The sequence below is a fragment of the Odocoileus virginianus genome, chromosome 14, assembly GCF_023699985.2.
Source record: "Odocoileus virginianus isolate 20LAN1187 ecotype Illinois chromosome 14, Ovbor_1.2, whole genome shotgun sequence".
Taxonomy (NCBI): domain Eukaryota; kingdom Metazoa; phylum Chordata; class Mammalia; order Artiodactyla; family Cervidae; genus Odocoileus; species Odocoileus virginianus.
This window is the reverse complement of record NC_069687.1, coordinates 35,143,660-35,432,017: the sequence shown is the minus strand read 5'-3', so window position 1 is coordinate 35,432,017 and position 288,358 is coordinate 35,143,660. Positions and strand designations below refer to the sequence as shown.

General features: G+C 38.8%; 1 long non-coding RNA gene, 1 other non-coding gene and 1 pseudogene across 3 annotated transcripts; 2 read left to right on the top strand and 1 right to left on the bottom strand.

Moving 5' to 3' along the window:
- Positions 1-16,549: 16,549 nt before the first annotated feature.
- LOC110128723 (eukaryotic translation initiation factor 2 subunit 3 pseudogene) lies at positions 16,550-17,985 on the bottom strand (annotated as a pseudogene).
- A 46,722-nt stretch (positions 17,986-64,707) lies between these two features.
- Positions 64,708-278,503, top strand: LOC139038182 (uncharacterized). Of its 2 annotated transcripts, none has more exons than XR_011491107.1 (3): positions 64,708-64,831; positions 130,886-130,975; positions 278,136-278,503. It is a non-coding gene; the product is annotated as an uncharacterized lncRNA (long non-coding RNA). The 2 variants fall into 2 exon arrangements; XR_011491106.1 differs by lacking the exon at positions 278,136-278,503 and adding an exon at positions 153,976-154,164.
- On the top strand, positions 193,733-193,812 carry TRNAG-GCC (transfer RNA glycine (anticodon GCC)). Its single transcript has one exon. It is a non-coding gene; the product is annotated as a tRNA-Gly (tRNA).
- Positions 278,504-288,358: the final 9,855 nt, after the last annotated feature.

The following is a 288,358-nucleotide window of genomic DNA, read 5'->3' as shown; positions in this document are numbered from 1 at the left end:
TTCCTTACCATCTGAGCTATCAGGGAAGCCCCAAAGTGTCTTTAGTTATATTAATGAGGTGAGTTTGGGAACACCTAAGGATGAGGGCTGGTGGCCGGGAGAATCAATCAGAGTCAACACTTTCACTGCCCCCTCATGCCCCCACCCCTCCAACCTCTGTGAAGGGGAGAGGGCCTAAAGGTTGAATCCTTCAGTAAGGCTAGTGATTTGACCAACTGTGCCTAGGTAATGAGGCCTACTTAAAAACCTACGGGGATGGGGTTTGGTGAGGTTCTAGGTTGGTGAACACCTGGAGGTTTGGGGAGAGGGACTCACTTGGAGAGGGCGTGACAGTGCCATGCCCTCTCTCCATACCTCTCCCAAGGCATCTCTTCTGTGTGGCTGTTTCTCAACTCTATCTTTATATAATAAGCCAGTAATCTAGTAAGTAAAATGTTTCTGAGCATCAAACCCGAGGAGAGAGCCTTGGGACCTTTTGACTTACAGCCAGTCATTCAGAAGCACAGATGACAACTTGGGCTGGTGTCTGAAGTGTGAGAGGGGGCAGTTCCCTCTACTTACTTATTTATTTCATTCAATTTTTCATTTGTGTCAGCATGGACATATATTTTATACTTTTGTTCTAAATGAATGCTATTTTATTTATTTTCTTGCTCCAATTGTTATAGCATTTGGTCATCGGGAACTCTTTCCCTTGGTTCCTGTTTCCTTTTGACTTACCCCCATCCACATGAAGCTCTTTTGTTTTGTTTTGTTTTGTTTTGTATTTCTGAACTTTCTGGCACTGTAAGATGTTCCAGGCTTATTTTATATATTTTTTGCCCCAGTCTTAGAACTAGCCATTTTCCCAAGGAATCTTGGTTTCTTTTATGAGTGAAAGGTATTAGAAACCAAGATTTGGTTGCTAAGTGTGCTTGCTGTTACTGGGGAATGGTTGCTTCTAGGTCTTCTCTGCTGATGGAGTAAGGAAACGTATGTGTGTGTGTGTATATCTGTAAATATTTCTCTCTATATAACTGCATATATCTATTACTGAGCTAAACATGAGTTCATACTGATATCTTCAGTTATAAGCAATTACTAAAGGGGCCATCCCAGCCTCTTCCACTTGTTCTTCCATAACTTCCCACAGCAACATTGGGAAACCTCATTCCCACTATCTGGTGTCCATTTATTTATTGTTCAGTTATAGTACATATAGAGAGCAACAGCATCTAATGGGAAATAGCCTTATCACTGTACTTTGTTCTCCTATGGGATATAACTTTATTAATTTTAGTACAGTGCTTATAAGCACTTCCTTTTGTCTTTAGTCTTATAGACTCTGTTTCTAAATTTACTTAGGTTAGTACCTTTCCTCCTCGACTACTCTTCATCGAAGATTTTTTATGTATTTGTAACACAGTTAGATTCTCTTATCATGGTTTCATTTCCTCTAGAAATGTTCAGATCTTATAAATAAATGATTAAAAAGTTTTTTGTAGACATTGAGGTTTACTTTTTGTTCTAAAAAGTTCTGTGAGTTTTGATAAATGCATAATGTCATATATCTACTAGTCCAGTATCATACAGAGTTGTTTCATTGCCTGACAAATCCCATTTGTATCACCTACTCAATCCTCCCCATCTTCCTCTGAAAACCATGGCAACCAGTGATCTTTTTACTGTTCACTCATATAGTTGAAATCATACAGTATGACTCTCTTCACTTTTAAAACAAATGTCTAAACTTCACACTTTTCTAAATATACCTCCAACTACAGTGTTCTGAGAAGCATCTTGTCATCTACAGACAATTGATGTAAATAAATAAAAAATTTTAAAACATACTTTATGTAAATTTTTATGAGTCAAGAGAGGTGACTGGAAGTTTAGTACTGATTTATTTTTCAAAATAGGTAAGATGAATTTTAAGGTTAAATAAAACCGATTAATAGAAAGAGATCAGACTCATGGTTGCCAGAGGTGAGAGGTGGAGAGAGGGGAAGTTGGATGAAGGTAGTCAAAAGGAACAAACTTTCAGTTATAAGATAGATATTAACAATTACTAAGAGTGCAATGTACAACATGATAAATATAATCAAAATTGCTGTATGTTATATGTCAAAGTTATTAAGAGTAAATCCTAAGAGTTCTCATCACAAGAAAACAATTTTTTTCTATTTAATTTTTTCCTTTTAAATATGTTTAATTTTTCTGTTTAATCCATCTGTATGAGATGATGGATTTTCACTAAACTTATTGTGATAATTTCATGAAATATGTAAATCAAATTATGCTGTTCACCTTAAACTTATACAGTTCTGTATGTCAATTGTATCTCAATAAAAGTGGAAGAAAAAAAATTTAAGGTTTAATATGTATTTTTCTCTTTTCTAGCTCAGTTTTTCTAACTCTTGCTTCCCTCTCACTAGAGAATGGAGGTTTAGCTGTTGATAAAAGAACTTTAAAATTGCAGGTTGTAAAACTTATGTATTTCCAATTTTTTTGGCCATCAGACACAATAGGAATTTTAATGTCTTGGCAGAGCATGAATGAAGTATAACTGTATACTTTGTATAAAGCTGTCAACAAAAAATATCTCTAGTCACTGGTGACATCTATATTGCCAAATGCAATGGACATTCCTGTGTCTTAATCTTCCCTGATTTCTCAGCAGTGATTGATCAGATGAATACTCCTCAATTCTCGAAACCTTCACCTCTGTTAGCTTCAAGTCCCTACATTCTCCTGTTTTCCTCTTACCTTTTGCCACTCCTTCTGTGTCTCTTGAGGTCCTTAAAGTTTGGTCCTAAGCACCTTTCCTTTTTAATCTCTATCCTTTCTAAGTGATGTCTCCCATTCCCATTCTTGAAGTAAGATCTATATGCTTTCTCTAGGACTCCATCTTGACCCCTCTCTTGATGGTATTCTCCACATTTCTTAAAGCTTTAGATACTGACTCATTGAAAGTAAAAGGGCCTTGTTGCAAAGGGAAAGGACAAATTTTAAGCTCTGTTTATTTTCTTGCAGTGGCCTTTCAAGTGAATTCTTATGCCTTCAATTAACTTAGACATTTCCTACAGGAAATATCTATGCAGTTGTAAGTTTTTATCAGGAAGTTATATCCTCTTATCATTGTTTTTCAACTTCCTTTTTGGGCTATGAATTAGCTGTAAACATGCTGAAAGGAATCATCTGCTGATATGCTTCTGCCCAAAAATATTTGTTTTGGCCACTTACAGAAACTCTGTCAATAAGGTTTATAAATATTGCTTATTTTGTTCCTGGACAGGTGGCCTTTTCACTGCCTATTAATTTTCAGTCTTTAAGTGGCCTTCCACTAGCACAGTGTTTTCAATCTTGGCTACACATGTGTAATTACATGGGGAGCTTCTGAAAAGTGCTGATGTTTGGCTCCTTTAGAGATTCATATTCAACTGACCCTGAGTGGAGCCCAGGTAGAAATACGTTTTCAGAGATTCCTAGGTGATAGGAACATGAGTTGAAGTCTGAGAACCACTGACATCTGTACTGGAACAAACGATCTTTGCATTAAGTGAGCATGGTATTCAATTCTGCCTCATTTCTTTCAGCCGAGTGATCTTGGGCATATTGCTTAAACTTGCTGAGCCCAATTGCTCCTCTGTAATACAGGATGGATAGTGTCAACACTACAAATGCCTGTTTTGAACAGTATATAACTTAACCTAACTTGTCTAGCACTTTATAGGATCTGATAGGGGTTTAACCCCAAGTATAATTCTTTTTTATTATTCTCTCTCATTTTCCTTCCCTGGTAATGTTTTTTAAACCATCAGTGTCATTTTCTTTTGTTCTCCTAAAATATTAATCTATCCCCACAGCAGCCTTTGTATCCTGTTATTGTTGATGATAACAGACATGAAAAACACAGTAGTTCAAACGTCATGAAGCGGGATCTTGTGTCAGCTGTGTTCCCTTTACTTAGTTCTTAATATTTTTATATTAGACACCTGATAACTAATCTAATCCTTGATTCATGGCCAGGATTTTCCTTTTCCTTTTGAAACTATGTTGGACAATTATACCCTCTTCTTTAGGCTGAACCCCTTGAAAATACCTGGTTTCAACCTTGTTATGCCCATAGGTGATGATTGTTTCCAATACCCTTGACCACAATCACAACATGAAAAAGAGTCCGTCCATATGGTCTAAGTGGGAGAATGTGAGTTAAATAAGCATGTTTCCCCATAGGCTGAGAAATGTTCTATGGATATTTTCAAATTCCTCTTTTTGGTTGCAGCCAGCCTAAAATCTAGTTTCTCAGCTATTTGTGCCAGCTCATGAGATAGATAATTTTCTAATGAGATTGTTCTGAGTTCATGAAAAAGTCACTGATAAGTTGTTGACATCAAATTATTTTAAAAATGCCACTTTACCTTTTGTTTTCAGCTTAATTTTAACTGAAACAAAGAATACTTATTCTGTTGAAATGTTAACTCAGAACATTTCTAGGCTGTAATCAATGTGGATATAATGCCATCGTGTTACATAAAAAGTGAAATACTAGATGTAAAGTTCAAATTAAAGGGGAGAGTAACATATAATCAATATTTTCTTCACATACCAGTGATTTATTTTGTTGTTATAGATAATGTACTGGTCAGAAGTGTTTTAATTCATAAAGGACTATCTTGAATCCATTTGTGAAGTACTCAATTCAAAAAGACATAATAATTCAGCAGTAATATATACTTCCAGATCAAATATGATTTAAAAAATCAATACCACATTTTCAGTATACAGAAAGCAGCTTGCTGCACTTGACTCAGCAAAACTTGAATCTCTTCCATGAAAAGCAGAAGATCAAACAGTTCAGTGACTTGGTAGACTTTAAAACAACTAAATAATAACAAGGAAATGAAGGGGAAAATGTTTCTTTAAAAAGATAGCCAAAGATTGACAGATGACCTGGTTAACCATTCTTCTGTAGTGGTTTATAAATAACTGGGATGAGATGAGAAAACAGTATGGACTTCCATGTTAATCCCAAGCATAGTTTTCAAGGGAATTAAAAAAAGAACAAGGAAGGAGATCTTGGAGCAGATAGCCAAATTCCAAGGTATCCATAAAAGCAGAGGCAGTGTCAATCATCCATGATGTACTTAATATAATCCTGTACAATAAGGAAGCTTCGCTCATCTGGGAAATTGTTTTTATTACTTGAAGGAAGGATGCAGATGAATTAGGGACACACCAACAAATTGATGATGAACATAATGGAAACATTACTAACATAAATACATAAATAATACTCAAGTCTTATCTGGGAAAGAGTTTCAACTTCCTTTTCCTATAAATATTGTTCCACAGATTCGGAGAGAAACAAAAAAGTCTGATAAAATTCGGGGAGGCTAAGTCCATGTTGGTAATGAAGTACTTTAAGTCAGGTAGCTAGACGGAGTCTGATGAACTAACAAGCGGCTGTCATGTTAATGGACACTTTCTGATGATATCATAAGAGCCTGTTTGTTGGCCATCCCCAAGTAAACTCTCAGGTTCCTGATGTAGAAAACTTGCTCACACTCAGGTCTCTAAAAGGTGCTCCAGACTTAACTTTGCCAACTACTCCTCGAAATCATCTTATACAAAGTTCTGAATGTTGCATTCACTCAAAGAGAGTCATTACCTCTGAATTTGTTGCTAAGCTTTTTTCTGCTCTGTATCACAATTATAACTCACTTTAAGCAAGCTTAAATATAATAAAATATAATATAATAAGGATTTACACACAAACTTAATAATTTGGGGATGTACCATCCTGGTACTGAGAGAGAGAGAATGGCCAGGGGAAGGTCAGGATTGTAAATCCAGGCAAAAACATCCAGGCCAAAAATGGAATGAATCTGCAGGATGGTTCAGAGCTGGATGTCAAGGAAGCAGGCAGGAAAGACAGCATAAGTGTACTTTGGTCCAAACCAAGCCCAAGATCTGGGACAGGTGAGTCATAGAGATTCAAAGGTCACACAATTAACCCAAGTAGAGCTGGAAAGTAGCAGGGCTCAGGGATGATTAGTTTCCAGAGGTTAAAGCATGGAAGACATAGGCTTTGGAGGAACAAGACTATCAAGCAGAGACATGAAAAAGTGGGCAGTAATGAAAATCGAACACGAGAAACATGGAAAACTAGAACCCAGTAAGCTGGGACCTATGGTGCCGTGGGTCATCTTTGAGAATGGTAAGAGCTGCGAGTAACTAGGGCACCGTCGAGTGGCAGGCCTCAACCCAGAACGACACTTGCGTCAGAGCAGTTTAATCACTAGATAGCAGATGTTTGAGTATCGCATGGATAGGAAGTCAGACATGATTACAGGGGTGATCTGTCTACCCTAACATAGAAATTCAAATATGTAGGATCTGGATTTCCCAAAGCCATTCTGTTTAAAGTTTTAGGAACACACTTATTGAGTAAAGTATCTTACATATTCTTTCCTTTTTAAAAATATATTTACTCCAAACTATATTGTCTATTGTGATTCAGGTAACAAGTTATGCACTGGGGATAAAGGGATACAAATGACAAGATTCTTGCCTTTAGAAGCAAATGGGTGGATGAACTGATACTTAAAAAGGCAACTGGTTAGTACAACTGGGAGATAAGTGTAGGGCAGTACAGGGTAGGATTTGGGAAGAGAAAGCAGGATGAGGTCTCCTGGAGTAGAACTGCAGCAATCTTAAGTGGGAGGGGAAAATAACATTTATTCAGGTAGATGGGTGGGGTGAGGAGCAGTGTACAAAAGGGAAGAGGTCATTCTAGCCAGGAGGACTGCAAGGCCAGTACTGGAGGTGAGGGATGGTAAAGGAGTCAGGCAAGGATTGCCAAGGAGTAGCAGAGAGCGAGATTAGAAAGATGAGCAGGGGTTGGAACCTGGAAAGCCTTACCCTGGAGAAAAAGGATACTTAGTGTCATTTTATAGGTAAGGAGCCATTGAAGAATTTTAAGCAAGGGAGTGACAAGGTCAGGTTTACCGCTGAGAGGACTTACTGTGGTGGCAGTGAAGGCAATGGGCAGTGGTGGGTATTATCATGGAACAAAAAATATGCATGTCTTGGCCATCTCCAGGGGTCATCCACATTCCTCTTCTTCAGTTTTTTTTGTCCCCAATCTTCCAATATAATTCCTTCCAGACCACTAACAATCATCTAAGCCATTTACCTGTGTAGGAATACATGTGTATCTTACTTTGGACCACTTCTATTTCCATATAAAATACATTAAAAAAAAATTAGTTTGGCTGCATCATGCAGCATGTGGGAATCTTAGTTCCCCAACCAGGGATAGAAAATGTGTCTCTTGAAATGGAGCCATGGAATCTTAACCACTGGACTGCCAGGGAAGAACTCCACACAAAATGAATAACCAAACAGATGGCTGACTGTTGTGCCCACTGGGAAGATTTCATCTCTGCCCATTTGGACCACTGCTGAGTGAGACTACGATACAAGAGAAGGCCATTTTTGTCAGCACTAACATTGCACTGACCCGTCTGATGCACCAGGACTGCTTTGCTTCCTCTGTCAGTAGGTTGAAAGAGGCCAGCCCTACCTTCCCCCATGAGACCTTATAAATAAACTGAGGGATTGGTGTTAAAACAACAAATGTATGTGATGTGTGAGTCTGTGCTGCCTTTTCATATAATTTACTGGTGCCTTCTGGATCTGATCCTGAGTGTATTATTTTTATCATTCTATCCATCTAGATCAACAAACGACTGCTATGTACTGCTGACCTTATGACTTGGTAACTACCTTGTGCTTTTAGCAATTAAAAGTAGCACCTGATCCCTGCTATTCTGGAATCATACCTTTTGGCACTAGAGAGCAGAACACCTTCTACTATAAATAGTGTATTTCAGAGGACATCCCTCACTGAATTTCTTAAAGAGCCTCCTCATGTCCTGCCCATGCTTTCTGTTGCTCAGATGAAGGGGTATCCACTGGATCCTCCCAGGAAACATAGATGAGGATTGGGTTCTTACATAATAAATCTGCTCTAATATTCCAGCCTCCCTGACTCTTTTGACCACTTTCTTATTACCATGTTAAGGAAGTTCTGGCATGTCTACTTGATTTACAAAGGACCCATCATGTTTAAGCATCAAGAAAGCATGCTGGCATTGTATTGGAACTGGTTCCCCTTTCCCATAAACTCTCCTTTATTTGGTTTTATATTTCTTCCCTTGGACCAACACCTACAGGATTCACTCCTACATATGTTTTTTCAGCACATCTACCTGGACTAGATTTCTGGGAAATCTAACATCAGTCACAGAAGGGCCCCAACTGAGGAATTTAAAAACAAACCAAACCCTCCGAGCAAAATCATGTCAGCTAAATTTGCACCAACATGCATGGTGGAGAATGTACTCCATGGCCTACCATAGCAGATCTTGAGCTTTTTGTTTGTCCATCAGTTAAAGTAATTCAGAAAAATCTATGTATTTCTTCCACATTAGGTTAATGGCTAAAATAATTTTACTCTAAGTTGTTGAAAATAATGTAATTTCTGGCCAATTATAAGTATTAGCATTACAGCAAATTGTCAGATAATTTAAAAAAATTTCCAGTGTCATTTTAAAACAATAGCAATTCAATAGCCACACTGCCTCGTTTAAATATGTAAACCAGATTACTTTAATAACCAGAAAATTTATATGTATCATTCCTTTTCTTCTTGAACTTATTTCCATTCAACTCTCCACAAATTTTTAATCTAATGTAATTTTTTATACTTGGATGTGTAATATTGATTATACATACCTCCCCAAAATTAAGTATATGAATTGAAATCTGAAATTAACGTGTTTTCTATGTCTCTAATAAAAATATTTTACTCCGAATAGATTTAATATTATCATTATGACACAAAATTCATATTTTGCAAACTTTTAGTAGTTATATAATTATATTTATAAACGTAAACTTCATTTGGAAAAGGCTCACTCAGATATATACACGTCTACGGAAATGCTTAGTAGTTCTGCTGGCCGCCAGCACCAGGCAATCTGGAGGCATGTCCTGGGCGGTGGTCGCAAAAGCCAGGGCACCAGGCATAGAACGCGAGCTGCACATGCACGTGACCTGGCTTCTCGGGAGATGCGGGCGCTCGAAGCGTGGAAGGAGGAGCGCTGAACATGGCGCCCTCCAGTCTGTTTCTGGATGCTCCCCAGGAGGCCCTCAAATGAGTGAAAAATCATTTCCCCTCAGAGGAAATCATTCCCCTCGGAGGAAGCTCCAGAAGAAGTAAGTGAACTTCTCCCACCCAAAGTCCGGGAGCAGCTGCTTCATCAGCTGGCGGCTTTGAAGCTAGAACCCATGGGTGCTGGTGAGTCCGGCAGGAGTCCCGCGGGTTTTCAGGCGATTGTCCCTCGGGTGTATGAAGGTGCCCAATGTGGGGTTCAAAAACCCCCTTCCTTCCTCAGGGAGAAGCTCCAGTTTCGGGTTCCCTCCTGACCGTGGGGCGCTGTGCTGCGTGGGTGGGGTTTGTGGTGAGACGTGTCCTGCTTCTCCTACAGCTTTGATGTGGACCTTCTCTTGCTTCGCGGAATAATAGGAGTTGCTTAGACAGGTTTGTAGCTGTATGTTCCATTGTGTTTGTGGATGGAGTTGAGTTCAGAATCCTCTTATGACATCATCTTTAACTGGAACCTTGGAAAAGGGCTCACATTGGAAATGCGTTCATGATGAAATTAGCTTATTATCTGCATTTGAATATTACTGATTATGGAAATGAGATGGGGGGTCAGTGAAATTCAGTAGGCAAAAGAGTGGAAAATACCAGGTATACCAAAAGGTGTATTAATGATAGCATATTCTCATTAAATCTACTGGGTATGTGATAAGAACAAATAAGCAAGCATAGAAGGGATGGATAGATGATAGCAGTCAGAAATCGTGGTGCCCAAGTGAAAAATGAATATGCATTTTCATGTATATGGTTATGAAAGAAAAGGTCCAACAAGACGTCTCTACTTAGGTTATACTCTCAGAATGAAGCTTGAGGATCTGGAAAGACATTGCTTTAAAGTTACCCATGTTTGCTTACCCTTGGAATGTTTTTGTATGACTCAGGGGTATTTGCACCCTCATTCAAAGACCCCTGAGTTGTTTGCCAGGTTTTATGAACATTATGAATTCCATCATGATTCAAAAGAGCAAAAGCAGTGAGAATAATAGAGCATGCGCATAAGCAGGAATATGCATTTGCACTGGAGATGAAAGGCTAAATCAAGGTATGCTAATTTTTTAAAAAGTGAGATAACACAGCTCATGTCTGAATGCAGAGTAAGTATGATTCCGAGAAGAAGGGGCAAAGCAAACAAACGTGAGAACTCTCTGTTAGATAGAACTATTTACCAGCGGTATCAGGAAAAGGGATGATGAAAATATATTTACTGAATGAAGGAAAAAAAACAAAAAAGAACAGTGACCTTTTAGGCATGTAGCTAGAGGATTAATGCTTCAGGTCAATGATCAGATCATGACTCGGGAGAAGACATGCAGGTTTTGAGCAATTTAAAGCCTAAGCCTGGTGGCAGTGTTTGGATGATCTCTTAATAGATTTAAGGTCTCTGTAAAAATATCAGAACAGGGGACAAGAAGCCTCTGCAGGTACCTATGGACTCTTAGGCATCACCAGAAAAGTGCTTAGCAGACTTCCAAAGTGGTCACCTCTACCAACAGTGTAGGTTTCTCTGCATCATACTCATGCTGTCTCCAAATTCACTACAGATTTGTTACACTTTACAGCCTGGTTTTCTATGTTGTAGGGGAATCAAGAATGGGACTGTAGTCCCACTTTCAGCAAAATGGTATAAGGAAGCTTAGCAGACCAGAGGGGACAGTTGGTGGGCAGTAGGGCCTGACTGGTAGGGCTCTGGAGCTGCAGTGTTATCTTTTCATTAACAAACCAAGTAGACATTTTAAGTAGAATTTTAATGTATGGGCTTCCCTGGTGGCTCAGACGGGAAAGAATCTGCCTGCAATGTGGGAGACCTGAGTTCAATCCCTGGGTTGGGAAGACCCCCTGGAGCAGTGCATGGCAACCCACTCCAGGATTCTCGCCTGGAGAACCCCTGTGGACAGAGGAGCCCGGCAGACTACTGTTCATAGGGCTGGAAAGAGTTGGACACAACTGAGTGACACAGCACAGCCTGGTGGTGGTGGGTTAGTTGCTGAGTTGGGTCTGACTCTTGGGACCCCATGGACTGTAGCCTGCCAGGCTCCTCTGTCCATGGGATTTCCCAGGCAAGAATACTGGAGTGGGTTGCCAGTTTCTTCTCCAGGGGATCCACCAGACCTAGGTATCCAACTGGTGTTTCGAACCAGTGTCTCCTACATTGCAGGTGGATTTTTTACCACTGAGCCACAAGGAAAGCCCTAAGTTCCTATATGGGAGTGTATTTGGTTTTGTCTTAATCTTTATAGATGATGTTAAAGATGGTAATAACCTTTTTCCCAAGTAGAGCCCTTTGAGCTGTGTCCCTTCTTTGTGCATATTTACACTAAGCACAATTCAGATAAAATTATTTTAAAAGTTTTTCCAGTAGTCATGTATGGATGTGAGAGTTGGACTAGAAAGAAAGCTGAGCACCGAAGAATTGATTCTTTTGAACTGTGGTGTTCGAGGACTCTTGAGAGTCCCTTGGACTGCAAGGAGATCCAACCAGTCCATCCTAAAGGAGATTAGTTCTGCATGAGCATTGGATGGACTGATGAAGTTGGTACTGACTCAATGAAAAGACCCTGATGCTGGGAAAGATTGAGGACAGGAGGAGAAGGGGATGACAGAGGATGAGATGGTTGGATGGCATCACCGACTCAGGAAATGAGTTTGGGTAAACTCTGGGAGTTGGTGATGGACAGGGAGGCCTGGCATGCTGCAGTCCATGAGATTGCAAAGAGTCGGACATGACTGAGTGACTGAACTGAAAATGTTCATCATATATCCATCTATTCAAGATATATTTGTTGTGCAAATACTATGCACTAGGCATTGGAAGTAACCATTGGCATTGGATCAGATGGTAATTGTCCTTGAAATGATGGAGCTTAGAGCATCACAGAGATGGGCTTCCCTGATAGCTCAGTTGGTAAAGAACCCATCTGCTATGTAGAAGACCCTGGTTCTATTCCTGGGTTGGGAAGATCCCCTGGAGAAGGGATAGGCTACCCACTCCAGTATTCTTGGGCTTTCTTTGTGGCTTAGCTGGTAAAGAATCAGCCTGCAGTGTGGGAGACCTGGGTTTGATCCCTAGATTGGGAAGATTCCCTGGAGAAGGGAAAGGCTACCCACTCCAGTATTCTGGCCTGGAGTTGGACATGACTCAGTGACTTCCACTTTTCAGAGTAACAGTTATTTCAAAAATTGGTCTAATAACTATTTATAATTTTATTAGGAGTTTTGTAGAATGACTTGAAGGCATTATGGAAGTGTATGACTTCTTAACTAAATTATAATTGCCTTCGGGTCAGGGATCACATCCTATACTTCTTTGGGGTTTCTCTGTAGCTCCTAACATAGATCATAATACAGAGTATTAGATACTCAGTAAATATTTCATTGATTACCATCTGTATTTGAAGCTGAAATGATTAATGTCAAATCAAACATTTCTTCTTCCTCACTGAACAAATGTGAAGGCTGCACTGGAATTTTAATCTGTAATTTGTATCTGAAGCCATTGTTTGCAAAGTTCACCAAAATTGTGACCTTTCTCCTAGTCTTGTGCTCAGGCTAGAGCCCGTTTTAAAGAAAGTCAGCTGATTCTTGATCTCTGAATCCTGAATCCTGTTTATTGGGCTTCCATAGCACGAAAACAGTTCTTCGACCTGCCATCTGTGTATTTGCCTCTTCTCTCCCTGCCAGGTGGCTGCTGCTCCGGCATCCTGCCACAAATCTAACTTAGTGGGATAGGGTGCTCCGGGCAGTCTCAACAGCTCAACTGTGTTTCAGTATTTTAGTTAAGGATAAACGGGCTGGTAGGTAGTGCTGTTGGAAGTCAAGGAGTTTCATGTTAGTATTATGCCACGGCAGTATGCTCGCTGATTGGGCAGGAGCATCAATCCACTTGGCTGTTAACAACAAAATAGCACGTCAGATCAAGGCCAAAATGGCTTCTAAGGGACTGTCCAACAGACAGGCAGTTCTTGTTTGTTTGTTTTTTTTGCAAGTAGCTATCCATGTACAATGCTCAAAGAATGCGCAAACTACCGCACAATTCCACGCATCTCACATGCTTGTAAAGTAATGCTCAAAATTCTCCAAGCCAGGCTTCAGCAATATGTGAACTGTGAACTTCCAGACGTTCAAGCTGGTTTTAGAAAAGGTAGAGGAACCAGAGATAAAATTGCCGTCATCCACTGGATCATTGAGAAAGCAAGAGAGTTCCAGAAAAACATCTATTTCTGCTTTATTGACTATGCCAAAGCCTTTGACTGTGTGGATCACAAGAAACTGTGGAAAATTCTGAAAGACATGGGAATACCAGACCACCTGACCTGCCTCTTGAGAAACCTGTATGCAGGTCAGGAAGCAACAGTTAGAACTGGACATGGATCAACAGACTGGTTCCAAATAGGAAAAGGAGTACATCAAGGCTGTATATTGTCACCCTGCTTATTTAACTTATATGCAGAGTACATCATGAGAAACGCTGGGCTGGAAGAAGCACAAGCTGGAATCAAGATTGCTGGGAGAAATATCAATAACCTCAGATATGCAGATGACACCACCCTCATGGCAGAAAGTGAAGAGGAGTTAAAAAGCCTCTTGATGAAAGTGAAAGAGGAGAGTGAAAAGTTGGCTTAAAGCTCAACACTCAGAAAAACTAAGATCATGGCATCTGGTCCCATCACTTCATGGGAAATAGATGGGGAAACAGTGGAAACAGTGGCAGACTTTATTTTTTGGGGCTCCAAAATCACTGCAGATAGTGAGTGCAGCCGTGAAATTAAAAGATGCTTACTCCTTGGAAGGAAAGTTATGACCAACCTAGACAGCATATTAAATAGCAGAGACATGACTTTGCCAACAAAGGTACATCTTGTCAAGGCTATGGGTTTTCCAGTAGTCATGTATGGATGTGAGAGTTGGACTGTGAAGAAAGCTGAGTGCCGAAAAATTGATGTTTTGAACTGCGGTGTTGGAGAAGACTCTTGAGAGTCCCTTGGACAGCAAGGAGATCCAACCAGTCCATCCTAAAGGAGATCAGTCCTGGATGTTCATTGGAAGGACTGATGCTGAAGCTGAAGCTACAATCCTTTGGCCACCTCATGCAAAGAGTTGACTCACTGGAAAAGACCCTGATGCTGGGAAAGATTGGGGGCAGGAGGAGAAGGGAACGACAGAGGATGAGATTGCTGGATGGCATCACCGACTCAATGGGCATGAGTTTGAGTAAACTCTGGGAATTGGTGATGGACAGGGAGGCCTGGTGTGCTGGGATTCATGGGGTCGCAAAGAGTCGGACACGACTGAGTGACTGAACTGAACTGAACTGATCCACGTACAATAATATGGTGATAACTTTGAACACTAAGGCATCCTTTGTTTTTTCCTGGAGTAGCTGATATATTAACTCAGTCATTTCAACACAATTTAGTCTATAGTTGTGGGTCAATGGTTATGTGTAAAGATCCTTGAATGTGTATGTCAAAGGGCCTAAAGAGTAAAAATTGCCTTTTTTGTGGTGTCACAGAATATGGTTTTATTATATGTTAAATACCACTTGAATTTTCATGTGTGTCTTTTTCTGTGCTGTATAACAAGCCAGTTAAGATCAGATTCATCTGTGTATCTTTAGTGTACATCACTGTGCTCTAGGATGGGGAACATATTCTGTTGAGGGAAAAAAACAAGTAAATACATGGTGACTGCTGAATATATGGTGCCATTTAATATATGATTTTTTCAAAAGACTCAAGGAAAACTGATTTTTCTCAGAAAACTCAGGGAAGATTCACTGGATCCTGAATTCCTCAATTGAGTACTAAAGTGAAGAAAGTTTTAAAAATGATCATATGACAGCTCTATTTTTAGTTTTTAAAGGAAACTTCATACTGTTCTCCAATTTACATTCCCATCAACAGTCCATGGGGTTGCTGAGTTGGACACGACTGAGCAACTTCACTCTCACTTTTCACTTTCATGCATTGGAGAAGGAAATGGCAACCCACTCCAGTGTTCTTGCTTGGAGAATCCCAGGGATGGAGGAGCCTGGTGGGCTGCCGTCTATGGGGTCGAACAGAGTTGGACACGATTGAAGCGACTCAGCAGCAGCAGCAGCAGCAGCAACGGTGTAGGGCTCCCTTCTTTTCACACCATCTTCAGCATTTATTGTTCTCAGATTTTTTGATGATGGCCATTCCAACTGGTGTGAGGTGATCTCTCTGTAATTTTGATTTGCATTTCTTTGATAATTAGCTGTGTTGAGCCTCTCTGCATGTGCCTCTTGGCCATCTGTATGTCTTCTTTGGAGAAGTGCCTCTTTAGGTCCTCTGCCCGGTTTTTAATTGGGATGTTTGTCTTTCTGATATTGAGCTACATGAGCTGTTTATAAATTTTGGGGACTAATCCCTGTCTGTAGCATTATTTTCAGATATTTTCTCCCATTCTGTGAGTTGTCTTTTCATTTGTTTATGGTTTCCTTTGCAGTGCAAAAGCTTTTGAATTTAATTATGTCCCATTTGTTGTTTATGTTGGTCTCATTTGTTTGTTTTTGTTTTTATTTCCGTTACTCTAGGCTGTGAACCAAAAAAATATCTTGCTGTGATTTATTTGAGAGTGCTCTAAGTTTCCTTTAAGAATTTTGTAGTATCTGGCCTTATATTTAGGGGTTTAATTCATTTTGAGTTTATTTTTGTGTATGGTGTTAAAGAATGTTATAATTTCATTTTTTTAAAAAACATGTACCTGTCCAGTTTTCCCAGCATTTTTTATTGAAGAGACTGTCTTTCCTGCATTTTAGAGTCACGCCTCCTCTGTCATAGATTAATTGGCCATAGGTGCATGGGTTTATTTCTGAACTTCCTATCCTGTTCCATTGATCTGTACTTCTGTTTTGTGCCAGTACTGTACTGTTTTGATGACTGTGGCTTTACAGTACAGTCTGAAGTCAGGGAGCCTGATTGCTCCAGGTCTAATTTTCTTTCTCAAGATTGCTTTGATATGTACATACTGCTATATTTATTTATTTATTTATTTTTAAGAACAAAGACTTTATTTCAAACAGGTTCAGTGGTATGTCTACTACAGCAAAGTCTGGTTGTAGCAGTTTCCTTTCAAATCTGCACTGACGTATCAATTAGACATTTGGGAATGATTAATTTCTGGTAAAATGTAGATTCAATCCAACATGATGCTAATTTCTACATTTATTGTAGTCTCTATTTCAGTACTAGAGGTTAAATTTTCATCACCAAAAAATGAGAATAACCTTACAGCTACTACTAAGGTAATGAGCTGTGAAATTACTTTCCCAGTATTGTTCTGAAAATATATCCCTAGGTTGTTAAGAGAAATTCCAACTTCATCCAAATCTGTTATTTAATTCTTCAGTCATCATCTGCTGTTGGCTTGATTGTCACTCCTCTTCTTATTTGACCCCAACCAATTAAACACCAGTGTTTCTCAACTCTTTGGCTAAGTGCAGTTTTTTTCTCCTACTTCTGTGCACACAGGATTAGTCAAGACGATTTTGCTCAAATCAGCCTTGACTGCACTAACTCTTCCTCCTGTTGACAGGGATCCTATATTCACCATAAGCACTTCATTCTTAGACAGCTTTTGTACTTTCTCTGTTTTCTTGTCTCCTTCAGTGAGAACACCTAGGAGCCGTCTAAGCAGGAAATAGGAAATTTCCAATTCTGTGAAGATCCCAGGTAAAGCTCCAACTGCACCAAGTACTTGCCCCACCATTCTGTCAGCCCGGCACAAAGTGGGGTCAATTTTTGTTCCAACTCCAATAAGACCACCTGGGGCAGCATACTGAAGATCATTATGCTCTGCGAAAAGCGATACAATTTTGGAAAAGATAGGCTTACACATGAGTTTTTCTTCACTGTCTTTGGAAACAATACCAGGTCTGACTTCTATCTCCTGGCCCACCTTTAATACTCCTTTTAGAATACTGCCACCAGCTACACCCCCCTTAAGGTCATCAACTTCACAACCAGGTTTGTTGACATCAGAGGATCTAATAACAATAAGTCTGGGTTCTGAAGTAAAGTCTCTTGGGGGTACTGAATTTTCTTTACTATGTACTCACAGACAACTTCAATATTGTATTTTAGCTGAGCAGAAATTGAGATAATAGGAGCGCCTTCTGCTACTGTACCTTGAACAAATGCAAGGATCTGTTCATACTGTTCTTTAGCTTGGCTTTCTTTTACCAAATCAATTTTATTTTGTAGAATCAAAATATGCTTCAGTTTCATGATTTCTATAGCAGCCAAGTGTTCAAATGTCTGAGGCTGAGGACACGACTTGTTACCAGCTATCAACAGAGGAGCGGCATCCATCACTGCGGCACCATTCAGCATAGTAGCCATCAGAATATCGTGGCCAGGACAGTCAACAAAGGAAACATGTCTGACTAATTTGAAGTTCCCTTTGGTCCCTGGAATGTCTGTAGGAAACTCATCGGGTGTGCTACTTCCACAGGATCTATAACATTCTGGCCGAGGACAGCTTGGGTCGTCAAGTTTATAAATCTTAGCATTAGCATAGCTAAGTTTGATTGTAATATTTCTTTCCAGTTCATTTTTGAAATGGACAGTGTGGACTCCAGAAATAGCTTTTACAGCTGTAGATTTCCAATGAGCTACGTGTTCAATCGTATCTATAATAATTGTGGCTTGTCTGCTGATAACTTCATGTGAAAGTGGCATCAACTTGGAAACATCCAAAGTAGCGAGATCTTGCCGAGAAAGGTGCGGCTGCCCTAAGGTCACACCAGCCTCACCCCCTGCCGTCTTGCCCGGAGAGCCATACTGCTATATTTAAAATAAAATGCAAAAAATAAAATAAAATAAAATAAAATACCTTTCAAAAAAAAATAGGAAACAAGGATATATTGTACAACACAGGGAAATATACCATTATATTATAATAACTTTAAATGAAGTACAACCTATATAAAATATTGAATTACTATGTTGTACACCAGAAACTAATATAAATCAAATATATTTTAATAAAAAATTAATAAAAACTCCTATACCAGGAAAAAAGTTTGGAAGAAAATAAAACAGAAAAAAAGAAAAAGGTTAGAACCACAGCCTCACCAAGTGCAGATTTATTACATGAGTAGTGAAAAATAGATCACATGTTCTGTTTATTGTTATCTGGTATAGAAAACCTTAACCTTAAGAAGTACAGTGTACAATCTTAGAGAATTCTCCTGTAACTAAAAACATGTTTTAACTTATGGACTTTTAGATAATTTGTTGATAATTTTTAAATTGATTCTGTTGAGCTTTACAGGTGAAGAATTACACTACATGCAAATAATAATGATGATTCTATCTCTGCTTCTTTTAAATGTATAATTTATTTTATCTTATTAGCTTTGGTGAGACTTTTAAAACAGTGATAAATAATTGTGCCTTCAGGTACGCTTGTCAATGGCAGTTCTTGTGTTTTGACAGTAGGTATGATATTGACCATTGGTTATTGAATCAAGAACAATTTTTCTACTTTATTAATATATTTAAAAATGATCAAGAGTAAATGTTTAATTGCTTCCACATGCTAGTTCAGCATCTATTTTAATGGTTACTTTAACTCCCTTGGTTTATTGATGTGATCAATTATTATTGTTAAAGAACCATTCTGTTGATTCTTGGAATATTTCCTAACTGGCTTTGATCATAGGTGTGTAGGTTTTCTTTTAATGCTTACATTACACTGAAAGTTTGAATTTGCTTCTATTTTATTTATAAATCTTACAGTAATCTTTATAAGTTAGATGTGTTTATAGCTTCTTTTATTTGCTTTGTCAGATTTCTCTATAAAGATTGTAATATTTTAGATTGTAAAATTAATTATGATGTATTTAATTTTTTTCTATACATTTTAACAATTTGACAGCAAAGAGATTATCTGTCACTTGAAAGAATAGAAACATTTTCCTATCGACTGTGTAAGCCATTCATTATTTTTTGAAGTAATTTCTTTGACAGCTTTCCCAATTTATTCCGTGCTTATCAATCTTTCATTTTTTTCCAAATGCAAACAATTTCTTTCATTTTTTGTAGCTTGACCTTTTTTCTAATTTCATAAAATGTATCTGTGCTATTTTTCCCCCTCTCACTCTCTGTTTTTAAATCGTATTTGTCCTAATTGGTTTGTTTTATTGTTCTTTTAAAATAGCTCGCTTTTTGAACTATTTTGCCTCTATTTTACTATTTATTAGTTTATTGATTTGTAGTTTATTAATTATTTCTTCTGGTTTTCTTGAAGTTTGTTCTGTTTTACTCTTTCTACCTTGAGTTAAGTACTTTGCCCATTTATTTTATATTGTAGAAATTAATAATAAAAGCTTTAAAGTAGCTTTCTTTGACTATACAGCAGTGTGTTCCAAGTTTTTATAGGTAGTGCTCTTATATTTGTTGTTTTCCAAATGGCCTGTAGTTGTAATTTTGGTTTTTTGTCCTATCCAAGAGTTATTTAAAAGTAATTTTCCTTTCTAATTTCCAAATTGTACTTTAATAAAAAATTTATTATAATATGCTTTGTGGTGAAATAATGTAAATCATATAATTTCTGTTTTTTGAATTGAATAATTTATTGTTTTTGTTTTTCTTTTTTGCAGCTGAGTAGAATACCTTGTAATGAGGAGGGTAAAAGGGCGTAGTCACTCCTTTTTCAGAGAGTAGAATAGAGAAAGTAGAAAGAAACCTCTGCTTTGTCCTTCAGTTGTGACTCCTTGGATCTTTGAGTCTGGGAATAAATCAGAGAGAAGTAACAAAGGCCTTCCTACCTTCTTGATTTTGGTGATTTCTGTTTCATGATGTCAAGTCAGAATGTGCTGTGAGTAGAGTCCTGTGTAGGTTTATCTAAATTTAATTTCCTCTGTTTTGTGATCATCTATTACTCTACGTTATTGGGTTGACTATTTTCTTTTTTAGATCATTTTTATTATTTTTTTAAAAAAAATGTTTGAATTTTGGAGTGATGTTTGTCCAGTATATTTGGAATTACTGTCTAGAGCCCATGTGAACCCAGACTTCTGTTTCGAACAACTTTGGGCATCTCGGAATTATTGTTAATCTTCTATTTTATTAATCTGGAAACATACAGAAAAGAAAAAATAAATAAATTAATATCATCCATAATCCAAATATCCTTAGAAGTCCAATGTATTAATATTTTGGTGAATAGTTTTCTGTTTTTTTCTTTAATTTTTAATACAGCTGAACACACATGATGCTTTCTACCTCTTTAAATCCTTGAAGGACATTCACTTGTAGGGAAAATACAGTCTAGGAAGGGTGGATCTAAATATTCACCTGCTTTCCAGAGGAAGACAAAACTTTCTTCTCACCAGATATCCATAGCAAATCCTGAATCACCAGGGAGAGCAGTGAATGCAAAGTGGGGAAGGCTCAGGGACAGTGAACATGCAGGCAAACCAGCCAAATGAAAACTGAGTAATAAGACCAAGGACAGTGGGCATCTGTACACATAGTATTGTATAGGAAGTAAAGCCAGGGATTATGCATGTTATGTCTTTACTGTTGACTACAGAGTAAAGATTAATAAAATGCCTAATATTCAAGAAATTCTAGTCTACCTTGACAATTCATGTTATGGAATTTCCCAGGCAAGAATACTGGAGTGGGTTGCCATTTTCTTTTCCAGAGGATCTTCCTGATCCAGGGATCGAACCCTTGGGATCAAACCTTCAACTGTATCTCCTGCAGGGGGTTTCTTTACCTGCTGAGACATTAGGGAAGCCCCTTGAAAGAAATGAATTTTGAGCAATTTGAAGAAAGAATAAAGTAACTTGCTGAAAGAATAATCTGAATATATTTTGCATGGTTGAAAATCTTGGAGAAATGTAGTGGTAAGAGGACAAATGGACAGTGAAGCGTAGTTATCTGTTCTTACAGATGCAAAAGGAATATCAGTGTGGAGATGGTAAGCAGAAAGTAAACTTTTTCTGAACTAATTCTAAGACAGGTATTAATATTTATGAGATGGGGCTCCTGTTTTTGTAGGGGAGAATATGATGCAATTTAGAAAAGATCAAAGTGTCACTCTTAAAAATCTTTTCATATGAAAATGGATAGAAAGATAAATATTAATGCTGGATAGAAAGAGTGCTTGTTAGGGAAGATTAGCTACATTATTGCCCAGAGTTTACAATATTACACAATGCTAATTTTGCATCAGTGCCGTGGCTGAATGCCAGGAGAACACCCAAGAGAAAATCTACTCAATTTACTATGGAGCCAGTAAGCAGTTGGTTTCTGAAGAAACACATTTTGAAGATATTTTATATTCATAGACATTAGAATTTCCTCTGTGGGCGGCAGGACACTTTAAACAGTAATGTGAAACCACTTGGCATCTACTAATTGCTAACTTACTCAGTTGTCTCTCTTTTTTGACCTGTTCGGTAGCAGGAAGTAAAGAGAAGCCAGTACTGTGTGCATAATTGCAGACCTTTGAAGCTCAAGCTCAGGTCTTTGCTGTGCCCCTAATTTACTGGTTGACCTTGGTCAAATTACTCCTTTTCTCTCTCAGTATCAATTTCCATAGAAAGAAACCAAGAGATAAGAATTCTTAGTTCTTTTTATACCATTTTGAATGGAAGTTCTAGAATTCTGAGTGTCCAATTCCTATCAGTGCTAAATGTTAAGTAATAATAACTTCAACCAAATCCAATCACACACACGCTTCTCAAGTGACTCTAGAGGTAAAGAATGCAACTGCCGATGCAGGATACAAGTGACGTGGGTTCAGTCCCTGGGCTGGAAGATCCCCTGGAGTATGAAATGGCAACCCAATCCGGTATTTTGCCTGGGAAATCCCGTGTACAGAGGAGCCTGGTGGGCTATCCATGGGGTCGCAAAAGACTTGAACATGACTTAGTGACTGAACTTCAACAACAAACGCCATGGTGGGTATTGCTAACAAGCTATGGGAGAAATATCAATAACCTCAGATATACAGATGACACCACCCTTATGGCAGAAACAAAGAGGAACTAAAGAGCCTCTTTTTAAAAAAAATTTAATTAATTAATTAATTTCTTTATTTTCCATTTATTTTTATTAGTTGGAGGCTAATTACTTTACAACATTGCAGTAGTTTTTGTCATACATTGAAATGAATTAGCCATGGATTTACATGTATTCCCCATCCTGGTCCCCCCTGCCACCTCCCTCTCCACCCGATCCCTCTGGGTCTTCCCAGTGCACCAGGCCCGAGCACTTGTCTCATGCACCCAACCTGGGCTGGTGATCTGTTTCACCCTAGATAATATACATGTTTCGATGCTGTTCTCTTGAAACATCCCACCCTCGCCTTCTCCCACAGAGTCCACAAGTCTGTTCTATAAGCCTCTTGATGAATGTGAAGGAGGAGAGTGAAAAAGTTGGCTTAAAACTCAACATTCAGAAAACTAAGATCATAGTACCGGATGATCTTATCACTTCATGGCAAATAGAAGGGGAAACAACAGAAACAGTGACAGACTTTTTTATTGGGCTCCAAAATCACTGCAGATGGTGACTGCAGCCATGAAATTAAAAGATGCTTGCTCCTTGGAAGAAAAGTTATGACAAACATAGACACATATTAAAAAGCAGAGACATTACTTTGCTGACAAAGGTCCATCTAGTCAAAGCTATGATTTTTCCAGTAGTCATGTATAGAGTGAGAGCTGGACCGTAGAGAAGGATGAGCACTGGGCTTTCTTCACTGACCGAAGAATTGATGCTTTTGAGCTGTGGTGTTGGAGAAGACTCTTGAGAGTCCCTTGGACTGCAAGGAGATCCAACCAGTCAGTCCTAAAGGAAATCAGTCCTGAATGTTCATTGGAAGGACTGATGCTGAAGCTGAAGCTCTAATACTTTGGCCATCTGATGCGAAGAGCCGACTCATTAGAAAAGACCCTGATGCTGGGAGAAATTGAAGGCAGGATGAGAAGGGGATGACGGGATGAGATGGTTTGATGACATCATCGACTCAATGGACTTGAGTTTGCACAAGCTCTGGGAGATGCTGAAGGACAGCCTGGCGTGCTGCAGTCCATGGGTCGCAAAGAGTCAGACATGATTGAGCAACTGAACAACAAGCTCCCAAACGATGCTGATGCTCTGGTCCTTGAAGCACATTTCTGTGCCTCAGTTTCCTCTTGGACAAAATAAGGATAATGATAGTAGTTATCTACCTCATAGAGTTGCTGTAGGGATTAAGTGAATTTAGACTACCAGTGTACTTTAATAGTGCCTGGTATATAGTAACACTTACTCACTGTTGGTTATTAACATTATCAATCTTTAAATCAGCTCCACAAGACAGATGCTATCATTGTTCATTTTCCTAGGGAGAAAACTGAAGGTAGAGAAGTTAAGTGACTTATTCAAGACTACGTTAGTAGTCATAGAGCACAGGGCTTTGACTCTAAGTGGCAGTTTTTCCAGATTTATGGAGGAAGCAGCTGCATAGACTTTTTTATTAATTTTTTCATAAATAATTATAAGAACCCAAGTTTTAAGCCATTAAGTCCCACTGAAGCAAAAAGGTCACCACAGCTTTACTTAATAGCTTTGTTCAACATCTATTTAGTCTCAGGAATTTCTTCCCGAAGGCTGAAAAACACGCCCCATGTGACACTTTGAGTCATACCTTCAGGGAACACAGATGGTCTACAGTTTCCATCTTCTCCTATTGAAAGTTTCTGCTCCTCTCTAAATACTTGCTTCTGCACTATTTTTCAGCATACTTTCTTGATCTTTTCATGTACATTAGCTTTGTTATACTGGGGATGGAAAAACAGAAATGACTAGGTTCATTACCTAGGAGAGAGGGTTTTTAAAATAATACCACAGACTTCTTGTTTGTTAAGAGTTCATGTGTTATGAAGTGATTTCCAGGGGTAGTACCCCTGTGACTCCGGGATACCTCTGAGGGGGGCCAAGTCTAAAGGAACTGTCTCGTGACTAACTTGACAGTGTGAGAAATAGGTTTACAACCTGGGCTTTAGACAAATTGTTTTGAAATGTGTGTGATTTCTACACTTACCATCTAGTAAGTCCTTTCTGAATTTAAAAGAGCTTAAAAAGAGTGTGGATGATGGTCAGCAAACTAGGATGCTAAGGGCTACATGAATCAACCCTGGCTCAATATTTCTGTTCCTTTATGTAAAAAGCAATGACCCAAGCCATTTTTCAACCCACTCCAGTATTCTTGCCTGGCAAATCCCATGGACAGAGGAGCCTGGCAGCTACAATCCTGGGGTCCCAGAGTTAGACACGGCTTAGCATATGAACAACAACAAAGCCATTTTTAGAGGTACTCATGTTCTTTCTATACACGCAGAAAAGTGAATGAATGTTTTTCATTCCTAAAAATATTGTTTACATGTTTAATTGAATTTGGGTTGAGAAGCAGATTGAAAATATTTCATTAAAACATGAAGTTGAGGAAAATACCTTATTATTCCACCCTCAGAGGTTGCTTCCAGAGATAATTTGATAGGACTCATTTTCTTTTTGCTCTGGTATATCAAAGCTATTGTTCCTTTCATCTAGAAAGTTAGTTTAATTAGTTTTGTTCTCCAAGTTTTCACCTGAGCAGTCTCTGGCAATCAATATACTATAGAAGTTTTGGGATTTATTATGTTTTGGAGGCAAGGATGTGAAAATGCAGCATGCCAGAACTTATTTAAACTAGTTAACATAAGGAAAATTAGATTTCCCAAAATAGTTACTGGGCAGACCTTACCAGTAATTTATGTGGAAGTGATCAAATTTGAGAAGTGAGGAGTTGCTGTAAATCTCAGTGTCTTTATTACAGGTTTCATTTCCTCATAGGTTCCTCATGAGTTCTTAAAAATTTATGTTAAAAATGCATGCTGTCAGTTGTATCTTTGAACTGTAAAAGTAGTTTTTCTACTTCTTGTACAATACAGTTGCTCACACTTTCTCATTTATACACCCGTCCATTCATTCTACATGGATGTATTGAGATTGTAATGTGAACCAGCCTTTCTGATGGACTGAATGTGGAGAGCCTGAGAAAGGGAAAAATCAAAGAATACTCTTCCTGGATAAATAGTGTAGTAATGAAATAGTCTTTCATTTAATGAGAGAATGGAGGAGGAGATAGTTTTAGAAACTGTAGAGTAGGAAGCATGAGTTGGGTTTCTGGGATACTAAGACATATGCTTTGAGTTATCGGATATGCACAAGAGTTTGATCAGGTGTTGTGATTTGGGAGTCATCATCATATGCACCCCAATCTGAAGCTATTGGACTAGATTAAGCACCTGGGGAGTAGGTGTAGTTTGAGATGAGAAGATCTAGATCTGAGGTTTGGTCACCCCACAACATTGTGGTTAAACAAGAGAAAAGTCCTTGGAATTTTCCAGGCCAGAATACTGGAGTGGGTAGCCTCTCCCTTCTCCAGGGGATCTTCCCAACCCAGGGATTTAATCCGCATTGCAGGCAGATTCGTTACCAGCTGAGCCACTGGGGAGCCCAAGAATACTGGAGTGGGTAGCCTATCCCTTTTCCAGCAGATCTTTCCAACTCAGGAATCAAAGCGTGGTCTCCTGCATTGCAGGTGGATTCTTTACTGACTGAGCTATCATGGAAGCCCTGAACAAGAGGAGGAGGATTCTATGAAACAGATGGAAAGAACCAGCCTGTGAAGCATAAATTGTGTTGTCCTGGAAGCCAAGGGAAAGAACGTGTTTCAAGAAGGACATGATTAGCTGTGCTGGATGCTGCTGAGAGTTAAAAGATGGGGACTGAGCATTGACAATTGATTTGGTGATTTGAGTGAGCCTAGTGGAATGCTGAGTTAACATCAGATTAGAGATCTTGAGGGCCTGAACACAGCTATCACAGACATTCAAGGAGTTATTTATTTTTTTAAATAAATGAGAATAGAAAAATGGACCAGGTCCTGGAGGGAGTTGTGGGGTCAAGATGGGTACTTTAAGATGGGGCAAATTACAACATAGTTGTATAGTGAACAGAAAACTGATATTTTGATCAGGAGAAAGAGTAATTGTAGAAGCAGTCTTTGAGTAGGGATAAGGAGTTGGAATCAAGGTAATTAAAGAAGGGGTTAGCTTTAGATTAGTAGGAGGAGTTCATCCATGTGACAGGAGGGAAGGCAGAGGGTATGGGTACAAATGGAGAAAGGCTGGTAAACTTGGTGTAGGAAGGGCATGGAAATTAGTTCCTGAAAGATTCTATTTTATTAGGAAAATAAGAGGCAAGAATTTCAGCTAAGAGTAAGGATGGAGCTGGTATCGAAGTTTGGGGAGAAAAGAAAGATATGAAAAGAGGTGTTTGTGGATGGCAAAGTCAGAAATGTAGAAGGTTGCTGGGCAGTATGTTTGAGATTTGAGGTTGGACTTGAAAGACCAGTGAGCATGGTTCTGTGTTTTCTCTGGCCACAGTCCACTGCTCGGTTGCAGATGTGCAGTAGGTATAGAGTTAGGTTTTAGCAGTTTTAAACTTTGTCAGGTAAGTATTAAGGAAGCAAGCTAGATGGGGATGCATGCCAGAGTGATTAAAATGATAGATCTTGGATCTAAATTTGGCAAGAAGTGAAGGAGAGGCTTGAGAAGGGTAGGTGGTAGGATCAGTGGATTTGATGACCAGTAGGACCAAGGGAGTTTTGGAGTGAATATGAAAGAAAAAGTGAACTGGAAAGATAGAAGTTAAATGTTAGAGAATAAAATGCTAGAAACTGAGATTGTATGATGTTAGTAATGACAAACATCTAGAGTATAAACCCTGAAGTGTGAGCTTGAGGTAAGGTTGCAGGCAAGATCAATCATAATGAATAGGTCAACTAACTGAAATATCATACTGTTCCAAAGTTTTAAATGGATCTGAATATTATGGTCACCAATAAATCACAGGAAATGTGATGAAAATCCAGGGGTTCAACTTTTCAAGGAATGAAAGGTTCTGACTAGGAGGATGGTAGGTAATTGATGGGGTTGGACAGTAGCTGCTAAATGTATTTCCACAGTCCTAACTTTAAAGGGAAATCAAACAACATACTTGTATACTTTATTCTAGCAAATTCAGCTTCTCAGACTGAGATCTGCAGTAGGCAGATTGAGGGGTTTTGTCAGAGTTGGAGCTTTTGCCATATAATTGTACTAAAATGAAAAGAGAGAAAGAGTGAAAGGTATTTCCAAGGCAGTCATTCTAATTAAGGACTACTGGGATTCAAACTGGACAGTAAGTGAGGGAAAGACTTCTAAGAAGACTGATTGAGAGGGAAAGTAGGATGATCGGGGGTTGGAACCCTTGGTAAATGGAAGCAAAGAACTGCTGGAAAAGGTGTACAGGGTGAATGAACTGAAAATATAGAACATGGTGTTCAGAGTGGGAAGCTTGAGGCTATTTTGAAGGTGACACAGTTAATAGTGATGACAAGATTGAATGCTGTCTGGGCCTGGATGAAACAACCTTTGGACTTGAGGAGGTGAAGGAACTGAGACAAGATAGTATTGATGCCAGTAATTATTATTATTATTACTATTTTTGATAAGAGTAGGGGAAGAAAGGAACTTGTGTAGCAGGTGATAAAATATAATCAATAAGTGATGAAGAGTGACCAGGATTTGTAGGTGACAGTAACAAGTAGGGAGAGTGTTAGGCTTGAAGTCTACAAGATCGGAGCTTTTGAGCAAAGAGAGAGAAGGAACGGTTTAGAGGGAGCAATGGGAGCAAGATGGATACCTACTCTACATCCAGACTTTGAGGAATGGAGGGGTATGAGAAGAATAAGTCCTTCCTTCAAGAGGGCTGTGGAGGAGACTTGCGTCATCAAGAAACAGCTAGGGGGAGGAGGCATTCAGAAAAGAATTGAATGAGCTGGATGGAGCTGAATAGCAAAGTACCACAAACTGGGTGACTTAGAACAACAGAAATTTATTGTCTCATAGTTTTGAAGGCCAGAAGTCCGAAATCATGATGTTGAAAGGGCCATATTCCTGTTGCAGCCATCAGGGAGAAATCTGTTCCAGGCTTCTCACTTAGCTTCTGGTAGTTCTTTGCTCGGGCAGCATAAATCCAACATGACTTTCTCCTTGAGTCTGTGCCTGTTTCCAAATTTCTCCTTTTTATGAGGACACTAGTCATGTTGAATTATTAATAGAAAGCCTCCCTACTCCCATATGAGTTAATTCTAACTTAACTAATCATATTTGCAATGATCATGTGTTTTGCATTTTATTTTTTAATTTTCATTTTTTTTCTTCTAATTTTACTAAGATATAATTGAAATATAGCACTGTATAAGTTTAAGGTGGGCAGCATGATATTTTTACTTACATTTATCATGAATTGATTATCATAATAAGTCTAATGAACATCTGTCATCTCATATAGCTACAAGATTAAATAAATAAAAAGTTTATCTTTTTCCTTATGATGAGTACTCAGGATTTACTCTTAACAATATTCACATACATGGGAGGGTTAATTATATTTATGTTGTACTTTATATTTCTGGTACTTATTAATGCTGTAACTGGAAGTTTGTACCTTTTGACTAGTAGTAGTAATGTTACTTGCTCAGTTGTGTCTGACTCTTTGTGACCCCATGGACTGTAGCCTGCCAGGGTCTTCTGTCCATGTGATTCTCCAGACAAGAATACTGGAGTGGGTTGCCATTTTCTTCTCTAGAGGATCTTCTTGACCCAGGGATCGAACCTGGGTCTCCTGCATTGCAAGCAGATTCTTTACCATCTGAGCTACAGGGATCATCTAATTACCCTTCACCCAACTGCTGCCCCTGATAGCCACAAATCAGATCTCTTTTTCTATGAGTTTGTGTGATTTTGAAGTATTGACCTGCAGCACTGCGTTAGCTCCTGGGTCACAACATAGTGATTAGATTTTTCTATACATTTCAAGGTGATGACTGCAATAAGTCTAGTTACCATCTGTCACATACAAAGATATTATGTACTTATTGACTATATTCCCTACACTGTACATTTCATACCCATGACTCATTTATTTTGTAACTGCAAGTTTATATCTCTTAATCTCCCTCATCTGTTTCTCTCATCTTCCGTCCCACCCCCAGCAACTCCTGTTTGTTCTCTGTGTCTATGACTGTCTCTGTTTTATTGTATTTGTTCATTTGTTTTGTTTTTCTAGATTCCACATATAAATGAAGTTACATGGTATTTGTCTTTCTCTGTCTGACATTTCACTTAGCATGATACTCTTTAGGTTCATCCACATTGTTGTAAATGGCAAGATTTCATTCTCTTTTATGGCTGAGCAATAAAGATTCTATTGTATAAACTATATATATATGTATAGCTGGATTGTATGGTAGTTCTGTTTTTAATTTTTTGAAGGACCTCCATACTGTTTTCCTAGTGGCTATACCAGTTTACATTCCCACCAACAGTGCACGAAGCTTCCTTTTTCCCCACTTCCTTGCCAATACTTTATCTGAGAAATGTAAGGTGATACCTCATTTGGTTTTGATTTACACTTCCTGGATGATTAGTGATGTTGAACATCTTTTCATATTCCTGTTTGTTTTATTTTTAATTGTTTATGTAATTTTATTTTTGGCTGTGTTGGGTCTTTGTTGCTGCAGATGGACTTTCTCTAGTTGCACCGAGCAGACTGTTCTTCATTGTGGTGCACACACTTGTCATTGCAGTGGCTTCTTCTCCTTCAGAGTGCGGACTCTAGGGCATGTGGGGTTCAGTAGTTGTAGGATGTCAGTTCAATAGTTGTGCCTGGGCTTAGTTATCTTGTAGCATGTGGAATCTTCCAGGACCAGGGATCAAACCCATGTCCCCTGCATTGGCAATTGGACTCTTTTTTTTTTTCTTCTGGTCCTACTCTCCCTTTTTTCCCCCCAGTTTTATTTATTTATTTTTTTACTTTACAATATTGTATTGGTTTTGCCATACATTGACATGAATCAGCCATGCATGTACATGTGTTCCTCATTCTGAACCCCCCTCCCACCTCCCTCCCCATCCCATCCTTCTGGGTCATCCCAGTGCACCAGCCCTGAGCACCCTGTCTCATGCATCCAACCTGGACTGGTGATTAGTTTCACATATGATAAGTTACATGTTGCAATGCCATTCTCCCATATCATCCTGCCCTCGCCCTCTCCCACAGAGTCCAAAAGACTGTTTTATACATCTGTGTCTCTTTTGCTGTAACTGTTAGATTGCCAGGGAAATCTTTATGTGCCTATTTGCCATCTGCACATCATCTTTGGAAAAATGTCTATTCAAGTTCTCTGCCACTTTTAAATTGGATTTTTTTAAAAGTTAAGTATGAGTCCTTTGTATGCTTTGCATATCAATGCCTTGTCAGACATATCATTTGCAAATATCTTCTACCATTCAGTAGGCAGTATTTTTATTTGTTGATAATTTCCTTTTCTGTGCAAAAGATTTTGAGTTTATTTAGGTCCCATCTGTTTGTTTTCACAAAAAATATCGCTAAGACCAATATTAAAGAGCCTACTGCCTGTTTTCTTCCAGGAATTTTACGATTCAGGTCTTATACTTAAGTCCTTAATTTGTCTTTAATTTATTTTTGTTTATGGTGTGAGAAAGTAGTCTAGTTTGATTCTTTTGAATGTAGCTGTCTAGTTTTCACAATACCATTAATTGAAGAGCCTGTCCTTTTGTATATCCTTGCCTCTTTTTTTTCATAGATTAACTGTCCATGTAAGTGTGGCTTTATTTCTGGGCTCTCTATTCTGTTCCATTGATTTATGGGTCTGTTTTTGTGCCACTACCAAACTGTTTTGGTGACTGTAGCTTTGTGTTATAGTTTAAAATCAGGGCGCATATGCTTTCAGCCTTGTTTTTCTTTCTCAAGATTGTTTTGACTGTTCAGATTTTTTTGTGTGTGTTTCCATACAAATTTTAGAGCTATTTATTATAGTTCCATGAAAAATGCCATTGGAATTTTGATAGGTATTGAACTGAATCTGTAGGTTGCCCTGAGTAGTATGGTCATTTTAACACCATTAACTCTTCCAGTCTCTGAGCACAGTGTATCTTTCAATTTGTTTGTGTCATCTTCACTGTCTTTCATCAGTGTGCAATGACCCTATTTTTAAAAAAAACTTTTAATTTTATAATGGAGTATAGCTGGTTAACAATGTTGTGATAGTTTCAGGTGGACTGCAAAGGAACTCAACCATACAGGCACATGTATCCATTCTCCCCAGACCCTGCTCTCATCCAGGCTGCCACATAACATTAGGCAGAGTTCCCTGTGGTATACAGTAGGACCTTGTAGGTTATCCATTTCAAATATAGCAGTGTGTATATATCAGTCCCAAATTCCTTAACTCCCTCCTCCCTCCATCCTTCCCCCCTGGTAACCATGTTTGTTCTCTTAAGTCTGTGAGTATGTTTTGGTTTTGTAAATAAGTTTATTTGTATAATTTCTTTTTAGATTCTGCATATAAGGGATGCTGTAGTTATCCTCTGTCTGATTTTTTCCAGTGGTCATGTATGGATGTGAGAGTTGGACTGTGAAGAAAGCTGAGCGCTGAAAAATTGATGCTTTTGAACTGTGGTGTTGGAGAAGACTCTTGAGAGTCCCTTGGACTGCAAGGAGATCCAACCAGTCCATCCTAAAGGAGATCAGTCCTGGGTGTTCACTGGAAGGACTGATATTGAAGCTGAAACTCCAATACTTTGGCCACCTGATGCGAAGGGTTGACTCATTTGAAAAGACCCTGATGCTGGGAGGGATTGGGGACAGGAGGAGAAGGGGATGACAGAGGATGAGATGGCTGGATGGCATCACCGACTCAATGGACATGAGTTTGAGTAAACTCTGGGAGTTGGTGATGGACAGGGAGGCCTGGCGGGCTGCGATTCATGGGGTCGCAAAGAGTCGGACACGACTGAGCGACTGAACTTAACTGTCTGACTTACTTCACTCAGTATGACACTCTCTAGGTCCTCCCATGTTGCTGCAAATGCATTATTTCATTCTTTTTAATGGCTGAGTAATATTCCACTGTATATATGTACCACCTCTCCTTTATCCATTTCTCTGTTGATGGACATTCAGGTTGCTTCCATGTCTTGGGTATTGTAGACAGTGCTGCAATGAACATTGGGGTGCATGTATTCTTTTGGACCATGTTTTTCTCCAGATATATGCCCAGGAGTGGGATTGCTGGATCATATGGTAGCTCTGTTTTTTAGTTTTTTAAGGAACCTCCATACTGTTCTCCATAGTGGCTGTCCTAATTTACATTCCCACCAACAGTGTGGGAGGACTTCCTTCTCTCCATACACTCTCCAGCATTTATTGTTTGTGGATTTTAGCCACTTTGACTGGGGTAAGGTGATAATCTCATTATAGTTTTGATTTTCATTGCTCCAATAACTGGCACTGATGAGTATCTTTTCATGTGCCTCTTGGCTCTCTGCATGTCTTCTTTGGAGAAATGTCTCTTTAGGTCTTCTCCCCTTGTTTTGATTGTTTTTTTTTTTTTTTTATATTGAGCTGCATGAGCTGTTTTTAAATTTTGGAGATGAAACCTTTGTCGATCACATCATTTGAAAACATTTTCTCCCAATCTGTGAGTTGCAATGACCTTATTTTTATATTAGGTCACACTCTGAGGTACTGAGGATTAGGATTTATGCATAGCAATTTGGGTGGGCAGGGGCATAGTTCAACCCATAACAAAAGTGTTTGCTGATGACCTATAGAGGAAGAGTTTTAGAGGTAGAGAGGATAGTTGGGAAAGTGGATCCAAGTATTAGGTGTAAAGAATGCTTGAGATGATGGATGATGTGGGAGTTCAGGTTTCTGGTTAACAGGTAATAGGGGATGTGATGTATTAGAACTGATGGCCAAGCAGGACAAGGTGGTGTCATTGGACAAATGTTCTCTCCTGCAACTCTCAGTAGGATGGTGGCCAAGGGAGGAGAGAAATAGCCCTGTGTGTGCTCATCTCAGGAAAAAGAGGAGCTCTGAGAGCTTCTTCCTCTAGTTCTGAGCTGCTGTGGTTGCCTTAGGAGGGCCTGTCTCGCTTAGAACAAGAAGCTGGGAATACTTCTTTGCAACTGTTGTGTTGTGGTGGCTAAGACAAGAGATGTTGAGATGTGTGTTTATCATCTGATGGTGTGATGATGTGGTACTTACTACTCAGGTAACTTCATGAAGCTGCAACTATTTTGTCAGCCATAGAATCCAGTATGATGTGTGGTATTATGAAGAAAATTCTTAACATGTTTCAGCAATAATTAAACTCAAATTTCAAGGGGGCATGTGTATTCTTAAAGGGAGAAACTTTTATTGAATGTGAGAACATAGAATTCTCTAATTTGTTCTTTTGATATGATGCTGCTAAATGAGGTTTCTGTGTTCATCAAGACATGATGGAACTTCTATTAGAATGATCTTCACAAATTTGTCAAATGGAAGAAGTTTGGTTTGGGTGTCCATCTATTGTTTCCTTCTATACAGGTATTCTTTTTTTTTTTTTTTTGGATTTTTTTTTCCCATTTATTTTTATTAGTTGGAGGCTAATTACTTAACAGTATTGTAGTGGGTTTTGTCATACATTGACATGAATCAGCCATGGATTTACATGTGTTCCCCATCCCGATCCCCCCTCCCACCTCCCTCTCTACCCGATCCCTCTGGGTCTTCCCAGTGCACCAGGCCCGAGCACTTGTCTCATGCATCCAGCCTAGGCTGGTGATCTGTTTCACCCTAGATAATATACATGTTTCGATGCTGTTCTCTTGAAACATCCCACCCTCGCCTTCTCCCACAGAGTCCAAAAGTCTGTTCTGTATACAGGTATTCTTATTCCTTCTGCTTATATTTCCTTTTCCTTTCACTCTCCAGGAACTCTTTGCTTCCTTGATGTACTCTTTTTGATTCTTCATTCTTTTCATAAACTGCCTCAGTGATATTTTAGAAGAATACTTTGATATTTAAGAAACAAAGAAGGAAAGAACAAGATCTAATTTTAAACTGTTACTTGTGATGTTAGAAGGTTTCACATTGTTACTTTCTGATTTCATTACCCCTCATCAGAATGTAATAAATGGTACCTTGTTTTATAGGAGATGTTTATCTTTTATAAACTGAGCCACAGAGAGAGTGAGTGGCTTTGCTCAAGGTTATGCATCTTGTTAGAGAAATGTTTTCTTGATTCAAACTGAGTCAGATGGACTTTCACGTCCTCTTTTCTCCAGGGCATTATTTATTCCCTAGGGTAATAAACATGCAGCCCCCTTCAAGTGGATTTGGAGTGAAAGAAGATGCTAGTGTAATATAGGCAGCTTCCTGCTTTTCCTTTTGTGAAGGGCTGAGACCAGGTATCATCTCTGGTTTTATCATTTAGTAGCTATGCAGTTCCTTAGCCTCAGATGTAAAATAGGGCTAATAACATCTACCCCTAGGATTATGATGATGAAAATAAATAATATGAGAAAGAACTGAGGAAATCAATGCTTGGCATAGTGTATGTTTATTATTTATTTATTTTATGTTTGACTGCACCGAGTCTTCCTTGCTGCTCACAGACTTTTTCTGTTTGCCATGAGAAGGGCCTACTCTTTATTCATGGTGTGTGGGCTTCTCATTGCAGTTCTCTTGTTGCAGAGCACAGGCTCTGGAGCTCACGGGCTTCAGTAGCTGTGATACAGGGGCTCAGTAGTTGGGAGCTTGCCCCATGGCATGTGGGATCTTCCCAGATGAGGAATGGAACCCATGTCTCCTGCGCTGGCAAGCGAATTCACAACCACTGAACCACCAGGGAAGTCGTATTGTATGTCTTAATAATGATTGTTTCTTTCTCTTTGTTATTTGGATTCAGAACCAGAATGCTTATTAATCCAGAGGAAAAAAATTCACAGCAGTCGGTAATGATGGACCAGGGGATAGATGAAGTGGTTGAGAAAATTTTAAGTATATTTCAACCCACATAAAGGTCAAAAGTCCAGATCTAAAATTTGGCTTTAGTTTTTGAGTTAGAATATATTATTATTCCACAGAAGGGAAAAAAAATCTTTAGTAAACAGGACTACTGATTCTGACTTCTCCCAAGTTAGTTCAATCTCTGTTTTAACAGGTCCAAATTAATCAAGCATTACTGTGTTCAGCTCTTCAAGTGTGGCTGAGCTATTATTAAGGGTAATTCAGGAACATTCACAGTTTCCTCTCAACCTTAAGAGCCAAAGGAATTCTGTTGGAATGTGAGCTTGAGTACATGACGGAAATGGGAGGATGAGACTCTTAGTAAATTTTAGCCCCAGATAATTGAGTCATTCCCTCACTGAGGCCTGTACTGGAGCCTCCTGAATAATATGGACTTGAGATGGTTCCTGTGGCAGCAGTCTCCAACTTTAGGGTATTTCACAATCACTAGGGGACCTGGAAAAAAAAACCCTTCACTCGGAGATTCTATGCCACTGACATTAGCTGAGACCCAGGTCTCTGCATTTCTGTAAGGCTGTCATGGTGGTTTTGATACAGGACACCAACAGGTGACGCTTTGAGAATTTCTAAGCAACTGATTAAAGCTTATCATTTGCCAAATGTAGGCATTTAAAGTCTGACCAATTGCTTTCTGTTGTCCCTTTTCTTGCTTGCTGTCCTTGGCAAATTGTGATGTCCATGAATGGGAGCTTAATATATATTAGAGCTCGAAGTAATCTTGGGAAATTTTACCTTTAAAATATTAGCACTTCACAGAAAGGGTCAGCATAAATTATTTCTTATGTTGTCCTCTAGTAGAAGATGTTGGGGGCTTCCTTAGTGCCGCAATAGTAAAGAATCCACCTGCCAAAGCAGGAAACACAAGAGACTCAGGTTCAGTCCCTGGGTTGGAAAGATTTCCTGGAGTAGGAAATGGCAACCCATTTCAGTATTCTTGCCTGGAAAATTCCATGGACAGAGGAGTCTTGTGGGCTACAGTCCATGGGGTCGTAAAGAGTTGGACATGACTGAGTGCATGTGTACACACACAAGATGCTGGCTGTATTTTTCCTCCTAGTTCCTCCAGCTTCTTGAAGCATGGTTGTCCATTTTGTTTGTAATAGAATGCCCAGTAAAGGAAGTTAAGTGGATCAGTCGTATGGCTGTATTTTCTACAAAATTTAATAATGCTGATCTCTTTAATTCAGATCTCTTAGGGGCCTAGAATCAAGAATCAAATTTATAAGGCTAGAAGTATCCATCAAATGCCACCTAGTATGCTCCTTGCCTTTGGCAGGATCACATCTAGGTCAGTCTATTGTAACTGAATTTCCAAGGGTACTAGAGCTATGTGTGCCTGCAGTGTGGGGGACCCCACTTGAACCCATGTTCCCTCATCTCTGCCTCCTAGGTTACAAAAGTCATTTCTCTGCACATTAGCTATTTATTATAGGACTGTTTGAAGCAAAAAGAGGCACCAGGTCTTCCACCTAATGTCTGGAGACTTTGCTCTGGTTGACAGACATGTTCCTCATGAAGACTGAAAGGATCATTGAGAGGAAGAAACTTCAGCATCCTGCTTTAAGTAGAAAAACTGAGACCAAAAGTGTGGCTTAGAAGCTGCAATGGGAATGTTCTCTAGTTGGGAAGTGCTGTTGTATTACCACAGGGATGACCTATGACCATACTCCCTGCCCCTGTCCCCACAAAACCAAATCAGTAGGCGTAACAAGGGATTATGGTAGCAAGACTTACTGATATTCAGGTATCATCTTTGAGTTTCATATTAGCAAAGAATGTTTTGAATAGTCTTGCTTAACCTAAAATTTTCCATAGTACTTTCTTAGAGAGGCGTTAGTAAGAACAGTATGCAAAACAGGCAAGGAGTGGGAACAAGAAAAAGGCCAATTGTAACCTGAATTAACAATTTCTCTAAATTGAAATGAAAACAGTTTTATGTTAGAATGTACCTGTCTTTTACTCTCCCCCAGGCACACCTGGGCAACCACTGATCTAGTGTCCTGTACACAGTAGATAAGTGCTCATAACCTGTTTATTTCAATTCAGCGTATCAATGAAGTAAGAGTCTTTGACTTGGATTCTTTCAGCTCTGAGGTCAGAATCATGGGAGTTTTCAGTGTATTTTCACATGTATTCCTACATCTCCAAAGATGCATCTCGAAAATCTTGGGACTTTTGGTCAGTGTAGGCATTGCATTTGTCTCTTGGTGGGTGGGTTCAGGATGGGCTTCCCAGGTGGCTCAGTGGTAAAGAATCTGCCTGCCAATGCAGGAGCCACGGGAGATGCAGTTTCAATCCCTTGGTTGGGAAGATCCCCTGGAGGAGGAAATGGCAATCCACTCCAGTAGTCTTGCCCGGAAAATCCCATGGACAGAGGAGCCTGGCAGAATAGAGTACGTATGGTCTCAAAGAGTTAGACATGACTGAGAAGGGTTTGGTTTGGGCCAGGCAAGCTAATGCTTGGAATTTGTTTAAGTGGAACTGATACCACAAGGCCGTGTCTCAGTGGGCAGTTGGACTCAGAATGTGGCCAAACTGGTATTCAGGATCAGTTAGCCAGCTTCACTCTCTCTGTGTCTACCCTGGGCTGACAGCCCCAAGGAGGGGAGAAAATGTTGCACTGGCAGAAAGTAAAATTACCGCTAGGCTTTCTTTAGTGTCCTGTTTGTGTCTTATGATAAATATTTATGATTTTGGTGAAAAGAATTTTCCTTGTTTGTAATATTCCATCTTCTGGGAAGAAAATATTGAGATAAGAGGGCATTTATCATTCTAGAGTTTATTGGCTTGTACTGTTTATTTATTCTTGAAAGGAAAACAATCCTTACACCAGGAAGTGGTAATATGACAGAGCCAAGTGGACAGATGTGTGGTGGAAAAAACTTGAATGCGAAAGACTCAGACTGTTTCAGTGGTGTCTTTTTTCAGAAAATGATCGGCCTTCATGTTCATGGCATTCATACTCTGCTCCCTCCCTGATCCAGTTCATGGCTATCTCCTTGCCAGGCTATAAGACCCTGGGAAAGTCATCTCAGTTTTGGTTTTTCCATTTGCAAAATGAGAGATTGGAGCTGTGACCCAAGATATTTAATCTTTAATGGCTGCAATTGTTATTTTTTGAAAAATTGTGGCTCTTTTTTGTGTATTATGTTAACAAAGTGAATATCCCACAAAACCCCAGAAATCCAAAAAGTATAAACAAGAATTTTTCAGCATTATTAGTATGTGGGTCAATAGATGAGAAGAGGGTTGAGTGTTGGGATGGATACCTCTTTCCTACAAGTATGGAAGGGGCAGTGATCTCAGTTGAAAGGAATGGTTCTCACTACCATGGACCTCTGTGAAGTCATGCCCGGGATGTTGGGTTCTTCTCTTGGATGGGTGTGTAGAGAAACAAGATCCCATCCCATTGTGCTTTACCCCTGGATTCTCCATCTCCTTCCAGTGTACCTCCATCCTTTGTCTCACCCCTCTCCTTCTCTCCCTCTCTTATTTCTGTGTAAGAGTTTTTGTATCTATGATTGTCTTTTCTTCTTGCTCCATTTCATCCCTTTCCCCTGTTTTCTTCTTTTTGTTTGTCCTTTATTCTTTAGACATGTATTATAGCCCTTAGTTTACTTTTTTAGCTTATTATTTTTTATTAAAGTATAGTTGATTTACAATTTTGTTAGTTTTAGGTGTACAGCATAGTGATTCAGTATTTTTATAGATTATAATCTATTTAAAGTTATTACCAAATAATGGCTGGATTTCTCTGTGCTGTACAGTATGTCTTTATATCTTATTTACTTTATAGATAGTAGTTTGTATGTTTTAGTCCCACATCCCTATTTTGCCCCCTCCCCTCCCTTTCCTCAGTGGTAACCATTAGTTTGTTCTCTACATCTGCGAGTCTATTTCTGTTTTGTTATATAAATTTGTTTGTTTCATTTTTTATTCCACATGTTAGGCATAACAGAACATATTTTTCTATCTGACTTATTTCACTAAGTTTAGTACTCTCTAGGACCATCCACATTGTTATAAATGGCAGAGCTTCATCTTTTCATGACTGATATTCCATTGCATATATATATATATACACATACATACACACACTATACACACAAACACACATTGCACTTTTTAAAAATCCATCCATCTATTGATGGACACTTAGGTTGCCTTAATATCTTGGCTATTGTAAATAATACTGCTGTGAACATTGGGGTGTGTATATCTTTTCAAATCAATGTATTTGTTTTCTTTGGATGTGAACCCAGGAGTGGAATTGCTGGATTATATGGTAGTTCTATTTTTAATTTTTTGAGAAACCTCCATTCTGTTTTCCATAGTGGCTGCACCAGTTTACATTCCCATCAACAGCCTAGGAGGGGTCCCTTTTTTCTGTATCCTCACCAGCATTTGCTACTTGTGGTCTTTTTGATGATAGCCATTCTAACAGGTGTGAGGTAGTATCTCATTGCAATTCTTTTTTTTTTTTTTTTGCCAAGCCATGCTGTGAGACTTGTGAGATTTTAGTTCTCTCCAGGGATTGAACCCAGGCCCTCAGCAGTGAGAGTTCTGAGTCCTAACCACTGGACCATCAGGGAATTCCTCTCATTGTGATTTTGATTTGCATTTCTCTTATGATTAGTGATGTTGAGCATTTTTTCATGTACCTGTTAGCCATTCGTATGTCTTTTTTTTGAAAAATGTCTATTCAGATTTTTTTGTCCATTTTTAAATCCTGCTGGTTTTTTTTTTTTTTTTTTTTGATATTAGGTTGGATGAGGTATTTCTATGTTTAGGATATTAACCCCTTGTTGCACATGTTTTCTCCCATTTGTAAGCCGTCTTTTTGTTTTGTTGATAGTTTCCTATGCCATGCCAGTGCCTTTCAGTTTAATAAGGCCCTATTAATTTTGCTCTTATTTCTTTTACTTTAGGAGATAGACCAAAAAAATATTGCTACAGTTTATGTAGCTGTCCAGTTTTCCCAGCACCACTTATTGAAGAGGGTGTCTTTTCTTCATTGTATAGTCTTTCTTCCTTTGTCATAAATTAATTGACCTTAAGTGTGTGGATATATTTTGGGACTATTTATTTTACTTATTAAAATTTCTTTGCTTTTTTATCCTTCTTAATTTTTAATGAGAAGTCTTTCTTTTTTAAAAACTAAATAAGTATAGAGTTAGATTGATTTTCATGTATATGGCCCTTGCATGAAGATGATTTGCCAAGCCAAAACTGCACAAAGCAATCAAAATGCAAATACTAGCAACAGTAAAAGCTTCTTGAATTTACTGCTAAAAAAATATGCGTGAACAGTAAGGTGTTGGTGTAATACCCAGGACTGGGAGATGTAAATTGTCTTACCACTTGAAGGTTTTTGGAGGCAAGTAACACTGTGAGTTAGAAAGTTTTCCTTCATTTTCCAGAGCACCATGAGGGAGGTTGGGTTTTCAGAACAAATATCTAAGGCTTCCTAGAACATTTGAGAAGCCTAAAAGTGGGAACTGTGGTGCGGGAGTGCTCAAGTAAGCAGACATCCAGCTTCCGCCATCCTATCCGTAACCTTACTTTTTAGAAAAACTTTAAATTTACAAGGGCTTCCCTTGTGGCTCAGCTGGTAAAGAATCTGCCTGCAATGAGGGAGACCTGGGTTCAATCCCTGGGTTGGGAAGATCCCCTAGAGAAGGGAAAGGCTACTCACTCCAGTATAAAAGTTTCAAAAATGATATATAACATTGGACTTCCCTACTGGCTCAGTGGTAAAGAATCTACCTGCCAGTGTTGGAGACACAGGTTCAATCCCTGGGTCGGGAAGAGGCCCTGGAGAGGGAAATGGCAACCCACTCCAGTATTCTTGGCTGGAGAATCCCATGGACAGAGCAACCTGGCGAGTTACAGTCCATGGGGTGGCAAAGAGTTGGACACGACTTAGTGACTAAACAACAGCAACAACAACAGCAACATTATATTAGTTTCAGGTATACAACCCATAATGATTTAATGTTTATATATATTGCAAGACTAGGGGCTTCCCTCAAAGCTCAGTTGGTAAAGAATCCACCTGCAATGCAGGAGACCCTGGTTCAATTGCTGGGTTGGGAAGATTCCCCTGGAGAAGGGATAGGCTGCCTACTCCAGCGTTCTTGGGCTTCACTTGTGGCTCAGCTGGTAAAGAATCCACCTGCAATGAGGGAGACCTGGGTTTGATCCCTGGGTTGGGAAGATCTCCTGGAGAAGGGAAAGGCTACCCACCCCAGTATTTTGGCCTGGAGAATTCCATGGAAGTGGTCACCATAATGTCTGGTTAGCATCCATCACCACATATAGTTAACATTGTTTTTCTGGTGATGAAAACTTTCAAGATTTACTTTCTTAACAGCCTTTAAATATGCAGCATAGTATTTTTAGCTGCAGTCATTATGCTGTACATTACAGTTCCATGACTTATTTATTTTATACCTGGAAGTTTGTACCTATTGACCCTCTTCAACCATTTTGCCTACCTCCACCCCTTGCTTCTGGCAACCACCAATCTGTTTCTGTATCCAAGTGTTCACTTTTTTTTTTCCCTTAGATTTCATATATAGTGAGATTCTAAAACTGATTACATAGACCACAGCCTTGTCAAATCAGTCAATCCTAAAGGAAATCAGTCCTGAATATTCGTTGGAAGGACTGATGATGAAGCTGAAGCTCCAATACTTTGGCTACCTGATGCGAAGAACTGACTCATTGGAAACGACCCTGATTTTGGGAAAGATTGAAGGCAGGAGGAGAATGGGACAACAGAGGATGAGATGGTTGGATGGCATCACGGACTGATGGACGTGAGTTTGAGCAAGTTCTGGGAGTTGGCGATGGACAGGTAAGCCTGGCGTGTTGATTAAAGGCAAAAGGAGAAGAGGGTGGTAGAGGATGAGATGTTTAGATAGCATCACTGACTCAATGGACATAAATTTAAGTAAACTCTGGGAGATAGTGAAAGACAGGTAAGCCTTGCGTGCTACAGTCCATGGAGTCACAAAGAGTCAGATATGACTGAGTGGCTGAACTGAACTGAGATCCTATGGTATTTGTCTTTCTCTGAATTATTTCTCCTAGCATAATGCCCTCAGGTTCATCCATATTGTCACAAATATATTTGTTGTTGTTCAGTCGCTCAGTTGTGTACAACCCCATGAACTGCAGCACGCCAGGCTTCCCTGTCTTTCACTGTCTCTCAGAGTTTACTCAAATTCACGTCCATTGAGTCAGTGATGCTATCTAACCATTTCATCCTCTGCCACCCTCTTCTCCTTCTGCCTTTAACCTTTCCCAGCATCAGGATCTTTTCTGATGAGTTGACCCTTTGATTAGGTGGTCAGAGTATTGGAGCTTCAGTTTCAGCATCAGTCCTTCCAATGAATAGGGGTTGATTTCTTCTAGGATTGACAGGTTTGATCTCCTTGCTGTCCAAGGATCTCTCAAGAGTCTTCTCCAGCACCACAATTAGAAGGCATCATTTCTTCAGCACTCAGCCTTCTTTATGGTCCAACTCTCACATCTGTACATGACTACTGGAAAAACTACATCTTTGACTATACAGGCCTTTGTTGGCAAACTGTTCTCTCTGCTTTTTAATACACTGTCTAGGCTTGTCATAGCCTTCCTTCCAAGAAACAAGCATGCTTTAATTTCATGGCTGCAGTCACCATCTGCAGTGATTTTGTAGCTGAAGAAAATAAAATCTGTCATTGCTTCCACTTTTCCCCCTTCTATTTGCTATGAAGTGATGGGACCAGATGCCATGATCTTAGTTTCACAAATATATATCTCCACTTAGTTTGCTCCCATATACTGGTTATTGTAAAGAATGCTACAGTGATCCTGTGGATGCATATATCTTTTCAAGTTAGTTTTTTTGTTTTCTTTGCATCAGTACTCAGAAATACAATTGCTGGCATATGACAATTCTCTACTTTTAATTTTTTGAGGGACCTCCGTTCTATTTTCCATAGTGGCTGCACATTACTACCAGCAGTGCACAAGAGTTCTCTTTTCTCAGCACCTTGTAAACACTTGTTATTTTTATTACTTATGGTCTTTTTGATGATAGCCATTCTGAAAGATGTGAGGTGATATCTTATGGTTTTAATTTGCATATCCCTGATGATTAGTAACATTGAGCATCTTTTACGTATCTGTTGGACATCTGTATGTCTTATTTGGAAAGATGGTGATTTAGATCCTTTGCTCATATTTTGTTTGAGTTGTTTGGTTTTTTTGGCTGCTGAGATGTATGAGTTTTTATATATATATGTATATATTTTGGTTATTAACACTTTTCTGGGTATATGATTTGCAAATATTTCTCCCATTCAGTAGTTTGCCCTTTCATTTTGTCGATGGTTTCCTTTGCTGTGCAGAAGCTTTTTGGTTTGACGTAGTTCCATTTGTTTATTTTTGCTTTTGTTTCCATTGTCTGAGAAGACATATCCAAAACAAATACTGCTGAGACCAGTGTCAAAGAGCATACTGCTGATGTTTTCCTCTAGTTTTATGGTTTTGGATCTTACATTAAAATCTTTAATCCATTTTAAGTTTATTTTTATATATGATATGAGAAAGTAACCCAGGTTAATTATTCTGCAAATAGCCGTCTAGTTTTCTCAATGCCATATATTGAAGAGATGGTTATTTCCCCATTGTATGTTCTTATCTCCTTTGTCTTAGAGTAATTAGCCATATGCATGTGTGCTAGGTTGCTTCAGTCATGTCTGACTCTTTGTGACCATATGGACTGTAGCCTGCCAGGCTCCTCCAGGCAAGAAAACCGGAGTGGGTTGCCATTTCCTTCTCCAGGATATCTTCCCAACCAAGGGACTGAAACCATATCTTATGTCTCCTGCATTGGCAGATAGATTCTTTACCACCTGGAAAGCCCAGTTGTCCATATAAATGTGGGTTAATTTCTGGGTTTTATGTTCTGTTCTGTTGATCTATGTGTCTGTTTTTATACCAAAACCCTACTGCTTTGATTGCTATAGCTCTGTAATATAATTTAAAGTCAGGAAGTGAGATGCTTCTTGCTTTTATCTTTCCAAGGATTATTTTGATTATTGAGATCTTCTGTGATTCTATACCAGTTTTAGGATTGTTCGTTCTATTTTGGTGAAAATGCCATTGGAATTTTAATAGGGATTGCATTGCATTTGGAGATTGTTTTCCATACTCTTTCTTTTAACCAGGAAATTCCTGGCCTGGTTTTTTAGCATACTGGTCTTTGCCTGAGGTTTCAATTGATAAAATAGCTCCCCTATTGGTTTCATACAACACCTTCATTTTACAGATGCAGGAATATCCTTTTTGAAAAAAAAATTGCATTAAGGATTGTGTTCCTGTCATGGTGAACAATAATAGCATCATCAGTACCACAACAGTGTAAGTGTACTTTTCATTTCTTTGTAGAGAGTGTGAATCAGTTGATTATATTGGGATCATTGTATTCAGCTCTAGGTGTACATCATTAAAAAACTGACTGCAAACCTAGTGAGTTAGAGGAGGCTGAGAGGCAGCTTAAAGTCAAGTCACGTGAGTTGAAGGGAAAGGTGATGTTTAATGTGAAAAACAGAAATCCAAGGCAGGAACAGAAGTGCGGTTTTTATAGTCCCAGGGCAAATGTATGAAAAAGATAACATCTTGGTATTTGTGAGGGCAGAAGCCGGGCTTGGACGTTGGAAGCCCTTGGGAGCACATCGGGGCTTAGTCATTGGATTGGAGTTGTTTCACCGCAGTACAATTTTTCTAGTGTGGTTCCAGCAAACAGCTGAGCAGCTTGTTTGTTGGAGCAAGTTACAGCAAGGGAAACACAGGAATTTCAGCATCAGCTTAGAGGTTGAAATCGATGATCACTAGGGTCTTTGGGCCCTAATAGTCTAACAGGTAATGGCTTGAGGAATCATATTTTGCTTAGTTCAAAACTGACTGCACATTTCAGATTACAACTTTAAACCTAAGCTGCTTTACGAGGCATTGACTTCAAAGATTCATTAGTGCCATGTAACTCAAATTGCCTATCCTGAGATAAAAGGGTTGCAAGGACATTGAATACACCCAAAAACCCAACTCACATTTTAAACACATGAAGAAGCTCTTATGAACTATAATCTGGTGATGTAAGTGAAAATAAATAAAGAGCTTGTGAGTTGAGGTATTTTTTTCATATTTAGCTTTTAAATGGTAATTTTTAAGAATCGGGACACCATATATAAAATTTAATACTGTATTTATTCAAGATTACAATTTGGAGCAAATCTGTGACATTTAGTGTTTTAAAAAGGGAAACAAAATTTAAGAGAGATTGCATTTTCCACACTTCCCTTTAATCATCTCTGAAGTCCCTGCTAGGTACCAGCAAAATACTAATTTATTAGGGCCTTTCCCCTTAATATCATTTAGGGATTCTTAAGTAGTGCATAAAGAGACATTTTTTCTTTTCCTTTTGTCCCACAGAAATTTCTCAATTAGAAATGGAGATAACATCTGTAAGGGACATTTCCAATATAGCTGAAGCAGCTTGACTGCTTTCAGATTGAATACACACTCACTTGAGTAACCTCAAGTCTCTTTATGTAGCATTAAAAAACAAATTCCTTCTTCCTTCTCATCCTTGTCTCTAACAGAGCAGCAAAACCAAAATGCCAAATTTCACTGTCCCATAGGGAGAGTGGTGATTTTCCCTTTCCCTTTAATTTGTATGTCTTGTTTTGAGCAAGGAGGAAAGAGAGTGATTTAAAAATGTACATGAAGGGTCCTTTGTGTGATTAAATGCCCAAAAAAGAACAATGAATTTGAAGTTCAATTTTTTTTTTTTTTTTCCAGCTAGAAGAGGCTTCTGCCCTTACTTCTTCTTTCGAGTGCATTTTAAATTAGGAAGTACTCTCATTTGATGTCTGCTCATTCCAACTGCCACCCTGAGCTAATTTTAGTCTCTGTGAGAGTTTAAGACAAACAACTTGGGGAATTCCATATGATGCAAGATCCTCGACTCTTAGAATTTTAGAGCTGTGTCAGATACGGTTTAAAGATTTCAGTTCAGTTGCTCAGTCATGTCCTACTCTTTGTGACCCCATTGACTGCAGCACTCCAGGCTTCCCTGTCCATTGCCAACTCATGGAGCCTACTCAAAACTCATGTCCATGGCGTCGGTGATGCCATCCAACCATCTCATCCTTTGTTGTCCCCTTCTCCTCCTGCCTTCAATCTTTCCCAGCATCAGAATCTTTTCCAATGAGTCAGCTCTTTGCATCAGGTGGCCAAAGTATTGAAGTTTCAGCTTCATCATCAGTCCTTCCAACGAATATACAGGACTGATTTCCTTTAGGATGGACTGGTTGGATCTCCTTGCAGTCCAAGGGACTCCCAAGAGTCTTCTCCAACACCACAGTTCAAAAACATTAACTCTTCGGTGTTCAACTTTCTTTATAGTCCAACTGTCACATCCCTACATGACTACTGGAAAAACCATAGCTTTGACTAGATGGACCTTTGTTGGTAAACTAATGTCTCTGCTTTTTAATATGCTGTCTAGTTTGGTCATAGCTTTTCTTCCAAGGAACAAGCATCTTTTAATTTCATGGCTGCAGTCACCATCTGCAGTGATTTTGGAGCCTCTCAAAATAAAGTCTCTCACTGTTTCCATTGTTTCCCCATGTATTTGCCATGAAGTGATGGGACCAGATGCCATGACCTTAGTTTTCTGAATGTTGAGTTTTAAGCCAACTTTTTCACTCTCCTCTTTCATTTTCACCAAGAGGCTCTTTAGTTCTTCACTTTCTGCCTTAAGGGTGGTGTCATCTGCATATCTGAGGTTATTGATATTTCTCCCAGCAATCTTGATTCCAGTTTGTGCTTTATCCAGCCCAGCATTTCGCATGATGTACTCTGCATATAAGTTAAATAAGTAGGGTGACAATATACAGCTTTGACGTTCTCCTATCCCTATTTGGAAATAGTCTGTTGTTCCATGTCCAGTTCTAACTGTTGCTTCTTGAAATGTTGATTCTGCATACAGATTTATCAGGAGGCAGGTCAGGTGGTCTGGTAGTCCCATCTGTTTAAGAATTTGCCATGGTTTGTTGTGATCCACACAGTCAAAGGCTTTGGCATAGTCAATAAAGCAGAAGTAGATGTTTTTCTGGAACTCTCTTGCTTTTTTGATGATCCAGTGGATGTTGGCAATTTGATCTCTGTTCCTCTGCCTTTTCTAAATCCAGCTTGAACATCTGGAAGTTCATGGTTGGTGTATTGTTGAAGCCTGACTTGGAGAATTTTGAGCATTACTTTGCGAGTGTGTGAGATGAGTGCAATTGTGTGGTAGTTTGAGCATTCTTTGGCATTGCCTTTCTTTGGGATTGGAATGAAAACTGACCTTTTTCAGTCCCATGGGCACTGCTGAGTTTTCCAAATTTGCTGGCATATTGAGTGCAGCACTTTCATAGCATCATCTTTTAGGATTTGAAATAGCTCAACTGGGATTCCATCATCTCCACTAGCTTTGTTCATAGTGATGCTTTCCAAAGCCCACTTGACTTCACATTCTGGATGTCTGGCACTAGGTGAGTGATCACACCATCGTGGTTATCTGGGTTGTGAAGCTCTTTAATGTAGTTTTCTGTGTATTCTTGCCACCTCTTTTTAATATCTTCTGCTTCTGTTAGGTCCGTACCATTTCTGTCGTTTGTTGTGCTCATTTTTGCATGAAATGTTCCCTTGATATCTCTCGTTTTCTTGAAGATACCTCTAGTCTTTCCCATTCTGTTGTTTTGTTTTCCTCAATTTCTTTGCATTGATCACTGAGGAAGGCTTTCTTAACTCTTGCTATTTTTTGGAACTTTGCATACAAATGGTATATCTTTCCTTTTTTCCTTTGCTTTTAGCTTCTCTTCTTTTCTCAGCTATTTGAAAGACCTCCTCAGACAGCCATTTTGCCTTTTTGCATTTCTTTTTCTTGGGGATGGTCTTGATCACTGCCTCTTACACAGTGTCACAAACCTCCATCCATAGTTCTTCAGGCACTCTGTCTATCAGATCTAGTCCCTTGAATCTATTTGTCACTTCCTGAATCTGTTATGTCATACCTGAATGGTCTAGTGGTTTTCCCTGCTTTCTTCAATTTAAGTCTGAATTTGGCAATAAGGAGTTCATGGTCTGAGCCACAGTCAGCTTCTGGTCTTGTTTTTGCTGACTGTATAGAGCTTCTCCATCTTTGGCTGTAAAGAATATAACCAATCTGATTTTGATATTGACTGTCTGGTGATGTCCATGTGTAGAGTCTTCTCTTGTGTTGTTGCAAGAGGGTGTTTCTATGACCAGTGTGTTTTCTTGGCAAAACTCTGTTAGGCAAAATGGCCTGCCTCATTTTATACTCTAAGGTCAAATTTGCCTGTTACTCCAGGTATCTCTTGACTTCCTACTTTTGCATTCTAGTCTCCTATAATGAGGAGGACATCTTTTTTGGGTGTTAGTTCTAGAAGGTCTTGTAGGTCTTCATAGAACCATTCATCTTCAACTTCAGCATTACTGGTTGGAGCATAGACTTGGATTACTGTGATATTGAATGGTTTGCATTGGAAACTAACTGAGATCATTCTGTCATTTTTGAGACTGCATCCAAGTACTGCATTTTGGACTCTTGTTGACTATGATGGCTACTCCATTTCTTCTAAGGGATTCTTGCCCACAGTAGTAGATATAATGGTTTAAAGATTTGGTTCATGACTATTATTGATTAGAACACAGAAGCCTGGAGTTGAGTGATTTACCAATGTTACCCTTTTCTCAGTCGTGTCTGACTCTTTGTGACCCCATGGTTATACATCCAGGCCAGAATACTGGAGTAGGTAGCCATTCCCTTCTCCAAGGGATCTTCCCAACTCAGGGATTGAACCCATGTCTCCCACATTGTAGGTGGATTCTTTACCAGCTATGCCACCAGGGAAGCCCAAGATTACTGGAGTGGGTAGCCTATCCATTCTCCAGTGGATCTTCCTGACCCAGGAATTGAACCAGGGTCTCCTGCATTGCAGGTGGATTCTTTACCAGCTGAACTACAAGGGGTGGTGTGTATCAAGTTCAAAGGAATTGCTTGAAGAGTTCATATCTCCTGACTCCTTGTGTAGCTAGTATTCTCTGTTCTGGGCTATAGGTGGATGTGTGGATAAGGTTTTTCCTTCAAGAACATTTTTCATGGATAAACTTATTTCATTTTAAAAATTATCACATAGTAATGACAGCATGGTAAGGCTAATGACTTTAATGAACTTCCTTAATTAATACACATGATTAATGTTACTGGTAAGGAAGTGTACAGGTACATTATGGTATGTGATGTTTGTCCACTGCACTTAAAATGTTGCTCTAATTATAAGTCTTTGAAATGCATGCATCAAGAACATTCAATTCAATTAGTTTTGGGTACTTTTCATAAAAAGAAATAAATAGTATCTGTATTGAATTTAGTTAAAGTAATTTGAAATCTGATGTTTCAAAAAAAGCCCCACAAAAGCAATTCAGAAAGATCTTAATGGTAAATACATTTTTATTTTTCAGAATCAAGAGAGAAAATGAGTAGTATATGACAAAATACATGAAATAGGAGTGAAATCAGCATGGTCAAGGCAGGCCGGACTGGAAGTTCGGTTAGGTCATTGGATGAAGTTGGTACCAAGAGATTAGGTTGAGGTTGCTTCAACTTTAGATGGAAGAGATTCCCTTGGGTTTCATGAAATTCCCCATACTAGTTAGGTATGATTTTAACAGCAAGAAAAGTGAGAACATTTGAGTTATGGAGGCTACCCAAATACTTTGCTTTCAAAGTAGGTGGTCAGGAGGGAGTTGACTGCTGGTATAGATTCAGGGACTCAGTGATGTCAGAGTGGCAGCTCTGTGATTCTCTTTCCCACTTATTGTCCCCTCATAATTGCATGATGGATGCTGTAGCTCCAAATATTGAGTCCTGATTCGAAGAGGGAGGGATAGTTGTAGCTTTATTGCCCCATTTGCCTGGAAAGGAAAAATTTCCCAGAAGCTTCCCCTGCAGTTTTCCCTTTGTAACCTCTCAGTTAGAACTGTGACCACCTTCTGCAGAAAAGGAGGTTGGGGTGGTGGGGAGAGTGTGCCCTGGTTAATGCCTCTCATTGTCCATTGCCTTAATGTTGGAGAAAGGGACTGGGTAATTGGATAATGAAGACCTGAGTTTACCCCACAAAGTATGGCCCTCTTCTCCCTTTTTGAAGGCATTAAGTAGGCCTGGTGAGTTTCTGTTTCTTATAGTCATGAAGGCACTAATAAAATATTAATTTTCAAAAAATGATTTTGGGATTGTGCTGAATGACTTTTTAAGGTGAAGACAAATACTGTTACAGATAATCTGTGAAATTATTATTAGTCTATTGCTTGATGATTGATTATATCAGAGTGGTGGTATTCCATTTTTCCTTACAGTTGGTAATTTCATAGTCCTAAAAGCCATGTCTGATATCCTTCACATGCTGTGATATTGTCAATTGCTTGGACTCTGAGACTTCCTGGCCCATGGATTGAGCTCAGACAAGGGCTCCTCTGCCCCTGCGTCCCAGGGGGAAATGGAGCCGAGGGACCTGGGGGCAGTGCTGAATCCCCCCATTTGCCACCTGTGCCTCTGGGAACTTACCCAGAACAGGCTGAGCGAATGCTCAAAGCCCAGGGTAGCTCATACTAAGGTCCTAGAAACACTGCAAGTAAAGCCCAGGTGTTTTTTTCTTTTTGCTTGGTGGGCCTTCAGTGTGGCAGGCAGGCTTTTCTTGTTGCAGGCTCAGGAGTTTTGGCGCACTGGTTTCTCTAGTTGTGGCATTCAGGCTTTTGAGTTGTGGCACTCGGGCTCACTTGCCTTGTAGCATGTGGGATCTTAGTTCCTCAACCAGGGATTGAACTTGTGTCCTCTGCATTGCAAGGCAGATTCTTAATCACTGGACCACCAGGGAAGTCCCTAAAACTAGGGTTTATGTAGCATTTTCCAAACTCTGTTTCTACTTCTGTTTCCTTCATCTTAGATCACTGTCTTACTACCAATGTAGCACTTTTGTGGCCCAGTGCCCATACATCTTCCTACAAGTACCTGTTCCCCAATTATGTTCTCTGATATCCAAAATATATCTAGTTTTCATAATTGGATTCATCATCAAATGATCCACTAGATGTTGAGAAGGAATATCTTAAGTGCTTAAACTGATTCCTATTAAGTGTAAAGGGTTGACAGATTTAACCTCCTTATGAATATTTATGTGTAAAGCATCCCTTGAGCTTGTATATTCCAATGAGTGAAATGATGGAAGAGATAAGGATAGGTCTGAAGGGACCAGAGCTTGAAGCCTCTTGGCTCATAATGAAGGTGAAGACTGTAAGTCTGAAAGAAGGAGGAAGACTGTCTCCTCTGTTTTTCCAATCTCAGATTCTTTTCTCAGTCTCTCAAATTCTCCTTGCATCATCTCTCATACTAAGTGTTTAGAAACATGCAATAGCATTTAGTTCTAGAGGAGAAATTAGAAATCAGGCAGTCCAAATACTTTACTTTTCTCTTTTTTAAATAGAGACGTAATATATAACCTTATATTCATTTTAGTTGTATAGCATACCGATTTCCTTTTGTTTATTTTGCAGAATAGCTATAGTCCAGTTAACATCCATCACCACACATAGTTACAAATATTACTTTCTCACCATGAGAATTTTTAGGATCTACTCTCTTAGCAGCTTTAAAATATACTATGTTGTTGTTGTTAAGTTGCTAAGTCGTGTCTGACTCTTTTGCTCCCCTATGGACTGTAGCCTGCCAGGCTTCTCTGTCCATGGGATTTCCCAGACAAGAATACTAGAGTGGATTGCCATTTCCTTCTCCGGGGAATTTTTGCGACCCAGGGATCAAACCTGTGTCTCCTGCATTGGCAGGTGAGTTCTTTAACCGGAGTCACCTGGGAAGCCCAAAATATACAATACGGTAGTATTAATAGTCAACATGCTGTAAATTACATCCTCAGCATTTATTTTATAGCTAGAAATTGTACCTTTTGACCACCTTTACCCATTTCAAATACTTTATTTTACAGTCAAGAAAATTGAGGCCTAGATTGATTTGTTTACACTCCCAGGATATGTAACTCAGTGGCAGAAAAAAATGGCTCTCTTGAATTTAGTTGCTTTAATGTGATCTGAATTTCCTGGGAGTTTTGAATCACTGTGCATGTGACTACATGTTCAATTACGCTTATACAAATCTTTTCATAATTATAAACAGGTTAAAAATAATGGTGTGGTTTGATCACTTCTCCATTTCTCTGTTGGTCAGGTCACTATTATTATCCTCCCTTTGACAGCAGTGCTGTGGTTTTATATGAAAAATTTAATTTGGCTGCAGTTTTTAATGTACTTAAGACTTGGGGCTACTTAAGATTATAATGAAAACATATATCATTGGAAGAACTCATGCTGAAGCTGAAGCTCCAATACTTTGGCCACCTGATGTGAAGAGTGGACTCACTGGAAAAGACCCTGTTGCTGGGAAAGGTTGAAGGCAAGAGGAGAAAGGGGCGACAGAGAATGAAATGTTGGTTTGGGTGTCATCACTGACTCAATGGACTTGAGTTTGAGCAAACTCTCCTCTCCTCATGAGGAGATAGTGAGGGATAGGGAAGCCTGGTGTGCTGTAGTCCGTGGGGATAGCAAAGAGTCAGACATGAGTTAGTGACTGAACAACAACAAATAAAATGAAGTCAGGATGAGTCCGGGAAAGGTGAGTAGAGAAGAGAGAGATTCAGGGAATCCCCCGGAACTTGGCGGAGACGTCAGAGCAGAAGTGAGAGTTGTCAGGGATGCCGTGGACAGTGACGCCACATCAGAGCCCTGAATTAGAAGTCAGGAGATCTGGGTTTACCTCTGGTGAGTGATGTCACCCATCTGAACCTTGGTGCACCCTTCTGCATCATGAGCGGGTTGGACCAGGTGATTTCAGCTGTCACCTGTTCTATGACTAGAAGGGGTTTGTCTAGGAAAAGAAGCCACCTTTGAAGTGACCTCTGCCACCTGAAGCCATGGCAGAGATGATGTAATGTGTCTCAGTTCCAGATATACCAGTCCTTCATTCCATCAGCTGAGAGGCTGTGCTATGAAATTTTGAGCTTGCTTTGCATCTCAGCTGAATGCAGCCATCTTAGGCTCTGAGGTGAGAAGAAGACCTTCTGGGTGTGAATGAGAAAACTCTGGGAGCTCCTACAGACAGGGTCGAAAAATTCTTTACAGAATCCAACCTACAGTAGCTACAGCAGCTCAAAAAAAAAAAAAAAAGCTCCTTGAAGTAGTTTGAAAATAATGATATGCTAAGTTTAGACTTGTTCACAGTGAGCATGGTTTTCCATCAGATGGCCATCAGAATGACTTCATGGACCACTCATTGGTATTTGGGGATGGCACATAAAAGACAGTCAGTTTAGAGAATATTTAAAAAATGGGGCTTCTCCATACCTAATGCAAAAGGAATGGGGTCAGCCCCAAAATATGACCTATTTTTCAGAAATATGTCTAAATTATGGGGAGAGGGCATTACAAAAGGTGCAATGACAGATGGTTGGTAGGTAAAATTTTGTGGCCTGAATTTTCAAGAACAATATGTCTGCATTTTAGATATTTCATCTCATTGTCAGTACAAGTTTCCAAATTTATTTTTGTTCAGAAAATTCAGTTGCTGAAAAGATAGAATTATTCGTCCATGAAATTGAATACACACTGAATAAGTAGTCCTAAAAGATAACAAAATATGCCTGTAATAGTTGGTTTCTTTCAATTCTTTTGCTTCGCACTGTGGTGAACTATATACAGGGAGGCCAAACACATTTTCCCTCAAAGTTGGTTTTGCCTCTGCCAGGCCCCATGCTGGGGTGTACTCAGAAAAAGTCTTTCCATTTTAATGAAAGAAAATTATCTTCTTACTGGGAAGATGAAAGAAAATACATGAGATCTGATTTAGAAGAAACCGTGTCAGACTGGTTTCCAGAGGCTGAGGTTCCTGTTTGAGTTCCCTAGACTGGCTCTGTGACTTTGGACAAATCCCTGAGTCTTTGGGGTCTCAAATCCTCATGTGAAAAATGAGAGCTGGAGTGAGCGAACTTTGTATCCCTGAGTGCCAATATTTTGTGTCTGTGCATTCCAAAGTCCAGTGTTTGTGACATTTAAATTAATGCCTGCTACAGATTAGTCACACGGATGCTGTCTCCATTTACAGTGTTAATGCTTACAGCTAACACTGAGTGATTATTTCCTTGCTGCCAGCTCTTTTCTGAATGCATGGGCCTATCTCAGCTACTTTCACAATAGCTGTAAGCAATAGATGTTATCCCTGTTTCATCGATGATGAATTTGAGGCTGAGGGTCAGGTAGCAAGTAGAGAAGCTGATGTTCAAATCCAGCCTGTCCAACCCCAGATCTCATGCCTATATAATACAAAGTTGGCACCTTTATGAATTTTGAGAATATCTCCTAGGGGCATAATTTTAATGTGCAGAATATAACTCTAAACTGATTTCAACTAGATATTTTTGTTAACTTAGTTTATTTCTGGTTAAGAGAATAGGTGATTTATATAGTTGTTATTATTTTTAAAGGGATCTGTGTGGGTAAAACCATTTTTACAACAGTTGATAGTTTGTAAGAGCCAGAATGTCTGTTTGGGTGTCAGAGCTCACTTTTTCTAGGAAATTGCCACCTCCCCCTCCCCAATTTGAGAAACCTGAGATCCCAGGAGGTTTCTAGTACTGTCAGATAGATTCACATAGCTTTGATGAGAGTTTGGGAGATGAAAAACATGTAAGCAACCATTATCATCTGCATGCATATGTCTGATTATGAAAGGGTAGGTGTGATCCAAATGACATGAAGGTTTATGATGTCAGTTCTCTGGACTAAGGTGGAGGTAACAACTTAACTTTAGAGGAGTTGGGTAAATTATTCTTTTTTTACTAGCTTTATTAGGTGGGAGGTAATTGACAAATAGAAATTGTATATTTTTAAGATGTACAACTTGATGTTTTGATATATGTATACATTACAAAATGATTACCACAGTCAAACTAGCTAACATATTGATCATTTTACAGTAATCATTTTTTTGTTGTTGTTTGTTTCTTACTCTTGTCGCCATGCTGCATGTTAGATCTCCAGAAACTATTGATCTTGCATAACTGAAACTTTGTACCATTAGCCAACATCTCCATTCCCCTACCACCCTGGCCCTGGCAATCAACATTGTACTCTGTGCCTCTGTTAGTATCACTTTTTAGATTCTAAATATAAGTAAGATCATACAGTGGTCTTTCTGTGTCTGGCTTATTTTATTTATGTCTTCTAGTTTCATCCATGTTGTTGCAAATAGCAGGATTTCCTTCTTTTAAAGGCTGAATTATAAAATATCTTCTTTTCTCAATCCATTCATCCGTTAGTGACACTTAGGTTTTTTCCATATCTTGGCTATTGTGAATAACACTACAATAAATATTCACTTTAAAATATCTCTTCAAGACACTGATTTTATTTCCTTTGGATATATACCCAGAAGTGGAACTGCTGGATTATATGGTAGTTCTACTTTTAATTTTTTGAGAAACCTCTATAGTCTTTTCCATAATGACTGTACAAATTTGTATTCCTCACTAATGGTGTATAGGTGTTCCCATTTCTCCACATCTTCACCAACACTGCTTGTTATGTTTTGTCTTTTGATAATAGCCATCCTAAGAGGTGTGAAGTGATATCTCATTGTGGTTTTGATTTTTATTTCCCTCAAGATTAGTGATGTTGAGCATCTTTTCATATACCTTTTGTGTAGGCCATTTGTATGTTTTCTTTTGAGAAATAGTCAGTCTTTAGCCCTTTTTTAATGGCATTATTTTTTTCTTATTGAGTTGCATAAATTCTGTATATATTTTGGGTATTAACCCCTTATGGAACATATAGTTTGCAAATATTTTCTCCCATTTTGTATGTTTCCCTTTCTTTCTGTTGACTGTTTTCTTTTTTTTTGCAATGCAGAAGCTTTGTGTTTGATGCAGTCTCACTTGTCTATTTTTGTTTTTGTTGCCTGTTCTTTTGATGTTACAGCCAAAAAATTATTGCCCAGACCAATATCAATAAGTTATTCCCTTTGTTTTATTTTAGAAATTTTACAGTTTCAAGTCTTACATTTTAAGTACTTAATCCATTTTGACTTGATTTTTGTATGTAGATTGAGATAAGGGTTTAGTTTTATTCTTCTGCAAGTGGGTATCCAGTTTTCCCAGTACTATGCATTGGACATTGTTACATACATTACCACTATATACATACATACATTTGTATATTTTTCATACTGTACTACTGTAGAATATTGATTGACTGTAGGTGAAATGCATTGATTTCTGGGCTCTCTATTTCATTGGTCTATATGCTTGTCTAAATGTCAGTGCCATGGTGTTTTGATCATTTTAGCTTTGTAATATGTTTTAAAATTGGGACATGTGATGACTCCATCTTTGTTCTTCTTGCTTGAGATTGTACCTTCTTTAGGGTATTTTGAGGTTGCATATGAGTTTTAGAATTGCTTTTCCTATTTCTGTGAAGATTGCCATTGTGGTTTTGATAGGGATTACATTGACTGTAGATCACTTTAGGTATTACAGCCATTTTAACAGTGTTAGTTGTTCCAGTCTGTGAACATGGGATGTTTTCCCATTTGTCTTTGCCTAAGTTTATTCCTATGTACCTTGTTCTTTTGTTTCTGTTGTAAATGGGATATTTTTATTAATTTTCTTTTCAGTTAGTTTAGTTTTATATATAGGAACATTGCTAACTTTTTTAATGTTGATTTTCTATACTGAAACTACTGAATTTATTTATTAGCTTTAACAGTTTTTCTGTTGCATATTTAGTTTTCTATACTTATCATGTCATCTGCAAACAGATAAGTTTACTCTTCCTTTCCAGTTTGGATGCTTTTTATTTCTTTTCCTTGTCTAATTGCTCTGGCCAGGACTTCCATTACTATGTTAAATAAGGTGGAAAAGAGTGGCTATCCTTGACTTATACTAAATGTGAGAGGAAAAGCTTTGTTTTCCCTCATTAATTATGATGCTAGCTGTGGGCTTTTCATATGTGCTCTTTTTTTGTGTTGAGGTTAAGTTCCTTATACACTTGTTTTGAAAGTTTTTGAATGATTAGATTTGAATTTTGTCAAAATATTTTTCTGCATCTATTTGAGGTGATCATGAGGTTTCTAGCCTTCATTCTATTAATGTAGTGTATAATGTTGAGTGATTTGCCTGTGTTGAACTATCCTTGCATCTTGGGAATAAATTCCACTTGGTCATGAGATATAGTTCTTTTAATGTGCTGTTGAATTCAATTTGCTAGTGTTTTATTGAGTATTTTTGCATCTATGTTCATTAGGGATATTGGCTTATGGTTTTCTTTTCCTGTGATATCTTTCACTTTGGTATAAGGATGGTGCTGGCCTCATAAAATGAGTTTGGAAGTATTTCCACACCCCCCCTCCCTTTTTTGGGAAGAGTTTGAGAATAACTTATTAATTCTTCTTCTTTGCATGCTTGTAGAATTCACCTGAAAGCTCTAGTCTGAAGCTTTTCTTTTTTGGGAGGTTTTTTGATTGCTAATGTAATCCCCTTTGTTCCTTTTGATCTAGGCAGAATTTCTGTTTCTTTTTAATTCAGTTTTTATAGGTTGTATGGTTCTAGGAATTTGGCTGTTTCATCTGTCCACTTTGTTAGAGTATAATTTTTCATAATAGTACCTTTTGATCATTTTTATTTCTGAGGCATCTGTTATAATGTCTTCTCTTTTATTTCTGATTTTATTTGATTATTCTCTCTTTTTCTGGGTGTAGCCAAGGGTGTGTCAATTTTGCTTATGTTTCAAGCTCCAACTCTTGGTTTTAAATTTTTTATATTGTTTTTCTATTCTCTATTTTATTCATTTCTGCTCTAACCCTTACTGTTTCCTTCCTTCTGCTAACTTAGGCTTGGGGCTACTTCTGGGCTCACAGCTGGGTTTGTAGATGACTGGCTGTTACCAGGGGTGCAGGACTGCTCCTGGACCGTGGCAGAGCAGCACTGGAGCCAAGTTCCAGGGGGATGAGGACCCATATTTAGGACCACAGTCAGAAAGCTGGCCCTTGGGCCACGTGCCTGCCTTCTCCAAGGAGTCCTCTTTAGTGGTGGGCTCCACCAGAGTTTTCCAACCTCCTACCTGGATTCCAAATCTCCCACAAAGGGACTTTTGTCCACGAATGGTTACCAAATCATCATTTCCATGGGGGGGATGTGAGCTGGGAACCTTCTATTCTCTCACCTTGCTGATGCCCTGAACTGTTTTTTTCTAAGGATTCTGTCATTAAGTGAACTTTCAGAATGAGTTTTCCTTTCCTCCCCCCACACTTTACACTTCCTTCTTATCAACTGTCTTCTTTTCCTTCTTTGGTGAGATCCAGCTTGTGGTATTTATTTTGTCTGTAGGATTTACTCACTGCATCTGAGAGGTTATTTTATTAAGCAAAGTTCTTATACACTTATTGACATATAGAGTTGAACTGCAGATATTTCTTAACAATACAAAGACTTCAGAAAGCTTGAACACCAATTGCCAATCACAACCTCCTGGTTTATATGTTATATTTTCCATTATTTTAGTGCTAAATCATGATTTTTACTATCTTTCCCTCATTACTAGTAGTGTTTTATACAGCCTGTGTTCAAAATTTTAATATACTTACCATTTTCTTTGCTCACTGTTTCTTCTTATATTTCAGATTTTCTTTGTGTATAATTTTCTCTGTTCTTGAAATATATCCTTTAACTAGCAACTGTTGGAGGACAATACTCAGCTTTATATTTACTTGAAAATATTTTCATGTCACACTCATTCTGCCATGTGAGGATACAATGAGAAATCAGCAGTCTATAGCCCCAAATGAGGGCCCTCACCAGATTCTGATCATACCGGCACCCTCATCTTGGACTTCCAGCTTCTAGAACTGTGAGAAATAGTTGTCTCATGTTTTCAAGCTATCCAGTGTATAGTGATTAGTTATAGCAGACTGAATAGACTAAGTCAACACTTGATCCATTTGTCAACAGAATGAATGATGGAAATTCAGGATGAAGGAAGATGGATTGGTTTTTCCTTCTGAGAACTCTCAGACCGGCCCAGAGAGGAGACACATATTGGCCTGGTTTGCAGTGAAACTTCTTTCTGTTGATGGCACTTTTTTGGTTTTCTATAGAAGTACCTTTCCTCTGCAATCTGCTCTTGGGCTGGTATGCAACTCCCTCAATGCCTGCTATCCAGTGGCAGAAGAGAGCAAGGGTGTGGTATCAGCAAGACTGATTTTCAGCCAAGGTGTCCATTAATTTTAAACCTCTGGTGACCTTGGGTGGTGTCTGGGTGGTAAAACTGAGTTATTTACAGAATTGCAGTGATAATGATCACAGTATCTGCTTGGGGCTCATCAGTACCTACACATACTTCATTATTTTTTTATGATTTATCATCATGGCCACAGAAGTTCAAGGAAGAGGGGAGTCCAGGGAAATTTTCTGAGGGCTCTGGTCTCCAGTCCTCCTTTAAATGGTCAGCCATGCTCTCAACATCATGGTATAATAATTGTATTAGATTCCTTTTGTTTCATAAGTTCCAGCAAGTAAAACCAAGCTGTGAGTTGGAAGACTCCTTTCATTGCACATCTTTGTAGTGGTAGATTTATTGACATGAGGGGTCTTGTGAAAGCCTCCTTTTAGTGCCTTGTCTGATTGCTCATGTTATTACCCAGGTAGGAAGTGGCATAGCTCAAGTTTATATGCAGGTCCTCTAACTCCAGTTCTAGTCATCCTTCCACTTCAACACAGGTTGGTTGGGCTTTTTTCCTAATTTTTGACAATGCTGTAGCTACTGGAGGGGACCATCACAGATCTTGACTTCACAGTTCCTGTAAGGTGGATGGAGCCATTGATCTGGGTCACCTTCCTTTGCATTTGTGTCACTGAGAATGCCACCTTTCAAATGCTGCTCCCCTGATATCTTCAGTTCTCTGATAGCTCTTTGTTAATGTATATTAATTTTAATGGTTGAAGTCTGTCAGGTTGACAAGTTGATTTTAACTCTGAGAAAGAAGTCAGGAAACCCAGGCCTTTCCAGGTAACTGACAGGGCCCTCTTGTGTGATTCTGGAAAGGTTGCTCAAATCCTTTAAGGTCACTTTTCTCATCTGTCTCAAGAAGGAGACCTCGATGAATGATTTTTAATTATAAGAACTCTTTTTTCCCTCAAGATGAAATCTGGCCTAGAATTTGGTCAATCAAACTGATAAAACTCAGTTTGCTCAGGTTGAAGTTAGGGCCCAGAGAATTGCCTTCTTGGCCTCCCTGTTTCTCCCATAAGTGGCTCCTGAAACACTGATGCAGATGAAGTAGACGATTGTCAAATTGCTTTATTAGTTGCTACAGGGCTTTTCTTACTGCTTTCTTTTTTTTTTTTTTTTTCATTTTTATTAGTTGGAGGCTAATTACTTTACATCATTACAGTAGTTTTTGTCATACATTGAAATGAATTAGCCATGGATTTACATGTATTCCCCTGCCTAAGACTGGAGATTCTGAACTGTGCATCATCTGCAGGGGGCCTGGCCCTGGAGCTGGATGCCTGACTTTGAATCCCAACCCTACTTCCTGATTGGCCAGGTCACCTTTAGCCAATCACTTCATCTCCATGCATCTGTTTCTGCATCTTTAAATAAAGTTAATAATAGTACCTGCCTCACAGGGTTGTTGTGAAGATGAAAATAGTTCACATATGCAAAGCATTTAGAATAGTGGCTGGAACTGTATAAATGGCAGCTATTATTCTTATCATCTCCAGGATCTAGCTGGGCTTTGTAGGGAGTGGAAGCTTAATAGTGACCATTAATTAACTGGTTTCTGCAGACCTGGGAGAGATTTCAGTTATTGTGAGGTCCAGTGTCTCATACATTTGCCTTTCTGGAGGCTTTCCTGGGTCATCTGTTAAGATCTAGATTCCTAGACCTCACTGTAAGACCAGTCTCCAGGGAAGCAGGATAGAAATTTGTATTTTCAACAAGTGTCCTGCGAGATATTTATAGACAAGTTGAGAAATACGGTGGTGTTCAACTCATTTCATGGATTAGAAACCTGCATGTATGGGAGGAGAAACCACTGGCTCAAGTTCAGAGTTAGTGGTGGAACTGAGACTAGAACCCAGGTCCCTATCCCTGAACCAGGGTTATTCTCGCTTACCCTTTTGCTCTGTGGTGGTTCTGCTGTTTCTGCCCAGGTGCCTGAGCTTGGCAAACTCAGCAGTTTCAGGACAGTGTTTCAGGATGGTGTTACCAAAGCAGTGTTTGGTGGCAGGTACAATTTACCCACCAGAAGGGTACATGAGTTCTTTTCTTTAGGTGGATTTTGAGCTCTCTTGTTTACTGTCGACTTTGTGCTTCTGGGATAATGATTCTCTTGGAACCTGTATGTCCTGAATAATCTCAAAGTTTGGTAATAGCTCTTGCTGTCCAGTTTTCACAGGAACAACAATACCATTTCAAAGTGCAAGTCAATGCCAAGATGGGGGAGTGGGCAGTTAGATTAAATGAAAATGCCAAAATACTGAGTACACTTAGCCAATTTGCATCATGTGAAACACTTTGGAGCCTGAGGACAGAAACCAAAAATATGTTTCTGTTCAGGGGCAGCTGACAGCACCAATTACCAGTGTTATTACTGTTATTATCATCATCATTACCATCATTCCTCTCAGAAATTTGAAGGTAGGTAGCTGGACTCTGTCTTTTGAGCAGTCCTGCAGGAAGGAAGGGCTGTGATGCATTTTAAACAAGTAAGTGTGGGAGCATGTGTGGCCCCATAACTCAGCCTCTCAACTCAAACCACAGCTCCTCACTCTCCCACCCACAAATGTTCAGTTTTTGTATCACAGTGATGCCAATTTTCCACACCAAGGCCTCCTTCTGGCAATAAAGAACCTTGAAAAAAATGTGTGCAGTAAACAGATCCCCTTGGGGAAGTGTTCCCCTCTCCAGGAGGAGGGAGGCTCGGACAAAGCAAAGGGAACAAGAGGCAGGTGCGGTGACCGGGGAAGTGCAATCCTTTATTCCTGAAGAGCAGGTTGAGCCCTTGAACTTAAAGAGATTTCGAGATCAAAAGATAAGATGTAACTGGAGTCCAGGTTCTTAGGGGAAATGCCAGTTTTAAACTCTGCGGGTGGGATTGGACCTTGCTTCCTTAGGGGGTGGAGAAGAAATTCAATTGACTGCCTTAAAAAAAGAACAAAACAATTTATTTAGGTGTCCACTCTTATTTACTCAGACTAGTTCTGCTGCTTTGGATAACAAATCCAACTCCTCTTTTTATAGTAGAAGATGTTGAAGCCCAGATGGAAACTCATAATTTTGTTTTGAAGTCAAAGTCCTTGTCTCTCAGTGCTTGTCTTTTTTCCTAGGGTAGAGTTAAGTAGTGTGGGACATTCCCAGAGTGTCAAATCGGGGAGATTTCATTTGCCCTCTGTTCTCCAGCCAAAACTTTATTTTAAGCTTTAACAATTTACATTTCAATTGAGTAAACATTTGGCATGGTGTGTAAGTTATGAGAGGAACAAACTATGGACATACAGTTACCTGGTTTTTCTTAAATGATCCTGGACTAACCAACCTTTTCCACATCAACAATGCAGGAATTACTGATGTTCTTGTTGATGACATTTAGACTCTAAAAGATTCCAGAATGCTTTCTTACTCCTTGAGCATATCAAATTATATTCTTTCTAATTTTATTGTGGATCAGTAAGTATTTTGAAATGGATTGGAAATTGGAGAACCCATGTTAATCCCCTAATTTTTCAGATGTGTGTGAGTTTAGTTGCTAAGTCGTGTCTGATTCTTTGTGACTCTATGCACTGCAGCATTGTAGGCTTCCCTGTCCTTCACGATCTCCCAGAGTTTGCTCAGATTCATGTACATTGAATCAGTGATGCTATCCCAACATCTCATTCTCTGCTGCCCGCTTCTTCTTTTACCTTGAGTCTTTCCTAGCATCAAACCAGTCAGTCCTAAAGGAAATCAACCCTGGATATTCATTGGAAAGATTGTTGCTGAAGTGGAAGCTCCACTACTTTGTCACCTGATACAGAGAGCTGACTCATTGGAAAAGACCCTGATGCTGGGAAAGGTTTTTCAGATAAAGAAATGGAAATGCAGGGACTTCTCTGGTGATCCAGTAGCTAAGACTCCATGCTCCCAATGCAGGGGGCCTGGGTTCAATCCCTGGTCAGGAAACTAGATCCCACATACCACAACTAAGAATTTGCATGGTACAACTGAAAAAAAAAAAAAAAAAAAAAAACAGATCCCATGTGCTGCAACTAAGACCTGGCATAGCCAAATAAATATATATTTAAAAAAGAAATGGAAATGCAAAATAATTAAGTGACTTGCTTGAAGTCACACTGGTGAATAGCAGAGGTGATTACAGTTGGGATCTTTTGATTCATCTACGTGTTCTAATCTTTTAAAACTCAAGTCATTTCACAGTGGTGTTTCTTTTTCAGCAGGTTTAACTTAACGTTCTTCTACTATGTGTTCAGCACTAGACTGTTTAATATGCTTAAGTGTGTGGTGTGTATGTATGTGTGCGTGTGTGTATTTAAGAGCAGAAGAGATATAAGAAATGCTAATAGTCCCCCAAGTATAATACTTACAACGTAGTCAGGGATATGAGACCTACACAGGTAAAACGATGGATGGTATATCCCAGTGGTGTTTCCCAAACTTTTACTACATGAAAATCACTGGGAATCTTGTTAAAATGCAGATTCTGATTCTGTAGAGATGGCGTGAGTCCCAAGATGCTGCACATGTTACGGACTCTCAGGTGAAGCATATGCTGTCAGAAGAAACATACTTTGAATAATAAGGCCAGGCCGTAGGTAATTAAGGGGCAGATTATATAGTATAATTATAAAACATGAAGGAGTTGAGAGTAATAAAGGGTAATCAGGGAAAGTTTCATGGAACACGTGGAATTTGAGCTCCCTCTTAAATTATTGTCTGGCTTTGAATTGGTAAAGGTATTAAACGAAGGGGTAAAGTAAGTGAAGAGGAAAGGCACAGGGGCAGGAATGAGTGAAATGTGCTTGTGAGTTGGTGAGGAAATAGTGCTGCCTGGCTTGAAGGGGGTAAGGTGCTGTGGTAGGCAGTCACTGAGACGGCCCCGTTGACTCCCATTTCTGGTATTTATGCCCGTGTGTAATGCCTTCCGTTACCTGTGGCCTTGAGTCTGGTGACTCACTTCTAAGGAATAGATTACGGCAAAAGTGATGGGGCTCCACTGCCAAGAGCGTGACTTCCGTCCTGCTCTCTCTGCACCATCACTTTCTCTGAAGGAAGTCACTGACAGGTGACGAGCTGCCCCGTAGCCCCGGTGGCCCCTGTGGCAGGGAGCTGATGTGATGTCTCCAGTCAACAGCCAGCAAGGAGCTGAGGTGTTGCAACAGCCTTGTGGGTGAGTCGGAAGCAAATTCTTTCTGAGTCAAACCTAGATGGCTACAGTGTTGGCAGATGCCGAGAGGCTGAGCCAGAGGACGCGGCTAAGCCACTGCCAGAGTCCTGGCCCACACAAACTGTGAAATAATTATGTTTGCTGTTTTAAGATGCTAAATTTGGAGGTAGTTTGTTACACAGCCAGGGATAACTCATACAGTTGGATAAAATTTTGAAAGGAGAAGGAGGTAGTGTGAAATCTAATTATGGAGCAGAAAGGGATTTGAAGGACTGGTACAACAATTAGGTTATGATGGGAAAAATGTGTTCTCTCACACACACAGAGCTTTATGGAGATATAATTTGTACATCATATAATTCACTCATTTAAAGTGTGTAGCTCTGGTTTTTAGTATGTTCATAGAATTATGAAACTGTCACCACAATCCATTTTGGGATACTTTCATCATCCCTCAAAAAAGATCATGTACCCGTCAGCAATCACACCCCATTTCCTCCCTGACTTCACAGTCTAAGGCAACTGCTCATCTCCTTTCTGTCTTTATGAATTTTCCTATTATGGATGTCTCAGATGAATAGAATGATATAATAGTTGGCCTTTTTGTGTCTGGCTTCTTAGCATATCTTTAAGATTTCTCTGTGTTATATAGCATGTCAATATATGGTGAATTTTTCATGTTGAATAATATTACATTGTATGGATATATTACATTTTGTTTATCTCTTGACAAGTTCATGGTAGTTTGAGTCATTTCTACCTTTTTGGCTATTACAAATAATGTTGCTATGAACTTTCATCTAAAAGACTTTATATGGACTGTGTTTTTTTTTTTGGACTGTGTTCATTTTCCTAGAGTATATGCTTACAAGTAGAATTCCTAGGTCATATCATAACTCCAACATTTGAGTCAAACAGTTTTCCAGAGTGGCTGCACTGTTTTACAAATACTCTAGTATTAATAATAAGTAAGGATTCCAATTTCTTCACATTCTTGCCAACACTTGTTACTATCTGTCTTTTTAATCATGCCTATCCTAAGGAGATGGCTACTCACTCTAGCATTCTTGCCTGGAGAATCCTGTGGACAGAGGAACGTGGCAAGCTACAATCCATGGGGTTGCAAAGAGCTGGACACAACTGAGTGGCTGTCAATGATCCAACAGCTTTTGGCAATTCGATCTCTGATTTGACTATGCCCAAGCCTTTGACTGTGTAGATCACAAGAAACTGGAAAATTCTGAAAGAGATGGGAATACCAGACCACCTGACCTGCCTCTTGAGAAATCTGTATGCAGGTCAGGAGGCAACAGTTTGAACTGGACATGGAACAACAGACTGGTTCCAAATTGGGAAAGGAATACCTCAAGGCTGTATATTGTCACCCTGCTTACTTAACTTATATGCAGAGTATAATGAATATCATGAGAAACGCTGGGCTGGATGAGGCATAAGCTGGAATCAAGATTGCCGGGAGAAGTATCAATAACCTCAGCTATGCAGATGACACCATACTTATAGCAGAAAGTGAGAAGAACTAAAGAGCTTATTGATGAAAGTGAAAGACGAGAGTGAAAAAGTTGGCTTAAAACTCAACATTCAGAAAACTAAGATCATGCCATCTGGTTCGATCACTTCATGGCAAATAGATGGGGAAACAGTGGAAACACTGAGGAACTTTATTGTTTTGGGCTCCAAAATGACTGCAGATGGTGATTGCAGCCATGAAATTAAAAGACACTCCTTGGAAGGAAAGTTATGACCAACCTAGACAGCATATTAAAAAGCAGGGACATTATCTTGCCAACAAAGGTCCGTCTAGTCAAGGCTATGGTTTTTCCAGTGGCCATGTGTGGATGTGAGAGTTGGAGTATAAAGAAAGCTGAGTGCTGAAGAATTGATGCTTTTGAACTGTGATGTTGGAGAAGACTCTTGAGTGTCTCTTGGACTACAAGGAGATCCAACCAGTCCATCCTAAAGGAGATCAGTCCTGGATGTTCATTGGAAGGACTGATGCTGAAGCTGAAGCTCAGCTTTTTAAAGTACTTTGGCCACCTGATGCAAAGAGCTGACTCATTGGAAAAGACATTGATGCTGGAAAAGATTGAAGGCATGAGGAGAAGGGGACGACAGAGGACGAGATGGTTGGATGGCATCACCGACTCAATGGACATGAGTTTGAGTAAACTCCGGGATTTGGTGACAAACAGGGAGGCCTGGCGTCCACGGGGTCACAGAGTGGGACACGACTGAGCGGCTGAACTGACTGATTGAACTGAGCGGCTTTCACAATATGTATGAAGTAGTATGTCATTGTGATTTTGACTTGCATTTTTCTAATGACTGATGCCCAAGCATCTTTTCATGTGCATATTTACCATTTGCATGGCTTCCTCAGAGAAATGTCTATTTAACTCCTTTGTTCATTTTTAAATTGTGCTGTTTTTATTATTGAGTAGTAAGGGTCCTTTATATATTCTAGATACAAGTCTCATCATATTTATGATTTGTAAAAATATTCTCCCATTCTGTGGATTGTCTTTTGAAGGTATCCTTCAAAGCACATATATGCCAATAAGTCTTGTCTGACTTTGTTCGACAAAGGACTGCAGCCTGTCAGGCTCCTCTGTCCTTGGGATTGTCCAAGCAGGAATACTGGAATGAGTTACTGTGCCTTCCTCCAGGGAATCTTCCCCACTCAGGGACTGAACCTGTGTCTCTTACGTCTCTTACATTGGTGGGCGGGCGGGTTCTTTACCACTGGCAACACCTGAGAAGCCCCTTTCAAAGCCCCCTTTAATAAAACCAGTTAATGGCTGAGTAATATTCCATAGTGTATATATACCATAGCTTCCTTATCCATTCATCTGCTGATGGGCATCTAGGTTGTTTCCATTCATTTGAATCAGTTCTAATGAGATGGATGAAACTGGAGCCCATTATAGAGTGAAGTAAGCCAGAAAGATAAAGACCAATACAGTATACTAATGCATATATATGGAATTTAGAAAGATGGTAATGATAACCCTATATGCAAAACAGAAATAGAGACACAGATGTACAGAACAGAATTTTGGTCTCTATGGGAGAAGGCGAGGGTGGGATGTTTAGAGAGAACAGCATCGAAACATGTATATTATCTAGGGTGAAAGAGATCACCAGCCCAGGCTGGATGCGTGAGACAAGTGCTCGGGCCTGGTGCACTGGGAAGACCCAGAGGAATCGGGTAGAGAGGGAGGTGGGAGGGGGGATCGGGATGGGGAACACATGTAAATCCATGGCTGATTCATGTCAATGTATGACAAAACCCACTATAATATTGTAAAGTAATTAGCCTCCAACTAATAAAAATAAATGAAAAAAAAAACCAGTTAAAACAACTGGTGTTAATCTTGATGAAGCCTAATTTATCTGTTTTTTCCCTAGTCACTTATACTTTGGGCACTGTATCTGAGAAAGCTTTGCCTTGCCCAAGGTCACTAAGATTTAACCCTCTTTTAGGATCTTTGTAGCTTTAGCTGTTATATTTACATATAATATACATTTGGAGTTAAGTTTTGTGTATGGTATAAGGAAGAGGTTCAACTTCATTCTTTTACATGTGGTTATGCAGCTGTCCCAACACTATTTCTTGAAAAGACTTTTCCCCATTGAATTGTCTTATATTCTTTTTATTGACTGTAAATGTGAGGATTTATTTTTAATAATTTTATTAAAGTGTTAATTATAATGATTCATTTTATTCTTAATTAATTTAATTTTATTAATTTTATTCCATTGATCTATATCTCTAAGCTTATGCCAGTGCCACACTGTCTTGTTTACTTTGTGGAAATCTTTGAAATCAAGATGTATGAATCCTCCTATTTTGTTCTTCTTTTTCTCAAGCTTGTCTTGACTGTCCTGGGTCCTTTGCATTTTTATATGAATTTGCAGATTCACTCATCAAATTTTGCAAAAATTCAGCTGGGGCTTTGGCAGAGATTGTGATGATTCTGTACATCAATTGGGGAATGTTGCCATCTTAAAAATAGTCTTTTACCCATGAATATAGTCATCTTTGAATTTATTTAGATATTTTAAATTTCTTCATCTATGTTTAATAATTTTCAGAGTATGAGTTTTATACTTATGGCTAAGTATTTTATTCTACTTATTACTATCATTTTCTTAATTTCATTTTTGATTGCTCATTGCTGTTATATAGAAACACATTGATTTTTGTATATCATTCTTGTACTCTATGACATTATAAACTCATTTATTAGTTTTAACATTTTTCTAATGGATTTCTTAGGATGCTCCATGTATAAGATCATCTCATCTACACATGGAGATTGATTCACTTTTTCCTCTCTGATCTATATGCCTTTTCTTTCTCTTGCTTACCTAATCGCTCTGGCTAGAACTTGTGGTACTACACTGAGTAGAAGCAGCAAGAGTTGATATTCTTTTCTTAGTTCTGATCTTAGGAGGAAGGTATTCAGTCTTTCATCTTTAAATATAGTGTTAGCTGAGGGTTTTTTTTTTTTTTTTAATTTGTATGTTTAGTAAATGCTTTTTATCAGATTAAGGAAGTTCCTTCTATGCCTAGTTTGTTGAGTGTTTTTATCATGGAAAGTGTGTTAGTTTTTTCTGGTTCTGTTGAAGTGATCATTTGGTTTTTGCCCTTTTTTCCCCCCAATTAATATGAAGTGTTACACTGAGTTTTCAATGTTAAACTAACCTTGTATTCCTGAAACAAATTCTTCTTGGTCATGTATCATCCTTTTTATACATTGCTGGGTTTGGTTTGATATTATTTTATTGAGACTTTTTGAGACTATACAAGCCTATATAAGTAGAATATATTGGTCTATAGTTTTCTTGCAGTGTCTTTGTCTGGTTTGTTAGCAAAATGACAACTCATAGAGTTACTTGGGAACTGTTTTCTTCCTCTTTTTTTTGGAGGAGTAGAATTTGTGAAAAATTGTTATTAATTAAAAAAAATCTTTAGTAGAATTCACCACTGAAGCCATGTGTGTCTAAGTTTTTCTTTGTGGGAAGTTTTAAAGTAATTAATGTGACTTCTTTAATTATATACGTCTGTTTAGAATTTCTGTTTTTTTCTTGAGCCAGTTTTAGTAGTTTGTGTCTAAGAATTTGTTCATTTTTAAAAGTTATATATTTGTCCATTTTTATTTTTATTTATTTTTTAAATGATAATTTGATCTTTAGTCATCACATTTGTTTTCTATTAAGAAAAAAAGTAACCCTCTTTCACATGCATCTCACCAGAATTTATACCTGTAATCTGATTTTTAAAGTATCTTAAAAAAACAAAGCAATTTTGTTATTCAAAAAATAATTGCCCAATATAAAACTACAGAATGAGTTTGATAATACACCTCATCTGGAACTATAGGATATAGTTTCCTAAGATTTTCTTATTTTTTTTATTTTTTTCGTTTATTTTTATTAGTTGGAGGCTAATTACTTTACAGTATTGTAGTGGTTTTTGCCATACATTGACCTGAATCAGCCATGGATTTACATGTATTCCCCATCCCGATCCCCCCTCCCACCTCCCTCCCCATCCCATCCCTCTGGGTCTTCCCAGTGCACCAGCCCTGAGCACATGTCTCATGCATCCAACCTGGGCTGGCGATCTGTTTCACCCTTGATAGTACTTGTTTCAATGCTGTTCCCTCAGAACATCCCACCCTCGCCTTCTCCCACAGAGTCCCAAAGTCTGTTCTGTATTTGTCCATTTTTAAAAGTTATATAATGAGTTCTCAGTAGTTCCTTATAATCCTTTTGAATATTTTGAGATCAGTGGTGATATTTCCTCTTTCATTCCTGATTTTAGAAATTTGAGTCTTTTCTCTCTTTTTTTTTTTCCTGGTCCGTTAGCCCAAAGTTTTGCTAACATTGTCCTTTCAAAGAGCACGTTTTGGTCTCATGATTTTTGTCTTTTGCTTTTCTCTTCCCTGTTTCATTAATTTCCAGTGTAATGCTTATTATTTCCTACCTTCTGCATGCTTTGCCTTTACATGATCTGCTTTTTCCAGTATCTTAAGATGAAAGGCAAATGACTGATTTGAGATTTTTTTTTTTAAATATAGACATTACTAACTATAAATATTCTTCTAAGCATTGCTTTATTTGCATGCCATGTTTTAGTATGTTATGCTTTTATTTTCATTCATCTCAAAGATTTTAATTTCTCTTTTTTCTTCTTTGATCCACTGATTATTTAGAAAGGTGTTACTTAATGTGCACATATATGCAAGTGTTCTAAATTCCTTTATTATTGATTTACATTGATTATTTCATTCCATTATTCTAGTTGGCAGACACACTTTGTATGATTTCATCTAGAAAATTTATTGAGGCTTGTTTTATCATCTAGCATATGCTGCTGCTGCTAAGTTGCTTCAGTCGTGTCTGACTCTGTGTGACCCCATAGACAGCAGCCCACTAGGCTCCTCTGTCCACGGGAATCTCTAGGCAAGAAGACTGAAGTGGGTTGCCATTTACCTCTCCATCCAGCATATAGCAGATCCTAAAGAAATTTTTGTGTGTGCTTGGGAAAAATACATACTCTTCAGTTGTTGGTTAGAGCATTCCGTACATGCCTGTCAGATCTTACTTGTTTCATAGTATTTTTCAATACTATTTCTCTTTTGATCTTCTCTAACTTTTCTGTCCTTCTGGAAAGAAATAACAAACACTGTTGAGTCATTTATACCCCGTTCAGTTCTGTCAGTTTTTGTATATTTTGGGGGTTCTATTGTTATATGCATGTGTTTATAACTGTTGTTTTTCTGACAGATTGACCATTTTATTGTTATAAAATACCTTTATTCTCTAGTAACTTTTTTTGTTTGTCTTTGCATCTAGTTTGGCTGATATTAATGTAGCTACTGCAGCTTTCTTGTGGTGGTTTTTTGCATCATGTATCTTCCCCTGTCTTTTCACTTTCAGAACTTTTTATCTTTGAATCTATAGTGTCTGCACAGCAAATAGTTGGACCGTGTTTTTAATCCAGTCTGACAATCTCGGACTCTGATTGAGTTGCTTAATTCATTTACATTTAATGGTATTATTGACATAGTTGGAGTTGCATTTGCTATTTTGCTATTTATTTTCTACATAGCTCCTGTTTCTCTGTTCCTCCTTTACTGCTTTGTTTTGCATTAAATAGTTTCTAGTGTAACATTTTAATTAAAGAGTGTTTCCCACTATTTTGGTTAGTAATTAAGGTTAGTAATTAAGAAGAAGGAGCCCTTATGTGTGCTTTGAACTTTCAAACTTTCCTCTTCACCTTGAATAAGATTGATTTTGTTAAAGTCATTCCTAGTTGCAGAAGTGTTTCCCTGATTGAATCTGATTCTTGATCTACTGATAACTGGTTAATTTACACAGTTAGAGCTTTTTCCCCACGTGGAGACTATCCAATCATGATTGCTTCTTACATTTTTCCTCGGGGAGAAAAATCTATATTTATATTAATGGCCTTAAAGTGGTCACAAGGCAATTGACTGCTATTTGCCCTTTTTAATTTATAGCTCTTTACCCTTTGCCTTGTTTCTCAAAAATAGTTCTTGGCACAATCTCATAAATGAAAGTTCAGTTTTTCAGATCTAGGCAGCTGCTAAGCTTTGGATCTGTGAATTTTGCATGTTTGCGTGCTAAGTTACTTCAGTTGTGTCTGACTCTTTGAGACTCTCTGAGCTTGCTTGCCAAGTGTCTCTGTCCATGGGATTCTCCAGGCAAGAATACTGGAAAGGGTTGCTGTGCCCTTCTCCAGGGGATCTTCCCGACCCAGGGGTTGAACCCATGTCTCTTACATCTCCTGCTTTGGCATGTGGATTCTTTACCACTAGCACCACCTGGTAAGCCCCTGTGAATTTTACCATCATGTAAATTCAGGATTGACTATGGACAGTGATTAAGAAGCTTTGTATTTGAAAGGAAGCTTTTTGCTTAAAGTAGCTCATAGTTGGTGGTGTATCTTTCCTATGAACTTTCAGATTTGGTTTCTGTGGCTATTTCCTTTTCCACAGACTCTATTCTGCTCCCCCAGCCCTCTCACCATTGCAGATTCTGCTTTGGTCTCTGATGAATTCTCTATTAAACCCAAGAGCATCGTGCCTTTATAGAAGCAAGTAACTTAAAGAAAATTTAGCCATTTTGATTTTCAAATTCCAAACTTTAATAATAGTAATGAAAAGCCTTTGAAAATATTACTCATTTCTACTTAAAACATCCCCGGGAAGTGAGTCAGCATTTTATTTTTCTCTGTTGGTTATTCTTACCTAGGGACCATCAAAAGAAGGCAGGACAAGGTTAAATCATTTGTATAAAACCCAGATGAAGAAGCTAGAGTGAAAATCCAGGTCCTTGTATCCTGACACTTTTTCTCCGGGTCATTTTTCTCTCTAAAACAGCATTCTGTTCCCAAAATAATACCAGCAGTTGACTTGATATTTGTTTTCATGACACAAACAAGAGAAAAAAGTTTACATTGTCATAAATGGATTGATAAGTGACTACATGAATGAGAGGTGGGGGTGGCAGAGGTAAGTCTTCCTTCTGGGATGAAGTCAGAGCTCTGCATTATGCTTCTGGCTTTTCAGTGTTGGACATTGCTCACATCCCTTCATATCTCTCATGGGTAATCCCCCACATGTGAGGCAGAGCTCATCATAAATGGTTGTAAGGAGGCTTTGTCAGGAATGCTTTTTTGTAGTCACATCAACTGGGCTTGTAGTTGAAGGCTGGAAGTGGGGAAAAAAAGCCACAGAATTCACTCATCAATCTGACCGTGGACTGTCCAGTCTTGACTCTGTGCCCTCACAAACCCACATGCAAATTCTCTGCTTTATACTATGATTTATAAAAAAGAGTTTTCTTGATTCTAAGATGATATACACTTTAAGATGTCATCAATTGCATCATTAGGGAGAAGCTTCTATATCAAATGTATTTGCCTATGGAAAGTGGGATCCCGATTTTAGCAATATTCATATGGAAAGCATGTATCCTAGAAGCAAGGACATGAGGTATTTGCTTAAAACTTCTCCACCATTTTCTTTTTTCTAATTGAATTTGCCTTCTCAAGTGTTCTAAGAAAGGAATATGAAGAGAGTCTTGTTTCTTTGGTCCGTAATAACTAGCAGGGCCATGGGTAATCTGTGCTAGTAGTCCTCAATTCAAGATGTGGTATCCATAGCATGTGCTACTTTATAGTTATATATTTCCCTGCATTTCAACCCAGAAAATTCTGTTTTGTAAAGATAAACAAAAGACAAAGACAAGAGCCCTAAAAATGCTCCACTAAACCTTAGAGTAAATGAAATATTCATTTACTAGATAAATAGTAAGATGAGCTCATTTGTTCTGTATGTTTCTATTTGATACCCTTTCAGTGAGAGAATTTTCCTTCCATTTACTAGATCTTTAAAGAGATATAGTAATGCCAAGAGATGATGCAAGAAACTATGTCATGGAAGGTTAACATAGGCTGTAAAACTGTGGTGTCTCTGCCTCTGACTGTTTTTTGGGGTAGGTTTTTTTTTTTTTTTTTTTTTGGTTTTTTAAATGACAGCTGATATTATTATGTTCCCATGGTGTCACATTGCTCAATTTCAGTTGTTTTCTTTTGGTTAAGATATTTGGTTTTGTCACAGCGAATGAAAACAAAACCCATACCATGTATTTGGTGAGAACAGTAGGATGTGGGGAGAGCTACTCTGTACATCTAAATGTCAGGCACATTGGGGTAAGAAAATATATTGGTCCTGCAGTGTGTTGTTGATTAAAGATGTCATTATGTGGTCTTTCAAAGCCCTTCTGCTATGGTTCTCATCTGAAGTAGAGTGTACGGAGAGCTTTTTTCTGTTAGACATACTACATTCCCCTCCAGAGATTCTGGCACATGGGTTTAAAGGGCTGTTTTAGACACCAAACACAGGTACAAGTTATATGAAAGAGTTCTGAGTGTAATTTTGACACACTTTCTGTCTTGTCTTATTCTTGATTGAAAAACTTAATAATCTATATTATAAAGTAGAATTTCCACAATGAAATGTTCTTGGTATTACACAAAGGATTATTTTATGATCCCTTCTGTGCTGAGAATTAGAGCCTCTTTCAAGTGCTGTTTATTGGGTTTTCTCTTATACTCCCAACAGTGGTTCCCCTGGAGTCCTGTGTTACCTATGGACCCTATTGCTCCATACTCTCTTCTGCTGGAATGAAGCCTATCTCTTCCAGTCAATTTCTTTATCATTTTCCTCCATGAACTAAGTCCATGCCTAAATCTACTAATTCTATTTCCTTGTCTGAGTAGTATTTTAAGATTTCAAAATCATTTTTTTTATATTTAAAGGTCAGCACTGGTTTGACCTCTTTCCTGAAACTTTCCTGAATTTTTCTTCAAGGAAATATTTTTCTGCTGTGATTTCTCTAGCATTTATTGTTTTCCTCTCACATTTGGCTTTTATTGATTTGTTTTTTTCCGCAGTCATTTCATCTGCATTTTCAAGGGTCTTTCACACTCCTAGATAGCATATAAAATATAGTATATTGCTTTGTAAACTTGGTAGTGCTTAAGATACTATTCAGCACATATTAATTAATAGTAATATCCTAGTATTGGTAGGATATTACCTAGTAATTCAAAATTAATTTGAATTGTGCTTTTTCCTCAGATTTTGATTTTATAGTAGTGTTCTCATTGAAAGTTTTCATCCACTAGCATGGAAAAGTATGAGCCTGAGATATGTTTGAGTATCAGCAAGCTAGCATCATTATAGTGTTTTGTCTCATTGAATAATGTTAAATACTTGAGTATGCATTAAACTAAACTCTGTGTAAATTACTCAGAAGACAAAATTTCTACCCCCTAGAAAACTATATTTACATTAACATTGCATCTAATAAGCATAACCTTTTTTTAGAGGTGCCAAAATTTATAATAAATATTTCTTATATAAGAGTTGTGGAAAGCCACAAAATAATTTTACTGTGCAAGTATAGTAAACATATTCATGCACTCACTGGTGATATACAGTCTATGAATATATTTTAGAAAATGTCTGCTGAAAACCTTTAATTAAAACTACTGATTTATGAAAGCAAGCATAAGATGAAGAAATAGAGCAGAAAACAGGCCTTGGAACAAAAATTGTCTGGTTTGTAAAATATTCAGAAAAATATCATAACTACATTTCTTTATTGATGGGACAGCAATGTTTTTCTTTCTTTTATTACAAGAATGACACATTTTATGTTAAATTTATGACATTTCCTTCATTTCAATATCACTTGCTTAACTATGATTAGTATTCATCATTATTATTCAACACATTTACTGTGTTGTAACTCACATATTCAGTCTCTGCTTAGAGTTTGAGAACACAAGAGAAACTTGATGAAAATATGGTTGACTCTTTTTAATACCAGTCACTAAGAAAATTAAAGTGTAAAGGACAAGTTGATTATCTTCTAGCTCTATCCTTGCCTCTGGGCACAATCATGCAAAGATTGGTTTTGGAAGAAAAGTTTATTGCCTGCTTCCAGTTGCTTATGAGATTTAAAACTTTTTAACTTGTCTTCTCAGGATTGTCAGGAAAAGGAAGCTACTTTTTCTCAACATCAAAATGTGTTTTTCAAGAGTGAGAGGTAAATGTTCAAGTGATAAAGAGAAATCCCTTACCCTGGTTTGTTAGAGAAAACCTGTCAGGTGTTAACAATTTCTCATTGTGCTTTAGGACAATTTTTTGTTGTTGTTCAGTTGTTGAGTCGTGTTTGACTCTTTGTGACCTCATAGACTGTAGCATGCCAGGCTTCACTGTCCTCCACTATCTCCCAGAATTTGCTCAAATTCATGTCCATTGAATCAAGGATGCTATCTAACCATCTCACCCTCTGCTACCCCCTTCTCCTTTAGCCTTCAGTCTTTCTCAACATCAGGGTCTTTTTTAATGAGTCAGTTATTTGCATCAAGTGGGCAAAGTATTGGAGCCTCAACTCAACTTCATCATCAATCCTTCCAGTGAATATTCAGGGTTAATTTCATTTAGGATTGGCTAGTTTGATCTCCTTGTGGTTCAAGGGACACTCAAGAGTTTTCTCCAACAGTTCAAAAGCATCTATTCTTCAGTGCTCAGCTGTTTTTATGGTCCAACTCTCCCATCCATGTATGACTAGTAGAAAAACCATAGCTTTGACTATACGGACCTTTGTCAACAAAGTGATGTCTTTGCTTCCAGCTGTCTGAGTGGGGGAAGATCCCCTGGAGAAGGAAATGGCAACCCACTCCAGTATTCTTGCCTGGAAAATTCCATGGACAGAGAAGCATGGTGGGCTGCAGTCCATGGGATCACGTAAGAGTTGGGCATGACTTAGTGACTAAACAACAACAACAGCAACAAGTTCTATTCTCTAACAGCAGGCCTTTGTTGTATTATCATCACTTTAGACTCTACACATGGACATCACCAGATGATCAACACCAAAATCAGATTGATTATATTCTTTGCAGTCAAAGATGGAGAAGCTCTATACAGTCAGTAAAAACAAGACCGGGAGTTGACTGTGGCTCAGATCATGAGCTCCTTATTGCCAAATTCATGACTTAAATTGAAGAAAGTAGGGAAAACCACTAGGCCATTCAGGTATGACTTAAATCAAATCCCCTATGATTATACAGTGGAAGTGAGAAATAGATTTAAGGGACTAGATCTGATAGACAGAGTGCCTGGTGAACTATGGACGGAGGTTCGTGACATTGTACAGGAGACAGGGATTAAGACCATCCCCGTGGAAAAGAAATGCAAAAAAGCAAAATGACTGTCTAAGGAGGCCTAACAAATAGCTGTGAAAAGAAGAGAAGCGAAAAACAAAGGAGAAAAGGAAAGATATTGCCATCTGAATGCAGAGTTCCAAAGAATAGCCAGGAGAGATAGGAAAGCCTTCCTCAGCGATCAATGCAAAGAAATAGAGGAAAACAACAGAATGGGAAAGACTAGAGATCTCCTCAAGAAAATTAGAGATACCAAGGAAATATTTCATGCAAAGATGGGTTCGATAAAGGACAGAAATAGTATGGACCTAGCAGAAGCAGAAGATATTAAGAAGAGGTGGCAAGAATACACAGGAGGACTGTACAAAAAAGATCTTCATGACCCAGATAATCATGATGGTGTGATCACCATCACCTAGAGCCAGAAATCCTGGAATGTGAAGTCAAGTGGGTCTTGAAAAGCATCACTATGAACAAAGCTAGTGGAGGTGATGGAATTCCAGTTGAGCTATTTTAAATCCTAAAAGATGATGCTGTAAAAGTGCTGCACTCAATATGCCAGCAAATTGGAAAACTCAGCAGTGGCCACAGCACTGGAAAAGATCAGTTTTCATTCCAATCCCTAAGAAAGGCAATGCCAAGGAACGCTCAAACTACCGCACAATTGCACTCATCTCACATACTAGTAAAGTAATGCTCAATTTTCTCCAAGCCAGGCTTCAACAATACATGAACCGTGAACTTCCACATGTTCAAACTGTATTTAGAAAAGGCAGAGGGACCAGAGATCAAATTGCCAGCATCCGTTGGATCATCGGAAAGGCAAGAGAGTTCCAGAAAAACATCTTCTTTTGTTTTATTGACTATGCTAAAATCTTCGAGTGTGTGGATCACAACAAACTGGAAAATTTTGAAAGACATGGGAATACCAGGCCACCTGACCTGCCTTTTGAGAAATCTGTATGCAGGTCAAGAAGCAACAGTTAGAACTGGACATGTACCAACAGACTGGTTCCAAATAGGAAAAGGAGTACGCCAAGGCTGTACATTGTCACTCTGCCTATTTAACTTATATGCAGAGTACATCATGAGAAACCCTGGGCTGGAAGAAGCACAAGCTGAAATCCAGATTGCTGAGAGAAATATCAATAACCTCAGATATGCAGATGACACCATCCTTATGGCAGAAAGTGAAGAGGAACTAAAGAGCCTCTTGATGAAAGTGAAAGAGGAGAGTGAAAAAGTTTGCTTAAAGCTCAACATTCAGAAAACTAAGATCATGGCATCCGGTCCCATCACTTCATGGCAAATAGATGGGGAAACAGTGGCAGACTTTATTTTTGGGGGGCTCCAAAATCACTGCAGATGGTGACTGCAGTCATGAAATTAAAAGATGCTTACTCCTTGGAAGGAAAGTTATGACCAACCTAGACAGCATATTAAAAAGCAGAGACATTACTTTGCCAACAAAGGTCCGTCTAGTCAAGGCTATGGTTTTTCCACTGGTCATGTGTGGATGTGAGAGTTGGACTATAAAGAAAGCTGAATGCTGAAGACTTGATGCTTTTGAACTGTGGTGTTGGAGAAGACTGTTGAGAGTCCCTAGGACTGCAAGGAGATCCACCCAGTCCACCCTAAAGGAGATCAGTCCTGGGTGTTCGTTCATTGGAAAGACTGATGATGAAGCTGAAACTCCAATACTTTGCCCACCTGTTGTGAAGATCTGACTCATTTGAAAAGACCCTGATGCTTTAAAAGGTTGTAAGGCAGGAGGAGAAGGGGATGACAGAGGACGAGATGGTTGCATGGCATCACTGACTCAATGGACATGAGGTTGAGTAAACTCCGGGAGTTGGTGATGGACAGGGAGGTCTGGCTTCTTGAAGTCCATGGGGTTGCAAAGAGTCAGACCCGAATGAGCCACTGAACTGAACTGAGACCTTAACATCATGGTGCATGGGACATTTACATTTTACCTAATTAAACTTCATGATGGCGTCTACTGTTTCAGTTGCTTCAGGTAGACAGACTCCTCAATAGTTGTTTGATCTTTTCCCCTTCAATTATTTCCCATATGAATTAGAAATGATTTTATGCTTCTGCTTTGCTTTTGTTCTTCCTCCCAGTACCTTTATTCCCAATCCTTTTTTTTTTTTTTTTGCTGTGAGAATGTCATCATTTCTCTGTGTTCTCTGAGGTGCTAATCAAGGATTAATCAATCTTCCCTATTGAGTTAGGTTTAGCCATTTTATTCTGCTTTTGTGTCCTATGCAGGGAGTATAAACATTGTCTTTTCCATTGTCCTGGAAAAGATTTATGGCTAAATTTCTTCTTCTTTGGGTTCAGTGACCCCTTTGAGAATATAACAAATGTTGTTGCTCCTCTATCCATCATGGAACACAAATGAAAATTTTGACACACTATTTCATTCACTGCATTGACTCTGTATACTTCTCAGCTCTGTTCCTAGATGTCAGATTACGAAACCCATAGCCTTTGGCTATAAAGGGTTTTATTTTTCTTCTGTCAGATTTGTTTCTAAGATGGACATGTGGGCAGCAGTTGGTGAAGGTAGGCCAAAGGAAAGAAGTCTATACAAGTATCTTTATGCCTGTGATGAAATAATAGTGGCCAATGAGGTGGATTAATCACTCCAAATAGATTTTGTTTCCATATTTGTGTTTTGGTGTGATTCACTTCAATGATAATGAAGACTGTGAAGACCACATACATATTTCACAGAAGCATGTCATAAGAAGCATCAGTTCTGGATATTCAGAAATTTAAATCTCGCTGTAATTAATGTGATACATGAAAAGTGATATGATGTTCAGTTTATAGTATCTTATATATATCACATATGTTAAGTATCTTGGCAAATGATTAATTTATGGGAAAATAATACTAGATCTTGAAATATAAATATATATTCATATAGTAAAGTTAACTTACTGTCTAATTTGAATTTTGAAAAATTCTCATCCAGAAGGCAGTCACTGGAAAGTAGGCTCAGAAGTTTCTTTAAAACAGAGAGCTCTGTCTCTGAGAGAATATGATCTTGAAGGGAGAGCCATGGGGTTAGGAGTCAGTAGCTGCTGTAGACTCTTGACTGATGGCCATTATCAACATAGGGTGACCAGCTTGATGCAGTTTGACAGGACTTTCCCAGTTTTAACACTGGGAACTCCCTTCCTTTCCCCCTGTCTGTCCCATACCTGGGCAGAGTGAGATGATTGGTCATCATTAGATGCATGATCTTGAATCAGACTCTGAATTCTCCTGGGCTTCAGTTTTTTCTTGTATAAAATGAAGAGGATGGATTAGATGGCTAAGGATACTTGCAAGCCCCACAAATGATTTTATCCTCCAGTCATTTTCTCTTTCTCTCTTCTTCAGATAGCCATGGAAAATCTTGGTGATTAATTCCTTATTTATCTTTGAACTCCACTTTTAATTTATAGCAGTGGTTGCCAACCTTTCTGCTACCAGAAGCTGGCTTTGTGGAAGACAATTTTTCTGTGGACAGAATGGAGGATGGGTTTCAGAATAATTCAAGCACAGTGGGGTTTGTACTCCTCAGTTTAGTTCAGTTCAGTTGCTCAGTTGTATCCGACATTTTGTGACCCCATGGACTGTAGCACGCCAGGTTTCCCTGTCTATCACCAACTCCCAGAGCTTGCTCAAACTCATGTCCATCGAGTCAGTGGTGTCATCTAACCATCTCATCGTCTGTCATCCCCTTCTCTTGCCTTCAATCTTTCCCAGCATCAGGGTCTTTTCCAGTGAGTCAGCACTTTGCATCACGTGACCAAAGTATTGGAGTTTCAGCTTCAGCATCAGTCCTTCCAGTGAATATTCAGGTTGATTTCCTTTAGGATCAACCAGTTTGATCTCCTTGCAGTACAAGGGACTCTCAGGAATCTCCTCCAGCATGATAATTTGGAAGCATCAATTCTTTGGCACTCAGCCTTCTTTATGGTCCAACTTTCACATCTGCACATGACTGCTGGAAGAGCCATAGCTTTTCCCATATGAGCCTTTATCAGCAAACTGATATCTTTGCTTTTAAATATGCTCTCTAGGTTTGTCATAGCTTTTCTTCCAAGGAACAAGCATCTTTTAATTTCATGGCTGCAGTCGCAGTCTGCAGTGATTTTGGAGCCCCCCAAAATAACATCTGTCACTGTTGCATTTTTTCCCAGCTAATGATGGAGGGCGGCTGTATATACAAGTAAAGCCTCAAATGCTCACATGTTGCTCCCCTCCTTCTCTGCAGCCTGGTTCCTAACAGGCCACCGACCAGTACCAGTCTGTGGCCCAAGGGTTGGTGGCTCCTGATTTATAACACCTCAGTTCAGCACAAGGCTTAATCTCCTTTAGTGAGGCAAACACAACTCTTACAGACTTTTAGAATTCAAGATACAGAATTAAGTTAGCATGCTTGTAGAAAAGATTGTGAGATCTGTAATTCACTATAGTCTATGTAATCTGCTTACACAAACTCAAATTGCCCACATATTCTGATCTGAGAGACTAGGAGAGGGAGTTGAGAGGGAAGCTTTCAAAGGTAGCAGTGTGTGTGTGCTAAGTCACTTCAGTCATATCCAAGCTCTTTGCAACCCCACAGACTGTTGCCCTCCAGCTTTCTCTGTCCATGGGATTTCCCAGGTAAAAGTATTGGAGTTGGTTGCCATTTCCTTCACCATCAGAAGTAGCAGAGAACTGGGTAAATTTCTAATGTTTCCTGAGCATTGAGTTGGTATTTTGTAAGGTTTATTGAGTTATATTTCACACGCCATACAATTTACAAACTTAAGATGTAGAATTCGATGGTTTTTAGTCTATTCATAGACATGTGCAAGCATCACCATAATCAATTTTAAAACATCTCATCACCTGGGAAAGGAACCCTGTATTTTTTAGCTAATACTTCCCTATCCTTCTTACAGTCTGTACTCTCAGTCCTCTGCTTTCTGTCTAGATATGCTTATTCTGGATATTTCATGTAAGTGGAATCATATACCATGCATTTTTATGTGACTGGCTTCTTTTATGCAGCAGAATGTTTTTAAGATATACTGATAATATGTATTATACTTTAGTTTTATGGATGAATGATATTCCATTGTACAGATATGCCACATCAGTTTATACAATAAGTACCCTAGATAAGAACCTTCAAGTTTTGAACTTTCAGACATACATATGTGCATTCACATGCACAGTCATGGAAGTTCATGTGTCTGCAGTACATTGTCATATGTATGCATCCTCTACGAGGGGTGCCTTTATGTACTTTACTGTACAGTACTGCATAGAGTACAGTGGTACAGTATCTTTATTTCAAGCCCAGGATGTCCAGAAGCCAGCAGAAAAGCAGTGATGGTGTAGCTGATACTGCTGAAGAGAGATTCACAATGCAGGAAATGGCCAGGGGATTTTCTTTCATCGAGGAGGCACTGTTAGTTTTTGAGGCTCAAGACTTGAGTATAGAACGATACACAAATGTTGTAGCAGCCATTCTGAATGCAACCCAGTGCAACTGTGATCTGTGATGAGAAAAAAAAAAAAAAGAGCTATTACCCAGACATCACTGGATTGTTTTTTCAAGAGGGTAGATAGAATTGAATCTAGCAAGGAACCAGAACCTGTGCCACTAACTGCAGTGTGAGTGAAACTGCTGCTTGCCCTCCATCTCCCATTGCCGATTACCTTCAGTTCTACCGTCTCTCATTTCCTTTCCCTCCTCCAGCCAGGGGTTCCTCTTGTCTGTTCACTCGAAGCCACCCCTGTATGCTGCCTGTTGTACTGTACTGCTGTGCTTTTCAATGTACCGCACTGCAAGATTAAAAATGTTTTCTTTATATTTTCTATATAAAAATGTTTTCTATATTTTAATGTATTATTTGTGTGAAAAGTGCTACAAACCTATTACAGTGTAGTACTACATAGTCAATTGTGATAGTTGGGTACCAAGTGTAACTCTGTCTGACTTTCAAACACATTGGACTTGGAACAGAATGTGCTCTTGGAACAGAACTTGTTCGTTTGTAATGGGCTTACTGTATATTCATCAGGTGATGGGCATTTGGATTTTTTGGGCTCTTAAGAGTAATGCTGTCATATCCATTTATGGGAAATGTTTTGTTTGGGCCTGTGTTTTCGTGTCTTTTGTGTACCTTGGAGTGGAATTCTGGGTCAGATGGTGACTAAGTTTAACCTTTAACTGTTTGCTTATGTGTTTGTGCTTATGCTCCGTCTCTCAGCCCTGTCTGATTTTTGTGGACCCATGGACTGAGGCCTGACAGGCTCCTCTGTCTGTGAAACTTTCCAGGGAAGAATACTGGAGTGGGGTGCCATTTCCTACTCCAGAGGATCTTCCCGACCCAGGGATTGAACTCACATTTCCTGTGTCTCCTGCTTTGGCAGGTGGGTTCTTTACCACCAGTGCCACCTGGGAAAGCCCTTTTAACCATCTGCTGCTGCTGCTAAGTTGCTTCAGTCGTGTCTGACTCTGTGTGACCCCATAGACAGAAGCCCACCAGGTACCCCCGTCCCCAGGATTCTCCAGGCAAGAACACTGACCCCCATCCCTGGGATTCTCCAGGCCAAAACACTGGAGTGGGTTGCCATTTCCTTTCCAGTGCATGAAAGTGAAAAGTGAAAGTGAAGTCGCTCAGTCGTGTCTGACTCTTAGTGACCCCATGGACTGCAGCCCCCCAGACTCCTCCGTCCATGGGATTTTCCAGGCAAGAACACTGGAGTGGGGTGCCATTGCCTTCTCCATTTAACCATCTGAGAAGCTGCCAAATTGTTACCCAAAGTGGCTGATTTGAATAACGAAGTGGCTGCCTATGGTTCACCTCCCATATTCTCATATAAGTACGGAGGTGCCAATTTCTCCACATCTTTGACAATTCTTGTTTTCATCAGACTGTTTGATTCTAGCCACCTGAGTAGATGTAAAGTATAGATCATTGTGATTTTGATTTGTGTTTCCCTAATGACAGGCTTCCCTGGTGGCTCAGAAGGCAAAGAATCTGCCTGTAATGCGGGAGACCCTAGTTCAATCTTCCTCTGTTGGGAAGAGCCCCTGGAGGAGGGCATGGCAACCCACTCCAGTATTCTTGCCTGGAAAATTCAATAGAGAAGCTTGGTGGGCTACAGTCCTTGGCATCGCAAAGAGTTAGACATGACTGAGTGACTAACACACACAAAGACTAATATGTGGCACTAGTGGTAAAGAACCTGCTTGCCAGTGCAGGAGACATAAGAGATGTGGGTTTAATCCCTGGGTCAGGAAGATCCCCTTAAGCAGGGCATGGCAACCCACTTCAGCATTCTTGCCTGGAGAATCCGTTGGACAGAGGAGCCTGGTGGGTTATGATCCATAGGGTCGCAAAGAGTTGGACACAACTGAAGCAACTTACCATGCACGCATTCATTGACTAACATGACCCTGATGCTGGGAAAGACTGAAGGCAGAAGGAGAGAGTGCAGCAGAGGACGAGATGGTTGGATGGCGTCACTAACTCAGTTTCAGCATAGTGGGGGGAGGTGGGTCGTGAAGGACAGGGAAGTGTGACATGCTGCAGTCCTTGGGGTTGCAAAGAATCGGACATGACCGAAGGACTGAACGCATACAGCACAATGATTAATAATGTTGAGCATTTTTCATATGCTTATTAGCAACTCATATATGGTTTTTAGAAAATGTCTGTTCAGACCCTTTACCCATTCTAAAATTGTGTTATTTGTCTTTCATTATTAAGTTGTAAGGGTACTTTCCCTAGAGAAGGGAATGGCATCTCACCCCAATATCCTTGCCTGAAGAATCCCATGGAGAGTGGAGCCTGGCAGGCTACAGTCCACGCGGTCACACAGTCGGATACAACTTGTGTGACTACGCTACTACTAAGGGTACTTTATGTATTCTAGATGCAAATCGTATAAGTAGTTTTCAAAAGTTTTCTCCCATTCCATGGGTTGTATTTGCACTTTCTTGATAGTGTCCTTGCCTTGTTCCTGATGCTAGGGGGAAAGCATCCAGTCCTTCATCACTAAGGGTGATGCTAGCTGTGGGGTTTCCGTCCATACACTTAATGAGGTTGAAGAAGTTTGGTTATATTCTTAGTTGGAGTTTTAAAAAATCATTAAAAGATCTCGGATTTGTCAAATGCTTTTTCTGCTTTATTGAAAAGATCATATGATTTTTGTTTTTTATTCTACTGATATGTAATCAATTAATTACATTAATTGATTTCAGATGTTAATCTAAACTTGGACTCCTGAGATAAATGTCACTTAGTAGCTGGATTCGGTTTGCTGTTTTGCTGGGGATTTTGGCATCCACATTTATAAGAGATAAAAGTCTGTAGTTTTCTTTTCTTATGGTCTCCTTGCCTGGTTTTGTCATTCAGTATACTATCCTCATAAAGAAAGTTGGGGAGTGTTCCTTCCTTTTCTAATTTTGAAAAGTTTGTGAAGAATTGGTGTTAATTATTTGATAAATGCTTGGTGGAATTTATTGGTCGAGCCATCTAGACCTGGGTTTTTCTTTGTGGGTAGTTTTATGATTATGATTCAGTCTCACAAACCTATTCAGATTGTATCTTTTTTCTTGAGTCAGTATTGTAGTTTGGTTTTTCTATGAGTTTGTCCCTTTTTTATAGACTACCTAATTTATTGGCATACAGTTGTTCAGAGTATTCCTTTACAATCCTTTTTATTCCTGTAAAGTTCTTAGTAATATCTCCTCTTTCATTTCCAGTTCTAATAATTTCAGTATTATTTCTAGTGATTTGAGTATCAATTTAATTACCTATTTGTCAATTTTGTTGATTTTCAAAGTACCTATTTTTGTTTACTTGATTTTATACATTTTTAACTGTACATTTTATTTGTTTCCCTGATAAATAAATTTATCTTGCTTTAGGTTTAATTTACTCTTCTTTTTTGATGACTTTAGGTTGAAGGCTCGCTTTTAGTTTGAAATCTTTCTTTTTAAAAATAATGTGGGCATTTGCAGTTATAGATTTTTCTCTAAGCACTTTTTAAATTGAATCCCATATTTTGGTATGTTGTATCTTCATTTTTTTGTCCATCTTAAAATATTTTAAAATTTCTTTTTTGATTTTTTTCTTTCACTCATTTGTTTTTGAGGAACTTATTATTTATTGTCCACATGTTTTTGAGTTTCCCAGATTTCTTTTTGTTTCTGATTTCTAAGTTTATTCTATTGTGGTTGGAGAGAATACTTTGGATGATTTCAATACATTAAAATGTGCCAAGGTTTGTTTTACAATCTAGCATATGTTTTATTCTGGAGAACATATATTGAGAAGATATATATTCTGCCATTGTTTGGTGCTTCCCTCGTAGCTCAGTTGATAAAGAATCCACCTGCAATGTAAGAGGCCCTGGTTCAATTCCTGGGTCTGGAAGATCTGCTGGAGAAAGGATAGGCTACCCACTCCAGTATTCTTGGGTTTACCTGTGGCTCAGCTGGTAAAGAATTCAGCTGCAATGTGGGATACTTGGATTTGATCTCTGGGTTGGGAAGATCTCCCAGAGAAGGAAAAGGCTACCCACTCCAGTATTCTGGCCTGGAGAATTCCATGGATGTTATAGTCCACGAGGTTGCAAAGAGTCAGACAAGACTGAGTGAACTTCACTTTCACTTTTCCTTTGGTGGAGTATTTTATACATATCTATTATGTCTAGTTGGTTTTAAGTGCTAATTTAAGTCTTGGATTTCTACGTTGTTTCTCTGTTTTTTTCTGTCACTTATTGAAAGTGGTATATTGAAGTCTCCAACTATTCTTTTTGTGACATTGAATTTTGAATTTGCAGTAGCAAGCTAAGCCTGTTCATTTTGGGGAGTTAGGGAGTTAGATAATATTAAGATTTTCAGTTGTGTCTGTATTGCTATATCTTTGACTGGAGGACTCTTTCATTTAGGCCACTCTTAACTTCACTTTGAAGGCTCATTTGTAAATATAATTATCATTATAAAGTTTATAACTCCAAATTTGTTGTATCTTATTGCCTAGGGTTTTAAGCATATGAAGAGGAATAATTTTTAATTGAAATATAAGAAGCATCTTTATCACAAAAATGTGATAAAGTGAATAGTAGCATTGTCCTTACTCAGATCCAAAGGAGGAGATGATAATAAAATAGTAATTCTTTGATACTGGATTAATGATCACTCAAGAAGAAAGTGGCTGTAAATGAAACCTTTAAAAGTTTGAAAATATTGATTATTTTATTCATTTCCTCCCTCTTACCTATAGAACAAAGCATTACAAAACCATGTCTATGTTTTGTGTTTTGAGGTAGAGAAGTTTATTTATTTTTTCTTTTGTAGTTATAAACTAATTACAGAAAAGGAAACTTAGTTTTTTATTGTGGACCCTTCAGAGTATTTTAATCCCTTTCCTTTAATTTTTAATATCTATGTGTACCACAAGTGTGTTTCCTGGACACACTCATACTCCTAAGCCATCTATTATCTTTGAAAATTCTTCCTATTTCTTCCCTCTGTTAAGGAGATCTGTGTGTTTAGAGATTGGGAGTTAATATGTGAGATGAATCTGTCCTTTTTGGACTGAATGTGACAGATCTGATTAGGTAAGTTAGTATTCTAGGTCATGGAATTCATTGGAATGATTATCTTATTACATCCTTAAAAGATAGATGATTAAACAACTTGTTGAGATAGTCTTATAGTCGATGAGACTGTAAATAAAACAGAAAAGCACATCTCAATTTCTAAATTCAAGTGAACATTGCCTTTTTTAAAGAGTAACCTCAACATATAGGGGAGTGCTTCAATTGCTAATTTCGGAAACTCCCGTTTTGATACTGCCTTCTGAAGGAAATTTCTGAGGAAATCACTCATGTGACTGATGATTGTGTCTTGTTCTTGATCTCAAAATAAATCACTCAGGTTAATTGATTTATTAGACCTACATCTGAAGAGTTTTGAATATTTCCCCATTAAATACATACCCTATTCCCACAACAGATGAAAGTCTTATCAGCTGTCTTTTATTATAGTTTATAGTGAATTAATATCCTGAGACTGAATGTTTATTTCAGTATTCTAAAGAGTAATTGAAAGCAGGGGCATATACAAGCCTGAATCATTGTACAGAATTTAAGAAATAATATTCCTTCCAACCACATTTATTATAAACATACAGTATGCCAGCTACCATGGGCACAGTAGGCTGGCCAAGGAACCAACCACCATTCACAGTCCTGTTTCTATTGCAATTTGTGATGAGGTTCCAAACACTAATCCACAGACTTCTAGAACACAGTTTGCTCAAAAACTAGAGGTAGTCTGCACTTTGAGTTCCTGCCAGATTAAATGTTTAACTTTTGTGGCCACAAATCTCATGAAACAACAGGGCTGCCTTGAAGCCTTTCCATAGTTTCTATTACTGGGCATACAATGTATTTCAAAACAGTAGAGATGTTAGGATGAAGTCAGCAGCACCACAGAGAAGGGAAATTCATATCATGATAGTGAACAGATAGAAGTACAATTTAATCATAGGATGTTTTGGGCTTCTCATACAGGTATTATTTGATGTTCTCTTGCTTTGTATTGTTTCTTTGGGACCTCAAGAATTAAGGTGGACCTTCTCTTTTCAAGGAGAACTAATGCTGGTAACCAAAAAGTGGATTTCATCCTGAATGGTTAGTGGTTATTTTATTTATATTTCAATATAGACTATAGATTTAAAAATTGTGAAGTTAAATTTTATAAACAATGCAAATTTGTATTTTATTTCCGATATTTGGTGCTTTCATAGCAATTCTGTAAATAGGCAGGGATGGGCATGAAGTGTACCCGGAAGAGGGTGGGAGGAGGCAGTAGTAACAGATGCTTTGTTATTGTTTTAGCATGGACTTCCCTGTCTAGCCCTGCCTCCCACTCTTCCTTGTGTTACCTTTATGTTTCCAGGATCTCCTTGGAGATAGCCAATGTGGCTGTATGTGAATTGAGGGGGCAGGGTATTTTTTGCCCTAAACTTTGCCAAGACCTAGCTGGGTGCCAGAAAAGAAAATTTGCTCTGTCCAAGAAGGTTGTGTGGTTGGAAAGCCGTGGGAGGGTGTTAACAACATCTAGTTTATTTTCTGCCAATCTCCCCTACTCTGTCTCATAAGCTTTTCTTTTTCCAAGGCATCTCTGTGCTTCTGTTCATAAAATTTGCATTATATAACATTAAAGGAACTTAAAAGATGATTAAATTCTGCAAATGAAGATCAGCAGCATGATCTAAACCCTTAAAGGTAGAACTATGAGGAGAATCCAGATGTCCTCTATCCAGTATATCTTTATATTAACAACAGCCCATAGTAGGCTCTTTTCTGGCTTCCTTTACCCTGTTTTGCATAGCTGATAGGTCTCAGTTGATTGAAGTTTTAAGACATTCTCCTCCTTTCACAAACACACACATGCAAACATTTTGTTAGCCATTGAAATGATTTCATTATCAAACTAGGTTTGTTTGGACAATGTGCAGCAAATCAAACATTGAGACATTGAAGCGACAGAGACGGGATTTATTCATGAAGTAATCAAGTGAACAGATCTCAGCTCCACCTTCCTGAAGGCAAGAGACTTAAGATATTTATGGGATAAAGAAGCAGGGTGGTTTTAGGCATGGGGAGAGGTGATTGGAGGTAGGGAAAAGGACAGGTAATTGGTGTTCTGTGCAGGTGTATCTGTTACATGCTTCTTTACGGGATGAATGTTCAAAAATGAAGGTTCTTAGCATGATTCGAGGATGGAGTTTTTGGCCCTCTGACATCAAGCAGTCATTCACCAGACATTTGCACAGGTCCAGTTTTAAGGACAATGGTCCCATCCAGTCTTAGCTGGCTTGAACTGAACAGAAACCAACTCCAAGCTCTTGGAACACAATTTAAGACCCCTGTTGCTTTAGTGGCCCATAGTCAGAGATGTTATCTGTAAGGGTGGTTGAGGATCAAAATATAATTAAGGCAAGCTTGGTCAGTGAAGGCAGGTTACAAGCGGAAAGGTATTTAACAACTGTACCCTTACCAGCCATTCTGTAAGACAAACTCAGGAATTTATGGTAGTCATCAGTTTCCACTAACCCTGTGAGGCATGGTTTCAAGATGAGTTTTTAACCCTATGGGGGCATGGCTTCAGTTTCTTCTCAGAGACCCATATTGGCCTGCCTTCTTGAAAGCCTTCCCTGAAGTAACCCTTTTCAAATGTCAACCCACTCCAGTATTCTTGCCTGGAGAATTCTATGGACAGAGGAACCTGGTGGGCTACAGTCCACAGGGCTGCAAAGAGTCAGACACGACTGAGCGACTAACACACTGCTGCTGTGGACTTGCTGACCTTCAGCTGGGTTGCAACATTTTACTTGTAATATAGATTAGATAGTGGTTTTGTATGTGGGAAAATTAATTCTCGTGGCAAGGAATCCAGTCCTATAGATTTCACAATTTTGTTTAGGGCCTAGTTTAGTTACATTCTTCTGCTTGTGGACAAAAAAAAAGAGTACCAAAGAAAACTTGAAATATAACCCAGTTGCACATTGAATAGCTTACTGGGGCCATTACAGCCCTAGCAACTGTCCATGGTGACCATGACAGTTCCAGGAATGTGATCTGTCTTACAGAGCAGAGAGAAAGACGTGTGTTCCCTAAGTCTTACTCATTTACCACCTAACTTTCTGTGGATATCTAGGTTTTTATAATTTCCCTCAGTTCAGCATTGGAAATCACTAAAATTAGAAACATGCTTATTATGTTTAAGAATCCAAGGAGACATCATTATAAGGCATAGTATTGTTGAGAATGAACCTGATGTTAATATTGTTAGATCAACCTCTGAAAGGAATAAAAATAACAATTCTTTGTTTTCCCCACAAGATCACCATCTGATAATGGAAGAAGCCAAAGCTGGTTCTATGGCTAGTTTCTGTTGGGAATGCTTTCAGAGAGGCAGAAATTTTAGAAATTAAAGAGAATAGCTAACTAATAAGAAATAATTATATAAGAAATATAAGAAATAATTATAATTATAATAATAAAAATAAATAATAAGAAAATCCCTTCTAATACTCCTCCTCCCCTGAGTTAGGATACTCGGGGATCCTAAATAAACAGAAAATGAATTTTTCAAAATGAATTTCAAAGGAGTTTAATCAGAGTGTAGAAGCCTCAGAATGGAGTGGGGGAAGAGGAGTTATTTAAAAGGATGAAATTTTTTTTAAAAGGGTCATAGAGGAATGAGGTCAGAATAGGGCTCTGACAGGCTTAAACCAGTTATGTGGTCCTTAGTTAATAAGTTTTAAAATCATATATTGAAAGAATACTATTTAGAATATCTTAAGTTAAATAAAATCTATAAAATTTCATGTTTTTTATTTACTAGAAAATTTTTTTAGTTAATTCATTTATTTTTGTTGGAGGCTAATTACTTTACAACATTGTGGTGGTTTTGCCATACATTGACATGAATCAGAAAATTTTAAAATCGTACTTGTGGTTGACATTTGTGGCTCACACTAAGTTTCCAGTGGTAAGATGCTGAGTGGAACACTACATAGCTGTGCATTCTTGGGCAGGTTATTCTACTTTCTGGGCTTCAGCACAAACATCCCTGAAAAGCAGGAATAAAGGTGACCGGCCAGAACTGCTTCTTGAATACTTTGGTAATGTTTTCCTAGTTTATGAACAACATTTTTTACAAATTTCTCTGGTAAAGGTTTGAGAATGGAAAGCTTTTATGAACCACTGTTTCATAGTATCATGTAGTCTCTACCATGTAAGGTCCCACAACTTGAGCTAATTCACAATGTCTAACTATAGCTCCTTACTTGCGACAGGTTAATAGAGGGTACCCCAGTATCTTGGGAAACCCAGGGGTGGAGAGTGTAGGGCAAGGGTCACAGAATGAGTCAGACCTGGGCTAGGATTAGCATCTCCGTGACTCATGGTGGCATTCTAACCACCAGATAATTCTCTTGAGAAATACTGAGGGTGATGGCCTGTTCCCCACCAGGGTACCAAGGACTGCTGAGTCAGTGTTTGTCAAGCTGACTGTGCAAGTGACACAGCAGGGTGGGAGCAGCCCAGTTGGTGGATGTTAGCCTGTGGTCCTGGGTTGTCGCTATGGACTATTGTGGAGGATACATCACTGGTTTGGTACAAGAAAGAGTGTAAGGAGAACTCACAGATGTTACTGTTTTAGGGAAACATGGAGGAAATCCCATAGCAGAAGTGAAAATGTTACTTCCTACTTTGTAAAAAAAAAAAAAACAAATTCTCTTTAAAAAATTATTTGTTTGTTTATTTGGCGGCACTGGGTCTTAGTTGTGACATGTGGGATCTAGTTCCTCAACCAGGGATCAAACTGAGGCCTCCAGCATTGGGAGTGCGGCATCTTAGCCATTGAACCATCAGGGAAGTTCCCTTCCTACTTTTAACAATGTTTATATTATGAAGCTTAGCATGATCCGGCAGGAGTTAGAAGGGTTGTATAGGTTCAGTCATATGCCAGAAGGTGTTTGTGAAGAGGTGTTGTCACCTGACCAAGGTAGCTACACTTAAAAAAAAATTTTTTTTTTTTTTTTTTGTGACTGTGCTGGCTCTTGGTTACTGCCTGGGCTTTTCTCTAGTTGTGGTGAGCAGGGGTTGTTGTCTAGTTGTGGTTTGCCAGCTTCTCGTTGCAGTGGCCTCTCCTTGTTGGGGAGCATGGGATCTAGAGTGTGCAGGCTTCAGAAGTTGTGGCTCCTGGGCTCTAGAGCACAGGCTCAGTAACTGTGGCACGTGACCTTAGTTGCCTCGAGGCATGTGGCATCTTTCGTGACCAGGGATTGAACCCCTGTCTCTTGTACTAGCAGACAGATTCTTTACCGCTGAGCCACCAGGGAAGCTGTCCTTAATACTTATACACAGTTTTCTTTTGGGATTGATTGCAGTGTTTTAGTTGTGTGTCAGCATCCATGTCTTCAGCTACTCTGAGCTTTTCAAGGAAGGTATTGTGTATTTTTCTTTCTGTTTCTCCAATGCTAAACGATGTCTGCTACCTGGAGAGTAGCTATAAAGGTCTGATGTGCTAAGTAGGTCTTATTTATTTAGGTATAGGAGGCAGAAAGAGGAAAAAGAACTCATGATGTACAGAAGCTTCTAGTGAAAGAGACTTGTAGGTAGGAAATCTTAACTTTGTAATTTGAAATTTCAAAGCACCTCCCTGTTCTTTGAACTGAAAAGGGTGAAAGGAAGATGACTTAAAAAATTTTGAATGTACAAACCTAAGTTTGAAATTTAGCTTAAAGTATACAATTGAGGACTAAAACATTATGGGTAAGAAAGGAACAGAATTGAGATGTTAGAGACTGGCAGCTATTGGAAGTAGTCATGCATGTGAGAGTTGAACCATAAAGAAGTCAGAGCACTGAAGAATTGATGCTTTCGAATTGTGGTGCTGGAGAAGACTCTTCAGAGTCCCTTGCACAGCAAAGAGATCAAACCAGTCACTTCTAAAGGAAGTGAACCCTGAATACTCATTGGAAGGACTGATGGTGAAGCAGAAGCTCCAATAGCTTGGCCACCTGATGTGAAGAGTCAACTTATTGGAAAAGACCCTGATCCTAGGAGAGATTGAAGGTAAAAGGAGAAAAGGGCAGCAGCGGACGAGATGGTTGGATGGCATCACCGATTTAATAGACACAGACTTGGGCAAATTGGTAGATGGTGAGGGATAGGAAGGCCCTAGGGTTGCATAGAGTTGGACACGACTTGGCTACTGAACAACAATAGACTGGCAGTTAGAAAAGGTGAGGTGAATGGTCTGTGGAAGGTAGAGAGACTGAGGAGAAGGTACAGAGTGGATGAGAGAGGAATAAGCCAGAGAAAAATTATTTATTGCAGGAAATGGCTAATGGCTTTATTAACATTGAGTCTCATATTTAAAGTTTTTGTGTCATATATATATATTATATATATATACAGTTTTGAACTGTGTTGTACTATCTGTCCACAACCACCCAAAATTTATTAAAAATTTGCAGCACACAATTTGGTCAGTAGTGCTTTGAAATAAAGAAACTGAAACGGTGTTCAGTCAGAAATGGGAGGATGAAAATCTTTCCAAAGGTAGCCATTACAGGAAGGAAGATCCAATATGGAGCTTAGAAACAAGTTATGTTTCTAAGTATGAATTATGAAAACATATATAAGCAATATTATATGCAGTATGTACTTTCTTGTTAAAGGATAAATTCTTACAATTCTAGAAAAGGAGAGTTGTATCAAGCTCAATAATTTTTCAGTTTTTTGAGGTGTCTGTTGTGTCTGACTCTTTGCAACCCCATGGACTATAGGCTGCTAGTCTCCTGTGTCCATGGGATTCTTCATGCAAAAATATTGGAGTGGGTTGTCATTTCCTCCTCCAAGGGATCTTCCTGATCCAGGGGTTGAACCCAAGTGTTCTGCATTGGCAGGTGGATTCTTTACCACTGAGCCACCTGGGAAGCCCAAATAGTTTTTAAATTTGTCCATAACTGGTTTTGGTAATCATAGCAGGCATTTGATGAGCACCTGTTCTTTGCTGAATATTGTTCCAAGTATACAGATGTAGACTATCATTTAATCCACTAACAACCTGGAGACTTTGAGACATAGAAATATTAAGTGATTGCCAAACACCTTTAATTCTCACAACACTGCAGCAGGAACCATTTATATCCCCATTTTGCAGATCAGCAATCTGAGGCACAGGAAGTTAACTAACTTGGCTTGATCACACAGCTCCTCAAAGTGGAACTGAGATTTGGGACCCAGGACCTTTGGTTCAATTGTCTTCACAAATATTTTCAAACACTTCATAAACATTTACTGAGCTAAGCACTCTTAAATGCTCATGCTTATGCTCAGGCATGTCCTACTCTTTGTGATCCCATGGACTGTAGTCCACCAGACTCCTCTGTCCATGGGATTCTTCAGGCAAGAATACTGGAGTGGGTTGCCATGCCCTCCTCCAGGGGATTTTCCTGACCCAGCGATTGAACCTGTGTCTCCTACCTCTCTTACATTGCAGGTAGAGTCTTTACTACTGAGCCACTGGGGAAGGCTTTAATAAATAGAGGTAAAAAGATAAATGAAAAAAAAGCATTTCTTCAAAATGCTCAAATTCCCATTTGGGGGAGGGGTGTGTGTGTGTGTGCATGTGTGGGGGAAGGGGTGAAATAAGACATGGTTGATATCTCCAAGATACTCTGATTTTCACTAGGGGAGAGCAAATGAGGATGAAAGCTTTCCTTGTAGTCACACCCAACACCTGAATAAAGCTTAGAGGATTTACTAAGGGAACATTCATTATTTAATTTTTTTTTAAGTCAGCTTTTTGGCTGTTGTGATCATTTTTTGAGGGGACATCAATGCAATTAAGAATTTGAGGACTAAGTATCTGTCTGTCTTAATGTTAACCACATCTCCTGCTAAACCTTGTGCTTCTGCTAAACTTCATTTCCACATGGGGCCACCCCCTGCTGACCAGCCACAGTGGGCACAAGTTCCATTGGAATCAGCTCTAATTCCAAGGGAATGACCTGCTGGAGATGGTGGCTGTTGGCATAATTGAAGTCTTGTCAGGCACTACTTGATGGAATAATTTGTGATTGAATAAGGGATGTTAAACATTAAAAAAATTATTATTCAGGTTTCAAAAGTAAGAGTGCTTGACAAGTGCTTCATTATATATTTGCATATTTTTTGTTTTGTTTTGGGATCCAGAGGAAATTTTCCTTTTCATGTTTTCTTTTCTAATCCCTGTTTCCAAAGATAATAAGCCCTTTTGGATGAAGATATCTAAGTTTCATTCTAAGTTTCATTTTAAATATAATTTTAATTATACGTGTGTCATTCTGTCTTCCTTCACTCTCTGTATCACTTCAAATTGCGTTTCTGTTAGGAGTTACATCTGGCAGTGGCTTAGATCAACAGAAATTTATTTGTGTTTTACACACACATACATAAACACAAACACAAATAAATCTGGGGGATGATAGTCCAGGGACCCAGGCTGATTCTGTTCTGCTCTTGCTTGCCAACTCACGGTTACAAGATGGCTGCCACACCTTCAAATTCACATACATGTTCCAGGCAAATGGATGAAGTGTAAAGGGCTCAAGGGGAATGTCGGCCCAATCCCTGTCTTAAAGGATTTTCTCTAAAGTTCCACTCAGCAGTTTCTGTTTACATCTCATTGCCTAGATCTCACGTGGCCATCTCTAGTACATGCATACTGCTATCCCAAATAAAATTGGGGTTCTCTTAGTAAGTAAGAAGGAGCTCTGATATCGAGTAGACGATCAGCAGTGTTTGCACTCTCTCTCTCTTCCTCCTCAAACATCAAATATTTGTAGAACTGTAAAGTATTTAGTTACACAAATAATGCAGATAATGCAGACCAATGTTACCTTCTCATGTTATAGATAAGGTCACCAAAGACCAGAAATATTCTGGTCTATATTTAGAATCAGGGAAGAGAGAAGTGGGAAACTTATTTTTTATATTGCTTATCATGGGTATCACACTGTACTTCATTGCATATGTTTGAGCATAAATTACTTGAATTGCTTGAATGTATTGTATATTGTATTTATTAATTGAATTTATTGCACATTATATGATTTGTTGGTGTACCCATTTATTTGTTATGTTTATTGTGTTATATTTACTTGTTTTATATTGCATTATTTTTATACATTGTATTTATTTCTTAAATTGCATTTTGTATAAATATATGTATTTTGAATTTATTTAGATTTATTACTTCTGTTTATTTTATAATGTTTTTATATGTTGGAGTGTAAATAGCTTGAATGAAGCACTGCCAAATATATTTTTGTGTTTCCTTTAGTAAATACCCCCACATTAAAGATGGAGAGACATCTTTAAATATTACTTGAATTTATTGTATCATGAATATCATTCATAAAATGTTAGAGGGGAGAAAGAAGGGAATTTATATTTAAAAGGAATCAATTCAAAAAGCAGAAGAAACATAGCAATATTAAAATATTAGTTAGAAAACATACTTCAATGTTCAGGAAGGTATCTCCTGTGGGACTGAGGTTTCATTTGTACTACATACTGTTTCATGAAAACCCTGATGAATAAAGAGGGAATGAAACGTGGCATTAGATTTTTTTTTTTTTTTTTTTAAGAAATCTTTGCTGCTTCAGACTGCTGGTTGGGTGCCACTGTGGTCGATATGTATGTCCAATCAACTTCTCTCAGGTTTTGTGTTTTGTTTGTTCTCCAGTTTTCTTAATCTTATTAGTCTCAGGGTTTTCTTTCTTTTCTTTGAATCTTCTAGCAGTAAGGAGGACCAGCATTTTCCCCAGCAGCAACAACTGTCCTAGCTTTTCTTTCTGAAAACTAGTTTAGTTTGAGAAGGTCCCATTGGACTAATTGTGTTCTTGATCGGCACTTTTTTTTTATTGGCACTTTTCATGTCTCTTTTCCCAGGGGTGATTTACACTGTGCATCATGGGAACTCAGGTTTGTAAGTCAGACCCCTTAGCAAATATCTCTTTATTTGATTTCCCAATTGCTCTACAACCATTTTGCACAAGCTCAGGGGTCTCATGTTCTAGATGTTCCTCAGGATGTCACTGGTCTTAAATACACATGCTGGATTTTTTAGCATTGATTTTATTCTACCTGTGCGAAAAGCCTCTTAGGTAGACAAAGGCTGTGCTTTTTATTGTTTAACTGTGCTGCATTGGAAAGCATGTTTCAGTGAAGCAGTGAAATTTCTTTCTTCCTTTAGGGGAAAAGTTCGTGTCTTTCTCTTAACACGTAATTAAGTATTCTGATATCAGAGACATAAAGAGTTGGTAAACCATTTCCCTGAGAATTATCACAGATTAAGTTACCAAAAGAGAATCTGAGGAAATTAACAGTTACCACCCCAGGTCAGGCAAGGCTTCAGTAACTGGGTTCAAGATATGTCAGTTATCTCCAGCTTTTGAATGAGCTAAGAGTGGAAACATGCTCTAATGGAAAAAAGGTACTTAGTGGGCATCCCCAAAGGGAAGATGGCTTCAAAAGAAGGAGAGACTTGGTGGTTAGGCAGACTTGAGGCAGGATGCCATCAAGGCTACATAGCACCAGCTTGCAGCAGTAGGCAAAAGAGCCTGTGTCATAAAAGATTTAATCAGCCCAAACCTGCTCCGGTACATGTGCTTCAGGCAGTAAGCATGACAAGGTAGTCCTGGAGTCCAGGAATGATTATTTCCAAGAGAGACAGAAAAGATAACTGTGGAGTAGTCACAGTTCAGACAGAATCTTTGGGGGGGGAGTAAGAACAGGGTTTGCATAGGTGAAGTATATCACAGTTAGAAATGATCATCTCAGAGGTATTAAGAAATAGAATTTCAGAGGCGTTGAGGCCCCAACTGGAGCTGGAAAAATGCCTTTCTTCGGCTTAGAGACCTAGTATATTTCACAAGTAGATTCTCTTCTTATGTCCCTGTGCTTTACTCCTTCCTCTTTTTATACTATGCATTTAATTTGTTAGCAAAGGTTTTTAAAAAAATCATCTCAGAAGAAATCAAGATGCATATGTGTTTAGGGCGATGTGTGGTCACTTGTGTTTATGAATTTGTATTTGGAGATGGTAGTGGAAGACTGTCATTAGGCATGGAAGAAAAGGAGGAATGCAAGAAAATAAAGCATCTGAAAATATAGGGTAAAAAGAGAAACAATTCAGACTGACTGACTTGTAGTGACCTGAAGATAATTTTTTTCAAAAAAATTACATTCTACTGTTGGACATCTCTGACGGTTAGACAGGTTCTCTCAGCTTATCTCTTCTCACTGAGTTCAGTTTTGCCTACAGGAATGATAAAGCAAATAAATTCCTTCATTAGTAAGACAACTTCTCAAATTCAAAGCAAAGATTTATCTTTGCCACAATTTTGAGGGATCAAAGAATGTGTTCACAATCCAAAAACTTCTATAGAAAAAACTGTTGATGGAAACAGTCACCGTACACTTAATTATTTAATTAATCAAATCATACACTGTATGCATTTCCAAACAATGGCTTTTCAATGCTCTTAGAATTAAGTATCAGCTTAATACTATTTTCATAAACAGTTGTTGAATTTCTGTTTTCTGCCTTTTCAACTCAAAGGATGAAACAGTTTTAAGTGGAAATATCTATAATTCTAAGTACTAGAGTCTCTTGGTGTTTAACCCTAAAGATTTTGCTCTATTTCGTCTTTCAGGAAGGATTCTTCCATTCAGGGGTGGAATGGAGATTGAAAGTTAAACTCAATCCAGACAGGGAACAAACCAACAAACCACAATAAAAATGAAAAGAAAATATTTACCTCACAGGGCACGCACACAACTGTGCACACACATATCATAGTACTCGGTCACTCTGACCTCACTCCTCAGCAAATATTTTTTTATTTGGTGAGATTTTTGGTTTGTTAGTGTGATGGATGAGAAGGGCATGGCAAGCCACTGCAGGATTCCTGCCTGGAGAATCCCCATGGTCAGAGGAGCCTGGTGGGCTGCAATCCATAGGGTCGCAAAGAGTTGGACACGACTGAGTGGCTAAGTGCGGCACAGCACAGCATGAGGGATACTAGACATGGACTTGCATTAACAAAATTGAAGGTCGTGAAGACATATGGAGTGGCTAAGATGTTTTAAAAGACACTCTCCACTTTTACATAAGCGGATTCTAAAGGATAGTGAATTCTATAGACTCTTCTATAGGATAATGCTTAAGGCGTAGTCTCTAAACAACTGTATGTTGAGCTGTTACTGACAAGGATTTCTGGTTGGATTATCAGAGAATATTTTCTAGAACCCTGTCTTTGGAATGTTAAATCCACCCTACAAAAACTTGTTTTGGAAGGTGATGGTTTGACACCAAGGAGGACAGAGAGCTGAGACCTTGAGTTAGCAGAGAAGTTTGGATCAACTCTTTTGTTCTAGCTTGTTAATGAAGTTAGTCAACAGAACGGCAGAATTGGGCACAAGACTTGATTTGTCTCTAACCTGGTGGAGAGGTTGAGGAATAGTAGCTGGTACATGTGTACATTGAGCATTTTTAGCAACTAACATTATCTACCAGAAAGAATCTAAGAACTGGGCATGATCAAAATGATGGGTCAATTTGCCATACATGCCAAAGAGTTTTTTCAACCTGCTAATTCACTCTAACACCTTATTTGAAATGTCTTCAGCAGATTTAGAGAGCACCGCTTCTTGTCATCACTTTGGAATTCTCAGAAAACTCAGGTTGCCATGGACAACCAAAGGAAGAAGGGTTGAGAGGTGAAAGAGCAAGCGTAGTCGGTCAGCTGTGCCGTCCTCTGCCTGGCTGATGTGATGATCTTTCCCGAAGGGCATGTGGGGACAGACGACCAAAGTTTTTAGTCACTCCCAGCGGGGGCCTGCTCCATGTGGTGAACATCTCCAGTGAGGGATTTTTATGTCCCTTTGGATTAGCCACATGGGTCAAGGGCAAGGGGGAAGCCTGTGTCATTTCCCTGCTCCTTGCCTTAGCGAGGAAGTGTGTGTGGTCCTTTGGGCAGAGAGTTTAGCGAAAGTGGGGACACTGGAATGAGTTCTCCCAGCTGGATGGAGAGGCACACCACCAGAAGGGCGATGCTCTGGGCCTCATCAGTGACTCCAAGTGGCTGTGTTTTTCGTTACTCCTTTGTGACCGGCTCCTCTCTTGGAGCAGCTTTGACATAGCTGTATCATTGACATAAACTAAATAAACACAAATAATTTCCCCCCCTTTGAATCTGCTTGATCTTCAGTGATTGGTTGATATCATCAGACAAGTCGCTTCCCAAGTGCCTTTTGGGCTTTTGTCTCAGAAAGGAAGATGAATAGCTCAGGGTAATGGGACAAGAAATATTTGCTTTAGGAGAATCCAAATAAGTGGCAGCGGTTAGCTAACTTTGAAGCCATGTGTGTGGCCTGCTTTTTTGGGTTCTCCTCCATCTCTTGGCGGCCACAACTGGAGCCAATGGTGAGCAACATGAAGAGGGTCAAGGCCGTTGCCACCGGGAGGCAGATACATCACCCTGGTGTTCTTCATTTAATTGGTCTGCACCAGGGGACATGCTGAGAGAGAGGCACAGAGTTTTCTGGAAAAAGCCCATGAAGTCTGGGAAACTGGAAGCTAAGACATTAAAACTTGAAAACCTTTTTATCTTTGCAACTATCCACAATTTATAATCTAGGTCAATTTTTGTGGACCACGCAAGTTTCTTTGAAGATAAAAAGCAGGGTTTGGTGTGTGTAGTTATCAGTGGTTGTTATAACATGTTTGGGGTTTGGGTGTGTAAGTTCTTGAAAGGGCCATGTTCCCTTTACCTGCCAGTCAGGTCATGAATGGTTCTATTGATTGCATCTGTGGTTATTTCTGGAGTTAGACTGGATTTGAAGACAGATATGGGTGACTTGGTAATAATTATTTCTCTAATGGAAGTGCTGTTTTCATTTTATCTCTTGCAGAATCACAGACAGTCCTTGTTTTCAATTGTAAAATAATGTATGCGAACATGGTATATTTTCTTTTGTCTCCTTCCGCTTAAGGGAGACTAAGTGGTGATACTTAACAGAAAGTGGAAGGAGCCGAATAAACAAGAGTGAGAGGGAAATGTTTGATTTCTACCTTCCAACCCTTAGGTGTTAAATTACAATGTGACTGATCTTTGATGTATGGAGATGGGCAAGGGCATTAGAATGTTAGTGAATTTTACCTCTAGGTGATCAGCTAAGAAAAGTCCTATACATTTCCAGAAGTATTCTGTGTATTTCTAGGTCTGTAATGCTCAGCTCATTCATTCATTCAGTAGATATCTATTGTGTCAACAGGTATTTATTGCATGCTGGGGTTACTGTAGTAAACAGGATGAAGGGTATACCTCATGGAGTATGCTTTGCAGGAGAGAAGCAAACAAGTAAACATATGAACAATATAAAATATAACTTCAGGTAAGGTGAGAGACATGAGGAGAAGTAGGTGGAAATCTGAATGAAGTGCAGGAGGCAACCTGATGGAAACCCAGGAGACAGAGGGAGTGTGGATGGGAGGAAACCGAGGAGAGAGGGACAGGGGCGAGATCCTGGAGGACTTTGATCTTGGCTGGCAGGGAAACCTTGTAAGGATTTGCACCTGAAAATGAATCACCTAACTTATGGCTTCAGGGGTTGTCTCAGGGGCATCATCTCTTGTATGTTTTGCTGGCTGTCAATCAATTCTGGCAGAAAATCATTTTATCCTCAAAACGATGATTGAGCAGTCTCATGTTCTTTTTCCTAAAGTGATGACAACCCCAGGATTCCAGAATTTTAAGTTTGTAATATTTACATTGGAATGGGGCTTGAAGAAGGAACATTCAGGGCAGTTGTAAAGTAGGATATTAACCCAGCGGTTTATAACTGATGGAAAAAGAGGGTGGAATTGAAATGCCAAGGAGATAATTATTCTTAATTGATTTGCTTGCAACATGTCTGTGTTCTGACTTTTTGGTAATATCAGGAATGTGTGGGGTTTTCAACTGTCTATGAGATATCCGAGGTGGTACTGTTTAGTGGGTTGGAGAAGGGACTTAAGAGGTTGGCGGACTGAAGCTCATCTCTGTCTTTACTATCTGCTCAACTGCAGTAAACTTCTGAATAACTTCAAGTGAGGAAGAATGATAGTATTCCTTTTAAGGTGTTGTGTGAGCATTAAATGAGATAATGCATAGGAATTATTCCTTATGTAACAAGTTCTCAGTGAATATTATTATTGTTTTTGCTAAAGAAATTCCAACCATGGAATATTTTAAAATTTCATGTATGGTAAATATATGAAGGCATATTTTACATGCCTTGGAAGCCTAAATGGACAGAATTATGAGTCTCATTATGTGTCACTCCACTATTGGAGTGACATTATATATCATATATAACTATATGTGAAAATAAATATATACTTATGTTTATAATACATAATGTATAAATATATACATGCTATATATTATATGTAACATAAAAGTCTAATCTATATTATGTAGGGTATCCCAGACAAGAGGCGGACTCAAGGGGGCTGATAGTTGTTGAGGATGCTAAGTCTGGGGCAGGTTTTATGGTTTAAGGGAGGAAAGAGGGCATTTGTGGTGATGGATGAGGTTGGAGTTGTGAGGCAAAGAAAAGGAGCTGAATCAGAGAAAAGCTGTAAATGAAATGAACAGATTGAGGGTGGATTGGGGAAAAAGCCATGACTGCCAATGGGTTTGTTATTCTTTTGGAACATGAAGAGATTATGTTGTGTTTAAAAAGTCTTCTTTTGGACTTTTAAAGATACTATCACCTCAGTCTTTTTTTAAGTGTCATTTTCAACAAAGTTCACAAAAGACTATTTTTAAAAATGTGAACTTTTATTTGTGAGATTTAAAAATCTAACTCTCGGGTAAATCAGAATTATCCTGCAATATTTTGTGCCCAGTTTGCCAAATACACTTACTCTGCAAAATATGAAAATATTTGTTTTATAACCATATATGTGTACTTCAATGTACTGCTGGCTTTTGAAAATGTCTGTGACTTAAAATAGCTGCTTAAAAATAGATTTTAGCTTATATTTATCCTTGGTCCTAACCAGTAGCATAAAATCTTTTTTTGTCCTAGAGGCTGCAATTTTTCTTTTTCACCCAAGGCACATAGCATTTCAAATAATCCAATATATAAAGTAGAAACAATAATTCTGGAAACATCCCTCATTGAAAGTGATAAAAGATTTTTCTTGGGTTTCTGCTAGATATTCCCAGTGGTGTGCTGCCTCTCTAAAGTCAAATTAAAAAACCCAAATCTCTTCACCCTTTGTAAATCTCATAATCCTCGTAGCATAGATCAGGGAAAAGCTCCATTTTGTGAATGAATTCAGTATTGCCTTCTTTCTTATATTTCCCTTCCCTTCCTCCCACCCCTTGTTTATTTTTCTTTCTTTATTTTCTCTTCTGGATGACTGACTGCAGGAGAGGTTGGCTCCTTTAGAAGCCCAGAAGGACTGCGATCCTAGGCCGTGAGGTGGGGCACCTGGAGATGAGTACCACTTGAGGCCTGAATGGGAAGCAGCAGAATGACTCAGATGATGCTCTGAGTGGTCTCATCACTGGAGGGACCCTCGTCGTCACTGTCTTCAACGACCATGGGACGGAACCAGTGTGTGGCCTGGATGCCTGAGGGGCAGTGGCCAGCCAGCATGTCAGCCACTGTGACACTTGCCAGTGGCTGAGAAAGACTCAGGAACTTGAAGAACGTGTTTGGAATTATATTTATCTCGAATTTTCTGTATCCTCACATACCTTTTGGCTTCTTCAGTGGCTCAGTGGTAAAGAATCTACTTGCAATGCAGAAGACGTGGATTTGATCCTTGGGTCGTGAAGATCCCCTGGAGGAGGAAATGGCAATCCACTCCAGTAGTCTAGCCTAAAAGATCCTATGGACAGAGGAGCCTGGTGGGCTACAGTTCATGGGGTTGCAAACAGTCTGATGTGACCAAGCAACTGAATGCACATGTGCACAGACACACAGACACACACACACACACACATACATCCCCCTTTCTCAGACCTTCAAGAGGTAACTTCAGCTCTCAGCATTGCATGTAGACCCAAGCCCAGTGCAGCTTCAAGGATGAGGCAGACATTTCCATAGTTTAATTTTCATGGTGAGATATTTCCATGGTGAATTCAGTTGAATCGTGAATATAACCACCAAGTGATTGTCTCTTGTCACCCCATTCTATTCCCCATCCCCCACCCCCATTTCTCACTGTTTCTCATCTCTTTCTCTTTCTGTTCTGTGATTAAGAAAGGAAAAAACAAGAGCTGGTTCTCACTGTACAGAGGGAACCAGGCTGTGATGTGAGACATGAACTCAAGTCCCTCTGTGACACTTGTTCTAAATCATATGTGCTGATTAGACTCCCACGTTGCATCTTATTTTTGAGGAGAGTGACCCTAACTGACCCAGACTTTCAATGGCAAGTAATATTTTATCCAGACACTGAACTGTGTAAAGGAAGAAGGGTTATGGGAGGACAGGGAAACAAAATGGCCCAGCATGGATTCAGCATCACATTTATGCTTCAGTTGCTTTTTCCACTAAGCAGTTAAGAATTCTGTCTGGATCAAGTGAAAGGAGGAGATGGGACATAGGAACAGTATTAGCAGGGAATTTGAGAAACTTTGCTGCTGAATAACTAAGATTAAGAGTTAATCATTGTATGGTTTATAATAGGGAAATAATTATTCTATATCATCTTTGAGATTTTAGAAAAAAATGCCCTAAGCCTAATTTCAACAATAAATTAATCCACTGGTCCAAGTGTTTATCCATTACTCATTCTCTGCTCAGTACTACGATTGTCAGCAATGTGACCATGTTGGCCATGATCCCTAACCTAATTATAAGGATGGAGACTAGAAATGTTTATAAGGTTAGAAAAACTAAAATAATTTAAATTATTCCCATGAGACTCTGGCTGTAGGACTGGGAAGTAAATAAGTCATTGGCGAACACGTATCAAGACTCAACTTCTATGCCCGAGTGGTCTTTGAGAAGGACAATTTTGAGATCTCACTGAAGTATTTATTTTGCAGATGAAGAAAGTAGATAAGGAGACAGAGTGTGGAATTTCTTTTTGAACTTTCTTTTACCAGTCTTGGTATGTGGATGACATAGTTATTGTTAAGGAATATGTAGTGTAGTTCAGATTTAAGTGATAGGACAGACAAAATATAATTTGTGGGATGAATAGAAGCATTTAATTGTGTCTAAAGCACCTCTTTAGGGGGCTGGGATGCCAGATTAAATGCTCACAGTCACCACCTCTGCGTTTCCTTTGGTACAAAGATCTGTGGGTGGAGAAGGGAAGGAGGTAGCTCAGCCGGCAGCTTGGGTGAGGCCGCCAACGGCTGATCTTTCAGATTACATTGTTGGCACTGCCCTGGCAAGTCTGCGACTTAATTTCAATGAAGCAAAATAAATATGAGCAAACCTCCAGGCAAATGAACATAATGCCAGAGGCAGTATAGAGTCGGGAAAACAAAAATGGAATTTGGTAATCTGCAGCCCTAAGTGGGAATCTGTGCTCATCACTCTTAAACTTAGGCTGTTTTGTTCTTTTTTTAAATTAATCACTTATTTTTGGCTGTGCTGAGTCCTTGTTGCCGCGTGCAGGCTTTCTTTAGTTGCAGTACACAAAGGTTTACTACTGCAGGAGTCCTGAGCAGGCTGTTGATAGACCTGCTTCTTTCACTACAAATCCCTGAAAGGCAGATATTTTGTCATTTAAAAAATGTTCTTATGATGACAAATATAATCAATATTCGTGGTAGAAAAATAGAAGAACAAATAGAAAATCAGAATGACCCTTTATCCAAATATCATCAGTTCAGTTCAGTCGCTCAGTCATGTCCGACTCTTTGCGACCCCATGAATCACAGCATGCCAGGCCTCCCTGTCCATCACCAACTCCTGGAGTTTACTCAAACTCATGTCCATTGAGTTGGTGATGCCATCCAGCCATCTTATCCTCTGTTGTCCCCTTCTCCTCCTGCCCCCAATCCCTCCCAACATCAGGGTCTTTTCCAATGAGTCAGCTCTTCGCATCAGGTGGCCAAAGTATTGGAGTTTCAGCTTCAGCATCAGTCCTTCCAATGAACACCCAGGACTGATCTCCTTTAGAATGGTCTGGTTGGATCTTCTTGCAGTCCAAGGGACTCTCAAGAGTCTTCTTCAACACCACAGTTCAAAAACATCAATTCTTCGGTGCTCAGCTTTCTTCACAGGCCAACTCTCACATCCATACATGACCACTGGAAAAACCATAGCCTTGACTAGACAGATCTTTGTTGGCAAAGTAATGTCTCTGCTTTTTAATATGCTATCTAGGTTGGTCAAAACTTTCCTTCCAAGGAGTAAGCGTCTTTTAATTTCATGGCTGCAATCACCATCTGCAGTGATTTTGGAGCCCCCAAAATAAAGTCTGACACTGTTTCCAGTATGTCCCCATCTATTTGCCATGAAGTGATGGGACCAGATCTTAGTTTTCTGAATGTTGAGCTTTAAGCCAAGTTTTTCACTCTCTTCTTTCACTTTCATCAAGAGACTTTTTCGTTCCTCTTCACTTTCTGCCATAAGGGTGATGCCATCTGCGTATCTGAGGTTACTGATATTTCTCCAGGCAGTCTTGATTCCACCTTGTGCTTCCTTCAGCCCAACATTTCTCATGATGTACTATGCATATAAGTTAAATAAGCAGGGTGACAATATACAGCCTTGATGTACTTCTTTTCCTATTTGGAACCAGTCTGTTGTTCCATGTTCAGTTCTAAATGTTGCTTCCTGACCTGCATACAGGTTTCTCAAGAGGCAGGTCAGGTGGTCTGGTATTCCCATGTCTTTCAGAATTTTCCACAGTTTATTGTGATCCACACAGTCAAAGGCTTTGGCATAGTCAGTTAAGCAGAAATAGATGTTTTTCTGGAATTCTCTTGCTTTTTCGATGATCCAGTGGATGTTGGCAATTTTATCTCTGGTTCCTCTGCCTTTTCTAAAAACAGCATGAACATCTGGAAGTTCATGGTTCAAATATCATAGCCTTTAACATTTTGTAACACATCTTTTCAGGTTTTTCTCTGTGTGTATGTATATATTGATGCACTTAGTCGTTCAGTCATGTCCAGCTCTTTGCAACCCCATGGACTATAGCCCATTAGGCTCCTCTGTCCATGCAGATTCTCCAGGCAAGAATACTGGAGTGGGTTGCCATGCCCTCTTCCAGGGGATCTTCCTATCCCAGGGGCTAAACCCAGGTCTTTCGCATGGCAGCCAGATTCTTTATCATCTCATCTACCAGGGAAGCCCAAGAAGACTGGAGTGGGTAGTCAGGCCCTTCTCTGGGAGATCTTTCTGAACTAGGAACTGAACTGGGGGTCTCCTGCATTGCAGACAGATTCTTTACCAGCTGAGCTACATCTTTTCAGATTTTTCCCTTTGTGTATGTATATAGTTAATCAAAATTGTTATTTCATGACCATGTCTTATTGTTTCTTTTTATTCTTTGTGCTTGGTTTAATGAATGTACAAGTGAATAAATGGCCTCAAACTTCTTGGTGTTCAGAACCTTCCTAGAGAAAGTAAGAACAGTGACAGGAATGATGACATCTAGGGTTCTCAGGGTTGAATGAGATACTGACTCTGTAGTACTCATTCATTGCTATTGAAGCTATTATGGTGGTTATTTTATTTCTCACTGAAAAGAAAGAGAGATGCTAAATACTCTGCTTCAGGGAATTTGAAATTATTCATGATGGTCTTTAGTTACAGTTTGGAGGCAGGCAGTAAGTCTAAAACAAGATGTTTATTACTCCTAGAGTATGGGAATGGACTGTGACTCCAAATGTAGGAAAGGTGGATGGCACAGGGTGTCACTAAAGTCAGGAACAGGGAAGAATATAGTTGGTTTCAGAGTGCTCTGAGAGTGGTGACTTTGTTCTCAAGCCATTTTTCAAGTAAGATATAGGTTGTTCTCTGATAACACCAGGTCCATGGCTCAAGGTCCATCATGTTAAGATTCTCAAGTGTCCTTTTCTTCCTTGAAAGCATCTTTTCTACAGGTCCCTTTCTATAGAGCTGTTGTGGGCCTGGATTGTGAAGGCAGGGCACAGGAAATGCCTTTAGTGAAGCCGTGCTCAGAGTCCTCTCATCCTCAAGCCTCCATCTCTAGTTGGCTCCCTTCTTGTCTAGGGTTGGAGCTGTAGCTGGGCAGCTGACGTGTATCGTGGTATCAAAGATCACCCACGTCAGTGACTGTTTTCCACACATATGAAACTAAGACCAAAAGAGATTACATGAGCTTCCTTTTTAAAGAACTTTTTATTTGGTATTGGGGTATAGCCAATTGACAATGTTGTAATAGTTTTAGGTGAACAGACCTTTATATATATACATATATTCATTCTCCCCCAAACTCCTCTCTCATCCAGGCTGCCACATACCATTGAGCAGAATTCCCTGTGCTATACAGTAGGTCTGTATCGGTTATCCATTTAAAATATAGCAGTGTTTATATGTCCATTCCAAACTCTCTTAACTAGTCCTTCCCCCTGAAATTACGTGAACTTCTTAATTAACTTCACATAGCTAATTGGTGGCATTATTGGGCTTAGAACCAAAGGTTCTTATGAAGCCATAAAATGTGGAAGAAAAGAATACATTTTGGAGTCAGGCTGCTTTAGTCTGAAACCTGGTACTGCCAAAGGTCCTTGAAGGATGTTGAATCTCTTTGAACTTCATTATCTGTAAAACCAGAATAAAATACCTAATTTATATTTGTTTCTTTGTGCCAATATAACAAATTACCTTAAACATAGTGTGTTAAATCAACAAAAATTATTTTCTCACAGTCAGTTCTAGAGGCCAGAAGTCCAGAATTAAGGTGTCAGTGAAGCCCTGCTCCCTCTGAAGTTTCTGAGGAAGGATCCTTCCTTGTTTCTTGAAAGTATCTTGGGGTGATTTTCAGCAGTCCTTGGGGTCGCTTGGCAGATAGCTGTATTCTTCCAATTTCTGCCTCTGTCATCACATAGTCTTTTCCTCAGAGTAGATTGGTGTCTGTGTCTTCATAGGATCTTTCTGTAAGGACACTGGTCATTGGATTTAGGGTTCAGTCTGATCCAGTATGGCCTCATCTTAACTAATTACATCTGTGAAGACTGTTGCCAGTCACATTCTGAAGTTCTGGGTGGATGTAATATTTTGGAGGAATACTATTTGGGCTTCTCTGGCAGCTCAGATGGTTAAAGAATCTGCCTGCAATGCAGGAGAACCCTCTTGGATCCCTGGATTGGGAAGATACCCTGGAGAAGTAATTGGCAACCCCCTCCAGTATTCTTGCCCGGAGAATCCCATGGATAGAGGAGCTTGGTGGGTTATAGTCCATGGAGTTGCAAAGAGTCGGACCTGACTTAGCAACTAAACAACAATTCAATTCAGTACACCAGAGAGATTAGCACTGTTGCAAGGATTAAATAATAAACTATCTGTAAATTATCTAGCATGTCACTGGCACATAGTAGGTGCTCAACAAATCTAGTTCTCTTCCTTCCTTTCCTTTGTAACCTCCAACCCCATAATAGACCCACTTGTCCACTTAGAACTCCTCCAGATCCTGAACTCATTTTTTTCCTACTAAGTCAGAATCTTCCTATTTCTGAAGTTATTCTCTGATGTTCACAACCTTCTTCAATGACTGGTTATAATTTTTTTGTGCATTCGTCCTTCCATTCAGATTTTGTTTGTTTGCAGCTTTCCTAGTTCTAGTTTTCAAAAAGTTTTACCATTCACATACTTGGAGAAAAAAACAACAGCAAGTACTACAGAATATAGTATTAGCAATGGGATTTTTTCCTTATTTAATTAGCAAAAATAAAGAAACATATTCAGTTTTGACAAGGATACTGTGAAAAAGTGAACTAATAATATCTCTGTTGGACGTCAGTTAACTCGCATAATCTTTTCCCAAAGTCAGTAAAAATATACCTTTGCTTTATAAATCTTAGAACTGGGCATCTGTTCTAAAGTAATAATTTGAAATACAGAAAGCACCACAAATACTCATCAAAACATGATTTATAATAGAAAAACATTGGAAAGAGCTTAAATTCCTAATAGTAGAGGTAGTTTAGGTAAACCAAGTTTTGCCCATTTGAAGAAACATTACAAAATTATTAAAATAAGCATAGCTATAATAATAGATATCTATGATCTATTAAGTGAAAAGCAGATTAATAATTGCATTCTTATTCAGTTATAATAAGCATATGTTATAATGTCAAAATGATCTAAGTTTTTTTTATTGTAACTTTCCTATAAATAAAAAAAATATATAATTTAAAAGCGAAACCACTAATATAAGGAGATAATCCGTAGAGTTGGGTAAGAAGTGCTGTAGATGTCCCAGTCATCTGTTGGGAGCGAGGTAGGGGCTGTGAGGCTTGTGGCATTAGGGGAGGCAAGTTGGAGGCAGGTGTCATTTCTCAAATAGCTTAGGACATGGGAAGAGTAAGCAGTCTGGTGATTCCTACCTACATTGCCAGTAAACTGGGCTCATGAGTGATGGGGCCAGCTACTAACACCTGACCATAGATAACCTTCTTCATGAAGTAGAATTTCATTTGTGTAGATATTAATTATTGGAGGGATGGTATAACACAACCTGCATCAAGAGAAATCTAGAAAGTTAAAACAAAAATAATAACAAATTGCAAAACTTTATTGGTTTGGTTTCCATTTTATTCTCATTTCTGGTCAATACATAACAGGCTTTTATTTCCCCCCTGATAAGTGAAAAAAATGAAAACTATTTGTTGGGATAGAGGGCTTAAGTACTCTCAGTGGGTTTAAGGATTATTAAATGTTACTGTGGCCTTTGAGTACAGGTTTAGTAGAGATGATCTGGCTTTAATGACTCATTTTTCTGATACTGGTAAAGTCATGGAAGTCACTGCTTATTGTCTCCATTTTATTACCTCATGTATTAGTAATTAACTTTACTCATTTGTTTGGAAAATATTTATTGATTCTTATTACAGTCTTAGACTTGATTTCTTGTGAAATGGGATATGTCATGAGTGAACTTTCTGGATTTCTATTTACTGAGTTCACCATTAAGATAGTTTTAAACTTCAAAAATAACGGAGAGAGACACATCATTAAATTTAAATTCCATTATATATTCTCAAAAAAAGTGGTCTTCAAAGTGTCATTGTGTGCAGGTATCACCTGGGAAGCTTGTTAAAAGTGCTAGTTTCTAGGCCCTAACCCCAGAGACCAGAGGTATGGTCTGAACATCTACATTTGAAACAAGGGCAGCAGAAGATTCTGATGCAACTGGGATGCTGTTCATCCTCTGAAAAATGAGAAACAGCCAATTGAGGACATATGTGTCCAAAACCAATTTCCTTAAATATTTGGGGCTGAATGTTAATCTATCACAATAAAAACAAAACAAAACAAATCCAATAAAAATGAAAAAAAAATTAAGAAATATCTGGCACTGCCTACCAAGACGTGGTTTTTCTTTTCCTTCTTTGGAGATATGTAAGAAAAACCTACACCAAGCTGTAGATGATGTCAGCCCTTCTATTCCTAGCACATTTTTGACACGTAACCCTATATTTCACAATAAACATGCTGAGGCAATGTTCTTTTTGTTTTTAGAGCTAATGATTGCCAGTTAATTATATTACATGTGGAAGGAAAATTAATGAGGAATGCATGCAGCCACAGCTAGCATTTTCAATATTATTATCATACACAAGTACATTTCAAACACTCTAATACTAGAATCAAAATTCTGATAATGGAATGTTTATTGTGAAAACCACATGTAATGTTGCTAAGAATGCATTTTAAGATTCATTCATCTCAGTGGTGTCTGAGCTATGAAATAACAACGCTTTTCTGTTAATGAGTCACTTTCTTCAGTACAACAGTCTTTTGTATTTTTCTTTCTTGACTTATTAAAAAAAAAAAATCTTAAAAGAAAATGATGTGCAGGTCAGCTAAGCCTGGCCTTTCTTCAAAGTTGATTTTACCTGCTGGGTTATTGAACATAATAAAATGGATATAGGTTCTAAACTGAAAACATGCTAAGGCAATGCCTCTTAAACTTTCATATGCATAAGAATTACATACTACCTAACATGTTCATTAATATTCAGATTTATGGCCCTCCATGTGAATTCATTAAATCTCAAGTGAGGCCTTGTAATTTACATTTTAACAAACACCCTGGTACTTTTGATGCTGATGGCCTTCCTTTCATACTTTGAAGAATCACCCTAAGGAATTTTATAAAACAGCTTAAGGGAGTTAATTTCCAGTAACCTATGCTTTAAAACCATTGAAGGAACTTATTTTGAACCTTCATTAAGGAGAATGAGAATTTAGCAACACAAAAGGAGCCTCCCAGTAGCATAGATTTTGCATTTGGATGGCCACTATAAAAAGTACATCATCATGTTTCTTTTTGGAAAACCATGTTTTGGAAAGAGCCTGGCCTTAGGTGAGACTGGAATTTAGTAGGATATCCAAAATGATGATGATGAGAGAATCAAAGGAGTGACAAAGTGTGACATTGGTGAGTGGTAATTATGTTACACTAAGCTTCTTACATATATTAACTTATTAACCTTACAACTATTCCATAAAGGAGATGTTTTAATTTTGCTAGTTTTACAAATGGGGAAATTGAAGCAGTTAAAAAGTTCAGTAATTTGGTCCTTTCATAGTTTGTGAGAAGCAGAGTTAGGATGGATGAGAAGCGGAGCAGTTTCACGCAGGATCTGGGTCTCTACTACTGCACTGGGCCACCAGTAAAGACTGGTTCTCTGGGAATCTCATTTATGTTTTGACTTTTTGTATGAAGTGGTTTTTATATAAAGAGCTTAAAAAATTATTTATTTTAATTGGAAGCTAATTACTTTACAATATTGTAGTGGTTTTTGCCAAACATCAACATGAATCAGCTACAGCGCACATGTGTTCCCCATCCAGAACCCCCCACCCACCTCCCTCCCCATCCCATCCCCCAGGGTCATTCCAGTGCACCAGCCCTGAGCATCCTGTCTCATGCATCAAACCTGGATTGGCGATCTGCTTCACATATAATATACATGTTTCAACGCTACCCCCTTGAATCATCCCACCCTTGCCTTCTCCCATAGAGTCCAAAAGACTCTTCTTTACATCTGTGTCTCTTTTGCTGTCTCACATATAGGGTCATTGTTGCCATCTTTCTAAATTCCATATATATGCATTAGTATACTGTATTGATGTTTTTCTTTCTGACTTACTTCACTCTGTACAATATTCTCCAGTTTATCCACTCCATTAGAACTGATTCAAATGTATTCTTTTTAATGGCTGAGTAATATTCCACTGTGTATATGTACCAGAGCTTTCTTACCCATTCATCTGCTGATGGACATCTAGGTCGCTTCCATGTCCTGGCTATTGTAAACAGTGCTGTGATGAACATTGGGATACTTGTGTCTCTTTCAATTCTGGTTTCCTTGGTGTGTATGCCCAGCAGTGGAATTGCTGGGTCATATGGCAGTTCTATTTCCAGTCTTTAAGGGATCTCCACACTGTTCTCCATAGTGGCTGTACTAGTTTGCATTCCTGCAAACAGTGTAAGAGGGTTCCTTTTTCTCTGCACTCTCTCTAGCATTTATTATTTGTAGACTTTTTGATAGCAGCCATTCTGACTGGTGTGAGATGGCACCTCATTGTGGTTTTGATTTGCATTTCTCTGATGGTGATGTTGAGCAGCTTTTCCTGTGTTTATTAGCCATCTGTATGTCTTCTTTGGAGAAATGTCTGTTTAGTTCTTTGGCCCATTTTTTGATTGGGTCCTTTATTTTTCTGGAATTGAGCTGCAGGATCTGCCTGTATATTTTTGAGATTAATTTTTTGTCAGTTGCTTCATTTGCTATTATTTTCTCCCATTCTGAAGGCTGTCTTTTCACCTTGCTTATAGTTTCCTTTGTTGTGCAAAAGCTTTTAAGTTTAATTAGGTTCCATTTGTTTATTTTTGCTTTTGTTTCCATTACTCTGGGAGGTGGGTCATAGAGGATCCTGCTGTGATTTATGTCAGAGTGTTTTGCCTATGCTTTCCTCTAGGAGTTTTATAGTTTCTGGTCTTACGTTTATATCTTTAATCCATTTTTGAGTTTATTTTTGTGTATGGTGTTAAAAAGTGTTCTAGTTTCATTCTTTTACAAGTGGGTGACCAGTTTTCCCAGCACCAATTGTTAAAGAGATTGTCCTTTCTCCATTGTATATTCTTGCCTCCTTTGTCAAAGATAAGGTGTCTACAGGTGTGTGGGTTTATCTCTAGGCTTTCTATTTTGTTCCACTGATCTATGTTACTGTCTTTGTGCCAGTACCATACTGTCTTGATGACTGTAGCTTTGTAGTATAGTCTGAAGTCAGGCAGGTTGATTCCTCCAGTTCCATTCTTCTTTCTCAAGATTGCTTGTATTTCCATACAATTTGTGAAATTATTTGTTCCAGTTCTCTGAAAAATACCATTGGTAGCTTGATAGGGACTGCATTGAATCTATAGATTGCTTTTGGTAGTATACTCATTTTCACCATATTGATTCTTCCAATCCATGAACTTGGTATATTTTTCCATCTGTTTGTGTCATCTTTGATTTCTTTCATCAGTGTTTTATAGTTTTCTATATATAGGTCTTTTTTTGCTTTAGGTAGATTTGTTCCTAAGTATTTTATTCTTTTCATTACAATGGTGAATGGTATTGTTTCCTTAATTTCTCTTTCTGTTTTCTCATTGTTAGTATAGGAATGCAAGGGATTTCTGTGTGTTAATTTTATATCCTGCAACTTTACTATATTCATTGATTAGCTCTAGTAATTTTCTGGTGGAGTCTTTAGGATTTTCTATGTAGAGGATCATGTCATCTGCAAACAGTGAGAGTTTTACTTCTTTTCCAATCTGGATTCATTTTATTTCTTTTTCTTCTCTGATCGCTGTGGCTAAAACTTTCAAACCTATGTTGAATAGTAGTGGTGAGAGTGGGCACCCTTTTCTTATAACTGACTTTGGGGGAAATGCTTTCAATTTTTCACCATTGAGGATAATATTTGCTGTGGGTTTATCATATATGGCTTTTATTATGTTGAGGTATGTTCTTTCTATTCCTGCTTTCTGGAGGGTTTTTATCATAAATGGATGTTGAGTTTTGTCAAATACTTTCTCTGCATCTATTGAGATAATCATATGGTTTTTATTTTTCAATTTGTTAATGTGGTGTATCACATTGATTGATTTGCAGATATTAAAGAATCCTTGCATCCTTGGGATAAAGCTCAGTTGGTTATGGTGTATGATCTTTTTACAATGTTGTTGGATTCTGTTTGCTAGAATTTTGTTAAGGATATTTTCATCTATGTTCATCAGTGATAGTGGCCTGTAGTTTTCTTTTTTTGTGACATCTTTGTCTGGTTTTGGTATTGGGGTGATGGTGGCCTCATAGAATGAGTTTGGAAGTTTACCTTCCTCTGCAATTTTCTGGAAGAGTTTGAGTAGGATAGGTGTTAGCTCTTCTTTAAATTTTTGGTAGAATTCATCTGTGCAGCCGTCTGGTCCTGAGCTTTTGTTTCCTGGAAGATTTCTGATTACAGTTTTGATTTCCATGCTTGTGATGGGTCTGTTAAAATTTTCTATTTCTTCCTAGTTCAGTTATACTTTTCTAAGAATATGTCCATTTCTTCCAAGCTGTTTTATCAGCATATAGTTGCTGATAGTAGTCGCTTATGATCCTTTGTATTTCTATGTTGTCTGCTGTGATTTCTCCATTTTCATTTCTAATTTTTTTGATTTGATTCTTCTCCCTTTTTTTCTTGATGAGTCTGGCTAACGGTTTGTCTATTTTATATAAAGAGCTTTTTATAGAAAGATGAATTCTTACTCAGGTAAAGTCATGAACTGCATGTGAGTTAGAGCTTTTTGATCTATAGTTGTTAAGATTTCTAGAGCAGATCAACATGAGAGAAAAATGAAAGTACTGGCAAAGGCATTTACTTAAGAAGTCATTTTCTGGAACATTCCCTGTCAGAAGTAATAGCTCTAATGTTTTCACTGATGTGAAGTTGCTCAGTCGTGTCTGACTTTTTGCGATCTCATGGACTGTATCCTACCAGGCTCTTTCATCCCTGGTATTTTCCAGCAAGAGTACTGGAGTAGGTTGCCATTTCCTTCTCCAGGGATCTTCCTGACCCAGGGATCAAACCCAGGTCTCATGCATTGCAGGCAGATGGTTTACAGTCTAAGCCACCAGGGTAGCCTGTTTGAGTGTTTAACTTCCTTTAAAGTGTTTAAGGATCATTCGGCTCAGCAATAAATGTTTCTTCAGTGAATGAATGAAGAACTGAGTGGATTCTGCATATGCAAAGGGATGTTCTATAGGTCAATCAAGACAATAATTTGCATAAACACCCTTAGAATTGTGAAGAGGACTTTAGAAATAAAATCTAGAGAGTTTAGATCACAGAGTTGTGGTCCAGTTTCAGCCTCGAGGGAAGGGACAATAGGAAGACTGGGGTCCACATGCCTAGGTGGGATGAGCTATGTCCCTAGGCCTCAGCCTGAGGGAGGATCTAGGAGTGGAGGATGGTTTCCCAAGCAGCATGGATCTGCATTGCACCAGTGGGTTCTGTATTAGTATGCTATTGCTGTTGTAACAAATTACTGCAAACTCAGTGGCTTAAAACTAAAACAAATTTATAATGTTCAGCTCTGTAGGTCAGATGCAGATCTCTCTGGACTAAAGTTAAAGTGTCAGCAGAGCCGTCTTCATTTTTGGATGCTCTTAGAGAGAAACTGCTTCCTTGCAGTTTCCTGTTTTTAGCAGCTGCCTGTATTCCTTGGTTTATGTCCCTCTTTCTCCATCTTTGCCAGGAATGATGAGTTGTTTTCACATTGTATCATTCTGATTTCTTCTTCTGTTTTCATCTTCCACTGTTAAGAATGCTTCATGCTTATGCTGGACCCACTCAGATAATGGAAGATGATCTTTCTAAGGTCAGTTTATTAGCAACTTTAACTGTATGCAACTTTAAATTCCTCTTTGCTATGTGGTTGTTGTTCAGTCACCAAGTCATGTCCAACTCTTGGCAACCCCATGGACTGCAGCATGCCAGGCCTCCCTGCCCCTCACCATCTCCCAGAGTTTGCTCAAGTTCATGTCCATTGAATCAGTGATGCCATCCAACCATCTCATCCTCTGTTACCTTCTTCTCCTTCTGCTTTTGATCTTTTCCAGCATCAGGGTCTTTTCCAGTGAGTTAGCTCTTTGCATCAGGTGGCCAAAGTATTAGAGCTTCAGCTTCACCTTTAGTCCTTCTAATGAGTATTCAGGGTTAATTTCCTTTTGAATTGAATTTCATTTTGAATTGGCTGTCTCAGGGACTCTCAAGAGTCTTCCCTAGCACCACAGGTCGAAAGCATCAATTCTTCAGCACTCAGCTTTCTTTATGGTCCAACTCTCACATCTGTACATGACTACTGTACAGATGATAACTTTGGTTCCAGGGAGTAGGAGATGGACATAGATATTTTGGAGAGAGATGAATGGGGGAAAGAGGCATATTCCAAGATATGGTGCTTGATCATCCAAGGCTACTGTCTGACCTGAAAGCCTCCTCCTCTTGCTCTCGGCAGCTGCAGATACTGGAAGAACAGTGATGGTGGAAGGATGGTGAGCTCGTTGGCAAAGTGAAGAGGGAAGTAGTGGTATCATACCTGGAAGGGCTGAAGGATCCTTGGTGGCTGAGGACTCACCTTCTAGGCATTAATGTCATGGAGTTGTTTCTGATGTTTGTAAGGAAGAAAGGTATGAAGAGTTTTTCTCTTAGTAAGGGAAAAAGCCAAGCTTCTCACCAGGTCAGACAGGGGGTGGGTGGGGAGGAACATTTATGAAGTTGGAATCCCAACTAAAAGAGATGGAGCCAAGTATGAGCCATAGATGTTTTTGATTGAAACTGAGCCTCCCTCCCTGCCTCCCTTCCTCCCTTATTTTCTTCCTTCTAGATCTCAAATTTGTGCTGTCTGTGTGTTTGGGGAAACAATGATAACATAAGCTGTTCTCATCTAAGCAAGTTATCTATCTATAAGGTTACAGTTAGGCTTATTCTAACATAAAACACTAATATAAAAGCAAAACTTAATCCACATTCTCACTTTAAAAATTTTATTACATGCTGTCATTTAGTGAAAAATGAAGCGTGATTTTCAGGATCAAGAACGTAATCTGGAGTCTACTTAAAAAAATGATTCTGTTGACTATTAGAGGCCTTTGTTTTATAAGTTAAGCAAAATGGAAGTGGTTAATTTGGACTCAGGAGAAGAATCATGTGACTTTCTGATTGAAAAGAAACCTACATTAGACATCTAGTTGCTATTATATAAATCATGCAAAATGCTGCCTGAATATCATTCTGAGACTTCATTTATTTTTTCCTCTCCAAAGCAGACCAGACCTATCTTAGGTTGGTTTTGGTTTACGTGCTTACCTCATTCTTGTTTGGGTGTCTACATACACAGAATGATGGAAACAGTCGGGGACTTGCCTGACACGAAGCCACCAGCTATTGGAAAGCGTGCTTTGAATGAAGGCATCCTAGGCCCCAAGAGGGGAAGAGGAAGCCACAAAGAGCATCAGAATGTGAAAATGTAGGTCACAGCTGCTACCCTTGGGGGAGAACATACTTTCATGCCGCTGAAAGCATGGGAAGGAGGCAGGAAGGATATGCACCAGGATGCACATCATTCTCAACTACAAAGGGTAGAAGTGTGTGTGTCTTTGACTTTCTTTCTGTCTCTCAATAGAGATAGCTCTTTTACATGATCATACTTGGAGGACAGAGTGGGTGGGCTAGCTGGAGATGGGGTGGCATGAGCAACAGGCTTCCTGTGAAGAGCTATTCTGTAGATTTTAAATTTTTCCAATGACTTTTAAGGCTCTTTGCATAAACACAAAGCAAAAACAAAACTGTAAATAGGCAAAGCCTCAAACCTTTAGCAAGTCTGTGGCCAAAACAAGCTTATTTCAGCATAAAGTGGAATGGCAACATTTAAAGGAAAGGTGGGACTCTGTGGGAGAAGCGACGGTGGGATGATTTGAGAGAATAGCATTGAAACATGTATATTATAATATGTGAAATAGATCACCAGTCCAGGCTCGATGCATGAAGCAGGGTGCACAGGGCTGGTGTACTGGGATGACGCTGAGGGATGGGATGGGGTTAGGGAGGGTCAGGATGGGGAACACATGTACACCCAAGGCTGATTCATGTGAATGTAGGGCAAAAACCACCACAATATTGTAAGGTAATTAGCCTCCAATTAAAAATTAAATAAATAAAAATAAATAAAGGAAAGGTGGGTGGCAATCTGATGAAGAAAACTCAAGAAATAGTCATTCAGTAGGAAGAATGTCTTAAATTCTCTTCTTTATTTACCTTTGTGATTCCAATTTGTCTAGCTCTAGGTGTCTATTCCAAGATGAACTTTGTGTAAGGGCACTGGGCATTTTTCAAAGTGGGGAGATTTTTTTTTAATACGTATGGCACTTTATCCAAATCCCACTTGGCTCTTTGAGTGCTTCTTGCTTGAAGCTAACACAGCCTCAGGTGCCTGTGCTGATGTGCCCTCCCCCGTCGGTCTCTATGGTTCCTGCCCTCCTTGGCTAACATCTCCTCTCCCCTGGGGTTTTGATGCTTCCCAGAGCTCCTCCCTGGTAAACCATCTGAGCCAGCTCTTCCAGATGGTTTATGCCCTTATGCAGGGGAGAAATCAGAAATAGAAAGGAGATCTTTGTATCCATGGCAATCCAAAACAGTAAATGCTTCTGATAGTGCTAACCTTTCATGTATTTATTTTGCAAATTCTACCTGCTTTAGGCCCATCTGATCAAACTTAAAAAGCAAAGGTTGGCCATCTATGGCTTGAACATCAGATCTAGCCCACTGCCTATTTTATACAGCTTGGGAGCTAAGAATTATTTTTATATTTTCAAGCAGCTGAAAAAAATCAAAAGAAAAATAATTTAAGGCACATGAATATTATATGACATTAAGATTTTAGTGTCCCTCCTCCAACAATGAAAGTTGTATTGGAACTCAGTTGCTCTCTTTTGCTTATATATTATCTAAAGCTTCTTTTTGTGTTATTTTGACAAAGTTGGCCAGCAAAGCCTGAGGCATTTACTATCTGGGTCTTTACAGAAAAAGTTTGCCAACTCCTTATTTAAACCAATTAAAGAATTTGCATATTAGATTGCCTACCAGAGAGCAAGATTTTCAAGGGCAGAGATAGTTTAATCATTTTTATGACCTTGGTGGTTACCACAATGACTGACATGTGGTAGTTATTTTATGGATATTTGTTGCAAAGATTTACAATAATCAGCGACTTCACTTTCACTTTTCACCTTCCTGCATTGGAGAAGGAAATGGCAACCCACTCCAGTGTTCTTGCCTGGAGAATCCCAGGGACGGGGGAGCCTGGTGGGCTGCCGTCTATAGGGTCGCACAGAGTCGGACACGACTGAAGCGACTTAGCAGCCTCAGCAGCAGCTTAGTTACAACTTTGAGAAACATAACTATTACCTGACATCTGTTTTGGGAAGCCTTGCCAATGGATAAGGAAAGGAAAAGAAAGTGAAAGTTGCTCGATTGTGTCCGACTCGGCGACTCCATGGATTATAGCCTGTCAGGTTCTTCTGCCCATGGAATTCTCCAGGCCAGAATCTGGAGTGGGTAGCCATTCCCTTCTCCAGGGGATCTTCCCAACCCAGAAGTTAAACCCAGGTCTCCCACATTGTAGGCAGAGTCTTTACTGAAGCCCACAGTGGGCAAGAGATACCTATCTTTCCTCTTCCTTGCATGTTTTGGAGCATAGTCAGATTGCAATCTGCTGTTTACTTGGTGGCTGCAATTTAGGATATATCAAATTTTCTGTAATGGGAGGTTTTGTTTTCAGAATTATTACTCTTCCCAGAGGCTGTGTATGTGTTATCTTCTGCTGAATGCAAACTGACCTTAAAACCTATTGATTTAAAATAAGAACATTTTGTTGTATTGCTTCATTTTGGTGGCTAGGGATCAGGTGAGCCTCAGCTGGGTGATTCGTCTGCTTCACATGGCAGCCATCGGAGTTAGTGATATTCAACTTGTGTCCAGTCTGTTCCATGGGGTCATATGCCTATTGCCTTGGTGGGGATGGCTAGAAAGTGGGGTTCAACTGGGCCCTGTCCCTCTGTGTGTAGTCTCAGGGTCTCTCCAGCAGGGTAGTTAGACTGCTCGGCACTCATAGAGACTAAGGTAGAAACTTCCATCCTCTTTGAGTTGAGTTCCAGAGTTTCACTCCTGCCATATTCTCTTCAGCTGGTAGTAATTACCAGCCAACCCAGATTCAGGGGGAAAGAAAAGAGACCCTATCTCTCAAAGAGAAGAATATCAAAGGATTTCTGGCCATCTTCTATCTGCCATGGACTGCTTCTAGTTTGATATTTAACTTTTCATTAATTCCGACTAACTACAATAGTTCCCTTCTAGTCATCCTCACATATGATCTTTTTCCAGCTGTTTTTCCTGGCTTCTGAACTCTGGAGGTGTCTAGATAAGGAGGAGACCTACCCAGACCAGGCAGAGCTTTGAGGACCTAGCTGAAGTACACTGAGTACCTTCTTCAGAAAGTGATTCAACCCCAAAACAGCCTATCTGCCTCCTACAAACCTCAGATAGGAGCTAGGAGGTCTGCAGGGTCACTGTGAACCCCAGCTGTCAGGGAAGGAAGCCCTAAAGTACATTCCCATATACTTAATGACATCTTACGTCATACAGTTTGGAAGATAACGCCAGTTTCTTTTCTTCATTCACTGGAAAGAAAACTCAGTGCTGCCTCTCCCTTGATGGGGATAGGCAGCTAAAGAATACACAAGCCAAGATAATGTCAGCTCAGGACCTGGTTTTCCTCCTCTGCCATCTTCTTTTCTTGGGCATGTTGCTTGCATGCTGTTCTTATTTGCTCTAAAGAAATAAGGCCAAGTTTTCTGAAGATGCCTTCATTTAGGCTAATTTTCCAAACTGAAGATGAAAAATCAAAGAGATGTAGCCATCTAAAAGGATGCCTTCTACATATGACTGTACAGGAGAGAGAACAATCTTAGAATTTTTTCCAATGGAAATAACTTTTGAATGATTTTCTTGGCTTGTATCACAGAGATTTTGAGAGAAAATCCATGTATTCACAATACACAAAACAGGTGTGATAAACATACAGGATATAAATATTATTTAAATACACCAAAACTTTATGGAGGTGGAAGGCCTTTCAAAGAGTTGTATTTCTCCATCTATTAGGACAATTTATTTGCTGTGTTTTGGTGAGTTATGAAGTCAGCAAGGTGCTAGCCCTACTTGGTTCACAAGCTGAAGGACAATTTCATGCCCTTCTGCTGACCTGGGTCTGGTTTGGCAACTGTATTTCCTTTTCTTGCAGCCCTAGGCCACACCCTTGTCAGAGCAATTGCTTTCTCTGTGTGCACTCTGTGTGCATTTGTTTTCTCCCTCGATGGCTAGGGGCTGGAAGCCTCTCTGCACATTTCCTCTGGTAGTCAGGACTGTTTGTACTCAGAAGGTGCTGTGGCCCACGTGGGGCAGCCTGAGCATGTGGCCTGATGAGTGGGGGGTGGAGGAGTGGGGTCAGGCGACGGTACTTCCTCGTTCTTTAAAAAGCCACACAGGGTTGTGGGCTTGGCAGTACATTTTCTGCGGGCAATGAGAAACTCTCAGCGTTTTCACACACAGAAAGGATCTATCTTGGTGATAAAACCAGGATCTTATATACATCTTTTCCTTTCCTTTATGGTGCAGCTATACAGGGCGGGGGTGGGGGTGGGTGGGTACTCTTTATGTAGAAGCAGTGACTCAAAACCAAAAAAACCAATCTTTAGTTCCTATCTATATTGTTGTGTGTGTGCAAGTGTGTTTGGAGAACTTTGAACATTCATTTGAGTTTGTACTTTTTGTGTCTTGTCTGGGATCACACAGATTCATATCTCTGTGAAGAGTCCGCATGCTGGCTACAGGAGACCCTGGTTCAATCCCTGGGTTGGGAAGATCCCCTGGAGGAGGGCATAGTGACCCACTCCAGTATTCTTGCCTGGCGAATCCCCGTGGACAGAGGAGCTTGGCGGGCTACAGTCCATGGAGTCGCAAAGAGTTGGCCATGACTGAGCGACTGAGCATAGCACAGCACAGCACTACCATTATTAGGTATTATAAATAGAGGTGGCCTCGCTGATAGTTCAGTGATAAAAATTCTGCCTGCAATGCAGGAGACTCTGATTCAATCCCTGGGTTGGGAAGATCCCCTGGAGAAGGAAATGGAAACCCACCCCAGTATTCTTGCCTGGAGAATCTCATGTCCAGAGGACCCTGGAAGGCTACAGTCCATGGGGTCACAAAGTGTCAGACACGACTAAATGACTGAGCACATGCGCACATAAATAGAGATAATACAAACCTTGGAAAAATGCTGTATAGTATTGTGGAGATTAAAACTACTGGAAACTCTTCAGAGACCTGAAAAACATCTGTGTTAGGACCTGGAGTGGAGAGGGGTTTTGGTGTTTGTCATGAAGGATTTTCTATGAAGCATCTTTTTTCCCCCTTTGCTTCTTCATAGCAGAATTGATAATTATAGGGAAATATCTTGATATTTGTTTTTTTTTATAGTCTTTAAGTTCTTTTTCTTTCAAAAATAATTTGGTTTCTGCCACCGGTGGGTTTTCCTCACTAACTTGCTGTTGAATTATTTGAAATCCGTATCACTAACCTTCAGTGTGGAGACTTTGGAAATCCCCTCTGACTTCCTTTCTTGCCAAATTCTTCTCTGGTTGCCTGCCCACAATATTTTTTTTCCTAATCTGGCCAGCCATCTCTGACTTATTTTAGCACATGCAGTGTTTCAGTTTGACACAGTAGCACGCTGCACAGATTTAGAAAGAAGCTTTCCAGTGGAACGGTGGCCACGAGTTGCCTCGATGATGAACAATTAAAGTTCTTTGGATGTGGGAAAAAGTCTCTGGGGAGCGTGAATTCCTTCTGTGGGGCGTCAGTGGCTTGGTGACTAATTTGAAGCATGTTAGTACCACAAGGGAGTTTTATCCAAACTTATGGTTTTTCTGGATTCATTGACAAGGTAGTTTAAAGAGCCCAGCCCTCAATGGTATCTGTGAAACTTTTCAGGTATAACTCTACCCTCTCCACTGTTCAAAAATATTTTTGAAATTTTAGTATGCATGAATTCATTCTAATTCTTAATTGGAACATACCTCTGATCCTGGCTTCTTATTTTGTGGTTAAGAGGATGAAGGAAACCAATTAATATTTTTTGAGCATATGCTAGATGACAGACAAGAGCTAAGTATTGGTTGGCCAAACAGTTCATTTGGGCTTTCTGTAAGATCTTATGGAAAACCACCCTAACAAACTTTTTGGCCAAACCAGTACTTTATTCTGGCCATGCAGGTGCCAAGGAGAGAAAAACCCAGGTTGTCACTGAGACTGTTGAAGCCTAGTGGAGAAGGAGGCTGGCTGAGCAATGAATGACAAGCATGGGTCAAGGGATGGAAGAGACGTGGCCAGTTGCAGCCTGCTCACTAACAACATCCCCTGCATCACCATCCAAATCCGTGACTTCCCCTTATTTTTGTTAGTCACTTTGTCTCTTGGTGTCTCCTCAGCATTTCTGAGACAGATTTCCTTTGTTCATGAATATCTTCTTCCTGCTTTTTCTAGGATCCTGACTTTCGTACCTGCCTTTCTCAGGTAATCTGATTGTATTTCTGATTGTTCATTTTATTTGGAAATTTAAACTTGCAAGGTCTTTGAGTTAGGTGGAGTGCTATGAGGCAAATATTGCTCTTGATTGGTTTCTTGTGGTCTCTGCTTTCCATCACCCCAAACCATCACCTCTGTGCTCAACTTAGGCCTCAAGTCCCACAAGAGCTTTGCTGTCCACTGGTGGCCTAAGAATGTGTATGCTCAGTCGCTTCAGTCATGTCCAGCTCTTTGCGACCCCATGAACTATAGCCTGCCAGGCTCCTTTGTCCATGGGATTGTCCAGGCAAGAATACTGCAGTGGCCAAGAATATAAACTTCAGAAAACATTAAAAATAAACTTTTCTTCTTTTTTTACAAATTATATCAAACACTTAAAACATTTGGGAACATTAAACATTACATTCAGAGAATACATCCTGATGTTACCCATTATGAAGTTTAGTTAAATTTAATATTTTATATGTGCTTGATCATTAATTCTTCTTAAATTCAATGATTATACTGATTCAGTTGTATGAGGTTAAACAGATCTTCTATACATAGACCCCAGTTATTTTCAAATAGATTTTTTTGGATAACTTTTTCCAGCAAGGAAATTATAAAAATGTATGTGAGTTATAGGGAAGACTTGATTAGAAGACTGTGTACAGATAAAAGGCAGTTTTCTTGTCTGCTGATAAGGCCTGAGATAATAGGTATGACAAGGATGTTTGCATTCTAATCAGTGACTTCTGGACATCAAAAGTACAAGGTTCAAAAGTTGACCCTTTGTCAATGTACTGTCATATTTTAGGGTTGCATTTCTTTGAGTCACAGAAAGTTGAATAAAAGGTTTTTTTTTGCTTATGGAAATGCTGTTTCTGATCTGACCAGTAGCCACATGAGAACATTCATGATACAAGCATGAGATAACTTATTATAAAATGTAGGCATTGACTCAGAATAAACTTGATCTAAGCATGTAAACACAGTTTAGCTCGTCTAAGTTCAGCCTATCAGACTGTCTTTGGGATCTAATATCAGTGACGGCTTATTGGCCCTTAGAACTTGATGTCTAGTTCTGGGGAAGGACACACAGTCAGAATGGTTAGTTCTCTTTTTCGGGTTCAGGTATGAAGACAGAATTAAATGTATTTCCTTGTCAGTGTGCCGTGTTTGACCTTTAAATTCCATATCATTAAAAAAATAAATTATGTCTTATATTCTACCCGGTTCCAAAAAGAATTTGAAGCAGAACACCAAAGTGTTATCCATGCACAGCCTCATCTTGACCTTGCTGTCCTTCCTTGTAGGTAAAGGCAGAGTATACCCCAGACCATGTCTCTTTCTAACACCACCTTACATAAGGGCTTCCCTGATGGCTCAGATGGTAAAGAGTCTTCTTGCAGTGTGGGAGACCAAGGTTTGATCCCTAGGTTGGGAAGATCTCCTGGAGAAGGAAATGGCAACTCACTCCAGTATTCTCGCCTGGAAAATCCCATGGGCAGAGGAGCCTGCCAGGCTACAATCCATGTGGACACAACTGATCCATTTTACGTTCTTTGTTCTCTTCTTTCATCTTACATAAGGAATACAGAAAAGCTTGATACTTTTTTCTTACATGGAATTGTGCCAAACCGTACCAACTCTATTCAGGTAGGAAAGCCTTATTTCCTCACTTTATTTTCTCCAACACCACTGAACCATGTAGATCAGTGGTTTCTGTGATAGTTCCTAGTCCTTATTCTTTCTAGCTCTGTTTCTGAACAGTCAGAATGGTTATTTGATGGAATAGGCATCAGTGTTAGTATCTGTATCCTGTGGTGTCATGGGCTTTGTAGTTGGGCAAAGTTGACTAAATTCATTAATTTTTGTTGACTATGTTCAGAGTGACAGTTTTAAGCCTGGAAAGCCCCAGATGTTTAGACTTTGATTGACAGACACTTCGATGGCTTCAGGAATACTGAGTACATTACCCACAGTGTCCTGCCAGGAGCTGTTCTCCCTGGGTACCATCCACTCCATGGCCTTTGAGACATTCAGTTCAATTCAGTCACTCAGTCGTGTCTGACTCGTTGTGACCCCATGAACTGCAGCACACCATCACCAACCTGTCCATCACCAACTCCCAGAGTTTACCCAAACTCATGTCCATTGTGTCAGTGATGCCATCCAACCATCTCATCCTCTGTTGTCCCCTTCTCCTCCTGCCCTAATCTTTCCCAGCATCGGAGTCTTTTCAAATAAGTCAGCTCTCCGCATCAGGTGGCCAAAGTATTGGAGTTTCAGCTTCAACATCAGTCCTTCCAATGACTATGCAGAACTAATCTCCTTTAGGATGGACTGGTTGGATCTCCTTGCAGTCCAAGGGACTCTCAAGAGTCTTCTCCAACACCATGGTTCAAAAGCATCAATTCTTTGGCCATCAGCTTTCTTTATAGTTCAACTCTTACATCCATACATGACTACTGGAAAAACCATAGCCTTGACTAGACGTACCTTTGTTGGCAAAGTAATGTCTGTGCTTTTTAATATGCTGTCTAGGTTGGTCATAACTTTTCTTCCAAGGAGCAAGCGTCTTTTAATTTCATGGCTGCAATCACCATCTGCAGTGATTTTGGAGCCCCCCAAAATAAGTCTCTCACTGTTTCCACTGTTTCCCCATCTATTTGCCATGAAGTGTTGGGACTGGATGCCATGATCTTAGTTTTCTGAATGTTGAGCTTTAAGCCAACTTTTTCACTCTCCTCTTTCACTTTCATCAAGAGGCTCTTTAGTTCTTCACTTTCTGCCATAAGGGTGGTATCATCTGCATATCTGAGGTTATTGATATTTCTCCTAGCAATCTTGATTCCAGCCTGTGCTTCCTTCAGCCCAGCGTTTCTCATGATGTACTCTGCATATAAGTTAAATAAGCAAGGTGACAATATACAGCTTTGACGTACTCTTTTTCCTATTTGGAACCAGTCTGTTGTTCCATGTCCAGTCTGAAACATTGGGCTCTTGTTGTTAAGCTTTCTTTAGGGCAGTAGATTTGGGTCACAGATCCAAGCTAAGATTGTCACTTTGAGAATTTTGTGTCTACCCAGACATGCCAATTTCTTTTTTTGTGTGTGTGGTTTCAGGACATTTTTTAGGACTCGTGTAAGAAATATTAAAATTTTACATTTTGACTCAGTACATATACACATAACTAAATCAAAAATCAAAGTTTCATAGAACAATAATTACCTTTTAAAAAAAAACAAAACAAAAGCTTGCAGTACATGCCGATAGAATCTGTCCTGTACCGTTTTTTGAAAGCCTTGGTTATGACAACTTGATTTCGTAGCCTGTTAATGAATTGTAATGCATAGTTTGGAAACAAAACAATACTGAGCCAGTGGAAGAAGCAAAGAAGTCTCTGGCCTTCAAGCCAGACATACCACTTATTCTCATTGCACCAGTCCACCATGTGGCCTTTCAAACTCCTTGCTTTGCAAAATTCCCAATTTGGAGCATCTAAGGTACCTTGTGAATTTAGCAATGCATTCTCTTCTCCTTACGTGCTTTCTTCTGAGCCTAAAATTCTTAGTTTTCCTGTGGCAATTCATACTTATCTTACTTGGTAAAAATGTAAAACCATGGCTTACCTTTAAATACCTGAAGTTTAAAGCACTTCTGATCTTTGTTTAGTGAAAACCTCCTGTTCTTTTTGCCTTTTCTTTACATTTTCTCCTATAAGTCTTATTTCCTAACTTTAACTCTAAAGGTCTCCATATATACCTTACAGAAGAAATACAGGCAGGATCACAAATTCCTACCACCTTGCCGGAGCAGTGGCAAGATTAAAAAATATGAGTTGCGTTTCTCTGGCCCTGTTGTTGCCTAACCCATGGAAGAGTCCTTTGATCTTTAACTCTGGAACAAAGTTGCCTTTGGCTTTCAGTCAGTTTCCTAAAGGGTTGAAGAATAGGACTTCAGCTTTAGGGAGTTTGCCACCTCTGGGGAAGTAAATTGAATAAAGCATTTCACATCAGGAGTCTACTAAAATTGTCAGCTGTGTAAATGCAAATTCATCTTTTTAGTTCTGTAATGCGATTGCTCTAACAAACACAAAAACACAACAAGAACAAGGAACAATTCCATTGCCTTATTGTAATGGAGCACTAGTGTGGATTCCATCCTGGTTTCTGTACAGGCAGCACTGTATTTGGAAGCCAATATCCCTTATTGGTGTTTCAATACTAAAGATAATTAATTTTAATTTCAAAAATTAATTTTAACCTTAAGAATAAAAATTAAAGCTCTAAGTGTATATTATTTATGATATATACATAGAAATCATGCACATATTATCATATATAATTAATATAATTTTAGTCCCTACAACATCATTTAAAAAAATGGTTCTATCAATGGAGTTTTCATTACCATCCTCATTAAATATTTGTGAAACATCTCCATATGGGTAGTGGCAGGTATTTAAGCATGATGGGAAAATGAAAAGAAATATATAATTATGATGTGTGTCTGCAGTGGCCTTGAACCTGAGTTGTGCAGACAGATACATTATTTATGAAACTGTGAATAGCTGTCTGCATAGGACACTGTGAGCACCAAATGTCTGGAAGAGACTGTAGGTGCTGTTGACATTCATTCATGTCTACGGAGGTGGTGACAGAGGAAGATCCTAAAGCACTCAGGTCTGAGTCAGGCACATGGATGGGGAGAAACTACTTGAGATGTTCTCTTCTTTCCAGATAAGCAAGAAGACATGCAAGATGTGTGATGTGGATGAAAGGCAAGTAACCTAGGAAGAGGACTTGTGGCTGCAAGTTCAGTGACCTCAGGTAAGTCATTTAACATCTTGGGATCTCAGCTGCTCTCTCTGTAAAATGAGGGCTGATTTATTCCTTGAAACCAAAGGACAAGTTTTGAAATGAAAAGTTAACAGGAAAAGTCTAAGCAATTACTTTATGGGAAAGGAATTATACAGATTGCTTCTTGCTTGATAATGAAACCATGAAAAGATCATCATTCTAAGATACTGTCTGTAATCATGGTGGGAAGGTAAGCTTGGTAAAAGGCCATAACATGTGTGCTAAGAAACGTGGTGAGATAGAATGCATAAAACCACATCAGATTAATAAGGTCAGGCCTTGGGTAGTTGGGGAAATGTTTGAGAGTTTAATGAAGTGACAGAATCTACAGTTTGAACTTATGATTTATTTATCTTCTGAATGTGCAGAGCTCATGTTCTTATTATGATACAGTGAGTCCCTCTAACTATAGCTTTTAGGTTAAACAGCATCATGGCTTTTAAATTACACCAGAGATTTGAGTGTGTTGGGTGTCAGTAATGACTGTTCTCAGAGTTCCATTAAACATCCCTGATTTCCCTAGTAGTCAGCTAGAATATAATTCAAAATTTTGAGTCTTGGAGAAAATAGAAATGGACCATGATGGTCACAGCAGAAATGAAAGGAGGTGGTGCTCACCCGGGCTTACAGGTTTCAGGCCTTCAGGGAATTAGGGGTGATCTGCAAATTCACCTGGGAGGAGGAAATGGGTATGTGACAAGAACCTTGGAAGAGACACAAGTATGAATCATGACCATTAATCAACTCAGTGGGAACCTAAAACATGTGCTTTATAAAACTGAAGGATCTCAATTCTCCTTTAAAGGTAAAGGGAAGTGTAACAAGGGTCCTGACACTAGGGACGCTATGACTAAGTTGTCAGTTCTCAACCTCAGTTCCCATGGAAAAGTTTGCCCTGCTCCCCACCTCTGTCCCCACCCCAGCACACACATATTCTAGATAAATCCTGTGAATCTTTTTATTGTTTTCTATTATGGGAGTAGTTGTCTGAGGCTGAGAAAATAAAATACCCTCAAACTGTCTTCAAATGCTCAAAAAAGAATGCAAATATGAAGTTAGATCAAAACTCCACACTAATTAGGGAATTTTGATGAAAACAGCATTGAGCTCATTCTTTAGCCCATCAGATTGGGAAAGAATAATCACGTATCAGATGGCTTTGATGCCTTGCCTATGTCCCCTTGGCTGACCCTAGAGTTTGCCTGCAGATACTTCATAAACATGCCAACATCTTCCTGTGTCTTTATTTCAGAGGGCATTCTCTGGACACAGGAGAGGCCTTTTTGCCACATGTGTCAGATGGGCAGTAACTGAAAAATAATGCCTTTGAGTGATCCTCAACCATTGAAAGCTGGTGGATAAATACTTTCTTGCCTTTCATTGAGATAATTCTAAGTTGTGTTCTATACAGTCTCTCAGAAGGCCTTCACAATGATTGAGACCCAGTTGTTGACAGAGGTGGGTGATCAGCTCATCTCAGGTTTCCTGAAACTGTCTCAGTTTTAGCATAGAAGGTCCTGTGTCCTGGGAACTCCCCAGTCCTTGGGGATAATTGACTACTCTACTGTAGAAGTAACTGGCTAGTCAGTGTACTCTTTATTGGTTTTTCTCCCTTCCCTGTCTCACTTCCTCATTTCCTCACAGTGATTTCTGGGATCATCTCCTAAGTAAACTACTGCATACTTGGAATTATGTAGTTTTTTTCAGTACCTTTCATCTGCAGTGATTCTGAGTTGTTAGTTAGGAGCCCAGTTTTACACAATACTATCTGTCCATAGCATCTAACACAGTGTATGAAGCAGAGTTCATATTCAGTAAACAGCCAAATGAATGGACCCTGTATCATTAACCAAGTAGTTTTAATAGACATTATTTACTGCTGCTTGTCGATGTTGGCCTATTTGTTCCTCTTAAGTTTCCATAGCTGTCTGCCAGTCACATTGATCAAGTCATAGATCATTAGGAGTGGTTTTACAAAAATGATGTATTATTGAAATCTTTTACATTTTTTGATCATCTTACTGTTCTCACCCCAACATTGGCGTTTTTAAAAACAGAAATGACAAAAATCAATATCTGAGTAGTATTATCTAGACAAAGTGCTTTGCTGCACATTTTTTTCTGTTAATCCTCAGAGCAGCCTTGTCATTTTATATATTTATTCCTAGTTTACAGTCAAGGCTTAATGTTCTTTGCTTATAATCACACAGCCAAGCAGGGGCCATGTTTCTCAACACCATCCCATGTCTTTCTCATTGCATTTTGGGCTTTACTGTAACTAGCCAGCAGATTGTCCCTGAAACTCACTCTCCCTCATAGAATTCTATGGAAAGCAAATTCTGGAGACAAAAACACCTGGTTCATGATGGGTTGCCTTTGGGGGATAGTTTTTTTCAGCATATTTTTTTCAAGACTATTAAATCCTCTCGACAGTAGCATTGTTTCCTGTAGTTTTTTCATGAGTCAATGCTGTACTTGCTCTTAAACGCTTGAGAGCTTGCAGATCACTGTCATTCGGTATCATTTAATTTCCTGAATAAAGAAAGAAAGAATATACAGGAGGTTTAGGTATACATTTATAGTTGGGTTTAATTTCCTGTTTGCCTTTGTAATTGTGGTTTTCCTTATTTTGCTTATGAAAACTATAATGAGTGTTTGCAATACATTTTGTTCGTGTGGATTTTTTCATCTTAAAAGAGCTAGCAACTGTATATAAGACAATAGTGTCAACAGATAATTTCCCTTGTTAATAGCATTTTAGGTTACTTCTACCCTTAAATTTGGTCCCAACACATTTTTACACTGATATTATGAGATAGAAGGAGAATGTACAGGTAACATCCCCTGGTTTTTTTTTTTTTTTTTTTGCTGCCAGTGCTGATTGTTAAGTTTAAGAAAAATTAAAATGGTAAAGAATGTTTCAGATGTTAATATCTTACTGCATTTATTTTCTTTTTCAATTTTAAAGGTAATATGCACTTTTTTTTAAGAAAAGAAAGGCATTCTCCTTTGTAGCCCCTTCTGTACCATTGCTACCACTTCCACCCCTAAGCCATCTGCCTCTCCGGTGGTAACCATGCTAATAGTTTGAGGAGTGTGTGTGTGTGTGTGTGTGTGTGTGTGTGTTTCTGGAAAGAGAGGGGAAAATAACAGATACTGAACACGATACTCATGCCTTTTTAATTTAATTTTTTTGCTCACTTGTATGTCATCAACATCTTTCCTACCAGTAAATACAGATCAAACTCATGCTTTTAAAAATGACCTTTTAAACAGCTTCACAGTGTTTCATAAAATGCTTATGCTGCAATTTAGTCGTTCTCTTTTTTACATATATTTTGACAGATATTTTCAACATTGGCCTATTATATAGTATTCTGCAGAGAACATCCTCATATTTCTCTCTTTGTGCTCATATGTGGATTACTGTAGAGGTCTAGAAGAATGTCTTGTTCACAGGATATGCCTTTTAAAAGTGTTGATAGCCTATTAATTATCCTAGAAAGATCTGTGAAATATGTGTTCTTACCACACAGTGTATGAGTGTGGTCATTTCCTTACACCCTCACAAGCATGAATATTATGAAATGGCTTTTCTTGGTTTCCTGTGAAAACAGGTCCTGAGACAAATAGGTGCAGATGAAAAAAACAACCAAAGCTTTGAAAAAAAATCATAATTCCTCTAGAATGCTGAGAGTTGAAATCAGTCAGTGTTTTCCTACTAAAAGCCCTTCAATTGCATTTTAAAAATACGTAATATATTCAAGCCATAAAATCAGAGAAGCTTTCTTTCAGCTCTTTAGTTATATGTGTTATTACCTTCAACTTCAGGTTTTAGGGAAGGTTTCACAGAGGAAGACTTCTGACTTAATCTTTGAAGAATGTTTGAGATTTCTCTAGGAGAGAATGGGGACATGGCTTTTTCAGGCACTGAGAAGTATGCAGTTTCTCTGGAAAGTAGTCACGGGTAGAAGGTTAAAAGGGGTGTTGAAATTGGAAGTTCATAATCACATGTTATCACTAGCCAAACTTTATGCCCAGTCTCAACATTATCCCAGAATTAAATAAAGTTGGATATATGGGAAGATCTGATTCTTCTTATTCTTAGTTGATGTCTTACAAACTGGTATGAATGAAGAATAACTGATAGATCTTTCTAACCCCCAAATTCTGACTTCGAATCTGTTGCAATGCCTGAAATTTCCATCATTAGGATTATGGCTTCAGTTTAAGACATAGAGAACACTGTTTTAAAGATGTTCATAAAACTGGTGAAGATGATTAGGTCAGTAACAAAGAGGGTAACACTTTATTTAAAATAGATAGCCAACAAGGACCTACTGTGTAGCAAAGGAAACTGCTCAACATTCTGTAATAACTAAATGGGAAAAGAATTAGAAAAAGAACAGATACATGAATATGTATAACTGAATCATTTTACTGTATACCTGTAACTAACATAACATTGTTAATCAACTATACTCTAACCTAAAATGAAAATAAAAATGATATTAATAAAATTGGTGAATATGATTGAGTCAGTGACAAAGAGGATAAGTGAACTTATGAGTTCACTTACTGCAGTTAAGTTGGAAGATTATAGAAGTTTCTTAGATATTAAAGAGAAAAGTGGGAATGGGCTGAAGCAGTGCTCCCTGGCCTGTAATTCTGAACTTTCATTGGAGTCTAAGAACTTTGGGATCCATTGGAATAATGATGTGAATGATCATAGTATCAATGACTTCAGTAGTGCTAAAGCAATAAAAGAAATGACAAAAAATTATAATTTGTTGAATGTATATGTGGCCTTACATCTTAACTCATTCTTAACTTATTTAATCCTCACGACACCCTGTGGGGTTGATTTTATTATTCTCACCTTACAGCTGAGGGAACTGAGACTTGCAGAGCTTGAGCAATTTGTTGGAAAATCACAAATCTAGTAAACTAGACTCTGAGCTTCTGTTAATATGAATCCAAAACCCATGACTTGTGGACACCAGGTTACCAGGGTGGCAACCGAAACAAACATTGCTGACATCACACCTTTATGTACATTCAGGCCTGGGTACAGAAGAGGATCAGCCTGAGCAAAGGGCAAGTGGTGGGAGAGCCAGGGCTCTGGGCTCTTTCTGTGGCTGTTGGTTGTGGATGAGTTTATGGATATCTGGGAACACCCTGGCTCTGTCCCGGTTTTACCTCCCTTTGGAGTTCCTGGAGTGGGTTATGGTCTGCAATGCTTTTCCTGGTCTTCTGTTTCCTGCTTATGACTGTTGTGAAAGCTTGCCCATTCTTACCAGTGGATTGCCATGTCTAAACAACAGGAAAGAAGAAGAGACTCTGAAATGGTGCTAATCAGGGCATTTTAGAGATAGGTATATTTCAGTCTATACTGTGCTAAATGTCTCCTGTCGCAATTCTAAGTTGTTCAGTGTAGTGGAAATAGAAAATTGCTCCTTTATTATCTATAGATAATATCTATATATATAGTACTTGAAACAGATGAAATCCTATCTCTGTTTTTCTAAATAACTCACATTTTTGGCCCTTATCTGCAGGCCCTATTTCCAACCCTTTAATTATATGTCTATCTTATTCCTAGAATGCTTGTTATATGGAAATGCCTGGGTCTTCTCAGACATGCTCAAGGGGGTAGGACCCTGGGAATATGTAGTTTTTATAGGGTTCCCAGGTGATATGCACTGAAGGGTTTTCTTCCCCTCTGTGGGTTTTTTTTTTTTTTTTTTGCACTGAAGATTTTGAGAGTCCTGAGAACAGTGAGATTGACCTTCTTTCACAGATTATTTTAACAAGCATTTCCAGCTGCTCCAGAGAATAGTTTTGCTTTAGGTATTAGGTGGTCACCTTACCTAAGGAGTAATATGTTTCCCTTGGTCTTTGGTTATCCACAGACAAAATACAGATAGTGATTTTACCAACACATAACACGAGCCCTCAGATATTATATGCACAGTGTTGTTATTGAAAGAACAACTACATATTTGGAATACGTTCCTTTCTTTTCAGGGAGAAAGAGCTGAAGATCAATTAGTCTCTCTCCATTTGGAGTTCATTCATGTCAACTACTCTTTGCCTCATCCCTGGGCATTTACCTTTTTATAATAGCCAATATACTGTTAATATTGGAGTATGTTATATGATATTCAGATAACTGCACCTGATCTTTATTTTAATTCTTCTTCTGACAGTTCTTAGAATAGAGTCAATTTTTTTTTAAAGATTCACATTTGTGAAGTTTTTGCTTCAAACCAGTTCTCTTTTGGACGTGGTGTTCTTTCCATAAATTTCCAACATCACTGGGAATAAACCCAGGAAGTTGGAAAAAAAACAAGCTGGATTCATACATCAAGTGGCCCTTCAGCTCTCTGTATAGGAAGGCCCCCTCAAAACATCACAGGGTAGAGGGTCCGTAGGACCAATTCTATGAAAACTTCATATTTTGATGATGCTATGTAGTCTTGGTTTAAAGGGACCCAGAACTTGATGGCTTTAATTTCTGTATTCCAGGCACCAATAATAATTCAAACTACAGCACTGGTCCTGGGGATGTTTATCCAAACCTGCTGGTCCAAGGTTGCAAGATCATGGTGTATTGAGGTTCCAGCCTGCGTAGGTTAAAGATCAGGGTAAAAGGTACCCAAGAGGTCAGGAAAGATGACTCTACTTCCTGTTACTGTTTTTTCCTTCACTTAAAAAGACTTTTTTTTTTCTCTCAGCTTGTTTCTACTTTGATAGTTATCTTTGGCTTGATAATTTGAGGATCTAATCAATTGTTGTACACTGCACATAGCTTGTGCATTCTGAGCAGGCATGAAGGACTCATCAAGGTGCCTTATAAGAGTTCTCCACTGTGGATTCAGATATAGTTTGTTGTCTAGGAACTGGTAAGGAGAGAAGGAAACCAAGGCAGCCGTGGCCAGCGAGGCTTTTAGGTCTAGAAGATTTTACTGTTCTTGAAACCATCCTCAGAATCATTTTCCCCACTTCTTGCTTCTCTTTGCCCCCTGAGCCACGCTGCACATGGCATTGCCCTAAGGACATAGACTGTCCATGCCCCTGCTGGATGAAGTTAGGGATGAGGGCTCAGTTGTGGGATCTTCCTTCTTTGAACACCGAAAGGATTGCTAGAATGAGAACTAGCTTACTCAGAACTTAACTTATGAGGGGAATGGAGGCATAATCCTTTTAGATGTGAGCATCAGCATAGGTAAAAGAGGATGTTCAGAAAGACCTCACAAAACCTCTAGAGGGCCATGTAGCATGTGTGCTAATTTGCTTCACTCGTGTCTGACACTGTGACCCTATGGAATGTAGCCCACCAGCCTCCTCTGTCCATCTGTCCATGGGATTCTCCCAGCGAGAATACTGGAGTGGGTTGCCATTTCCTCCTCCAGGGGATCTTCCCAATCCAGGAGTCAAAACTGTACGTCTCTTACATCTCCTGCATTGGCAAGCGAGTTCTTTACCACGAGTGCCACCTGTGAAACCGCTGTATAGCATAGGTGAACTAAATAGTGACGGATAATTATATTTGAATTCATTTAAACAGGAGCCTGGTAAGAAGGACAATAAAACATTAAAAAGCCATACTGACTGCACTGTCTCTTCAGGCCAGTGATGCCATTGACACCAGGTTTTTCTCTTTTCTTTTTTTTTATTGCATTGGGTCTTCATTGCTGCATGTGGTCTTTCCCTAGTTGCCACGAGCTGGGGGCAGCTCTCTAGTTTCATTGCACAGGCTTCTCATTTCAGGGGCTTTCTTGTTTCAGGGCACAGGCTCTGTAAGCAGAGCTTCAGCAGTTGCAACACTATAGCTCAGCGATTGTGGTGCTGGGTCTCAGTTGCTCTGCACTGTAAGGAATCCTCCCAGACTAGGGATCGAACCCGTGTTCCCTTGCATTGGCAGGGGAATCCCTATCCACTGTCCCACCAGGGAGGTCCATGCCACATTCTTCTTTGCTCAGAATGTCATCTGCTAATCATGGCTGAGGTTACTGAGCTCTCACCGTGTGGCAGTCTTCTTAAGCCTCACAGCAATCTCTAGTGGTAGCTTCCTTCTACAGTGTCCCTTGTTCAGATGAGGAAATTGAAGCTGAGAATATTAACTCTTGTAAGATCACACAAGCAGCAGGGATGGGGCTGATTCTGACCCAGGCTATCCCACTTTAGAGTTTATGCTCCAGACTGCCCTGTATCTCCTTAGGCAGGAAAGCTGGGGAAACATGCAAGCAAATAAATGTGAATGAGTAGGCCTGAATTGTTTTCATGGTGAGAAAGTGGTTGACTGCCATGAGTTCAGAGTTGTTAGATAGAAATTTAGGACCCTAAAAGATAAAGAACCCTTTCAGAATTCTTTATTTGCAGCTGGCGAAAGTAAGTTGCTTTGCCAAATACTGCCCATTGCTTAACTTTCCAGAACTAAATGAATAGGCAACGTTTATTCACTTGATTTCCTGAAGACTAGAATGATCCAAGATGTTTTGTTATCCCATATTATTTGGTATTTTGCTAACTACCACCTAATCTGTTGTGTATTTTGTGTTGACCCTGAGTATTATCTTTTTGGATAAGAAATGTGGTGGGAATAAATGTACTTTATTACTGAGATGTCCTACTGCCCACATAGGAGAATGTCATCTATGACTATATCATGACTGCTTTCCTCAGTGGATAAATAAATATTCTTTAGACTCCTAACTCCATTTATTCATCCCTTGTCATTCTACGTACTTACCATTGATTTGCTTTTCCTTGATCGTGTATTTCCTGTTTAGCCATGATGAAATTACTGCCTGTATTTCCTATTCAACCCTTGAAACTTAGATTTAATCTGTGAGAATAGTGTTTACATTTCCTGGTTGTTTTTCTCCTTCAGTTAACCCTGGATAATTATATATTTAGCCTTTGCCCAATGGAGAGGGTTGTGTGACATCTACCCCAGCTAAACTTGGAAGTTTTTATTTTCATTTCCTTATCTACCCATTGCTTTCAAAACAGATTTGGTCTGGACTTTCTTTCCTAAATTCTAAGCTGGATAATATATAAAAATGTCATTCATCTTTGAACTCCAGAGGCTCAAAACCCTACTTGGCAGTTGCTTAATAAATGTTTGTTAAATGAATGAGTGCAAGATGGATTAAAGATTAGATTCTTCAGGTAAAGCACTTCATAGACAACTACCAAGCACTTTCCTATTCTTCAGTGTTTTGTTCTGTCTTGGAGGTCTGCTGTGGCCCTGTATTCCATATATTGCTTTATGATGTTGATTTGCATGGGTCTGTATTGTGCACTAGAGTTGAGTGGTTATGTCTGGCAAATAGGAGGGACCTTTAAAGCACTTTCAGTGGTTCAAACATATTTCCATGACAACTCTTGTTAACTTCCTTTTTTTTTTTTTTTGAGACCTGATCAGAGACTTGACTGTCATATCTCACGTATTTGAATTTTTATACAACTTCTCTTTTCATGCATATTATTTGGTCATTTGTCTGTGCAAGTGGGAGAGCCAGCTTTATAGTTACTTGTATATAAGTGTGTGGGAAAATTTTGAATATATATTTAGGAAATGCTACTCATAAGAATAGAACTAAATCTCATGGATTTTACTGCTTCTGACACTTTTGAGCAATATTCAGGGAAATAGCTAACCAAAATAGTTGACTAAATTGATTAATGAATTTTAATATAAATGTGCAGCTTATAGATACAGCTTAACAGATCTAAAATTAATATACTAAGGTTGAAGAAATCTCTGCAGCAATAATCTCAGTGACTTATCTTTCCTTGATTAGCATCTTCTACATGGTTCTACGAAGGGAGTTAGTGTTCTTTCAGTCTATATGAAAGTCGCTCAGTCGTGTCTGACTCTTTGCGAACCCATGGCCTATACAGTCCATGGAATTCTCCAGGCCAAAATACTGGAATGGGTAGCCTTTCCCTTCTCCAGGAGATCTTTCCAACCTAGGGATCCAACCTGGGTCTCCCGCACTGCAGGCAGATTCTTTGCCATCTGAGCCACAAGTGAAGCCCAAGAATACTGGAGTGGGTAGCCTATCCCTTCTCCAGGGGATCTTCCTGGCCCAGGAGTTGAACTCGGTCTCCTGAATTGCAGGCAGATTCTTTACCAACTGAACTATCAAGGAAGCCTCCCTTTATCAGGGAAGCCCCCGTGATAAAGTATCAGTGTATACGTAGGATTTATTCGTTCAGTGTTTATACCTGTGCAAACCATTAGTAATGAATTATAACGATAACGAGCATGTTTTGTCAGTGTCTACTGAGCACTCAAGAGGCATCCTGGGTCCATGCAGACATAATATTTTCTTCTATGTCTCTGCTAATCTTGCACAGGATTAAAACTTTGGGATTAAGTACTCAAATAAACAGTTTCCATGCCAGTTGGAGTATAAAGAATATTGCCTGGGAATGTGAAATCTGGATTTTAGGTTCTATTATGTACTAACAAGCTATGTGATCTTTAGAATACTTTTTAACCTCAGGCCTCCATTTACTTACCTGTTAAATTAAAATAAAGGTTGAACTAAATAACCTCTCATGTTGCTTCTAGCATGGACATGCAATGAGTCAAATCCATTTTACTTATATCCCTGAGTCTGGAAAAGTGTTATCTCCTTGAGCAATGGAAAATTGAGCTACTCTTTATGTAGCAAAGGTGAACCTGAGGCTCTGTATTGCCTTTAATCCAATCAGTACACCCTGGACACTGGTTCCTGGGAGCATAAAAGATAAAGTAGTGAATAATGGTGCAATAACCACAGCAGTGTGATTAATGCTCAGTTACTAAGTTCCAGGCAGTATGCTGTTTTCAGGTATCTTCTTATTTATTCTCACCATAATCCTGGGAGGTAGAATTTTACTTGTGAGAAAATTGAGGGCTAGAGCATTTATTAGTAATAATTTGCTGAAGAGCTTGAGCCTGGTAATTGTTTGAACCAACATTCAAGTCCAAATTTTGCTTCATTGTAACAGCTAATCTTGATCTCTAAGTTCTACCACCTCTGTATGCAAAACTCACTCTCCTGATACTTAACAAATAGTTATGGTAAGGCGCCAGGTATCAGGCACTGTTCTAGAGGAGTTGATGGGGATAGATTAGTTGATGGGGAAAGAAACAAAAAGTTTCCTTTTTGCAGTTTACATTCTAGGAAGAGAAGATAGTATCAGCAGATGTACTAAACAAATGTGTTACATGGTACTTTAGTAGTTGGTTAAGTCTGTGAAAAAGAAATCAAGCTAGCTGAAGGGAGGTGGAAATGTGTGTGAATGGCATGGGGTGGGTTGCGCTTTTGGTTTAGGTGATAAGTGTGGGCATCTTTGGGATGATAAATTTTGATCCAGGACCTGAAGTGGGTGAGGAAATTGGTTATATGAATAACTGCTAGAAGAGCATTCTGGGAGGAGAGAACAGTAGGGTGCTCAGTGGAGAACCTGCCTGGGTTTAGCAGTTGGGTTATTTATGACAGGAAATAACCACAATAAAGAGAACATTGAGAACCTAATATAGACACTTCCATTCCTGCTCATGGTTAGGTTTATTTATATTATAAGCAGGTTGATTTTTTTTCTTTCTTATCAGTATGTTCCATCCTGCTTACCCAGCAGTCTACTTGAAAAGTCTGTTTCCCACAAGAGGCTTTTCAGTCTTCATTTTACTTTGCTTTAATGTAGCAGTTCTCAAAACTTTCTGATTTCCAGACATTTTATACTCTTAAAAGCTGTTGAGGACTCAGAGCTATTGTTTACAGGGACTATATATATTGACATATACTATATTAGAAATTAAAACAGAAATGAAAAATATTGATTTGTTTAAAATAATAAACCTGTTGCATGTTAGTATAAATAACGTGTGTGCTCAGTCACTTAGTACAGTTCAGTTCAGTTCAGTTGCTCAGTTGTGTCTGACTCTTTGCCACCTCATGGATTGCAGCATGCCTGGTTTCCCTGTCTATCCCCAACTCCCGGAACTTGCTCCAACTCATGTCCATAAAGTCGGTGATGCCATCCAAACATCTCATCCTCTATTGTCTCCTTCTCTTCCTGCCTTCAAGCTTTTCTATTATCAGGGTCTTTTCCAGTAAGTCAGTTCTTCTCATCAGGTGGCCAAAGTATTGGAGCTTCAACTTCAGCATCAGTCCTTCCAATGAGTATTCAGGACTGATTTCTCTTAGGAAAGAAGTACTTCAACTTTAACATGAATCTAAGTCACCTGGGGATTGTATTAAAATGCAGATTTCAGTTTCTTCGGTCCAGAGAGGGGCCTGGGAATCTGTATTTATTCCCAACTCCCAGGTGATGCTGCTGCTGTTGATCTACAGACCACACATTGAGTTATGAGGATCTAGGTGTTAAATCGGCCTTCCTAACGATGAGCTGACTCTGCACTTAGAGCTAATACAGCCCTACCCAGCACAAGCATGCCTGCTAAACTATGCATCATCAGATGATTAGGGACAGATAGAGCCTTAAATAAAAACAGGCAGTGCCGGGCTTTCAGAGCAATCCAGGGGCCCTTATCAACCATCTGTTATGATGCTCAGTCTTTACCCAACCCCTTGCCTAAAACCTTTGGTGGCTTCCTAATGACCTAAAAACACAATTCAAACTTTTACTCTGCTTCATGAGACCCTTAATGTCCAGGCCTCTGTGGACGTCTTTGATCTTGACTTTGATTATTTCTCTTCATTCACTGTGGCACAGTCACAGTGACAGCGTTTCAGCTCCAGAAGGTCCTTGAATTCTTATTTTATTTGGTGATGGCCTGTCTAGTAGGTTTTCTCATGGTTTGCTTGGGATGCAGTAAAGATACAGGCTCCAAACAGAATTTTGTAAGTAATTTAATGAAAGCAATAAAGTTATAGGAAACACGAAATATTTGCGTGTGTGCTCCATTGCTCAGTTGTGCCTGATTCTTTGCGACCCCTTGGATTATAGCCCACCAGGCTCCTCTGCCTATGAATTTTCCAAGCAAAAATACAGAAGTGGGTTGCCATTCCCTTATTCAGGGTATCTTCCTGACCCAGGGATCAAACCTGAATCTCCTGCATTGGCAGGCAGATTCTTTACCAATGAACCACCTGAAAAAAAAAACACCTATTTGGTCAGCAAATGTTTCTTGTGTACCTATGATGTACCAGGCAATTATTTTAGGCATTTGAGTCCTGTCAATGAACACAACAGGGATTTCTACCTTCATGGAGCATAGACTCCTGAATAAGAGGCAAACAATAGACAGTAAAAAGACTAAGTAAGTCAGGTAGTACTGGTTGTATGCAATGTATGCTATGGAAAAGCAGTAGAGCAGAGAAAAGGGGTTGAGAGAGAGGGGTCCAGATGGGAGAAAGAAGATGACATTTGAGCAAAGACCAGAGGATGTGAGATGTTATTTCACTCAGATGATACTGGTACAAGGGCCTTCATGCCTGGCATGTGGAAGCACAGGCAGGAAGTCTATTAGACAGGCCATCACTAATGAAAATAAGAATTCAAGGACCTTCTGGAGCTGAAACGCTGTCACTATGACTGCAATGGTGAATGAGGAGAGATAATCAAAATCAAGATCAAGGCCAGGGTGACTGGAGCATAGAAAGTGGGCAAAGTGTCCAGCAGGTAGATGTGTATGTGTGTAGGGCAATCTATTTTAGGTTTATATATATATAAATTTTGGGTGGGGAAGATCCCCTGAAGAAGGAAATGGCAACCCACTCCAGTATTCCTGCCTGGAGAATCCCATGGACAGAGGAACCTGGCAGGCTACAGTCCATGGGGTTGCAGAGGTGGACATGGCTGGGTGACTTTCACACATTTCAAAAGTTAATTATTGAGTAGGGAACCATTAAATGTTTCAAGCTTGTTTTCCCTGGCTTATGCTTTCTTAGAAATGTTAGGAAGAAAGGTGTTTCAATCTTTAAAATGTTATAATCTGTAAAAATTTGAAGTGATTTAAATTGTATACTGGCAGAAATTGAAGAGTGAAATGAAAGAGGTTTTGCTAAGATGACCCAGTCACTGATATTTTTGTTTCTTGCTTGCAAAGCAGGGCAGAAAGGATCTAAGTGAATATTTAACATCTTTACCACTTCCTCTCCCTCAAAGAGCTACTTCTGTCTCGGCAGAATGGAGAAGTCACTTTGATAGAGCCTTAGGTTCCCGTCAAGGGGGAGTTGCCCTCTCTGATGCAGGAAGCGACTGCCCTAGTCTGCTGGGGAACTCTGCTGTCTCTGTGTGGTGGGCCATCCGGAGAATAGAAATGCCTAGTGCTATGTTGAATGGTATACAAATGCTCCATAGGACACTGAACCAGCAGCTTAAGCATCACCTGGAAACTGGATAGAAATGCATATTCTCAGGTCTGGGGCTAAGGGGATGCTAACAGCCTACAGCATTTAACAATGAATGAGTTTTCTATCCTTCCCTCTAGAACAGAGATTCTCAACTCTGGCTATGCATTGGAGTCCCTGAGGAATTTTAAAAAGCAAAACAAAATGAACAACCATGCCCTGGCCTCTGTACCAGAGATTCCAATTTAGTTAGTCTAGGGATAGGCCAAGGGCAAAGGCAGTTGTATTTCTAACTCACCCTGAGTGATTCTAACATGCAGGATCACTATAGTAGACCATATTTTTCTCAACTTCAACACTACTGACATTTTCAACTGGATATTTCTTTGTTGTAGGGAACTGTTCTATGAATTACGGGATGTTTAGCAGGGTCCCTGGCCTTTATCTGAGGAGATGTCCATCAAACCCCTGTCCGATTTATGAAACCAAAAATGTCTCCAGACATTGCCAGATGTCCCCAGGTAGGCAACACTGTCCTAGTTATGAACTGTCGCTCCACAAGAACAGTTCTCAACGTTTAGTGAAGAACTGCCAGTAAAATTATAATGCTCATCTCATGTGTCATTTAAAAGTTTTTAGTAGTCACATGAAAATAGCATAATAAAACCTCACACCCATCAGTATGGCTGTCATTAAAGAGATCGCAAATAACAAATGTTGGTAAGGATATGGAGAAAGGAAACCCTGTACACTGTTGGTGGGAATGTAAATTGGTATAGTCACTATGGAGAATGGTGTGAAGGTTCCTCAAAAAACTAAAAATAGAACTACCATATGACCAGCAATCCCACTGTGAGTACATACCCAAAGAAAACAAAAATACTAATTTGAAGAGATACATGCACCCCAGTGCTCATAGCGGCATTATTTGCAATAGCCAAGATATGAAAACAACCTGAGTCCATCGGCAGATAAATGGATAAAGATGTTTTATACACACAGACACACGGGGACACACACACACACACACACACACACACACACACACACACACACACACGGTGGAATATTACTCCATCATGAAAAATAATGAAAATTTGCCATTAATGACAACATTGATCTGGAGGAGATTATGCTTAGTGAAATAAGTCAGACAGAAAAAGACAAATACTATATATTATCACTTACATATGGAATCTAAAAAATAAAATGAATGAATATAATAAACAGAAACATACTCACAGATATAGAGAACAAACTAATGGTTACTACTGGGGAGAGAGATGAAGGAAGGGGCAAGATAGGGGTAGGGGCTTAAGAGGTACAAACTACTGTGTATGAAATAAATAAGCTACAAGGACATAGTGTACAGCTCAGGGAACATAGCCAGTATTTTATGATAATTTTAAATAGTCGGTCAGTCATGTCTGAATTTTTGTGACCCATAGAATGTAGCCTGCCAGGCTCCTATGTCCATGGACTTTTCCATGCAACAATACTGGAGTGAGTTGCCATTCCCTTCTGCAGGGGATCTTCCTGACCCAGGGATCAAACCTGTCCTTCTATGTTGCAGGCAGGTTCTTTACTGTCTTAAGTCACCAGGGAAGCCCTAAGTGGAGTATAATCTATAAAAATTTTGAATCACCAAGTTGTACATCTGAGACTAATATAACATTGTAAATCAGCTATAGCTAAATTAAAAAATTTAGTAGTCATATGAAAATAAGTAAATACAAAGTGAAATTAATATTAATAACATTCCTGTTAAATGTTAATATTAATAACATTCTTAATAATATATTGTTAATACAATAATATTAATACCATATTATCAATAATATTAATAACATTCTTGTTAAAATTCAGGTTCCAGTTTAATTGGTCAAGGGCAGGACCAGGGATTATGCATATCTTACAAGCTCCAAGGTCTGCTGCTGGTCCACTAACCATGTTCTTGAATAATAAAGGCATTGCTGCTTCTGCTAAGTCTCTTCAGTTGTGTCCAATTCTGTGCGACCCCACAGATGTCAGCCCACCAGGCTCCCCTGTCCCTGGGATTCTCCAGGCAAGAACACTGGAGTGGGTTGCCATTTCCTTCTCCAATGCATGAAAGTGAAAAGTGAAAGTGAAGTTGCTCAGTCGTGTCCGACTCTTAGCAGCCCGGTGGACCGCAGCCTACCAGGCTCCTCCATCCATGGGATTTTCCAGGCAAGAGTACTGGAGTGGGGTGCCATTGCCTTCTCTGAATAAAGGCATTAGGGTTTCTCTTTATGGGTAATTCTCTAAGTATGGTCACCAGACTACAAGCTTCAGCATCACCTAGAAACTTGTTAGAAACACAAATTCTCAGGCCACACCCTATATAGTTAATTTAACCCAGTATATTAAAAATAGTATTTCAACATGCATTCAATGTAAGAATTATTAATAAGAAGTTTTACATTCTTTTTTAAGTCCTTGAGATCTGGTGTGTGATGTATACTTACAGCATATTTCAATTCAGACTAGCCGCACTGAGTGTTCAATAATCTCAAAATGTGGCCAGTGGCTACTGTGTTGGTGGTTAGTGTGCATCAGTATTACTTTGGGAGAAGGCAATGGTACCCCACTCCAGTACTCTTGCCTAGCAATCCCATGGATGGAGGAGCCTGGTAGACTGGGGTCCACGGGATCACTATGAGTCGGACACGACTGAGCGTCTTCACTTTCACTTTTCACTTTCACGCATTGGAGAAGGAAATGGCACCCTGCTCCAGTGTTCTTGCCTGGAGAATCCCAGGGACGGCGGAGCCTGGTGGGCTGCTGTCTATGGGGTCGCACAGAGTCGGACACGACTGAAGCGACTTAGCAGCAGCAGCAGCAGCAGTATCACTTTGAGGGTTGGTTCAAATATCAACTGCTAGCCCCAGCCCCAGAACTTCTGTCTCAGTAAATTTAGGATGGGGCCTGAGAATTTGTGTTTCTAACAAGTTTCTAGGTGATGCTGAAGCTGCTAGTCTGGTGACCACACTTAGAGAATAACCCATAAAGAGAAACCCTAATGCCTTTATTATTCAAGAACGTGGTTTGTGGACCGGCACCAGACCTTAGAGTTTGTAAAACGTGCATAATCCTTGGTCCCACCCTTGACCAATTAAACTGAGCCTGCATTTTAACAGGAATGTACATTAAAGTTAGAACAGGAGGCTGTCCACAGTAAAGCCTCCCTTCCTTGTGCCATGCCCTTCTCCAGGGGATCTTCCCAGCCCAGGGATCGAACCCAGGCCTCCCACAATGCAGATGGATTCTTTACTGTCTCAGCTGCCAGGGAAGTCCAATGGTGAGTCGCTATTACAGTGGCCTGTTTGTTTCCTTCTTAGAACTTTCTCAGTTCTTTTCTTTATTTTCCCACTTGACTCAATACAGGGCATTTTTTTCCTACTAATCATTCTCCACCCAAGACCAAATACAATGTCCTGCACATCATAGGCATTTAAATATCTATGGGATTAACAATCCTATAAAAGGAGAGAAGTCTGGGAACAGTGATTAGGTATATTCTTTGGCTTTAGAAATTTAAAGAAGAATGTGTTTGGAGATGAGTTGAATACTGGGATTCAGAAGCTGACTGCATGACTCCTGCTGCCTGGAAGGTAAAATGGTCCTTCCTGCCTGAGGCCAAGTAGTGTGGGCAGCTCAGGTTAGGAGAATTGCCTTATTGGGAAGCTTGTCAGCTTCTTCTTCCTGGCAAGGTGGGGCCGCATTCTCTTCCTTATAGAGGAGTGGAAATGCTCTACCTGTTTGTGATGTCACAGCATGTAGGAGGCGTTCCTGGGACGTCCTTCAGGACGGCAAGTGCCTCTGTGGTATCCTTGATCGCGTGGGCTTCCTCACACTGTGCTGCCAGTTTGCATTCCAAAGGCATCATGTTCAAACTGACTCAGTTTGGAAATAGGCCGTGACTCCAGACTTCTTCATAGTTTAGTGGAAATACCTTTGCTTATGAAGCTTCTGTTACAAGTTGCCTGATACGGTGCCAACAATCAGATCAGTAATTCTTCTCTAGTGCATTTGCTCTGACAGTCATTGTTTAGCCACTCATCTGGGGAAACACCTTTGCTCTGGTTCCTTGGGTCAGTATGCCAACCTCCTTACCAGTCTATGCTGTAGGCTAATCAGTGAGCATATGTTCTGTTGGCCAGTGGTGGTGTAGCTTCAAGAGTGAAGTACTATACTGGAGCAAGGGCTGGTGGTTACGCAGAGAAATAGAGAATGAAAATAAAAGAATCTTGTGGAATTACAAAGCAGGAAGTCAGCACACTAGTTACAAAGGGTGTTACAAAGGAGAATAAAGACTAAATTGAAACAAGGGCTGAAAACTCAGATGCTGACAGTGTTTAGCAAAAAATTATGGTAAAGGCAACGTTATTTGAGATTGTGCTGTCTTTATACGTGACCTCATTCATCCCCATGGTAATCCTCCAAGACCCAACACACATACTCTGCGCATTAAGTAAATGAGGAAGCTGAGGCAGGAGATATATAGTGACATAACTGGTTCATTTAGGGCTGGGGATGAGGTGAGAACCAGAATTTTGATTCTGAATTTTCTTTGGAAGCTCAAGGATCTCAGGAATCTCATCTAGTGTGTAATGGTCATGAGTAACTGTCAGCATGTAGGAGCAGCTCACAAACATTGGGCTTCCCTGGTGCCTCAGATGGTAAAGAATCCACCTGCAATGCAGGAGACTTGGGTTCAATCCCTGGGTTGGGAAGATCCCTAGGAGAAGGGAACGGCAACCCACTCCAGTATTCTGGCCTGGAGAATTCCGTGGACAGAGGAGCCTGGAGGGCTACAGTTCATGGATTCACAAAGAGTTGGACACAACTGAGTGACTTTCACTTTTCACTCACAAACATTCCCAAGAAAACACTCTTAACAAGAGAGTTGTGATGTGCAACATTTGTCCATCTCTTGCTGCCCTTTCAGCACAGGACAGTATAAACTGACTTCCTGGTTTAGGTCTTAGCTGCTTTCAAAAAAAAATGTTTTAATTTTATTTTTGACTGTGCTGGGTCTTCGCTGCTGTGTGGGCTTTCTCTAGTTGCCACAAGTTGGGGCTACTCTCGAATTGCAGTGCTGGGGCTTCTCATAGCGGTGGTTTCTCTTGTTGCAGAGCACGGACTCTAGGAATATGGGCTTCAGTAGTTGTGGTGCACAGTCTCAGCTGCCCCGTGGTATGTGGGGTCTTCCCAGAGCAGGGATTGCACCAGTGTTCCCTGCATTGCAGGGAAGATTCTTAACTGGACCACCAGGGAAACCCCTTAGTTGCCTGTTACTTGAAATCATCAATATGCAGTTTTCATTGTGAAGAGAAATAAGCCTGATTGCTTCATGCAAGTACTTTGCAATTTAACTGCTTTGTGAATTTGTCTTCTGTATCTGTTGGCATCTTTTTAAAAAAATTTTAATGGAAGGATAATTGCTTTACAGAATTTTATTGTTTTCTGTCAAACATCTGTTGATATCTTTTTAACTATCTGGTGTCTGGCAACCATAGAGACTTAAAATATATTTCTTTTATTAATAAGACAGTTGCTATTACTTTTTCTTTGGTTTTCAAAATACTCTGTAAGCAGTGATTTGGGAAAAAGACCAAATCTGTTAGTGGTGAAATTAGTCTATAATCAGGCTGAGAGCAAAGTGGACAATATTACATATATGTGTTTGACGGATGTGTCTTTGGTAAAAGAGATTAATGTGTTTGAAGCTTCTATAAAATGGTTTGTTCTTTAGATTGTGTATTTTGTTACACAGGTATTTTTTTGTTCTGGTTATCAGTAATTGAGGAAATGCCCTATAAAGGGCTAAACCTGTAAAGTTTTGATCATATTGGATAATGAGAATAAGAACAAATGGCAGCAGACATTTAGCGTATGATGAATGGCTCAGATGTACAGTCCATCCAGTCTGCTTATAACATTTACCCCAGGTCACCCTGCAGGCATCTAGCATCATCCTTCAGTCAGATTTCAAGGTAAAGGATGAATCCCAAGGGTCCTTAATTTCTCCATTCACAATCTATCAATAGATTCATCTTAAATCAACTGATGTTTTTGGCGTGATGTTTTCAGCACCTCTAGGGGTAATAAGATCTGGGTTTTTACCACCTTTTAACTAAAGTAGTATTTTACAATTGAACTGACAGTTTTATTTGATTGGGTTCTCTAAGCAATTCGGTCTAACCTGGTTACAGAGCTTATGAGTCTGGTTCTGTGAAGGAGGCATAAGCAGACCCACCCAGCTAGCTGTGACTCCTGGTAAAAGAATTTCTGCAGGAATGCAGTGGTGTGTGTGTGTGTACTTGTGCTCTGCACCTGTAGGTTTTTATGTGGTAGTTATAAATAGGTACATAGATGCTGTTTTAGTCATGGACATGTTACGTAAACTTAACAAACATAAAGCTGGATACCTAATTGTCATTAAATGATATTCTCTCCGGGCTTCCCTGATAGCTCAACTGGTAAAGAATCCGGCTGCAATGCAGGAGACCCTGGTTTGATCCTTGGGTCAGGAAGATCCCCTGGAGAAGGGATAGGCTACCCTATTCAGTATTCTTGGGCTTTCCTGGTAGCTCAGACAGTAAAGAATCTTCCTGCAATGCAGGAGACCTGGGTTTGATCTCTGGGTCAGGAAGGTCCCCCGAAAGAAGGGAATGGCAACTCACTCCAGTATTCTTGCCTGGAGAATCCCAAGGACAGAGGTGCCTGACAGGCGACAGACCCCAGATGTCTGGGATCACAAAGAGTTGGACATGACTGAGTGATTAAGCACAGCACAATGTTCTTCCCATGACCACACCTTGTAGAAGCCTAATATAGCTCAGCTTCAGAAAGAAATAGTTACCAGATTATGTCTCTAAGTGACTCATCACTTTTTGCTCACTTTTGAGGATAAAGTTTATAGAAGTTTCTTTAAGTGAGGGCAATTTGCTAATCTTATGGTAATTAAGAAAAATACAATTGATTGGCAGGCTCAAACTTTTGCATCTCAAATATGTTTGTAGATGGTATAGCATATAACATTGACTCAGTCTTGTGTTTTACCTAAACTGTTAGAAGCAGAAGAGAAGAGAGTTGCATGACTGGGAAATATTTGCTATGAGTCATTTGCAGTAATGGTAATGATACAGATGTGCTCTTCTATGTGATAATATTGGTGATGGGGTAGAGTGTGCATATTCTCTCCTGTGTCCCCAATTCCATTGCATAGTGTGGAATTTCCTAAACTGACATGATTTTAAGTATCATTTGGGGTATTTATTGGGCGTCCCTGGTGGCTCAGATGGTAAAGAATCCACCTGCAATGTGGGAGACCTGGATTTGATCCCTGGGTTGGGAAGATCCCCTGGAGGAGGGCATGGCAACCCACTCCAGTATTCTTGCCTGGAGAATCCCTTGGACAGAGGAGCTTGGTGGGCTACAGTCCATGGGGTCGCAAAGAGTCAGACACGACTGAGTAAGTAAGCACAGCACAGAGGTATTTATCACACCTTTGGGCCTCCCCGCAGAAAACAGAACTGGAATTTCCAGTAGTAGGATCTGGGGATGTGTGGTTTTTATTTTATTTTATTTTTTATTAAGAATCCCAGATTATTCTTCTGATTGTTCAGGGAATTTTTACCTTGATGGGTATTGTAAGAATCTCCTTGGCTCTCTTTAATTACAGTCAGAATTTTCATATTTTAATTTTTTTTACCTTATTTATTTTTTCTGCTTTTAAAGTTTCATGGAGAAATAATTGATATATATCATGTAGTATTTTCAAATACATCTATCTTAGTTTGGTCTGTAAGGTCAGTAGGGCAAGAATTGCTTCCTTTGTTTTATAGATATGGTGCTATCAGCTAAGCTAACAATTCTTAAAGTTTTGTTTGATAACAGTAGCAGTTAAAGATTTTGAGGTGGGAATTCCCTGGTGGTCCAGTGGTTAGGACTCTGCACTTCCATTGCAGGGTCATGAGTTCGATTCCTTGTAGAGGACTAAGATCCTGCATGCTGCAATGCAGCCAAAAACAAAGAGAACAATAGCAAAAAAAAATTTGGGGAGTGATGAGGGCTGGTTAACTGCTTCTCAGAAAGGACAAGTCCCAAATATAATGAAAGTGATGATAGTCTGTGATAAATATGGACACTTGCTAGACATTTGTTAGAAAATTAGGCACAAAATGAGTCTTAAAGTCTGATAAAACTCCAGAACTACTATCTATGACTATCTTTGGAGGCTCTGTAACCACACTTCATAAGAAAGAAATACTTGAGGCACTTTTAGCAGCATTCAGATGTTGGATTTTGTGCCCTCCTAAGCTATTGGTGCTGTTACTTGGAACTTGGGGTAAAGGCCCCAGTGGATTCTTACATACTATTAAGGCAAAGATAGAGAGTATCTATAAAATATTTTAGCCAATCCACATGTCTTAAATGCTGTTGATTTCACCAGTGAGGTTTTTCAGTTCTAGTATTGTTTTTGCTAATTTTCAAGTCACTAGAAACGTCTTTTGTAATTTTCAAAATATGCTGCTTCTTTGCCTAGACCACTTTTATGCTATGCTACTGGTAAGTCCTATTTATTCCTTAAAGTGTCAGTTCAATACCATCTCTTTTTTGAAGTATTTTCAGGTCCTACAGGACTTTGCTTCTCACAGTCTGTTCCATGGACCAGCATCATCAGTGTTACTTGGGAGCTTGTTGGAAATGCAGATTCTACGTCCCACTCTCAAGACTTACGGTGCCCCTCATTTGTGTCCTAATATAGCATAATACTGATCATGGCTCTATTAAAGTGCTTACCACATTGAATTGCATAGTTAATTTTTGCCCATTCTTCCAGTTCAGTCATCAACTATTACTCATTTCTGCACTCCTAATCACCTGGCACTTCTTGAATGTTTAATTCATGTTGAGTGAGTGAATAAGCAGACTTACCCGTAGCAAAATTAGTTGTTCAGAGCTCCATGAAGAATTTTTTAGATTTCATTTGACATTTCTTCTAACACACTCAAAGTCAGAATGGATAGAAGACCAGCTTTCTAGGGTTATAGTTGGGAAAGAAGTAGATGTTGGACATAGGAGCCAGGTGGGTTTCTATCCCAACCTACCCAAGAGATGAGAGACATTTCTAGCTGTAAAAATGGCTAACTATAACATAGATTTTTCATTGGGACTTCTGTCTCAACTATATAGTTCTGCTAAAACCCATATCCCACCTTTATTTTTAGACTCACTGAGATAAATGGTTGAATCAATGTTTGGTGTTCTGATTGGGGCAGGAAGGCATTGAGAGATAGTAGGCAGCAAGCACATATCCTGAATTTAAAATCATTTTTAAGTGGATGGAAGGATTCACAAAATCTAACCTGAAGTTTATATTAGGAAATTAGTGTAAGGCAGGGAAGAGTGGTAATAGAGGTCTTATAAAAATAAGGACTGGTCTAAATCCAGGGCTCTGGGCACTTAACACCTGGGCAGTACTTGTTTTACATCTTTCTCTCTCAACCACATCTCTTTTGGGGTTAACTAAAGGCCTAACCCCTAGTGGCTCAGAGGTTAAAACCTCTGCCTGCAATGCCAGAGACCTGGGTTCGATCCCTGGGTTGGGAAGATCCCCTGGAGAAGGAACTGGCAACCCACTCCAGTACTCTTGCCTGGAGAATCCCATGGATGGAGGAGCCTGGTGGGCTATGGTCCATGGGGTCACAAAGAGTTGGATACGACTGAGCGACTTCACTTTCACTTTCACTTTCAAAGGCCTAATACTTTGGCCACCTGATGGAAAGAACTGACTCATTGGAAAAGACCCTGATGCTGGGCAAGATTGAATGCAGGAGGAGAAGAGGACGACAGAGAATGAGATGGTTGGATGGCATCACCGACTTGATGGACATGAATTTGAGCAAGCTTTGGGAGTTGGTGATAGACAGGGAAGCCTGGCGTGCTACAGTCCATGGGGTTGCAAAGAGTTGGACACGACTGAGTGACTAAACTTAACATGGCCACAGAGATGGAGAAAGAAGGATATGAACTGTGGGTGTTTAATGGGTAAAATTTCTATTGGCCCTGAACAGTCATAAAATGTAAAGTCTGAGGGAGAAAAAAAAGAGTCAAAAATGACTACCAGACTTCTTAGCTGAATAACTTAGTAGGCAATCAATGCCATCTATGGAGATGGATATCTTCTTCATCTTTCATTTGGTTTCACTTATGCTTCTTTGCTTTTGATTTTGGTGAGTTAGAAGGTGGTGAGAGTAAACTGATTGATTTCATGTCAACTATGGCAAGGCCTAAACAGCTTACTGTTTCCAGTGCTTTTGTTTCTATCCAAGTATCTGTGGTTTTAAAGGACAAAAAGGGACCCAAAGCACTCAGGGGACAGATGTCCAGATTCCCACATAACACTACCAATAGGGGCCGACCCTTCAAACAAGGCATTTGCTCTTCATGACACCCCATGTTCTACCCCAGTTTCAATTTGTTTATCACCTGCTGGCTTCCCTAGGCAATCTATTGTCAATCTCCTGCCTTAGGCCAAAGGCCTTGACTAGCTTTAAAACTCCTTCCCTACTCAAAATATTATCCCCCACCACCAAACCAGAGTTGTAATAACTGCTCTTAAGGACCAACCAAAGTACATAGAGAAAACTACTTTCTTCAGAATCATAGGTCAGACATTATTCTACCTCATTGCACTGGATTCTGGGGAGGTACCAAAACTGTTCTGCACTGCTATGGTAGCACTAATCCCAAGCCCTCTCTCCACAGTTAGCCACTATTAGGCCTTTGCATGCTAAGTTGCATAAGTTGTGTCCGACTCTGTGTGACCCTATAGACTGTAGCATGCCAGGCTCCTCTGTCCATGGGATTCTCCAGGCAAGAATACTGGAGTGGGTTGCTATGCCCTTCTACAGAGAATCTTCCTGACCCAGGGATCAAACTTGCATCTCTTAGGTTTCCTGCATTGGCAGACAGATTCTTTACCAAGAGCACCACCTGGGAAGCCCCATGAGGCCTTTCAGTTCAGTTCAGTCACTCAGCTGTGACCGCAGCACACCAGCCTTCCCTGTCCATCACCAACTCCTGGAACTTGCTCATACTCATGTCCATCGAGTTGGTGATGCCATCCAACCATCTCATCCTCTGTCATCCTCTCCTCCTTTAGGTCCTATTATATTTTGCCTGGATTATTTCAAAGGTTTCCCTTTGGGTCTTTCTAACTGATTTCATGAGGAAACAACACAAACACACTATATAGGTTTTCTTCCAGGATTAGGTTGGTGGCTAGGGCCTGTGTCTGAATACACAGGTAAGGCTGACCCTAACCCTTTTCACCTGGGATGGACGAGGCAAGAGACTAGAATGTTTTAGGCAGTGGGTGGATCTGCTGGAGTAATTCCCAATACCATAATTAAAACAAAGAAGGACACACATCAGAGCTGGCTGGGAAGTCTCTTCTTCTTCTAATTTCCATAGGTTAGCATTGACAGTATATCCATATAATTAGGAAAGTAAGATCACAAACTAGTCAAGTTTAGAAAAATTGTACAATAATGTGATGAAATGGATCAGGTGATGGTTGTTTTGCACCATGTGTATCACCAGCCCCAGTAGGCTATTAGAAAGTTAAATGTCCATTTGTTAGGTGGCTTTCAGATCCGTAGATCAAATAACTGATTTTAGGTAAAACATGAGGCTGGAGAGAAAGTGATCTCCTCAAGATTAGGCCTCCTCTGGCTTGGAAAGTTAACCTGGAAAGTACCTCCTGGAAGTTTACATCTTCCAGCTCTGATTTAGAGTCATCCCAGCAGGACCATAGTCACAGACACTAATTTTCCTAATGCTAATTTGAAGGGAAATGAATGATCACAAACAGTAACTGGAATCTATCAAAGATTTAAAAAAAAGGACTCGGTTGGGAAATGTCCTCTAACTTGTCTTTAGCCAGAAGGCACTATAGTTAGACTGCTAGCTTACTATCTATGAGATCTCAGAGAAGCTACTTATTCATCATAGCCCTTAATCCCCTTATCTGTACAATGGGAAAGTAATATCACCTACCCCAAATCTTGTGGCAAAAATTAATAAGGACATACATAAATACCTTAGCAAAATCGTTAGCATACTTCATTATACTCATTCCTCAGTGAAAGTTTATCTCTGCCTCTCTGGTGCCTCAGATGGTAGAGATCTGCCTGCAGTGCAGGAGACCTGGGTTCAGGTCCTGGCTCTGGAAGTTACACTGGAGACAGGAATGGTTACCCACTCCAGTATTCTTGCCTGGAGAATTCCATGGACAGAGGAGTAAGTTTTTGAGTACCTGGGGCATGGCTCAGATGGTCAAGACCCTGTGTGCAATATGGGAGACCTGGGTTCAATCCCTGGGTTGGGAAGATCCCTTGGAGAAGGAAATGGCAACTCATTCCAGTATTCTTGCCTGTAGAATCCCATGGACAGAGGAGCCCAGTCCATGGGATCGCAAAGAGTCAGACATGACTGAGTGACTAACCCTTTCACCTTTCACTCACCTGTATTGATATAGAATTATTTTTTAAACATACAGTCATTCCTTGATATTCACAGGGGATTGGTTTCCAATACCAAATGCTGAAATTTGCAGATGCTCAAAGTTTTTTTCTTTCTTTTTCTTTTAACAAAATGGTTAAAAGATTTTGTATCACTCACCTCTTTTAGCTGGAAAATTTCCCTGCCACAGGTAACCCATGTCACCAGTTTCTTGAATATTTTACTAGAGAAAATTGATGCATCTGCCAGCAAAAGCAAAAAGGCATTTCTCCCCTAATTGCTTTAGAAAGTGTTTTTAAATCTAGATTTTCCATCTGTACTGATGCAAAGAATTATTATTGTTTTTATAAGGACCTGAGGTCCTTGCCCCTTTGACACATATATATTTATTGTAGTTTTTCTAAGATCTTACCTAAAATTTATCTTACATCTAGGCTGCAGCACTGTGAGACATATTTTATGGCTCTAGTATTTGTGCCAAACATTACCTTGTTTTATATTGAATTTCTATGGCAGTTCAATATGGTTAAGCCCAGATGACAAAGAACTTTCTGTGTTTAATTAAATTGACTGGTACATGTGCACCCTGATGCAAATATATTTCCCTTACAAAGAATATTCTGCCCTTTGCAAGACATAGGAAGTCTGAAATTAGCTCTGGTTTTCTAATGAGTTTCAAAAACTGGTCCCTGAAATAAGGCAGCAAAATACCATGGTGGAATTGGGTTCTGAAAGAATATTTTTAAGGAACATCCTTCTTCTTTATTCACTCTTTCTAGACTGTGTGTAATTTTTCCAAACTATAAAGAGTTATCGACTATTGAGAAGTTAATGGCAAACTCTAACCAGGACAGCTTCCAAAAAGGTCTTAGGAGAGTGGGAAAGCCTAGTTGTTCCGTTGAGTCATACACCCCTCACAGGGCCACAGTCACCCTGCTGGCAGGCTTTGCTATAGAAATGGGAAACTGGATAGGTGCCCTACCTAGACTCCATCGCCAGCTGGTGCAGTTCCTGCCCCAGAGCCCGGGTACGTTAAGTGCTGCGGTTTGCTGCTGCTTGCTTCTCTGAAGTGCTCTGAGTCAAAGAGGAACCATGTCATAGGAGGTTATAGCCCCAGCCCTAAGGAGCAGTCCTCAGCGAGTGAGGAACTGACAGAGGGATTCTTTTTTTAAAATTATTGTAATTAGAGGATAATTACTTTACAGTATTGTGGTGTTTCTTCCCCATACATCAACATGAGTTGACCGTAGGTATATATATGTCCTGGAGAAGGCATTGGCAACCCGCTCCAGTACTCTTGCCTGGAAAATCCCACGGATGGAGGGGCCTGGTGGGCTGCAAAGTCCATGGGGTCACAAAGAGTCGGACACGACTGAGCGACCTCACTTTCACTTTTCACTTTCATGCATTGGAGAAGGAAATGGCAACCCACTCCAGTGTTCTTGCCTGGAGAATCCCAGGGACGGAGGAGCCTGGTGGGCTGCTGTCTGTAGGGTCGCACAGAGTTGGACACTACTGAAGGGACTTAGCAGCAGCATATATATGTCCCCCCACCCCATGCTGAACCCCCTTCCTCCCTCCCTCCCTACCCTATCTGTCTAGGTTGTCACAGAGTACCAGCTCTGGGTGCCCTGCTTCATGCCTCAAACTTGCACTGGTCATCTATCTTACATATGGTAAAGTATGTGTTTCTGTGCTGTTCTCTCAAATCATTCCACCCTCGCTTTCTCCCACTGAGTCCAAGTCTGTTCCTTATGTCTGTGTCTCCTTTTCTGCCCTGCATGTAGGATTGTCAGTACCATCCTTCTAGATTCCACATATATGCATTAATAGACAATATTTGTCTTTCTCTTTCTGACTTACTTCACTCTGTATAATAGGCTCTAGGTTCATCCACCTCATTAGAACTGACTCAAATAAAAGGGACTTTTTATAGCTGAGTAATATTCCACTATGTGTGTGTATCACAACTTCCTTATCCATTCATCTGCTGATGGACATCTAGGTTGCTTCCATGTCCTAGCTATTGTAAATAGTGCTGCAATGAACTTTGGGGTACATGTGACACAGGGTTTCTTAAACCCAGTCCCCTTACCCGAAGGTGAAATAACTTTGAACCACTCAGGCTCCAGCCCTTGCTGTGGGATCAGGCTGAAGCTAGACTCAAGCTGAGGCTTCATCACTGTTTAAATATGGAGAGTAACTACGAGAGGGTGAAGGTGGGGGAGAAGGGAGCAGATACTAGAGATCTCACTTAGAATAGGGTGGTTCTGCAACCGACATGGCAAAGATCTACTGAGAACAAGAGAAAGGAAGCCTCCTTGCCCAGTCTGCTTCAACGCCAATCTTCCTGATTCTTTGGCAGTGAACAAGTTCTCAAGTTGATCCTAGCAACGCCCACTGCATCAGTCATAGTGGATACTGTCCACGGAATTGCTGAAATTGTTCTTTACACCATAAGACTCTTGATGATTTTCCTGTACACATATGACTCAAGGTTAGTGATGAAACTAAAACACTGTTTTTTCCTCTTCCTTTCACTTTTGTCTAAAATTCAGTAAGAAGACTTGAAAGAAGGAGTCACCAGCAGCCATAGGAAGACAGGGGTACCTGTTTTCTCCCTGTTCTTTCTCTTAAGGTCCTCACTTCCCGTTCACAAGCAGACTAGCCCGTGTGCTCTAGTCCAGTGCTATTTATATGCTCTGTTTTTTAAAGCCATAGCCTCTGGAACCATGGGAAGGAAGCTCTAAGCAACTTGATCAAATACACATAATTTGGCATAGCTTTAGAAACAGCCTGTTTCTTGACTCCCCACATGTGCCCTCAACTTTGGACCCTGAAAGAGGTGGGCAAATATTTTTAGCATTTAATAAAACCTAAATAGAAAAAAGGACATTCAATATGGGATTCATTTATCAGTTGAAAAGGAATCAAAGTCATAAGATCATCTCCAATTCAAACGTCGAGAAATGCTGGGTATAATACAACAGTCATTCTTTAAAATGCATGGCTGAACTTATAAGAAGATAGACTCTGAAGAAATTATTAGAAAAATATCCATATAAGACAAATAGTACTGTGCCTCCTCTAGTCTCTCCTGAAGGACAAGTTAAGAAATGTGGAGGAAAGAAAAGATCTAACATACATACGTCAGGAAAGTATAAGAGGTGATGGAAGAGATGGAATATGTGATAGTCAGGCTTGATTGTAATAAGTATATGTAATTAAAAGGAACATACCTATGATAAGTACAAAGAAACATTGAAAATCAAAGAATGCAATATATATACATATATATTTCAGACAAGTGTTAAAAAAAGTATCAGTTAAAATCTATAATATTTTTAGAGAAAATAAACTTTAAGGCAAAAGCATTATTAAGGGTTAAAGTGATTACTTCATAATGATGAAATATATATTTCAACAAAAAATATAACAATATTAAACCTGTAGGCATCCAATGACATAAAATTAAAATATATAAAACAAAAATCAACAAAATTGCAAGGAAAAATTGACAAGATCTTCAGAAATGTCTCAGAGATCTTTTGTAATGCAATTTAGAGAGCATGTGAAGACTGGAACATCTGATTTTTATAAATAATAAGACTTAGATATAGAAAGAGATAAAGAAAATATGAGGGAGGAAAATTTATAGATCAGTCTCATTCATGAATAGAGATTTAAAAATCCTGAATAAAGTATTCATAAATCAAAATAGAAATGTGTATGTTATACTTTATGTGCATGTGCATGTGTATGTGTATGCCTGGAGAATTCCATGGACAGAGGAGCCTGTCAGTCTACAATCTATGGGGTCCCCAAGAGTCGGACATGACTGAGTGACTAACATTTTTCACATATAGGTATGTTAATATACACATATACATACTCAACCATCCAGGTAAGAATAGTAGAGTGGGTTGCCATACCCTCCTCCAGGGGATCTTCCCAACCCAGGGATTAAAACTGGTGGAGGGCGTGGCAACCCATTCCAGTATTCTTGCTGGAGAATCCCCATGGACAGAGGAGCCTGGTGGACTATAGTCCATGGGGTCACAAAGAGTTGGACATGACTGAGTGACTAAGTATAGCACTCATAAACATATAATTATATATAAATATGAAATAATAAATAAATACTTAAATGCCTGTTGACCAAGTTAGATTTATCCACAAATTCTAAAACAATTTGTTAATGTATTTAGCACAAGAGTAGATCAAAGGGAAAAAAGCTTATGATCATTTCAATAGATGCAGGAGAAAAAAGTGTTACCTTTCAATAACCATTTGTGAGAAAAGAAAACTCATAGAAGACTAAGAAGAGAAGAAAACTTCTTTATCCATTAAAGATAACCTTTTAAAAATCTACTACAAAAATTATTGACTTCCCCAATGGCTCAGCAGGTAAAGAATCTTCCTGCAGTGCAAGCTATACAGCTGCAGGTTCCATCCCTGGTTGGGACGATCCCCTGTAAAAGGAAATTGCAACCCACTCCAGTATTCTTGCCTGGGAAATCCTATAAACAGAGGAACCTGGCAGGCTACAGTCCAAAGGGTCACAAAGAGTTAGACATGACTGAGCACATAAGCACACATAAACTATATTATTTCTGATGACACATCAGAAGCATTCCCCTGAAAATTAGGAGTAATATAATAGTGTTTGCCAATAATGTATGATTTCATCTATATATCACAGGTCTTAGCCTGTGTCCAAGGAAGGAAAAGAAAGAACATTCGTAAGGACTGAAAAGAAATAAAACAATAATTTTTATAACATACAGTTGTCCACATGAAAAATTCAAGAGTATTTTTAAAAATATAATTGCTGGATTTGTACAAGAAAATCATTTCCAGGACTAGACACTAACCGTGTGCACTTATGAAATAACTGGCTGGAGTTGATCATTATTCACTCCCTGGAGCTGTAGCAAAGCAGTCCTTACTACAGATCAAAGGGACTCATTACTATCTGAACACAAAAGCAGGTTCTGTTAATGGGAAATGGGCTAGACATTGTGTTGGGCAGGCAAGAGTGTCTGCTACACTTTTCAAAAATTATCTGTGTAGATAATCTAGTTTTATGTATTCTTTGTGTGCTTGAAAAGATGCTCAATCTCTAGTTGTTGGTTGCAGATATTCTGTGCACTCAGAAAATGAGTCATATATGTCCATTCTACCAAATTTCTAAATTTTGATGTTCAATCTCGTGCAGTGTCAACTCTGGAGTACTTGATCTAGTCAGTTTCTAAGAGTTAAAATATCTAATGCTAAAACATACCGATAGGTTTGTGGTTTGTCAGTTAAGTTTGCATTTACTATGTACTGTGTTTACTGAAATACCTGGATGTATTCCTACCATTTTTTTCCCCCTTTATGATATGTCCTTTTTTGTTGTTGTTGCTTTATCCCATTTTACTTTCTTGTTTCTGTTTTATCCTTCACATTTTGGGAAGTTGCACAGTTTACTACTTCAGTCATTCTGTTAAATTTTTAGTATATATACTTAACCAAAGTTTGAGGTTAAATAAGTGTCTTTATCTTTGTCCAAAATAATACAAAGATTTTAGAATGATCACATTCCAATGCAGAAGATGAGGGTTGGATCCCTGGGTCAGGAAGATCCCCTGGAGAAGGTAATGGCAACATACTCCAGTATTCTTGCCTGGGAGATACCATGAACAGAGGAGCCTGGAAGGCTACAGTCCATGGGGTCACAAAGAGTCAGACACAACTCAGTGGCTAAACAACAAATAAATCTCTGTCTTCTCACTGGACTTCCCAGGTGGCTCAGTCGGTAAAGAATCCACCTGCAATGCAGGAGACCTGGGTTTGATCACTGAGTCAGGAGGATCTCTTGGAGGAGGAAATGGCAGCCCAATCCAGCATTCTTTCTGGGATAATCACATGGACAGAGGAGCCTGGCAGGCTATAGTCCATGGGGTCGCAAAGAGTTAGAAACTACTGACCAACAGAGCACACAGTATCTACTCTCCTATAGTCTATGTTATACTTATATAGTATTTTATTTCCAACTCATTTTTTAAACCCTCTTATTTCAAATTAATAATTTTTACCATCAGCTTTTATTAAGACTTACTAATTTTATTTTTCAAATTATAATTTTATTTCCTCACTGTTGCTTCTTGTAGATTATTTCTTTATTAGAGGTTCAATTTCCTTTTTGCAGAAGTGTTCTTCCACTAATACTTTTAGCAGGAGTCTGAAAAGAGAGCTTCTTTTCTCCCTTGAACCAAAAGTTTACTTTTCAACTTTTGAATGATTGTTTAGTTGGAAGTACAGCTTGAGACTGACAGTTATTTTTCTCTTGGCACACTTTACTAGTTGTCTCTTTGACTTCTTGTTGATGTGAAATCCCTTGTACATCTAATTTTTGTGTCCTTTTTTGTTGTCTTTGAGATTTCCTTTACTGCAGTTTCTTTTAGTATTTGATATTTTGCACCTATTTATTTATACTTATATTATTAGTCCTGTTTCTATATAAGAAAATTTATCAGCCATGATCTCTTCGAATATTTTAACTTCACCATTATCTATATGCTCTCCTTGAAAAACTGGAGTTTTTCTTCTCTTGTTCTGCTTCTTAATCTTTCATGTTTCACATCTTGTTATCTTCTTCTGATACATATTTGACAATTTTCTTACATGTATTTTCTAGTTTGCTCTTTCTGTGTTAAGCTGGAAGTCTGCTATTTTACCTGTCCTAAGTTAAACTTTTCTGTGTGTGCACACATGTGTGTATGTGATATGCATTATTCACACAGAAAGCTTTGCCAACCATGTATAGCAATAACATAAAATACATGTACTCTTCACCCAGGTAACAAAATCGAATATTACTAATACCTTAAACTCCTGTGTGCCTCTCTCCAATAATCTACCAACCACCAGGTACCATTGTTCTGAATTTTTGTTAGCTGTTTATATTAGTGATCCATATAGTCAAAGGCTTTGGCATAGTCAATAAAGAAGAAATAGATATTTTTCTGGAGCTCTCTTGCTTTCTCGATGATCCAGCGGATGTTGGCAATTTGATCTCTGGTTCCTCTGCCTTTTCTAAAACCAGCTTGAACATCTGGAAGTTCATGGTTCACGTATTGCTGAAGCCTGGCTTGGAGAATTTTGAGTATTACTTTACTAGCGTGTAGGATGAGTGAAATTGTGTGGTAGTTTGAGCATTCTTTGGCATTGCCTTTCTTTGGGATTGTAATGAAAACGGACCTTTTCCAGTCCTGTGGCCACTGCTGAGTTTTCCAAATTTGCTGGCATATTGCGTGCGGCACTTTCACAGCATCATCTTTCAGGATTTGAAATAGCTCAACTGGAATTCCATCACCTCCACTATGCTTTCTACGGCCCACTTGACTTCACATTCCAGGATGTCTGGTTCTAGGTGAGTGATCACACCATCATGATTATCTCGGTCATGAAGATCTTTTTTGTACAGTTCTTCTGTGTATTCTTCTGCTTCTGTTAGGTCCATACCATTTCTGTCCTTTATCAAGCCTATCTGTCATGAAATGTTCCGTTGGTATATCTGGAAGATATCTCTAGTCTTTCCCATTCTGTTGTTTTCCTCTATTTATTTGTATTGATCGCTGAGGAAGGCTTTCTTATCTCTCCTTGCTATTCTTTGGAACTCTGCATTCAGATGGCAATATATTTCCTTTTCTCCTTTGCTTTTCGCTTCTCTTCTTTTCACAGCTATTTGTTAGGCCTCCTCAGACAGCCATTTTGCTTTTTTGCATTTCTTTTCCATAGGGATAATCTTAATCTCTGTCTCCTATACAATGTCATGAACCTCCGTCCATAGTTCACCAGACACTCTGTCTATCAGATCTAGTTCCTTAAATCTATTTCTCACTTCTACTGTATAATCATAAGGGATTTGATTTAGGTCATACTTGAGTGGTCTAGTGGTTTTCCCTACTTTCTTCAATTTTAGTCTGAATTTGGCAATAAGGGGTTCATGATCTGAGCCACAGTCAGCTCCCAGTCTTGTTTTTGCTGACTGTATAGAGCTTCTCCATCTTTGGCTGAAAAGAATGTAATCAATCTGATTTCAGTGTTGACCATCTGGTGATGTCCATGTGTAGAGTCTTCTCTTGTGTTGTTGGAAGAGGGTGTTTGCTATGACCAGTGTGTTCTCTTGGCAGAACTCTATTAGCCTTTGCCCTGCTTCATTCTGTACTCCAAGGCCATATTTGCCTGTTACTCCAGGTGTTTCCTGACTTCCTACTTTTGCAGTCCAGTATAATGGAATAATGAAAAGGACATCTTTTTTTGGGTGTTAAGTGAAGAAAGCTGAGCACCAAAGAATTGATGCTTTTGAACTGTGGTGTTGGAGAAGCCTCTTGAGAGTCCCTTGGACTGCAAGGAGATTCAACCAGTCCATCCTAAAGGAGATCAGTCCTGGGTGTTCATTGGAAGGACTGATGTTGAATCTGAAACTCCAATATTTGGCCACCTGATGCGAAGAGTTGACTTATTGGAAAAGACCCTAATGCTGGGAGGGATTGGGGGCAGGAGGAGAAGGGGATGACAGAGGATGAGATGGCTGGATGGCATCACCGACTCGATGGACAAGGGTTTGGGTAGACTCCGGGAGTTGGTGATGGACAGGGATGGCGTGCTTCGATTCATGGGGTCGCAAAGAATCGGACACAAGTGAGCTGCTGAACTGAACTGATTTATATTAGTTCTGGAGAAGCAGAACCAATAGAGTGTATATGTATACATATATATAGAAGAACTGGCTTATGCTTATGTGATTATGGAGGAAGACAAGTTCAAAATCTGTAAAATAGGTGAGCAGACCAGAGACCCAAGGAGTAACCCATGTTGCAGTTCAAGTTTGTTGGCTCTCAGGATGGAGACCCAGGGAAGAGTTGCTGTTTAAGTGCAAAGTGAGTCTGCTAGCAGAATTCCTTCTTGCTCATCTCAGGTCAGTATTTTGTTTATTCAGGCTTTCAATGGGTTAAATGAGGCCTATTCACATTATAGAGGGTTTTCAAAGTCTACTGATTTACATGTTCATCTCGTCAACAAAAATATCCTCATGGAAACATTCAGAATAATGTTTGATTAAATATCTGGGCACTGTGGTCCAGCCAAGTTGACACATAAAACTAAGCATCACAGGTCTACCCCTTGTCAACTTGGCATCCATACACATCTCCTTAAACTATACTTAATCTCCAAATAAAGATGGTAACAGTTACACCTAACATGATAATGCTGTTCTGTACACAACTGAAAATGCATTAACACTTTCCTTGTAAGGGGACACAGGATTCCTATGTGATATTTACCCTTTTCCTTTACTTCTGTAAGTTAAAAATGATGATGTAAAGTTAATAACATTAAATGACATGTAAAGTCAATATATTTTTGTTACATGACTAAGAAATAAAAGACAGAGGAAAACTAACACACAAACATAGTCATAACAAAATAAGGATGATATACTTATTATAATATAGTCCTAATTTAATAACTGGTCATGTGGTCATAGTTGGTATTTAGTACTACCTTCTTTTACTACCCACTCCATATTCCTATTCCCCTCAGTAAACACCTCAACTGATCATAAATCTTAACTTGGTGGGATGATCTCAACTTCATTCCTGAAGGATCTTTCTGGATTGGGTTGTCATATTTTCCCACTGACTTTAATCATGGGTTCTCCTGTATCCTGGACAAACTCTTCCATATCGCCACTATACAGTATCAATCTAAGTTTTCCTTGGTAAGCAAGAGTAATCATTCCAGCCAGTAGAGTAATTCTTTTCTTTGCCTGTTGATTAGGAATGAGGAGTCCAAAGTGGCTGCTTGGCAGTCTTTTTTTTTTTTTTTTTCATTTATTTTTATTAGTTGGAGGCTAATTACTTTACAATATTGTAGTGGTTTTTGTCATACATTGACATGAATTAGCCATGGATTTACATGTATTCCCCATCCCGGTCCCCCCTCCCACCTCCCTCTCCACCCGATCCCTTTGGCTCTTCCCAGTGCACCAGGTCCGAGCACTTGTCTCATGCATCCAACCTGGGCTGGTGATTTGTTTCACCCTAGATAATATACATGTTTCGATGCTGTTCTCTTGAAACATCCCACCCTCGCCTTCTCCCACAGAGTCCAAAAGTCTGTCTTAACTTCTAGATTAATGGAATTATTGTGTTCCTGGTGGGAGCATTTTCCTCCCTTTGGAAATAAGATCTCTGGGCCAGCAGAACATAAAGTTGTGGGGAACAGGAAGGAAAGATTTTGTTGTTGGGTCACTAGAGGTATTAGTGAATGATACCCCTCCCATTTCCACCCCTTGATTCCTGATGCATGAATTTTTGTTACGGGAGAAACAGAACCATATACTGGATGCTGATTCAGAGCATATGTGACTTCCTGGAGAACCTTGCCCCCCTCTCTGAAAAGAACTCACACTTAGCTGTTGCAGTAACTAAGTTTTCAAAAGGCCATTCCAGTCCTAGCCATAGCAATCAGAGGGGAAAAAGAAATAAAGAAATCCAAATTGGAAAGGAAGAAATAAAATTGTTACTGTTTGCAGATGACATCATACGTTACTTAGAAAGTCCTCTGAGATACATCGGAAAACTGCTAGAGCTCATCAATGAATTTGGTAAAGTTGTAGGATACAAAATTAACATATAGAATTGTTGGATACATCCTCTAATAGCTTCAGAGAGTGAATGCTGGGAAAAATGATTTGAGATCCTATAATTTTTATTCTATCATCATATTTAATTGTGCCTTTTCATGTAGAAGGTTAGGATAGAAAACAGAGTTCAGGAAATACATTAGTATGCCAGCAGTCTCTTTTCTTCTCACTCTTCATAAATTTCATTTCAGGAGAGAGTGAGCATTTGAGGTATTAATTTACAAATCACCATAAGTTTCTTGCAATAGTATGGACTTGTTTGGGAAACAAATCCTTTAACTTGTGCTTGCATTCATTTAAAGTCTGTTGGAAATTTTTAATCAAGTTATGCAATGACTGAAGCAGAAAACTTGGTTTGAAATTGTTTAGCTGATTGCAATTAAAGTGAAGCTTGAAAATAGGAAAGCTATAGCCTTTATTCTACAAACACAAGTGAGGTATTGAACAAAGTAAATGATGAGAGCTCAAATGCTGTTTTAATTTTTTTAAATCTGTAATTTTGATTTCAATCACTTTTATTTATAGGAAGACTTTTGATGGAGTTCCTAATTTGACTTTGATAAATTTATTCTTCTTCTTATTTTTTACCAGAATGGGATATATTGAGGATTTAAATTTTCTAGCCTTTAAATTTTAGTCATGGAGAGAATTTAGTTGGTGAATTTTATTATGCAAAACTATTTTCTAAGTAATGTACTCTGAAAATATTTGGGTGGAAATAATCACAAAATGCAGAAGAGAAAAATTAACATTACTGTTCAGTTACTGGATACTTCAGCACCTCTAGGGAAAGTAGTTTTTCAGTTAAAAATATGGCCTAGAGAGAAAAGCCAACAAAAGGCGTCAACATTTTCAAGTTTGGTAACCCTTAAATATAGAATAATGAAATCAATTTTATGAAAACAAAACTATGTGACCATAACAAAAGAAAACAGTCTTTAAAAGCACAAATGACACATTACTAGAGATAGCTTAGAAAATCGCTATTGTAAATGAATATGTACCAAAAATAGTTGTTCTGCTTATTATTTAATTTTTTATTAATATTTAAAAATCAATATAAAGGAGTTATTTGGGGGACTTCCCTGGTGGTCCAGTGGTTAAGTATCTGCCTGCCAATGCAGGGGACACAGGTTCTATCCCTGGTCTGGGAAGATCCCACATGTCATGGGGGCAACTAAGCTAATGCACCACTGCTGCTGAAGCCTATGCTCTGCAACAAGAGAAGCCAGTGCACTGAGAAGCCCGTGCACCGCAGCTAGAGAGTAGCTCTCTCTCGCTTGCTGCCACTAGAGACAGCCCACGTGCAGCAATAAAGAGCACAGTCAATAAACACATAAATAAAATATAAAAAATCTTTAAAAAGAAGCTATTTTGTTTGAAATTTATAAACACATGTTACTTTTCTTAGAGGCAATTTTATTTTTGAAGCTAGGTTTTGAACTGTCAGTGAAGTAAGCCAGTTTGTTAGTAAATAAATTTATTAAAATTGTCTAATTTTAAAGTATCCTTTTTAGATGATAGGTTGATTATAATGTCACTTTACTTACATTGTATGTGACCTGTTTTTCATATTCAGATGTTTGTCGAATCTTTATCTCTTTCTTTTTCTCCTTTGTTCCCAGTTGTAGTGATATATGTTGGTGAGACTCTTGGGCCCCTTTCAGTCTAGAAACTTGCATCCTTCATTTTGGAGTGATATTTCTTGTAATAGCTCATTAAAATTTTCATTTCTTCAATTTGCATGTGTTCTCTCTTTCTGTATTTTCTATTCCTTTTTCTTAGAACTTTTAGATGATTCTCTAATTTTTTTACCTTTTAATTTTTTTCATTTCTTTCTGTTTTACTTTCTGAAACATTTCCTTAACTTTATCTTCCTACTGTATCATTGAGCGTTTCATCTTCACTGTAATTAAAAAAAACTTCCCCAAACTCTCTTCTTGGCACATGAATAGATGCTCAGCATCTATGATCATAAGAAAAATGCAAAGCAAAACCACAATGAGATAATTACTTCACACCTGTCAGAATGGCTATCATCAAAAAGACCACAAATTATCAAATGTTGGCAAGGATGTGGAGAAAAAGGAACCCTTGTACAATGCTGGTGGAAATGTAAATTAATATAGCCACTATGGAAAACAGTATGGGGGTTCCTCAAAAAACTAAAAATGGAACTATAATACCATATTATCCATCAATCCTGTTCCTGGGTATATATCTGAAGAAAATGAAAATGTACATGTATACTAATATGCATAGCAACATTGTTTACAATAGCCAAAATATGGAAGTAACCTAACCTAAGTGTCCATCAGTATACAAAGGGATAAATAAGATGTAGTATGTATATATACAAAAATGGACTATAATTCACCCATAATAAAGAATGAAATAATGCCATTTGCAGCTATATGGATGTAACTAGAGATTATCATATTAAGTGAAGTAAGTCAGAAAAAGAAAGTCAAATAACATATGATGTCGCTTATGTGGGATCTAAAAAAAAAGATACAAATGAATTTATTTCTAAAACAGAAAGAGATTCACAGACCTAGAAAACCAGTTAATGGTTATCTAAGTGAAGAGGGAGGTAGGGGAAGGGATAAATTAGGAGTTTGAGATTAACATACACACACTACTGTATATAAAACAAATAGCCAAAAAGGACCTACTGTGTAGCACAGGGAACTATGTTCAACATTATGTAATAAAGGAAGAGAAGCTGAAGAATATAAATAACTGAATCACTGTGCCACATACCTGAAGCTAACAGGATATTGTAAGTCAGCTATACTTCAGTAAAAACGATGTGGGATATATATATATCAGTTAGTTCAGTCTCTCGGTTGTGTCTGACTCTTTGCGACCCCACGGACTGCAGCTCGCCAGGCTTTTCTGTCCACCACCAACTCCCAGAGCTTGCTCAAATTCATGTCCATGGAGTCGATGATTAAGAGGTACACACCACCATGTATAAAATAAATAAACTACAAAGGTCTATTGTAGAGCACAGAGAAATATTGCCATTATTTTATGAAGACTTTAAATTCTTTAAAAATATTGAATCACTGTGTTGTATACCTGAAACTAATACACTATTGTAAATCAACTCTACTTCAATAAAAAAATAGTAAAAATCACAAAAGCTGTCTTTTTTTTTTGTGATTTCAGTATCTATTTTATTTTTGTAGCAATTATTCTTTTTCTGGATTTCCAAATATTAATCTCTCTCTGGATATATTAATGTAATGATGGTTTTATGTTTTCATTCATTTCTAAAGTTTTCTTCTCCATTTATAGTGTTGGTTTCTTCCAAAATGATTGTTTTGTCCGTGGCTTTTTTCTTTATTGATTGACTGGTTGTGATTCAGAGCCTGGGATGTAAAAGCTGATTAGAAGATCTGAGTGTGTGAGTGAGGCTTTGGATATCACTAGAGGGAGATCAGTATCTCTAGGTTTTGCCTCAGGGATGAGTTAGCCACTTGGGAGAAGCCTGTCCTGTTATTCTTCAGGATGGTAAAGGTCTGACTGTGTTCTGGGAGCCCAACCATTCAGCATGAAGTATTCTTGGTATGCATTGAATACAAACCCTCAGCTCTGAGGGTATATGCTTGTCAACACAGACTGTTTCTTCTCCTATCAGAGAAGAAACCTGCAAACTTCTGGGGCAGAGATTCCAAAGAGGGAACTAGAAAGGGAAAGGAGAAGGGATCCAGTCTTAATAGAACTCAAACTGCTTCTGAAACAGTTTTTCACAGTTTATCAATTGAAGCACTTCTTCACTCTCTTGATTGAGTCACTTCTCTTTCACTCATAGTTCAGAGTTACTGAGTATGCGAGTTCCAGAAATGTTTGGGATTCTGTGGTGGGATGGACTTGATTCTTAGTTTTTCTGACTGCCAATTTTGTTTTCATCTTTCTCAGACCTCCTAAGTCATTTACACTGGTCCTGCTTTCCGGCTTTTAAAAATTTTGTCACTGTTGTCTCACCTGTTGCTTGCTTCATCTTTGTGGATTAAATATTTTTTCCCTATATTTGGTAGGAGTAAAATTATTTGCATGTATTCAATCTGCTGAAGCTGAAGCTCCAATACTTTGGCCACCTCATTTGAAAAGCTGACTCACTGGAAAAGACCCAACTCATTGGAAAAGACCCTGATTCTGGGAAAGATTGAAGGTGAAAGAAGACGGTGGCCGAGGATGAGATGGTTGGATGGCATCACCAACTCAATGGACATGAATCGGAGCAAACTCCGGGAGACAGTAAAGAACAGGAAAGCCTGGCATGCTGCTGTCTGTAGGGTCACAAAGAGTTGGACATGACTGAACAACAATAACAAATTCAGTCTGCCATCATAACCTTTATATAGAAGCTTTATTATGTTCTTCTTAAGGCTATTTTTTGTAATGATTTTATCATGATTTATCATTATATTAAATAATAATATTATTATTTTCTTTAATCATTTCATACATGCTGATTTTCTAATTTTTTACATTATAGAAATCCTCCAATTGCTGAAGTGAGACTTTTTATCAAGGTGAAACTATTTTCCTCTGTGGTTTGTATTTATTTTTTTAGACTGTGAGCCTTTCTCATCATTCAACGCACCTCTTCCCCACCTGAATTCCTGTGGGAATTGTATGTCTTGTTCATGGCAGAAATGTTGGAGAATAGTCTAGCATTTCCATCTGTATCTCACCTGCTCCACATGAAGTTATGTTAATTTCTTAACTTGAGGCTTCTTGCATTTTATAAATCATGTAAATTCTGAATCTGCATGCTTGTGTTTTGGAGGCATGGATCTTACTTTCTCCTGGTAGAATTACTTGCATTCAGAGAGCTTCCTTATGGGTTGACCAGGCTGCTGGTGTTTCTTGCACCGAGAGGACTGTTCTTCCAGGCTCCTGGCTGTAGGCAGGGTAGCCAGTTTCAGGTGCGACTTTGTAAGGACTCAATCTTGTGTCTCAGATTAACTTTCCCAGAGCGGCGCTGAGGTGAAGATCCATGGTAAAGTAATTTATTAGCAGGTGTTCTCAGAAAGGATAGGGGTTTGGAAAAATAAGACTGGAAAGGGAATTTTTTCAGGCAAGGGCATGGTATCAAGCAGAGTCCCAGCCAGACAACGCGCTCTCAGCTTTGAAGGGCAGATTTGAAGTTTACATCTTGAGAGTCCTCCTCATCAGATGGGGTGGAGCTAGAGTATTCATTATATATGCCAGTTGCTATTTAAGTCTTCCCCCAGAGGGATGTAAATTCCTGGGGAGTTTCTGCCTTTCTTGAGCTCTCAGAGAGACTCCAGCAGCCCGAGGCCAGCTTCGTGCCAACATAACACGGGTACTAACTATTGGAGTGAGAGTGCACGGGGCAGCTGGGCACAGGTGGTGAAGAATCCCAAGAAATGTGGACGAGGGAGCACTGCCAGTGCCTGTTGCATTCTTTGTCAGTCCCTGCCTGGGGATAAACCACAGCCGCAGCTTGTTACCCTTTGCTCCTCCTTTCACAATGCTGCCCTGGCTTGGAGGGAGCTTTCTTTCTCTCCTTACTGGTACCTGGACATTTCCTTTCTTTTATATATATAAAATAGAACAGGGTGGTGGTTTCCTCAGTTTTATGTTCTTGAAGCAGAAAGGTGTGTCCCCTTCAGTGTATTCTATCATGGTATAGACCTACATCTAGTATGGATCACCCAAACAGACAAGCAAAAAATGATCAGTTTCACTGTGTGTAAAAGCGATGACATGGATGGAGAAAAGAAATAATTTAAATGCTTCTAGAAATTGCATGCTAGAAAGTCCTAAGAAGAATTGTGGAATATGGTGATTTGGCTTTTAGGCAATGTGTTTATTTTCTGTTGTTTAGCATAGTTCAAGGTGGATTGATTTGAAATTAGGTGCCAATCTTATAAAATTGCAAACTGGGATTTTTTTTTTTTTTTGCAAAAATTATCTCCTTGAACTTTACATTTCATTTTATTAGTAACATTTTCGGGACAATAAAAAAGATGTTTTACCAAATATTATGTAATTAAAAAGTATAGTAAAACTTAATAAAAAGACTGTATCTCAGATGATAGCCAATTTATATTTATATATAGCCAATTTATATTTATATCTGTGATATAAATATCTTTACTTTACTTCCTAAGATGTCATGGCATTCTGAAAGACATGGGCAGATAATGTAGAAATTAAATCCAGAGCCTTATTACTGTAGCATGACTTGTCTCATACAGCATTTGATCTGATTTGTGAGGATATGCAGGAAGAAATGCTTTGTGTGTGTGTGTGTATGTGTTTTAAACAGATTTGAATGGATCTTGTAGTCACTGACTATTTCATCTCTGGACACTTAGGGCTTAAAAGAAAGGGTGATTTTCTGAGAAGTACTTTAAAATGTGTACCTCTCTGTAACAGGAAAACAAAACAAAAAAAGTAAAACGAATGGACAAGCTTGTTAATGGACATGAACTCTGGAGTCAGACCTGTCAGGGCTTCTTGCTTTGTAGTTCTGGTGTTGCTCCCTTTCTCAAGTTCCATAACTCTCATTAAGCGGCAGGTGCCTCATCTATAAAGTATGTGTGATAATCATACCCACTTCTTGGAGCGTGTGAAGACCAGGTGGCATAATGATGAATTGTGCCTATCACATGCCCAGCCCTTGACTAGAGCTCAATAAATGATAGTGACTATGATTATTGCAAAATTGATGTCAGACTAAAAATTAGGGCCTATGTAATTGCGCATCTTTCTGATAGCTACTTTAAAATCAAATAATTTTAAATCCACACAGTATAGTAATGACAAATTTGAGTAACATAGCCTTCCTCCCTTCTTCAAAATTATGTGTTAGATTCTGATTCAGAGTAATATTAAAATACTGCCCTTCTCATCTCAATCATATGTATTATTAAATCAGAAAGTACAATATTTCTTAAATCCCAATGCAACTTCATAAAAGTTCACAGAAGCCTCTCCAGATTAAAGATCAGTTTCAGCTTGTTCTTTTTGAGAAAACATGGTACTTGCATGTTAAAACAAAACTACTTCCTCTCTTTCAAGAATAGCAAAAGCAAATCATTTCCTAATTCCAGACACCATGGCGCTCTTCGAATTTCATCTATTAATTCACTATAAACCTCAGCTAAGGCACATACTTAGGTTATCATTATAAAATGAATCATAGATTAAGGCAAACAAGCCAGCAGATACACAAACAAACATAACCAGAGGATTTGCATTGCAAAATAGAACTGATGATTTTCTGAGATACACTGGGCTATAAACATGTTCACGTCTCAAATCATAGACATGTTCTGCAAGGATTGGGTTAATAATCTTGGTGGATTTTATTATGTAAAAGTTAACAATAGATAGGCCTGTGCTGCTGTGTCAGCTTAGGGTAAGTTTTAAAGTCATCTTCCTAAAGAACGTTTGAAAGTCAGGTGGCTACTACATGTTTTTCCTTGCAAATAGACATGTTGATAATTTTACTATGAAAAATAGATACCAGAGACTGTGCCAAATAAAAATTTGTTTCCTAAACAAATTATAATATTAATATTTCTGGCTTTCTTATATCCCCCAACAAGTGAGACTTTGTTAGAAACAATATGAAACTGATGATAAACAAGATCAAATTGTTCTTATCAGATGACACTGATTAAGAACTGATCTTATTTGGCCTGAAAGAAGCCAAACCAGTTGTATCTTCAGGGTTCGAGATTTCTGCACTCTTACTGGAAAAGTATCCAAATCCTCAATTTTCTAGAAATCAGTACATTTGGACTCTTGTTGATTAGGGATCATTCCTGAATCTATCATTCCATAATATAGAGATACTTATCTCATGGACTTTTGTGAAGATCAAATAAAATGACATATTTGGAGTTCCTACACAACCGAATAGGTACCTCGTGATGAGGTTCCCATGTTCCCTTGACTCTAAGAACAGTGTTGGAAATTTCAACAAAATGACATAGAGTCATGAATAAGACAAGGTAGAAACTGCTAATGTGCCTAATATCTGGTGCAGACAATAAAGACAGAGGAGACCCTTGGGCTGCCATAAGTCATATGTTTATAATGAGCCATGGCCTAGCACTTTGGTGGGGCTGATGTTAGAAGGAAGGGAATTTATTATAACTTCAATATTCAGTGTATTTTATAACACTTTACCTCTTTGAAAAATGGTAATGATGAATATGCCAAATCTTAAGGTTTCAGAATACTTGGCATTTCAGTGTACTCTGAGTGCTCTGTGATGTTGAAAATGAAAAAATGACATAGTTTAATAAACTATGACATAGTTTATTTATATATTTCAATTTAATCATATTCTGTATTTCTTTCTTAGAAATTTCTGGCTAAGATTGATTTGTCTTTGGTACATGTAGAATTTAGTGGACTGAGTCAGTTCAGTCGTTCATTCATGTCTGACTCTCTGTGACCCTATGGACTGCAGCCTGCCAGGCTTCTCTGTCCATCATTAACCCTTGGAGGTTGCTCAAATTCATGTCCATCAAGTCAGTGATGCCATTCAACCATCTCATCGTCTGTTGTCCCTTTCTCCTCCTGCCTTCAATCTTTCCCAGCATCAGGGTCTTTTCCAACGAGTCAGTTCTTCACATCAGGTGGCCAAAGTATTGGAATTACAGCTTCAACATCAGTAATTCCAATAAATATTCAGGACTGGTTTCCTTTAGGATAGACTAAAGTAATGGACTGAGTATGACATGGTAAATGTGAATTAGCAGTTTTATTAAAGAAAATCTCTAACTTTACCCATTAATTCTCAAAATATGTTAGTTCTGAATCTTTTACAAATTGATACTACACTCTTGATAATTAGGATTTTAAGGGAGCACAAATGATCAAGTTATAGTGAAATGTTTCACTGTAAGTGCTATTGGAAAGCTCTGACAGGAAAACCACAGTTCTCAGGGGTAGGTTTTTTATTTTTTAATTTTTAATGTGAATTACCTACTTCCGCTCTTCTGGCAGCATTTGAAATTTGTTATAACTTGCTGATATAAAACAAAATCCTGGTGGAATCATGACATGCACCACTCAAACTTTGAATTAGCCTAAAGAGTCACTTGGAAAAGGCAATGGCAGCCCTCTCCAGTACTCTTGCCTGGAAAATCCCATGGACGGAGAAGCCTGGTAGGCTGGGGTCGATAAGAGTCGGACTCAACTGAGCGACTTCACTTTCACTTTTCACTTTCATGCACTGGAGAAGGAAATGGCAACCCACTCCAGTGTTCTTGCCTGGAGAATCCCAGGGACAGGGGAGCCTGGTAGGCTGCTGTCCATGGGGCCGCACAGAGTCGGACACGACTGAAGCAACTTAGCAGCAGCAGCAGCAGCAAAGAGTCACTTGTCTGTACATTTCATTGGAAATTTCCTGAATTTAGGAAGCATTGTGTGTGCATGAATACTTGGTTATGTCTGACTTTCTGCGACTCCTTGGACTGCAGCCCACCAGAGTTCTCTCTCCATGGTATTCTCCAGGCAAGAATACTGGAATGGGTGGCCCTTTCCTCCTCCAGGGGATCTTCCCAACCCAGGGATCGAACCTGCATCTCTCGCATCTCCTGCATTGGGAGGTGGATTCTTTACCACTTCGCACCTGGGGATGGAAGCATTATAGGAGAGTGAAAAAAGCACTAGCTCAGGAACTGAGGAGAGAGGTATCCAAAATACTGGTCCACCAGTGAGGACTGTTACCCTTGTGCAAGTAGCTTAAATCCTTAGGTCTTAGATATATCATTAGTGAGAAACAAGGATACAATAATAACAGCAAAAAGCCAACTACACTCATTTTATGGAGCAATTATAAAGATGTATTTATTTATTTAACAGGTGGTCATCGAGTGCCTTCTGGGTGTCAGACACCATGCTGGACACTATCCACATGGCAGGGATTGCCCCCTGATTTTTCTTCAGGCTGGATCTGTGCTGTCTTAGAGCTTGAGAGACAGACAGGCACCCACTCAGTTACAAACAGGAATACACGTAGAATCACTTCTCAGGGAGGTTCCACAAAGGATACTATGATTCTGGAGCTAGAGTGACTTGTCATGTTGAACGACATTCATTGAGTAAATGGATTTTGAGCTTCAATTTAAAGGATGAGCAAAGGGTGAGGAATCAAGAGAGGTCCTGGTAGAAAGAACAGAAAGTACTAAAAGGAGGCCAGTGAAGCTAAAGCAGAGAATGAGGAGCAACTTGCTGTCAATTGACGCTTGAAACAGAAAAGGGCTTTGTAGGCAATATTGCCACTCCAGTCCTCTTGCCTGGAAAATCCCATGGATGGAGGAGCCTGGAGGGCTGCAGTCCATGGGGTCGCTGGGAGTCGGACACAACTGAGTGATTTCACTTTCACTTTTCCCTTTCATGCATTGGAGAAGAAAATGGCAACCCACTCCAGTGCTCTTGCCTGGAGAATCCCAGGGATGGGGGAGCCTGATGGGCTGCCGTCTGTGGGGTCGCACAGAGTCGGACACGACTGAAGTGACTTAGCAGCAGCAGCAGCAGGCAATATTAAGGATTTGGTTCTAAAACTTCAAAAATGAAACATCACTGAAGGGTTTTAAGCTGTGAGGTGACAAAATCAGATTTTGTGGCTTCAGAATGGGAGAACAGCTCATACAGGGCAAAATAACAGGAAGCTACTGGGTAGTCTAGATACATGAGTGACTGCCTTGAGCGGGGTATCGTGGGATTGTGGAGAGAAATGAAATAATTCGAGAGATTTTTACGGTGAATTGAGCATAGAGGTGAATGAGAGAGCGCTGTCAAGCCTGACTCTTCTATTACTGGGTTGTCTGAATGGCTGGATGGTGATGTCTTTTGAGAAGGCAATCACTGCAAGGGAGAAAGAAAAACTCCGTTTTTTAATAATATTACATTTGAAATGCTTTTGGACATTCAAATGCAGGTGTCTAGAAGAATTTGAATTTTAGGAGAAAATCTTGTCATTTTGCTATTCCTTCTTCTACTTGTGTCCTCTAATGTCTTTTCAATCTTTGCTTATCAGTCTTTTAAACATTCCCGACTTCCCCAGTTTTCTGTGTTCAGAAAACCCTAAAAAAATAAAAGTGAACTCTTTTGCATGTTATTTCTTTCTTTTAGCCATTGCCTTATTCACAGTCAACTTTCTGGGAGTTGTATTCATTGTTTCCATTTTCTTAACTCCTAGTCACACCTAACACTTGCTAGTCTTTTGATTTTGCTTCCAACAAACTACTTTTGCCAAATGACATGTCTTCTCTTTTATTTGATTTGTCAGCATACTCTGTGCTTGTTGCTTTGAAATTCAAATCAGTATGATGACTGCTTATTTAACTTGATGCCTTTAAAGCATCTCAAACTCAATTCATCTAAACCCAAATTCTTGATCATCTTCCTCCAAACTTCAAGGGTCCTCCAAACTTGAAGGGTCCACAGTTCACTCAGCTGCCCAAGTCAGAAACCTGCAGTTTATTCTTGTCATTTTCCATTCCTTTTCTCACACTCATCCTGTGTTCAGTCATTGTAGTCTTGTCATTTCTAACTTCTAAATATGTACCTGTGTGTGTGTTAAGTTGCTTCAGTCATGTCTGCCTCTCTGCGATCCTACGGACTGTAGCCTTCCAGGCCCCTCTGTCCATGGGATTCTCCAGGCAAGAATCCTGGAGTCAGGTGCCACTTCTTCCTCCAGGGGATCTTCCCAACCCAGGGATTGAACCCACGGCTCTTATGCCTCCTGCATTAACAGGCATGTTCTTTATTACTAGTGCTACCTGGGAAGACAAATATGTATCTATTTCTCTTCATTTCTGTTGCCATCACTCTAGTCGAGGGTTTTCAACTTTGGCACTCTTGACCTTAGGGAACTGGGTCATTCTCTGTGGTATGGGGCAGTCCTGTGCACTGTAGGGCCTTAAACAGTATCCCGGGTCTGTACCAACTATATGCGAGTGGTAACACCATTACTACTTACGACAACCAAAAAAGTCTCCAGAAATGCAGCATGTCCTCATGGTGTAAAATTGCCCTCATTTGAAAACCACTGCTTTGTCTAAGTCACCACCATTTCTTTCTTGGTCTCTTAGAGGCTAACTGATTTCCTATTCCTATTCTATGTGATTCCTTTGAGTCATTTTTCATCTATTGCTGCAGTGATGAAAAAATCCCAGTAACTCATAAACCTGTTTATGTCCTTCCTTTGCTCCCAAAACTTCAGTGTTTTTGCACTGCCCTTAGAAGAAAAGCCAAATCCGGATATGACCTGTAAGGCATGACTCAGTCTTCCTCTGCCCTCTCATAAACCCAATTCCAAGTTCTGTCCTCCAACCCTGACTGTCTTTCTGTTTACTCTGTCTCAAGTCCTTTGCACAGGCTGCTCCCTTGTCCGTTGTCCTCCTTGCTCTATCTTCTCATTATCAGTTTGGCTTTGCTCATGTTTATTTGCCCTTCAAAACATCCTCTGTTGTATGCTACTAACCCTCCATAGTGTTAGTCTTTTTCTTAGAAGTAGACTTCTCCACGGGGGTTTCCCAGTGGCTCTGTGATAAAGAATCTGCCCACCAGTGCAGGATACATAAGAGATGTGAGTTTAATCCCTGGGTCAGGAAGATCCCTTAGAGGAGGAAATGGCTACTCACTCCAGTATCTTTGTCTGAGAAATCCCATGGACAGAGGAGCCTGGTGGGCTACAGTCCAAGGGTCGCAAAAAGTCAGGCATGACTAAGCGGTTGAGTTCAATCACAAACAGACTTCTGCATAGTCTTCTTCGCAACATGTATTGATATACATAATCATGTAATTGAGTGCATAATGTTCATATCCACCTCTATGAGGGTAGGGACCATCTTCTTTGGGTTCAGCAATGTATCTCCATTGCTTAGGAAGGTGCATTACTTACCACGGCACTCATTAAACAGTGGTTGAATGGATGAATTCATAAATAATTAAATATGGATATGAGGTATATAGATGAGTTACCAACTTGCTCTGATAGGAATGTATTTTTCTTGTGGTTGAATTTTGAGCATTGGACGTAGGATGTTAGTTTCTGATCTACTAAAAGTAAATTGCTATCTACCTCATGTTGTAAAAATATGATCTGTTTTAACATGCTTTGAGTTTTTAGATTTAGGTATGCTGTACAACATTTCTTCCTTTTTATCCCTGTCAGCCTCTAGAGGGGATCTCTAGCCTGGATTTGGAAGGATATGTAAATTTGGCTCATGAGATAAGAAACTGGTGCAGTGAACTATGAGATATATGCGTCTTGCCCACAAACGTCTCAAAAATCTGTGTATTGCTATTGATATACTGCAATAAAAGTACCTCCCCTCTGGGAGTTGGCAGAATAGAATTTAATATTTAATGAAAGGTTGGCTCAATAAATCATATTTTCCAAATCAGAGAATAAAACATTAAGAGGAAGAAATTTGGACAACTGATCCATGAGCTTGTAGACATGAGGACTTGGCTTGAAACTACCTTTAATTACATAAGCATCTTGGGAATATGGTTAATGAAAAGGGATACAGTGTGGAACTTGAACAATTTTATGTATTGAAGTGTTTCTAGTTATTAATATAATAATCAACACGTACCCATCTTCTAAACTATTCAGGCAAATTCTAAGCATATTTTTTCCCCTTTTCCAAGAAAGTAGAGAGAAAGCCATAGATAAAGAGAAAGCAGATGTTTAATTTTTGTAATAAACAGCAGTAATCTGGAGTTGGTTAGCTTCATGACTATCCATCTTAAGGAAGCATATTTTCCAGCAAAGCTGTCAAAGTTCTTGAAGCTATTTTGGGAACTCTGCGGGGTATTTTGTCATAACCCTATAATGTCCGGTTGTTATGTTTCTGTCTTCACCGCAGTCTGGGGGTATTAGGCAGATGATACCATCCATACAGATGTACTATTGAGTGTAGTAATTAACTGATGTTTTAATTTTTATCTGTAGTGTGAGAAACAGAATACTTTGATGTGATACCTCAATAAATAAATACCAATGTACTGGCATATACTTTCTCTTTTTATATTGTAAAAAAAGGCACAAAACTGAAGACAGATTGCCTCCCAAATAATACCTATGCCTCTCACTATTCTAATAAAGCAAATTTCATATTTACATGAAAAAATATACTCCGTACTTATATACATAATTGCACACTATTTCATGATGGTTCTATTCCACTTCTTCAAATCAATGTGCCATAATTTAATTAGTTATTCTCCATTTATTTAGCTTACATGTTACCTTGTTATTTGTATTTGTTTATGTCTTTTACCCAGTTTGGGGAATTTTCATTCATTATTTCTTCAAATATTTTTCTGCCCCAAATTCTCCTTTTCCTTCTGGGACTCTGATGACACCAATGTTAGCTTTTTTTGGTTTGTATCCTTGAGAGTCTGTTCACTAAAAGAAAAATCTTTTTAATTCTTGGTTGTTCAGATAATTTTATTTATACATCTTTATTAATTTTGTTCCTCTTTTATTGACATATTTTATTAAGCCCATTCAGTGAGTTTTTATTTTGGTTGTATTTTTTTGTTGTTCTAATATTTCCATTTGGTTTTAAAAGATATAGCTTATACTTAAGACTTTTTTTAATCCTGTCATGTAATAAGTTATACACCCAAACTTACTCAAATTCTGATCTGCTTGTATCTATAAAATTTATGGACTTCAATAAAATGTAAGCTTTAATAAGCCACTATTAGATGTAGAAGTTAATTTTATGTCCAGTATAGAAGACTTATTTTGTGATGTAATGTAATAGAAATATAAGTAAGATTCCTAAAAATCAGCCTTGAGAAATGATCAGAAGAAATACTGGAATTCTATTTTCCAGTAACCCAGGGAGATGTCTCTTTGGGCTGCTTGTCTATGAAAACAAATTGAAGAAAAAATAGAAGGTGAAAATTTGCCATAATTTTTTGGACAGTGGATAGACTAAAATGTGATGGCTATGATTTGTTATGAGATAGTTTATTTTTTTATTTTTTTCATTTATTTTTATTAGTAGGAGGCTAATTACTTCACAACATTGCAGTGGGTTTTGTCATACATTGACATGAATCAGCCATGGAGTTACATGTATTCCCCATCCCGATCCCCCCTCCCACCTCCCTCTCCACCCGATTCCTTTGGCTCTTCCCAGTGCACCAGGCCCAAGCACTTGTCTCATGCATCCCACCTGGGCTGGTGATCTGTTTCTATAGATAATATACATGCTGTTATCTCAAAACATCCCACCCTCGCCTTCTCTCACAGAACAGACTTTTGGACTCTATGAGATAGTTTTTTATTTTCACTTTTTTATTGAACTATTATTGACATACAATACTCTATTAGTTTCAGGTGTAAAGCATAGTAATTCAATATTTTTATACATTATGAAATGATCACCATGGTAAGTCTAGTTACAACCTGTCACCATACAGAGTTATTGCAGTATTATTGACTGTATTACTTATGCTTTACATACATTTTTACATACATTACATCCTGTGACTTATTTATTTTATAGCTGAAAGTTTATACTTCTTAATGTCCCTTACCTATTTCATTTATCCTCCACCTCCCTCCCCACTGATGACCACTGGTTTGTTCTTATATTTATGAGTCTGTGTTTTGCTTTGCTTGTTCATTTGTTTTGCTTTTTAGATTTCACATATAAATAAAATCATTTGGCATTTGTCTTTCTTGGTCTGACTTATTTCACTTAGCTTAATACCCTCTAGATCCATCTGTGTTGTCACAAATGGCAAAATTTCATTCTTTTTTGTGGTGAGTAATAGTCCGTTATATATATATATATATATATATATATATATACACACACACATATATGTATATAACACACATTATATATATATGTATATATATACACACACATCTTTATTCATTCATCTGCTGATGATCACTTAGGTTGCTTTCATCCTGAGAGGATTTTAAAAATAGTAAACACAACCCAGTTATTTTGATTTCAGATCCTTTTTTCCCCTCTTTTTTTTCCACTAATACTATTGAGGACCTACTTTAAATAAGCCAGCCATAGGACATACAGAGATTTAAATACAACATGCCTTTTAAAAGTCTGTTTGGGAAGCAGACAACCAGACAGAGAAATGGAATTCAGTATAATAATTATTATAGTGAAGATAGGTACATGTGTTGTGGGAAGGAAGAGAGAAAAGTGCAGAATCGGCTTGAGGAAGTTAAATCAGGCATGGTAGAGAATGCATTTCTGCCAAACAGATCTAAGTTTGGTATGTTCAGGGAATGCGCCTGTAATTCTTCATAAAATCAGAGCAATTCTGTCTGTGTATGCATGGATCATGACTGTTGTATTGGTCAAGTTTCAGTTGCAGAAACCAGAAACTATCTGAGTTTGCTTAAATAGAAAAAGATTTAACACAGGGAACTGGGTGCTTTCCATTTTATTAGAAGACCTAGAATACAGGCTCTGGGCCAAGCTTCCAGGAATGAGTCTCTGACAAATACCATAGAACTGGCTTGTCAAGGAGTTGCATCCTTCACCATGACCTGCATGGGGGAGACTTCTCCTTCAGCTTGGGAATCAGCCCAACTGTTGTCGCCAGCACACACAGCCTCAGCAGCCGTCCAGGGATCAGAAGTCACCGCCACAATTATTGGCTCTAAATCACAGCCGCATCATCCATGCCAACAAAGTGGATTCACTGTCTTAACACCAATTAATCAGTACGGCTTCTGTTACTGCTGTAGTAGAAATCTGGCTACCTCTGCCACAAGGCTTACCAGCAAAAATACTTGAAGCAGCAGATGAGTGGTCTCTATCTCATTCTGCTATATCTAAGTCACATCAGGGTGTAAATCATATTTGGAAATTTAGCTGCAGGGGAGTCTGAGAAACGTCATTTTAATTTCCTATTTTTGACTTATTGAAAGGTACATCTTAAATGGTTGACAGGTTTTTGAGTCAGTTACTCTATAATACCTACCCTTCACAGTATCTATGTTAAGTGATGGAAAGATGAATGTGTAGATGCACAGAATTCTTCTTTCTCTGACTACTGATGCCTTCAGTGTAACCGCTTTCACTTATAACGTACTGTTTTTGATGATGTCTCTTTCTCAATACTGGTGTAGACTCGACTCTTGGATTTGTTTCCAGAACTTGTGTTTTTTCATTGAGTAGTTTCCATTATGATGAATTATTTTGAAATTATGATGAGTCTATTGAAAATGAATTTGAATACTGGAAATAATACTAAGTAATGGTGAATAAGAGAAATTCATACTGGGTAATATTATTTAGATTGAAAACATTCACACAAAAAATATACTTTCAGGAACTTCTGTGGTGATCCACTGGTTGAGAATCTGCCTGGCAATGCAGGGAACACGGGTGCAATCCCTGGTCAGGGAACTAAGATCCTGCATGACACAACTAAGACTGGACACAGCCAAGTAAATATTTAGAAAATTATATAAAGTATACCTTTAGCCAAAACATTGTCATGGTGAGAAAAATACAACCTGCAGTGCCTCAATCATTAACTTAAGATATTTATCAAACATTTAATACATGCAATGACTGTGCCATATTTTACATTTAGAACTTTCACTTGTGCTTTGCTTTATAGCTGTTTTATAATGTGCTTTCCTGGATGCTGTCTTATTTTGTATGAATAACCAGCTTATTTTTCAAAAATAAACTGAGACCTGGAGATTTATTGTTAAGAATGCCAACCAAAATGAATAGTTCCATTGGATATTTTTACTTTATGAAATTAATTTTGTATGACCAATACCATTCATAATCCAAAACTGAACACTTTTTGTCTTTACTTGTGATTTTTGACATATATTATTTCTGGGTTGTGTTAGAAATTAGAAAATTCTGACTGAAGATCTTATTACTTTCTTGTGAATTATATGAAAAAATATTATATTCTGTCATTAGTGGTTCAGTTCAGTTCAGTCACTCAGTCGTGTCCAAGTCTTTGCGACCCCATGGACTGTAGCATGCCAGGCCTCCCTGTCCATCACCAACTCCCAGAGTTTACTCAAACTCATGTCCATTGAATCGGTGATGCCATCCAACCATCTCGTCCTCTGTTGTCCCCTTCTCCTCCCACCTTCAGTCTTTCCTAGCATGAGGATCTTTTCAAATGAGTCAGTTCTTTGCATCAGGTGGCCAAAGTGTTGGAGTTTCAGCTTCAGCATCAGTCCTTCCAATGAATATTCAGGACTGATTTCCTTTAGGATGGACTGGTTGGGTCTCCTTGCTGTCCAAGGGATGCTCAAGAGTCTTCTCCAATATCACAGTTCAAAAGCATCAATTCTTCAGCACTCTTATCTTTAAATATGGAACAGCTTCCTTGGAAAGATTTCTATAAAGGATACCTTACATTTTATTTTCCTCAAAATGCATTGAATGACGTATTTCATTGAACAATAAGTCTACTTTATAAACCATACATGAAACATTTTATCATTTTAGAGTTACACTCACATTTAATTATAATAAAGCTGCTGCTGCTGCATATATAATTTTAATTGTTTTATGTGATAAAGATTTTATGTTTTGTTGAATCCATCTATATTTTTTCACTGTTGCTTGCTCTACATTATTATTTACATGTTCTACTAAAGGGACAAAATAATAATAAGTTTATTCTATATTTTGATAAATTATAACTTTTTCTAAGCAAATATTTAAGAAATGAATTTATCTACATACTATTTCTGATTTTTCCACTGGTAATATATCCTATTTCTGATGTTTTTTACTTTTAATATGTATATATTTAAAACTGAGGAGATTATTATAATTCTAACTAGGCAGTTTTTAAGCCTGTCTTTTCTTGCTATAAAGCACCAAAAAAAAAAAAAAAAAAAGAAAGAAAAATCTCTGTTTTTATCTTTCAAGCCACTCATCTATTCATCTTATTTATCCATTGATCACATTTTTTCTTGTTTACTTTTGTGGTGCTTTGCATGATCCTAGGTATCCTAAAGAACAGATGACTATAAAATAGACTATAGAAATCTGTCATCTAAATGGAAACCAGTGAAAGCAAAACAAAAAACCAAGATCTATTGTCAATAATACTGCATTGCATATTTGAAAGTTGTTAAGAGAGTAGATCCTAAAAGAAAACAAAAGCCAAGTGTCTCATGCAACTGGTATACATTATAAAAGGGAAAATACATACCTGGCCCCTTTGCAAACATGATGTTAAGTAAAATAAGATTAGCGGAGGTGATTAAATGAAGATCCATACAATACAGATAATTACCAGGGCACAACTAGTGTCCTGAACAAGTCCTTTCTTAACATGCAACCATTAACCAGCTAGAAAGTAGTGATATGATGGGAAAGTGAACTTTTTTTTTGTCCTGTTCTCACTTGTGAATTGCAATTTCAACCCTGGTCAATGAGGATAGCTCTTTGCTAGTTTATGTAGTGACCTTCTTAAGAGCTTGCTCAAGGTTCCTGTAATTCTACACGTCTGGGGTCACACAGCCTAATCCTAGAGTTTTTGATCAGCTCAGTTCCCAGTGAAGAAGGATTTAAGCATCATAGTGCCTCAGCTCAGCATTATATTAACAGCAAACACTTGTTTAATATCTCCTACGTGCCTGACACTGTGCTAAAAACTAATACATAGATATCACTGAAGCCTCACACCAAACCTATGACAGTACCATCATCTACATTTTATAGTTGTGGAAACTGAGGCCAGAGAGGGTAAATGAGTTTGCCACAGTCAAATAGCTGCTGAATCCCAGAGTCAGGAATTGAATCTAGGCAGGCTGGGTTCAAAGTCTAAACACTTTAATGGTTTCACCAAATGCCTCTTGTGTACTATATAGTTTCTACATTTTGTCAGCCTCTTTGGTTCTTGCTCTTAACTTTTGCCCTTATTATAGCTGTGTTCTAGTAGTCATTACTACATGTATTAGTAATAATTTCGGTTTTGTAATTTAAAATAAGAAATTTCCATATGAAAGAAACTTGGTAACTTAAATGCATAGATCACCTGATCCTCATGAAAATCATATGAGGATCCATTCTACTCAGGTGAGAAACCATGACCCAGGTTGTGCTGTATTCAAGGTTTTGCCAACAAGAACCTATAAAGATAAGATGAACCCAGGTCTTCTGACAGCATATACAGGACTCACTGACCACATTATGTCTCCTGCCTATAGTGTGACTTTCAGGTTTTCTTCTTGAAGACCTGCCTTTACCCATGGCAGTCCTCCCCAAAACCATTAACTCAGAATTCATTGCAACACCATGCAAGAGATGTGTCTGGACAGCTGCAAGGGGTCACGTTGTTTCACCTCCTACTATCCTCCTTGCCATCTTGGCCACCCTATTCCCTTCCTGCTTATTCTGGGCTTGTTCTGGCCTTCCCATGGTTTGTAAGAAACTTGATTGATTAGTTATAATTAGTATTATTGTTACTTAGAAAAGGCCCCCAATCTTTTGTTGCAAAGCTTGTTCCTGTTGATCCCAGGAACAAGAAATCTATAATAGCATTCAGAGCTTGCCAGGTTGTTATTGGGTTTTATGATCCATTATTCTTTTCCTGATAAGGACTTTCTTCATCGTAAGTTTATTCCTAATAAATCAGATTCACCTTTTTTTCATTTCCTTAGAGATCCAATTTTTAACAATTAACATTTATTTCAGAGCAAATATAACAAAGTTGAATATTATCAGGTTTAAAAAACTGACAAGTTCTACAACATGATAGTTAACTTAGAGCTGCTGAAGTTTCTTATGTTACAGGAAAATCACTCAACAACTTATGCTGAGTGAAAAATGTAAGAGAGGGTAGATGGCCATCAAATACTGCATATACCCAAGAAACCATGCAAAGAATGAGCACAAAGGTATGGTTAGTCATTGTCCACACATAGAAAAAAGCCAGTCGAAACTCCAGTAGACTCTGAAGACCTGATCATGAGATCTTAAGTACATAAAAAACCATGACCTTTGGTGGCCAACTTTGTGAGTAAACTCTTCACACATTTAATCCAGTTTAGCACCTCTCTGCAGTATTTTGGTGAGACCATGTATGACAAGTTGTGAAAATTTTTCAGTAGCTCAGAAAGAACCATGGACACTCAGGGAAGCCTGAGAAAATAGAAATCTAAAAAATGAATAAAAATAATTGCTAGAGTTTGCAGAGATGTGAGTTGTTAACTAAAAATGCATATCTGATGGTGTTCCATTGGCACTTCTCTCTTTGTGTTGCTTCAGAGCACCTGTTCTAATAACTGAAATTAAGAGTTTATAACCTTTGTTTCCATGGTGTACTTTGGGACTGATGATAAAACACCATGCCTTTCACTGGTGTATCACTGTATCATATTCAATAAAAGTACACTGTGAAAATATACCTTCAGTAAAATGTTCATGGGTATAGAAGGCAGGGTAAGATAGAAACATAGCTAGATGTCAACTTCATCCAAGCTATTTAAATTCTTCACATATACACTCATATCTTACATAAAAAAGAGTCACCTTTTCTTTTTATATCATACACTTTTATCCCATTGTGTAACATGTGACTTCCTTCTGTCAGTTGCAGATCCAGTCTTTTGACTAATCGTCTTTTTGTTCTAAGTTTGTTTTCTACTTATTGATAAAACTTGCCTTCCATCTTCAGTTCTTATCAAAATCATTTCTATTATCTTCTGTTTTCCAATATTTTTTTTCTATTTTCTTTAGCCCTTCTCTCTGTCAATCAGTATCTGACTTAAAATTCAACAAATATCCCTAAATGAGTGTGTGGTATTCTAAATACTACTAATTTTCTAGAAATTAATTCAACAGATACTTTATTTACATCTGGTTCTCTCAGACAAACTCATTTTTAAAAAAGTTCCCTGAAAAAGTAAAAGAAAGTGTTAGTCGCTCAGTCATATCTGACACTTTGTGACCCCTTGGACTGTAGCCTGCCAGGCTCCTCTGTCCATGGAATTCTCCAGGCAAGAATACTGGGGTGGGTTGCCGTTTCCTTCTCCAGAGGATCTTCCAACTTAGGGATTGAACCTGGATCTCCTGCTTTGCAGGTGAATACTTTACAACAAGTTCCTCTTCCCTAAATAGCCTGTAAGGAGATTTTTTTTTTTTTATTAGTTGGAGGCTAATTACTTTACAATATTGTAGTGGTTTTTGTCATACATTGACATGAATCAGCCATGGAGTTACATGTATTCCCGATCCCGATCCCCGCTCCCACCTCCCTCTCCACCCAATCCCTCTGGGTCTTCCCAGTGCACCAGGCCCGAGCACTTGTCTCATGCATCCAACTTGGGCTGGTGATCTGTTTCACTATAGATAATATACATGTTTCAATGCTGTTCTCTTGAAATATCCCACTCTCACCTTCTTGTCCTTTTTTTCTTTTGGTTGCTGATTTTCTTTGTGGCTAAGATGATCTGTGAGACAATCTACTAACCCTGAGTAGGAAGCTAGTGATTTTTATTACTCAGCACAGTTCATAATTTTTCAGTGACTTCAGTGTACCTCATTTGAAATTTGAAAACTAGCTACAGTTTAAATCATGAAAGCTGACCATTCCATAACTGTTGTGAAATAAGCCTCAAACTGAGTTTACCAATCCCAGTTTTATTATAGATTGAGTCTCTGTATGATTTCATGCCTTCAAACAGTCAGTTGCTAAGATACTCTTTGTCAAACAATTCAGCTGTTCAATAGGGGAAAAATAGTGTGGCTTTTGCCAAGTCATTCCAGTCAAAACAGGTGAACTGTAATAAAAATAACTAAGATTATGGGTCAGTGAACTCTTAACCTCTAAAATAATGTGGAAAATTGTGATCTGTGCATATATGCATTTTCTGGAGAGAGGATTTATTACCATACTTAGGTTTCTATTACCTTGTACTACACCAGGCATATTGATGAAACTGAATAAATTTTATGTGAATGAATTGCAAATGAAATAAGAATTCTAAAAATGGTTCCCTCATTAGTTAAAAAAAAAAGTTTAAGAATGATCAGAGCCACATATTTTTTTTTTTTTCCTTTGAATGTTCCCTCTCCACAGATCTCTTTAGTTTCTCCTTCTTGGTGTTCCTAGAAGGTGGATGTTAAATGTTCTGAGTATATCTTTAATATTTCTTGACTCTTCTTTCATACTTTCCAATTTTTGTTCCTTTGTGATATGTTACAGAAAATTTATCAATTCAGTCTTCTGTCTTATGGGTTCAACTTGTGTCTTTTCTACTATTAATTTTATTTAAAGGTTTGGATTTTAATTTCAACACCATTTTCCTGTGATATTTATTATTTTTCCTACTAGCTTAACTTTACTTTTTAGACTTGATGGCTTCTTTTTGCTTACCCATCTCCCAGAGATTCCCAATGGTTTCTGGTCCACTGAGGTTCCTTTTCTTAATTTTAAATGTAGTTATGAATTGAAGAGGAAAAGATGATTTTCTATAATTTTCATAAACCCAAGATGATCAAAGCTGAGGGAAATGAGACATAGCATGTGTCCATCATCTATAAGTAGAAGTTCTTACATTTTTCTTAAGCCTGTTTGAGGTTGAAGGCCACTCATTTAAAAGCATGGGGTTTCTCCTGATGTTGACAAAATTATATAGAAATGTTGTTAGGTAAAAATAAAGAAAAAAATCCAGTGAATTAAAAACTAAGTTATCCACAATTCTGCTATTAAAAATTGCTAATGTGAGAAAGAGACACATGTATCCCAGTGTTCACTGCAGCACTATTTACAGTAGCTAGGACATCGAAGCAACCCAGATGTCCATCGGCCAACAAATGGATAAGGAAGTTGTGGTACATATACACAATGGAATATTCCTCAGCTATAAAAAGTCAGTTCTAATGAGATGGATGAAACTGGAGCCTATTATACAGAGTGAAGTAAGTCAGAAAGAGAAACACCAATGCAGTGTATTAATTCATATATATGGAATTTAGAAAGATGGTAACGACGACACTATATGCAAGGAAGCAAAAGAGACATGGATGTAAAGAACAGACTTTTGGACTCTGGGAAAAATGAGGGTGCGGTGATTTGAGAGAATAGCACCGAAACGTGTGTATTACCATATTCAAAATAGATGATCAGTGCAAGTTCAATGCATGAAGCACGGCACTTAAAGCCAGGGCTCTGGGGCAACCCAGGGGGATGGGGTGGGGAGGGAGGCAAGAGGATTCAGGATGGGGGGACACATGTATACCTATGGCTGATTCATGTCGATGTATGGCAAAAACCACCACAATATTATAAAATAATTAGCCTCTAATTAAAATTAATTAATTAAAGAATTTCTACTAATACTGTTTTATGCACACTTTTTCATTTATGAAGAGTTTCCTGTCTCTTGCTTATTCAGCTGTGGGGATGAAGGGGTGGAGGAGTGGCAGATATATAGAAACTGGCTAACACATTTTAGGGTTAAATTAATAGGGGCAGACCTTGTCATTTGACTTGAAAGGAGACAGCATTCTCTTTAGCAATGAAACTTATGCTCTTAGAGTTGAGGGTGGGGCGAGAAGGATGCATAGGACTGGAATGTGCTCTCAGAAGGAAACTGACTTTCTCAAGTAGATTTTCAGGTAGAGGTTTAGAATGCTATTTGTGTCAGTTTTGTAACTAGTCTAACCGTAATTGTCTTGCCTGCATGTCTTAGTCAGCTTGGGCTGCAGTAACAAAATACCGTAGACTGGGTGGCTGAAACCGTGAATGTTGGTTTCTCACAAATCTGGGTGCTGGGAAGTTGAGGATCAAGGTGCTAGAAGGGCAGTTCTTGGTGTGAATCCTCTTCCTGGCTTGCAGATGGCCACTGTCTGTGTGCCCGCATGGCCTCCTTGTCATGGCGCTGAGGATGAGGGAGCTCTAGGGTCTCTCCTTATATGGGCCCCAGTCCCATCAGGAAGGCACCACTGTCATGACCGCACCCACCTAGTTACCTCCCAAAGGGATTAGGAAGTCAACATATGAATTTTTCTGGGGGAATGGTGGTGGAATGCAAACATTAATTCCACAACACTGAGCTATTATTATGTTATTGTTTCTCAGTTAGCTTCAGAATCATGGTTCAAGTAAGTTCAATAGGTATCTTGCTTTTTAAGGACTTCCCTGGTGGCTCAGTGGTAAAGAATCTGCCTGCCATGCAGAAGATGCAGGAGACCCAGGTTCGATCCCTGGGTGGGGAAGATCTCCTGGAGAAAGGCATGGCAACCCACTCCAGTGTTCTTGCCTGGAGAATCCCATGGACAGAGGAGCCTGGCAGGCTGCAGTCCATGGGGTTGCAAAGAGTCGGACACGACTGAAGCGACTGAGCATGTACATGTTGCTTTTTAGTTTAAAGAGACTAAAGAATTTCAGCTATCTTTACCAACTGAGTTGGCTTCAGAGCTGTCCAAATTAGAAGCAGAAAAATCCAGCTCTTGGGCCCCAGGGAGTGTTTCTAGAACTTTGGTCATTATGAGAGTGATTCAGTTCAGTGAATCAGCTCCTTTCTGTGATTTTAATTAATGACAGCCAGCCCTGGGAGGAAGGTGGCAGCGTTGTACAGAGCAATGAGTCTCTCATTTGCGTGCTTCAATGTACAAAGGAGGAAAACAAATGTAAGTATTCCTCATCAGTAGCAAAATCATGCCTTTGTCTTTATCAAGTGCTAAATCATTCACATAAAATTGAAAATGAGTCACACATAACATTATGTGGGGTTTCTGCCTTCTGTTCTTCCTGTTTAGAAAAGGAAGATGAGTTTGGAAATCTAAGGACTCTGTTGTCAAGTGAAATGAGAGAGGAAATCAAGAGCAAAGACTGTTTCCTACAAACTCAGCTACAAGATGGCATAGGGTATCCAACTTTTGTTTGAGGATGTGGGGAGGGACCCTGGGTTATGAGGAGTTTCATAGCTGTTTTTAAGAATCTTACCTTCTCAGAAAGAGGCAAGGAATACTGTCCCTTTTCTGAGACTCTTTATCTGAAACACCAAACAGTAAACATAAAGCTTTGGATAAAAGAAGCTACTTTTAGGAATAAATATGTACATAGATTTATCTATCTATCAGGATAAGTATAATGAAATACTTTTTTTTTTCCTAAAAGAAAAAACAGAAAAACACTGTTTCTCTGCAGTGTTTTTGTTGTATTTTTGCTTTTCTTTAAAAAGTCATTTTAAATTAGGAGACCTGCTTCTAAACTGTTTCATTTCTACTTTGTCTACTCAATGATTCTATGGGATCTAGAGAAACTTTTGATACTGTTCAGAAACAAATCTTCTCTAGACTGTAATCTCCATTCTTTCCGTTGTTTAAAAGTAGGTATAGTATTCATTTATTTATTGATTGATTAGTTTGAAAAGTATATTGAGCACATACTACATGTCAGAAATTGTACCAGTCTAGGGCAGAGAAAGGAGCAAGAGAGATAGTCCCTCCTTTTAATGAGTTTTAAGTTCAGTTATAAATATATCCATTCTATTAATTTGTATTTTTTAGGTACATATAGCTTTAATCTCTTTAGTATTTTCAAACAAGACTATTTTGTTTCAAAAGTACTTAAAACTTTCAAGATGCAAGACATGTAGATGAAATTAGTTGCAATGGCTGTATTAGGATTTGAGCAATAATGCCCATAAAGGTGATCAGTTGCAGCTGGAAAGTGTTGCATTCAGAGGGAGGGTGATGAGGATAAAGAACAGCACCTAAGAATCAGAAATTCATTTGCATTTATCTTTGGAATGCATATGGTACTTTTTCTAAAGTTTATTTAAACTTTATCTAAAGTTTATTCTCATTAGAGACATATGTCTTGAGTCATTGATTATTACTATATTTTTCATTTATTATTTTGATTAGGTTACATGTGTATGTTCTGGAAATCCATGTTGAGTACCAGGGAAATCTACCTAAAACTTTGAATATGAAAAAAGAATATTTTTGGAAGGAGTAAGGTGATGGAACTCTTGTTACTTTCTCATCATGTAAGTGAATTATAGAGTTGTACATTCAGTCCACCAACCTTGGTGCCATGCCCTTGGTCCTTACTTCTTTGCTCATAGCTAACAAGGCCAGTCTAGAGTACCAGGTGACTGCAGTCTTCCCTTTCCAAATTCAGAGACTGGCCAGTGACCTATTTTGAGGTCTGGTGTAAAAAAATGTATAGGCCAATCTGATTGTCTCTTGTTTGGACCAAATTAGGAAATGCAGAGAGAAGTGGAAGTCATATCAAAGGACATATAGAGGGAATTAAACTTTCTGGGTGAGGTCTTAAGTCAAGATCAAGTTGGAGTTAAGAAGAATAGACTATTAAAGGAGAAACATAAGAAAATGTATGAAGGTGGGAAAAAAATCAAGAAATCAGTGATGGGATAGTAAAGGGCAAACAAAAATATTAGTGACATGTTACTTCAGGGGAGCCACAAAATCTGGAAACAGATAATATTGTTTCATCATGCATTAAGATGTAATAACAATAAACCATTCATTGTATTTTTACTGCTTTTGTAGACCTGGTGTCCAGGCTGCAGGTGGAGATTCTGCAGCCTGGCTCTACTGTGGATCCCACTCCAGTTGTTAGACTTCTCTTGGATTTCTGTATAGTTGTATTCTGTATAGTTGTATTCATACTGCGCTTTCTCACTATCACCATCATTACTCTATTACTTGGGTAACTAAATTGAGTCTCCTCTCCCAGGCAACCAGGAAATGCTACATGAACCTCTTTGAGGGTAAAGCCCATTTCCTAACATAACTGATATACTTTCTTTGGGTTTTCTTTGTTCTTTCTTTTCTTGTGATCTGTAAAATATGTTGGCTTTTGGAATTTGCAAAACCTACATTATCTTAATGCTGTACTTTGATTAGTGCTTTTTTCCCTATGTAAATATTTCTATCACATTATAAACTACAGTGTTTGATTTAAACCATTGATTTGTATGTGCAGCACAGAAAACAAACTATTCAGTTTACTTCTGTCTAATAATAACTCTAATACCACCCTTGCCAAAACCTCCATTAAAGACATATGCCTTGACTCATTGATTCCAACGATAGGGAAAAGCACTGTTTCCCAGCAGCTGGAGATTTGGTGTTGCTTTGGAAGGGAAAAAAGGATCACACCAAAATATTTATATAGCTTGAAAACTCTAGAAAGCCCTCATTAATAAGTTGGATTCAAGGATTGTTAGTAGAATAAGATCAGGAGTTCTTAAAAGGGTGAAAGCTGTCTCATCATAAGAACATGGTACTGGTGGATGAGACCAGTAATGTGAATCAAAGTCAAATCTAAAACAGTAAATTTGGGGAACAGGGGCATGAAGAAGAGAAGAAAAAAGAAAATGAATCTCATATTGAGAATAGTAGTATTTATATTTACATTTTATACTCAGACCTGGAGAAGGAAATGGCAACCCACTCCAGTATTCTTGCCTGGAGAATCCCACGGACAGAGGAACCTGGTGAGCTACGGTCCATGGGGTCATACAGAGTCGGACACAACTGAGTAACTAATATTTTATACTCAGATTCTCAGTAGCTCAGGCAAGAGGGCAATCAGATGATGATGTAGTTATCATTGTCTGAAAATAGGATACACCATTTATTAGCTTATTAAAAGAAATGTTTTCCTGTCCCTTTGATCTGAAGTGAATGTGTCGGGAGGACTTTTTATACAGAAAGCGAACAAAATTATGAATAATCTCAACCTATATCCTGGACATAAAAATTCACATGGATTACATTTTTACATTGGTTCTTTAGAGATCGATTCTGTTAAGACATTTATGGAGGCTTGGGGTGGAGATTGAGTGATATGTTCAAGACACTTTACTGTTATGTGGCTTCTTTGGGTCCCCTTCTAATATTAATCGATATGAATAAAGCGCCCAGTTGAACTGTTCAATTCAGCTCAGTCACTCAGTCGTGTCCGACTCTTTGCGACCCCATGAACTGCAGCACGCCAGGCCTCCCTGTCCATCACCAGCTCCCAGAGTCCACTCAAACCCATGTCCATTGAGTCGTTGCTGCCATCCAACCATCTCATCCTCTGTCATCCCCTTCTCCTCCTGCCCTCAATCTTTCCCAGCATCAGGGTATTTTCAAATGAGTCAGCTCTTTGCATCAGGTGGCCAAAGTATTGGAGTTTCAGCTTCAACATTAGTCCTTCCAATGAACACCCAGGACTGATCTCCTTTAGGATGGACAGGTTGGATCTTGCAGTCCAAAGGACTCTCAAGAGTCTTCTCCAACACCACAGTGCAAAAGCATCAATTCTTCGGCGCTCAGCTTTCTTTATAGTCAAACTCTCACATCCATACATGGCCACTGTAAAAACCACAGCCTTGACTAGACGGACCTTTGTTGGCAAAGTAATGTCTCTGCATTTTAATATGCTGTCTAGGTTGATCATAACTTTCCTTCCAAGGAGTAAGCGTCTTTTAATTTCATGACTGCAATCACCATCTGCAGTGATTTTGGAGAAAATCAGAAAAGTAAAGTCAACCATTGTTTCTACTGTTTCCCCATCTATTTGCCATGAAGTGATAGGACCGGATGCCATGATCTTAGTTTTCTGAATGTTGAGCTTTAAGCCAACTTTTTCACTCTCCTCTTTCACTTTCATCAAGAGACTCTTAATAGTTCCTCTTCACTTTCTGCCATAAGGGTGGTGTCATCTGCATATCTGAGGTTATTGATATTTCTCCCGGGCAATTTTGATTCCATCTTGTGCTTCTTCCAGGCCAGCATTTCTCATGATGTACTCTGCATATAAGTTAAATAATCAGGGTGACAATATACAGCCTTGATGTACTCCTTTTCCTATTTGGAACCAGTCTGTTGTTCCATGTCCAGTTCTAACTGTTGCTTCCTGACCTGCATACAGGCTTCTCAAGAGGCAGGTCAGGTGGTCTGGTATTCCCATCTGTAGAGGACTAGAAAACATTGTAAGGTTCTGATTGGGAGATCAGTAGGATTTGATGGATAGTCATAATAAACAGGAGTGTAAAATTGAGGATTCAAGTGTCTCTTGAACACATTACCCTGTTTTGACTCCCTTTCAATGTGTTTTATCTCATCTTCCTTTCCTTTCTATGAAAGTTCTGTCTCAATGAGGCTGGTTTTAATCAGGTGCTGGTCATATTTAGTAAATAAAAACAAATTGGGAATAATGATAATCTTTTCCTCTAAAACCTTCTCACCTTCTTGCATTTCCCCCCTTAAGACATTTTTCTTCTCTCTAATTGCACATGATCCTTCTTTAGGAGATACCAAAACCTCCATTCTGCCACATTAATGGTTTTCAAATCTTGTTTCACCATTCTTTCTCTTTGGTACTGTATTTTTTTATGTTATGTTATTTATCAACTGGATTTATTGTAATAGTCTTTTAAATCACCTCCAATTAATTATGTTTTCATATGTTTCTAGAGTGATCTTCCTAAAATGCCAGTTTTATCCTCTGCTTACAATCCTTCAATACCTCTCCCAAGTTTTAAATATGGAGCATGACAGACAACACTCTAAGTGGCCCAGGCTTTGTCCACACACCTAGATACAATTTGATATTCTCATATAAACTTCTGTTATTTATTCCTCTGGAATAAATACTGGACCTTCTGCAGCTCCCTTGGAAATGTCTTATGTATGTATCTCCACCTTTTCCTGGTATAGTTTTCTCCCTTGCCATCTAGTTTCCCCAAACTCATCTTTATCTTTTAACATTGAGCTCAGGTGATTTCCTCTTATGCTCCTCGTGATAAGTTAGTTTTCCCAGCTTGGGGCTTTGAAGCAGACCTCAGTTTGCATGATGGAGACCATTCTAGCCAAGTGAAGAGACGGAGTGCCACTGGGTCTAGAAAACTTCCCCGTTGCTGAATGTCATGACACTGAGTTGAGAGCTAGGTGCCATCATAGGGTAGAAACAGGCTTCTAGTGTTAAAAAGAAAGCTGCTGCTTCCCAACACCAGTGAACATCCTAGAAGAAGATCAGGGGTTTATTAGGACTTTCTGAGAGATCACAGCCTTGTGTTAAGTTAACTTTGCTGAAGATTGTCCAGTGCTTCAACTGGATCAACTCATGCTTGAACAAGTCAGGCAATGCATCAAGCAGGGGAATTTCAGGGGCCATGTTGTTGCTCCTAGTTATCAGGAGACCCCAGTGGGCCTGGCACTGAAGCGATGCCCGTGGTGGAGCCAAGCCTATCTCAGGAATCTGGTCATCTTCTTGAAACAGAAGCGGGCTGTAGGGGTGATCAGCCTGCCAGTGAGTTGGTCTGTGGGGGAAAGGGGAATGAATCACCAGTATGCTGCCTTGTATGTGTTCCTGCCTACGACCTTTTAGAGCAGTGCTTCCAGTCAGCACTGAGGACATTGGGCAAACGAGAGGAGGAACACAGAGGGAGACAGAGACACTGCCTAGCCCAAACTTGTCTTTCCCAACTCCATTTTTTTGGGGGTGTCGCAAAAGCAGTTATTGTAAAATCTCATCCTTTCCCTACCCTATGCCTTTGTTTTAATTCTCTTCTGAATTACTTTAGTTCATTTGAAGGGAAACCGGAGATCCTGTCCATCACCAAAATTAAGCACCAAAACTAAGTTTTTAGGTTTTGCTTTGTCTTTAGATTTTGCTTTGTTTTTATCATTATGAGAAGGGACTCCTGTTGTACTGATGTCTAGAGTGCCAGATACTGTCTGCTCTGTTATGTATTTTAAAAAATATATTTTTTGACGAACAGTGTGGAAAGTTGTCAGTAAAACTTTTGTCAAAGAATGAACTGAAAAAGCACACAGAATGAAGACAGTGGGATGAGGCAATCCCATAGTCAAAGTTGGAGGAGGTGACCTGCTATGTTTTAGGATCATGAGGAATAAGGAAGAGATCTATTTGGGTTTGTAAAGCTGTGAGTTGAGTCAGAAAGAGAGGAAATTTCAAATGCTGTGTGGGAGCAATGCCTCTAGGCAAAAAGTAGACCTGAATAACCAGTTGCTGACTTCAGCACTGCCTGCTGACTAAAAGAGGGTAAGTGGTGTCATGTTGGGTACCAGTGGGCTCCAGAACAGCTCTGAGGCTTCACCCCAAAAGAAGTGTAAGCTACACACTTTTTTTTTTTGGTTGAAGATGGCGGGACATCTGTACACCCATGGCTGATTCATGTCAATGTATGGTAAACACCACCGCAATATTATAAAGGAATTAGCATACAATTAAAATAAATAGATTAAGTTTTTAAAAAGTCACACACTTTTTTCACCACCATACACTTGTTATTTTAGGGAAAGATATGTAAATTATTGGATTTAGTTAAGCATTAAATTAGCTTAGGCATTTTGTCTCTTTTTTCTGCCAGCCAGTGTATGTCGCTCAAGAGAAAGGCATTATGTAAAGAAAAATTGAGAAATTAAATTTTCTATGTACCATCTAAACTGTGGCATGACTTAAATTTTTCAACTTTCCTACATGCAAAGAAAGACTTTGCTACGTGTAAGAATAAAATATTTTAGAAAATATTCTTTAGTTTTGGGAGATGTATTTACATGAGGATGTGCAAAAAAGCTCCATAAAGTAGGTTCCTGTGCTATAGGTACTTTTCCTCACTTGTCTGTCCGCCTCTGGTATATTGCTAGTCTTTTTTATGTTTATTGTTAGATTTTGCTTCTTCAATGAGAATATCAGGGAGCCTAAGTCATTTTTGGACTTATCCTTTTGGACTTATTATCCTTATTATTTTGGACTTTTATCCAAGTCCTCTTGTTTTCCATCTTGCCTGGTCCTTGCCAGAAATCCCTGGTTGCCTGGTGTAAGAAAACATCATAATTATCTCATTAATATTTGGTCCTGGCCTTCCTGCTGACCATATTCTTATTGCTGAGAATTCAAAGGGAGAGAACAGAAATGTACTAAAAAGGAATAAATTATAGTGCCAGGAAGCTGCACAGGGACAGCAGCTTGCTGCTAGTGAAATAGGAGATCATGGAAAATGTAGATTTATATGAATTTAACTATACTCTAGTCTTTTGGAAGGCAGAGACCATACTCTAAGCAGTGCCTTCAGCACCTTGTCTGTAGCAGGCTGTCACGTTTGTTGACTGTATAAAGGTTAAGCAAATTTAGAAATATATTGCTCCCCCTCCCCATTTTCTGTCCTCCCTGAATTCACTTACAGCTTCCCAGAATGTTTCCTAAGTGAAAAGTGATGTGGTACTGGATATGCCCAAATGAACTGTTGTAACTCCGGAGGTACATTCCTACTTGGCTGTCTACCATCCAGAGGATGATGATAATGGTTTTTAAGCTCTATTGGTCATGGTGTAATTGATACGCCTGCTGACTGCTTATGTATGGTATTTGACACTCATGATTATTTTCATTATTATGACACTCATAATTTTTCCCTACCTACCATTGTTTTCCTGGGTTTTATGTGGGACTGTAATGGATAAAACTGATTCCAGTGGTAAAACCACCTCTGACCAAGGTAATAAGAACCCAGGGAAATAATATTTGCAACTTCCAAGTCAAAGCTAGTATTTCTGGTCACTGTGACTTCAAGATGTAGTCTAAAGCAGCTGTGGCTCTTATAATACCTCTCTGAATTATAAGACAGCTCAGAAAAGAGATTCTTTTCCACTGGCTATAATATCATTAGACTGATGATGTATATCTATATTCCTATTAATGATGAATTATCTAAATTAGTACAGTGAATATTAATAGAGCATGATTTTTTACAGACTATATTTTTTGATATATTCTCTCTAATGAAACTGGAAGTTTTCATGAATGGAGGCAAATCTGTTATTTCATTGCTTATATTCTTTCTGGAATTTGTATACTCAAAGATGCAAATTCCAGAAATAATCAAGAGAACAGTCCATAAAAGTCCTATGGACTTCTAAGCCGAGCAACTCAAAATTTTGAACCATAGTTGGATCAGAATAATATATGGCCATAGTCCTCTGAATTATTCATGGGGAATAGATGGCTGGGCGACTTTAGAACTGTGATTCAGCACTTTCAATCTGGTAAGATAATTGGAACCACTCTAGTTTTTCTGTTGTCATATCCACTATTTGTAAAATTATAAGAGTGCTTATTTATTTGTAAAAAATGCCATAACATAGCCCAAGTGCCATTTTAAAATCTAATTAAATTGAGACTTGATTATTTTGTTTACCAGCTGGAAGCAAACACTATGAGAGTCATCGTGTGTGTGTGTGTACGTGTGTGTTCATTCTTGATTGACGGGTCATCTTTGTATGTGGCTACAAAAGGGTGTGGTCACTTGGTAGAGGAGCAGCCCTTGAAGATGAATTTCTCATGAAAGCTTTTTGCACACTCATTAATTTTCCTGAAGAAAAAGCAGACAATACCATAAATGAAATGTGTAATTTCTGGTTTTCCATCTACTCTTGAAATGTTAGAGCTAATGGAGTGTAGTTAGGAATGAAAATACAGTGCATTGAATTGGATATGAAATTTGTCAGCAGGCTGCTGCTTTTTGCTGTTAGTTCAGCCATAAAGAATGGCATACACTCAGAGTCATTTAGTTTCCTGCAGCAGATTCCTGGTACACAAAATACCCTGGGGTTGATGGAGGGCTATGCAGTGCTTGTTGGAAAATTCTTTAAGCCATTTCCCTCTTCCGTCAACGTGTTGTTTCATCATGGTCTTTTTCAGATTGACTAAGGACCAAAGAAACTATTCTCTGATGTATTAATGAGGAAAGAACATTGACTTCCTGGATTCTAAATTGTAAGAATGTTGTTAAGCCAAAGTACATAATTTCTAGAGAACTCAATAAGTACTTTTACTTTTTCATGGTGACGTTGCCTCCCAGTCATTGTAAGGTCCAGTTGCTGAAGCACAGATTTATAATCAATGAATAGGAAAGAAACAGATCTCTTGTCTTCTTTCATGCCAAACTTTCCCGGCCCCTTTTCTCATTCTCTGATTAACCCATTATGGATTGCTTTTTTTTTCCCTTCTGAATCTTTGGCGTTTTCTCTTTTGGCTTTTTTTCCACTCTACATTCTCTCTCTAGGCAATCTCAGCTACTGTCATCACTTCAGCCATCCTGAATGATTTGAAAACTATAACTAGTCCCAATGGTTTCTTGTAGTCCAGACCTCAAGAATGATATCAACAGCAGTGACAATACTCATTGTGTCCCTACTATGTGCACATTACTGGGTTACCAAATGTACATTCATGATTTCATTTAACTCTTACAACCACCACCAGTGAGGTCAATGCTATTATCACCCCCATTTTACAGAGGAGGAAACTAAAATTTGTTAGATTTGACTCTGAAACTGAGGCATTAGTAAACTAAAAATAAAAAAGACATTTTAAAGATATTCTTCAATGAAGTACATGAATAACATTGGCTTGGGTGATTCCATTTTCTGGGTAATCATTTGTAAGAGAGATATATTACAGCAGTATTAGCACTTTGAAATGAGATTATTGTAATAGGAAAAAGAAAAAATGGTTCATTAACTGTCTCTTTCAATTTTGATAAAAAACTAGAGCTAGTCATCATGCAGGATTATGATATTCAACTCACAGGACAATCTCTCAACTTCAGAGTATCTTATTAACCATCTTTAGTAATGAAAGCAAATGTCTTTACTCCTGATGAATGATCAAACGGTGGATATCATATCCTGAATATTTCACATATGAAACTTTTATAATTCACCTCTCTAAAGGGAAATCTTTTAGTTACTCTTATTGTATCTTTTAAAATTGAGGTATAGTTGACATGTAACATTGTATTAGCTTCAGGTGTATGGCATAATGATTTGATACATTGTGTGTGTATCATGAAATGATGATCAGAGTAACGGTTACTATCAGTCAATGTACATAATAATTACAGGTATTTTCTTGTGTTACTGAACCTAAATCTGCTTCTGAGCACTCAACTACTTGCTAATCTGAAAGATGAAGAGAGTCATAGACTTTTAGATCAGAAAGACTCTTAGACTCTTACTTAAAATTTTAATTCTCTCCCTTTACAGATGAAGGAAACAAAGCTGAATTGCCCAAGGTCCCTCAGTTGGAAGTATATTAGGAACTTGTACCAATTCTCACCCCAGAAACATTCTCACCTTGCTACACTGGTCTTGGATTATTCCTTCTTAAACATCAAAAGGAGCAGAACCAGACTCTGCCTTCAGATGACTAGAATGGCTTTACTATTAAGTGTCTCAAGTTATAAGGTTAAGTAGGAGTTCCCATAAATAATGTGATTAATACTTTTTGTGACCATGTGCTTTGTCTCTTCATAATTGGGATGTGAACATAGCTAAGGAGACCATGTTCTTTATAAACGCTATGGAACAGCTGCACAGTATCATTCTGACTCTTGAAAGTTTACGAAGTACAGCAAACTGCCGAAATAGCATTAACTTTATTTAGTTTCTGAGAATTATTTTTGACTAATTGTATATTTTGATCAAGATTAGTAATATTTCTTAGTTTAGATTTCGGAGCTGAGTCCGCTGTTTTTACAACCACTTTTATAAATGGTGATGCCCAGGCCTTTGTGCGGCTCATTACTCATGGGATTATGGAGAACTGTTTGATATGTCCAGCTTAAACTCAATGTACTCCTTCAGTGTTCTTCGAGGAAGCACCAGGAACCCTGAAGGATGCATTAAAACATGCTTTCAGATGCATGAACATTGTTTCCAGCTCAACAGACTTCATGGAATATCCACAAGATAGGTACTTCAGAGAATTTTGTTGTTGTTTAGCTGCTAAGTTGTGTCCTACTCGTTAGTGATCCCATGGACTGTAGCTGGCCAGGCTCCTCTGTCCACGGGATTTCTCAGGCAAGAATACTGGAATGGGTTGCCATTTCCTTCTCCAGGGGATATTCCCACATCTCTTGGTCTCTTGCATTGGCAGGCAGATTCTTTACCACCGAGCTACCAGGGAAACCCTCGGAAACTTTAGCACAGCCAATTCTATCATGAGGACATGGTGGCCAGAGCTGGCAGTGATCCCATAGTAAGTTTAAGTGAACTTGAAAAGGGCTAGCTCATACCAAATTTAAGCACTATCAAGTTTGCAGGGGATGTTGTCATGCGCAGTCCTGATCCCCTGTAATGAAGGATTTGTTGGAAGTGCTGTCAGCAGACAGACATCCTTCAGTGTCAACCACTCCAGAGATTCCTTTCAGTTATAGACAGTTGTCTTGGCCAAGATCGTACTATTTCCAAAATGACCCATAACTAATGGAACGTAAAAGTCTGATGAGCTTGGTTAAATTCAAGACAACTCAGAAGGTCCATTCTATCTCAGAGTTCCCCCATGGCATTGATCAAGGGTTGTTTGGGATGTCATTATAGTTTGACTTTCTGTTTTGTCCATTTTTACTTCTATTCCCTCCTTCTCCAAATATTAATCCCAAGGGCACTCTTAAATAAACATTTCACATGCAAAACTTTGTCTCAGTCTACTTTCCAGGAAACTGAACCTAAAACATAAATATTTGCCTTTTTCCTACTAGCTGAAATGTACTGTCCAATATAATTTTCCATTTGCAAGTTGGGAAATGCCGTACATAGAAAAATATGTTTGAAAAAGTCAGCGTTTTTTTTTAAGGAGGATGGAAAGTAGTGCAGAAGCGGGAAGGATGGCTCCTCTGTATTTTATTAAAGCAGGTATTCCCCCTACTCTAGCGCAGAGAGAGGATGTCTTGGCCAGGCTGCAGTCAGTTACAAACTCACTTCAGGGGCAAGGGACTCTAAATATGTTTGAATGGAAGTAATTTCTTCAATTTTGTTCCAACTTGTTACTAGGGAAGTTGGTGGCTTCAGGTGGTACAAGTGGGAAATTGATCTGTGATCAGGTTCTACCTTGCATTCCTGCTTGGATGCTTTGATTAGTGGTTCTTGTGACTCAGCTGGTAAAGAATCTGCCTGCAATGCAGGAGACCTGGGTTCGATCCCTGCATTGGAAGATCCCCTGGAGAAGGGAAAGGATACCCGCTCCAGTATTCTGGCCTAGAGAATTTCATGGACTGTATAGTCCATGAGGTTGCAAAGAGTTGGACTGAACTGAGTGACTTGCACTTTCAAGATATATACTTCCCACTGGTAACCAAGGGGTTCCCTGGTGGCTCCATAGCACAGAATCTACCTGCAATGCAGGAAACATGAATTCAGTCCCCAGGTTGGGAAGATCCTCTAGAGAAGGAAATCATTACCCACTCCAGTATTCTCACCTGGGAAATCCCACGTACAGAGGAGCCTGGCTGGTTACAGTCCACAGGCTTGCATAAGAGAGTCAGGCATGACTTATTGACTAAACAACAACTGGTAACGAATAGTTTGTTCTCTATATCTATGATTCAGCTTCTTTTTTGTTATATTCACTAGTTTTTTAGATGTCACATGTAATATCAAACTTTGCCTTTCCCTGTCTGGCTTACTTCACTTAGCATAATGCCCTCCAAATCCATCCATGTTGCTTCAAATGGCAGAATTTCATTCTTATTTTTTTTTCTTTCATATTTTTTAATTTGGTAAAGGAGTTTTGGGATTTAAACCTTTTCCTAACCCTAGAGCCTTTTCCAGCCGCCATACTTACAGTGCTCCGGTAATTTTTGGCAAGCCTGCGGAGTGGACAGCCAAGTTCTTTTCCTTCTGCAGATGTGGGATTGAGGAAGGCGAATTCCTGGAATTGCTTCAGCTCACAGATCAGGTCAGCAAAATACCTGGAATAAGAACAAAGTGTCCTTGCCTTCTCACTTTCTTCTTTTTAAAGGGAAGTAGACTTACACATTTTCAGAGCTCAGTCTGACTGGGCATGCCAGAAGCTGGTAAATCCCCCTGCTTCTCCCAGGTGGGAAATACACTGACAGTTCTTAGATGTTAATATTCTTTCTGAGAATTTGCTTCAGGCCCTGTGATTTTAGCCCCTAGCCCTTCACATCTTGTTTTACTTTCTAGAGTTACTCTTAGCACAGACACACCAATAAAACTCTTAAATAACAGAAAACTCAAGGAAATGGCAATACAGGTTAAAGGTATTTCCCAGAATCTCACATGCCAGTGGGAAGGAGGCTCCAAGTCCCTTAGTTATGGTATCTAGAAAAAGAATATCCCATGGAAATAATTACAGCTTCCATACTTATGCAAACCATTTACTGTGACTTCTTTAGCAGTTGTGCTGGAACACTGTGAGGCAATGCATTTTGATTAGTAGCAAAGTTCTGTGAATAGCTTATTAGAATTTCTGCTGCTGATTTTGACATGTCTTTTGTAGGTATGTAAACTTACTACATGAATATCTTCAAACATTGGTATGCTGACACCTGACACCTATATAATGCAAGCTTGCATGATATTTCCATCTAAACCGAATCTCTTAAATCTGGTGATCATATAGCGCCGTTTTCCTAGTCAGGGGACTGAAAACAGCAATATCTTTTAATTCTCCTCATCTCTCTTCCTCCTTAGGTAACCAAAGGAGGTGCTGTGGATTTTTGTTGCACTCTGTTGTTTTTCCCTTTCAGTATTTCACTAATACTGTATTTCCCAAATTGAGTGCATGGAATGCTAGCATGTTTACAGGCTTTCTACAGGATCAAACCAGTTTGGAAAATGATGTATTAAGAAAAGTTAACATGTTTATTTATGGAAAGGCTCTCTGGTCTTTAATATATTTGTGTGCATTTCAAATGTTCAAAAGTGTAATGCAAACTATGGCATTTCTAAAGTTAATTTGATAAATAATCCCTCTGGTTCATCAGTTATATAAATATTAATGATAATATTGATACTAATGAATATTCAAGGATATTCATTAGTAAATACTAGTGTTCTAGTTTGGGAAATACTGCTTAAAATCTACTCTCTTCATATCCTTGACGTTTTTCTATGCAGATCCAATCATCTCGCTCACGTCTTGTAATGTAAGGGTCCCTAACCCCCAGAACCAGACTGCATAGCAGGTGGTAAACAGCGGGCAAGTGAGCAAATAAACTTTCTATTTATTTTTAAGATTCATCTCAAGCATTTGTAACACAAATCCTATCTGAGGCTAACCTGTCCCAGTGTGACTTGCCTTCTCTCCCTTTAAGCATACAAGGTGTCATTAATTTTGAGTATTTGATCTTACTAGATACACATTACAAAAGAAGTTCAAAGTCAAACATTAGAAAATATAAATCACCCATAATCCTACCAGCTCAGAATGACTGTAGTTAAAACTTGCCATATATCTTTGTAGTAATATATATCAATATGTTTGTCTATGCCTATCTCTATCTATTTATATCCATATCTATATACACGTACAACAAACTCCCCTCCCCTCACCTCATTTGCAAGCAAACAGAGGTCATACTATGCTGTTTTGTCAGTTGATGAATATTTTCTATGGCGAAAATAGAATCCTGAAGGAAGATTGGAGTGTTGTGCTGTTTAACAAATGCATTTAAGATCTGATAAATATAAATAACTGCAAATAGTTTAAAATGCACTAGAGAGAGCAGCTTTATAACAATATGTATAGGAAAGACTTAAAAGTTTTAGTTCATAGGAAGCAGTGTATATTCAAAAGTATAAAAGTTTTAAGTGACTATCAGAAAGTCAATGGGAAATATCAGTTTAATTCCATTGCTCAGTCACATCTGACTCTTTCTGATCCCATGGACTGTAGCACGCCAGGCTTCACTGTCCATCACCAACTCCCGGAGCTTGCTCAGACTCATATCCATCGAGTCGGTGATGCCATTCAACCATCTCATCCTCTGTTGTCCACTTCTCCTCCTGCCCTCAATCTTTCCCAGCATCAGGTCTTTTCCAATGAGTCAGTTCTTCACATCATGTGGCCAAAGTATTGGAGCTTCAGCTTCAGTATCAGTCCTTCCAATGAATATTCAGGAATGATTTCCTTTAGGACTGACTGGTTTGATCTCCTTGCAGTCCAAGGGACTCTAGTATCTAATAGAAGAGAAATCTCTTTGTATCACTTGAATCTGCTTTGTCAAAACATACACACAATGAAGTGTTTAATTCAGTGTGTGCGCATGCTAAGTCACTTCAGTCGTGTCTGACTCTTTGTGACCTCATGTACTGTAGCCCACTAGGCTTCTCTGTCCATGGGATTCTCCAGGCAAGAAAACTGGAGGTGCTTGCCATGCCCCCCTCCAGGGCATCTTCTTGACCCCATGGATTGAACCTGTGTCTTCTATGGCTCCTGCATTGCAGGCGGATTCTTACTGATGAGCCACAAGGGAAATGGTTTAATTCTGGACCCCAGCAATTCAAGAGACATGAACCAAGTCAGAATGCATTCATAGGGTAGTGATCAGTTTGGTGAAGGAAAAAAAAAATAGGTGAAAGAGCCATTCAGGGCAAAGAACACTCCAGGGACATTTCTAATTTCTGAAGGATTGTGTTGTAAAAGAGACATTAGCCTTGCTCTGAATGTTCTCAAGAAATAGAATTTGAACAAAATATGTGAAAACGGCAGGATCTCTGCTTTCTGGTCTAATACACAGAATGTACCATTAAAATGTAACCACATGATTTGCAATACAATGACTCTCATATTTCACATTATACTGAATACCAAACCAAATGACACATCTCTTCTTTTAACATCTTGAAGATACAATACAGTAGTCCCTCCTTATCCTTGGTTTTGTTTTCTGTGGTTTCAGTTACCCAGTCAACTGTGGCCCAAAAATATTAAATGGAAAATTCCAAAAATAAACAATTCATAAGCTTTAAATTGCACACCATCCTGAGTAGCATGATGAAATCTTGTGCAGTCCTGCTGCATCCTGCCTGAGTGTGAATCACCCCTTTGTCCAGCCTATCCTCACTGTATACGCTACCAGTCTGAGGGTGTAGAAAAAAGCACTGCATATGTATACATAGAATTTGGTACTATCTGTAGTTTCAGACATCCATTGGGGGCCTTGGAAGGTATCCCTGTGGTTCACGGCGTGTGTGCTAAGTCTCTTCAGTCGTGTCTGTTTGTGACCCCATGGACTGTAGCCTGCCAGACTCTTCTGTCCATGGAATTCTCCAGACCATCATACTGAAGTGATTTGCCATTTCCTCCTCCAGGGGATGGATCTTCCTGACTCAGGAACTGAACCCATGTCTCCTATGTTTCCTGCTATTTCAAAATATTATTTTCTATTTTAATGATTTTTAAATTAATAGCTGAAACTTCAATTTTTCAAAATAATTGTGCCAATGTACATACACTTCTACCTGCCACAAGAGCACATTCCTGTTGCTCCATGTCATTGCCAAATTTGACGTTGATAGTCTTTGTTTTTAGCCATTTAGGAAGGTTTTTATTGAAAGGGGTTATTATTTGCATTTCTTTGAGCATCTTTTCATGTATTTATTACCCATTTGGATTTCTTTTTTTTTTTTTTGAAGGGCCCATTGAAATCTCTTCCCCATTTTTCTTAAAGACCATGTTTTTCATGTTGAAATATTTATATATTCTGGATATAAGATGTTTGTCAGTTATTGAATTAAAACATCACTTCTCACCCTGTAGTTTGCATTTTTAGTCTCTTTATGCTGTCTTTCCAGGAAAAGAAGTTCTAAAATTTAGTATAATTATATTATTCTCTTTTAAAAACTGTGTCTTATTTCAGAAATATTTGTCTATTCCAAAGTTGTAAAGATATTTTCTTATAATGATGGTTTAAAGCTTTGTTCACATCTACAAATTTTCTTATTTATTCCATGTGAAGCTAATTTTTGTGATTTGAGTAAGGGGTCAAAATTAAAAATAAAAGTTTTGACCCCTTCCATCAAAGTAAGTGAGTATCCAAACCAGTCAATCCTAAAGGAAACAAACCCTGAATATTCATTGGAAAGACTGATGCTGAAGCTGAAGTTCCAATACTTTGGCCACCTGAGATTAAGAGCTGATTCATTGGAAAAGACCCTGATGCTGGAAAAAATTGAAGGCAGGAGAAGAAGGGGATGTCAGAGGATGAGATGGTTGGATGGTATCACCGACTCAGTGGACATGAGGAAGGACAGGGAAGCCTAACTTACTAACCTCTATGGGGTTGCAAATAGTCAGACATGACTTAGTGAACAAAAAACAACAATACATATCAAATTTACCCAGAAGTTATTAAAAAGATGGTCATTCCCCCAGTACTCTACATAACATCAATAACTGAGCCACCAGGGAAGCCCTTAATATAAATCAAATATCAACAAATATGTAACTGCTATGTTTAGATATTGTGTTCTGTTCCTCACCTAGTTTTGGCCAAGAGCACATAGTCTTACTAACTGTAGCTTTATGATTAGATTGACATCTGGTAGAGCAAACCACCTACCCTATTCAAGAATAACTTGGCTATTCTTGGTTATTGTATTTCCATATACGTTTTAGGATCTGCTTATCAAGTTTTGCAGACAAAAAACTGTTGGGAATTTATTAACATGACAGTAAACCTATAAATTCAATTAAGATGATTGATGAGTTTTGTATAATTCTATCCATAAAATAATGGATCTCTCTGTTTATTTGATGTCTTTCATTATTTTATAGTTTTCTGATTAGAGATCTAGGAAGGAAGGATTTAAAGCAGACTTTCCTCTGATTATTGACTTCGTCTATTCTTATAAACATAATAACTAGACTTCCAGACAAATAGAGTAATGGCAATTGCTAGAAAAGGAGTCCTTATTTATGGAATAATTAGAGCTAGATGTCTCTGATTTAGTGTTACTTGTAAACAAACTTACAGTTTATGGATTTATAAGACATGGCTCCTTGAAGAATGTCAATGAAACTATAAAACTCCCCAGGTTATAAAATGAGATGTTTCATGACTTGGTGAAACATCATATAAAATGTCCCCACTGTATGAAGTGACCTACAAATCTCATTAGAAATTTCATTTATTATTTAGGACCTAAAAATCCTGTTTGATGCAGGCAGGAAGGACTTGGGGAGCCACATAGAATATTTCAGGCCTTTTCCAGCTTTGCTGATGCCTGTTGATTGCCAGTAGGCTCCCGACCCAGGAATCAAACCTGGGTCTCTTGCATCTCCTACATTGGCAGGTGGATTCTTTACCATTAGCACCACCTGGGAAGCCCTTTGATATTATTGTGTGTGCTTTGTCACTCAATCATGTCCTATTCTTTGTGACTCCATGGACTGGAGCCTCGTGGGGACTCTCCAGGCAAGAATACTGGAGTGGGTTGCCATGCCCTGCTTCAGGGGATCTTCCCATCTCAGGGATCAAACCCAGGTCTCCTGAATTGCAGTCAGATTCTTTACTGACTTGAGCCACCAGGGAAGCCCTTGCTATTATTAGCAAAGCTTACTAAAGAATAGAAGTTATGATATGTATGAGTTTGATTTGACAGTACATAATTTGTATTAAGCCAAAAGTTATTACAAACATGTTGCTAGGTATATTAATTGGTACATAATAATTTTATGCAATTTTAATGCAAATTTTAAGTTTTAGTTTGTTTCTAAATCTTCTATATATTCTACCATGCTATCTTAGGATTTTGATCATTTTATTTCTTACTTTCCATGATTTGTGCCTTTCGTTAACTTATATTTTTGATCTTGTATGTTAATTATGGACTCCAGTGCATTATTGTGAACTCAATTTAAGAAGAAAAGCATTTAAGTATTTCATCATTAATTATGATGTTAGCTGTAGATTCTTTTGTAATCCTCTGTGCCAGATTAATAAGATTATCTGTTTCTTGTTTGCTCATAGTTTATAATTTTTTTTTAAATCATGAATGGATGTGAAATTTTATAGATGTTTTCTCATGTAATGTAGAATGATTTTCCTTTTTTAATTTACAATTTGGATATTGATGTAAAAAGTAAATTGGTTATTTTAAAAATCTTTTTCATGGCAGTAAAACTTCATCCAGAAAAGAATAGCATTGCAAGAGGTCGAAGACCAGTAAAGTTCCAGAAATGTGTTATTATTATGGTTACCACTGGTGGCTCAGACGGTAAAGCATCTGCCTGAAATGAGGAAGACATGGGTTTGATCCCTGGGTTGGGAAGATTCCCTGGAGAAGGAAATGGCAACCCACTCAGTATTCTTGCCTAGAAAATTCCATGGACAGAGGAGCCTGGTAGGCTACAGTCCATAGGGTCACAAAGAGCTGGATGCAACTGAGCGACTTCACTTTCACTTTATAACTGTCTTAGTTAAACAAATTTTACAAATTTTGAAGGGAAACTGGGAAATAAATAGAGGTAGCAGAACAGAATATTCTTGTTTTCTATTGCTCCTGTCTCCACTCTCAGCAGCCTCTGGTTGACTATAAAGAACAACATTTCTTGTTTTTAGTCTGAAACTTCTAAGGTATAAGTAACCCTTTAGTCATGGTAATAACCTCAATTAGTCTCTCACAAGATGAGGTGAGCAAGTTTTAAAATAAATACTGTACCAAAGGGTCAAAGATTTCCACAGAGGGAGTAAATAATTATAAGAGAGTGGGTGTGTTTGGGAACTACTGAACTCTATACTATATGATTTCATTTTGGGAGGTTTTTACTGCTTGCATTAAAGGCGTGGCAGCTCCAGGACTGAGGTTATTAACTGCTCACAATTATGGATGTGGAAATGAAAGCTCAGAAAGGTTAAGGGACTAGTAACATTTGCACATATGATCAGTGTGGTGGGGTCATCACTGCAGCTCATGACTGTGATCCACTGCATACTATGCCAGAGTGCAACCCCAAGTAGGAAGCCCTGAAATCCACAAGACAGGGGATTTCCTTTGAGATTCTTCATTTAGATAAGCATAATGAAAGCAGATATTCTATAAGAACTCTAGGAGAAGAGCGGAAGTTTTGAAAGTCCTGATAATTCCCATTGCCTTTAGAATGGCATCAGCCAAGCTCCACTGAGCAGTGTGAGATGCTTTGTTCCCCAGTGTGTCTAGATAATTACATGATCACAGTCCTGACAAGTTCCCTCAGTTTACCCTTGAATAGAGATGAGACTTCCCTCATTTTGATTCCTTCTCTGGTTGGGGAATGAAGACTCTCTCAGAGAGACTGAGATTCTCAAGTCACCAGTAAACTGTTTGACCCTCCCACCTACAGCCTTTTGTGTTAGAAAAAAAAATTCTTAGGCAACTTGTGAGGTTGGTCCTCTGTTCTTGTCTTTGTCCCTGGCCATTCCTTGTGGTTGTGACCGTCAGATGAGCCAGTAAGGACCCTGCAGGGAGAGCTGGGGAGCCTCCATGCCGTCAATACTGTGTCCCCTGAGGTCCTGGGTTCTCTGTGCTTCATCTCTGGGAAGCTCTTCTCCCAGTCAAGATGCTGGGTCTCAGGGGGAGAAGAGGTGCAGCCAGAGTGCAGAGAAACGGATGCTTTCCTCTGTTATGGGCTGAATTATGTCTCCTCCACATCTCACGTTGGTGTTCTAGCCCCGAGTACCTCAGCTTGTGACTGTATTTGAAGATAGGGCCTCTAAAGATATGACTAAGTTAAAATGAGGCAGTTAGTGTGGGACCTCATCCAATCGGACCACTACCCTTAGGAGAAGAGGAAATTTGGACGTGGGGAGGCACCGGGTGGGGGGCACACTCACAGGAAAAAGGCCGTGTGAGGACAAAGTAAGAAGACAAGTCGAAGAGAAAGGCCTCAGAAAAATCTAAACCGGCTAACACCTTAATCTTGGACTTCCATCCTCCAGAATTGTGAAAGTGTTAATTACTCAGTTGTGTCAGACTCTTTTCCACCCCATAGACTTGTAGCCTGCCAGGCTCCTCTGACCATGGGATTCTTCAGGTAAGAATACTGGAATGAGTTGCCATTCCCTTCTCTAGAAGATCTTCCCAACCCAGGGATCGAACCCTGGTCTTCTGCACTGCAGGCAAATTCTTTACCCTCTGAACCACCAGGGAAGCCCACCAGAATTGTGAGGAAATAAATTTCTGTTGTTTAAACCACCTGGACTGTGTTATTTTGTTATGGCAGCGCTAGTGAACAAATATGCCCTCTGATCTCATTCCCTGAGTATTTTACTCTATTATTTCATACATTTCTCACTCCCTTTACCCCTCCCTTTCCTCCTAACTTCCTCCTTCCATCTCTTCCTTCCAGCAGTGTCTGTAAAGCATCTACTTTGTGCATGCCCTGTCCTAGGAGTTAGAGGGGTGTCTGTTCATTCTTGATGCCTGCCACATTGCTAGAGGCTACATTGCCATCGCATCCATTATGTGCTATGGCCAGATCCACTCTGGGAAATGCTGATGTTGGCTGTAGCTTCTTCCTTTTGTGAAATTTCTGGTCTGGTTATCTGTGGGAGAGATGATGTTGGGTTCTTTTATTTCTTCTTTCCTATCACAGAGGACAGAATCCACTCCAAGTATATTAATGGAAGAGGTACTCACAATGAAAATTCCAGTGCCACAAACCTTCTCTTTCCCACTGTTGGGGTTTTACTCCTGCCTTCTTTCTCAAACAGGTAACTGGAAAAAGCCAGCCCCACATCTATCCAGGTTCGAAGAAACCAACTATAAGCCACCTATTTATTTATTTTTTATTTTATTGATATATAAATAAATTGATGTACAATGTTGTGTTAATTTCTGCTGCATGGCAAAGTGATTCAATTATACATGTGGATATTCTTTCTCATGTTCTTTTCCATTATGGTTTATCACAGGATATTGAATATAGTTCCCAGTGCTATACAGTAGGACCTGTTGTTTATCTACCTTACATATACCCTACATACGCTACATAGTTTGCTTCTAAGCCACCTATTTCTAAGAGACCTGGGGAGAATTGAGGGATGAAGAGAAAATGACCATCACCCTATTGTCACTGCTCAATGGACAATTTCCAGTGCCTGCTCACAGCTTCCAAGTCATCCAGTTTTCTGGGCACCTGAAAAATATCCCCTTCCTTTTATCATCACCAGTAAGCCAGGCCACTCTCCCAGTCTTAGGGCCCATTCAGTCATGACCTCCTGCAGCTCCCTTGGAATCCTAGTGCAGGAGCGGAGCCACCAAGCCCTCGGTTGGTCCTGGGCTGATGGATCTCACACTTTACAAAGACTGTTGTGAAATACTATCTAAATACTTACTTAACCTGTTTCTTTCCATTAGAAGTTTACATTAGCGTTAGGGATTCTTAGCATGAATTTTATAAATTAACTTCAGGAATTCATAGCCCTCAGAATCATGTGCAACAGTGCTTATGAAGGCTCATTTTTTTCCCCCAAGAGAAGATTCATATTCTCAAATAAGTTCAGAAGTTACCACAACATTATGAATTGTTGATTTTTATTACATAGATTTGACTTAAGCAGCTAACTCTGTACCTGTTTCTGTTCTTCTGCTCAAGCCATATGTGATCGAGAGTCTACTTCAAAGCTGACTTTGATAGAAACACATGTGGAGCTCCCACACTTTGAGTTTGGTATTTGGATATTGCCACATATGTTTAAAATCATTAATAGAACAAAGGCTATAAATATTTCTTTTGGTATGTGTTATTTTTAAATGGTTCCCATGGATTGCCAAATGGTCCCTTGATGAATTTTAGTTTTATATAAAAAAAAAAGCCAGTGTTTTGTTACCAGTGTCTTTGATATGACTCCAGGCCTGTTATACTAAGATGAAGAGTTTGAGAGATTCATTCTGGGTGAGGCTGACTCATTTTTTGTAAGAATTTTTAGGGTATTTTCCAATTTTCAAGTTTCTGTTTTTTGTTTTTTTTTTTTCCTATCATTCTCTGCTTGTATAGCAACTGACTGAGTAGATATTTTAGGAATTTTTTTAAAAGATGTGTATTTGTTCATTTCTTGTTTTTTTTCATGTATATCAACTACAGAATTCAAATTATTTTAAAACCAAAACAAACACTGATTGCATAGCCCTATAAATTATTTTATTTTACCGTAATAGTTCTGAGCACTTTCAGCTTGTTTAAATAAAACTAGCAATAGTCATTTGGGTGTAGCAAGTGGCATTGAGAAAATTCCAGATGGTAGTTAGGACTTTGGGTAGCATTCGTCAAAAAGGATTCTTCAAATTTTGTTGCAAGAGCTTCAAATGGAACATAAGATTATTTAACCAGACTTTGAGTCAGAACTTTTGGCATCATTTATGGATCTATGATACCTTTTTTTGGTTTGGTTTGATTCCAGGGGTAAATGATTACATTAATATGGCTATGGCTATGATAAACTATCTGATAAATGTAAATGTAAAAGAGATCAGAATATAATTCAATTTCAGTCATCTCTCGAATTCAGAAATATGTCTTGTTGTCTTTCTACAAAATAGGAAGAAATTGAGATGGGTAAGGCAAATAGAGTAGGGAATAGTCTGATTTGTATTCTTTGTTTTATAGTAAGTCCTTTTTCTTTCCCAGTCTATAAGTATCATTAGTTGAGGCACAGAGCAATCTCTTAAGGGAAGGAACACAAAGGGAATTGTTAAAAGGCTGACCCTTCTTACCCTCATCTAGAACTAATCTCCTCCTCAGAGAGTGTGTTAAAATAAGCAGCCCCAGAGAGTATGCTTAAGTAATCAACCACTCTCTGTTTAGTTCTGTAAAAAGAGAAATAAGTATTGTCTGAATGGAGCCTCTTCTTATAATTGAATTATGGATGGGAAGTGGATGAGAAAGAGAAGTGGGGAGAAGGACTGTGGAGGAAACCTGCTACTGGGCTCCTCCTTGCAAGAACAGCAGAGCTGCAGGTTGGAGGCTGTCACCCAGCCCTTCAGCTCAACCAACCGACCCTTCCATAAGAATATCATTAGGCCTTCCTGTTTCTTTATTTAAATAGCAGAATCCAGGTATGCTTACATCTTGTCCGGCTTTCTCTACTCCTTGCCTAACCCTTATCTCTTATCTATTTCTAGAATCTTCTTTTCCAGCCCTTGATTCTGACTCCAAATTCTTATCAGTTTCTCCTCCCTGTCCTGGGCTTGCTGCATTCATCACTTACTGGGAAAGTCTTGTAAAACTTTGGGGGACATTTGGGATTTGGGCAGCAAGACTGCCAACAGTGAGATCGTATCAGTGTTCTCCCTGCTATGTGATGACAGATGAAAACCACCCCACTAAAAAAAAAATAATAAATAAATAAATAAATAAAATAAAAAAATAAAAAAACCACCCCACTAAGTGTGCGGCATTAATACAAAGAAAACAAAGGCCAAATAGAACAATAGCTTCCATACAGATGGGTTGGCTCTATGAACACAGTCTGAGCTGGGCCAAGTTAGTTGGCTTTTAGATTGACGATTTGTGTTCAGGAAGCCTTCTATCTTAACAGAAGAAAACACAAAGAGATTATGTTTTCATCTTGTGTTTATATGGATTTTATTTTCTAATGTCGAAATGAAACTATTTGAAAGTTCCAATGGAAAGACTGTCTTGCTTTAATGTTCATCTGATGTTTAGTACTGTGAAAAAACCAAGAAGCCATCAATTTTAGATATTTGAATACTTATCAAAGGTGGCCCATGTAAGGGTGAGGATTAACAGTTGCCGACTAGGCACAATTTAGGAGAATTGGCAAAATTATTTATGTTCATCAGAAGTTACTGAACGTAATAACTTGGGCCTTGGGGTTTTGGATTCTAAGGAGAGTGTAGAGGCTGATATATGGGGCAGCTCTAGCCAAGCTCACGTTACAGTTTTTTTTTTTTTTTTTTTTAAGTTGTCTGATGCTGGAAGAAAATGGCTCTTTCTCTGAAGGGTGTGTGTAAGGTAGGGATTAGATGACTCATTTCAAAAGTACAACGATCAGTTTCCACATGGTTTATCTTACTTCCTGGAAGGGTTACATTTTTGTAGAAGAAAGTAGATGAGGATCTAGAGGTGTGTGCTACAAACCCAATCAAGGAAGGAAGCAAAGATGCTTACTCTAGGTTTCACAGATTTAAAGTTCGAATCCACATCAAAGGGGCCGAAAGGAGAAGATTAATCAAGATAGATAAGCATGTTGTATAGCCACGGTGCCAGCAGCACTAGAAAACGAAGAATGATTCTAAGTGTATCTTGGCAGGGGAAGAAATGGCTTCAGTGGGAGTCATACAGAAGAGACTCGATCTGCTTTAGATAGCCTGGGAGTGAAGCTTGGCTCTCTCCCTCCTAACTGAGCATTTGGGCAGGTTGCTTCAACTTTTGTGAGTCTGTTTCATTCTCTGTGAAACTGGGGTCACCACCTCCCTTTTAGAGATGGGGAATGAAGCAAAACAACATGTGAGAAGGCGACATCACTCATTCTCAGTAAAGACTTGTTTCTGATCATTAGCAGTAAGACTGTGTCCTTTAGGTGGACACATCACATTTGAGAAATAATGTAAAATTCTCCTGAAGTAGTCTAGGTTAGCAAGCGACTAACTTCCAAGACTGACTTTGCTAATTCCAATGTGTTCTCCTTGCCTCTCGCCACTGGAAGAGGTGAGCCAGCCCCAGTTTTAGCCACTGTTAGGTCTTCTGGCACAGAGAGTTCCTGGTAAGGGCCCAGGGCCTCAAAGTGTCCAGAAAGATCTGGAAGGCATTTCGCCATCTTGCCAGGATCCCTTGGGCATCCCAGGATCCTATTCTCTCTCCTATGTGCATTCATCAAGTCCAGTACATAGGAAATTCTGTTTTGTGATTTCATCTGAGGTGGCAGAGTTCTGAAGAACTGTATTTTAGGCCATGCATTGTTCAGTATGGGTGAGTCACATGTGACGATGCAATGGCAATACCTGACATTCCATTCATGTCTATAGTAACTTCCTGTGCATTGCAAGGTTTTTGGAACCAGAATATTTAAGTGGTACTTTCTAAAGTTCCTTGTATCTTAGACATAAATTAGATTGTAGCTTCCTGTACTTCTAAAGCAATTTACCCATAGTGCAGATAGTAAAGAATCTGCTTGCAATGCAGGAGACCTGGATTTCATCCCTGAGTCGGGGATATTCTCGCCTGAGCAAATAATGTAGGCCAGGTGTTACTGATTCATTGCAAATAGGATATACGATTTGCACAATGAGATTTTGCTGCCTGGATCACATGATTTTAAAATGTGGAGTAAGTTTTCTAAGACTAGAAGATTTGGCAAGTATGAGGGGGAGGAGTTTTCATTTTTAGGTATCCCTTCTCCAAGGATGAGGGAAATGGTTGGTACTGACATATTCTGTTACTAATGGACATTGCATTTCCAGAACACTTCTTACTTAGCCTACAGCATTGCATCTGTTTGGTTGTACTTGGCCTTCTCAACTTGTAATTTCCCTTTGACCAAATCATCACTGACCTCAAGAGAAGGAGTTAAATTGAGTTCCTCCATTTCATGTGGAACAAAGACCAGTGAAGAGGCAGGACATGTAGATACCTTTTCTATTAACTTAAATTTCAGTCTCTCTTGGCACCAGATTCTCATCTACACTTCAAGACACCCCTGCCTTCTGGGATAAGGGCAGGGAAGCTTCTGTCTTCTCCCCTTACTCCTTTCTCACTTCCTTTTTTCTTTGTTTCTGTGGTTTGGGGAACCTGGGCTTCCCAGCTAGTGCTAATGGTAAAGAACTCATCTGCCAGTGCAGGAGACTTAAGAGCTGTGGGTTCAATCCCTGAGTTGGAAAGAATCCTTGGAGAAGGAAATGGCAACCCACTCCAGTATTCTTGCCTGGAGAATCCCATGGACAGAGGAGCTGGTGGGCTACAGTCCATAGGGTTTCAAAGAGTTGAACATGACCAAAGTGACTTAGCATGCATGGTGGACTGAAATAGTATCCCCCACAAAAGATATGTTCATGTCTTAATCCCCAGAACATTTGTATATGACCTTATTTGGGAAAAGGGTCTTGGCAGATGTAATTAAATTCAGCATCTTAAGAGGAGGAGCTTATATTGGATTATTCCGGTGAACCTGAAGCACAATCATAAGTATCCTTAGAACAGAAGAGGCAGTGAAAAGACATGCAGAGGAAAGAAGGAGGCAGTGTGGTCACAAGACAGAGACTGGGGCCATGCAGCCATAACACAGTGATTGCTCAGAGCCACCAGAAGCTCTGAGAAGCAAGGAAGAGTTTTCTAAGAGCCTTTGGAGGGGGTGTGGCCCTGCTGACTCAGTGATTTCTGTGGTTTGGCTTCCAGAACTGTACAAAAATAATATCTGTTGTTTTAAGCCACCCACCTTGTGGCAATTTGTTACACCAGCCACAGGACACTGCCGCATGAAACTTCCTTTTGACTTTCCCTTTTGCCCCCTTTCAATTCCTCTGATAGACAGAGTGCCTGATGAACTATGGACGGAGGTTTGTGACATTGTACAGGAGACAGGGATCAAGACCATCCCCAAGAAAAAGACATGCAAAAAAGCAAAATGGCTGTCTGAGGAGGCCTGACAAATAGCTGTGAAAAGAAGAGAAGCGAAAAGGAAAGATATTCCCATTTGAATGCAGAGTTCCAAAGAATAGCCAGGAGAGATAAGAAAGCCTTCCTTAGCGATCAATGCAAAGAAATAGAGGAAAACAATAGAATAGGAAAGACTAGAGATCTCTTCAAGAAAATTAGAGATACCAAGGGAACATTGCATGCAAAGATGGGCTCAGTAAAGGACAGAAATGGTATGGACCTAACAGAAGCAGAGGATATTAAGAAGAGGTGGCAAGAATACACAGAAGAACTGTACAAAAAAGATCTTCATGACCCAGATAATCACGATGGTGTGATCACTCACCTAGAGCCAGACATCCTGGAATGTGAAGTCAAGTGGGCCTTAGGAAGTATCACTACGAACAAAGCTGGTGGAGGTGATAGAGTTCCAGTTGAGCTATTTCAAATCCTAAAAGATGTTGTTGTGAAAGTGCTACACGCAGTATATCAGTCAATTTGGAAAACTCGGCAGTGGACACAGGACTGGAAAAGGTCCATTTTCATTCCAATCCCAAAGAAAGGCAATCCCAAAGAATGCTCAAACTACCACACAATTGCACTCATCTCACATGCTAGTAAAATAATGTTCAAAATTCTCCAAGCCAAGCTTCAGCAATACATGAAGCGTGAAGTTCCAGATGTTCAAGCTGGAATTAGAAAAGGCAGAGGAACCAGAGATCAAATTGCCAACATCTGCTGGATCATCGAAAAATCAAGAGAGTTCCAGAAAAAAACATCTATTTCTGCTTTATTGACTATGTCAAAGCCTTTGAGTGTGTGGATCACAATAAACTGTGGGAAATTCTGAAAGAGATGGGCATACCAGACCACCTGATCTGCCTCTTGAAAAACCTGTATGCAAGTCAGGAAGCAACAGTTAGAACTGGACATGGAACAACAGACTGGTTCCAAATAGCAAAAAGAGTACGTCAAGGCTGTATATTGGCACCCTGCTTATTTAACTTATATGCAGAGTACATCATGAGAAACACTGGGCTGGAGGAAGCACAAGCTGGAATCAAGATTGCCGGGAGAGATATCAATACCCTCAGATTATGCAGATGACACCACCCTTATGGCAGAAAGTGAAGAAGAACTAAAGAACCTTTTGCCATCCTAAGGGAAATTGGTCCTGGGTATTCATTGGAAGGGAGAAGGCAATGGCACTCCACTCCAGTACTCTTGCCTGGAAAATCCCATTGATGGAGGAGCCTGGTAGGCTGCGGTCCATGGGGTCATTAAGAGTCAGACACAACTGAGCAACTTCACTTTCACTTTTCCCTTTCACACATTGGAGAAGGAAATGGCAACCCACTCCAGTGTTCTCGCCTGGAGAATCCCAAGGACGGGGGAGCCTGGTGGGCTGCTGTCTATGGGATCACACAGAGTCGTACACGACTGCAGTGACTTAGCAGCAGCAGCAGCATTAATTGGAAGGACTAATGTTAAAGCTGAAACTCCTCTTTCAGCCACCTGATGTGAAGAGCTGACTCATTTGAAAAGACCCTGATCCTGGGAAAGATGGAGGGCAGGAGGAGAAGGGGATGACAGAGGATGAGATGGTTGGATGGCATCACTGACTCAATGGACATGAGTTTGGGTAAACTCCGGGAGTTGGTGATGGACAGGAAGGCCTGGCATGCTGTGGTTTATGGGGTTGCAAAGAGTTGGACACAAAGAGTCTGGTTGCAAAGAGTTGCAATCACCAACTGATGAAGAGTGGTACGGATCTGTCAGTCCAGAAGCTTAACACAGTCCGGTGAGTCCTGCCATTGCAGGAGACATAGGAGTCACAGGCTCAATCCCTGGGTCAGCAAGATCCCCTGGAGGAGGACAGGGCGATTCACTCCAGCATTTTTGCCTGGAGAATCCCATGGACAGGTTAACCCGGCAGGCTACAGTCCATAGGGTTACAAAGAGTCAGAGAAGACTGAGGCAACTTAGCACACATTAAAATACTGAAGCCCAGGCCTCTGTGAAGGTGTTGGTAACATCAAAATGATTTCAATTTACATTTAACAATGCACAGCAGGCAACTGGTGGCTCAGATGGTAAAGAATTAGCCTGCAATGCAGGAGACCTGAGTTTGACCCCTGGATTGGGAAGATCCCCTGGAGGAGGGCATCGCAACCTACCGCAGTCTTCTTGCCTGGAGAATCCCATGGACAGAGGAGCCTGGTGGGCTAAAGTCCATGGGTTGGAAAAGAGTCAGACACGACTGAGTGACTAAGCATAGCACAGCACAGTGGCAATGCAGGGACACTTGAGTGTTTCCTTAACACTGAATTCAAAGCCGAGAGGGGATAGCATGTTTTCCAGCAGATCCCTCTTTGCCAGTGGCTGGGAGAGAGACCTGAACAGAGCTGCTTGGACCAGTTTTTGGTTCTGCCTCCAGACTGTGCCACTCAGGGGAGAGATGACTTTGTCAATTTTGCCCCACAATGGGGCACTCCTCCCCATCTATTTTGTCTGATAATTCAGCCTGAAGAAAAGATTGGCTGTGGATTTCTGGATGGGCTCTGGCTAGATGCAAAGCCAGCACATCTGAGACAAAGCGGGGTCTGAAGAAGGTTATCTGTTGGTGCATGGTCTGCCCCTTATGGCTGTGATGCAGTGGGTAGTCTTTTTTTTGTTGTTGTTTGTTTGTTTCTTTTTTGATCTTCTTCTTGGATAAGTGGAATAAATATTCTCTCATGAATTGGAAAAGCTGATTAGGTAAGCATCCTATAAGGATCCCGTTACATCCTGCCTTTGTGCTCTCTGGATGCCTCCAGCTCATCCTCCCTTAATCTCCTTCCTGCCTGCTCACAGCACCCCTCAGCCTTCCTGTTTGATTCCTGGATGATACAGTCATGACCAGTCCTTCCATTGTTCTGTACACACTGCTGAAGCTGTGTCCTTAGCCCAGCCTTTATGGCTGTCACAGGGACAGCCTAATTACACAGCAGCTTCTGTATGAATTGATTTAGAATCTTGATCTCTTAAAAGTTGAACCTTTAAGAGTGATGTTTTCTACCTACCATGGAGCAGTGGTTCATCACACCTTAGCTGAAGAATTTGTTATAACGGAGATCACAGGACCTTTTTCCCCAGGATTTCTGCTCCTGATTCTGTTAGAGTTTTCATTTTTAATAAGTGTTCAGCTGCTACTGCTGACCCAGAGAACACCGTTGGAGAACCACTGCTCTAGAGAATGTGACCTTTTTATTTTTTGGTTTTCTATTATATGACAAAAAGTGTGCATTTTATATTTTTTGAGAGATTAAAGGATGTTTTTGCAACCCAAGTACCAAACTTGACACTTGGTTAGTAAGCCAAGCATATGTGATAACCACTTCTGTAAGTGTTATGATGCTTTAAAAAGAATCAACCACAATGGAGTGCTCAGCTGGGAAACTTGGTAGGCAAACTTATGTATGACAGTTAGCTTTCAAACTACTCATGCTTTCTGACTTATAATCATTTCCCGAGAGGCAGTCTTTTAATCCCTTATTATTTGTCCTGATCATGCTTCTCTTTGTTTCATCCTCAGAGAGACGTCTTTAGTATCCCATGCTGAAGAAGTCTCATGGCTTTGGGAAAAAATTAAAGATAATTTCCCTCCTGCCCACTCCCTGTTGTAAAGTACATTAGTATGAGGTTGTAATAGATACAGTACACCTTTGTTTTAGTTCCATGGCCTTTGAGGCTCTTCAGGTTAATATTACCTGCTATTTCCTAGTATCTTAAGAGATTGCAAAACTTTGACATTTGAAAGCCCTCTCTCTTTGAAAGAGAAAAACATATTTTAAGCTGGGAAAGTGTACCTTCGTTTAGATAGGTGGAGTAGAATTGCATGAATTTATAAGTTCTGGTGAATCTATTGCGTGGGCTTCACACAGGTCTCATAAGTTCGGGACTAATACTTTGAAGTCCTCGTTCCTTACTTAACTTGACAGGACAAGCCCAATCTCCTGGACAAACCTGTATGCTAGACTTTAACTGTGTCTGTATAATAGATCAGATGGTGTGAGATTTCATCTTTTCCCTGAACTTCTCTTGACCCTAATGCCATTGCCACTTATTGCTCAATGTCTAACTTTACTTCCTTTGCATATGGGAGGCTTGCTGGACCAGCTACTGCACACACTAACTTCGTAAAGATAAGTTTGTGAATTTTCGGTTGTTCTTTTTTCCCCTGTTGTGGGACTAAGACAATCAAATCATGAAACTAAAACAAATAAAAGACAATAAGAAAAACAGATGACAGAGAAAGACTAATGTAGTTATTAACAAACAGAAAAGAAGCAAGATTGCTTAAAAAAGAAAACTTGTTTGGAATAAGTTGTGAAAACAGCCACTCAAGAAATTGCTACCCATATACTCAGAACTAATAAAACTGTTCCTGGTCTGTTTTTCATTGAAAAGATGAAAGAAAGAGATTGAGATTGCAAAAAAAAAAAAAAAGAAAGAAAGAAAGAAAAAGAGCTGTGTACAATCAACTGCTATAGGACAAATCGCCTGGCATTCTAAGTTTAGAAGAAATGTACCAGAGAAATGTTTTAAACAACTGGAGTCTTCTCCTTGCCCTCTCTCAGATCCTTTATACCCTCAGGATAATGCTAACACAAATTTCAGAATGGTAGTGTAGGGTTCTTGTTTTCTTTCCTTTTATAAAAAATAATTTGTAATTAGGGAGATTTCTTTGTTGAGTACAATCTGTCCAGCCAATAACTTACTTGTGCCAAAAGTAGCCTGACATTCCTTGGGCCTTGTAATAGGGAGTCGTAATTAGAACTGGATGAATCCTATTTAACATAGTGGTCCGATGTCAGGCCCACACCCTTGCTCTTCAAATTCAGAGAACAGTTAAACTGGTACAAAAATAGCTTCTCTTAAAAGTTTTGCTCCCTGGGCTTGACATTTTGGTGTTTTGGTTCTTTTGATGTTTAGCATCAAATACTGAAGAGTAAGTAACAATGGGAATCATTCTGAGGACACCATGTGAACATGGTGATTTATAAAATTATTGTGCTGTTTCTCAGTCATGTCCAACTCTTTGCAGCCCCATGGACTGTAGCCCACTCCTCTGTCCATGGAATTTTCTAGGCAAGAATACTGGAGTGGGTTACCATTTCCTACCATTTCCTACACCAGGGGATCTTCTTGACCCAGGGATTAAGCCCACGTCTCGTGGATCTCTTGCATTGGCAGGCAGATTCTTTACCTCTTCACCACCTGGGAAGCCCTAATTTATGAAATAGAAGCTGCCAAATGTCCAGGAGTAGTCTCCAAGTTAGTCTCTTGGACTACATTCCAACATCTATGACTGTAGTCTGTTAACTAGCGGTCTGAACTGGGGCAGGTTCATATCATCAAATGTGAAGGCCATCTTCACATTTAGCAGTGGTTAGACAGTTGGCTAACAGAAAGATTTAAACTTTGCATACATTTGTGTATGTATCTGTACACATATGTAACTTAAAAATAACAGTTACAAATGACAGTGTATTTGAGAAAGTCTTCAGAGTAAAACACCTGTAGAATTAAAAAATACATAAAAATAAAATGCCAGAGCTAAAAGTGCCTTAGGAATCTCTTTTCCTCCCCTTCAACCTCGCATGATAAGTAGAAAAAAGTGATGTCAAGGAAGGGGAAATGATTTGTTTAAAATCCAGTAGCTTTCCTGCCACTTCTTGGTTAGATCCCCAATGGAATTGCGATGACTTTCACCCACTGCCAGCCGTTTAGCTGGTGGGAACCTGCTGTATAGTGCCAGGAGCTTAGCTTAGTGCTCCCTTGTGACCTAAAGGATTGGGATGGGGGTGTGTGGGAAGGAGGTTCAGGAGGGAGAGGATATTTGTGTACACGTGGCCGGTTCACTTTGTTGTACAGGAGAAGCTGACACAACATTGTAAAGCAACTATACCCTAATTAAATAAAATGAGGAAGAGGGCTGAAGAGTACAAATGAAGACCATTAGCTCTGTGGAAAAAGCTCCGTTTATCAGGAGGAACCCACAAAGCAGTGGCGAGAATGTTCTTTAGCTGGCTGCTCTCCTCCCCTCCCCACCCTCCCCATCTGGACTACAGGGCAGTTCATGCTCCGTCCAGGGGGGTAGTGCTCAAATCTCATCTTCAATAGTTTTTTGTTCTCATTTATCAAAGTATCTGATGCTTTTTTTCCCCTCCTGAGTCAGAAATGTCCACCCCCATTTAAAGTGATTTTCTTTTTTTTGGCAGGGGTGGGGTGGGGTGGGGAGTTCGACCATGGCTCAGAGGGTGAGGAATCCACGTGCAATGCAGGAGACACAGGAGATGGATCCCTAAGTGGGGAAGATCCCTGGAGAAGGAAAGGGCAACCCACCCCAGTATTCTTGCCTGGGAAATCCCATAGATAGAGGTGCCTGGCAGGTTACAGCCTAGTCCATAGGGTCACAAAGAGTTGGACACAGCTGAGCACAAGGCACATTGCACGTCTGAGACTAGATAATAAAATACTTTCCTGAGGGTCAAAATGTAAAATTAAGCCTATCTTATGATGCAGAGGGGGTTTCTTCTGCTTTTCCAATAGTGAGATGGAGGGAGGAGTCATGAAAACCAATACATGTCCAAAAAAATTTATAAAAGACATCAGAGAAACCGTCTGAACCTATGGTTTCTTGTAGTATATTTTTCAGGCTTTGAGGCCTTTGACAATTTTTATTTTTCCTCATCATATGTAAGAAAATAAGGATAGTCTTCTAAGGCAGAGAACAATGTATCTTTTCTACAACATTAGATTAAGCAGGCCGACGGGGGATCAAAGCATTTCTTACTAGGACATAGATTGATGATAAAGTTCTCTAGCGATATTTGGGATTCTTGAGTGAAGTAGTTGTTTCTAGCTCTAAAAAATCTAACTGAATTTCCATTTGAATTTGAACTAAGGTCAAGATAACCTAGTATCATCCTGGAAAAAATGAAGTTACCTCTTCAAGCAGCTTTTGTTTAAAAAGCATTGAATAAATTAATAATAATAGAGAATACATTAGTATATAATAGTAAATAGTAATTATAGTAATATAATAGTAAATAGTTATTTTAGGAATCCTAGAAAATTTAGAGGACATGAAATTTTCTGAAAGAGGAAATTTAGGAAATGAATGGAATTAATTGTCTTCACTTATAAAGAACTATAATACTGTTCAGTGGTAGAATGATAATAACTGTACAGATGAAACTCAAATTTGGAAAATTTTACCATGCTGGCAAATGATTAATTAAATTAATCTTGATAAAGGAAATGGGCAAAACTGCAGTAAATGAGAATAAATTATTTTTCTAGGATTACAGTCCACTGACTACAAGCATCTGGGAATATCTTCCAGTAAGAGTTCACGAAAAGTCTGTATGCAAAGCAATTGAGATTATAATAGAAACTCTCATTTACTTGGCACTTGCTGTGGACCAAGTTCTGGGTTAGGGTTTTACAAGTGATACCTAATGTAATCCTTATGACAATTCAGTGAATCACATGTTTTTACTCATGTTTTACAGATACAGGAAGTGGAAGCTTAGAATGGTTAAGTAACATGTCTGAGCTCTTAGAGCAAAAAGTGAACTAGAATTTTAAGCTATATCTAACTCCACATCTTTTACTTTAATCACTGGACTGCTTTTTCTGCATCCATTGTTTCCTTTAATTGTCACTTAGTAAAGTTCAACCTAAACATCTATCAGGAATCTCTGTAGATCTTGGAAATAAAACCAATTCTCCTTTTTTAATTTGAGTTTTTTAGTTTTAGTTTATTCAGTTCAGTCTGATGGTTATTTATCAAAACATTGTAATTCCGAAATTAGACTGAGATTTTGAATCAATTTAAATTAGATGAAATTTTACATATTGTTATGTGAAAATATGCATAGCTTACCATTTTAAAAAATGTCTGTCTAAATTTTAGCATTTTATAGTATAAACATATTTATTTGATGTTACTCTTTTTAAAAACATGTTTGCTTTTCATCTAGTTTAGTGTTTGCTAGCATAAGCATATTTATATTAGATTAGCATTCCATTGGATTCAAAATATTTGCTTTTTGCTTCAGTGGATGCCTGTTAGTCACATAAAAATCTGTTTTTGACATTTGCTACTTAACAAGACCATTATTTGGCACCTAGTATCTTAAAAGTGACCCCTTCAAGAACTGACTCTGACTTGAGTAGTTCTTCTGAACAAATGAGGTTATTATATGCCCTGTAACTGGCTCAAAGCTTGTATTTTTTTACAAGGTGACAGTTGACACATTTGATTAATGTCAGCCTGATGAGAAAACTGCTGCCATCTGAAAAATGTAAGCCAAAAATCAAAGAGAGGCACTGCTTTTTATGTGTCCCATGAGGATACAGCTTAAGCAAAAGGGTTCTCATTTGGCTCTAGTGATGTAGTTCATGGTTCACTTCTAAAACCGAGACAGTCCTAACCAGCTGCCCATTCTTTAAGAAATATGTTACAGATTTGCAAAGTAACTGCCTACTCAGGCATATTTGTAGGTGGAGAATCACACAAGTGTATCATAATGGAATAAATGTTAGGAAGATAGGTGCTGATTTTGGGCGTCCAGAGCAAAGGGTATTTCCCTGGTGACTCAGTGGTAAAGAATCTGCTTGCAATGCTGGAGACACACAGAAGATATAGGTTCAATTGTGCTTGGGAAGACCCCCTAGAGTAGGAAATGGCAATGTGCTCCAGTATTCTTGTCTGGAAAATTCTATGGACTGAGGAACTTAGCGGGCTACGGTCCATGGGGTTACAAAGAGCTAAACATGACTGCTCATGCACGTGTGAGCAAAGGGTGCTGTCTCCTCTTGATATTCGGGAAAGGAAATCAATTCGCTAAAGGATTACAAAGAAGGTGGTATCTCTGGGTTTTCAGGCTTTCATGAAACACCAGAAAAGCAAGGCCACCATTCATCCGAGGAATTTGCTATTGAGAAACTTGAATTGATAGCTACTTTTCTGTTAGTTTTCTGGTAGAAATTAACCTTTATTGGTTCTTTCCACACAGAGAACATTTTTGTCTGCTTTTCCCCCACACATCCCCAGTAACACCCAGGCCTTCGCTCTTAGGCGTCTGTCATTATAGAGACATCCTGAGGTCCTGGGAGTCAAATGAAGATCAGGTAATGTGGACAATCTTCCAGAGGCAATGTTTCTTCTTTGCATGGAACTAGCCTCAGAAGACAGCATCATTCAAGTGAAAATCATATTCAATCCATTGATAACAGTTTAGTTCTCTGTTAGGTCATTGAACATTCCTTAAGTCGTTTCTTATTCCAAACCAGGCTACCTGCCTAGAAAATAATCAAGTTGTATCAAACTGTAGTTTGGCACAGTTAGTCTTCTTAGTCTTCTGAGTCTTAGTCTTCTAGTCTTCTGAGTCTCCTTAGTCTTCTGAGTCTCAGTGGGTTTTCAGGGATCAGAGCAAGGAAGCTAGTGTGGGCACCGAAGTGAAGTGACAGTCGCTCAGTTGTGTCTGAATCATTGTGACCCCATGGACTGAATTCTCCAGGCCAGAATACCGGAGTGGGTAGCCTTTCCATTTTCCAGGGGATCTTCCAAACCCAGGGATCGAGCCCAGGTCTCCAACATTGCAGGCAGATTCTTTACCAACTGAGCCACAAGGGAAGCCCAAGAATACTGGAGTGGGTAGCCTATCCCTTCTCCAGCAGATCTTCCCGACCCAGGAATCGAACCAGGGTCTCCTGCATTGCAGGCAGATTCTTTACCAACTGGGCTATGAGGGGAACACTCTGGTGTGAGCCCTAGATTACTGCATTTTCTTGGCTTGGCATCAAAGCCAAGTGATGACTATATGTCTCTACTCTCCCTCCACCGCCCAGGAAGATCTTGTCGGCACCCACTGTATTCATCTCCTAGATTTGCAGGGCACGTTAAATTCTGGACTGTGATTTGAAAGGGAGACAACTCTTATCTCACTAACCATAAACTACTTTTTTTTTTTTTAGCAATTGAAAGAATTATACTGCTTGGGGGAGTCAGATAGTTGTTGGTATCCTATGTAATACACTTACAATTTGACCTTTTCTCTAGATCTGATAGACAGAGAGCCTGATGAACTATGGACGGAGGTTCGTGACATTGTACAGGAGACAGGGATCAAGACCATCCCCATGGAAAAGAAATGCAAAAAGGCAAAATGGTTGTCTGAGGAGGCCTTACAAATAGCTGTGAAAAGAAGAGAAGTGAAAAGCAAAGGAGAAAAGGAAACATATTTCCATTTGAATGCAGAGTTCCAAAGAATAGCCAGGAGAGATAAGAAACCCTTCCTCAGTGATCAGTGCAAAGAAATAGAGGAAAACAACAGAATGGGAAAGACTAGAGACCTCTTCAAGAATATTAGAGATACCAAGGGAACATTTCATGCAAAGATGGGTTCGATAAAGGACAGAAATGGTAGGAACCTAACAGAAGCAGAAGATATTAAGAAGAGGTGGCAAGAATACACAGAAGAACTGTACAAAAAAGATCTTCATGACCCAGATAATCATAATGGTGTGATCACTCACCTAGAGCCAGATATCCTGGAATGTGAAGTCAAGTGGGCCTTAGAAAGCATCACTACGAACAAAGCTAGTGGATGTGATGGAATTTCAATTGAGCTATTTCAAATCCTAAAAGATGATGCTGTGAAAGTGCTGCACGCAATATGTCAGCAAATTTGGAAAACTCGGCAGTGGCCACAGGACTGCAAAAAGTCAGTTTTTGTTTCAATCCCTAAGAAAGGCAATGCCAAAGAATGCTCAAACTACCGCACAATTGCACTCATCTCACACGCTAGTGAAGTAATGCTCAAAATTCTCCAAGCCAGGCTTCAGCAATACATGAACTATGAACTTCCAGACATTCAAGCTGGTTTTAGAAAAGGCAGAGGAACCAGAGATCAAATTGCCAATATCCGCTGGATCATCAAAAAAGCAAGAGAGTTCCAGAAAAAACATCTATTTCTGCTTTATTGACTATGCAAAAGCCTTCGACTGTGTGGGTCACAATAAACTGTGGAAAATTCTGAAAGAGATGGGAATACCAGACCACCTGACCTGCCTCTTGAGAAACCTGTATGCAGATCAGGAAGTAACAGTTAGAACTGGACATGGAACAACAGACTGGTTCCAAATAGGAAAAGGAGTATGTCAAGGCTGTATATTGTCACTCTGCTTATTTAACTTATATACAGAGTACATCATGAGAAACGCTGGGCTGGAGGAAGCACAAGCTGGAATCAAGATTGCTGGGAGAGATATCAATAACCTCAGATATGCAGATGACATCACCCTTATGGCAGAAAGTGAAGAGGAACTAAAGAACCTTTTGGTGAAAGTGAAAGACGAAAGTGAAGAAGTTGGCTTAAGGCTCAACATTCAGAAAACTAAGATCATGGCATCTGGTCCCATCACCTCATGGGAAATAGATGGGGAGACAGTGGAAACAGTGTCAGACTTTATTTTTGGGGGGCTCCAAAATCACTGCAGATGGTGATTGCAGCCATGAAATTAAAAGATGCTTAGTCCTTGGAAGGAAAGTTATGACCAACCTAGATAGCATATTAAATAGCAGAGACATTACTTTGCCAACAAAGGTCCGTCTAGTCAAGGCTATGGTTTTTCCAGTAGTCATGTATGGATGTGAGAGTTGGACTGTGAGGAAAGCTGAGTGCCAAAGAATTGATGCTTTTGAACTGTGGTGTTGGAGAAGACTCTTGAGAGTCCCTTGGACTGCAAGGTGATTCAACCAGTCCATCCTAAAGGAGATCAGTCCTGGGTGTTCATTGGAAGGACTGATGCTGAAGCTGAAACTGCAATACTTTGGCCATCTGATGTGAAGAGTTGACTCATTGGAAAAGACCCTGATGCTGGGAGGGATTGGGGGCAGGAGGAGAAGGGGACGACAGAGGATAAGATGGCTGGATGGCATCACCGACTCAATGGGAATGAGTTTGAGTAATCTCTGGGACCTGGTGATGGACAGGGTGGCCTGGCGTGCTGCGATTCATGGGGTCGCAAAGAATCGGACACGACTGAGCGACTGAACTGAACTGAAGAGGGAGAAACATTTTACCATTGGGCCAACTTTTTCTGAGTGGAACCACTCACGGAGATTTTGGAAGCAATTGAGATTTACCTCATAACTGTGGCTCTTCATCTTGTTTCTACTGTGATATATATGCTTATATTGAGTTGACCAAAAAATTCGTTCAGGTTTTTTCCACAGTATCTTTCCGAAAAATCCAGATAAACTTTTTGGCTAACCCAATATGTGACATATTCTCATGAGTAAATGTAGATTTGAAAGTTGAGTTGCTGCTTACATAAAAGGGATTTTTGGACCATGCCCAAATCATGTGCTCTAGGCTCTATCCCTTTTTCAAAACACATGTCTCAATATCCCAGGTGTACTTGATGGGTAGCAAGGAATAAGTTATAGCAAGATAAAAGATGTGGAAAGCCATTAATTCATGGGTTACCTTGGAAACCTCAATTGAGAATGCCATGATATATGAAGGGAGTCTTGTCTCACTGCATTTGTGACAATCTGGGCTTGTCTTGGCAAACTATTAATGTGTCAGGTGTGATCAGTGGTGCTTATCTTAATTTTAGGACTTTATGTGAAAAGAAGGGATATTGGAATTATATCCAAAAGCAGTCTAGAATGCCAGCATATTTTTTTTTTCTTTTGCTTTTAACAAATGGAAATGCACTTTTCTGAGGATCAGAATCTCAAAATATAAGGCCTTTTGAGAAGGAGTTCTGTTGTGTCATCTATAATTTTTGAGGGATTTAAAAAGTTACAATTAGCAATGCTTTTCAATATAGTTGACTTACAATGTTTTGTTAGTTTCAGGTACACAGCAAAGTGATTCAGATACATATATATATATATATATATATTTATTGTTGCAGGTTCTTTTCCCTTATAAGTTATTGCGAAATATTGAGTACATAGTTTTAATATTTGTTTTGTTTTAGCCATTTTGAGAAAAAACTAATTTTCCTTTTTACTATATATGCATGTTTATAAAATGTCTTAACTAATATATAAATACTAAGAGGTTTGTCACTGAGAGTCATGAAACTTAGATTTTAGTCATGAATAAATGTATCCCATAATTACTCAAAACCTACAACATTCTACATTGTGGAAACAAGGAGGGATCAGAGTAGTCTCTGTCTTCGTATAACCTGGGATGTGGTGGGTCAAGTCAGGAGAAGAGACCCTCCCCAATAGAGATTATAGTCCAAAAGGGAAGCCTCCTGATAGAGGCAGGCACAGTATCTTATATGGTTGCAATGAGGAGGGTTAAACTGGCTTGGGTTAGTGCTTTTTATGTTACTATTATATCTATGTATTGTTCATGAACATTTTGAAGCAACTTTCATACACAATCACGTCTCTTATACCAGGAATTAGCCTCATGACATTGGTAAAGCTTCTCTGAGCCTTGGTTTTCATAAGTAAAACTGAAAGGGTTTCTCAACTTCTATAATATCCTGTAGGTCTAACACTTTAAGTAAAAATAGATAAAATGAAATTAGTTACTCTGAGCCATATCTTGAAACTGTGTTCATGAACCTAGCCCCAGAAACCTAAAATCAATAAGCTCTGAAACAAAAAGTAATGTTGAGAAGGGCCAGAGTGTATGTCATTCCTTCAAGTGCCACTATGTTTTTCTTTATGCATGTCTGGACTTTCAAGCATGGACACTGAGATAAGTTCTTAGTTATACATTAGCTCTTTTTGAATGAGATCAGTGAAGATGTTTCTTTAGTAATTAAGAATTAAAGCATTTTGATGCCTATATTAGAAATGAAACCAGAGTTTCTGGTCTTTAGACATCATTGTCAACCTGTTTCCCATCATTCTTCCATGAGACAGATAGTCATCTTTTTTTCTCAGGGTCTACAAATCTAGATAACCTAATTATTTACATCACAAAACAGTTATGTTATATACTTTATTGGGAGAGTTTTTCTGGCACCAGTAACTCTACCAAACTTAATATGACATTTAAATAGCTTTTTTATGGACCCTAATTCTCTTTGCTTCCTTCTTTTCCTTGCAACTATATGACAAAATGGTAACCTAGATGAATCAAACTATGACTCTGAGAGAAACTTTACTTTCCTCTGTATTGAACCCCATCATTTCCACCCACTCTTTTCTTCTTCACAGTGAAACAGAAACTTTTAGTTGAGAAATCTCTTGTTTCTTGTTACCAAACCAACAGACACTTCCATCCGTCTCTGCCCTTTTTCTTCTCTGAGGTTGTATTTGAGTTTTCTCCTTCTTCCATCTGCTAAGGTTCTTCCTTTCAGTTTGTCTCCATCACCTTCTAAAGAAACTTAACATATTTGTTTTACTAAACTTTTTTGAGTCTTAGCACTTTGTCCCTCAACCATATATTAATACTTACTGGTAGCAATTAATTATTCTCAGGTCCATTTACCACTTAAAAAGAAGCATATTTTATCCATCTCCATCCACATACTCTCCCAACTATCATCCCTGCCTCCTCTTCATTTCCCAACTTCTCTCTCAAAAGTTGGGTATACCTGCAGTTTTCTAAGAGTTTTCCTCAACTCTCAATTCACATACTCCTTAACTATCCTAGTCTAACTCTTGCTAAGTTTACTAGTCACCTTCATGTGACTAAATGTAACGTAGATTTTCAGTTGTTTTTAAATGCCTCAGAATCATCCAACATCGTTGACCGTATGTGCGTATTAAGTCACTTCAGTCATGTCAAACTCTTTGCGACCCCATGGACTGTAGTTCACCAGGATCCTCTGTCCTTGGGATTCTCTAGGCAAGAATACTCGAGTGGGTTACCATGTCCTACTCCAGGGGATCTTCTAGACCCAAGGATCAAACCTGAGTCTCCTGAATTGGCAGGTGGATTTTTTACCACTGAACCGCCTGGGAAGCCCAACATCATTGACTACTTCTTGTTTATTGAAATTAATTCTTTTTACTTACAGAGGTAATATATCCTGGTCTTCCTACATACCTCTTTGGCATTTCATCTCACATCTTCATTAAGGGCACTGTCACTTTCTAATAGCTATTAATCGTTGGAGTTCCTCAAATCTCATTTGTAGGCCTTTTTCTTTCCTACTTTGCACTCTTATCTTAAGAAATCTTACCCTCATCCATGATTTCAGTGATCATGTATCTGTATTCTGATGACTCCCAGAATTGTTTCTCTAGCCTAGACCAATTTTCAAACCTTTATCCTTATGTTTAGGTATGTCCCAAATGTAAGTGTTAACTTGTCACTTTCCCCTAAATCCAACGTACTTACCTGGATCACTTACAAATATGTATTAATTCTATAATATTTCTGTCCAGGTTTATTTATATCATTAAAACCTTTATTCAAGTTGCCATTTTCCCCTGCTGGTTCAGGGGTAAAGAACCCACCTGCCAATGCAGGAGGCATGGGTTTTATCCTTGGGATGGGAAGATCCTTTGGAGAAGGAAATGGAAACCCACTCCAGTATTCTTGCCTGGGAAATCCCATGGACGGAGGAGCCTGCAGACTACAATCCATGCATGGGTTTGCAAAGAGTTGGACATGACTTAAAGACTGAGCATGCAGGCATGGACAACTGTGACTGTTATCTCACTGTTGTCACCAAATACATATTTAATTGTTAGTCACTCATATGTTTAGCAGGATGTGCAGTGGGACTTTTCTGATTGTTTTGGAATTTTTGCCAAAGCAAGGAGATTGGATGAAAGATACTCCTTAATTCTAATGTGCTGCTGGTTATCTCTATAATTGTTAGGCAATCCACTGCATGATGCCATCTGGCTTAGAGAAGAGAACTTGAACTCCAGTTTATTAAGGAAATTCACAGATGAACAGAGTATTTCTAGAACCCAGATGCCCTCATCATGAGAATATGTTTGTTAATTTTTGGAGTTTATAAGTTCTCAGTTTATTCAATCAGGCAGTGATAACAACAGATTATTAAACAACATCATGGCTGTTTTAGAGCTAATTTTGTTTATTTACCTCTCTCCTTTGACTCTTGCCTTCCCTCTGACTATAGGCTTTATCCTCTACTCAGAGTAAATGTTTTACTGCATTTCTAGCTTCTGAATTTCTAGATACATTTTTATAGAGATTGGCATGTCTTCAGAGGCAAAATTCTGCAGCCTTTCTTTATGTTGCAGTTATTACACCTTACAAAAATAATGTCAAGTATTCACCTTCTGCTCACAATATGTATGTGAGGTCATGAAAGCAACTAGTGAGGATAAATTCCTCTTGGGATTTCAGTACCTCTATATATGTATGATCTGTCTTTGGTACTTTGACCGTAGGAAGTGCCAACTCAATTTGTTTTCCAATAAACTATAATTCCCTGGAATTATCCAACAATTGTACAGTTTTAAAAGTTATGTGGAAATGCATCTTGTGTGTGTTAATTGCACTCTTGTTGTGGTTACTGATTGTTTGACTACATCAACCCATTCTTATATAATCCATCTTTCCAGCGTGGCATCTGCAGAGAAGCTATGTTCTCAGTTCCATAAACTCACCTAGATAGAAGAGAAAAATTAGATACACCAAGCAAAGACAAGAGGATTGGAATTTAATTCTGTTTTTTTTTTTTCAAATAGCCTGAATTTTTTGATCTTCTCTACTAAGCCAAATGGTGCTTCCCAAATGTGCAGTGGTAAAGAATCCACTTGCTAGTGCAGGAGATGCAAGAAACATGAGTTCAATCCCTGGATCAGGAAGATGCCCTGGAGAAGGAAATAGGAACCCATTCCAGTATTCTTGCCTGGAAAATTCCATGGACAGAGAAGCCTGGTGGGCTACAGTCCATGGGTTGGCAAAAAGTCAGATGTGACAGCATGCACACACTAAGCCAAATGGCACTTGGTACATAAATTTTTCAAAAGTACAAGTACAGTTTTTTCAAAAAGTACAAGTATGAAAGACATCTGCGGATGTGGAAGGTTGTAAATGACTGTACGTGTAATTTTTTCAAACCATAGATGGTTCATAAATTGTACTAAAATACAGTGTATTTTCCTGAAATATATCACATTTGAGATGGTCTGTTTGAAGAATTGGACCATGGAAAGTGCATTGCCAGAGATAAGTACCTGTCAAGTGTTGTTGTGATTATATAGAAATTTTGTTTGACGCACACAGAAATTAAAACAGTTATTTTTGTTTTTCATGATACTCACAGAGTGGCTTTAAGTCTCAGAACATGACAGGAGGAAAACAACAGAAGGTACTGGTACATTTCACAGCAACAAGTGTTGTGTAAGATGAGTTAAATCACAGTTACTTAAGGCAACTCAGAGATAAATCTTATTTATATTTTCAGCAAATGATTTATTTTTAGATGTCTCATTATTTAAAAGTGCTAGTTGATATCAGAGTACTGAATTTTTAAGACAATGAAAATCATTCTATCAGTTAGGTTTTATTCCTCTTGAAGAATGAACTATATAGGTAATTTCTATTAATACTTCAAAGGCATTTATGTCCATGTTTTTTGTAAATCCAAAGAGATTGTACTTCAGACACCATCTTTATAAACTGTGCAGCTCATGCCAGGGGCATAGTTAGGTATTATTTAGAGATTTCAGCTGCATAATCAATCAGAATAATAATTCCTATCTGGAAGGGGAGGAAAACTCTTTTAGCAGTTGTAAAATAAATTCTGGGTGGGAAATGTGTTCATTAAACTGATTTATTTGGATAATTGGGGATAAAGTTGATTCATAGGATTTTAGTGAAAATGTCAGGTTAAAGACTTTTGAAAATATTTTCCTTCAGAAAAGCAAGGAGAAAAGCAGCAAAAATTGTCAGAATTAAAATTTTCAGAACTCTGGAAATTAATAAAAGGCAATATGAGTACAATTACTCAAGAAAAGTGGCTGACTCTCAGTAAGAATAGAGTACTCTGTGATATTTTAATTTGTTGTAATCCCAGCTTCTAATCTCCAGCTCTGTGGCAGCCTTGAAAATCATCACTATGCAATCACAGTGAAACCAGCAGCCTGACAGCAATTGAAAGGGTCATAAATTGGTAAAATTTCCTTCAACAAACATTTTCTAGAGCATTGCCATTATTCGTCCTGTTTGGTGGCTCACCAGGAGATCCAACCAGCCAGACTGTCTTTATTTGAGCTCAGTCAGGGATCACCAGAGCAAAACAGGCCTCTTCTCTGTGGGTGTTTGTCGGAAACTGGGCCTTAATTGCATAGCTGCCTAATGCAGGGAATAACTGTTGGGGCCAACAATATACCAGCCATAAAACTATAGAGGAAAATTGGGGAAATGAAATTTCCACAGGGGCTTTGAGAAATGCTAACATATTCCTGGGGCTTCCCAGGTAACTCAGTGGTGAAGAATCTGCCTGCCAATGCAGGAGACATGGGTTCAACCCCTGGGTCAGGAAGACCTCCTGGAAAAGGAAATGGCCACCCTCTCCAGTATTCTTGCCTGGGAAATCCCATGGACAGAGGAGCCAGATGCACTACAGTCCATGGGGTCACAAAAGAGTTAGACACAACTTAGCAATTAAACAACAACAACAACATATTAACATATTGCTGGGAATCTATAAGGCCATGTACTTGCATAGGGATCTGAGGATGCTCAGTAAAGACCCAAGAAGGCCCTAAGTTTTCACCTCTGGCTCTTTTTGACGTCCTGTGCAAGCAGGAAGTGAAGGCTAAGACAGTTGTCAAATGCCTAGCTAAGTTTTATGAAGTATTACTGGAGCTTAGTGAGAATCAGAACCACAAAGAAAGGGTCACCCAGGACGAGCTTTAACCTCCCATCGGCCAAATGTAGCTGAAAGCCAGGTGGTAAGAGGATTCGGGATGGGCTCAAACCTAAGACAGAAGAGGTAGGTCTAGCTGTTGCCAGAAGGCATTTTTGAATTAAGAGGAAATAGTGACAAGGCTTCTTTTGGAAGATTGTTCAGCTTCAGGGGAAAATAATCAAAGCCTATTATTTGAAGTGAATAGAGACTGATGGGCGGTGGTTGTCAGAGACTGAAGGGTGGTGAGAAGATGGCTGCAAACGGACACATGAACTTTTGGGGATGAGAGAAGCATTTTGTATCTTGATTGTGGCATTGGTTAAATAATTGTTATTTTTCAAAACTCTTTCAACTGTACACTTCAAACTGGTAAATTTTTTGTACAGCACTGTTCCTCAATCACCTGCACTTGAAAAAACAAATGCCTGGCTCATCTGGTAAAGAATCCTCCTACAATGTGGGAGACCTGGGTTCGATCCCTGGGTTGGGAAGATTCCCCTGCAGATGGGAATGGCTACCCACTCCAATATCCTGGCCTGGAGAATTCCATGGACTGTATAGTCCATGGGGTCTGACACGACTGAGGACTTTTACTTTCACTTTTCTATATAATAAGACAAAAACTAATAGTGCAACTAAAAATGGACAAGAAAACAAAAAGACAATTTATAGAAGAGACACCTTTAATAGTTTCCCCTCACTCACAAAAACAAGAGAGTACTCAAACCCTAGAATAATCAGTAATATTTAACTTTATACAAGGTAATATTTCATATCTTGTTGACAAAAATTTTTAATGTGTAAAATGCAGAAAAATTAGAAAATCAGGGTAGGAATGTAATTTCGGGGAAAAAGAAACCACTTAAAATATAAGAGGATCTTGAAAATAATATATATGCATTCCATATGATCCAGAAATTTCATTTTTAGGCATTTATGTGAAAAATTCCTTATAATAGGAAATGTGAATAAGGAGTTTGTATCAGCAGTTTTTCTACCTGTACTTTTCTGAATCTGTAAAAGATCTTTGTAAGACTGGTTTACTTTCATCAATGTTAGTACACACATTGATTCTACTATAAGGCCTTCCATAACTATACAGCCTAAATTAGAACTTCTTCCCACCCAGCAGGAGAGAGATGACCTTTTCTACTTCCTTGTGTAAACAGGACCTCTATCAAAACCTGGCATATTGGACATTCAGATATTTAATGAGTAATAATATTGCTTGTTAAAGCAAAATACTGGAAACAAATTAAATGTACATCAATATTGGATATTATTATGTCAGATATAAAAAAAACTATCAATTAAAGAGTATGCACTTGGTAAAACACACAGTGGTCAGTGAAATAAATCAAATTGTTAAATTGTATAGTTAGTATTAAATCATTTAATGTAAAGACAGCATCCTCTAGACACTGCTACTCAAAGTGTGTTCTGAGAATCAGTGTAGATTTGTGAACTGTTCCTTATGGCTCATTGCAAAAACATCAGAAAAGCTTTAAAAAATTTGTGGCTGTTCAATATTGTTCTAAGTATGCATTCAGTGGATTTGCCTCATTGAACATCAAAGTCAGAGACTCGTTTAGTGTGGCTGAACTCACTAATGAATTGTTGTGGCTTAAGCTGCATATCAGACACCTGACCATGGCATCGGACATGGTCTGCAACAGATTGCGGAAAACACAAAATTAAAGACTAAAATATTTGACCCTTCATTATATTTGATACACATAACTTTTAGACAGTAATCTATATTGTTAATGTTTATGCCTATGTATGAGAAGTATGAACCCTGGAAAAATAACACATGAATTCATGACAGTGGTTGTAGGTATGTGAGGATAGATATAAGAAGGAGACTAGGAAATGAAAATAAATGAGGTTTTATCTTTATCTAGAATGCTTTAATCTACTTATTAAAAGAATGATAAGGCCCATGTGACAGGCAGTTATTCTGAGTGTACAGTATTTATTTTTGTTAATATTATGATTTATACTTTTATGCATTTTTCTCAAAATAAAACTAATAAAAAAGAAAGGAATTCTTCTAAATTAGAACAGGAAGTCAATTAACTCCAAGAAGAATGTCCTCAACAAGAGGAATGGAATAGATCCCAGCAATGGAAAAATGAACTGAAGAGCTGGATGGCATTCTGCTTCATAGCTCACAAAGGGGAGAAAAAGCCAGTTAGTTTCTAGGTGAAAATCAAAATCTCCATGAGAAATAAATGGCTCAGATTTAAAGAAAACGGTCATATGATTTTACAGATCTAATGCAGTTTAAGGAAAGAGCCCTGGCTTCCTGGTATGCTAGGAATATCTTTACATGGCACAAAGATTGTAGCATTTAACACAAGGAGAATAAAAGGTTATCCCAAAGGATAAACTTTTGCTGGGTGCTGTAGTAAATATTTACACAGTCATGATAATGGGAATACCATTGTTTTTCAATGTTTAAAGTCCTATGAAACAAATATGGATGATTTAAATATGGCGACAGAGTAGAATGCAGACATTATCAATAGGCAATATAAGAGTAGAAATTTAACTTGTCCTTTCTGTAACTTAGTCAAACAAATGGGTAGTCCAATAATTTCATGAAAGATTTGGAGAATTAAATTGGATGTCATTTGACTATACATGCTGTGGCCTTACTGTGTGGATATAATTTGAAAATAATTCAGTATAATATTAGACAAAAAATATATTAGCTGAATCCATTGAGGAATACCTGAGAGGAAGACTAGAGACTGAAATAAGATCTAAATTGGTTAAGTTGTAAATTGAACCCATGATAATTGGACTGAAGACAATGCTATCTGGAGACCATGGTCTGAGAACCTCTGTTGATGTAGTGTCTATAGAGTAAGGCTTGTTTATTCCTCATAATCTTGAGAAAAGTCAACCAGCATGTGCGTGCTCTGTGTTTAAGGCCCTGAAATCTCTTTTTGTTGAAAACTTTTAGTCAAGTAAGAAATTTTCTCTACATTCATATAAGAATTTAAGGCCAAATTTCTCAAGATCACTTTTTAAAGTGGCTAATGAATTTAGTTCTGGGAATATTTTTATTTTTTTAAATTTTGGCTGCAGTCAGTCTTCATTGTAGAGCAGGCTCTTTGTCGTGGCACTGTGGACTCAGCTGTCCTTTGGCATGTGGGATCTTATTTCCCTGAATAGGAATTGAACCCATGTCCCCTACGTTCGACTGTGGATTATTTAGCACTGGACTACCAGGGAAGTCCCAGTCCTGGGAAGGTTTAACATTAAAGATGGAGATAATGAAATAAATTGAGTCATTTTATTGATATTTTTAAGCAAGTTTGAAAATATTCTATTCATTAGTTATTTCAATTCATACTTATATTTTAAGAGAATTAAATTGGAAAGATATTGTTTGATGACTCCTCATTGTAGTCCTTAAAATAAAATTGAATACATTAAGTTAATTTAAAACTGTTAAGGGGAATTTAATTTGTCAAACGGCAATAGTTCAGTTCAGTCACTCAGTCATGTCCAACTGTTTGTGATCCCAGGGACTGCATCACACCAGGCTTCCCTGTCTGTCACCAACTCCCGGAGCCTGATCAAAGTCAAGTCCATCAAATCAGTGATGCCCTCCAACCATCTCATCCTCTCTTGTCCTCTTCTCCTCCTGCCCTCAATCTTTCCCAGCATCAAGGTCTTTTTCAATCAGTCAGTTCTTCACATCAGGTGGCCAAAGTATTGGAGCTTCAGCTTCAGCATCAGTCCTTCCAATGAATATTCAGGACCGATTTCCTTTAGGATGGACTGTGTGAATCTCCTTGCAGTCCAAGGGACTCTCAAGAGTCTTCTCCAACACCAAAGTTCAAAAGCATCAATTCTTTGGCACTCAGCTTTCTTTATGGTCCAACTGTCACATCCGTACATGACCACTGGGAAAACAATATATTTGACTAGACGGACCTGTGTTAGCAAAGTAACGTCTCTGCTTTTTAATATGCTGTCTAAGTTGGTCATACTTTTCTTCCAAGGAGCAAGCGTCTTTTAGTTTTATGGCTGCAGGCACCATCTGCAGTGATTTTAGAGCCCAAGAAAATAAAGTCTGTCACTGTTTCCATTGTTTCCCACCTATTTGCCATGAAGTGATGGGACCAGATGCCATGATCTTATTCTTTTGAATGCTGGGTTTCAAGTCAGCAATGGCAATAGCCTTCTTTAAAAATTGTTAAAATTGCCAGATTTACAAATGTAATGATGTAATCCATGGAATGGGTTAAAAAATCCATTAAGAACTAAACATTTTAATTTTTGATAAATCAAGTACCACTTATCAAAAATCTACAGTGTTTGTGTACAATAGCAATCATCAGGGATATAAAAAAGCACATATTGATAAAAACATATGTTGGATGCAAGGTAGAAGGGGGATAGGGGATGTTGAAAGAAAAGTAGAAGTGCTGATTTTTGTAAAATATATTGAAACATTAAAATATCACATAAAATGTTTGGAGAAAAATACTCCCCTGTATAAAGGGGAGAGAATGTGAAATAAACATTTAAACATAAGTTCCAATATAAAAACTATTTCTGATTCTGCTAATGGTATACTAGGTAATTTGAAACAGTCTGTCTACTGAGGACAGTGGGAAAATCTGGTCAAAATATCTTTAAAAGTTCATTTAAAGTAACTGAAATGTTAACAAGATATGAGAATCACCAGGCCAGGGACAATAAAGGATTTGTTCTTTAGGATATTTTTCTCCTGTGGATGATTCCTGATTTTGTGATGGGCAGACATAATAAACCTCAATAGCATTTTTGACAGTGAGGTTAATAAGAGATAAACTGGGGTATAGGTTTGCCAAGTGGGAGTAAACCCTCGTGAGTTCATTTACATTGAGTTGACATTCCAAACATTGCTACATCAAAGGAGTAAGGGGAAACAACAGTCTTGCAAATATAGACAAGTAACCCAGTGGAATAGAATAGACAGCTTAGAAACAGACCAGTGTACAAGGACATCTGATTTATGGCAAAGACATAAAGGATCAGTCTTAACAAGTGATACCGAGAAAACTGGATATTCATAAGGGAAAAAATGCAGATCAGTCTGTTTCTTACCTCATACCATGTGCATGTGTGTGTGTATGCTCAGTCATGTCTGACTCTTTTGTGACCCCATAGACTGTAGCCCGCCAGACTCCTCTGTCCATGGAATTTTCCAGGCAACAATACTGGAGTGGGTTGCCATGTCCTCCTCCATAGAATCTTCCTGACTCAGGGATCAGACTTACAACTCTTGCATCTCTTGCATTGATAGGCAGATTCTTTACCACTGCGCCACCTTGGAAGCCCTGTACCATATACAAAAATAAATTAAAGATGGATAAATTTAAATCTCAACATGAAAAGTAAGCCAAAATTCTAGAATATAAGATACTATTTTCATGAATTTGTGTTGGAAAATACTTAAGTAAAATACAAAGCACTGTCCTTAATGGATGAGATTGATACACTTGCCTACATTAGAAACCAGTGCTGTAAATCAGGAGATATTAAATTGAAAAATTAAAATAGAGAATTGCAGAAAATATTTACAACACATATAATTGACAAAATGTCATAGCTAACACATAACGTGTCTTCATTTGGATTTATCCTGAAGTGGACTCTGACAAAAGGATTTGAATATACATAGTTTATTTGTGGTGTAGTCCTAAGAAGCACTTGTACATATCTGAGGAAATGAAACAGGGAAGAGAGGCAATACAGACACATTAATGAGCAGATTACTGCAGTTTTGCTCTACCTGCATCACCATTCTTTCATCTGAGTCCTTGAATTTACAAAGTAGGAAGACTGAATGGAATTGCAGTGTCAGCAACTTATACTTCAGAATTCTGCCAATCCATTAAGTGCAAATAAAACATACGAGATATAGATAAAGAAGGAATAAAAGAAAAAAAAAACAGAAAAACAGATATTTTTGTTTTGAAAATCAATTTTACTGGGTAAAGGTATCTGATTGAGGGCAGGAGAAGAAGCAGGCAACAGAGGATAAGATGATTGGATGGCAGCACCAGCTCAATGAACATGAGTTTGAGAAAACTCTGGGAGATAGTGGAGGACAGGGAAGCCTGGTGTGCTATAATCCATGGAGTTACAAAGAATTGGATACAACTTAGCGACTGAACCATGGCACCAATAGCAAAGATATCTTGGTTGCTTGGTAGAGACAGTAGCTCTGAAAGGTGATGTGTAATCCATTTCCTTAAATTCACTTTTAATTATTAACCACACACATGCCTTAGAACTACTAATGGACCTTAGAACTACTAACAATAACATTACTGTTGGACATCAAGCAAATTAATGTCTGCCACCAGATTTGGGGGAAAGTTTCTTCTGGACTTTACAGTTATTATAAACTATTTTTGCTGTGAATGTTACGACTTGCTGCAGAATTGATAGTCCAAGGGTATCTATTGGGAATGCTTGTTTACTGTTACCCTAGACAAATATTCTACCATTTTGAAATATTCCTAACAAGGGTTTTACATGAAGTCAAATATCATAAAGAATGGTAGGTATTAAACGTTAGATAGTTAAGACACTGAGCATTAGAGAGCTGTAGGTCAGCAGGTATAGTAATAGACATAAACAGGGAGATCTTCTTTCTAATACGCTGTTATAAACATGTAGTCAAACAGCATGGGAGGTTACTAGTGTTTTATTTTCTTTGTACCAATTGCAGTCTTCCATTCTTGTGTGAAGCCACAAGAACACAGGGCTATTGCACAGAATACTGCTGTGGGTGTCTGATGATCTGTGGTGTGACAAGCCCAGAGTCTAACGAGTTTAGTTCATAGGCACAACCAGATTCCCATTAACATTGGCAAAAGGGACTCTCTTTGTGAATTATGTAGTCATTTCCAACCTGTTGAAAGAACTTAAATTACTGAAAAAGTATCAGTTTGAGGTGCCATTGTTTAAATGCCCCAAGGAACTGAATACTCTGCAGACATCACTACTGAAAAAAAGTATTGTGAATGACTTTGAAGTGAGTCACGTATGTGTCTGTATCATTAGCCAATTAGCAGAAACTACTTCTTATGTGCCTGGGCACAGTGAATCTTAGTTAAAGAATGATGAGTCTACTGCAAAGATTAGCTGTTCCAAAATAAATTTCCCAAGGGGCCTGTGAGCCTCAGCTGGAACAACATGACAATCTCACTTTATTGTGAAATAATATCCTATTAATTGAGAACTGAAGCAAAAATAGGTGAACTGTAATCCAACCATCTCCAAGCTAAACATATTGAATAAATCAGTAGCCTAACTTGTCCAAAATACAACATTTGTTTTAAAAAATATTTTACTTTTAAAAAGTTGTCAGGAATTCAAGACATGACCCCAGTGCAGTGGGACAAACATCAAAAGGTCTGATTCTCAGAGCAAAGTCTAGCCACAAGCTGACCAGTGACTCTGGCAAACTGTTTTTCTCTGATAAGCTTTAACTTTCAGTAGAAGTTTCATTGCACCATGTAACTTTTAAGATCCTATCCACTTCTCAAATCCTATTAAAGCATATGATATGAAACTGCAATATTTGACTGATTTTACCTTCAGAAGCCCTATGTCATGTGGTTCAACATAAATTATTATGATCTTGAGAGGATTTATGGATACCTATAAAAATCTCCTTTGAGGCTCTTTGACATGGACCATTGAATATTCTAACTTATGACTATAATCAAGTGAAAGCTGTTGTGTGCCTCTGGCATGGAAAGACAAACTCTTGACAGCAAATAGGGGTTTATTACAGGGTACCAAGCAAGGAAGACAAGCCTGGTCTTTGAGTTAATGCTTTTCAAAAGGGGATGAACAAAGAGTCTGGGATTAATTGCCATCACGTGACGTTTCTTAACTGTAGTTTCAGGAGTCAGGATGTCTATGGTTTATGGTGGTCCATGGGGGTCTGTGAGTTCTTGCCCTGGAGAAACCACATGAATTTTTCCTTTAATGATGCTATTGACAACAGTGATTTTAGTCATCTGACTCTGGTTGAGTAGTGTTCAGTTAGCATGGGATTGAAGTCAGAGGTGACAAGAAAGGGAATAAAGTCTTGGATAGAGGAGTTAATCATAAATTCAGCAGGGGAACTCAGTTTTAAGGGCACTAAGCTTCATTTCCCAATCATGTGTTAATTTTCCTCAGATCTTTGGGGGAAAGAGGTGATGACTACTCTGGCTACTTCCTGCTGAAACAGGGCATAGTTCTGTTTCAGTTTGCTGCATGGAAATTCTGTACCTCATGTCACAAATATTCTTGAGTTCCAGGTTTGGGAGTTTTACATGATTAAGATTTCAGACCCTTGGTACACTGTTTTGGTGCAACAGCTAAAAGGACATTCTGTAATCAGGTGCCCAATTAGAAGTAGGAAGAACAATGATAAGCTGTGCTCTAATAAACCTTGGAAAATAGATCTTATTCTCTGGGGGATTCCAGAGATTTTAACAAGCATGCATCTGGTACTTCTGGGGAGAGTTGAGGTCAGGTAACCAGCTGCCTAGTTCTGTCTAAGTAGATTTTAACTTATGTGATATTAATATATACATAATGGGGCAATTGGTCACAGCATATATGTCTCCTTTTTCTGCTGAAATCTAGTAAAAAACAATTTTATTGTCTAGTACTATTCTGGCCAAAAGAATATAGTGCCTTCTGTGGGGAGGGTATGGCTTGAACTGTCTTTGTTATTACACCTAAAGTTAAAAAAAATTTAATTGTTAGAAGAGGAGACCTTAGAACCATAAGGTGAGATTTGACAGCTGCTAGAAGCTATTTTTTTTTTTTTTCTAATGGCTGAGTGTGTCCTTGAGTCTGATACAGTTCAGAAAACTCAAGTTCTTAGTAATACAGAAATATATCTGCAGCTGTGTCCACAATGGCCACCCGGCTCTATTTTGGATGCCTGAATCAGTTACTTTATTTTGATTTTTTAAATGCATTCTTTTCTTCATGGTTAAAGCATATCTGCAATGCTTTTTTGACAGGCCACAGAACAGGTCATTTTGGTTATCATAAAGTTTAAGTCGGATGGTGTATAATCCAGAATGATTTCCTCATACCTCAAAATGTGAAAATTTCTTCTATCACTTCCTATTTTATTTGCCAGTCTTTCAATAGAAAGCATGGATGATGCCCTTTAATGTCAGTGTGGTCACCAAGGGTTCTTGTCCCTTGGTGCTAGAACTCATATGTGTGTGTGTGTGTGTGTGTGTGTGTATGCTTAGTTATCCACTTTGGGGGAAAACTAATCAGACATAGTGAATAAGCTCTATGAGGTATGCTAATGGGGAGACATTTCATAGGCTATACAATTTATCGGACAAAATCACTGGAGATGGTGATTGCAGCCATGAAATTAAAAGATGCTTACTCCTTGGAAGGAAAGTTATGACCAACCTAGACAGCATATTAAAAAGCAGAGACATCACTTTGCCAACAAAGGTCCGTCTAGTCAAGGCTATAGTTTTTCCAGTAGTCATGTATGGATGTGAGAGTTGGACTATAAAGAAAGCTGAGTGCCAAAGAATTGATGCTTTTGAACTGTGGTGTTGGAGAAGACTCTTGAGAGTCCCTTGGATTGGAAAGAGATCCACCCAGTCCATCCTAAAGGAGAACAGTCCTGGGTGTTCATTGGAAGGACTGATGTTGAAGCTGAAACTCCAATACTTTGGGCACCTCATGTGAATAGCTGACTCATTTGAAAAGACCCTGATGCTGGGAAAGATTGAGGGCAGGAGGAGAAGGGGACGACAGAGGATGAGATGGTTGGATGGCATCACCGACTCAATGGACATGGGTTTGAGTGGACTCCAGGAGTTGGTGATGGACAGGGAGGCCTGGCGTGCTGCAGTTCATGGGGTCGCAAAGAGTCGGACACGACTGAGTGACTGAACTGAACTGAACTGAATTGTCACACAAACATTGTACTTGTGCTTTTATCAGTAGACTTAAAGCAAGCAGTGATGCCTGAGTAGTTATACTCTGTAACTACTTCACTGGACAGTTTTTTTCTCATCCTGAACATTGTGGACAACAGTATGATTACAAGTAAACGAAAACTTTCTATTCTGATAGGGGGGTAAGCTTTTGTTAAATAATTCTATTGAATTAGTAGAATTATTCTTACAGTCTTGGTCCAAATTCCAGGATCAGTTGTCTACAACTGCTGTCTTCTTATCCTGGTGTAGGTGTTGCTTGGGGTCAGCAATTTTTTTTTTTTTTAAATTGACATGTTCAGTGCAGAGGCCCTTGTTAAGTGGGAAATGTGAATTCAAGAATCAATTTACTTCAGTTTTATTGAGCATGGCATAGTGAAGAGTACCTGATCAAGGTCCTTTCATCTAGGATAAAGAGAGGGTCTTTTAAATGATGTCATTTTCAGTATGAATGACAACCTAGTTGTGGGTCATGGGGTATATGATCTTCATCCAAAGAGATAAGCCACAGAAGCAAACTTGGAATGTCCTTTTATTAATTTAACTTTATATTAATGCAACATAGCAATAAGGAGCATTACAGGAAGTAGGCAATACGTACAAGACCTCAGTAGATATAAAACCTCAAAAACAATTAGCACTAAAACTCAACTTCCACCAAAACATAATCTTTTTCTAAGATTTAGTTTACTTACAAAAGGTTCATTATATCAAGTTATTTTTAACTTATTTTTTATTGTACCTAGGTTTAGAAATCAAATAAGATCTTATATCTGCTGAAAATTTGTCAGCAAGAAAAATAACTTTGGAGAGTTGGCTTTCAGCAACCTACTTCCCAAAGTTACTGTCATGATTAGGATTATGTGCTTGATTTGCCTGGCCTTAATTTGTAAAGCCACAGAAAACATCCAACAGTTTGAAATCCTGTAATTGTAAAACTAGGATTTCACTCATTTATTTTGTATGATTATTAAGGAAAACAAGCAGCTTAGGTAGATTTATATTTATATATTCAACAAACATCAGTATCTAATTTGAAGCAAACACTTTTATATGTTGGGGTCACAGTGGTGAATGAGGGAATATGTATCTAATCCTCATGATGCTTGTATGCCAGAGGATGTTCACAAACGAGAACAAGGAACTATGCAAGACCATTATAGCCTGCATAAGTATAGGAAGAAAATGAAGAGAGAGGACCTAGCAAAGGCCATCTAGGATTGGGTGGACACAAACAAGAGATGTCTCCCTTAGGAGGAGAAATTTAAGCTGGGGCCCGATGAAGGCTGATCAGTCATCTGTTGAGGAGTTAAAAGATAACTCTTTTCAAGCAGAGGTAATGATGAGAAGGAGAGGGCTTGTATCATTCAAGGAATAAAGGAATTCAGTGTGGCTGGAGTACCAGGAGTAAGGGGTAGAGAGAAATGTGCATATATTGAGGTGTGCTTTTAAGATAAGACTAGTGGATCTAGGTGAGAGGGACAAGGAATGGAGACTCACTCTGAATGGTACCAATCTCCAAGTAGAAGTCTTGAGCTAATGGACAATAATCAATACCCAAATCCAGTATCTTGCCTCTAATTCTGTCTATTCACTTCTGCCTGAACTTAGTTATACTTTTCTCCATGTGTGTTGCAATATTTTCTCCCTTGAGTAAAGCAGGAAAATGATTTTATTTTTCTCTGTGGATGTTCTCTAGGAAAAAATTCAGTTTATAGAACTGGAGATGTGGGTGCCACTTGAAAACACGCCTTCTTAAGACATTACTGGAAAAATACTATTCATTCTATGCTAATTGAAAATCCAGGTTACCATAGCCAAGCAGGTGCTTGGGTAACTTTACCCAACACATATTCCTCTACATTAATTTCAGTTCAGTTCAGTCGCTCAGTCGTCTCTGACTCTTTGCAACCCCATGGACTGTAGCATGCCAGGTTTCCTGTCCATCAACAACTCCTGGAGTTTACTCAAACTCATGTTCACTGAGTCAGTGATGCCATCCAACTATCTCATCTTCTGTAGTCCCCTTCTCCTCCTGCCTTCAGTCTTTCCCAGCATCAGGGTCTTTTCCAATGAGTCGGTTCTTCGCCTCAGGTGGCCAAAGTATTGGAGTTTCAGCTTCAGCATCAGTCCTTCCAATGAATATTCAAGACTGATTTCCTTTAGGATGGACTGGTTGGATCTCCTTGCTGTCCAAGGGATTCTCAAGAGTGTTCAGTAATTAATTTTTCATTACACTTAAGGCCTGGCTTCTTTGGCTTGATATATGTAAACAGTCAAATAACTATCTTTCTCTAGTTCCATCCTTACCAAACCGCTTTTGCAGTATTTTTTGGTCTCCCATTTAGAATGGCTAATAAGAAAATAATGTTTTGGCTAGAGGATTATAGTGTCTTGTCCCCTGAGTAGTTTGTTCATAAAGGAATATATCATATTTACTCATCTGCCTTAAGCTGGTTAACAAAGAGTCTGTCCCTGAGAGATGGACCTGTTTCTGTCTGCTTACAAAATATTTCTGTGTTTAGGAGGTTGGTGGATAACATGGCAGTGTCACAATGGTAATGAAGGTATTTAGAAGAAACTCAAATAACATCATTTATAATACTCAACTATTTTTATTTAGTAACTCTGTTAAATTGAAAGAAAGGTATATATGTAAAAAATATATATACACATACATACATACATAATCACAGTCAGTCCTCATTATTCATGTATTTCACATTTGTAAATTCACCAACTCATTAAATTGATCTGTAATCCCAAAGCAATACATGGGGCAATGTTTCAGTCATTCACCGCCATGTGCAAACAGACAGAAATTCCAAATTGTACCCATTTCCAATTGGAATTAAACAAAGTAATGCTCTGCCTTCTTTTTTCAGCTCTCATATTGCAAACAAGTATCCTTCCATGATCTAGTTATGATCATGATTTGCATTTTTGTAAAAGGAGAATACATATTAAGGTGTGATATGTTTAGGTGTGAGATGGTCTCCATTAGTGGAAGCTAAGCCCCTATTCCCACAAAATCAGAAACCACTGGGAAAGCCAAGTACTGCCGTAGACTTAGTATAAGTCTTAGCCAGGATCCCATCTTCATTTTCATGTGCAAGTGTCATTTTATTTTTTAAATTCTGTCATTGTTTGGCTTTCTACTTTATTCCTCTCATCCTATGCTTTCAGAACTGATCTAACATCTGATTGCCTGCTGCTACCTCACATACCACAGATTTTTTTTTCTTTTGGCTGCTGTGTTTAGCTTTTGTTATGCCCTAAACTTGAAATGCTTTGCTCCCTTAAAATGCACAAATCTGAATTATTTTCTCTAATTCCCACTTTCCTGCCTCCAGACAGCTGTAATCTCTCACTTCCTTAAATACTTAATTAGTCTTTCTTCTCTGTGGACTGTTGTGTTGTACATTTGATTTTGATGATTTGGTTACTTGTCCTACTCATTTTGTATTTTCCACCTTGCCTCACTCAGTGCCTTGAACATGTTAAATTTATGTTTATAGAATAAAAGTACTTAGTCCAGTGGTTTTTAACTTTAAGTCACAAACCATGTATAGTTATGACTGATGAGTGTTGTATGGCAGAAAACAACATATTGTAAAGCTATTTTCCTCCAATTAAAAACAAATCTGATGAAAGTGTCTCAGCAAAAAAGAGCAAATTAAAGTTCTACTACATTTCCAGGTGTTTGCAGTTTCTCTCCCATCACTACCACCTCCCCAAGTCCATAAATGTAAAAAGCGTGATTTATTTCAAAGTCTTCAGAATGACTATGTTGAAGCCCAGTGACTAGGTTGAAGCCCGCAGAAGTCAAGTAACTTTTCCTTGGCTAGTGGAAAAGGCTGGAATAGAGCTGAAGTTTAATGCTTTTCAGGCTGCTGCTGCTGATGCTAAGTCACTTAAGTTGTGTCTGACTGTGCGACCCCATAGATGGCAGGCCACCAGGCTCCCCCATTCCTGAGATTCTCCAGGCAAGAGTACTGGAGTGGGTTGCCATTGCCTTCCCAGATTTTCAGGCTAGAGGTCTCTTTCAATGTGGTTGCCTTGATCTGAACCATAAGAATATGCTCTTATTGTCTCCAAATGAGGATACAGGCACCTCCCGGAGACAGGCACCTCAAGCACAGACTGGTAGTGTCCTGGTGGATATTTCTGATATCTGCAGGGAAGTAAGTGCTTAAAGAGTCAGATGGAAATCAGTGGACAGAGAAGCAGAAAATTGGTTAGAAACCCAGACTCACCCTTTACCATTTATGGGTCTCTAGTTCAGCCAAATGTTCTGGGAAATCAAGAGGCTAATAACTGCAGGGAATCTACATGTGTTCCTGGTTCTGCGTGTTCTACATGCGGAGGCCCATGATCAAATATTCATTCAGCTGGTTTTATCCTGAGGTAAGAAGTTGAGTAGAGTCTCAAAATCTTGGAGGCAGAGTCTTGAATGCTTTTTGTGTCACAAGTGCTGATTCATTTCTGATTTCTTTGGAGGAACCTCTTAAACTCTGTGAAAACCTGATTCCTGTGTAGAAATATGATAAAGATCAGTTCTCTGGAAACATTCATGTTGCAAGATGCTCTGAGACTTTATTTCTAAAGCTGGACTGTTTTGCAGTTCTTAAGCCAGTAGCAAGGCTGAATTCACTATTCTGCTTTAACTGGTTTATCAGGTGACCCTTGATTCCCACCATCACCAATTCTAAGAGACAGATCAGAAACTTGTTTTCCTTTTCAGACTTTGAACTGAAGACATGGCTTAAGCTTTCTTAAGAAGCTGCAGTTCTATTGTCACCAGTATCACCCATTTAAGTGGTTTCCAGATTACTGACTCACAAAAATAGCAAGATAATAACTTTTCATTGGGGGAAATTTATTATGCAACAACACATGAATAATACAATAAAATACACCCACACCTTCATACTTAAACAAGAGGTTCTGGGTTTTTGGCCTTGCGAAGCTCTTTCACCTTAGTGAACTCTTCTAAGAATATCAGGAGTCAGGAATCATTGGGGCCATTTTTGAAGCTGACTGCCAGAGGAGTGTAGATCAGGAAGCAAAAACAAAGCCTTTGCTTTAGGTCTTAATGTCTCATCTAAAGGGCCATGCTCTCTGCAAGAAATAGCCTTTACCAGTTTACCTTAAACTAAAAGCAGCAGTCCTTGAGAAGACACTTGAACTCTTAAGGCAAACAGACTGCCAGTAGCTACACAAGTTCTTTGTCACATGCCCAATTCAGGGCCGTTCTTTAACTGAAATTCACATGTGCTCAATGCAAACACTGTCCTAAACATGGATTGGCAGATTGTTCTGTAGCCTGCTCTTTAGAAAGAGAAAGTGTAAGACTTGAAGCAGTGTTCCAAAGTATTGCAGAAGATGTTTATGGCAGTGCAAAGAAGACATAGTCATTTGAAATGATGCTTTTCTCTTATAGCAAAAGTATCAGCTTACAAAGGAGAAAAGTTAAAATGGTATGCATATGTCATTAACATTTACATTTGAAAGTGATATCAAAGTTCATCTAACCTAATATAACTTAAAAATTATTTAATCTTTAAATTCTTTTTAAATTGCTAATTAATGTGCAATAAAATTATCTCTTTGTGATATATAGTTTCAGGGATTTTGACAATTGTATATAACCATGTATCCACCACCATAGTTGTGGAATAGAACAGTTTCATCATTTCAAAAATTACCTTTTGCTGCCTCTTTATAGTTAACATTTTGGCTATCCTTTAAACCCTGGCAGCCATTGATCTTTTTGTATCCCTGTAGTTTTGTCTTTCCCAGAATGTCACATAAATAAAATTACAAGATATGCAAACCAGTTCCCACAGGATAACTGGTTTCTTCTACTTTGCAAAACACATTTGAGATTCTCCCATTTATTTACTAAATCAGCAATTTGCTCCTTTTTGTCACTGAATAGTGTTTTGTTTTATGGATGTACTATAAGTACATCTGGTTGAAGAACATCTGGGTGTTTCTAATTTTTGATGATTTTAATGAAACAGCTGTAAATATTTGTGAACAGATATTGTGTGAAGATAAGCCCATTATGAAATGGGCTGGCTGAGTCAGTGCTAAGTGTATGTTTAACTTTATAATGAGTTGCTGTTGTCCCAAGTGGCTGTATCATTGTTCATTCCTTAAGGGGTGCATGAGAGTTCCAGTTGCTCCTTATCCTCATTATCACTTGTTATTTGTCAAGTGATTTTTTTAGTCATTCTAATACGTATGATGTTTCAATGTGGTTTTAATTTACATTTAATTTGCATTTTCTAGTGATTAATGATGCTGAACATCTTCTCAAGTGTATTGGCCATTCCAATACCTGTGTAGATCTTTTGCCTACTCTCTTTTTGGGTTGTTTGTTTCCTTGATGAACTTGAGCGTTCTTTGAGTATTCTGGATTTAAGAACTTTGTCAGAAATATGATTTGCAAATTATTTTTTCCTGGTGTGTGACCTGTCTTTTCATTCTCTTAGTATTACCTTTCGTGAAGCAAACATTTTTTGGTAAAGCTTAATTTATTAAATTTTTAATAGATTGTGCTTTAACTTTATTTTTAAAATGTTTTTATTACCAAAAGTCACAAAGAAATTTTCCTATGTTTTCATCTAGAAGTCATGTGATTTTATGATTTTAGATTTAGTATAGCCAATTTAGAATTTATTTGTGTAAAAAGTGTGAGATGGAAGACAAGGCTTAACCTCACTTTACAAATGAATAAGCTAAGGAGTGGTCTTCAGAAAAAAAAAAAATATTGACTTGCTAAAATTACAAGATTTTTACTAGTAGTACCGGGCTGGTACTACTGACCCCCACTGGTCTTCTGACCCCCACTGCATCTCATTGTCACTCAAGTAATTTTTAGTTTGACTTTTCCCTAATTTTGTTCCTCTTATCTTTCTGAGTTAAAAAATATTGCTTCTGTCCAGAGCTTTGGGAGACTTATGTTTTCATCATTTGTACTAAAGGCAGAGATGAATAGTTGCTGGCCAAATGTTGGAGGCCCATATATTCTGTCAAAACCACTCTTTGTTGATCAGATATTGCCATAATAACACTGCATAACAAACCGATTTAAAAAAAATTGTGCCTTATAGTATTTTTTCTTTCTTTCTTTTTTCTTTTTTTGAGTGCTTAAACAACAGACATTTATTTCTCACAGCTCTGGAAATGAGAAGTACAAAATCAAAGAGTCAGCATGGTAGGCTTAATCCAGAGGTGTCTCTTCTTGATTTGCAGGCAACTAACACCTCAAGAGTCTGTGGGTCAGCTGGAGTTCACTCATCTAGACTTTATTCAGGTAGGCAGCTTGGCTTTAGGCTGCAGATTGGATGGATTTATTTCAGGCTGTGGGTAGGGTTTGTTCAGAGAAAAAGCCAATTCTGACTGCATGTTGGAAACTGTTTCTTTGACTTGCTTTCTCTTGTGAAAGTTTTAGTCTTTCAGTTGTGTCCTACTCTTTGCAACCCATGGACTGTAGTCTGTCAGGCTCCTTGTCTGTGGGATTCTCCAGGTAAGAATACTGGAGAGGGTTGCTGTTTCCTTTTCCAGGGGATCTACCCAACCCAGGGATTGAACCCAGGTCTCCTGCATTGCAGATGGATTCTTTACCATTGGAACTCAATACCTGAGAAAACAAAAAGCTAAACGCAAAGGAGAAAGGGAAAGATATACCCGTTTGAATGCAGAGTTCCAAAGAATAGCCAGGAGAGATAAGAAAGCCTTCCTCAGTTATCAGTGCAGAGAAATAGATTAAAACAATAGAATGGGAAAGACTAGAGATCTCTTCGAGAAAATGAGAGATACCAAGGGAACATTTCATGCAAAGATGGGAATAATAAATGGCAGAAATGGTATGGACCTAACAGAAGCAGAAGATATTAAGAAGAGGTGGCAAGAATACACAGGAGAACTATACAAAAAAGATTTTCATGACTCAGATAACCACGATGGTGTGATCACTCACCTAGAACCAGACATCCTGGAATGTGAAGTCAAGTGGGCCTTAGAAAGCATCACTACAAATAAAGGTAGTGGAGGTGATGGAATTCCAGTTGAGCTATTTCAGATCCTAAAAGATGATGCTGTGAAAGTGCTGCACTCAATATGCCAGCAAATATGGAAAGCTCAGCAGTGGCCACAGGACTGGAGAAGGTCAGTTTTTATTTCAATCCCAAAGAAAGGCAATGCCAAAGAATGTTCAAACTACTGCGCAGTTGCACTCATCTCACATGCTAGCAAAGTAATGCTCAAAATTCTCCAAGCCAGTCTTCAACAGTATGTGAACTGTGAACTTCCAGATGTTTAAGCTGGATTTAGAAAAGGCAGAGGAACCAGAGATCAAACTGCCAACATCTGTTGGATCATTGAAAAAGCAAGAGAGTTCCAGAAAAACATCTATTTCTGTTTTATTGACTACGCCAGAGCCTTTGACTGTGTGGATCACAATAAATGTGGAAAATTCTTCTAGAGATGGGAATACCAGACCACCTGACCTGCCTCCTGAGAAATCTGTATGCAGAAGCAACATTTCAAGAAGAAACAGTTAGAACTGGACATAGAACAGCAGACTGGTTCCAAATAGGGAAAGAAGTACATCAAGGCTGTATATTGTCACCCTGCTTATTTAATTTATATGCAGAGTACATTATGCAAAATGCCGGGCTGGAGGAAGCTCAAGCTGGAATCAAGATTTCCGGGAGGAATATCAACAACTTCAGATATGCAGATGACAGCACCCTTAGGGCAGAATGTGAAGAAGAAGTAAAGAGTCTCTTGATGAAAGAGAAAGAGAAGAATGAAAATATGGCTTAAAACTTAATGTTCAGAAAACTAAGATCATGGCATCCAGTCCCATCACTTCATGGCAAATAGATGGGGAAAGAATGGAAACAGTGACAGACATTATTTGTTTATTTTTCATTTTTTGGGCTCCAAAATCACTGTAGATGGTGACTGCAGCCATGAAATTAAAAGACTCTTGTCCTTGGAAGAAAAGCTATGACCAACCTAGACAGCATTTTAAAAAGCAGAGACATTACTTGCCAGCAAAGGCCCATCTAGTCAAAGCTATGGTTTTTCCAGTGGTCATGTATGGATGTGAGAGTTGGACTGTAAAGAAAGCTGAGCACCGAAAATTGATGCTTTTGAACTGTGGTGTTGGAGAAGACTCTTGAGAGTCCCTTGGACTGCAAGGAGATTCACCCAGTCCCTCCTAAAGGAGATCAGTCCTGGGTGTTCATTGGAAGGACTGATGCTGAAGCTGAAACTCTAATACTTTGGCCACTTGATGTGAAGAACTGACTCCTTTGAAATGACCCCGATGCTGAGAAAGAGTGAAGGCAGGAGGAGAATGAGATGACAGAGGATGAAATAGTTCCATGGTATCACCGACTCAATGGACATGAGTTTGAGTAAGCTCCGAGTTGGTGATGGACAGGGAAGCCGGGCATGCTGCAGTCCATGGGGTCGCAAAGAGGCAGACACAAGTGAGTGCTGCACTGAAGCAGACCTGTTGAGGCAGTTTATGTAGGAACTGAATCCTGAAGTCATTGATTCTGAGAACCATTGTCGTGCTTGTATGGGACTTTCACAGGCTGCCTGACACTCTTTTAGGTGCTTCAAAATTTATATAATTTTGGTTTAGAATCATTACTTCTTTGGGGTAGTTTTTAGTCTTCTCAGAGCAGATAGAGATGCTGTTTAATAATACAGATTAAATGTAAGTAGAAGACAGTAGAATGTAGAACCAGAAGCAGTTTTAAACTACTACCCTCACTTCAAAGACCAGAAATCTGAGGTCCAGAAAGATTAAATAATTTTTGAAGAAAAGAAGAAGTTGGTTACCTATTTAGGTCTAGAATCCAGAGTTTTTCATATTCATGGTCAAAAGTTGAAAAGAGTACCCACAATCAGAATGTATTGAGGGAGAGGCAGTTCCACAGTTGTTTTTCCAATTGGAATTAACTTTATTGCAGCTGAGAGAAGCTATCTACACTGGAAGAGGATTTCATGTTGTGTGAAAGTGGAAAGAATCTGATCTGAATGTTGAGACCTATTTGAAGAACTCACAGAGTCAGTCACTGAATGAGCATTTTATTATCTTAGTCATACTTTTGTCTGATGGCTAAACTTTATCCCTGGGATGCAACTTACAGAAACATCACCTTTTATCACAACAATGACAGAAAGAAGTTGTGATTTTTCAGTTTTCATTACAGGAGGCAGACATATTATTCTAGCCATATTGGATTCTGGTTTATAGCATGCTTTTTATTAGCCAAGGGTGCTACTGATTTCTTTATCATATTACCAACACATAGGTCCTTCTTTCTCCTGTTTCCATTAACTGTGGGCCCCACATGAAGGACTAGAGAAAAAATATTTAGAGTAACTTCATTCTAAGAAAGGTACTGAGCTACCCTTCTTTAGCTGAGTTGGATTTCGTTCTGAATAACTCCAATCCAAGCAGAAGATTACAAATAAAATAAGAACTGATGTCCTCAAGGTGGAAGATCAAAAGCATTATATGCTCCACACAGTTCTGGGGCCTCTATAGTTTTATCAATATATCTTGATGAGTAACTCGTTCAGTCTTGTAGTTGACCATTCACAATCTGCTTTTTTAAAAGAAGATTGTTTTTAATTGGAGGATAATTGCTTTACAATGTTGTGTTGGTTTCTGCTGACCAACAGCATGAATCAGTGATAACTATACTTATATCCCCTCCCTCCTAGCCCTCCTTCCCTCTCCCAGCCCCTCCCATCTCACCCCTCTAATAGCACAAGGAGCTCAGCCTGTTTCTCTCTCACAATCTGTTTTTCAAAAAGCACCAGTTCTTCAGATCACATTTTCATTGCTCCATTTTTCGAAAGAAAGAAACTGTGAGGGAATTTATGAATGTGCATGTGAATTAGTTCTTTTCGTTTAGCATGTTTCTTAACATTTCCTCTGATGATCTTCTTAAATTAGAAATCAGAAATTTATGTCGATTAAAAAAGATGCACAACTTGAGAGTTGCAAGTTAAATTTTATTTGGGGTAAAATAAGGACTGCAGCCTGAGAGGCAGCATCTCAAATAGCTCTCAGAGACTGCTCCAAAGCGGCAGTGAGGGAAGTTCAAAATATAAGGTTTTGGTGAAGGGCGAGTTCAATACCATTAAGTGCTAATTTTACAAAAGGTTTTTTTTGTCGCTGTTCTTAGTCATGAGGTTCTGAAGTCACCATAAAGGGATTTAGTGCTTCTCTAGATATCGGGAGATGAAAGGATTGAGATCAAATAATCTATTCCTAATAACGTCCAATTAGCTAAAGACCTGTCCCACCAGATTCCCAGGAGCACAGAGTGCCTCAGTCCACCTGAACTGCCTCAGAAATTGTTGAGGGTCAACAGCTATTGCAGCATGGGGTTCAATCTCCATAGAGGCAGATGGCAAATGCCTTTGATGTTCAGTAGTTGACAATGCTCTTGGAAAGTGCCAATTTGTAGTTGACACTTAGTTTTCTCCTTTATTCATCTGATGTAAAAATTATAACATATATTGAAGTCAGAGAGCTTGTTCAAGCTCATATCCATCGTAGTCAGTGATGACATCCAACTGTCTCATCCTTTGTTGTTCCCTTCTCCTCCTGCCTCAGTCTTTCCCAGCATCAGGGTCTCCTCCAGTGAGTCAGTTCTTTGCATCAGGTCAAAGTATTGGAGATTCAGCTTCAGCATTAGTCCTTCCAGTGAACACCCAGGACTGATCTCCTTTAAGATGGACTGGGTGGATCTCCTTGCAGTCCAAGGGACTCTCAAGAGTCTTCTCCAACACCACAGTTCAAAAGCATCAGTTCTTCAGTGCTCAGTTTTCTTTATAGTCCAATTCTCATATCCATACATGACTACTGGAAAGTCCATAGCTTTGACTAGGTGGACCTTTGTTGGCAAAGTAATGTCTCTGCTTATTAATATGCTAAGTTGGTCATAGCTTTTCTTCCATGGAACAAGCATCTTTTCTTTAGCCAAACTGAGAGTTTAATCAAAATTTAACTTGGTAAATCAACAAAGGCTTCTAGATGTGGGTTTTAAATAATTTTCCATAATACCAGACAGATAGGGAATTGTGAGAATATAAAGAACTAGGATGAGAGCCCCAACAAAAATACAGACACATATGAAACAAAACACAAGGAAATAGAGTGATTAGGATTTTCAACAAAAGAATTATTTTACTAACAGTGAAGTTCCCATTCTTCAATTTTATACTGTCTTTAACTATCTTAATAATAGCATCTAAATGTCATGTTGGTTAAGCTGAAATAAACACAAAGTTGTTTGGGAACACGTGAGTATAAACCGCAGGATGATTCATTTATATTTACATATGGGATTTCACTCATCACAGCAGGGTTTTGGGATTTACCAGAAATGTTTGGATGTTTTATAGTTTTTGGCTACTGTAATTAAAAAAAAAAAAAAGTGTTTCTGCTTTTAGCAAAGGATGGGCGCTGTCTACATGTTTCTTTGAAAAAGTACTAACTCGATCATCATTGCAATGATGATCTACTCCACTAAAGGAAACATGCCTTGAACTCTAGTAAGATAAGCAACATGTAGTTTTGCAGAATTAGAATGCCAACAGGAAAGTTAGCCTGGCATTTCCTATACTGAAGTGGTTGATTTAGGACTCTAAAGGTTAAGGTAGAGATCATTTCCTCCTCAATGGTATCTTCCTGACCCAGGGATTGAACCTGTGGCTTCTGCATTGGCAGGCAGATTCTTTATTGCTGAGCCACCAGGGAAGCCCCCAAATAGAGGTCACTTGAATTTAAATATGTTTACTCAAAAGTCAACCTAAAAGGCAATATATACCCAAAGAGATCTAGGAAAATTATTGCACTGTCCCATTTGAGACCTATGGTTAGTAAATGCAGTTCCAAAAGTCACAAAGTTCAGACAATAGCATGGTGTTTAACACTGGAATGAACACCACCAGAGTATCTCAGAGCCACAAAATACATCAGGGAGTCTGTTCAGAGCTAATAACATTACTCTAAGTTCTTTTCAACTAATGCAATTTATCAGCTTCTCTTTATCTGTCATGGAATATAAATAGGAACTACTAACCTAGGGACTTAGCTTTCCATTTTCTGAAAGCACAAAAGAGAACTTAACAGAAGTGACACTTCTGCAGATGGAGTGAAGAGGAGAAACTGGCTTCTGTGAAGTCCCAGTGCTGCGGACCTTGCCTTAGCCCCATTCTCTGCTTCCTGAGTCAGATTTTCTGGGAGGGTGGGGGACCGTAAGCAGTTCAGGCTCCCCAGCCGACATGTGGACAGAAGAAATCTGTTTGAGGGGAAGGATGGTGGGAAGCAGCAATGCCCAGATCTACCTCAGAGTTTAATGGTCCACTGTTAGGAGCTAGGATTTTTCTTTTCCAAATTCTGTGATAGTACTCTATGATAAAACATTTTGCCATGATGGAAGAAATATTCTACGGCAGCACTGTTCAGTAAGGTAGTCACTAGTCACATATGGCTACTGAACACTTGAAATGTGTGACTCAGGAAGTGAATTTTTAATTATATTTAATTTTAATTGACTAATAAAATTTAAATGTCCACATTTGGCTAATGCTTACCATATTGAAACATACAGAATTTTTATATCATTTGACATCCATATGATACTGACTGAAACTTACTATGATGGAGGCTGAAACATTGTTCTCGCTACTAAAAACACTAGTGAGATAACAAGATTTGTAAAATGACTTGCCTTTGATATAAAAAGAGTATTTATTTGGGGAGCAAAGCCTTACCAAATAAAGACACCTCCAAGAACAGATCTCGAACATTAGTTCATTAATTTGATATTTATTGAGAGGTCGTTAAGCAGGATGCAGTTGGTTATGTGTTAGGAGAACAAAGATGAATACATTATGCTTTTAGTAAGCTCACAATCTAGTGATAAAGAGACAGATGAAACATTTAAAATATAATATGATAAGTACTAGAATGGAGGAATGAACTGTAGCTAAGGCACCATCACTGACTTTTATGAGCCTGGGTGTTCAAATCATCTTTTGTTTAATTGTTAGTGTTTCTGACATACGGTATTATAATGCAGGGTGTTAGGTACTATTAGTGATGAATGAGAGTATCTCTGCCTTAAGAAATTTTAGTCATTTTTTTTTTTTTACTAACTACACAGTTGTCTCCCCCCAAATATAGGGAAGTCTTAGATTTTGAAAATAGCAGTACTGTATAAGGTGCTTGCATTTCCTCGTTCTAAGTAAAACTGGTTCTGGTTATTGGGTCCTCTGTGATTGACGTACATTCTTAAAGACAGTTTGCTGCTGCTCCAGGTCAAGGTTTGTTTGGTTCATCACCCATGGAGTGCGCTGTGTTAGGTCTTACCTACTGTTTCCTGACCTGTTCGTGAAGTGTCCAGCAAGATGCAGGAGTGAGGATGAGTAAGACAGGGTGAGCACGATGTAGCTGGTGCTCTGGTGGTCTAAGACCCATGCCCTCACTCACAGGCACGGGTGAGGTGTGCAGGTCGGGGTCACCGCTGCAGGGTGACAGTCTAAGCTCAGGGATCGGTCCACTCGTCTGCCCAGAGTCTTCTCTGAAGCTGTGGAGCACGCTCTCAGCACATGAGAGGGTGTTAGTGTCCCTAGGAACTTCTCTTCAAGAACAGTAGACAGAAATCAGTGTCTAAATGTCCTGGAGCCAATCCACAGATGGACATTTCTGAGAAATAGCGTGTTCACTTCTTCAAGGGCCTGGAACATTTTCTAAAAAGCAAAACCAAAAAAACAAAGAGGATAAAACTACCTGAAACACAAAAGCCAAACAAAACCACAGAGGACTCCCACTTCTTATCGCAGTAACCTTGACAATACATCCTTATCTTGATTTCCCTTCTTTCCATCTCTCTCTCTCTCCATGATTCCTCAACCCTGCTTTTTCCTTTTTGAGATCACTTCATAAACAATCAGTACCCAAGTCCTTTTCTGTGAGTTGAGTAGGTTGGCAGTTAATCCCCGGTTAGCAGTTAAGTTTCTGTGTGTGTGTGTGTGTGTGATCTATGCTTAGAATGACTTGTTAAAATAAATGAGCTATGAATCCCAAAATATATCCTGAATTCTTTCATTTTTCAGTGTCCTCGAGTGTTCATCATTCTTCCCCAGGTCCATCACAGTTTTTAAAGAGCAAAATCTCCCTCATTGTATATACCCTCTATCTGCATCAATAGCGTTTAAAGCCTTATTAGGCTTGTCTTTGAAAACCAAAGAAAAAGTCAGTTAATGTGATTCATCATGATTTTATCCATTCATAAGAAGATCAGGCCAGAAAGGAAAACAGCGAAAACTCACCTTTGTGGCACCTTTTATACTTGCCTAAAACGTTTTCATTTTTTCATTTTGAAAGACATAACAGTTCTCTCTTTCATGCTCTCTCTTTCTCTTTTTCTAACTTTCTATTTTGGAGACTGTTATTCTGGCATTTTGGTATTGTTGCTGCTTTCCAGCAATTATAATAGTAATCTCTTTTCTTTTAAAATTTTTAGTGACTTCCACAGAGATAGGTGAGCATGTTTTCACTTACTGGTGGCACCTGCAGACCATGCTTTAGAAACTGACATGACCTCTCTTTTTCCTTCATTAGTGTTCCATTTGCTTTCCAACAAGGAAGCATATTAAGTAAGGCTGATGTGACTCTCGCCTTCTGAGGAGGATGCCAAAATATAGCCTGTTTTTCTGCCTTTTATGTTCAGTAGCTCAATAATTTGTTTACTTCTATGGAACTTGAAATTTGAATTTCAAAATAAATTTTTCTTGGTCAACCTCAAGAGTTATTACTGAGATAAAAATGATGAGAGTAGCATAAAGTCTGGACCATCCACAAAGCATAAAATATGTGTACTTCAAATAGCAAATAATCCACACACCTTTGTTTCCTCTTCAAAAGTTGTGCTTTACTGAAATGCTTCATATATGGCCATTTGTAAATTGGCTTTTAACCGATTCTTTTAATCATGTTCAATGTTTTTCCCATGGAAACTAAAGAATTATTTCCCCCATTCTTTTATGCATTTTAATATGCAGAAATCCTATGGCTTAAAAAATAGGCATAGCGAAAAACTGCACTTAAGTGGCATGCCAATTTTATAACTATGCAGATATGATTTAAGTGTTCCCTGACCTTGATTCTAATTTCAGAGAAAGAAAATGATGTGTAAGACTCAAACTAAATGACAGCTTAAGGAAATTCATCAAGAACTCTTTCTTAGTAAAACTTTCTGAGACGGAATCAAAGAAAAGAAGACGTATCTATATGCATTTATTGGAAACTGTTTTTCAGGTTATGAGATAACATGGTATAAATTATGTAAGTGTTCCTGAAATTCTGAAATCCCATCAGCAGAGATAATAACCTTTAAGTCTTTTATTTACACAGCATTAGGACATTTAATATTTTTATGTGCTGTCATTTTTGCTTAACATTAGATATAGCATAAACTTTTCATGCTATTATTCCTATCATATAGAACTTAAATATTATATTCTTTAGAAATAGCAATATTTTAAAATATGCTATTATTTCTATTACATGGACCTTAAAAACATCACTTTTTAATCTGCATAATGCTCCATGTTATGGTTCTGTCATATTTCCTTATGTCCTTCCCTGAATAAACATTATCAGATAGCTTCATCTTTCCTTCCTTCCATTTTTTAAAATGAGTAATTCCATTGCATTACATACATAATTTTAATTGTGACACATTTTTACATAAATGTTTGCATCTCAAATTGCATCATTAGGAAAGATTTCTGGTAGTGGCCTTCAGGAGACAAAGGGCAGAACTTCTTATGATAGTTGATGTAACAGGGTGAAGTAACTCCAGAAACCTATTAGAGCTCATGCCACTGCGGCTTCACCAGTATTTCATTATAATCTTTGCTAATGTTATAGCATTGCCAACTTGTTAGGGTACTCCCTTAATCATTGGGTGATTTGCATATCTTTGATTATCAAGGAGGTTTACAATATTTTTCATATTTCTTATGTCTTCAAGTTTCTGTTTCTGTAATTTTTTATTTATCCTTTCAGTCCATTTATCTGTGAGACTCTTAATACACCACTTACTGATTAAAAGCTCTGTTATAATTCTAAGGGAACTGGTAAAACATTTTAATCATGTGTCATAATTTATCATTCTGATTATAGTTTTTTTATTCCTTATTGCTATGAGTGATATTTTATGTTACAGCCCCTTTTATACCTAGGGTGTTTTGATACTCCCTAATTGAGAAGAAATCAGCAATTTCTAGTTACGGTAAAAGAATTACAACAGCCTGGGCTTACTAACTGTAGTAGCATTAAACGGTATAGACAACTATACACAGGGTAGGGGTAAGGCAAATTCTAGGTCTTCTAAATCACGTCTGTTCATTTATTGTAGCAGATTCTAAGAAACTTAAGCAGATCCCGCAGTTCATGAAAGTAAACTATAATATCAGGGATGAATAGGTCAAGCAAGTACTGCTTTAGTATAGAGACTGACTCATCAGTTCCAAATCTGTATCTTATCTTTTTAAACTAAGAAAATATGATCACTACTTTTTTCATTTATTCAAACTGTTTTGAGTGCTTTGGATACAAAATCTATTAGGAACTCTCCATAAAGTGCTGGTTTTGAGAATTGGTTTGAGCTGTAAGTGTATCTGTTATATTAGTTATCAGATGCTGCGTAAATCACTATCCAAAACTTAGCAGCTTGAAATAAAAACATTATCTCATAGTTTCATGGAGCAGGAATCTTAACACGGCATACATAGCTGGTTGCTGCAAGGCCTCTCATGTGGTTGCAGTCAGCAGCTGGCCAAGTCTAGAGTCGTTTCTAATCAGTTGAGGGAGGATCTTATTCCAGAGTCACTCACATAGATCTCTCGACAGACATTATTCATGAAATAGCAACTGCTTCCTACAGGAGAAGCTGTCTAAGAAAAAAAAAAGAGAGAGCACCAACCTCTGGGAATCTCATGCCTGATGATCTGAGATGGAGCTGACGTAATAATAATAGAAATAGAGTGCACAATAAATGTCATCACTTGAATCATCCCCAAACCATTCCCCCATCCCAGTGTGTGGAAAAATTGTCCTCCACAAAGCCAGCCCCTGGTGCGAAAATGGTTGGGGACCGCCAAAGAAGCTGTGGTCTTTTATAACCTAATTATTGGAAATCCCCATATGTGTGCTATATTCTATTCATTAGTAGCTAGTCAGTGATTCCAGCTAAACTAAAAAGCACGAAAATGAGGTGGTGGGAATTATTGTGGGAGGTCATCTGAGTGGTTGCTCATCTTATCTAAATTGAACTCCATAAACAGATTGATTCACACACACAGTAATAATTACCTAAAATAATGTGATTTATACTTGATAAGTATCTCATAAAATTTGATAAACTGTTTTGATGTTAAATTATTTGCATAGATTTGGGCCATTTAGATCTCATCACTCTATATCAAATTGCATTTGGCCTTGCTAAATGGAGAACATTTCTTGAGATACTTGGTAACTTTTCTGACTAAACACAGTGGAGAAACAATCCAAGATCACTTAAACTTCAGGTTTATTATCTCTTTTCCTGTTAGAGGGGACTTGAATAACACAATTCGGAGTTTGTAATAAAATGTCCCGTAGAAAGTCATGAGCTACAATGTGTTTATTTTTGTGAAAATAATAGCCACTTAGGCAAATTCAAGATGTATGTTCTTTTCGTAGCCTCTTTATTAAAAACAAGTATCAAAAGAGCTGGCTTGAAGGTTGGAGAAGGAGGAGGGTGGGGGGCAGGCGTGTTAAAATACCTTAGTGAAGCAGTGATGCAGATGTGTTTCTGGGAGATGGTGGGACTGCTCACAGGAACACAGGGAAACAAGGTAAAGACTCATCACTTTGAGAACTGGCTAATGGTTATATTACCTAGTTTGATTGGGTTTGACGGGGGGGAACAGCAAGAATTCAAGAAGTCTTTTGTGAGTTTAGACACTTTGAGAAACTCCAAATGGGAATTGCGTGGAGCCTTCTAACAGAATGAGAGATAGTGTGTGATAGGCTGAATAATGGTCCACAGAAGATGTTCATGCCCAAATCACTTGGAACCTGTGAATATGTTACTTTACATGGCAAAGGAGACTTTGCAGATTTAATGAAAGTTACAGACCTAAGAATAGAATTGTTTTGAATTTTTTCAGGTGAGGCCAATCTTAAATCCTTAAAAACAGCACTTTCTTTTATGGAGTTGGAAAGAGATAGGATAGAAAAGGAAATCAAAGCGCTTCCAAGCCTGAGAAGGACTCGGTGTACTCTTGCTTGTTTTGAGAGGTAGGACCCCATGTGGGAGGATTAGAAAGAGGCCTCCAAGAACTGAGGGTAGCCCCCAGCTGACAAGCGGCAAGGAAACAGGACTTCAGTCCTACAATTGGAAAGAACTGAGTTCTACCAACAACCTCTGTGGGCTTGGAAGCAGGTTCTTCTCCTGATGGCCCAGTAAAGGACAATTCCCCTGTTGACATGTTGCTTTTAGTCTGGTGAGGCCATTGTGCTTGAATTATACAGATCTTTGAGATAGTTAAGTGGATGGCTTTTAAGCTGCTGCATTTGAGACAAATTATTATGACAACAAGAGAAAACTAGAGTGAGAAGGGCAAATACCTTGAAGTTTTTCAAGAGAGGTCAGGAGCAAAGCAGATAGTGCTAGTGGTAAAGAATCCACCTGCTCGTGCAGGAGATGCAAGAGATGAGGGTTCCATCCCTGGGTTGGGAAGATTCTCTAGAGGAGGAAATGGCAACTCATTCCAGTATTCCTGGCTGGAAAATTCCATGGACAGAGAAGCCTCTTGGGCTACAGTTCATGAGGTTGTAAAGAGTCGGACCTGACTGAGTGACAGCATACCCAGCGCGGGAGCAAAGCACCTGTTTAAGGATGGCAGGTGAAATTCTCCTTAGGGTGGTAGAGTCTGAGAGAAGGAGGGAATCTAAGGTGTTTACAAGTTTCCATCTACCTAAAGATTTCAGTGCGCATAGCAAAGAATGTTAGAGATAGGCACATAAGGAACGGCCTCATCCACTAGGCAGTGAGAGGCCACTTTTCTGAAATGAGCAGGTTGCTCATGGAGACTAGTTTATACTGGCCTTTTGCCTTCTCATTGATTTGGGAGAGTTTCAGCCCAGCCCAGGCCTCAGGCCCCTATAAGGATATCGAGAGCAGCTGGGAAGAGATGAAGAAAGAGTTGACATTTAGATAATATAAGAGGGTAGCAATAGGAGACAATAAACAGAACAAGAATAAACTTCATCAATGAACACCCATAAAAAAGTAGGGTCAGGGCATGAAGACAGACTCATCAGAAGGGTACAAATCATGAGACAAGCAGAAAACATTCAACGAAGTAAAGTAAAAACCAAAAATCCCTCCACCCTCTATTAAAGCAGCAGGTGCTTCAAATAGTGATATAAGAAGCAGATTCTTTAGCAAGATGAGGATTATTCCTTGTCGATGTGCTTTGTGTTTAATGGTACATCTGCAAAGAAGTTTTGTCCATGAGAACTGGATTAGGCTGGAATTTGTCTCTACTGTGTGGCAGGGGAACCTGAAAGTTTCTATTGCAGTGGTCCTATAGTGTGTAGACTGATGAAGACAAGTGACTCCATACTGCTTCTATTTGAAATGTTTCTTCTGAAAACTTGTTTCGCTATCTCATGGACATTGTGAATCTTGCAACAATCATACTCAATGAGGCTTGAATTGTGCTGATTTCTTCATGTACTTATTTCTATTTTGTTGTATTTTGAGCTCTTGGCCACGAATTTCAGATTCCTTTTTAAAATGAGACTAAGAGGTGGCACAGTGGTAGAATATCTGCCTGCCAATGCAGGAGATACAAGTGACTCAAGTTCGATTCCTGGGTCAGGAAGATCACCTGGAGTAGGAAATGGCAACCTGCTCCAGTATTCTTGCCTGGAAAATTCCACAGACAGAGGAGCCTGGCAGGATACAGTCCACGGGGTTGCAAAGAGTCAGACATGACTGAGCACAACAGAAGCTACAAAAAGGAAAGTGTAAAGACAAGCAAAAAGAATGAAAACAAATACAAATATTTGTGTTCCTGAACAAAGGGCTGGGCACAGACTTATTCTGTGTCTTGCTTTAGATGAAACAGGAACAAGTCTGAAAGAATTCCTGGTCACACAGCCATTTGTGAATGTTCAGCATCACTGACTAGTTTGGAAGTTTCAGCTGTGGTGTTTCTACTCCTTTGGGTGACTGGATTCTTATTTGCTCATCTGGAGAACGTCTTGCTTGACAAACCAACTGCCCATATGGGCTTCTTTCCCATGTTCTCCTGGATTTTGAAAATGCTCTAACCTCTGTAGCAAATGAGCCACATTAGGCGCTCCACAAACATTCATGTGTTGAGATGGAGTTCTCTCTTTTTTGAAATCAACAGAAATAGCAATAATATTCCTTTTATGGCCCTTTTATAGCCTAAGACATACTTTCAAATGCATTATTTTGTTGGACTCAAACATACTTAGAGTGGTATATGTTTAACAATTTATAAATCTTGATCAAAGGCCATGAAATTTCCAGCCAAATGTGTTTCTATATCTTACAAACCCCAAATTCCAGTTTTTTTTCATTTTCTTTTCCTTTAAGAGTTTCCTAGCTTTCATACTTTTTTCGTTCATTCACTAATTTATTTATTAATTAAAAAATGCACTTATTTATTTGGTTGTGTCAAGTCTTAGTTGCTGCTTGAAGGATCTTGGTTGCGACATGCCAGCTTTGCTTCAGCTGGGCTGCGCAGGCTCAGCAGGTGCAACTTGCGGGCTTAGTTTCCCGGCCAGGGATCGAATCCACATCCCCTGCATTGACCGGTGAATTCTTAACCACTGAACCATCAGCGAAGTCCCTTTATTTATTAGTTTAGTCACTCATTCACTTATTTCTTCTTTCAATTTTCTGATGAAAAAAGTTGCTGTGCCTTAAAATTTGAGGGCAATTCTCCTCTACTTCTTTCACTTCCCGCTTCTTGGATTTGTAAAGAGATTGTGCAGAAATCTCTTCTCTGTTCGCTCTTGTTTGTTGTGGAAGCATGGCCTGGCTTCTGTCCTATCACAAGCCAATGACTGAGCCTAAAAACGGCCTACATAGACACAAGAGGTTTCATGAGCAAATTCATTCTTTCTTGATATTTATGTCATTTCCCTCCAGTTCTGCTGATTTGCATCAGAACACCTTTCCCCGAAATACAAGACTGAAATCGAACTCTAAATTAGGAGGGAAGAGTGGGGAGAAATCAGGATGTTTCCATGAGGTATTCTAGTGAGTTCTGCCAGCACTTACTGGAAAACTCTGCTTTTAGAAATTTAGGCTCTTAGCTAGTGATTTATGAGGTTGAATAATACCTTGAGATATTAATTGGTACCCCTTCACCATAGCTCCTTTTGTTTTGTGACACTTCTTCATACCTGGGAAACTATGACATTCTATATATATGCCTCAGGGAATAAATTACATGCAGAAAGCAGAGAACATAAATAGTTTGAAATATGGGTTTAAAAACACCCTGATTTCAAACATGAGACAAATGACAGAGAAGAATATAATGATTGACACCCAGAGCAGAGAAATTTTTCCTGACTAGGAGAAAGAAGATTAAAATCAGAGAATAAACTAGACAGAGTTGAGTCACCCTATGAACTTTCTACCTGTTGTTGAATCCAGGGTTGGACAAAACATATAGGAAACACACAAAAGTCTCACTAGATTCAGGATGATCTGTAAAAAATCTATTTGTATCCTTCTTAGTAATTGAAGTCAGAGGGCTCCTAAAACTTGTAGAAGTTTTCATCAACATTTATAGAAGTGTTTCATAGAAGCACTTGAGTAAACAGTTTTACAGAATGTTTAGGCATATAAACTTGAGGAAACTTCATAGAATTTTCCCATGCTCTTTTGGTTCAGGGAACAACCAAGTGTTTTCAGTATGCCTGAGAGAGTTTCAACTTAACTGATATATTATAGAATCAGATCCAGAGAGGCCTTGGGATGGAATGAGGAGGATCTTGCTGACAGTGTAGACCCATGACCAAAGGAGCCAGTGGATATCTGGTGATGACAGAGGATCAGATTTCCATCCCCATTTCCATTGCCTCAGTGCAAAATCAGTCAACTTGGATGCAACTCCAAGGAAAAGATGGAACTGACTTGAATGAGATGACTCAGAATTGACAAGATTAAGTTTCTACCACAGAGTGCTAAGTGAACATAAAAAAAGGATTTTACATTTCTTGTATCCTGAGTTTGTGGCCTTAATGTCAGAGTCATCTCATATGTTGAGAAAAATGCCATTTAAAGCTGTGGCACTGGGACTCCTCAGTAAAGGTGATTGAATGAGTACATGAGTTTATCCCTTGATTCCCTTAGAGGGAAAAGGAAAATATATTTGTTGTAGCTTTAGAGTCTGAACACATGGTCTCAACACTCAGCTGTTATAGTTCCTTCCTTGTGGTCTTCAGCGTTTGGTGAGTTGTTCAGAACTCATAGGATGAAAAGTTGCACTGTATGTCAGTATCTGTGCTATCTTAGTATGTGGGCAATGCAGGGCCACTTTAATTCAGTCTTTAGGAAGCATCATCTAATCTGGAAAATGAGTAAGATTTGTCTAGGTAAGAGCAGAGGTGTTGGGAGTGAGATGGTATCCATGGTAGAAAGCAGAGATTTTGCAGAGAGTTGGGAAGTAGGAATGTGTAGATGTCATTCAGTCAGGCTGGACTTTAGATGGCAAGGCAGTAGGAGATGGTCAAGAGGTAAGGCTAGGAAAGCAAGCGTGAGTGAAGGGAGAAGCTCTTGTATTCCATGCTAAGGAGATCAGCTTTATCTTGAGGGCAGGGAGGTGGCACTTCAGCATTTTAATCAGAGGAATTCATCAGCCTATTCAATGGATAGTGGAGAAGAGGGAATCAGGCCTGGATGTTAGGGAGACCAGTAGGAGAGGTTGCAGGGACCTGGGAAAGCCTTGTGATAGCCTGAGTTAGGAAACTAGCAGTAGGAACGAAGAGAAATTGACAGATCTATAAGATATTCAGATCTCTTGATATCATAAAATATCCCAATTAAATTAATAAACAAGATCTCTTCTGTGTCATTTCTTGGTTCTGTAAGCCTCTTCCTCTTGATGCTGCACTTGGGGGTTTTATTTGCTTCATGAGGTTCTTTGGGTTTGAATTCTCAAACTGTTACTATTGCCTCTGGTCTCAGAGACTAGATGATGCAGTAGCAGAAGGTTTGTGTTGTTCCCAAACCCAAGGTTACATAGATCTTCAACTTAAACCTTGATCTCCTAACCTGAGTACTGGTTCTTTCAGACTGAAATAAATAAACATATATAAAATATGAAATATACATATATTTGTGAGCACCTAAAGACTCTTCCAGTTTTTACTAGAGTATATGTATTAGAGTAGATCCTAGAATCCAAGTGTTGTCATAAATGTTCCTGGAAGCAGATAGCACTAAAATCCCATGTAATTGGAAATACAGTGAGCACAGTTCACTCATTCTATTCTGGTGTCCTTAGACAGAGAAGAGAAACTGTAGGGAGTGAGCCCCTTGAGATTGGAGGGAGATTTTAGTTGCTCAGCAACATGACTCAGAAGTAAAGTTAAGCTTCCCAAGTACACCTGTGACTTAAATGTGAGCATGATGCAGAGACTCAGGGGAGAGAAAAGGAAATGGAAAATTAGATCTCTGGTCAAATATTTAATAAAATGTAATTTTCAAAAGGAAGATATAAAATACATGCAAAATCTCAAAGTATAAAACCAGAGAAGTCACAGTTACCCAGATGACATGGTTTGAGTATACATGGAAGTGTAGGGGTGATATTCTCCCTATTTAGTGAATAGGATGTGCATTAAATGAATAATGTATTTTTACACCAGATGGAGGGGCACTCCTTATAAATATTTCAGGGAAATGACTATGCTGTGAATTACTGGGCATGTGCTGGCACTGTGTTCTCTTGGTAGTGTGAAACCACATTGAGCAAGTGAGATGTGAGTCATCCTACGAGATAACTGATCATTTCAAGACCTCACGCCACAGACGCAATGGCAGATGAGAGTGTTTCTAAGTCAGTGGTCCATGAATGGGTTGGGATGCTCCAACTACAATACGAAAGATGCTTTATTAGCTGTGTACATTAAAACCTCAACTAGAATGGCTAGGTAATGGGGCAAATTGTTAATTTGTATTTTGTGGTCAGCTGTGGCTAACGTGGAAAACCCCTTTTTGCTTTAATAAGCTGTTATTCAAAATGTTTTCTCAAATGCATTAAATCATTCTCCTCACTTTGAAGCCTGCAGATTAAACACAGAGCACTATATTACAGAAGCTTGGGAGGCTAGACAGAATGTGTTCTCATCCCCGGGGTTTATGCTGAAAACTGCCTTGTTTATGAATCTCTGAATATAGTACGTTTTCTCACTCTCTCATATCCTTCCCGGAGAAGGAAATAGCAACCCACTCCAGTACTCTTGCCTGGAAAATCCCATGGATGGAGGAGCCTGGTAGGCTGCAGTCCATGGAGTCGCAAAGAGTCTGACACGACTGAGCGACTTCACTTTCACTTTTCACTTTCATGCACTGGAGAAGGCAATGGCAACCCACTCCAGTGTTCTTGCCTGGAGAATCCCAGGGACGGCAGAGCCTGGTGGGCTGCCGTCTATGGAGTCGCACAGAGTTGGACACGACTGAAGTGACTTAGCAGCAGCAGCATATCCTTCTTTTAAAAAGTTAAATACTAAAAATACTTCTCGTAGTTAAAAGATCCAGCAGTTTATGTGTGTACAGTTTAGGTTCAGTTCACTGAGTTTTTATTATTTCAATGTATATTTTGAGATGCTTGCAACTGTTTCACAACTCTGACTTGTAGGGTTGCTTTTTAAAATTCTTTATTTTAATTCTTTGATTATTTTTTAACTCTCTGGTTTGCAGTTTTAGGCTAATAATTTGCTGTACTGTCCTAGACTCACCCATCAGGTGATTAAATGAGAGTTAAAAGCAGGTGATTAAATAAGAGTTAAAAGTAGTATGTTTGTCCATGTGATTACACTATAAAAATAACATTTTGACGCTTTGTTAAAATATCTAAGGATAAACATAAAAAAGGGTACACTTAAACAGAGTAAATTGAGTCCAAGATTTAGAGAAGTGCTGCAACTGATAACTTATTCAAGGTCAACTTTTAAAGCTGTCCCTTGGCCTTTTCTTCTCAGGCTTAAGCAGAAACGGCATATAATGAAAGTAGAGGGGGAGGAGATATTTAGTTCACATATGAAACATGTTTATGTGTCTCTTTGGCTTCTAAACTTGTAATAGTTCAATTATTATATATTTATATTTTCAACTTGTTTCCCCATTGCATACTTAATATTTAATGGTGAGTATAACTGGAGAAATGTTTTGCTCTGATGGTGATTTTTCATTCAAATCCTTTTAAACACGTCCTACCTGAAAATTTCTGTGCTAGATTCTAGTTTCAGTAGACCACTTCTAGGCTAGTTGTAGCTAATCTAAAAGCAAAAGCTAAAAGAAAACTGGGAGACATCTAAGCTAGAATATCAGTAGAGGTTGATGTTATTAAGCTTGTACTATCGATCTCCTATGATTCACCTTAGAAACATTCATGTGGGAAACCCAAAAGTAGCGATATTGAATTAAGGAATCAAAAGCTAGGCTGAGATAGAAAAAAAAGAAGGTTGAGGGCAGTGGATCCTTTCCCATATTCCTTGGCCATTATTCCATACTCTTCCAAAATCTCCTCAGAGCCATTTCCATGAAGAAACTATCAGAGAAAAACATCCTTAGAGCACATCTCTTCCCATTTGATCACTAAATCAATATATACATTTAATGAGGATACCATAAGAGGTTGTTTTTCTGACCTTGAAGTCTCAAAATCTCTTTGCTGTGGAGTTACCAATGAAAGCAGACTTGGGTGGGTAAGAGGTGGCTCGTCTGAGACCAACATAAAGGAGTTCAGAGAAGTTCATGAGGCTGAAGAACTTGGCTCAGGGATCCCTCCCCCTTAAGGAGACAATGTAGGGCAGAGCTCTAGAAAGAGAAAGAAGAATGAAGAGGCTTTTTGGAGGTTTTCCCAAGTAGGAACTGCAGCAAGTTTATGTCATTTCTTTGCAATTTCAGCACCATCACCAAAGAGAAATGATTCACCATGAGATAATAACATTTCTGGCATCCACACTTCCATGAAATACCTGAGGCACAGGAGTTCTTGGGAGAAAGAATTTACCAGAGAAGTGGTTAAACAGAACAATGAGGTAAATGGGGTAAATGCTAAGAAGGGCTTAAGGAATACCAGGACGTCTCTATCTCTCTTCTCTTCCTGATTAACTCCCACTTATCCATCAGGTCTCTGTGTCCTTTAAGAGGTCATTCCTGACCCTCGGCATAATGATGGATGCTTGGTCCAGGTGCTCCTCAGGCATCCTGGGCTTACATCTGTTTAGCACCTTTCATTTTGTGAGTAACTTTGTCTCTACCAATAAACTGAGTACTTCTTGATGACATGGGATATACTTTTCTTTACCATTTATCTCCAGGAAAGATCACAGTGCCTAGTGCATAGTAGAGGCTTAATAAGTACTTGTTAACTGAACAAACCACTCAAGCAAAATGAGATCATTCTACCCATGATGGCACACAAACTTAATATCACATGTCTACATTGGTTGGTAGTGGCTCCCCAAAAGGAGGGGATAAGGAGCTTGAAGGAGCAACAGAGCTCCTTGGTAAATAGAACCTGCGTCAAGTAGTGATGTCTGAGGTATTGTGCCTACTCAAAGGCTTATCTTGGATTTTGTTTACTATGAACAAAATAATGTCTTGAAGAAATGCTAGCCTTAGATTCCATGGCATAATTGATTACAGTGAACATAAAACCTAAAGTGGACATCATATTCAGAAAACTGAAAATCAAATTAAAAAAGGCAGTAATGACAGTGACAGCAAATAAAACTAAAACTCAAAGGGGACGGGAAGACTTCTAGTTGTCTTGGTGGCAGCCCATGATTGTGCTCTCAACTTCCAACCAAAGATATATGAAGTCACACACACTTATACACATGCATACACACATGTGGATTCACACCAAAATGGATAGCAATGTTGAAAACTACAAAGAAGACTACAGGCCCAACTCATAGTATTTGAGGGGTTACAGCTTTGATGGGTTTGACACAGAGAACAAGTCAGAAAAAAAAACGGGCCTGAGGGACAGCATGGAGTGGCTTTGGCTCAAGTCCAGTCTTTCCTGAGGGAAGCTCAGGCGGCTGACTCCTGAACTGCCAGGAGCCCTCTCTCTTCTCCCCAGATAAGCTGGCCACGTGAGCTGTTCTCTTTTAATGCCTGTTTGGAGACTTTGTGTTGAGTCGGTAGTATGGTAGAGGGAAAAGGATGTAAAGAAGAGATGTCTGTATACTCATCCTAGGGACCTGTAAATATATTACCTTACATGGCAAAGAGGACATTGCAGATGTGATTAAATTAAGCATCTTCAGATGGAAAGATTTCCCTGAATTATCTATCCATTAAGCCCAGTATAACCACAGGGTCTTTATATGTGAAAGAGGGAGGCTGGAGAATCAGAACCAGGGAAAGAGCTATGACCAGGGGTCAGAGGTTACAGTAATACAGGGTTGTGAGCCAGTGAAGGCAGGCAATACCTAGAAGCTGTAACAGGAAAGGAAATGGATTCTCTCTTAGAGCCTTCAGGAGTGCAGCCCTATTGACTGAATTTGAGCCTGGATTTGAGTCTCCTGAGATCCGCTGTACACCACTGACCTCCAGAACTGTACAATATATCTGTGTTGTTTTAAGCCACTAAGGATGTGGCAATCGTTACAGCAGCAGGAGGAAACTAATACTATACTCCATTAATGTTACTATTATTATTTTTCACAACCACAAATAAGTGAGAAAGGTTTACCTAACTGAGTCAATTACACAGAACTAAATAAGTACAGATGACAAAGTTCATAGCTTTAACTACACTTTTCTCTGAATGCTGCAAATGTTTATACCAAGCAAAAACGATGACAAGAGTTATAATAAGTATCCCAGTCTTCCTGCTTTACTTTTGAAAAAAATGTATTTTCAAATGTTTGAAAAATAAATGAAACATGCAAAATACCCTCAATTTCCACATTTAAGCAGAAAATGGCCATTAGTGAGCTTGTGGTTATGCTGTTTGAATATTTTCTCCCTCTCACTAAGAACCTTCTCGTTCCCACGAGAACCCAGAGGCACCCAAGTCACATGGTGCTTTTTCCTGTAATATTTTGTCCTGTACAAACAATAGGATGCCAATTATCCAGCCTTAACATGACAAACAATAAGAAACTATGACAATTTTATTTTTGGTGAAATGATCCTATGAAATTAGAAGTTTGGAAAGAACCACATGCCTAAAAATCGTCCTGTTTATCTTTTTTTTTTTTCAGAGGGTTTGTCGCCACACCATCACATGCACCCAAGAAATAGTTTTTTGCTTTAAAAGGCAATGCTATAATATTCTTCAGAAATTCTGCTTTTCCTCCACTCTCTCTACTTTCCTATATTCACATAATTTTTTTTTTTTACATAGACCAAACTCAACCGGCATGATGCAAGAGTTTAAAAATAGTTGTTTCACTGTATCTTAAGACAGTTTCCTCTTTATCAGTCCTCAAAGAAGAAATAACACTGGCATCTTTTCTCATTCTTCTCTTGTAGATACATATATAGGGCTACAAAATATATGGTAGATAGGGCACACAGCTGGCTTCTCTGGTGGTTCAGCAGTAAAAATTCCACCCACCAATGCAAGAAATGTGGGTTTGATCCCTGGGTCAATAAGATCCCCTGGAGAAGGAAATGGCAACCCATTCATGTTCTTGCCTGGGAAATCCCATGGACAGAGGAGCCTGGTGGGCTAGAGTCCAGGGGGTCCCAAGAGTAGAACACAACTTAGTGACTGAACCACTGCCCCCAGGGGAGGGCAGGTAGTTGATTGAAATGTATTGTAAGCAGAGGGATTTCATCTATTCTTTAATGTTAGATTTTCTTCCTTTATTTTCATTCAGTAACTCTGACTATTCTAGGTAATACTTCTAATATTACATATGTATATATACATACACACAAACATGTGTGTATGCATATGTATATGTTCTAATAATGCTTCTACTTCCTTGAAAATGATTTGGACTTCAAATCTGTGGCCTGGGGAGTTAGCAGTGAAAACTGAGATGATAACAAAAGGGTTCTACAGATCCTTTTTGGAGTCAGTTTGAATAGGCTTCCATTAATTCGAGCACCAAAGTGAGTTACAAATAAAATGAACTAGATATATCAGATGTTTTAAATCCATGAATTCATGATGCTACTTCAAATATAAATGGCCACTGTTGAAAGATGCTGGTGAACCAAGGTATTATTTTGAAAACTTGTAAATAAAGGAAAAAAGTTGTTTATCCTATCTTTTCTATGTGAACTGTACCTCAGGGTAGCCAAATAATGGTGAGTTTACTCCTCTCTTTATTGAAGTATTTCTGTTAGAATGTACAGTTCTTTTTCTAAGGAAACACATTTTCCAGTTCTCAAATTTTCCAGTTTGATGCATATTTTTATGAATGTAATATTAATCACAGTTAATTTTTTTAAAACTGTTTCTGGTAATTCTAATATCTAAAACACCTATGAGTATTTTTAGTTTTGGTCATGTTTCTTGGCATATTGTCCAACATTGTGTTTGAAAAGTTGCCACTCTTCCTTTTGAAAGGAGACACCCTGTTAATCTGACTAATTACCAACCAATCACCCTGTATTACTCACTCAGTTTACTTGTTTTCCCCCGGCTAGGGTGTGACCCTCTGGGGTTCAGATCAAGAATCTCAGGTCTGGTAAGACCCAGAACTCCATTCTTTGGGTCTCCCTAGAATTGTAAGAATGCTGAAAGTGCTACTTGGCTTTCCCGCTGCATTCACTTGGATTCTTGGATTCTTGCCCTGCATGTGTAAAGATGTGGCACCTGACTCAAGGGGAAAGCCAGCAAAGAGTGTTGAACTGACTGCTTTTCTTGTTCTCTCTTTGCCCAAGAATCTTAGCTTCTCAAGTCCTGGTTGTTTTAGCAGGTCTAAATTCCAACTTTTCTTTTCCCAGTCCAAGGAGATTCCAACCTGTTTCCTTGTCTGCCTCTTAGTAAGGGTCTCTACCTACCTTTATGTAACTTCTCAGACTCTACTTTTGAAGCAAAAGAACTGTCATATGCTGTCAAAGAAGTAGCAGCATAAAGAATGTTAGGCTTCCCTCAGTGAGCTTCCTTCCTAGGGGTCCTGACCCTTCAAGTCCTGCCTGCCCCCAAAACTCCTGAACAACAAGCATCAGAGGTGTATCTCATCCGTCTTTTCTAGTCCTTGATAAGCTGGACTGTTTTGTTACAAGCTCCTCTGTTATAGCTGCAAGCAGAGGTTCTCACTGACTGGATCCTGCCTGGTACTAAGGAATTATTCTTGATTATTCTAAGTCTATAATGGTATTGTGATTATGTATGTTTTGAAAAGCATCCCTATCTTTTAAAGATAAAATATTGAAATGTTTGAAATACATAATAATGTTTTCTTCAAAACCACAATGAGGAGAATGAGTAGGTAAAGGATGTAGATTTGCTTTAAATTCATAACAGATGTAGATTTGCTTGAATTCATTGTTGAAGCTGAGTAATGGTCATATGGGAATAAGTCATAGTATTCTTTCTACCTTTTGTATGCGCTTAAAATTTCCTATAATTTTGTAAATACTGAAGATTTCCTATAATTACAAAACATAATGAATAAATAACATGTGGCCTTTGTACTTTTCACTTCCTTTCAACAGGCATGAACTTATCCTTTGGGAAATAGACTAACTTCTGTTAAAAAAAAAAGAGAAAAAGCAATCCCATATTGAAAATAAAGAAATAGATTTTTTTAATACAGAGGCAAACCACTGATGCCTCTGGATTAAATAGGCTGACTCCATTACCTTTGCTGAACTCAAAGGGAATTTATGACCAAAAGAATAACATGTTGATGACTTGGAGAGCAGTGTGCACTGGACCTTGGGAGAGCACACGCACACATGTGCACACACACACACACACACACACACACACACACCCACCCAAAGCCCTGCATCCAGTAGGCAGTCCAGGCAGAGCAGAAACAGCACAGAGTTGAGCTCCAGCTCTAGTTTACTGAGGGCTCTCATAGGTCACAGGGCTTCCCTGGTAGCTCAGTTGGTAAAGAATCCACCTGCAATGCAGGAGACCCTGGTTCGATTCCTGGGTTGGGAAGATGTCCTAGAGAAGGCATAGGCTACTCATTCCAGTATTCTTGGGCATCCACTGTGGTTCAACTGGTAAAAGAATCTTCCTGTGATGCAGGAGACCTGGGTTCGATCCCTGGGTTGAAGATTCCCTGGAGAAGGGAAAAGCTACCCACTCCAGTGTTCTGGCCTGGAGAATTCCATGGACTGTGTAGTCCATGGGGTCACAAAGAGTCAGACACGACTGAGCGACTTTCACTTCACTTTCTCATAGGTCACACAGTGGACCAGGAAAGAAGATAGCAAGGGGTATGGGTCCTGCCCTAGTTTATTTTACAATTTGGTCACAATTAAAGATTATAATTAGTTTATGAAATTATATTTAGAAAAATTATGATGTTGCTTTCATTTCCTATCAATGAAGGGCTTCCCTGGTGACTAAGATGGTAAAGAATTTGCCTGTAATGTAGGAGACCTGAGTTCAATCACTGGCTTGTAAAGATCCCATGGAGAAGGAAATTGCAACCCACTCCAGTATTCTTGCCTGGAGAATCCCATGGACAGAAGTGCCTGGTGGAGTGCAGTCCATGGGGTCACAAAGAGTTGGACTTGACTAAGCAACTAACTCTTTCACTTCACTATGGCATTGCTTTCATTTCTTATCAATAAACTGTCTTACTTTTCTGAACTTTCCTGTGGGATTTCAAATATTAAAAAATATACCTAAGAGGAGATACTCAGTGCAAATCCTGTTGAATTTTCCTCCTCCAAGTCTTCACTATATAGTATCCAAATATTAATAAAACTAGGTGGAAACCAATGTCAAGGAACTCCCATGAAATCAGGATGAGCTGTTAAGATGTGTCTTTCCTCACTGCTTGCTTCCTTCAGCTCCTGCTCATCCACCTAGCAGCAGAGGCTGGCATGAAGCCACCTGGGGGCTGTGCTGGGCAATTGTCCTGGTTCACTGTATTTTAGGATGGATGTGCCTGTCATTCTCCCATCTCACAGGGAAACTCAGGATTTGGGCAGAAATGTTTTGAAGTTGTATGGATTCTTTTCACCAGATAGAAATTACTAAAGTTTGTGGCAAGTTGTTGAGGTTGCCTACAGGTTTCTGTTTGTTTTTTTTTTTTTAACTGCTTCTTTTTTGTTTTCTATTCTATTTAGTTTTATTATTTTTGTATACATGTGTGCATGCTAAGTTGCTTCAGTTTGTCCAACTCTTTGTGACCCCATGGATTGTAGCCAGCCAGGCTCCTATGTCCATGGAATTCCCCAGCTATGAATACTGAAGTGGGTTGCCATGTTGTCTTCCAGGGTATCTTCCTGACTCAGGGGTCAAACCCGGGTCTCTTATGGTCTCCTGCATTGGCAGGCTAATTCTTTACCACTAACGTCACCTGGGAAGCCCCCATTTTGTATAAGGTTGGTACTAAAAATAACATATTGAAGTATACAGCAGATTGTAGAGTAAATGCAAAGCCAGCTATTTTTGTAGTCACATTTCAAATGGGGATTATCATAATTCAAAACTGAAATGAGTGTAGTGGATTTAGCTAGTATTTTAAAGCTTCAAAATGAAAAGTTGCAGGAGCTAATTGAAAATATATTATGAGTTGTTGACTTTCTCAAGGCAGCTCTACTTCCAGTAACTGGTAACTAATAACTAGCAAATTATGAGATTCTAACTTCCCATAAATGTATATATAATACATACATATAATGCATAGTAGTTTGAATATTCTTTTACATTCTATGACAAAGTTACACAAAAGAGCAGTGTGCAAAAAAAGCCCACTGACTGTTAAAATAGAATCTACAACTAGTAATTCTTATGACTTAGAAGGTGATGCTTTTAGTATATCTTTGGAAGTAACTGAAGGTATCCAGAAGATAGCAATCTTTGGTACTTAGATGTCAGAGGCTCTGGATTTTACTGTAAAACCTGCTACTGCAAGTGGTGTGATCTTAATCAAGTGGGTACATTCTCTGTACCTTCATTTTCTTATCTTCAAAGTAAGTTAGATGAAATCTCCTTTAAAGTTTTATTTTAGCTTCAAATTCAATGATGTTATAATGTGTCATCTGTTATTCTAATGAAATAATCACATGTTTGCTATAACTAGAAAATAGTCCTACAGAATGATATAGATTTTGGCAGAAGAATTAAGGTAAATAAAATTATGAAGTAGAAGATATTAAGAAGAGGTGTACAAAAAAGATCTTCACAACCCACATAATCACAATGGTGGGATCTCTCACCTGGAACCAGACATCCTGGAATGCAAAGTCAAGTGGGCCTTAGGAAGCATCACTACAAAGTTAGTGAAGGTGATGGAATTCCAGTTGAGCTATTTCAAATCCTGAAAGATGATGCTATGAAAGTGCTGCACTCAATATGCCAGCAAATTTGGAAAACTCAGCAGTGGCCACAGGACTGGGAAAGGTCAGTTTTCATTCCAATCCCAAAGAAAGGCAACGCCAAAGAATGCTGAAATGACCGCACAATTTCACTCATCTCACACGCTAGTAAGATAATGCTCAAAATTCTCCAAGCCAGGCTTCACCAGTACATGAACCATGAACTTCCAGATGTTCAGTCTGGATTTAGAAAAGGCACAGGTACCAGAGATCAAATTGCCAACATCTGTTGGATCATTGAAAAAGCAAGAGAGTTCCAGAAAAACATCTATTTTTGCTTTATTGACTATGCCAAGGCCTTTGACTGTGCGGATCACAATAAACTGTGGAAAATTCTGAAAGAGAAGGGCATACCAGACCACCTGACCTACCTCTTGAGAAATCTGTATGCAGGACAGGAAGCAACAGTTACAACTGGATATGGAACAAAAGACTGGTTCCAAATAGCAAAAGGAGTATGTCAAGGCTGTATAATGTCACTGTGCTTATTTAATGTATATGCAGAGTACATCATGAGAAACTCTGGGCTGGAGGAAGCACAAGCTGGAATCAAGATTGCTGGGAGAAATGACAATAACCTCAGATATGCAGATGACACCACCCTTATGGCAGAAACTGAAGAAGAACTAAAGAGCCTCTTGATGAAAATGAAAGAGGAGAGTGAAAAAGTTGGCTTGAGGCTCAACATTCAGAAAACAAAGATCATGGCATCCAGTCCCATTATTTCATGGCAAATAGATGGAGAAACAGTGGAAAAGTGGCTGACATTATTTTTTTGGACTCAAAAATCACTGCAGATGGTACTGCAGCCATGAACTAAGAAGACGCTTGCTCCTTGGAAGAAAAGTTATGACCAACGTAGACAGCATATTAAATAGCAGAGGCATTACTTTGCCCACAAAATACCATCTAGTCAAGGCTATGGTTTTACCAGTAGTCATGTATGGATGTGAGAATTGGACTAAAAAGAAAGCTGAGTGCTGAAGAATTGATGCTTTTGAACTGTGGTGTTAGAGAAGACCCTTGAGAGTCCCTTGGCATGCAAGGTGATCCAGCCAGTCCATCCTAAAGGAGATCAGTCCTGGGTGTTCATCGGAAGGACTGATATTGAAGCTGAAACTCCAATACTTTGGCCACCTTGTGCGAAGAATTGACTCATTTGAAAAGACCTTGATGCTGGGAAAGATTGAGGGCAGGAGAAGAAGGGGATGACAGAGCATGAGATGATTGGATGGCATCACTGACTCTATGGACATGAGTTTGAGTAAACTCTGGGAGTTGGTAATGGACAGGCAGGCCTGGCGTTCTGCCGTCCATGGGGTCACAAAGAGTCAGACACAACTGAGCGACTGAACTGAATGAACTGACCAGTTACAGTTAGTATTCAGCACTAATAGTAACAAATGAAAAAATATCTCATCTATTATATATGATGACCATAAGCTGGATACTGGGTTACATGCTTTACACACTTCTTTTACTTACATTCCATTATTATTCTATTATTATTCCTATTTTACAGATAAAAATACCAAGAAAAGAAAGAATTTGTAAATTATCTATTGTCACTCAGCTAGTATGTGGTAAAGCTGGAATTTGAACCATAGTTGATTTTCTTTAGATCCCGTGCTCAGTAGCCATGATCCTTCATGGCCACCCTATAGTATTTTTGTATCTATGGCCTTTTATTCTTCTCTTATATATTTCATGAATCTGTAACACATGGTTTTGTCTAAAATATTTAATTAAAGTATTTTCAGTATGTTTTAAGATTTATAAAATGTTGTTGTACTCTTTGTTCTGTCATATAGCCAAAGCAGTACTGAAATTGAGAAAAATAAGAAATTCTTCTTTCTATTTTTATATGATCAGGTAGAAACAGAGATATTATCCAGTTGCTTAATGAATAGATTCTAGAGCTAGAGTTCCACTTTTTATTTATTTTTTAGTTTTTAATTTTTTAGAGGTGCTTTTATTTATTTATTTATTTTAAAATATTTTTTTTTTACTTTACAATATTGTATTGGTTTTGCCATACATTGACATGAATCCACCACGAGTGTACATGTGTTTCCCATCCTGAACCCCTCTCCCACCTCCCTCCCCATCCCCGAGCACCCTGTCTCATGCATCGAACCTGGACTGACAATTCATTTCACATATGATAATATGCATGTTTCAGTGCCATTCTCCCATATCATCCTGCCCTCGCCCTCTCCCATAGAGTTCAAAAGACTGTTCAATACATCTGTGTCTCTTTTGCTGTCTTGCATACAGGGTTATCGTTACCATCTTTCTAAATTCCATATATATGCGTTAGTTTACTGTATTGGTGTTTTTCTTTCCAGCTTGCTTCACTCTGTATAATAGGCTCCAGTTTCATCCACCTCATTAGAACTGATTCAAATGTGTTCTTTTTAATGGCTGAGTAATATTCCATTGTGTATATATATATACCACAGCTTTCTTATCCATTCATTTGTTGATGGACATCTAGGTTGCTTCCATATCCTGGCAATTATAAACAGTGCTGTGATGAACATTGGGGTGCACGTGTCCCTTTTAATTCTGGTTTCCTCCGTGTGTGTGCCCGGCAGTGGGATTGCTGGGTCATATGGCAGTTCTATTTCCAGTTTTTAAGG